At 43.9% G+C, this 288,358-nt stretch overlaps 3 protein-coding genes and 4 pseudogenes across 3 annotated transcripts; 4 read left to right on the top strand and 3 right to left on the bottom strand.

Moving 5' to 3' along the window:
* Positions 1-3,562: 3,562 nt before the first annotated feature.
* On the bottom strand, positions 3,563-9,513 carry LOC136645477 (E3 SUMO-protein ligase KIAA1586-like). The gene is given in 6 exon segments (XM_066621737.1): positions 3,563-3,641; positions 3,643-3,805; positions 3,838-4,050; positions 4,053-4,130; positions 7,853-8,368; positions 8,877-9,513. Coding segments are annotated over 6 exon segments (1,686 nt in total).
* Positions 9,514-62,026: 52,513 nt separating this feature from the next.
* Positions 62,027-62,146, bottom strand: LOC136637115 (5S ribosomal RNA; annotated as a pseudogene).
* A 27,762-nt stretch (positions 62,147-89,908) lies between these two features.
* LOC136645469 (general transcription factor II-I repeat domain-containing protein 2A-like) lies at positions 89,909-91,135 on the bottom strand. The gene has a single exon (XM_066621725.1). The coding sequence runs from the start codon at positions 91,133-91,135 to the stop codon at positions 89,909-89,911; it is 1,227 nt and encodes a 408-aa protein (XP_066477822.1).
* Positions 91,136-91,878: 743 nt separating this feature from the next.
* Positions 91,879-91,998, top strand: LOC136638146 (5S ribosomal RNA; annotated as a pseudogene).
* Positions 91,999-103,172: 11,174 nt separating this feature from the next.
* Positions 103,173-280,771, top strand: COL5A2 (collagen type V alpha 2 chain). Its single transcript, XM_066612123.1, has 54 exons — positions 103,173-103,451; positions 187,182-187,409; positions 191,036-191,049; positions 193,186-193,218; positions 193,888-193,920; positions 196,878-196,931; positions 207,768-207,875; positions 211,089-211,166; positions 212,023-212,067; positions 212,440-212,493; positions 212,750-212,803; positions 214,553-214,606; positions 218,301-218,354; positions 218,453-218,506; positions 220,379-220,423; positions 221,734-221,787; positions 224,154-224,198; positions 229,186-229,239; positions 234,821-234,919; positions 236,428-236,472; positions 236,770-236,868; positions 238,589-238,642; positions 241,400-241,507; positions 243,196-243,249; positions 243,816-243,914; positions 244,362-244,415; positions 245,143-245,241; positions 245,360-245,413; positions 245,506-245,559; positions 247,393-247,446; positions 251,013-251,066; positions 252,599-252,643; positions 253,904-254,002; positions 255,434-255,541; positions 255,636-255,689; positions 256,949-257,002; positions 257,100-257,153; positions 257,371-257,424; positions 258,325-258,432; positions 258,534-258,587; positions 258,804-258,857; positions 259,672-259,833; positions 260,748-260,855; positions 261,639-261,746; positions 262,197-262,250; positions 265,301-265,408; positions 266,280-266,333; positions 267,279-267,386; positions 269,205-269,258; positions 270,991-271,098; positions 271,224-271,515; positions 273,825-274,012; positions 274,613-274,852; positions 276,965-280,771. The coding sequence occupies exons 1-54, from the start codon at positions 103,349-103,351 to the stop codon at positions 277,109-277,111; spliced, it is 4,506 nt and encodes a 1,501-aa protein (XP_066468220.1). The 5' UTR covers positions 103,173-103,348; the 3' UTR covers positions 277,112-280,771.
* LOC136637192 (5S ribosomal RNA) lies at positions 113,442-113,558 on the top strand (annotated as a pseudogene).
* Positions 156,350-156,466, top strand: LOC136637697 (5S ribosomal RNA; annotated as a pseudogene).
* Positions 280,772-288,358: the final 7,587 nt, after the last annotated feature.

The raw sequence follows: 288,358 nt of genomic DNA, 5'->3' as shown, positions 1-288,358 counted from the left end.
CTGAACCCACAGCTCCGTGTTCTTCCTATCCCAGGAGAGGTGAGGGTTAGTTCCCACGCGCATGCGGAACTGTTCATCATAGGCCAACCAACCTGAACCTGAGTACCCTCTAAAAGCCCTGTGGATCAAGTCCTGATACTTCACTAGCGCCGGATCCTTGGACAGATCTCTCTGTAGTACAACCCCCCACGTAAATGGTATAGCTCATCAACCAATTGGTCTAATTACGATCGATCTTGGGCTTACGCAACGTCTGCTGTTCTCGAACGCACTCCCCTGGCCTGCTCTCAGGCTCCTTGTGGAGATGGCTGAAGAGATCTACGTACTCGCCTCTCCATATTTTTTCCTTAACCGCAGGGGCCAGATGATCCCCAAGCGGAAGGGCCTCCTACCTGTACGGCATGGGGGGAGCCCCCTGCACCCCTGCCTTGGAAACCGGTGATGATAGGGGCCATGCGCCCGCCGCTGGCCCGAGCCCGACCTGCGCAGGCAATCCCGCAGGCCAGGCCGGGGCTGCACTGGCCTACTGAGAAGCGGAGTAATCCTCCACTTGCACGTCTGGAAGCCCCCCTTGTGCTGCCATGCTTGCAGCAAGCAACTGACTGGCCCCCGGGGCACACCCTTGAGCCACCGACGGGGTAGCCGAGGAACCCTGAGGGGGACCCGCATGCAATGCCACCGCCTGCTGGGCAAGTGCCACCCGCATCATACCACCTTGCTGATCCACGGAAAGTTGAGCAGCCCAGCCCTGCAGGGAGGGAGCCTGCACATCATCTGCCTGCATGCCCCCATGCTCCCTACCGTGAGCTGGCAGCCTCGGAGAAACTGACTCGTGGGGGGGCTGACTCTCCCCAACTCCTTCGACAGGCGAGGGTTGGAGCGATCGTGGTTGTCCCCCTACACCAGCCCTCATGGTCCCTGCCTGCCCTTGCGGGGCTTGTGGTATGCCATTACTTCCCCAGACTTCCACGACCCCCGCCAAGGTACCCGATCCATACTCACTCGTGACGGCCCCGGCAACTAGGGGGGGCTCTGGAGCGTTGCCGTACTCCAACGGAACTGCCGCGCTGCTGGAAGAGGTGTCTGGAGGTTCCTGTGCAGCGGTCACAGCTGGGCCTGTGGGTGGCTGCTGTTGAAGGCCTGCAGCTTTCCAAAGCTGTAAGCCTATCCAGAATCCCTTGTAGGATATCAGAGAGGTGCATGCATGCTTCTCGGGGGGGGGCATTGTCCCCCACTCAGGGAGCGCCCGTCGAAGGCAGCGTCTCCCTTTGTAAGGCTCTGAACTGTGCAGATATACTGCCCTGTCCTGCCGTGGGGATAACTAGACCAGTCGTGGGAGCCTCCCCACTCCCAACTGGCACTGCGGAAGCTGGCGCCTTGCGGCCTGCTCTGCGTTGAGACATATGCATGGTGACAAAAGGAAACTGAAGCAAAGAAGGTGCTGACCTGGAAGGAAATTGAACAAGCAAGAATTTAGTGTCAGATTATTCCCCAAAACCTGCAATGCAGCACCTGTAGCACTGCGCCCCCGCAGCGCACCCTGCCAGACACAAATCACTCTCCACAAGGTGGCACCTGTAGCCCCTGAAGCAAGCTCCGCTATGCACCTGGGATGGAGGCGGAAAGAAGGGGTTGACCAGCTCTGTGGGGATGAAATGGGTGGCCAAGCCTCGCCAGTTCCGAGGAGTGAAATGCCACCCTCCAGAGCTCCGGTGGCTGAAACCTGAACCCCTCCCAAAAATGCAGCGCATCGCCCCAGCCACCTGTGCGGCTGGGCTGCCCCCCCCGGCTCAGAGCGTTGCATCCTGAACCACCAAAGCACACCCTGAATGCTGCACAAACAGCTCTGAGGAAAACCCCTTAAAATGTGGCGCACCACCCAGCCATCTGGGGGTGTGGTTTGGAGCCTGCCTAGCTCTACAGTGAGACCCCCTTCCAACTATGCCCTCCAGACGGCCACGCAGCACCCAGTGCACCCTGGGGGGGAAGGTGAACCCCCCCTCCAACAGATCTCCCCCATAGGCCCTGAACCCTTAAGACCAGAGGGTGATGCTGATGGGGGCTCCACCAGCCCCCAAGGGGGCTGAAAACCCCCCAGGAAGGCTCCCCATCGCCCAGGAAAGGGGGCTCCAGGGTATCCAGCCGGCCCCCCACGCCCCGCCAAGTGTGTGGAAGGGACCCCGCCCCCTCCAGGCACCAATCACACCGCGACCGGCGCCCCAGCGGAGCCCGGCACCGGCCCTCTGGTGCACCCTACCAGGCATGCGTTGGGAGGGGAAATTCAAGATGCTGCCCGCAAGAGCCGGAGGAGATTCCTCAAAATGTGGCGCCGGCCGTGCAAGCACAAAGCCTGCGCCTGAGCCCTGCAGGCTAGAAGGCAACCTCCACAACATGGCGCCCGCAACCGGCCGGGGAAACTGCCCTCCCATCATGGTGCTGGCTGCGCATGCGCGAATCCGGCGCCCAGGTCTCTGCGCATGCGTGGTGACCGAGACCTCACCAAGATGGCGCTGACAATATGGTGACATCTCCACGCATGCGCAGCAGCAGCAGCAAAAGGAGGGTCATCCTCAAGATGGCGGGCGGCCTGCAGAGGCTGCCATCCGGCCCATGAAGGCGGCTGCATCCACCAGTGCCAAGGCCGCAGGCCCCCACGACCAGCCGCCTGGCGAGGCAGCAAGGCCCCGCCACCGGCAGGCGCCCAGGGCCAAGAGGCCCATCATCCAGAGCCCAGAGGCCAGCCCTCAGCCACGGCGGTGACCCCATCACACGGGCAGCTGCCCTGGGCCCAAAAGCCCGCTGAAGCAGTCGCCAGCCCCTGCGGGGGCCGACAACTGTGGTGATCGGCCCCCGCAGCAGGCCGGCTGCCTCAGCAGCTCCCCAGCCTGCGCACTGGAGCATGCCTCCTCACGCACAATGCGGACCCCCAACGTTGTATAAGGTAGGCTGAAAGGGAAAGGCAGGTCTACCGGAACCAAGAAGGGAGGTTTCTTTACCAGGCAATCAATGGGCAGGCTAGGTCTGCAAGCACTGTGGGAAAATGGTGAGGATGGGGAAATGCAGGAGGTTGGTGAAGCAGGCAAACCGCCTAAGGAACGGGGAGGGAAAAAGCCCCGAAAATGCCTCACGCCCCCACCTTACTGCGAGTATGGGGAACCCAGTGACCTGTTGTTATTCCCACAGTGTCCACGTGCAAAGGAGGAACAGGGCTGGGTCTTGCGCCTTTTAAAAGGCCCGCCATAGCTGCCAGCTCCAGCCCCCTTCCCCTTCCCCTCCCCATTGGGAGGAGACTCTTGTGTCCCAGGCCATGCCAAACAAACTCCGATCACCCTTCAATTGGGAGATCAATTCAATTCAATTCAATTGGGCGATCAAGAGGGCTGGGTCTTGCGCCTTTTAAAAGGCCTGCCATAGCTGCCAGCTCCAGCCCCCTTCCCCTTCCCCTCCCCATTGGGAGGAGACTCTTGTGTCCCAGGCCAGGCCAAACAAACTCCGATCACCCTTCAATTGGGAAAATATAGGCAATTGCTCTTCAGCTGCTTTCCATGGAACTAGTACTTCTTCAATGTTCCAAATTTTGATGATTTTCTACAAATTCTATATTTTTGTAGGTTTCTGAAGTAATTAATTCATTAACTTTTTTCATATGGACCCTTTCCTTTTTCAAGCATTTGAAATGCTTTAATAGATGGTATCACAGGTTTTTCAGCTTTTATTACGTCTGTATTTCTTGCCTGAAGCGCCTTTGAAAGCAGAGAAATTTTGTTTAAAATATCAATCATCAATGCCAAATCAGTTAAAATATATATATATATATATAATAAAAATATATATATATAAGTACATGGGTAGCCATACCCATGTACTTTGAAGAAAAATAGTGATGTAGCGCAGGATAAGCACGCCACACAGCTAGGGTTGACCTTAAACTACAGGCAGCCCATCTTGGTCCCAAAACTCTACCAATCTTTATAATTTCAATTCCAAGTTGTTCGGATAGTTTGGTAAGTTGAATTTGGTTCTTATTGGATTGGTGAAGAATAGTATATCAATGAATATTTTGAAATGATTTACTTGCTTCATTTCCTTTATTGAGTCATCTAAAACAAGTTGGAGGCAATGGTTTAAGCCAGGGGTGTCCAAAGTTTTTAGCAGGAGGGCCACATCATCTCTCTGACACTGTGTCGGGGGCCGGGGGGAAAAAAGAATTAATTTACACTTTTAATTTGAATAAATTTAAATATGTTTACATTAATGAATATATTAAAGATGAACTTACATGAATGAAGGAAGGTCTTGCAATAGCTCACGGCCTATAAAAGGCCTTGCACAAAGCAAGGCTGGCCTTTCCTTTGCTGCTGCTACTGCATCACAGACGTGAAACAGCAAGAAGTGGAGGGAGCCCTCATCCCACAGCTCATGTGAGAGGTCAAACAGTCACCCTCACGCTGTGAGCAGTTGTGTCGGGCCAGTGCGGGCACCAACTAATCTCAGGAGGACCAGAGACTCATTGGGGACTGGGGACACCCTGAGGGCCGCATTGAGAAGCCTCGACAGCCGCAAGTGGCCCCAGGGCCGGGGTTTGGGAACCCCTGGTTTAAACAGTGCCTAATAATAATAATAATAATAATAATAATAATAATAATAATAATAATAATAAACTTTATTTTTATCCTGCCCTTCTCCCCAAAGGGACCCAGGGCGGCTTACAACATATTAAAAAAAGAACAGATTAAAACATAATTTAACAGATAAAAACATATTAAAAACACATTAAGAGAAACCATAAAAATAGTAATCAGATAAAAGTCAGAATAAAAAAAGCATAAAACAGCAGTTTAAGGAGGAATCACGCCTGTAAAAAACTAAAAGATGTATAAAAGATGTTAAAAAGGCTATAGAGTCAGAAGGCTTGTGTAAACAACAAGGTCTTCAGGCCTCGCTGAAATGTCTCGAGGGAGGGAGCCATTCTCAAGAGGAAGGGAGTTCCATAACATTGGTGCCACTACTGAGAAGGCCCTATTTCTTGCCGCCGCCCCACGTACCTCTTCAGGCGGCGGCACATGTAAAAAGGCCTTCTCTGATGACCTGAGAGGACGAGCCAGATTGTACGGAAGTAGGCGTTCTCTAAGATAGCCTGGCCCAGAGCAGTATAGGGCTTTAAAGGTCAAGACCAGCGCCTTGAATTGGGCCCGGAAACGAATGGGCAGCCAATGTAGCCCCCGGAGAAGCGGACTGACAGTCAAACCGCCTAGCTGCAGTGACCACATGGGCTGCCGCATTCTGCACTAATTGCAGTTTCCGAACCGTCTTCAGGGGCAGCCCCACATAAAGCGCGTTACAATAATCTAACCTCATTGTCACCGTAGCATGGATCACCGTGGCCAGGTCTGCACGATCCAAGTACGGCCGCAGTTAGCGCACCAGCCGAAGCTGAGCGAAGGCCCCCCTAGCCACAGCCGCCACCTGGGAGTCCAGGAGCAGCTGCGAGTCCAGGTGGACCCCCAAGCTGCGGACCTGCTCCTTCAGAGGGAGTGCAACCCCATTCAGAGCAAGCCGATAATCCAGCACCTGCATTGAGGATTTCCAAACCAGGAGAGCCTCTGTCTTATCCGGATTTAATTTCAGCTTGTTAGCCCCCATCCAGATCCTCACTGCTTCCAGACAGCGCTCCAGGCCCTCAACCGCCACCCTGGAGTCTGGAGGAAAGGAGAGATAGAGCTGGGTGTCATCAGCATATTGATGACACCCCACTCCAAACCCCCGGATGACCTCTCCCAGTGGTTTCATGTAGATATTAAATAACATGGGGGACAGAATTGAACCCTGTGGCACCCCGCCCTCCAAGGGCCAGGGTGTCGAACTCGCATCCCCCAGCACCACCATCTGGGACCGACCCTCCAAGTAGGAGCGGAACCACCGCAAAACGGTGCCTCCAACTTGGTCAATCGGCCCAGAAGGATACCATGGTCGATGGCATCGAAAGCCGCCGAGAGGTCCAGCAGGACCAACAGGGACGCACTCCCCCTGTCCAGTCCCCGGCGTAGGTCATCCAGCAAGGCGACCAAGGCAGTTTCCGTCCCAAAGCCTGGCCTGAAACCAGATTGAAAAGGGTCCAGATAATCTGCTTCATCCAAGACCCTCTGGAGTTGGGCCGCCACCACCCGCTTGATTACCTTGCCCAGAAACGGGATGTTGGAGACTGGCCGGTAGTTATTCAGCACAGTAGAATCCAGGGAGGGCTTCTTCAGGAGGGGGCGAACTACCGCCTGCTTCAAAGCGAGTGGCAATGTTCCCTCCACCAAGGAAGAGTTGACCACCCTCCCCGTCCACTCAGCCAGTCCACCCCGGGCCGCTCTTATCAGCCAAGCCGGGCAAGGATCAAACAGGCAGGCAGACAGCCTCATACTCCAAAGGAGTCTGTCCACATCCTCAGGCTGTACAAGCTGAAAAGAATCCCACAACACTGGACAAGCAGTTGCCAAGGGGACATCAACAGACATTGTCAACGTGGCATCCAAGTCGTGATGAATACGATCGATTTTATCTGCGAAATGTTGCGCAAATACGTCACAGCGGCTGCCCGTGTATTCCTCCTGATCTACTGGAGGGGCCTGATGGAGGAGGCCCCGCACCACACGGAACAGCTCTGCCGGACGGCTATCAGCCAGATGCAATGGTAGCAGAGAAGAATGACCTCTTCGCTGCTACCACCGCCACGGAGTAGGCTCTGTAATGAGCTCTACTCTGTGTCCGATCGGATTCATCACGAGTTTTCTGCCACCGTCGCTCTAGACGTCTGCCCTGCCGCTTCATCATTCGCAGCTCCTCAGTAAACCAAGGAGCCGCTCCGAGTCTGCAACGTGGCAGAGGTCGCTCCAGAGCAATCTCATCCACTGCTCTGGCCATTTCCCCGTTACAGAGGTCAACCAGGGCCTCAGATGAGGCACCAGTCTTGGCAGTGGGAAAATCCTCCAGAGCCCTCAGGAAACCTTCAGGATCCAGTAGCCTCCGGGGGCGGACCATAGACAATGGTCCCCCGCCTCTGCGGAGGTAGGAAGTTGCAACCAGCCTAAACCTTACCAGGAAGTGATCTGTCCATGACGGCGGAGTGATCTTGATCTCCTCTACATCCAGATCACCACCCCCATGCCCAGCTGCGAACACCAGGTCCAACACGTGTCCTGCAGTATGTGTCGGCTCCACGTCCAGCCAGGTCTCCGTAATGCATGCCAGGTCGGCTTTCTCATCCAGGATCAAATCCCGGATGATACAGGTCTTATTATTCACCGAACTGGCATTCAGAAGCAGCAGCTTCAGATCCAGGGACTCACCGCCAAGACCATCAGGCATCTGAGAACTGGGGGAGGGACCAGAAGGGGAGATGATCTGCCTACGATAAACTCTCCTTCTCCTGTAACGGCCTGTCCGACCCCCACCGCCATATCTCCCCTGACCCGTCACTCTCTTGATAGTGGCACCCTTCCCTTCCCCTGAGCTCCCTCCCAAGAAAACAGACATGTGGCGAGGCCCACCTTCTGAGACTGGCCTGCAGGCGGATCCTCTGCCGTAAGACAATTGTTGCTCCTCTCTCCCCTGCCTCAACAGAAGGGGAGGATATCTGACTGCTGTTGATTGGTCCGCTGTTCAAGAGGGCACCAGATCTTCTGGGCGCAAGCCCCAGGCTAAGAGCCACGGGCCAAGAGCCCTTCGGCTCGCGCCAAAGTCTCGTGCCTCTGGCAAGCCCAGCAAGATGTGAAATACCTGGGGAGAGAGGAGAGCAATTAGGCAGGCCGGCTTGCAGACTCCACCCCTCAGCTGGTCAGTCCGCCCAGCTGGGCCCTTCCACAAAAACTGCCTCTAATTATGTTTGGAAACTCTTTTGCTATCCTAGTGTTCATTCCAGATTTTCTCCCAAGCGTAACACTTGCACTATCAGAGCAAAATCCTATTAAATTTTTTTGTAGGTAGTTCTTAGTAAGCCCAACATTATTTAAATTTTCCATAACTGAAGAACATACTGTCTCTGCATCTTGTTTTTCCAATTCAACTAGCTCAACAAAAATCATTGGTGATATAAATGAATCCTCAACTTTTAAGAAAAGTATAATTGGTTTGCAAGATATTGTTGAAGGTTCATCAATAATCAAACATATTTTCTGATTATTTTCAGTAATTTTAGTAAATATTTCTTTTTTAATTTCCTTTGCAATAAAATCAACTATTTTCACAGCAGTTTTACGTGAATGTAATCCTATTCCCATATCTAATCCATTTTTAATTTGCAGTTCAATCTCATCTTCTATTTCTGAATGAATGAATCTCTTATTACGGTCACTGACCAGTACGTAAAATATAAAACTGTGCACTTGAAAATGTCAGCACACAAAAGATAAAATATTATAATTAAAACATTGAGCTAAATCAGGGGTCAGGGAACTTTTTTACCTCTTACCCCCCAAAAAATTTATAAACGCAGACGTTACCCCCTTGATTTGAAAGTAAGGAAATCATACATCCAATAACATTTTGAATTCAAATACTGTATTTAAAATTACTTTGAAAGCTTCAACTTACTTGAAAACTTCAGGTTTTGGAGAAATGATGTTGCTTCATCTTGGATACGAGATCATCAATATTGGGACATTTTGATGTCAGAGCAATATGGATACAGTCTTCCGGGTCCAATCGATTTCTTGTCTTTGTTTTTATGTTCGTAAGAGTGGAAAATCCTTGTTCGCAAAGGTAGGTTGTTGCAAAAGGCAGCAACTTTTTGAATGCTTCCTCATGTGCAATTTTGAAGGCCTTTGCAGGTGTTGACATCCAAAAATGTGAAAGATCTGCTTTGTTTTCAAATGCAATCTGTGCTTCATTACTGCATCGAAGCTCAAGAAGTGACTCTGCCAACCCTTGAGGCTCTTCTGGTACAGCACAAATTTCACATTTAAAGGGGTCTACAATCCAACTGACAGCATGTGAATCAAGATCTGGAAAGTAATCAGAGAACCGCTCTTTGAGTTTAGTAAGATGCCTTATAACTGTATCCTTGATGTCTTCAAAAGTAATATTTTCACAATCTTCCAAGAACAAAGCTAACGTTGAAAAGGTAGCTATCTTTTTCTGTTCAACTTTTTGCCTCCAATATGAAAGCTTTGATCCAAATGCAGAAATCTTTTCTCTGGCTGAAATTATATTTATGTTTTTTCCTTGCAATTCTTTGTTCAATACATTAACATGCTCAAACATATCTGCTAAATATGCAAGATGTGCAACCCACAAGGGGTTTGTAAACTTCTCTGCAAGAACATGCTTTTGCTCAACCATAAAACTTTCAAGTTCAGTTTTGAGAGCCCACACTCGGTTCAGAACATTTCCACGTGAGAGCCACCTCACTTCAGTATGATAAAGTAGGTCTGTATATTCAGCATCACCAGCTTTACATAATTCACGAAATAATCGCGTGTTTAGTGCATGTCCTTTGACAACATTGACAATCTTCATAACATCATGCATGACGGCCTCTAATGTAGGTTCCAAATGTTTCACAAGCAGAGCCTGGCGATGGATAATACAGTGGTTTACTTCAACTTTTGGGTTTCTCTCTCACAAAAGCCACAAAACCATTAACATGACCCAACATAGCTGGAGCTCCATCAACAGACACAGCAAGGCAGTCTTCCCACTTTAAATTGACGTCATTAAAGTATTCATTAACTTTATTGAAGATATCAATTCCACGAGATCGCAAGTCAAGAGGAGAACAAAACAACAATTCCTCTTCAATTAAATGTAAACCTTTGTAGCGGACATATACCATCAGCTGAGAATTACTACTAACATCCGTAGTCTCATCTACGGCTGGCAGAGTGGTGTTGGCAATGATGTGCTTGCTAGAGACAGCCAAGGCAGAGTTGGGGGGCTTTCAAGTTGCTCATACCTTGACAGGACAGAACGGTGGAGACTTGGCAGACAGAAGATGGACCCACAATAGCAGTGCAGCGGCAGTACAGGAGATGGACTCTCAGTAGCAGTGCAGCGGCAGTACAGGAGATGGACCCTGATGGGGGGTGCAAGACACAGAAATTTGGCATTTGTTAAAGCTGTGTTAAGCACCAGGTCATACACTTCACCCTCAGGTCCAGCACCCCACTTTGGACTGCACATGATGACAATGACCACCAGGCCCCCCGACCCCTCTCCTCCAAACAGCACACCCCCTAGCAAACTTTTCAACTTGCCCCCCCCGGAGGACAGTATCTTCGCAAGTCTTTTGCATACAACAGAATCCCCCATACAGAGGTGTAGCTGCCCCAGTATAGGTAGCCAGTAGCCAAGTGATGCCTCAGTATAGGTAGTCAGTAGCCAGATGACCCCCCAGTATAGGTAGTCAGTAGCCAGATGACCCCCCAGTATAGGTAGTTAGTAGCCCGGTGATCCCCCCAGTATAGGTAGTCAGTAGCCAGATGACCCCCCAGTATAGGTAGTTAGTAGCCCGGTGATCCCCCCAGTATAGGTAGCCCAACAATGCCCCCAATAAAAATAAATAAACAATACTCACCTTACCTCGATCCCATGTCGGTCGGCGCGGCTTTTCTTCTTCCTCCCGCTCTGTCCGCTCGGCGGGAGACACTGACGGCCCGGCGCTGTGTGATGACATCATCACTACAGCGCCGGGCAGCTCCAGTCTCCCGCACAGAGCAGAGAGAGCGGGCGGCTGCGATACACGCAGGCTGTGGATACAGCCTGAGTGTATCGCCTGCTCCCTTCCGCTCACCGCATCTGAAGGTGAGCGGAAGGGAGCAGGGCAGCGGGCGGTGTGCACACAGCGCACCAGCCCGCTGCCGGCCCCCTGGAGCAGGTGGAGAGCGGGTGCGCTGACTCCCTCCGCTACCTCCCCGCCCGGCGCCCGCACACAGTTAGGTAAGGCAACCTTACCTATCGCTTCTTCGTCTGACACTCCTCGCAGGCAGACTGAAGATGGCGGCTCTGGATCAGGTGGTACCCGCTCTCTCTACAGCGCTTGCACCATACACGTAAACGCTGGAGCAGTCCACTGAGAGAGCGGGGGGGGGGAGCAGAGCAGAGAAGGAGGATGCGGTGACACTGACACACACTGACACTGGCCGTCCGTGCTATAATGGACTGTAATAACTGCTGCTATGCCGATAGTTCCGCCATTGGCCAGCGCAACCTCCTCATTACCCCCAGATTTTCACTTTTACCCATTTGGGGTAATTTACCCCTGTTCCCCGACCACTGAGCTAAATAATCTCTGTATTCAAAAAGACCTAAACCCAGCTCCCATTCTCAGTGGCAAACTTCCCATCGTAGGCAGCAACTCTACTGAATTTAGTCCACTTTCAATATCAATGTCCTGATGCGCATCGCTGAAGCAAAGAATCTTGCAACATTAAAAGTAATACCTGGCCTTGTGTCAGAAAGCAACAAGTTCATATATTGTTGTTGTGTGGATCAGCAGTGGTGTAATAAGGGTAGCACGAATGTCCCTATAAAAGGAACAGTGGAAGAGCACATGTTCGGTAGTTTCTATCTCTTCTGATCCACAGGGACATAGACGTTGGGTACAAGGTATCTTTATATCATCCCTCTGACACTGCTGAAGGGAGTCCTCGGAGACGGGCCAGTGTAAAGGCTCTTCTATGCTTATAATTCTCCAGCTGGGCAAGGTAGTGTGGGACGTAAACAATATATTTAAGATCTTCCCTGGCGTAGAATTCGGAAACATTGGAAACATCATTCTGCCTTTCCATATCAAGGATATGTTGTTTGATGGCTGCCTTTGCCCGTGCATATCCCGTATCTAATGAGATTGTTACAGAAAATCCTAGGGCAGCTATTTTCTGTTCTATTAGGTATATCCAGCTGGACTTATAGGTATCATACAGGACTAGAGGTGCAAGACCTGCTGGTAAATACCGAAGTTTGAGCCAGTACGAAAGAATGGCTATCCAGATCTTAGCCTCTATTTTAATCTGACCTGTCTCCAGACGTAGCTTGACATTGGATGGGACCTCCAGTGCCACCCTCAGAAACTTTGATTGTACGCTCTCCAATGTCTTAATATTTGGGGGCGGCCCAAGTTGGGAACTGTACAATAACTGAGCCAGTGTCTTTGCTCGAAATAGCCTGAGGGCAGCAGGGAGATAATGCCCTCCGTTCGTTTTCATATACTGTATAATGGCCGAAGAGCTCTTTTGGGGATTGAAAGCCACATACTCTCCATGCGCTCTTCTAGAGCCACTTGTGTATTACTACTCCCAGGTATTTAAAGTAGGACACCTGCTCTATCCTATGATGATTGATAGTCCACGACCGCAACTTAGGCCTCCTAGCAAAGATCATAATCTTAGTTTTTTGTAATTGATCATTAACTGGTTCTCCTCACAGTAATTTAACAGCTTTCACAATGCTCTCCAAAGTCCAGTAGGGGTCCTTGACAGAATGGCTGCATCGTCAGCATATAGCAGGACAGCTATATGTCTCCCTGCAATTCTAGGGGGATGTAAATCCATGCTGTTCAAATGGCCCACCAAAGAGTTGATGTAAAAATTAAAAGTGGGGCCAGGATGCAGCCTTGTTTAACCCCCCTTTGAGTTGGAACAGCATTTGTAAGGTGGCCCTGAGAATTACATCTCACCTTGAGGGTAGTAGTGTTCCTTTGTAGAGCTTGGATAAGAAGAAGCAAACGCCTGTCGATGTTAGAGGCCTCCAGCTTTTCCCATAGTTTAACTCTCGAGATTGAATCAAAAGCTGCCTTCAAATCTATAAAGGCTGCATAGAGGGAGGTCACTTTGTTAGAACTATATTTCTCAATCAGATGTTGTAGCACCAAACATTGATCAATAGTAGTGCAGCCCTCTCTGAACCCCGCCTGTTCTTCTGCGAATATTTCTTGTTCCAGGCGGGTTACAGTAACTGAAGGCCAGGGTGGAATCCCTGCAAAGTTCAGATCATTGTAAACTACATTAGAGTCTTTATAAAGGTCATAAAAATGTTGCTCTCAAGTTCCAGGATGAATATGGCAGTCTAGAGATGTAGGCCCACAGTTGGGAGAGATCTTTACCAATTTCCAGAACAAAGCCGAGTTTTTAAGTTTAGCTGCTTGAATCAGGCCCGTCCAGCTTTCTTTCAATGCCTCCTTTTTCTTTTGCTTTAACAGCTTTTTATATAGTTTTTTTTGGACGAGAAGATTGCCTTTGGTGCCTTTGGGCCTGGGTCAGATTTGTAGAGTTTATAGTTATTATGTAGTACTTTTCTTGCTGTGATACAATCTCTATCAAACCATCCTTTAGATGTTGGATATTGCTGCTGTGGGATAGAATATATTTTAACATTAAGGTGCTGTTTCAGCTCATTAGTCAATTCCTGGAAGGTAGCCACTAAGTTAGATGCTTCCACAAAATGCATTAAGGATTTTTTAAAATTTTGCATACTATCTGAGGCAAATAGGGCGCAGAATTCAGAGTCCTTTTCTGATTACCATTTGATGCGACCATATGTTCCTCCCTCCGGAAGTAACACGAAGTTATAATATTTAGTACTCCGTATTTGAAGGCAGGGCACTTTCAAAAGCAGTGAGACAGGTAAATGATCACTGCAAAGGTTAGAGAAAACCTCCGGAAATCAAATTTGTAGACACCATATAGTAATCTATCTGGCTCATTCGAAATCCAGAGAAATATGTAAGTTCGGCTGGATGATCTTTCCCAAATGCACCATTTAGAATGTGCAAATTAAGCCTTGTAGTCATTTGCTTCAGCAAGAGCCCCGCATAGTTAGATTTTGGGTCTTTAGATTTTTGTTTTAAAAGAAGGTCATCTAATCCTCGGGTGGAAGAGTAAAGGTAAGCCTTTTGTTGGGCGTATAGAGTGTAGTCATCTGGGCCCAATCTAGCATTAAAATCTCCCAGGACCATATATGCGTTGGGATGGGACTGAAGTAATTTAGTTAGATAGGCTTCAAGCTCAGTCCATAATGTTCTAGTCTGTGATCGCTTTCTTTGGGGAGGAAGATACACATTTATAATTAACAGGGCTCCCCGAGTAAACTGAAGCATGATGGCCATAGCATAATGCTTAAAAGGTGGAAGTGCCCTTGTGGTTACACAGAGAGATGTAGCAACTAGTACTCCCAGACCTCCTTTGCATCTTCCCCGTCCAGCCCCAGGTGTTGCTCCCAGCGAATAGGAATTAAAACCGTTAAGGAACAAATCTCCTGGAATCCAAGTTTCTTGAAGCATCACTATATCCTTAGTAAGAAGATATTCTCTAGAAGAAGGGTCTTGTAATAAGCTGGTCCAACTGTTGACATTCCAAGTTATAAAACTAATTTTGTTTATGCACTGGTCTGCCACCTGTCAAGAGGAGAAGGTCTTCTTTCTCATCTTTCTCTTCATTAGGGCTTATGGTATGTTGCCTCTTCCGCAATCTCTTCCTTTAACTAAGGTAGAATATCATGTCTGTGGCTCCAATTATTTGAAGGCAAACAGGAGCTGAGTCTGGAAGATGTTACTCCGTCGCCATCTTGGCTCCCCCCCCCTTCTATGTCTGAAAATGGTTTACATCTTTTTGACAGGCTGTAAAGTGTATTAAATGCTGTACAAGTAGTACTTAAATATTTTTTATTTATTGTATCTACTACTTTTGTTATAGAATCCTCACATTTCTTGAAGTTGTCTTTACAAATGTTATGAGCCTTTGATGAAAAATGTTCATTCATTTTTTTCCTTAGAGAAGCTTGTTGTACCACTTTATTTTTCCCTGATGCCCTGAAAACCTTTCCACTCTTTTGACACATGAACACTTTTCTCTTTTATGAAGTCATATTTTGCACAATACTCACAACCCAACTTTTTGTTAGAAATTCCCAGTCCGTCATATTTTTCTTTAAAATTGTTATATTGTTGCACTGTCCAGCAATTCAGGAAGACTATTATCAATATTGGAGTTATCATTTTCTATTTCAACAATTGACGTGCTGCTTTCTTGAGGTTGGATTGGTAGTGACTGTGTTGTACCATCCAAGGCCAATTCTGATACAACAGAATCCGATTTTGGTTTCTTATTGAAAAAAATCTGTTGAACTCTGTTGCCTTTTCATCTTTTCAATGGCTACTACAAAAAATTTTTTATTTTATTTTAAAATATAATAATATTTATTTATGGCCATGTAATAAAGAATGCAAAGTTATATTTATAACATATCAATACAAAACACAGGAAATTATAGAATAAAGAGTAGGCAATAATTACTGTTAAAATAAAAGTTAAAATAAAGTAAAAAATATGCTTATAAGTAATGCTTCCTCCTTTCTTGTAACAATCTGTGCAGTTATACGCACAACAGCTTAGTTCCTTTACAAACGATTCTCCAACGTTTCCGGGCAAATCTTCGTCTCACCCAAAACTTCATGATAATTACTTATAGTAAAAAAAAGGACACGCTTTATAGTTCCTGCTGTGCAATAGAACCCAAATTTCTCAATACTATTGCAGTTAAAAATGCAAAAGCACCGAAACTCCCTATAATGTATCCCTCATCATATGTCCAGTCTCCCCAGTATCCCCCATCAGGTGTCCAGTAGCCCCTCCATTATTCCCATCAATTATCCAGACACCCATGGCCCCCTGTACCCCCTTTGCAGCCCTGCCTGTTTTCACTAACTTTGAAGTCCCGCTGCCTTTCATGTCTGCCCCCCTGCTTATTGTCCAGCCATTAATTAATTTTTTTCTTACCTTTTTACAACTTCAATATTCTTCCTTCCTCCACGGGCCTGCGGCGCTTCCTCACTACCCGCGACGAGTGGCACTCACGTGATGTGGCTGCAACCAATCACATAACAGGTGGTTATATAGGGCTCCCACAGGAGCCTTGTAGGACCATCTGTTTGAATGATTGACATTGCCGCATTACAGAATGGACTGGCCACCGGGGGTAGGGTAAGTTTATACAAAAAAAGTTTGTCCTGTGAGCGGCGCAGCTGGCGCTCATTAGTTCGCAGAACCAATACCTACATTAGGTAACGGTTCTGCAGAAACAGTGCAAACCGGCTGAATCCCACCACTGCCTTGAGGCGACCTCTGGCGACGGCTGAAGGGTTGCAGAATTCTCCTTCTCCCTGCCTCATCCCCACCCACCCCAGACCCTTGTGTTAGTCGAACTTGGCCAAGGCAAGGCTCCCTGCCTGAGGCTGGATTCGGCCTCCATGGGCCGGCGCACATCCCTGCACCAGCCCAGCCAAATCTAGAGGAGGTTCAAATGTGCTTTATGGCATGTTTGCCGCACTCCTGGGCCGGTGCCAGGGACTTGAGCCAGCCCAAGGGTGAGTTAGGATTGCACCCTTAATCGAAATTAACACCCATATATACCTTATATATCCAGCAGCCCCTCGTTATAAGCATTCTATTTCAGATTATGATTTCAGACTAATGTTCTCTATTCCTTTCAATCTAATCTTCAGATCCACAGCTCGTTAACTTATTATTCTCTCTCATTCAGAAAGTCAATTGATTTCCAGTTCTTCATAATATTTTTTGTTGATTTTTCTTTAATAGTGGTTGTAAGTTTGTCCATTTCTGCAAAGTCCATAACTTTTGTCCACCATTCTTCCTTCAACAGCATGTCTACAGTTTTCCAATTTTGTGAATACAGTATTCTAGCTGCTCTTATGTGTAAAAATAAAATTTTGAATCTGTTTTCCACCTATGCATCTATCATACCCAGCAAAAATACTTCAGGTTTCATTTGCACATTTGTTCTTAAAATCGGTTGCATCTGCGCAGGAATCCGTGTCCAATACTTTTTCACTTTAGTAATTCATCTCAAAGGATAAAAATGGTGGGCCCACTGCATTCTTACGTGGCACTGCCAGGCAAAGGTATTTAACTTTTAAAATGTGGCATAGCATTTTGGTTCTCTGTTAGCCTTCTTTAGGGCAATTTAAGCATATGCTGGCTCCTGTTTTAACGGACAGTATACATGAATTCAATTGTACATTGACCTTGCAAATAAATCAGAGGCAGACTGTTCCATGGCGCCCTCCTATGCACTCTCTTATCCAATCCCACTATGCTCAAAGACAGCCAGGGAGGAGGCTACAGGAACTGCGCTAGTTCATCTTAAAGTTTTGAGGCAACAAAAACCACCTACCGAAGACACTCCCCATAAGTCAATCCCACAGATAAGTCGAGGGAAGGTTATGAGCCAACAATCATGGAATTTTCTATGTTCCTAAGTCGGGGGTTAAAGTTAGGGGGGTGTCTGACTTTAGTTTTGTCTGATTTTACCCAAGGCCAGATCCTGAAAAATAACCTACCACTAATTGTTACCTAAGAAGTGTAGTCTCTAATTTATTAAAAACATAGTAAAAGATACATTTGTATTCTTTATTAAATTCTCGTCTTCACCACCTTTTTGTAAACACTATCATATCATAGTCAGTGCACTGTAAACTACATACCAGTAAAACAGTGGTTCCCAATTCATGTACTCCCAGGGACACTCAACAAGACCTTTAGGAGTACTTCAAAAAGAATGGAATAATGGCAGCAAAAGGCAGGTCATGCTCCAGAATGCCTTGCAAGCAGGAATGCCTTGCAAGGACCAGCAAGGCAGGAAGGGAGGTAGCTAATTGGCTGTGAAAGTCCCACCAGTAGTTAGTTTTTGGTCATCAATTCATCTATGAACCAGTGATTGAAAACCAGCACAGTAAAAAAAGCTGAAACATAATATGGAAAGTGATCAATCACCCAGAATTTCTCAGTACACTTCTGGTGCAAAACAGTGCAAAGGCAGAGTCTTCTTCAAACAGATGAAAAGAGAAAATGTGATGAATACATGAAGTTTGGGCTTTCATATGGAGGAGATGAGGGCTTGTATTATTAATTACAAACATTTTGCTAATATGAAGGGTACAATTTATGGAAATAGGCTGCCAAGGGATATGCAAGTGAAAAAGGTTAGGAACCACTGCAGGAGAACCTTTAAGGTGTCAAGTGTGTTAAGCCAGAAGCTCTGCATACAACATACAATCCATAACACATAACTGAGAGTATGCAATTTAATTCACAGCAGAGAGATGAGATATTTGCAAGCTTTTTTACTCAGAAGTAGACACTGCTTTCCATGGGTGTTATTCTTAAGTAATTGTGCACTGAACTGTAGCCTGGGAAGGAGGATCCCATCCTGGTGTTTCAAAAAACAGACCTGCTTTGCAAGCATTCAATCAATCAATCAATCAATCAATCAATCAATCAGTCAGTCAGTCAGTCAGTCAGCCAGTCATACCTTTATTGGCATATATAAAATAACAGCAGTTACTAAGGGGATAAACAACCACTGAAAGGATAAACACAATGGGTAGGGGAGATAGAAAAAGATTTAAGAAGTGGAAGATATTTTAATAATTTGGGATAAATAACTGGTAACTGCTATGGTAACGTCTGTCTGGTTGTCACTTAGCAAAACAAAACGGATCAATAAATGTACTGGTAGGATGTCGTAAAAAGGGATCCAAAAACAGCTCTCGAAGTAAACAATGCGCTGGACAATGGATCAGGATATGCTCCAGTGTGCCCGGTTCGAGGTGACAGAAGGAGCATAATCTACAATTCCGAGGAATGTAGGAGAATCTGCCAAGATGGTACGAAGAAGGGAAAATATTAAAACATGCAAGCATAAAAGCCCTTCTAAGGGAAGGGTTTGTGAGAGTATCAAAATATTTAGAGGGCTGACCTGGTAGAGGGCAGAGACCAAAAGAAAGAAGGGAACATACTGGGTTAAGATCGGTGGAAAGAAAAGTGAATTCAGCTTCCCAGAGCCTGGTTTGAATTAGTTTATGGGCACTGTTTACATCAAGGCCCACTAAAGATTCCAAAGAAAGATCTAGGGAGTTCAATTTGGACTCAATTTTTGGGAACCAGCTAAACAAAAAGGGGTCTCTTAACAGGTCGTTAAGAAGGGAGTCGGATGGGAGGGACAGATGGAGTCGGAGCCAGAATTTAAACATTATAGCCCAAGCTGTGGTTGAAGGGAGATGGGCTCCCAACTCGAGAGTCAGCGTTGCTAACTGGGTGGAGTTTGGGACTCCAAGAATCCTCCTAAAAAATGCGGCTGCAACTCGGTCCAGGGTGCTGTTGGCTACCTTAACCCATATAGGGACACCATATAGTAATTGGGTCACGATCTTAGCCCTGAAGATCTGGAGGGCGGCAGGCACAAACTGGTTACCGGTGCTATAATGAAACCGAGTGATCGCCTTAAGATGATGATGGAAGGTGGCAATAGCTACCTTGCAAATGTTGTACGTTTAGTATCTGGAGATGCTTCTGGATGCCTGGAGGTGCTCCTGTAAGTTGATGTATTTTCGTTAAATAAAGCTCTTTTATGACAGCCTCGGACTAGACTTGCTTCTTTCTCAGATGCCAAAAGACCCTCTAGCCCTGGCCCAGCAGCCACAGGCAAAACATGCTTAGGAGTGCACTTTACAGGTCCCATTTCTCTGTTGCTAATCACAATTCTCTCTCTTTTCTAGAAGACAATGGGTAAGACAGTGAGATTCAGAGGGAGCCACATGAGGTGTCATCAGAAGCAACCATGCTTCATTCAGAGCAAGTAAAATACCCTCAGTGTGGAAAGACCTTCAGCAAGCAGTCACAACTTTGAAGACATCAGAAAACCCACACAAGGGAAAAACCATATCAGTGCTCGAAGTGTGCAAAGAGCTTCAGTCAGCTTTCACCTGCTGGTGCATCAAGGAACCCACACTGGGGAGAAACCGTTTCAGTGCAGGGAGTGTGGAAAGAGCTTCATTCGGAGCTCACACCTGATGGTCCATCAAAGAACCCACACGGGAGAAAACTTACCAATGCTTGGAGTGTACAAAGAGCTTCAGTCGGAGGTCTTCCCTGCTGGTGCATCAAGGAGGCCACAAAGGGGAGAAACCATTTCAGTGCTTGGAATGTGGGAAGAGCTTCACTGTGAGTGAACAACTGATGAACATCAAAGAACCCACACAGTGGAGAAACCATATCTGTTCAGGGAGTGTGGAAAGAGCTTCAGTCATAGCTCACACCTGCTTGAGCCCACAAAGAACCCACACAGGGGAGAAACCCTATCAATGCAGAGAGTGTGGAAAGAGCTTCTGTCAGAGCTCTAAACTGCTGGTGCATCAGAGAACCCACACAGCTGAGAAACCATTTCTGTGCTTGGAGTGTGGGAAGAGCTTCAGTCGGAGGTCTTCTCTGCTGGCGCATCAACATTTACAACAAATTGACCTCTTTGAAATTTATTTAGGTAGAGGGAATTAATTATAAATTTTAGTCCTCGCATCTCTTTTGAAAATTTGGTTTAGTTTCAAAGGCTTTTATGTGCTCTAAGATAATCTCAATACCTCTGCCAAAGCCTTGTAACTTTAAGTTCAGTTCATTCATAGGAACCGAGAGAAGTGTAAAAAACATTAGTATGCTGACCCCTGTACAATCACTGAGCTAACTGTTCCAAGTGTGTATTCTCAACATATAACATAATTTCTTCATAGCAGTCCATAAGCCTTTGATAACTTTTCTTCAACTCAGCCACCTAACATTGTTGTGCATCTGCAGTCCACTGTAAGTTGATTCGACTTGCTGCAATAGTGCAGAAAATTCTTGCTTGTGAAGGGGTTGAGTAGCTACTCAATTCACTATTTTTGTTTTAACTGTCATTACATCATGTAGTTCTGGGAATCCTGCCTTGGCACAACACCTCCTGGTGGATAATGCAGTGAAACGGCACAACTGGATGTCCAAGAGCTTCCACAAACAGTTTCACAAATCCAGCCTCTTTTTCCTCACCATACTGGGTACCCATCTGTCATCACAGACACAACTTTAGACACATCAATGGTTAAGTCATGGAGCATTTTTAGAACAATGTTGCATATTCTATTCCCTGATGTACTTATTGACACCGTTTCCTTTGAAGCTCTAGAACTTCCCACTACTTTGGAGAACATCTTCTGGAACAATTCTGGAGAGAATAGGTGGGAGCCCTGTGACTCTGACCGCAGTTTCTCCTCTGACAGTTCGCCCTCCTCTAAAGAAGAAACTGTATAAGCCTCCTCACCCTTGGAGTCTGTCTATGGCATAGGCTGGCCCAACGGGGGTCTGCTGGAGTGACTGTCCTCAGACCGGGCTCTCTTGGAGGCTGGCTTCTCTGCAGGACCTCCTAAGGTGTTGGTGGGGGTATTGGGAGGGGGCAATCTGATGTTAAGTGCCCCAACCACCCTTGAAATGGTGGTGGTTGCCAAGCACTCAATTCCGATCTCAGTATCCTCCCAATTTGGGGGTGGGTGGGCTCTGGATGAGGACCAGTGGATTCTGCTCAATGCTGGGACTATCCATGTTGCCCAATGACTGGGGGAGGGGATGGAACTCATCAGCTATTGCAATTCTGAAGATGACAGATCACATCCTGGTACAGATGGTGAGAACCCTCTACCTTTGGACACATGCATATTCATATTTAAAAATTAAACCATTGATCTGGTAGACCTCTCCTGAGTTCAAAAAGGAACACATCAGGTAGATTATCTATGAAAAAAAGTTTAATTGAAATACTTTAATGAAAAACTGATATCTATACATTTCATACTGTTAAACAGGAAAAAGTTCAAGGCCAAGCTTCATAAATGCAACCAGAATGCACAGCTATTAAAATAAATTAACATTGAGAACGTTGTAACTCTTCCTTCATATGTACAATGACTGTACAATGTCAGTAATTAAAAACCCTTCCAAACAGCATTACTTTACAGTTCTGATATGTAAACAAGACCAGACCAAAGGCATACTGACTTTTAAAGTCATTGTAATTTCCTTCAGTTAGACTTTGTACAACAATTTGTAATCTTCCAACCAAAAATGAAAACAAAACAAAAATGAAAACAGGAATGGTCAGACTTTTAACTTCTCTCTCTCTCTCTCTCTCTCTCTCAACAAAACAAAAACCGAAACTGCAAAGGAAAAAGAGACAAATAGGAATGCAAAATAGAAAAAAAGTTGTGGAACAACCATGAGAATTTTCAGGACAGAAATGTGGGAATGAAAGAGAAGTACGGTGTTGAATAATTCCAACCAGACCAATTAGCTAAAATAGCCATAGATGAGAAGTCTTCTAAATGCCAGAAAATAAATAAAACTTAGCAAAATGTGAAAAATCAAAATTTACACCAACTCATTATACAGATATGGAAAAACACATACACAAAGTCCTTGCTGGTTGCACTGATTGTGCATTTAATATGCCCTACTTTTAAGGCTTGCAGGTTGGGAGGAGTTGAGAAAAGACCTTTTTGTGCCCAGTGGAATAGATGATGAAAGGAAATATGACTGAGTGTTCCTCATAAACCTGTTTTTTTAAAAAAACAAAATATTTATTTTAATAAATGAAACACACAAAAAATTCACAACAATCCAACATCGTACATTTTTCCCCATTAGTCCACTAGTGCTCCCACCACTTTCTCCTGGTATGATTACACATTCTCTTCCAATTTCATCCTTTCCAATTTCATGTTCATTTTCTTCTTAATTTAAATTCTCCCTTGGATTTCCCTTAATTTGGATTCTTTTCCAAAAAATTATTGGTTCTTGATCAGGCATACAACCTTTGCCGTTTTCTAAAGTATGCTCTAAAAATAACTTCCATATATCTATAAATACATTTTCTTTCACTACTCCAACAGTTCTCAAACTCTAAGGGAGATCAAGCCCCACAGTAAGTCCTTGTGGGGGCGGGGGAGGCAGCGATGCAATTCCCAGGATCGTGTCGCTAAGGGGGTTTCAGGGGCTTGGCTGGACTTACCAGTCTCCTGCAGCTTCCTGGGGGTGCACGGAGTCCTGTGCAACCCTCCATAGGGCTCCCCAAGTCTTGGAAAGTGAAAGTGCAGTGATTGTGCTCTGCCTTCACAAAACTGGAAGTCGAGCACGATCACTGCATTTTCACTTTTCAAGACCTGGGGAGCCCTGCGAGGGTCGTGCAGGGCTCCCCACACGCCCAGGAGGCTCTGGTAAGTCCTGTCAAGCCACTGCAGCCCCCTTAGCGACGCGATCCTGGGGACCGTGTTGCTGACTCCACCCTGCCTCCTCACTGCCCCTGCCCCTTAAGGGGGCAGAGGCCAGGACCCTCAGGCTGGGGTGTTGTGACGCCCCAGTTTGACAGTCTGAACTACTCCTTTCTTAACTTTCAACTCACATGTTATTTGGTCATTTATTGCAACATTCCACATTTTTTTGTACCAATTCTCAATATTAAAATTTCTTTCTCCTTTCCAATTCCTACCAAACAAGTCTTGCAGCAGTTACCATCACAATGATTAATACCTTTTTTCCCATTTCCATTTCTTCATTACAAAACATTCAACAAAGCCATCATCGGGCTTATCTGTGTATTCTTACCAAAAATTTCATTAACTTCTCTAGATATCATTGCCAATTTTTTTTGCATTATTTCACATGACCATCACATGTGGTCATAAAATAAATGCCAATCTCTTTTTTACATCTCCAACACACATTCATTATATCCTTATTGCTCTGCTTCAGTTTTACAGGTGTTAAATAGAGGGTAGAGCCTCCATTTGCCTGAAGATAACATCCACAAGGTCGCCAGTTCGAGGCCACCGGCACCATGCAACCTTGAAGCAGCTAACAAGCTGAAGCCAAGCTATTCCATCTGCTCTGAGCGTGGGAGGATGGAGGCCAGAATGTGAAACCAGATCAGAATGAAACACCTGAATGTTGTGGTTCTTGAAAGAAAGAACCTTCTTTCAATTGTAAAAATCCCTATGGGGATTTAAATAAGCCTGCCTATGTAAACCGCCTTGAATAAAGTCTTGAATAAAGGCCAAGAAAGGCGGTATATAAATACCTGTATTATTATTATTATTATTATTATTATTATTATTAAATACCATCTCCTTATAGATTTATAACCATTTTCTTTAATTCTAATGAACTCCTCATTGTTCTTTTATTCCATAAACATTTCCAAATTTCATTACTTAACTCTTCATTTAACTGTCATTGCCAAACCTTTGTAAGATCATTAAAATGTTTACCTGTTACTAACAGTATATTGTATATCTTACTTATTATCCCTTTCCTATTTTTAACTTCATTTTCTTTCTCCTTTTCTTCTATGATCTCTTCAGACTTTGCTAACTTTCTCAACTTCCCATGCTTTCCTCCTCAATCCTTAGTCCATTTAATTAGTTGATTAATGTTTAACCAAGAAATGTCTCTCTCCCCTTCATGTTGATTTGTTCTTTATTACTCATCTTCATTCAATCTCTAAGTCTTATTACTCTCTGTTCCATCAATTTCTTTTTTAAACTCTTAAGATTTTCTGGAAACCCTCCTACATCTGTCACTGCACTAAATGGTGAGATAGCTGAACTCAATAGGGCCCTATAACTCATCCAAAAATACATCAAACTTTGTAAGAAAAGACTTTTTCTTTTTGTGCCCAGTGGAAGAGATGATGAAAGGAAATATGAGTGAGTGTTCCTTGTAAACCTGTGATAACCTGCTGATAACCTGTGCAGCCCATTGGAAATATATTGCAGACATTTGCCTATAAGCCGATTTCACAGATAAGGCAACACCCTGCTTCATTTGCTACCAGACAACTTTTTATACTGATCTGTTGTTTTAAGAGGCATTCCTGGGTTTGGAGTTCAGGGGCTTGCTCAGAAGACTCTCCGATGGAGCTCCGACAAATGAAAACAAAGCTGCCTGTTTGCAAGCTGACTGCAATCATTCAAATGCTCCTCAGACACTTCACAGAGCCTCCGCAGGCACTTTCAAAGATACTCCGGGCTTCTCCTCCAAGCTGCCAAAACACCCCTGAACAGCCCTGACATCCAAGTGACCCGCAGATAAGAAGATGTGTCAATCTATGCTTGATCTATCAGTAGAGATTTATTACCTTATAGGCGAGTATCTGCAGTAGCGTACAGCAACAGAGGTTGGGAGGGAGGGAAGGCTGGAGAAGAGCCAGGAAGGAGTGAAATGTCTGTGTTGAAGTATTGCATCTCCAGTGGATGGGACTACTTCATTCACTCTCTGAACATGTTTTCCAGTGCATCATAATTATAATTGTTATCATTATAATTAATAATAGTTGGCTGCTGCACTACGGACCTATGGGAGAGTGTTGTGCCAGTGGGCCTGGGGTGCATTAGAACAACGAATGGTCTGGGTATTCTGGATTTGGAATGCAAGAACATCGCATAGGCCTGGGATCGGCAACCTGTGTTTTTAGAGCCGCATGCCTCTCTTTCAGCCATCTGCTCTGGCTCCTGCAGGCTGGGATTTAAAGGGGCAGGACGGGCTGCTGCTGCTTTCCCCTTGGGGGGAGTGGGAGATTGTGCTGCGGGGGAGGGAAAGGGGGGCTTGGCCGCTCCTGCCTGGGAAGATGGTGTGCTGGGGCTTCGCCTGCTCCCGTAATGCGCTGTGCGCCCTCTACGTCCTGTATATGGTGAGTGTGGCTGATAGCAGCCAGGCTCCCCTTCTGGCTTCCTGCCACCTTGAGTGTGGCTGGCAAGGGGTGGGGGCGCCAGGCGGGTGGGCTTCCAGTGGGGGGGTCGGTGGGGGGCGCAGAGGCAGGAGGGGGAGCCCAGGCAGGGCAGCCTGGGTGGGGGGAGGCAGGGGCAGCTCCCAGGAGATGGCAGAAGGCGCCTACAGTCCCCTTGTGGGCATCTCCTGTGCACACAGCTGTGGGGTGGGGCTTGGCACAGTGAGGCAATGGGGATGACCTCACTTTTGTCTTGTAGGGCAATAGGTGAGGCAGAGCAGTGGGAGGGGGGAGTGTTGACTTTGCAAGGGTGGGTGGGTGGGGAAGAGGGAGGCTGTGGAAGGGCCGCCTGTGTAACTCCATCTTTACCTTGCTTTTCTGGGGTGCCTTGGGGAGCAGGAGGACAGAGATGGGGCTGTGGGAGCCTTAGAAAGGGGTGCTCTTTCAGGAGCAAGAAAGATGGGGGTTGACCTGGGGAAAATGAAGAGTGCTAAATTCAAGGGTGCCGTCTTAGCATGCACCGTCCCAGTGTGAGCCCAGGGTGACCAGAGGTCCTCTTTTTTCCAGGACATATCCTATTTTTTAGCCCCATGTCCTGGAAAAGAACTTAAAATGTCCTGCTTTTCCCTGTGAGCAGGCAACGCATCCCCTCTTGTAATTAATAAATTATATGTAATACAGTTTTAAATTCAATAATATGTAATTTTAAATTAGGCACATGAGATCAATAATACAATATATGATAAATATATAAGCTATATATTGATCAATATATAATCAATATAGAAGAGTGTTTTTAGCTTTTATTTTGTGGTCCTACATTTTTCTTAAATACCCTACATTTTGGAGTGACTTGTCCTCTTTTATTGTTATGACATCTGGTCACCCTGTGTGTTCCTCAGAGTGCCGTCTCAGGGCCCAGTCCTATCCAGTTTTCCAGTGTCTGTGCAGCCATTCTAATGGGGCATGCACTGCATCTTGTAGTGGGGAGTCAGTCACAGAGGCCTCCTCAAGGTATGGGAACATTTGTTTCCTTATGTCTGGGCTGCATCAGTGCTGGAAAGTTAGATAGGATTATTGGGCCCTCAGTCAAGATATATCTATCTTGACAATAAGTATATTGTCTGGTTAGCATAGGAAGGGGAGCTTGCAACAGATCATAAAGGTAAAAAAAACTATATATGCAGTGTTATCTTCATTTTAGATGTCAAAAGGGTTTTGTGGCTCCCGAGGTTTTCTTTTCTCCGGAAAACGGGTCCAAATGGCTCTTTGAATGTTTAAGGTTGCCGACCCCTGGCATAGGCAATTGCTTTGCATGTATCTCAGTTACTTCATCTGCTTGTGGGTCCCCCTTTCTAGTTGCTGTAAAGCACTTGGTTGTTGCTTTGCAAGAAAATATGGAATTATGGTCATTCTTCCAACAACAAATACTTGCTTCAGTAGTATCAAAGGTATGACCTGCTGCTCTGCTTTTGTGCCTTTCTGCACAAACAATAACTTTTCGTTTTGATGTTGCATCATAACGAGATGTGATTAAACTCAATGTATGTAGCGAAGACAATATGAATGCCAATTACCAAGTTCACTCGTGCTCAGGCAATAACTACATAAAGACTTCTGTGTGGCCACCATCAAATGTAAAATGCTATTGAATGTAAGACGCACCCCATTTCAGAGATGTTAAAATGAGTGCGTCTTTAAAGAGATTAAATATGGTAAGCCAACTCCTCCCATTCTGAACCCTGAAAATATGGAATAGTTGATAGAAAACAGTGGAGAAGTGAAAGCTGTGCTGATGATTATTGACGCCATTCCAAAATGCTGCACGTAAATAATATTTTGTGTGTGCAAACAAGAATGTAAAACATCAATGCAATTATATAAATAACAGATTTGGGTACACCAAGGTGCAAATGCGGTTGAGGAGTCGTGCATAGACAGAAAATGAACTAAATTTGCAGAATGAAACTGACAAGTGTACATTGAATATGTTCTGAGTTGTATTATTTTTTTACAAAGGAATATTGTACTGTGGTATAGCCTAGTGGTGTCTGTGACCTTTTTGTTTTATCTATATTGTGTTTATACTAGTCATACTTACATAAGACCTTTATTGGCATAGATAATGGAAATACAAAACAACAACCAAACATTAAACATTCAGAACACACAATAAAATAAAGCACTCATAATCATCCAATACCCCCTCTCCCCATTCACCATAATATAGCGGAAGACCCAGAATTCCGTCCTGCCAGAATCCCAGAAACAAAGTTGGCAACCTTGTCAAGAGAGTCAGTTTCCTCTATGGAAAGAAGAGTTTGTAATTTAAATGAATCCTCCCAGCCCTGCATTTTGTTCAGCAGTGGAGCCAGATAGATCTTACGAAGGGTATCATGGAGTGGGCAGTAAAAAAATATATGGTGTAATGTCTCCACACAATTCCTGTCACAGGTACATCCTCTTTCTGAGTAGGGAATGCCACTAAACCTGCCCGCTAGCAGAGCTGATGGAAAGGCATTGCATCTCGCAAGGGAGAATGCTCTGCGAGCCTGTGGGCACTGCAGATGATAAAGGAAAGAAGCTGGCTTCCCAAAGCTGACTGGGATGTGCAGATGGAGAGGGGAGCAAATGGTGTTAGCTGCACAGAGTAGCTCTTGACGCTCAATATCGAGCAATCTTTCCTTGATAGTCCTGTAGGCTTCGCTTAAACCAATCATACCCAGGCTTGCTGTGTCTAGTCCTATCGATTTAAGCTTGGTGAGTAAATCCGCAACCTCCACAGGCAGTACTGGATCAGCCAGAAGCTGGTACATTAGCCCATATGGGGCAGCACTGAAGAGGATTGCAAGCCAAAATTTTACTGATCTCAACCAAGCCAATGTTTTAAGTCTAATAAAACCCACTTCAAGACACATAGCAGAGTATGGGACACATCTGGGAAAACCCAAGATCCTCCGCAGGAAGGATGCCTGTATGCTCTCAGTTGAATGATTCAAGGCCTTATGCCAGATTGGACAGCCATAAAGAACTTGCAAAAGTACCTTAGCCTTGAATACCTCTAAAGCAGCCGGGACATATCTGTTACCTTGGCTAAAAAAAAACCGGGAAATTGCAAGGGATGAGATTCTTGATGCATTTAGGACTGCATTACGGTGAGAAACCCACGAATGCTTATAGTGGAAATTAATGCCTAAATATCTGAATGTCTTTACCTGTTCCATTTTGTTGCCCATAAATGACCATTTAAATGGTTTCCAATTGTTGGCAAACACCATGATTTTAGATTTAGCGTAGTTAATCTGTAGCTTGTTGGATGTAAAATACTCTATAGATTGATTAAGTAGACGTTTTAAGCCAATTCTTGTTCGAGAAATAAGAGCCGCATCATTCGCATACAGTAATAGCGGCACTGGATGGGACCCAAGTATCGGGCAGTGACTATCCACTGTCTTCAAGGCTGGGGCTAAATCATTCAGGAACAGGTTAAATAGCATGGGAGCCAAAATGCATCCCTGCTTAACCCCTTTGTTTATAGCAATGGGGTGTGTGAGGCTACCACTCCTGGTATATCTAACTTTACATGATGTGTTAGAATATAAGATCTTAATTAACATCAATAGTCTTTTATCAATCCCCATGCTGGCTAATTTAGACCAAAGAAGATCTCTATCAATGGAATCAAACGCAGCTCTTAGATCAAGGAAAGCCACATAGAGTCTTGCCTTGGCTTTCTTAATCTGTTTATAGACTAGGTGAGATAAAATTAAACAGTTATCCATTGTTGATTTGCCCCGACAAAATCCTGATTGCTCAGGACCTAGGATATCCTTAGAGTTGGTCCAGGTAAAAAGCTTATTATTTAGGTATTTCGCATAAATTTTGCCTATTACAGAGAGCAAGCTGATAGGCCGGTAATTCGCAGGGAGATTAGGGTCACCCTTTTTAAAAACTGGGATGATTGTTGCCGAGACCCAATCTTTGGGAACTAAGCCAGTCCTATCGATCGTTGTGAAGAGGGGTGCAAGCAAGTGAGCCCACCACTCAGGGTCACATTTTAAAAGTTCAGGAGGTATTAGATCCGGTCCGGCAGCTTTCCCTGATTTCAATTGATCTATTATCTGTATGATCTCCATTGGCATCACAGGGGGCCAAGTAGGTAGATCAGATGAATTGAAGTCGAATTGGGTATCTGGGGATTTGCACTTATCAAAAAATAGTTCTGAAAAATGTTTAATCCATACAGAAGAAGAGATTACAACTGGGTCATCCGTTTTGGAGCTAAGAGAGCCTGATACCACGGCCCAAAATTGTTTATTTTTTTGCTGTATCGCTTGCAACAACTTAATCCATTGAGCATGGGTATACTTCTGCTTTTTATCTACCAGTAAGGCATTAAATTGCTTTTTGTAGAAAAAATATTTAACCGCCTCACATGGAGCGTTAGACTTTCTGAAGGCCAAATAAGTTGTTCTGATCAATGCCTTGAGGTCTCTACATTCTTTATCAAACCAGTCCTTTTTATCGGATACACCATGTACAGTGCTCCGCTTAGGGTTGGAACCCAGGGTCCTAAGGATGTGGTCAATTAGGCATTCAAATGACTGAATTTGGGCAAAGGGATCAGGCTCCTTCAAGATGGATGATAATGAATCTATACTTGTTGATTCCCTAATTAACTGATGGAAATTTACGGAAAGGGTGTTGTTCACTATGATTTTGCCGCTACTTTCTGTGTTTACTTCAACCCCTGGGTGTGCTGGTGTTCTCCCTGAGTGTAGATCAAGCACCAGGGTTAAAGGAAGGTGATCACTAATAGTAAGATCCCCAATGTCAAACTCTTTCACATGTGGTTTCAAAGACATGGACACGAGAGCATAGTCTATGACGCTTGACCCACGGGGGGATATGTATGTAAATTCACCAGCATTGGGTTACTCCTTTAGCCCATTAAGCCAGAGCAGATTAGAAATAACAGAAAATCTTGCAAGGGCCAAGCCATTAGCATTGTAGTGAGAATCCTTTGACCATCTATCTAACTTACAAAATGAGGGGAAAGAATCTTCTTCATCCACCATCCATGCTCTAGAATAGATTTGATTAGAGTTTCCAACCCTGGAATTCAGGTCGCCCAGCAAAACAACCTCAGCTAGAGGATGATTCCTCTTGAGGTCATCTATACCAGTCAAGAGGTCACTCCAGAGCTGGGATCTTTGAGAACTGTTAAGTATAGGGGGGATATAAACGTTAATACATAATAAGTCAATAGCTTCACAGGATATCATTAAAGCTTGCATCTTACAACACCCTGAAGTTGTGACTAGGGGGCAAGATTTAAGATGCTATGCCACCAGTATGGTTAAACCTGCTGATGGGCGCCCACTAGAATTAGGTTTAATAGCAGGGAGCAAAAAAGCTTTATATCCATTAAGGTGCAATTGGCCCTGGACCCATGTCTCTTGCAACATAATTACATCAAAAGTTCTAAAATAACTTAAAAAATCGGTGTCATTTTTCTTGCTCCTCCATCCTGCAATATTCCAAGAAAGGATTCTCAAAAAGGGAGAGACCAAGTCAGGAGAAGGGTTGATCAGTCAAGCTTCATTCGTGGGCAGGTTCTCAATTTCCAGGGGGGCATGAGACACACAGTTAGATGAGGCTAAGTTTGCCTCCATGAGTAACACAGAATCTCTTGAATTAGTAACATGTTCCCTGGGTGAAGTCATTTCTGAATCAGATTGATAACCCAAAACTTGCTCTGGAAGAACCAAAGGATGCGTTCTGCCAGTCAGAGCTTCCTCATTAGGGCTAATAAGTTCTGCTCTAACTTTGTCCAGGCATTTTATTATGTTTGCTTGTTCCATCCTTGGAAGACTCTTGAAGGCATTTATAGCTCCTTCCACAATCTCATCTTCTTCTGGAGAAGGGGAGGGAGGCAAATTTCCTCCACCTGGAGGCTCCTGATGGATCTCAGCCTGAATGGGCAGCTTCCGAAGGGGGTCTGCTTCTAGAGATGATGCTTGAGGGTCTGGTGGAGGTGAACTCTCCAAAGATGTAGAAGAACATTGGGTCAGAATGATGTTTGTTTTGTATTTCCATTATCTATGCCAATAAAGGTCTTATGTATGTATGTATGTATGTACTAGTCGTGTTAATAGCAGTGTATTCAGCAACCTTTACTTCAGCCCTTCACAGAAGACAAAATGCATTAGGAAGACAAGGAAGATGATACCTTAGGAAGACAAGGAAGAGAGATTACCTGCAGACAGGTAATATCTTATCAACTAAGAGTTTTGTAAAAAAGTAAATTTGCTCATGCTGTTGTTAGTTGGCAACTTTTAGTCTCGAAAGACTATGTTATCGTGCTCTGAAAGGTGGTTCTGGAACAGCGTCTAGTGTGGCTGAAAAGGCCAATTCGGGAGCGACAATCCCTTCCACACTGGGAGCAAGTGCAGTCTGTCCCTGGTCTGTCTCCCTGGCTATGGGCCTTATTTCTTTGCCTCAGACTGTTGGCCAAGTGTCTCTTCAAACTGGGAAAGGCCATGCTGCACAGCCTGCCTCCAAGCGGGCCGTTCAGAGGCCAGGTTTTCCCACTTGTTGAGGTCCACTCCTAAGGCCTTCAGATCCCTCTTGCAGATGTCCTTGTATCGCAGCTGTGGTCTACCTGTAGGGCGCTTTCCTTGCACGAGTTCTCCATAGAGGAGATCCTTTGGGATCCAGCCATCATCCATTCTCACAACATGACCGAGCCAACACAGGTGTCTCTGTTTCAGCAGTGCATACATGCTAGGGATTCCAGCACGTTCCAGGACTGTGTTGTTAGGAACTTTGTCCTGCCAGGTGATGCTGAAAATGCGTCGGAGGCAGCGCATGTGGAAAGCATTCAGTTTCCTCTCCTGTTGGGAGCGAAGAGTCCATGACTCGCTGCAGTACAGAAGTGTACTCAGGACGCAAGCTCTGTAGACCTGGATCTTGGTATGTTCCGTCAGCTTCTTGTTGGACCAGACTCTCTTTGTGAGTCTGGAAAACGTGGTAGCTGTTTTACCGATGCGTTTGTTTAGCTCGGTATCAAGAAAAAGAGTGTCGGAGATCGTTGAGCCAAGGTACACAAAGTCATGGACAACCTCTAGTTCATGCACAGAGATTGTAATGCAGGGAGGTGACTCCACATCCTGAACCATGACCTGTGTTTTCTTCAGGCTGATCGTCAGTCCAAAATCTTGGCAGGCCTTGCTAAAACGATCCATGAGCTGCTAGAGATCTTTGGCAAAGTGGGTAGTGACAGCTGCATCGTCGGCAAAGAGGAAGTCACGCAGACATTTCAGCTGGACTTTGGACTTTGCTCTCAGTCTGGAGAGGTTGAAGAGCTTTCCATCTGATCTGGTCCGGAGATAGATGCCTTCTGTTGCGGTTCCAAAGGCATGCTTCAGCAGAACAGCGAAGAAAATGCCAAAGAAGGTTGGTGCAAGAACACAGCCCTGCTTCACGCCGCTTCGGATGTCAAAGAGGTCTGATGTGGAGCCATCAAAGACAACAGTGCCCTTCATGTCCTTGTGGAAGGATCTGATGATGCTGAGGAGCCTGGGTGGACACCCAATCTTGGGGAGAATCTTGAAGAGGCCATCCCTGCTGACCAGGTCGAAGGCCTTCGTGAGATCTATGAAGGCTATAAAGAGTGGCTGTCGTTGTTCTCTGCATTTCTCCTGCAGTTGTTTAAGGGAGAATACCATATCAGTGGTGCACCTGTTGGCTCGGAATCCATACTGTGATTCTAGATAAACGCTCTCTGCAAGTACCTGGAGCCTCTTTAGTGCAACTCGGGCAAACAACTTTCCTACAACGCTAAGGAGAGAGATGCCACGGTAGTTATTGCAGTCACCCGTCGCCTTTGTTCTTGTACAGCCAGTGTGATGATGTTTGCATCCCTCATGTCCTGAGGTACTCCACCTTCTCTCCAGCAGAGACAGAGGATTTCATGCAGCTCAGTGACGATGATCTCTTTGCAGCACTTTAGGACTTCAGCAGGGATGCCCATGCTGTAAAACTTTTAAATATTTATTTATCAAACAATTTTAAAATAGAAATCTTAGCACATAAATAATACTTTGCCTTATTGCTGGCATGAGTTGTGCGACCAGATCAAGAAAGAAACATCTGAATGTTGTGGTTTCTTGAAAGATAGAAACCTTCTTTCAAATTGTAAAAATCCCTACGGGGATTTAAATTGCCTGCCTATGTAAACCGCCTTGAATAAAGTCTAAGGAGAAATCTGAGGACCAAGAAAGGCGGTATAGAAATACCTGTATTATTATTATTATTATTATTATTATTATTATTATTATTATTAGTTGCAATCAAAGCAGGGAGCAGTGTTTCTCAAACTGTGGGTCAGGATCCACTAGATGGGTTGTGAGCCAATTTCAGATGTCCCCCCATTCATTTCAATGTTTAATATATTAAAAATAGAACATTGATGCTCCCATTGTATGTGACTACATTTGGGAAAATGTTACAGACCTGTACTTTTAACAAGCTACTATGTATATGCTTTTAACAATGATAGTCAATGGGACTTACTCCTGGATAAGTGTGGGAAGGATTGCAGCCTAGGATTGTTAAAATTTTTTCTCCTTGATGATGTAACTTCTGGTCATGATATCACTTCTGGAGGGTCCTGACAGATTCTCATTTTAAAAAGTGGGTCCCATTGCTAAAAGTGTGAGAACACTGGCATGGAGTAATTGCCACCATCTGGCAATCTAGATTTCTGAATTCAGTGCTCTTTATCCATAAGGAACACCTGGTTGGTTACATAGATGTGCTGCATAGATGTGGTGTACTCCAGGGACCTTCCAAAGTTGAACTCAATGCTTATAAAATGATCCTAGGAGTAGTTTTCTTTGGCTAAGCTGTTCTAAGTTTTCTAGGTCAAAATGTTGCTAATCATCCCGAACAGTGCAGGCCATGCACAAATGTGAAAATATTACTTGTATTTCATAATAGTTTGCCAAATACAGAGAATGTTTTTGCACAGCTGTGGTGGAAAATAACATCAGTGCTTTTTTTTTTTTTGCCTGTTGTCCCATTGTTTAACCTTTGTGCAGATATATATGTAGACCAAGAATTTGTCTTAAAAGGGCATAATTTAAAAAAACAACTTGAAAAAGTTTCCTGGCATGGAGGTTTAGCTGGAACATTTTGCTGTTAGATGAGTACTTCTGTCCAGCTGTGTCTGCCTGTTTATAGCTCATAGTCTCAGTCTGAAATGTAAGGAAGAAAGCTCATCACTCGTATTTTCCCATCACAGTTTAATTTATTAGATCCAGGATTTAAGTCAGCAAAACATTCAGTGAAAAATAAACTGGAAAGGATGTCTTGGGTCTGGTTTTTACATGAGTAATGCCATGGAATGTAACATGAATTTAATCTGTGAACTGTATAATGAGCCTTTTCTGAGCCAATAGCTTTTTGAAGCCCATCTCTTGGATCGAGGGATCTGCTGTTGATTAATTCTGGCTTTTGTCATGTTGTGACCCCTCAGAGGGCAGCATTTTTTACAATATTTTAATCCCACTGGGAGACACATCAAAACATCTGAACCAGTGTTTGGAATGCAGGGAGAACATAAAGTATTAGAACAAAACAAGGTCTCAAGTTATTTTTTGTGAAATGCTTTGAATTAGGTTTTTAATACTCATAATCGAATATTACATTAGTTGATTAAGAAATTAGTGGAGTCCTGCCTGTCAGATAACAGGGTCTTAGGACTGAATTGGAGTATCCCAATCCCAACAGCCCCTGCTGCTCAGCCTCCAGGCAGTCAGCTGTATCATGGGAATGGAGGATGGGTTCCTGAAACACGGTCTGACCTGAGTAGGAGGGGAAAGGGTGGCAGGATCGAAACCTCTCTGAGGTCTGAAAACCAAGGGCAATGGGGCCAGTGAGGTACTATAAGACGAACCAGTGCTTCTTCTAGTCTTATCTTTAGTGACAACTTTAGTAACGATAGCTGAACTGGAGGAAAAGAATAAAGGATGCCTCTGGACCAAGGGTGATGAAGGGCGTCCATTATCTGTGTCCTGGCATTTGCCCCTGGAGAAGAATCTTGGCAGCTAGTGATTCTCCTGGCTCATGAATAGGTCTAGGATCAGAGGTCTGAATCTCCCGTTCAACACTTTGTTATGGAGAGCTCATTTTACCTGGTCTGTCTCTTGCCAAATGAGGGTCCAATCCAGAACAGTGTGTGTCCATTGTCATAAATCAAGAAGATTATTTGGATGGTGCTTGCAAGCATACCAAAGGGATAAGGCAAAGGCAGCCCACACCAAATGTATTATGAGAGGTGTAGAGGGGTTGCAAATCAGCTCATAGGTGATAGGTTTTTTAGTATATAGGCCAAACAGGAGACACTCATGTCATAATAGAAAACAAGTAATCATCAGTAAGCTGTAATGCTGGCAGCATTGCTGCAAATTAATATGTATTTGCAAACACCAGGTGTCACTGTTGAACTGTATTATCAAGTTCAGATAGTAAGGTATTTGTGTTTGATTTCCTATTAAATATTCTGTTCCATCCTTTCTCTACCCCTATCCAGTAACCACCCACCTATATTCCTTTATATATATCTCTACCTTTTCCAAATGGGTATTATTACTAGTATATAATTTTATATTTTGTTCTGCTACAGCACTTGCCATTTACATCCATAATCACCTGTATAGGTACAGTACAGCACAGTTCTGTATAAGACTGTACAATACATACAGTCTGTACTGTATGCTATGAAGTTGTCTCCCAAACCATTAATGTACAATAATATCATCCATCATTCCACAGTTTCCATCAGGCAGTTTTCCCCCCCTCTTTTTTCTTCTTTTAGTGTGTTTTTCCTGTACTTTATTATGATTATGATTATTATTATTGTAAATAAATGAATTTTTAAAAATACAACTTAATTAACATGATCTGGATTAGGAAAAGCCTCAACCACTCTGGGGAATGACTGATTTCTGAACCAAGATGGATTCAGGAGAGACTGTATGTAGTAAATATATATGCACTAAATATACAGGCACTAAAGTTTAAGATGTCTTAGCAGTATTTGGCAATAATGACGCAGGCACACCTGCATCTGAACAAGAGCACACTCTTGGCCTTGATGATATGCTGAGGGTCTTCGCCCAGAGCCTGTAAACACAGGATGTTAAGGAGAATCTTATCTAGGAATGTGTTTGTGGTTAAGCTAGAACTAGCAAGTATGAAGCAAGGTAGCATCCTTGTGGAAATTTCCCTATTACATAACCGTATATCATGTGTTTTGAGGCTTAATAAAAAGCTGGGTCAGGAGCTGGGAGACTTCACTTCACTTCTCCCTTGATTTTCATTTCTGCTCCTGCTTCCAGCACTTTCAACCTCTCTGAAACCTGTGTCTGTTGTCTAATTCTTGCGATGGCTTCTCTGCCACACCAACGCAGCATCTCAGGCTGCTCCTCAAGTAGCACCAAAATGCTACAACTGTACATATTTAGAAAAGGTTTCATTGACAACACCAGTGGTGGACCTTCCCAGTCCCACACCCGGGGCAAAGGTCCGTGATGGCGCCCCCCGTGGGATGTCGTTGCCCCCTGTGTGCAAATTCCCACTTACCTGAAGCTCACGGAGCCTCGCACAACTCCAGGGCATGTTGGGGAAGCTTCTCTGAGGTTCCCCAATGCTTTAAACTATGATTCATTAAAGGTTACAAGTTCATTACGGCTTACAAGTCATAGTAGGTATGTGCAAGCAATTGATTTTAGAGGCAGGCTGCCTCTGATTGCCAGATGCAAGGGAGGGCACCGGGACTCAGGTTGTGTCTGTCTTGTGTGCTCCCTGGGGCATTAGTGGGCCACTGTGAGATACAGGAAGCTGGACTAGATGGGCCTTTGACCTGATCCAGCAGGGCTCTTCTTACGTTCTTATGCTTCCGGAAAACCGGAAGCACAGTTTCCGACCCTGTCAGGAGCCTCAGAGAGGCTTCCACAGAGTCTTGAAGGCGCACGAGGCTCTGAGTTCAGGGCATTTGCCCCATCGACTTAATGGGAGGTTTGCCTCTGGGCAACACCAGTTTCTCTAATCTTACTATTTGACATGTCAGGCACTTGAAGTGTCCTTGGAAGACCCCAAAGACAGCACATTATGAGACTATAAATATCCCAATTCCTGCATCTTGCTGAAATAATCCTGTGTGGAGACAAATGGAAAAAAGAAATCCCACAGTCAGCTGCTAAAAAAAACAAACAGTTCACCTATTGGAACATATCTATAATTGAAATATATGCTGGACTAATATTTATACTAGAGGAAACCCTTAGAAACATAATGTGGAAACAATTTCTGAACCACAGGTTGAAATTAAATATTTAAAAATAATCCAGTTGCTGGATGTTTTGTCAGTCACTTAATATTTTCAATAGCAAAAGAAGTAGCACTTTGACCTACATGTAAGAAACTCTCATGCGCAGGACAACTTAAAAGTTGTGAATTTTGGCCATACTCTAATCCATATGACAGTCAAAATAAAGTAGGTATCTAGGCTATGATCTTCTGACTAGTTGTGTAAGGAAAGGATCACTGAACCCTCTGCTTGAAAGGAGCCCTCTAATTCTAGGTGTCATTTTAGAAGTGTCATGGCTGATTTAAAATGGAAACTCTTGAGAGGCTAGGCACTGTTGCTATGTTAGTAATGTACTCTAATACAGCAAACATCCCCTGAGAGCAATTTTCTGTGAGGGTAGAATGTTATGGTTAAGATCACCTCTCTTCTGTTTGAAGCCAAACAGAAACAGGAGTGCCATCAGAATCAGAAGCTAGCTGGAGAACATCAGTGATTGCAGGCATTTTATTTTGAGGTAATATTAAGAAAGATAGCCAAATACCAGTTCCTGAGGCATTGTTGTGCTCATCCCTCTTCCCATCTCAGGAGGCAATTCAATGCCTGAGGAGTTAGTGTGAACCAAATCTATTTCCCTACTCTAAAATTATGTGGTTCAACCCTTTCTGTCATATCTCCTTTCTGGTCTAGCTGGCCTTCTTCTAACTGGGAGGCAGTCCAGTCATTCCTGCAGTTCAAGAATGAACTGCCATTTGTATTGAGGGACACCCCATGGACATTTCTCAAAGAGCTGGAATGGGGGAGAAGCCTGACGATGCCTATGGGCACAATCCTAAGCAGGTCTACTCAGAAGTAAGTCCTTTTATTATAACAACAACAACAACAACAACAACAGGTATTTATATACCGCCTTTCTTGGTCTTTATTCAAGACTTTATTCAAGGCGGTTTACATAGGCAGGCTTTTATTTAAATCCCTTATTAAATAGGGATTTTTACGATTTGAAAGAAGGTTCTTTCTTTCAAGAACCACTACATTCAGGTGTTTCATTCCGATCTGGCTTCACATCCTGGCCTCCGTCCTCCCACTCTCAGAGCAGATGGAATAGCTCGGCTTCAGCTTGTCAGCTGCTTCAAGGTCGCACAGTGCCGGTGGCCTCGAACTGGCGACCTTGTGGATGTTATCTTCGGGCAAATGAAGGCTCTATCCTCTAGACCAGACCTCCTTTTGTGTTCAGTGGCACTTACTCCTAGGAAAGTGAGGTTAGGATTGCAACCTGAGAGTAAAAGCCTAAGAAGATGAGCCCAAGTGCTGGGTCTTCCCCTCACAAATGTCCTGATCATGATCTTGAAGGTCGTGTTGAAGCTTTCTACTAAGCCAATATTTTGTGGGTGGTAGGGTGATGACGCTAGGGGTTTTACCATCCTTGTCCATACTTCCCTCAGGCACCTGCTTAAAAAGTTTGTGCCTTGATTGATCAGTGTGCAGTGTGATAAAATGTATAACAAAAACGTTTCAGTTAGTGGAATTGCCCTGGGACAGAACAGAGAAACCCCCCCCCCCAGCCCATTCTGATTTGTTTTTCATGTAGCTCCAGTCAAAGAAATCATACGATCCGCTTAACCGAAATAATCAGATGTGGTTCCTTTAGTATGATGGTAAAATGTATTTGCTTTTTTGAAGGCTTCAGAAAGGCCCGTTGTCTGATGCCATAAAACATAAATCTAAAATTTAGCATAAAATTTGGGGTGCTTGCTGTTTCTCAGGTTTGCTGGTGAGAAGAATTGTGGTTTTCAGCTGCAGAGTAATAGATAACTGGAATTCTTCTCCATAATAGCTTGGCATCTGGTGTATCAATTTTATATACTTCAGTGGTTATGCATTTTAAATGGCTTTTAAAACTACAAAAAGTATGGCAGGAAGATGGCAGCTGACAGAAACTACAGCTAAACTGATTTCTGTAGGGGAAATCCAAAACACTAATGATAGGGAGCTCTTGCTTTGACTTGAGTTTTGTTTAATACAGAGGCAGCAGCCAACAGGAGCTGATTACTGGTCTCTCCCCCCCCACCATATAGCAACTCTGACTGAGCCAGTAGCGTAAGTCAAAGGGCTCTTAGCTCCTAACCCTGGAAGATACCAGTAAATAAACTGACAATAACACAGATGCCAGATCACAGCAAGTTTTCTATCCAATCTCCCTTGCTTGCAACCTTTCACAGAAAAGCCTGTGGCCGAGTAGATGTAGATTTGCAGCAGCTTGGGACACCTTTATGTCCCAGGGAAGAGACCTCCTTCCATGTTGAGGGGAAGGCAGTAAAAAATGTTGGGCTTTCCCCCACAGTTTTGAAAATGTATACGGCAGATCACTCTTCATCAAAAAATCTTTTTGAAACTGACTGAACTGATGTGTTGTTACATCACTCTGAAGATAAATCAAACTCTCTTGAATTTCTACTTCAACTAGGGTGGGTTGTACTTCAAATGGTTTCAATCTGTGGCCCCCTTCAAATGTGCCTGGGCTCCCCAGGGGCCCATATGGCCCCCACTGAGAATGGCTGCTGTAGGGCATGTCCCTGCTAACTCTACTCACTGTCTCCCCTCCCCCCAAAAAAAAGCAAAAGGAGAGGGGAAATGAACTTGGGGCAATCCTTTTGCTACATGAGATTCTTTTCTTTAGCAGCCAAGTTCCAGAGTTCTGCAATCTAAGGATGAACCATGGCACATCTCTTCTTGTCCTCCATTTTTGTTGCATTATGCCTTTAACTAGCAAACTGATTATTAAAAGGGCACCTCTGGGTTTTGAGCCACCACATCCCATTTGAGAGACTGCCTTGTTTTGCGAACTTTCTTCACTGCACTGTGACAGGCTGCAGAACTCTCTTTTTTCTCTGCACCTCACACTATGCCTGGAGCTGGGATCCTGACTAGCGATGCCAGTTTTCCAAAAAAGACTCTTCCTTCCGCATTTTGCTTTTTTCTCAGGCAGATGGGCAGCAGAGGGTAATTCAGACAATTTTTTGGACCACTGTTGTTCTCTACTCTAGTCATTGATTTTTCTCCCCAGTTTTCAATAACTGGTAATCTTGTCGCATCACAAAACCCTGCCTCAGAAACCTCAGGTTTGAGGATGCATCTGGCCCAACAACCCCTAATTTTGACAAACCTCATGTTGGGTTTTGGTGCCCTGGGAACCATCACTCTGATGGTACTAGAATTCTTTGCCTTCTTAAGTATTAATACCACTGCCCTTTCACTCCTTCCTTGCTAATTGGCCCTTCCTATCTATTGGTTTCCAGCCATGTGAAGTTGCTAGTGTGAGGGGGTCTTCAAACCCCAGCCCGCAGGTCAGATGTGGCCCACAATGAGCCTCCAGTCCCTAGCAAGCTTCCCACCCACCAGAGACTTTAATCTCAGCCTCGTTGGTACGGGTGCAAGGCTGACAGAGCTCTTGTGCTACCTGCTGAGTCCTCCTGAGCCTGTATGGAAGTCCTGAGTTCAGAATCTGACACCCTGAGCCACATCTGACCTGCGTGCTGGGGTTGGAAGACCCCTGATCTAACAGAATCACATACACCACAGATTGAAAGGATTACGGTATTTACAATAGGGAAGGGGAAAAAGCATGTAAAGTATCAATAGCAGAAGTTGACTAGTACATTGGTGCTACTTGGAAGATTAGGAGAGGAGGGATTCCAGAATTTGCACAGGAAATTGGCACTTGTGACCCAGCCTATAGGTAGAAAGTTTGATTTTCTGGGAATCCAGGGGCTGTGTGGTGGGTAAGAAAGAGAGAGGAAGAGAGGGAACATCTGGACAAACATGGAAAGTTTGGCCTTGTTGAAGTGGCACAGCTGTGGCTTGGCTTGCTCAAATGAAGAGTAGAGAGCAAGAACTGGTAGCATCGGTTCTAGAACGAGCAGCTTGCAATCCAAACTTGGGGGGGGGGAGTTTACTCCCCGCTATCCAGAATGCTTGATCAATTCCTTGAGCTTCTGAGAAAGCAGCTCAGAGGAAGAAGTGATTTTTCTTTTTGACCAGGAATCCTTGCTGGGTTAATCATGAGGACTGAATCTAAAAGCACTTGTAGGCAAATCTCTGGCCCCATCCGAACTAGTTACAAATAGAACTAAATAAAGTGGAATAGAAAGAGATAAAAAGACACACTGTTTATTTGATGTGCAGAACAAAACATGGGAAGAGAGAGATCAAGTATGCATACTCTTAATCTTTAAGTCAAGGGCTCCAAGCAAAGTCTATCAGGCTGCAAGATGGTTGAATACACCAGGCTAGAAGTCAGGTTACCAGAAGTTCTTGGCAAAGTAGCAAGAATATATCCAAGAGCAATGTCTGGACTTCTGCTCAAGCATATTGGTGTGGGTTCATTCAGTGAACAAAGCAGACTATTTAAATCTAGGCAAAGAAGCCTTCTTTCCCCAGCATTCCCTCTCAGGCAGCTGACCAAGGTTTTCTGTACCATGCCAGGAGAAAGGCAAAATGGGGCGGTCTGGCAATGATGGTCAGAAAAGGAGAGCAATGAGGGATCTTTGACCTTTGTTCATTGTAGAGCAGGGAGAAGATTGCTTCATGACATCCCAGTCTTCACTGAAGGCGGCCCTCTGGCAAATCTTGCACCACTTCCAAACACATTTGCTTGGGAGTAATCCCCATTTTCTTGTTCTTGAGTAAACGCGATCAGGATTGGCTGCCAAGATAACATGTTCCGGCCTGAATGAGAAACAATATAAATTTTAAATCAATGGAATGGAGTACAGCTGGTACTGAAAGTGTTGCAGAATATTAGCAAACATACTTCCATGCTGGTCAGACTGGTAAAATACATAAAATACCATAAAATGGTAAATAATACCATTGCGTGAAAGTTTAATGTTTGTATAGTGAAGGGAAATGAAGTTCTAATATGTCTTATGAATATATATCATTTAGGTCCTACTCCTAGACCCAAATCCTAACCAGCTTTCCAGCTCTGACATAGCTGTGCCAATGGGGTGTGTGCCGCATCTTGCACTTGGGTGGAAGTCATGGAGGCCTCCTCAAGGTAAGGGAATGTTTGTTACCTCAAAACTGCATTACCCTTACCTTAGTGCTGGAAAATTAATAATAATAATAATAATAATAATAAAACTTTATTTTTATCCCGCCCTTCTCCCAAAAAGGGACCCAGGGAAAATTGGTTAGGATTGTGCCCATAATCAACTTTCCTGCACTGACACAGCTGTGCCAGTAGGACATGTGCTGCATCCTATATTCAGGTAAGACTCATGGAGACTCATGGAGAAGGTAAGGGAATGTTTTTTTTCCCCTTATCTCAGAGCTTCATTGCCTTTTCCCCTTACCTCAGTGCTGGAAAGTTGGTTAGGACTGCATCCTTAAGCAGGTGTCACTGTTTTGTTTGCCCCTTAGATTTTCTTTGGCACCTGTGACCAAAGGTCATTGACCTTGATTTCAGTGAACTTTAGATTAAACCTGAATATCGAGAACTTTTAGAAGTTGTAGGAACTGATCTGTTCCAAGCATGTCCACAAATTCAGCTCTTTTCATTGATCGCTAATGGGGGTCCAAAGGCTGAAATAATAGTCTGGTTTCTCAGCAACAGCATTACGTTGTAACTGTAAAATTCACCGTTTGGTGATGTTTGCAAGTCTCATGTGAGTGATGAGTAAGACTTTTCAGTTTTTTGGGTTTTTTTTTGCAAACCTGTTAATTTGATGCTGTCCAACTAATGATAAACATGATAGCAGGATGAGAGAACTGAAACTTGAGAATTGTGTGTGGAAAACTGATGATGATTTCCCACGTGTTCGCAGAAGGCAGTAAAATTGCCACAAGAGGTATTCTGGATAAAGAGAAATCTTTATCACGAAGGAAAATCTATAAAAAGGAAGGAAACCATATGGGGTAGATCTCTGTAGGCATATAATGAACCCATAAAAGCAAGGAAACCATAAAATGGATCTTTCTGGCACAATTACTGTTTAAGTATGAATGCTTGCTGGATTCTCTGCAGACTTTGAAGATTTCACATTGTGATAAGGAGGCCAATGGCAAAACCACCAGGAGGCAGCGGAGTATCACTTCATTGGGCTGGAGAATGTACTAATATTCCGTTTTGAGCCATTTTTGTGTTTTCAGGGAATGCTTAGATTTTTTTTATCTGCACACATTATTGTCTGCTGCTTTTGCAGAGTTTTTGCTGCTCTTTTGCTAGTCTCTGGAATGGATTCACTAGGCCTGCTATGCCCTCCTTAGCAATTGTGTTGCACTAACACAATGTTTGCTTTTTGCCATGCAGTACACTCCCTATGACGATTCTGGGCAAAATTTGCTACCCAAGCAGTGCAGCCCAGCTCTTTGATTTATGCTTTTTGGTGCCCCTATGTTAAAAAGCACCCTAAATATTATTGGGCAAGGGAAACCCTGATTTGCAGAGTTGCTTGACCATTAAGAATCACTGGGTGGGCTTTCTGTGGGCCTGCTGTACTGCACAGGTCATTGCAAAGATAATCTTAATAAGAATGACATGCAAGCATTTTGTACACTGAAAAAATACTATGGAAAATACTACTTTTGATAATACAGGCCAGCACACATTTTGCTTCCTTAAACATTACATCAATTCCTGGGTATATTTGGGGTGCCGATTCCAAAAATGGCATCCGTTTTGTCCTATCACGTCTAGTTTTGGAGATATAGTATTGCCTCTTTAGTGAATGGTTCAAGCAGCTTCCTCATGAGGAAGCCTACACCATGGCTTCTTCATGAGGAAACTGCTTGAACCATTCACTAATGAGGCTATACTATATCTCCAAAACTAGACATGATAGGGCAAAACGGATGCCATTTTTGGAATCAGCTCCCCAAATTCATATCAAACCACCATAAAGTTTGGGAAAAACTTTTCTGACCCTCAATTTTGTAGGCCTGTGTAATTTGCAGAGAAATGGAGATCATGAAGTTGTAGTAGAACAAAGAGCAAAGGCCTCAACAATTCTTGTAACACTCCAACCAGTTCCTCCTATTATGGAGCTCTTGCCAGGATCAATCTGTTGTGGGAACACCAACAGTGACATCACAGCCTCTTTGGTGTGTGCTGAGGTTTGTGCAACATCAGAAAAGAGTTGCACAAAAAGAAAAAAAAAGTACAAGTCCGTCTGCATTTGGAAACCACGCACTTAATAAAATACTGTAGAACCAGCTGCTTTCACAATGGTGTAAGCTTGAATGCATTTTCCAAATTCTTATACTGAGGCGAGAGCCTGTGCAGAGATGGTTGATGAAATCTACTTTATGATGCTTCCCTTGATTTCTTCAACTGTTCCTTTAATCAAAAGAGAAAAAGAATGCCCTGTTTCTGTTGTGCAAGGAATCTAGCATTGCCAAATGGCAACTTGTTGAATCTACATTTTCAGTCTCATTTGGGAAACCTGTTCTTCATCATTCACAAATGGTAGGGCTTTGGTCAAATGGTGAAAAAGATGCTGAAGAGAGGCCCTGCTAGCGTGTGAGCTATAAAAATAGCACAACCTGCTGGAACCATTCTGAGAGCCCTTGCATACATATATAGTACATTTGAAGATTTTTCTAAAGGCAAACCTGATTATTAGTCCAGTTAGGAAAATACAGCTTCACTGTCTGGAATTTCATTGTGTGTATAGGAGTGGTTTTCAAATTTTGAATCAGGCTTTGGTTTGAGATGTACTTTTTAATTTGGCAGTAACTCCTTTATGCTGCACTTTATATTGTCTCTAAATATGAACAGTTAACAGTTTGGTATCTGACACAGCTGTGATTTCTTTGGAGCCTCAAGAAACTAGATGACTATCAATATAGAACATGTGATAGTGTTTAGCCAATTGTCAAGTTCATGTACTTGACTATTTGTAGTGATGTGTTGATTTTGGCCGCACAGTCCAAAGGAAACTCTCTGAGACAAGGTTCTTTCAAACACAATATGAACTTATTGTAAGAAAACAGAGAACAAATGACTAAGAGCCCAATCCTATCCTGGTGGCTCCACTGGGTGCAATGGCGCCAGAGTAGCTACTGCTGCATCCAGCAGCACTGCCGAGGCCAGCAGAGGTCTCCTGGGGGGAAGGGAGCTTTTGTCTCCTTCCCCCAGCAAAATCTCCAGGCCTTGCAATGGGGCTTCTCAAGTCTGTCACAGCTGTTTTGCCCACACAGAATTGAGAGCCTCAGTGTCGGGCTTTTCAACCTGACATGGAGGATAGGATACAGTAGAGCAGAGCTCCGGCAGTCCCACCCTATCCCATCCACTCCCCGCTTCACCTGCCCCAAATATAGCATGGCAGATGCTGCAGGGGCGCTGGCCGGCCCTCCATGTGGTGCTGAGGCTCAGTGCCGGCAGCCCCTCCTCTCCAAGAGCTGTGGACATGCCTTACGGGATGTCTGTGATACCCAGGCACTGGAGCTTAGCGCCAGCACTGAGAGCCCATGGGAGGACTAGAAATCAGAGACAACAGCCAGTCCTTACCAAATAGGGAAAGGGTTTCAGAAACTCCCAGGGAGGCTCTTTAAAAAGCAACCTGCTAGGCACATCTCAGAGGGTGAGCCTTGCCAGGAGAGCATGTTTTTTTCTATCAGGAGGAAGCTTGGCAGTGGTGCCACTTATGGTTAGGGCTAAGAGAGTGATGTGCTGGGGAAGGTATGGTGGTGCATGAGAACATAAGAAGAGCCCTGCTGGATCAGGCCCAGAGCCCATCTAGTGCAGCTTCTTGTATCTCACAGCCGCCCACCAGATGCTTTAGGGAGCACACAAGTCCACAAGATACTTGCATCTCGCTGCCACTCCCCTGCATCTGGCATTCTATTTACCCTCACATCCCCCAACGAAGATACCAGACTGCACTTGAGTTTAACTTGGGCCACTTTATCAAACACAAGTGATGAATTTTTAATGCATGAAACATACTGAACACACTTTCCCTCCTTCACCAGTTTGGGGTGGGGGTTGGACAGGCCATTTCAGAAGGAGGGTACATCATAGACAGATTGTACCTCTTTATGGTCCCTCTCCCAACTCTTCAGTGACTGGTGGTCAGTGATTCCCTGAATCTAAAGCCTCTGTGACGTGTTTGCAAAGCATTTTGCTGATAAAATCGATCATATTTATCATGACTTGGATGCCACAGTGACAATGTCTGATGATGTTCTCTTGGCATCTGCTTGTCTGGTTTCATGGGATTTTTTTCAGCTTGTACAGCCTGACGATGTGTACGAACTTCTTTGGAGTGTGAGGCCATCTGCTTGTCTGCTTGACCCTTGCCCAGCTTGGCTTATTAGATCTACCCAGGGGGGACTGGCCGAGTGGATGGGATGGGTGGTCAACTCTTCTTTGACGGAGGGTGTGCCACCACTTGCTTTGAGGTGGGTGGTGGTTCCACCTCTGTTGAAGAAGCCGTCCCTTGACTCCACTGTGTTGGATAACTACCACCAGTCTCAAACCTCCTTTTTCTAGGCAAGGTGATTGAGCAGGTGGTGGTGTCTCAACTCCATAGGGACGTAACAGATTATCTGGATCCATTTTAATCTGATTTTAGGCTGGTTTTTGCGATGGAAACCACCTTGGTTGCCTTAATGAATGACCTACACTGGAGACTGGACAGAATGAGTGTGTCCCTTTTACTCCTGCTGGATGTCTCAGTGGCTTTTGAAACCATTGCCCATGGTGTCCTTGGCCAAATGACTGAGTTGGGAGTTGGCAACTTTTTGCAGTGGTTCTGCTTCTACTTGGTGGAGAGATCCCAGATGGTGATGCTGAAGGATGCCTGCTCAGCACCTCCCAGCACCACCTGATCCTAGGGTGACCATTGAGGTCCTGGAGTGCTGTCTGGAGGCAGTTGGATGAAGGTTAACAAGCTGAAATTAAATGTGGATAAGACAGAGGCTCTCCTGGTTTGGAAATCTTTGATGCAGGTGTTGGATCAGCCTGCACTGTATGGGGTTGCTCTCCCCCTGAAGGAGCAGGTCTGCTGATTGGTGGTCTGCCTGGACTTGCACCTGCCCCTGGATTTCCATGTGGCGGCTGTTGCTGGGGGAGGGGGGCCTTTGTTCAACTTTGGCTGGTATGCTAGTTGCAACCATACTTGGATCATGCAGATCTGGCCACAGTGATCCAAACCACAGTGTCATCAAGACTAGACTATTGTAATGTGCTCTACGTGCAGCTGCCCTTGAAGATGGTTCAAAAACTGCAGTTAGTGGAGAATGCGGCAGGTTGTGAAGTCACTGGACGTAGTCCATTCAATTCTGTTGGGCCTCTTCTCCAGCAGCTGCACTGGCTGCCCATTCATTTCTGGGCCCAATTCAAGGTGCTGGTCTTGAACTTTAAAGCCCTACACGGTTTGGGGCCAAGTTATTTGAGGGACCAACTTCTTCTATACAATCCTGCTCGTCCTCTCAGGTAATCAGAGAAGGCCCTTTTACAAGTGCCACCACCTAGGAAGGTGCAAGGTACAGTGGCAAGAAATAGGGTCTTCTCAGTAGTGGCACCAACTCTTTGGAATTCCTTCCCTCTTGAGCTACAAACTGCTTCCTCCTTGCAAGGCCTTCTGGCATGGCCTGAAGAATTTTTTATTCAGGCAAGCCTTCTGAGTCCTGGTCTTTTTATTTAATATCTGGCTTTTACAGTCTTGTCCTTTTTAGGTGTTGCTGTTGCTCTTCGGATGTAAATTATGTTTTATAGTTCTAATGTTTTCAAGTTTTATGGATTTTTAGGGCAGAGTACGATTGTTTTAACTGTGTTTTTACTTTTTTATACCTGCCCTTTTGTAAGCCGCCTTGAGTCCCCTTGGGGAGACAGGCAGGGTAAAAATGCCATAAATAAACAAACAAATAAATATGCCTGTGACTTTATTGATATGTCCTGGGTGTATCGCTGTTCTTCTCATCTGTCTTGAATATCCATTCATTTGTAGTGTTAATGTTAAATGTTGTCATTCACTTTGCAAATATTTTCAGAGGCTCCGAAATTAGCCTTGCTCTCATTACCAAGGTGCTGCTGGCTGCAGCTCCCAGCCCTGCTGGTGAGTTGGGGATAGGGAGATTTCTTTGTACCAACTAGTGATTTTCTTCTGACAAGTGGGCAAAGGCGCTTGCAAAGTTTTTAATGTTTCTAAAACGTTTAGCAACCAAACAAAAATCAGGTTGCAACCCACTAGTGGGTCCTGACCCACAGTTTGGGAAACACTGATTAGCGACACCAGAGGAAAAACAAGTTCAGTTTGAAATATGTGCTACCTTTTTGCCCAGCAGTTTTCAGTATGTACTGCCTCACCCTTGTGCGCCTGCATGATCTACGGTTGTTTTTGGATGGAGTTAAGGTACTCTTCTGTTTGTGGGCAGATAGAGATATGACGCAAAGATAGTGGCACCCAGCTTTAGGCCACTGGAAATTGGGTCGCAAAGATGGCAGTGCCCAGCCTTCTGCAACACACCAGAAATCAGGCCTTGACCCACCAGTGGATAGCAATCCGCAGATTGGGAACTGCTGTGCTAGTGTGTTTGAGAGCAGAGGCAACAAGGTGATACTGAGGCACACACATTTTTGGGTGCTGCAGCAAAAAATGCTGTCTTTTGCATAGGTGAGCAGCTGGACTCAATCACAAGGTGAATTGCTGTTGATCTGGGATTTTTGTGTTACTTCTCCTGTTGTCTGGTTTGGCTTATTTGTTTGAAATCCTTGAAGCTCACAGAAAACAGATAATTGTTTGGGAGGAGGGAGAGAAAAACCCTGTATGGAGCAATTGCTGCCTAACAGATGCTTCAAGCCCTTAGTGACCCCTTCCCCTCCCTAGGGAAATGAAAAGTAATTTGAGATTTATGTCAGTACTGATCAGTTTGCACACCAAATGGGCGATTCTCAACATCACTTTTGATTACAGATGAAACTGGTGATTATCTCCTCTAGAGGCTGCCTGTGTTGTTGAGTATGAAAATATAACATCAAAATGTGTTGCCCCAGGGAAGGATTAATACGATAAAGGTGATTAAACAATAATGTGTTTGAAGTTCCTCTGGAATTTACCACACCTACTTTTATACGTCTTTAATGAATAAGGGGATTGGCCAAGTATCTTGGCCTGAAACATACAGACAAGGGTAGTGCTGACTTTTCTAAAGACCGAACAGATACGTTAAAGCCTTTGTTAGTATTTCTTCTAAATTCCAAGTATAGTTTTCTGAAATCTTGAAGCCTGCAGTTCATCGCACCTTTCATCAAGTTTAAATATGACTAGGGGCACAAGCCTATGCAGGTCTACTCAGAAGTAAGTCCAATTAAGTTCTCAATGGGACTAACTCCCAGGAAAATGTGGTTAGGATTGCAGCCTAGGCAGCATAAAGAAATATTTGAAATGTTAGATCCAGAAGAAAAATGTATTTGAATTAGGATTTTTTTTTTTTAATTTTGTTGGTTCCTTTAAGGTCCCAGTAACCAAACAGACAAAGTTTGTTTGGCAAGTGTGCTGTTTGAGCAGTAAACTCCATAAGACAACTGCAATTCAAACAAACTTTCTCCAACAAGAAGCAAATGGGACCTTAAAGGAAGTACCTTAAAGGAGGACAATCACTTGGGGGGCAGGAGAGCTATTCAGAACAAAAGGAGAGGAACATTGGGTTGCTTCTTCTGCATGACAATGCAGGCACACACATAGCAACCTGCAGAACAGGGTTGGGGGCTGGCTGAGGAACTGTGCTCTTCAGGGAGGGGATAAAGAAGCTTGTCCCACAACATGACAATTACCTCAATTCAGGTGGAGATTACAAGGAGAAATAGTACGGTCAGGGTATTTAACTTCTGAGCAGTATTAAATTGTTCCCTTAAGTTTTATTTTTTTAACAGCCAAGCAGTACTTACTTTAAGAATAGCCCTTGTAACTACATCAACCCCCCTTCCCCACTTTTCTTTTTTTCCTGCTGCCACTATGCAACATATTCCTTCTGCTGGATGAAGTGTCTACATTACTATTGATGAGAATCCAGCTCTGTGTGTGTGTGTGTGTGTGTGTGTGAGAGAGAGAGAGAGAGCCCTACAGCTGCAATTATTGGCTATATCATAACACCATTTGTAAACCTTTATGCCATTCTTTTTTGGGATGGGTTGTAGTTTTCAGTCCCAGCAATTGCCATAATTTATATTCCTACAAAGTAAATCTCAGAGATTGTAATGCAATGTGTAATGCATGTAATGCATGTAATGCATGTGTAATGCAAAGGGAGGACTCACCTCCCTGCATTACAATCTCTGAGCATGAACTGGAGGTTGTCCATGACTTTGTGTACCTTGGCTCAACGATCTCCGACACTCATTCTCTCGATACCAAGCTAAACAAGCGCATCGGTAAAGCAGCTACCACGTTTTCCAGACTCACAAAGAGAGTCTGGTCCAACAAGAAGCTGACGGAACATACCAAGATCCAGGTCTACAGAGCTTGCGTCCTGAGTACACTTCTGTACTGCAGCGAGTCATGGACTCTTCGCTCACAACAGGAGAGGAAACTGAAAGCTTTCCACATGCGCTGCCTCCGACGCATCCTCGGCATCACCTGGCAGGACAAAGTTCCAAACAAAACAGTCCTGGAACGTGCTGGAATCCCTAGCATGTATTCACTGCTGAAACAGAGACGCCTGCGTTGGCTTGGTCATGTCGCGAGAATGGATGATGGCCGGATCCCAAAGGATCTCCTCTATGGAGAACTCGTGCAAGGAAAGCGCCCTACAGGTAGACCACAGCTGCGATACAAGGACATCTGCAAGAGGGATCTGAAGGCCTTAGGGATGGACCTCAACAAGTGGGAAACCCTGGCCTCTGAGCGGCCCACTTGGAGGCAGGCTGTGCAGCATGGCCTTTCCCAGTTTGAAGAGACACTTTGCCAACAGTCTGAGGCTAAGAGGCAAAGAAGGAAGGCCCATAGCCAGGGAGACAGACCAGGGACAGACTGCACTTGCTCCCGGTGTGGAAGGGATTGTCACTCCCGGATTGGCCTTTTCAGCCACACTAGACGCTGTGCCAGAACCACCTTTCAGAGCGCGATACCATAGTCTTTCGAGACTGAAGGTTGCCAATACAATACCAAGTAAATCTAGTATTTCATAGTGGTTATCTTTCCACAGCTGTTTCCATGTAGTGACCAATGAAAAAGAAGCAGATAGCGTTTGGGTGGAAAAAAAAATTTTAGTTTCTGGAAAAAGCATTATAAAGACCTTTCTAAAAATGGTTGGTTGCGAGTCAATTTCATGTGGGTTCCCATTCATTTCAATGTGTCCTTTATTTTAAATATATTAGACGATGCTACCATGGTATGTGAATGTTTTTGGGGAAATGTTACAGACCTGTACTTTCAACAGGCTACTATGTATATGCCTTTAACAATGAGGCTTATTCCCAGGTAAGTGTGGATGGGATTGGAGCTTTCTGTGCAGCAAGTCTGGGCTGCACAGCTTCAGTTCCAGGGAAGAACATGACAACGAAAGTAGCTCCTTAGTGGGTGAGGGTCTCTACCAAAAGCAAGACGCTTTCCAGAGCTAGACAAGTTTTAGCAAAATTAAGGGCACAATCCTAACCAACATTCCAGCACTGACTTCGCTGTGCCAATGTGGCTGGCATGCATTGCATCCAGCAGTGGGGAGGCAGTCAAGGGGGCCTCCTCAAGGTAAGGACATGTTTGTTACCTTAACTTGGAGCTGTATTGCGGTTAGGTCAGTGCTGGAAAGTTGGTAAGGATTGTGCCCTAAGACATGAAAAAGTGCCTTGTGACTGTGTCAGGGAGCTATTCTGTTGTGTGGGTAGGCCCACAGAGGAAGCCACAGGACCACAGCCCTCCAGAGCAGGGGTGTCAAATATAAGGCATGGGGGCCAGATGCAGCCTGTGAGAGCCCTCAGGCTGTCAACTGCTGAGGTGTTACTGCTGAAAGGGCAGCCCACATGAAAATTGTGCTCTCCTGTATCTTGAAATACGATCAGGATTTGATATTTCCTCTTCTGTCATTGAAGCTAATGAATTCTAAGTGAGAAAAGGAGCTTATTTTTTGTTATAACCTTTTTAATGACATTACTTCCTGCCTAATGACATCATTTCTGGCCCTCAGTACACATCATGAATGCTGTTTGGCCCTCTGTATGAAATGAGTTTGACACCCCTGCTCTAGAGGTGACCCCCAGGTTAGTGGGAAACCCCCCTTTTTTGTCTGCACCGGCATGATCCCAGAAGAACTACTTATGGTGGTCTCAACTCTCCCGTAGAGTTTGAGAACCTCTGAGCTACCAGGCTGGAGCCTGAAAAAAGGCCAAGTCTTACATCAGTGACTTGACAGGACCCCTGCAGCATTGGTGCTCTGCTCCAGTTTGGCCAATTGGTGCCCTGACCTTCCTGAAGAAGCCTAGAGACCTGAACCCCTTCTCTTTGTTAAAACCCATATTTGCCCTCCTCACAGGTGTACAAATTTGGTCCCTGTTACGTATGTACAACGGGCAGAAATGGCTTAAGTTGCCGTTTTATCTGTCCCAATGAAGCTGAGTCGTTGGTCATATTTTTGGATCCCTCTGTGTCTTCTTTCTGGTTTCCACTTCCATGTCTTGTCCCAACCCCTTTAACATCCCCCTTCCCCCTTGGAAGAAGGTGGCCTCAAGGGATACTGATGTGACACCATGACACTTTCTGAACAAAATCACGCAGAAGACTGATTTAAGTCAATATCATGCTAGCTGCTCTGAGCAGCCCATTACTTTGGATGGAAAAACAGAGTATGCATTTTTAAAATAAACATTTTAAAGATTAGATATATTAGAAATGTTAGCTTTGATCGCAGATAAACAGTAAGTAAACAACTGGGGTTTTTTTGGGGGGGGAGTGTTTTGTGTTATAGTGTTTTATTTTGGGGATAAATGATTTCATATACCTGTACACTGTTTTCTACAATGGAAAATTTAATGGAAAATATATCTGGAAATACTAAAACAAATAAGGTTTGCTTTCTCCCGAGTTCAGGAAAAAGCTCCCAAATAACATAAAACAGTGGTTCCCAATATCGGACCCAACTAATTTCACTAACTGTTAAGTCTGCTTTTGTCCCTTTACTTTGGGGGGAGGGTGGTGTAATGGAAATACCCAAGATCCCTCGAGGAGGTAGGTTGTGGTGTCAACAGTGGCCCCTTGGCAGGTATGCATGGGGTTAACACCAGGACTTTAGATTGCAGTGAGTGTACTGCACAGCTGCAGCCACTTGGGGATAGTAAGGCCTTCAGGGTTCAAAGCAGCACCTGCAGGAAGGAAAGGGGTTGTGGGTAGTAGAAGGAGAAGAGCTTGGAGAAAGGAAGAAAAATGGAACGGAATGGCAAAGCTAGGACCGGAAATGAGAGAACTGACTTCTGGAGCATTTGTTGAGCTCTATTTTAATTGGAGTGAGACCATTATGGGGCCATTATTCCCTTTTGCTTGACCTTTGATAACAGCCAATGCATATCCACTTATGAGTAGATGAGTTCCTGCAGATGAGTAAATGCACATGTGTGGTTCTGTTTTGCTTTCCATAGGGCTCAATTAATTTTCCTTGTCAGCTGTCAGCTTGTCGGTTTCATGACCCATCAAAAATTGGGTTGTGGCTCACTGACAAAAACTATCTAAAAGGGAAGGCGAGAGAATAATCTTTGCTGAATCAGCAGAATTAGTAGTCAAACGGCTATGAAATGGTAGCAGAGCTGTACCAAAAATCCTTGATATTCCAGAAAAAGGGTGCATCCTGAACGTGAGTCAGTCATATTTTTTTTTTGCTTTGCTTCATTTTAGCTAGAGCTAATAACCACTCTCAATTTCACAATTATACAGTAACAGCTGAATATGGATATGCATGAAGTAAATAGTAGGGTCAGTAATTATAGCTGTTGTAGGTCTGTATTGCCTTTTGTTATAGATTTTTACTTAAGGTTTATGGTTACAGCCCCAGTGCAGTCCATCATTTAGTTATAAAGAACATCTTCATGCCAAGTGAGATCTTCACATTATTTCTTTAACCCCTGCAACACTTTGGGTCGCTTGGAACAATATTTTCCTGCCTGAACCAGTCCTATGTGATAAAAGATGTACGTGTTCACACTGCATATGTGTCCTCTCTCTTCCCTTTCCACGTTAGTATTGCAGCACAAGATTACATCTTTATTCAGAAATAAGTCCCACTTTGTTAAATGGGGCCTATTCCCAGGCAAGTGCACATAGGATTGCAGACATATTGACATGTGCTGCTAAGCCTACTTGTCAAACCTCAAGCAATTAATAGCAGTTAATGGTAAGACAAGAAAGGGCGCAGGAAATGCACACAGTGTGAACTGACACTTATTGAATTGTGGGGTGGGGTGAACAATCAAAGTATTGTTCAGACTGGCTCTCTGTAAAATGCATTCAAGTTCTCCCAAGTTTCAAGAACATCTCAGGATGCAGTAGTAAAATCCCTCTGTACACAGCTGGGGGCAAAGAAGTCATTCATGATCTGTGAACCAAATCTTATGCTTTTCCCTGCCATATTGTGCAGCCACACCAGTATGGGCTATGCTGGGGAGAGGGGACATTGAAAAGCTTTTGAAAAAATATTTTCCCTTATCTCCCCATAAACCTCCTGCTCACCAATGGGTCTCCTCAGACCCACACCAGCTCTATAACTGGCGGAAGTCTGGGAAGACGAAGGGGGAGTGTCACCTGCTCCCAGAGGGGATAGCATCCAGCACAAACCATCCATGCTGGGTGCCACCCCTCCTGCCTCCAACACACCTCCCATCCTCCCAAATTCTACCCCATCCCACCTTCCCCCCTGCCTTGTTCTGCTAGCTCACAGTCATTGGCAGATGCATCTTTCCCTGCTGCCACACATGGGGCTGATCCAGCCTGTCCACTGGTGTTCCAGAAGCATGCAAGGGTACCATTGCGATAGCCGTAAATCCCAGCAGGGTTGGGCTATAAGTCACACAGGAAAGGAGAGGGAGCAGATAACAAATTTGGACAGAGGGTGGAAGAAGCATTTGTTAAACTGGCAAACTGTGAGGCAACACCTTGATGGTGATAAGGCCATCTGTGGCCCAAAGTCACTCATGGGCCACACAGAGCATAACATTAGCTGATTGCAATTCCAGAACAATGGGGAGGTGGCACTACTCAGCCGATTGGTACTCTCTCCCCTCCCAGACGTGGTTGCTGGATGGGCAGCCACAGCTGGGGCTCATTGAGTGCTACCAGTCCACAAAAGGGAAGAAGAGAGAGGCAAGGAGAGAACTGCATGAGGACATTTTAAAGGGCAAATGCAATGGATTCTTCTCACCCATTGGTGGCAAAGACACTCATAACCAGAATAACTTCATCAACACAGCAATTGTCTGAGTCATTGGTAAGGGCCCTTAAGGGCCCCCTTTTGTAATAAGTATCTACCCGTCCATTAAGATATTTGGAAGAGTGTGGTGGTGATGTCACTGTTTGAAGATGATGGCTTAATCCTTACTCTTTGTGCTCCAGAGTGTCATGATTAAATGCAATTAAAAGCAGCAGTCCTAAAAAAAACAACACAGAACTGGGCTCCAAGGGACTTACCCATGTCAAGGTCTTTGCAATCATATAGATGTATTTATTTTATTTTTATTTTTCACATTTTTATACTGCCCTTCCTCCAAAGAGCTCAGGGCAGTGTACACAGCTGCTACCCTCCTTTTGTCCTTACAACAACCCTGTGAGGTAGGTGAGGCTGAGAGCATGTGACTGGCGCAAGGCCACCTAGGAAGCTTTGTGGCTGAGGGGGGATTTGAACCTGGATCTTCCAGGTCTAAGTGCACCTCCCAAACCACTACACCATCCTGGCTCACTGCACCACCCAGGCTCTATGACTATGGGTGCAATGCAAAGCACCCGCTCAGCTGACGCAAGTCACTTGCGTCGGCTGATGAGCGTTGCGAAAGTGCTGTGAAGCACTTTCACACCACTCTCAGGGTACTGGCCTCCCCGCGCTGACACAGGCCCTGGGGCAGGGTGATTTTGTGCTGGCGCTTGCCTGGTGCGAGGAAGAGGTGGGAGGGAGGGCCGGGAAGAGCAGGCAGTTCTGTGGGCAGGGATGGGAGGCAGGGCCAGGATCTGGCACTTATGCTGGATCCTAGTCCTGTTCCTAGGCAGCCTGGGCCAGTCCCAGGCTGCTTGGATTGATGCCATCGATTTAGGTAGTGCGGATTCAAGTAGCCTTGTTGGGGCTGCTGAAGTGTTACCCAGGATAAGGGGAATTTTTACCCCTTGCTCCAGGCTGGTCTGCAGTCAGCCCCAAACTTGCACTGTATACAGTGCAGGCCCTGCCTGTTCTAGTGCAAGTGAAGGTTGCGCTGTAATCTTATTGTTGAATAGATCAATTGCTGTATTATGTACTATTGCTTCAGTTAAGGGATCAACTGTTTTAGTCATTATTACATTATTGTTTCTTTATGCAATTGCCTAGTATTGTTTTCTGCATTGTTCTGTCGTCTGCTGACTATATTAACATTTATAAATTTAAAATACGTATCCAACATTTTTGAACAACTGTCAGGGTATTCCATCAGCTGGACTAACAGCACAATTCTCTGCATACCTACACAGACGTCTCATTTCCCCCCCAAAAAGATCTACTCCTAGGAAAGTATGGATAGGATTGTGGCCTAGATCAGAAGTGGGGCCACTGGGAATTAATATCTAACCCATCGTATTCTCAAACCGAAATTCAGAATATATTTGACAAATTATTTATCTGAATATCCTAGTAAGATCATGCCATGCAAGTGCAATAGTTAAAAAAAATCTTGACTGCATTTTACATCAAATAAAATTAGATACGGAATGATAAGCCAATTCACATTTGAGGAAAAATTCACATCTGAGGAAAAGTAAACTAAAATGGACATTCTTCTACAGCTTATGTATGTTCTTGGGGCCTCCCCTGCATACTGACAGACTTTTTTTTTTTTAATTCCAAGGTATCTAGAAGTCTTATTTTGGTCTTTCGAACACCTCAGATTTGCTTTACCAGACTGCAAGTGCCAATCTTCCCAGCATAACGCCATACCACAGAGTCTCGTTTTATTCCCAAGTTTGCAAACTACGAATTGACCACCCAGATCTGCTGCTTGGGGTTCCCTGGCAGCCTCCATGCCCTTTATCAGCTGGGCAATCTTTGGTTCCAGAAATCCACAGCCACTGACAGGATCTCTCCCCACCATTTCTGTGATGAGGCAAGCATGGAGAGCCTTTGGCAGGCAAATTAAATTTGATCCACATATTCATGACAGACTGACATTCTGGTGCAATATGGGACTTAAAATTGCTAGCTGTTCGTTTATGTGGAATCATGGGCGTCCAGTGTTTTCTCTACCTCAAACCAAATTCTCAAAAAGGATCATAATTTCCTTCTTTTTTCTCTGCTCTAGACTTACTAAGTGGAAGATTACATTATTTTGAGTATGATATCAGGATTTGAGGCAGGAAAGGGGAAGATTTTCTTCATGAAGGATAAGGTCAAGACCTTGGCACTGTGATCCACACCTGCTACAAAAAGGGCAGATCTGCAGTTTTTTGGGTTTGTATTGTATTGGCAACCTTCAGTCTCGAAAGACTATGGTATCGCGCTCTGAAAGGTGGTTCTGGCACAGTGTCTAGTGTGGCTGAAAAGGCCAATCCGGGAGTGACAATCCCTTCCACACCGGGAGCAAGTGCAGTCTGTCCCTGGTCTGTCTCCCTGGCTATGGGCCTTCCTTCTTTGCCTCTTAGCCTCAGACTGTTGGCAAAGTGTCTCTTCAAACTGGGAAAGGCCATGCTGCACAGCCTGCCTCCAAGCGGGCCGCTCAGAGGCCAGGGTTTCCCACTTGTTGAGGTCCATCCCTAAGGCCTTCAGATCCCTCTTGCAGATGTCCTTGTATCGCAGCTGTGGTCTACCTGTAGGGCGCTTTCCTTGCACGAGTTCTCCATAGAGGAGATCCTTTGGGATCCGGCCATCATCCATTCTCACGACATGACCAAGCCAACGCAGGCGTCTCTGTTTCAGCAGTGAATACATGCTAGGGATTCCAGCACGTTCCAGGACTGTGTTGTTTGGAACTTTGTCCTGCCAGGTGATGCCGAGGATGCGTCGGAGGCAGCGCATGTGGAAAGCGCTCAGTTTCCTCTCCTGTTGTGAGCCAAGAGTCCATGACTCGCTGCAGTACAGAAGTGTACTCAGGACGCAAGCTCTGTAGACCTGGATCTTGGTATGTTCCGTCAGCTTCTTGTTGGACCAGACTCTCTTTGTGAGTCTGGAAAACGTGGTAGCTGCTTTACCGATGCGCTTGTTTAGCTCGGTATCGAGAGAATGAGTGTCGGAGATCGTTGAGCCAAGGTACACAAAGTCATGGACAACCTCCAGTTCATGCTCAGAGATTGTAATGCAGGGAGGTGAGTCCACATCCTGAACCATGACCTGTGTTTTCTTCAGGCTGATTGTCAGTCCAAAATCTTGGCAGGCCTTGCTAAAACGATCCATGAGCTGCTGGAGATCTTTGGCAGAGTGGGTAGTGACAGCTGCATCGTCGGCAAAGAGGAAGTCACGCAGAGATTTCAGCTGGACTTTGGATTTTGCTCTCAGTCTGGAGAGGTTGAAGAGCTTTCTGTCTGATCTGGTCCGGAGATAGATGCCTTCTGTTGCAGTTCCAAAGGCCTGCTTCAGCAGGACAGCGAAGAAAATCCCAAACAAGGTTGGTGCAAGAACACAGCCCTGCTTCACTCCGCTTCGGATGTCAAAAGGGTCTGATGTGGAGCCATCGAAGACAACAGTGCTCTTCATGTCCTTGTGGAAAGATCTGATGATGCTGAGGAGCCTGGATGGACATCCAATCTTGGGGAGAATCTTGAAGAGGCCGTCTCTGCTGACCAGGTCGAAAGCCTTTGTGAGATCTATGAAGGCTATAAAGGCTATAATGGCCAATGCCTGCTAGAGTTTTGCTGTCATCACAGTCTCTGTGTCAGCAACACGTTCTTCAACACAAAGCCCCAACATAGAGTCTCTTGGAGACATCCAAGATCAAAGCACTGGCACCAGCTCGACCTGATCCTCACCAGACGCTCCAGCCTTCCCAGCATCAAGATCACACGCAGTTATCATGGTGCTGCCTGCAACACTGACCACTCCCTGGTGTGCAGCAGAGTGAAACTGCAAACAAAGCGACTGTATCACACGAAAAAGGAAGGAAGACCTCGCATTGATACCAGCAAGACCTGGGATCAGAGAAAAGTGGAGGAATTTGCACAAGCGCTTGAGGAATCTCTTCCAGGCCCGGCCGACGCAAATGCATCCAACAGATGGGAACATTTCAAGAATACCGTTTACAACACCGCCTTGTCCATATTCGGCAAGAAGACCAACAAGGCGGCAGACTGGTTTGAAGCCCACTCTGAGGAGTTGACACCAGTCATTGAGGAAAAGAGGAGAGCTCAAGCAGCATACAAGGCCTGTCCCAGTGAGCGCAACCTGCAGGTCCTCCGAACTGCTCGCAGCAAAGTCCAACAGACTGCCAGGAGATGTGCTAACGACTACTGGCTCCAGCTCTGTTCCGAGATACAGATAGCAGCTGACACGGGCAACATCAAGGGGATGTATGATGGTATCAAGCAGGCCCTAGGTCCAACACAGAGGAAAATTGCCCCTCTGAAGTCTGCCACAGGTGAGGTCATCCAGGATCGGGCGCAGCAGATGGAACGCTGGGTGCAGCACTACTCTGAGCTATATTCCAGAGAAAATGTAGTCACCGAAGAAGCACTGAACAACATTGAGTGCCTGCCTGTGCTGGAAGAGCTTGACAGTGAACCAACCCTAGAAGAACTTCACGTGGCCCTGGACTCCCTTGCCTTTGGCAAGGCACCTGGAAAAGACAGCATCCCTGCTGAAGTCCTAAAATGCTGCAAAGAGATCATCGTCACTGAGCTGCATGAAATCCTCTGTCTCTGCTGGAGAGAAGGTGGAGTACCTCAAGACATGAGGGATGCAAACATCATCACGCTGTACAAGAACAAAGGTGACAGGGGTGACTGCAACAACTACCGCGGCATCTCTCTCCTTAGCGTTGTAGGAAAGCTGTTTGCCCGAGTTGTACTAAAGAGGCTCCAGGTACTTGCAGAGAGCGTCTATCCAGAATTGCAGTGTGGATTCCGAGCCAACAGGTCCACCACTGATATGGTATTCTCCCTTAGACAACTGCAGGAGAAATGCAGGGAACGACGACAGCCACTCTTTTTGGGTTTAGGAGAATATTATTGCCATTGTGTCCGTCCCTCTCCCTCTTTGGCTGCTCTCTTGAGCCTGACTAATGGTATTTGTGGAAGGCAGCCTAGTAAGGTTCTCTTGATGAAAGACAAAAATTAGTCCATCCTTGAGCTCAAGGCAGTCATTGGTGTGGGCCTTATCAAATCAGTCTTGACACAATTTGCCTTTACTGACAGACGAGATACATGTTTGTTGTATAAAGATCACTTTCATTTGAAATTTTAATAAAATTTGTCTGCACTTATTGGGACCACTCAAATCCTTTACATTCCAGCTAATCCTGCTAAGAGTCATATTGTAAAATAAGGATGGGAAAAAACTGCTGCAGGGAGCCAACTAGCCCACTACAGTAACTCCAACTCATCTGCAGCCATGGCAGGGGTGATGGCACCAGTGTTGTGGCTGGGGAGAAACTTCAGCTAGGACAAATAATGGAATGATGAACACCAGAACAGAAACAAACCAGGAAGCACAGGCAATTGGTTCATGCCACAGTCTGTCTTGAAGTGCTTCTCTGGAAGTGGCAACCTGAACGTCTGTCCAGCTATGGGGGCAATTCCTATCCCAGCTCTACCAAACAACTCAAAACATCATGACATTCCAACAAAGCCTAATTTAAAATCAAAGTCAAACTGACAATCCTCAAGAATAATACATACATGATTTATTGACATTAGATTTTTTAAAAAACTGCAGCTGTATAAATATATATGCATGGTTGGTTGGCAACCCTCAGTCTCGAAAGACTATGGTCTAAGCCTACAGCACCCAGTATTCCCAGGTGGTCTCCCATCCAAGTACTAACCAGGCCTGACCCTGCTTAGCTTCTGAGATCAGACGAGATCGGGCATGTGCAGGGTAACAGTTGCTGTTATATATATGCTTGCACACACATAATTGTGTGTATGCAAGTGTATATGTAAATCTTCTGTGTTGGTGGGCTTACCCTTTCTTTTAATCCTTTCTGTGTAAGAGTTTCTTTGCTTGCTTAGGTGTACATAGTGATTTAATTACATGTTAATTAAATTATTAAAGTTTTAGTATTGAATTAAATAATGCATATTTTGGAAAAGATTTATATTTCAACATTCAAGCTGTATGTTGTAGCCACCCAAGGTGGCTAACAATCTTGAATAAATACAGGTTGAGTATCTGTTATCTAAAATGTTTGGGACCTGAAGTTGTTATGGATTTTGCATTTCTTTGGAGCTTGGAATATTTGCATACATGAGATATGCAGATATCTGCAAATGATATATCTTGGGGATACATGAGATATCTTGGGGATGGGAACAAAGTCTAAATATGAAATTCATTTAGGTTTCGTGTACACCTTATACACATAGCCTGAAGGTAATTTTATACAATATTTTGAATAATTTTGTCCAAAGATTGTGTACATTGAACCATCAGAAAGCAAAGATGTCACTATCTTAGCCACCCAGATTTTGGAGCATTTTGGGTTTGGATGCTCAACCCTGTAGTACAATAGAAATATCACTGTAGATATAACTGAATGGAGACATCCTACTGAACTCAAAGCTCAATGTGCGCATTTGAGTTCTCCTGTATCTAAACCCATACTGGATTGGGGAACCTTCCCCTTCACTTCTTTATAGTTTATCAGATTATTCCCAATCTGGTAACAGTTCTTTCAAAATTTAGAACAGTTTTTGTTTGAAAAAAAAACAACCTTCACAAAATAGTGCAGGGGCGGGGTAGTTTTTGTCACTAATGACATTACAGATAGTAATCATTAGGAACCTGTCATCACAATACTATAAATGTTTACTCAGAAGTCCCATTATGTTAAATGAAGCTTACTCCAATGAAAGTTGCATAGGATTGCAGCCTGTGTCACAGATGCAGTTGGCAGTAACCATGGATATGGTAGCTGGGGCAAAATAGTACATGAGCATCTAGATTTCAGAAATGCAGTTCCCCTGCAACTTAGAGGAATTATACTATACCCTAGGAAGGCGTGTGTACCCTATATAATATAAGGTTATGATAGTTATTTTTTTTTTGTGCTAAAACTGGTCACTTGAATGGCCCTTAGAAAACGAATCGAATTATGGACATCTGGAGTTTAGACACTATAAATAATTGACAGAGGTAAAACTAAGTTACTTTTTTATTTAATTTGAAGTAATGCAGTCTGCTATTTGTTTGCTCTGTGGTATTCTGCATTGCCCACAGCTACATACCTGCATTTTTGGCAAACCGTTCATCAGAAGGCAGCACAGTCAGTCATTTCCTTCCCTGAACTGAAAACCACAAGTGTCCTACTAGAGCATGAAAGCAGATGGGTTTGACTTGGGCTCAAGCCATGTCTTCTATGGCATGCTTTCAAGCCCGCAAATGCTTTTTCAAGTGCCCTGTCGCAGGCTCCCAGAGGGACTCCCTTCAGCCTGGAATGGAAACGAAATCATCTGACCGTTTCCACTGCCGTGTTACATGTCGCACAGCTGTTTCCTTTCATTATGCAGAGTATATACCCCTGAAAAAGAGGCATCTTTGCTAAAAGTTGGGAAGAAAAAAACCGATCCTTTAGAACAGCCAAATTCTGTACTTCAATCAACAATCAATCAACACTATTCAGTTTACCTCAATGAAGAAGTCATCTTGGCAATCTTGGTTGAGACTTTGGATAGAAATTCAATTGCCGGTGACCGTGTGTCTGAGATCAGACAGTGCCATAGAGACCACCAGCCCATAAATTGACCAGAAATCAGACATCAAAAGAAAACCTCACAATGGAAACATTAAGAAGTAAATATATTCCAAAAGCCTGAGTGCATGGGGAGGTGGACAGCGTCATTTATTGCACAATGGCCCAAATCCTAACCAACTTTCCAGCACTGGCATAGTGGTGCCAATGGGATGTTTGCTGCATCCTGCAGGTGGGTGGCACTCATGGACACCTCCTTAATGTAAGGGAATATTTGCTCCCTTACCTCGGAGTTGCATTGCTCTTATCTCAGTGCTGGAAAGTGGGTTAGGATTGCATCCAATGTTTCAGAACTGCTTAGCTGTCAGTGTATATCTAATCAGTATTGTCTTTTGATATACTATATGTGAAGAGAATTAAATTTATTTTACAGGAGTGAGAAAGTAATGGAATAACTCAGAGTTTTACTAAGGTTTCATGGGTGATTGTTTGGCAATTTCATGTGCACTGCCTTGAGTCAGTAATGGAAGAAAGGCAGAATATAAGTGAATGTCTTTTTTGTGCACACCCAGCACACTGGTTCCATTTCTTTCCAAGATTCATAGTCATTTGCAGCATGCAGGAACAGCAAAACCTTGAGTCATCACCATTAAGTAAATATGGAAGCATTTGAGTTTTGCCTTTCCCAGACTCTCATCTTGATGATGTATTGCTTATTAGCCAGGACCAAAACTGAAATGGAAATCCCCAGCCCTGAGGGAGTTTAAAATGTAAATCTGAGACTCTTCCAGTTATTTCAGAATAGCCAGTGTCGTTCCAAGGATACTGTGGGTGCAGTCAAAATATTTGAATTAGTCCTTGCTTCATTAGTTACAAGCCAGTTATCAACAAAATGAAAATGGTGCATGAAATCATGGAGAGAGGGGAAATGGAGAATATGGGTTTTGATGACTGACAGCCTATGGGTTTTAACATTTAACACCATTACAAGGCTGCACCAAATAGTCTCCTGTTTTGATTTTATTTTGAAAGTAGTGTTTGGGGGATGAAAGAGGAAGCATTCCTCCCTCCCAGCACCCTTCTGTTATCAGAATGTGCATTTTTCCTGTTGACTGCCATCCGCTGCTGCTTTGGTGATGCTTTTCCTTCTAATTGCATGTTGGCATCCTTCAGTCTCGGAAGACTATGGTATTGCTCTCTGAATAGGGGTTCTGGAACAGAGTGGCCTCTCCAGTGCGCGAAGCCTGGGTAAAGTAGATATGGAGGATAGACTGTTATCCATGCAGCAAATCCCGCCTCTCCACGTCGCTGAAATGGTCCAGTGGAAAGGCAGAAGCCAATACGGTTGGTTCCAGCGGCGTCGCAGGAGTTGCCAGAGCGTGACTGTGTTCAGCCATGAACTGCCTCAGGGACTGCGGCTCCGGATTTTGCCTCGAGGTTGACTCCTGAAGCCTTTTCCATAACTGGATGTAGCCACAAGGCAGTGGAGGTTTGGGATCAGAGTTTTCCTTCTCTCAGATGAGCTGCCAGTCCCATCTGCCCGGTGGCTGTTTAGTTGCCTCTTAGGACAAGTATAGCCAAACTGAGGGCCTATTCTTATCCCCCAGCCCCCAGGTAATTCCTTCTAATTACTGCATTGGTTTCTGTATGGATATGGGTAATTGCAATTAGGACTTCCCTATTGGGATGACTAGCCACTAGCCATGCTACGTAGACTGATTTGTCTGCATGCTGATGTAGCGGGAGGCAAATAAAGCCAAGTTAGGCAGCATTGCCCTCACTCTGAATAGCAAACGCATTCAGCCCCTCGAAGCAATCACTGAGACTATGGATATGGGGAAGGGTGGCTTTTGGTGCTGACAAAACGTCCCCTTTTCAGCTCAACGACTCCATTGTAATGCCCATGTAAAACCAGCATCATACTGGAAAGCTTGCATAGCTGTTCTGGCATTGCTGTCAGCGCACTGTGCCCTGTCTTAAGCACTTATGCGCTGGCACAGCAAGTGTCCGCATTGGATTGTCAGTGCAAGAGGATTTGTACAAAATACATCTGGTCCACAATGAATGAAAACAATGGCAATGTCAGGAAGTGGAAAGTGAGACCCTTCTAAGCAGAGGGGGAAATTGCCTGTTTTGCTTTCTGCCTGGTGAAAGACAGCTTTTCCCAGCTGCTCTGTGTTTCTGAACTTGCAAAGTACATCAACAGAAGCTGAATAATGCAGGAAAAGATGAATATATCATTACTGTGGGGTCAGTAAATCCTCCGCTGGAAGAGAAAGCAAATGGTGATCACGTAAAAGCAGCATAAGCTATCAAATGGCGGCTCTGGATTATACATGAGCCATAAAGCAGAGAGGGGTGGAATGGAGAGAGGGAGAGAGAATATTTTTGTAAAGCACTGTGTTTTTACTTTATCATAAAAGAGGCTATTCTTGGATCTACTGTACATGTAGTAGGTTTTGGAATGCAGTTCAATCCCAGCTGGTATAAAAATTATATTTCAGAGCCCAGATGCTACTATAAGTGCTACACTGTAGCTTTCTAGACTTTCTCAATAGTCATAATAAGAGTTATAAACCTGCTAATAATAAAAAAAGAGTTAGAAACCTGCTTTAGAAAGTAATGATTGCATATGCTTTTAGTACTTATTTTTGTACAAAGCGTCCAAGTTGCTCTTATGCATTGAATTTGTCCTTTATATCAGCACTGGTTAAAGAGGGTCCTCCTTTCTTTCTTTGAATTAAAGTCAACACATGTACATACACAAATATTTATTGAAGCAGCTCTGTTCCAGGTGATTCGTTCTGCCCATAGTAGTGAGAGTTTCTGGACTTGCAAGAAAATGATCTCTGTGATGAGAGGCAGATACTTAATCAACCTCATAAGTTAATGTTTGCTTTGAGTCTAAAGTGGAATGAATGTGTGTGTGTGAGAGAAAGAAAAAGAGTGTGCTGTTTTGCTCTATAAGACAAATGCACCATTCTCCCAGTCCAACCCTATCACAGAGTCACTAAATTTACCAGTAAGCTGGCTGGAAACGTAAGTCAGAGGAGTGGATGTGGAAAGACAGCCCAGTCTTATCCCCTGCCTTATTGATTGATTTAAAAGATTTTTTTTTAATCTGCCTTTCCACTGCCTTTCCACTGCCGGAGCAGATGCCCAAGACGACTTACAATGTACAACTAAGGGCACAATCCTAACCTGGTCTACTCAGAAGTAAGTCCTATTTTGTTCAATGGGGCTTACTCTCAGGAAAGTGTGGTTAGGATTGCAGCCTAAGATATGCAATATATTAAAAACAATAAATAAAATCACCAAAAAAAGTAAAACCATTTGGAGGAGGGCAAACTGTTTACAACCCAGCATGCAGCTGCACCAACAGTGTGCGTACTATATGCTATGGTGGGAGGGCAACCAGAGGTAAGCATTTTTTTACTTCTGGGTAGGTTTCCTGGCAGCCTATGAGTCTCTTTGGACCTATGCCAGCTATGTAGCTGACAGGGAATAAAGAGGAAAGGGGCAGGGTGAATTGAGAGAGGGGACAGGATGCCCAAGTTGCTACCACTGCCACCCCTCCCCGTGCGTGCCGTCCCTCCCTCTCTCCATCAACTTACCTGAGGTCCATGGTAGAAGGGGTGCAGAGCTGTTACCATTTTGTGGCAGAGCTCCAAATGGCCCAACGGGCTGTGGTGAGTCAATATTGCATAGAGTTCAAAATCAGTGGAGTTAGCTCATCTGTTTTATAGCACTCTCAATTACGTAGATTGTTAAAGCCTCAAATAGGGGGGAAATTGTGAGAAGTAGAAATCGGTAATGCAGTTACTTAAGTTAATTGTATCTTAATAAGAATTAGAGATTTGTTAGTTCAGATTAAAAGAAAAAAATCTCACTAGTTTTACTAGACATAGTTCATATTCTATAATTATTTCTCTGTACTAAATTCTTCGGCCATTCCACAGAATAACTATCGATCAAGAATATATTCAGATTACAGTATATGTCGGTAAGACTGAAATCAGATGCAAAGTACACTTTAAAAACTTGAAGATTTTATTTCAGAAACTGAAACATAAGACACATGCTCAGACTGCAGGCATCAGGGCATATATATTCTTGGCTTTTACCAACATTTTCCACATATGTAGCCATCGATTTACATTTGGACCATCGGCTGCATTCATCGAGGGATTTACAAACTTGAAATCTAGACTCACAGGTGCTTTGAGAAATTCTTCTGCCATCTGTCAAAATTGGCTGTCTTTATTCCCGTCACTGCCAGTTATGTTCCCCTTGTGTTGTCCTGATTTGTAGTATGCTGATGATCTCATAATACAAACTTGGAACAATCTTGTACATAGGACTCTGGTTTCCAAGCAGAAACCATCCATCATCTGGGAATCATTGGAGTTAATGGAGCTTCTTTTCTTGGTTTTTTTTCAACTCCAGTTGCCATTTTTTGTGTGTATACTAGACCTTCTCAGGCAGTTAGTTTGCAGTAAGCATCTTTTATTTCAAAGCCAGTTGTACAGAGTGGAACCAATCCCAAACCTGAACCCAGAGATCAGGTCAGAGAGGTTCTTTCTCCCCCCCCCCAGTCCACTGAAACTGGATCTAAAACCCCTTGGATGCCTTGAATCTAAACTTCTAAACACAAAGTGGAAACCAATTCAAAATCAACTCCAGCAATGATGAGTCAACTTGGACCTGCATCAACTCAATCATTGTAAGTTGATCCATGAAGGCAGATCAGGCCTGGGAAAGGTGGGGGTGGGTGGGGTGTCAGGATTTGGCATGCACTGCTGCCAAGCTCACCCACCTCCCAGGCCCAATCTGCCCTTGAACAGAAGCAGAAAGCTTCTTGCATTTCCTTGGCACACCAGTTCTTCCTTGCTGCCATGCAACCATTTGTCCTAACTAGAGTACATATCGTACTCTCCCTGTCTACCAGATGCATGAAGAACATCTAAATTTGTTCCAAACCAGTTCAAAGTGTCTCAACTGGTTATCAAACCATTTTTTAAAATTAGTGTCTGAATGAGAACTGAACCAGAGAGTTTAAAAATGCTGAACTTGTCTATTAGCAAACCAGAGAGCAGGGACTGTGAAACTGATCTCCAAGCTCAGGCAGGTTCAGGTGGGGGAAGGAGGTCCTTAAAGTTATCCAAGCCCAAACCATAAAGGGCTTTAAAGTTCAATACCAAAGACTTGAATTTGGTCCAGAAATGAACTGGTTACCAGTGTAACTGATGTAAGATTCTTGTTATGCATGCATACCAGTGAGTGCCCACCAGCATCTGGGCAGCAGCACTTTGAACCAGTTGAAGTTTTCAGTCTTTGGCTTTATATAATGCATATTTCATGGAGTCTCTGTGTCAGCAACACGTTCTTCAACACAAAGCCCCAACATAGAGTCTCTTGGAGACACCCAAGATCAAAGCACTGGCACCAGCTCAACCTGATTCTCACCAGACGCTCCAGCCTTCCCAGCATCAAGATCACCCGCAGTTATCAGGGTACTGCCTGCGACACTGACCACTCCCTGGTGTGCAGCAGAGTGAAACTGCGAACAAAGTGACTGTATCACACGAAAAAGGAAGGAAGACCTCGCATTGATACCAGCAAGATCAGAGAAAAGTGGAGGAATTTGTACGAGCACTTGAGGAAACTCTTCCAGGCCCGGCCGACGCAAACGCATCCAACAGATGGGAACATTTCAAGAATGCTGTTTACAACACTGCCTTGTCCATATTCGGCAAGAAGACCAGCAAGACGGCAGACTGGTTTGAAGCCCACTCTGAGGAGTTGCATTCATTCATTGAGGAAAAGAGAAGAGCTCAAGCAGCATACAAGGCCTGTCCCAGTGAGCGCAACCTGCAGGTCCTCTGAGCTGCTCGCAGCAAAGTCCATCAGATTGCCAGGAGATGTGCTAACGACTACTGGCTCCAGCTCTGTTCGCAGATACAGATAACAGCTGACACAGGCAACATCAAGGGGATGTATGATGGTATCAAGCAGGCCCTAGGTCCAACGCAGAAGAAAATTGCCCCCCTGAAGTCTGCCGCAGGCGAGGTCATCCAGGATCGGGCGCAGCAGATAGAATGCTGGGTGCAGCATTACTCTGAGCTATATTCCAGAGAAAATGTAGTCACCGAAGAAGCGCTGAACAACATTGAGTGCCTGCCTGTGCTGGAGGAGCTTGACAGTGAACCAACCCTAGAAGAACTTCACGTGGCCCTGGACTCCCTTGCCTTTGGCAAGGCACCTGGAAAAGACAGCATCCCTGCTGAAGTCCTAAAGTGCTGCAAAGAGATCATCGTCACTGAGCTGCATGAAATCCTCTGTCTCTGCTGGAGAGAAGGTGGAGTACCTCAGGACATGAGGGATGCAAACATCATCATGCTGTACAAGAACAAAGGCGAAACGGGTGACTGCAACAACTACCGTGGCATCTCTCTCCTTAGCGTTGTAGGAAAGCTGTTTGCCCGAGTTGCACTAAAGAGGCTCCAGGTACTTGCAGAGAGCATCTATCCAGAATCGCAGTGCGGATTCCGAGCCAACAGGTCCATCACTGATATGGTATTCTCCCTTAGACAGCTGCAGGAGAAATGCAGGGAATGACGACAGCCACTCTTTATAGCCTTCATAGATCTCAGCCTTCGACCTGGTCAGCAGGAACGGCCTCTTCAGGATTCTCCCCTAGATCGGATGTCTATCCAGGCACCTCAGCATCATCAGGTCTTTCCAAGAGGACATGAAGGGCACTGTTGTCTTCGATGGCTCCACATCAGATCCCTTTGACATCCAAAGCAGAGTGAAGCAGGGCTGTGTTCACGCGCTGACCTTGTTTGGGATTTTCTTTGCTGTCCTGCTGAAGCATACCTTTGGAACTGCAACAGAAGGCATCTATCTCCGGACCAGATCAGATGGAAAGCTCTTCAACCTCTCCAGACTGAGAGCAAAGTCCAAAGTCCAGCTGAAATGTCTGCATGACTTCCTCTTTGCCGACGATGCAGCTGTCACTACCCACTCTGCCAAAGATCTCCAGCAGCTCATGATTCGTTTTAGCAAGGCCTGCCAAGACTTTGGACTGATGATCAGCCTGAAGAAAACACAGGTCATGGTTCAGGATGTGGACTCACCTCCCTGCATTACAATCTCTGCACATGAACTGGAGGTTGTCCATGACTTTGTGTACCTTGGCTCAACGATCTCTGACACTCTTTTTCTCGATACTGAGCTAAACAAACACATCGGTAAAGCAGCTACCACGTTTTCCAGACTCACAAAGAGAGTCTGGTCCAATAAGAAGCTGACAGAACATACCAAGATCCAGGTCTACAGAGCTTGCGTCCTGAGTACACTTCTTTACTGCAGCGAGTCATGGACTCTTCGCTCCCAACAGGAGAGGAAACTGAACGCTTTCCACATGCGCTGCCTCCGATGCATCCTCAGCATCTCCTGGCAGGACAAAGTTCCAGACAACACAGTCCTGGAACGAGCTGGAATCCCTAGCATGTATGCACTGTTGAAACAGAGACGCCTGCGTTGGCTTGGTCATGTCATGAGAATGGGCAATGGCTGGATCCCAAAGGATCTCCTCTATGGAGAACTGGTGCAGGGAAAGCGCCATACGGTTAGACCACAGCTGCGCTACAAGGATATCTGCAAGAGGGATCTGAAGGCCTTAGGAGTGGACCTCAACAGGTGGGAAACCTTGGCCTCTGAGCGGCCCGCTTGGAGGCAGGCTGTGCAGCTTGGCCTTTCCCAGTTTGAAGAGACACTTGGCCAACAGTCTGAGGCAAAGAAGGAAGGCCCGTAGCCAGGGAGACAGACCAGGGACAGACTGCACTTGCTCCCAGTGTGGAAGGGATTGTCACTCCCTAATCGGCCTTTTCAGCCACACTAGATGCTGTTCCAGAACCACTATTCAGAGCGCGATACCAGAGTCTTTCAAGACTGATGGTTGCCAACTGCCTGGAGTTTAACAAGTAGCACAATCCTGAACCACCGATCACAGTTTTAGTCAATCACAGTACCATTTTAAGCAAATACATAAAAGCATATACTCCCCCTCATTCCTCTTTTCACAATTGGGGCGCCTGTGTTCTTGCTGCCGGTATTTAGGAAGATTTTAAACATCTCCATGCATTTCAGGTTTGTGAGTAAGAGAGTTTTAAGTTTCTGTGATTTTTTTTCAGGCAAAATGACCACTGTTACTTTTTTCTGCAAATGACTTGGGGCCAAATCCTAAATAGTGTGTGCTGGTTCATCACCGGTGCACATAGTTGCAAACGTGCCATAAGGCATGTTTGCAGGACTTAGAGCCGGTTAAGTGCTGGAGCCAGCCCAGCACCAGGCGGCGGTGGGCTAGCACTGGTGGAAAGCCAGTGCTCTGCCGCTCAGCAGTCCCTTGAACCATGGGGCGGAGGAGAGGTAAATGGGAGCGTGGGGAGGGGTAGAGCGGGACCAGTGGAACTCAGCTCCTCTAGATTCTGTGTGCTTGGCCCAATACAGAGGCTCCTGATTCTGTGGCAGCTCCAAAGCTGCCGTAGAATCAAGTAGCCCCATTGTGGGGCTGCTTTCCTTACTTGGTGGAAGGGGATGAATGTCCCCTTCCCCCCAGGAGCTGCCAGCAGCTGCCCGGTTGCCCTTAGGATGTGGCGGCATCCATTTTCAGTGCCTCAGCAACCCCATGCTTCAGGCAGCTCAGCAATGGGCTGTGCATTTACTATCTCTTTCATAACTCCATGACCAGGGTGAGTGCCCTGACATTCATGCAAAATCTGGCTTTGACATTGCCTTTTTAAAAAAAAATAAAAATACTTGTCAACCAATAACTTTTTTCCTCTGGAACAGACACATTTGTTCACTCAGTTATTATGGAGAATCCAGATGACACTCTGGCCTAATTCCAGGATCCCAGTGTTCTCTGTTGACCAAGATTGGGTTTGTTGTTGTATTTCTGACTTTGAGTGGAATTGTAACACAAGCTTGTCCTGGATGAACAGGTATATAATAAATAATAATAAACTTTATTTATACCCCACCCTTCTCCCCAAAGGGACCCAGGGCGGCTTACAACAGGTTAAAAACAGATTAAAACATAATATTTAAAAAACAGATAAAAACATTAACATATTAACAGTTAATCAGTATTAAAAACAGTAATCAGATAAAAAAAAAATCAGGTAAAAGGAGCATAAAGCAGCAGATCATAGGAATCAGGCCTGTAGAAAAGATGTTAAAAAGGCCGTGAATTCAGAAGGCTTGTTTAAACAGAAGGGTCTTCAGGCCCCGCCGAAAAGTCTCAAGAGAGGGAGCAGTTCTTAAGTCAAGGGGAAGGGTGTTCCATAACGTTGGTACCACTACTGAGAAGGCCCTATTTCTTGCCGCTGCCCCACATACCTCCCAGGCAAAGATGCATCCGGTGGGGGAAATCCTCTATGACGTTCTTGTGACATGGTTGGTGAATTGTCACCAATTCCACATTGCTTGCATTTCCTGGTTGTGCTGGTTTTACATATCCAGCAACATGGTTCCTCCCCATTACAGGTGTGTGTCACTTAGCAACATTCTGTCTAACGACCAACCACATATATGATGGTGTTAGCCTGATAACAAAGCTCTCCTATGATTAAAAGGCTGTAGTGCAAAACCAGCCTTACACATCTTGAAAAGGGATCCCATTTCAGAGGATTTCCTTGCTTGACTGCTTGACTGCTCTCTTCTTCCTGTACACGCGCCTCTCTGAACTGCTTCTGGTCTGCCTGTTGTTCTGAGCATGTCTGTTTACAAACTTGTCCTCCAATGACTGTTAAATGAGATGACCAGGACATTAGCCTGCATGAGCGTGCAGCTGTTTAAAAATTTGCTCAGTGATGGAGATTAATGATGGAGTGATGGAGATCACGTAGAGCGTGATGCCAGGGGCTCCTTCCGACGGTGGGAGAGATCATTGCATCTCATTGGGCAGCTACCGCCCGCCTTAAGCTGGGCAGTCCCCAGCCAGTAAGGTGTTGCCTTGCCACGGTCCGTTAACCTCACGGGGTGCATGGGGTTTAGGGTGAAAACCAACAAGCGGATCGACAACTCTGCACCATGCAATAGAAAACAGAAAACTCCTGCCCTAAAGCATGGAACATGAGGACTATGACACCTGGAACATGAGGACAATGACACCTGGCTTCTCTGATGACCTGCAAGAAATAGACGACGCATGCAAAACAGCTGTCATCGACATGGAACTGAGCAGACTGCAGATGGACATCGTCGCCCTTCAAGAGACTAGGCTGCCAGATTCCGGATCTGTCAAGGAGAGAAATTTCTCATTTTTCTGGCAGGGAAAACCACCAAACGAAACCAGGGAACATGGTGTTGGCTTTGCGGTCAGAAATACCCTGCTGAAATCCATCATCCCACCTACTGTGGAAAGTGAAAGAATTTTGTCCCTGCAGCTCTAGTCATCAGCAGGACCTGTCACTCTCATCAGTGCTTATGCACCAACTCTGTCGTCTCCAGCAGAAGCCAAAGACAAATTCTATGATGACCTGGCCACTGCTATCAAGAAGATCCCCGTAAAAGAGCCATTGTTCATCCTCGGCGATTTCAATGCTAGAGTTGGTGCTGATCACAGTTCGTGGCCCACTTGCTTAGGTCAGTTTGGCATTGGGAAGATGAATGAGAATGGCCAACGCCTGCTAGAGTTTTGCTGTCTTCACGGTCTCTGTGTCAGCAACACGTTCTTCAACACGAAGCCCCAACATAGAGTCTCCTGGAGACACCCAAGATCAAAGCACTGGCACCAGCTCGACCTGATTCTCACCAGACGCTCCAGCCTTCCCAGCATCAAGATCACGCGCAGCTATCAGGGTGCTGCTTGCGACACCGACCATTCCCTGGTGTGCAGCAGAGTGAAACTGCAAACAAAGCGACTGTACCACACGAAAAAGGAAGGAAGACCTCGCATTGATACCAGCAAGACCCAGGATCAGAGAAAAGTGGAGGAATTTGCACGAGCGCTTGAGGAATCTCTTCCAGGCCCGGTCGATGCAAATGCATCCAACAGATGGGAACATTTCAAGAATGCCGTTTACAACAACACCTTGTCCTTATTTGGCAAGAAGACCAACAAGACGGCAGACTGGTTTGAAGCCCACTCTGAGGAGTTGACACCAGTCATTGAGGAAAAGAGGAGAGCTCAAGCAGCATACAAGGCCTGTCCCAGTGAGCGCAACCTGCAGGTCCTCTGAGCTGCTCGCAGCAAAGTCCAGCAGAGTGCCAGGAGATGTGCTAACGACTACTGGCTCCAGCTCTGTTCCGAGATACAGATAGCAGCTGACACGGGCAACATCAAGGGGATATATGATGGTATCAAGCAGGCCCTAGGTCCAACACAGAAGAAAATTGCCCCTCTGAAGTCTGCCACAGGCGAGGTCATCCAGGATCGGATGCAGCAGATGGAACGCTAGTGCAGCACTACTCTGAGCTATATTCCAGAGAAAATGTAGTCACCGAAGAAGCGCTGAACAACATTGAGTGCCTGCCTGTGCTGGAGGAGCTTGACAGTGAACCAACCCTAGAAGAACTTCACGTGGCCCTGGACTCCCTTGCCTTTGGCAAGGCACCTGGAAAAGACAGCATCCCTGCTGAAGTCCTAAAGTGCTGCAAAGAGATCATCGTCACTGAGCTGCATGAAATCCTCTGTCTCTGCTGGAGAGAAGGTGGAGTACCTCAGGACATGAGGGATGCAAACATCATCACGCTGTACAAGAACAATGGCGACGGGTGACTGCAATAACTACTGTGGCATCTCTCTCCTTAGCGTTGTAGGAAAGTTGTTTGCCCGAGTTGCACTAAAGAGGCTCCAGGTACTTGCAGAGAGCGTCTATCCAGAATCGCAGTGCGGATTCCGAGCCAACAGGTCCACCACTGATACGGTATTCTCCCTTAGACAACTGCAGGAGAAATGCAGGGAACAGCGACAGCCACTCTTTATAGCCTTCATAGATCTCATGAAGGCCTTCGACCTGGTCAGCAGGGATGGCCTCTTCAAGATTCTCCCCAAGATTGGATGTCTATCCAGGCACCTCAGCATCATCAGGTCTTTCCAAGAGGACATGAAGGGCACTGTTGTCTTCGATGGCTCCACATCAGATCCCTTTGACATCCAAAGCAGAGTGAAGCAGGGCTGTGTTCACGCGCTGACCTTGTTTGGGATTTTCTTTGCTGTCCTGCTGAAGCATGCCTTTGGAACCGCAACAGAAGGCATCTATCTCCGGACCAGATCAGACGGAAAGCTCTTCAACCTCTCCAGACTGAGAGCAAAGTCCAAAGTCCAGCTGAAATGTCTGCATGACTTCCTCTTTGCCAACGATGCAGCTGTCACTACCCACTCTGCCAAAGATCTCCAGCAGCTCATGGATCGTTTTAGCAAGGCCTGCCAAGATTTTGGACTGACGATCAGCCTGAAGAAAACACAGGTCATGGTTCAGGATGTGGACTCACCTCCCTGCATTGCAATCTCTGCGCACGAACTGGAGGTTGTCCATGACTTTGTGTACCTTGGCTCAACGATCTCTGACACTCTTTCTCTCGATACAGAACTAAACAAACGCATCGGTAAAGCAGCTACCACGTTTTCCAGACTCACAAAGAGAGTCTGGTCCAACAAGAAGCTGACGGAACATACCAAGATCCAGGTCTACAGAGCTTGCGTCCTGAGTACACTTCTGTACTGCAGCGAGTCATGGACTCTTCGCTCCCAACAGGAGAGGAAACTGAACGCTTTCCACATGCACTGCCTCCGATGCATTCTCGGCATCACCTGGCAGGACAAAGTTCCAAACAACACAGTCCTGGAACGTGCTGGAATCCCTAGCATGTATGCACTGCTGAAACAGACGCCTGCGTTGGCTCGGTCATGTGGTGAGAATGGATGTTGGCCGGATCCCAAAGGATCTCCTCTATGGAGAACTCGTGCAAGGAAAGCGCCCTACAGGTAGACCACAGCTGCGATACAAGGACATCTGCAAGATGGATCTGAAGGCCTTAGGAGTGGACCTCAACAAGTGGGAAACCTTGGCCTCTGAGCGGCCCGCTTGGAGGCAGGCTGTGCAGCATGGCTTTTCCCAGTTTGAAGAGACACTTGGCCAACAGTCTGAGGCTAAGAGGCAAAGAAGGAAGGCCCATAGCCAGGGAGACAGACCAGGGTCAGACTGCACTTGCTCCCAGTGTGGAAGGGATTGTCACTCCCGAATTGGCCTTTTCAGCCACACTAGACGATGTTCCAAAACCACCTTTCAGAGCGCGATACCATAGTCTCTTGAGACTGAAGGTTGCCAACAAGATGGAGATTAAGGGTTCCCTTTGCTTGCATGTGTGTGTGTGTGTGTGTGTGTGTGTGTGTGTGTCTTTAAAAAACTTTTCCTCTGTGATCTTTCCCAATTAAGCCTGTGGATAGGGCATCTCCAGCCTGTGGACGGCTGTTTAAAAACTTGCTCAGTGAGGAAATCAAGGTTAAATGACTTCTTAAATGACAAGTGCTACAATTCTATCCACATTTACCTAGGAGTAAGCTCCATTGAATATAATGGGACTTCTAAGTAAACATGCCTAGGCTTGGGCTATAAGAAGTTAAATGATGGGGGGCCCAATCCTAGCCTGCTTTCCATCACCAACATAAGAACAATGCAGCTCCAAGGTAAGGGAACAAACATTCCTTGACCTGGAGGAGGCCTCTTTGAGTGCCCCCTAACTGCAGGATGCAGCACATGCCCCACTAGCACAGCGATGTCAGTGCTGGAAAGTGGGTTCGGATTTGGGCCTAAATTTAAACCAATGCAAATAAGTTCATAAAGACAAAAAAGCACTGGGCAAAAGAAGTTTTTTTTAAAAAAAAATAAATCAACATTTTTTCAGACCGTTTAATAAAAAATGTTCGTCTACAGGAACTGCAGCTCTTTCCATTCATTCTCTTACAATTTCCTACCGTATTTACCTGCTAGTCAGTTTCACTGGCTACTGCATTACACTCTTGTCATTTTCACTCAGTTCATCCTGTTGCCTGCAGACTATATAGACCCTACAGGTGCTATACCACAGTCAGCCACTAGATGAAGCTGAATGTTTGTATAACGACTGAATCACATAACAACAGGGAACTGATAACGAACTTGTTAAGTGGCACATGGCTGTACTTTCCAGCAGTTGGAGTTTTGCCTCTTTCATATTTCCTTCTCATTTTGTTTTTGCATTAAAACAAAAATACAGTCATTGTTTTACAATGTCCATTTGCCAAGGATGACCTTTGAAGGATTGGAAACTGGATCGTTGAGGTGATGAAAGATCCCCCTATCTGTCCCCCTTGAATCGGAGGTCATATTCCCTCCCTGGAAAGTGGGGTTTCCCAGGATATGATGCAGCAGCTGCCTTGCTCACTCACTCCTTTCCTCTCCATAGATCCAGCCCAACTGCCCACGCTAAACAGCACAGAACTCACTGCCCGTCCGCTTTTCTCAGTGTCAGAGTTGCAACTGCTTCAATAAAAAGTTTCCTTTCTGCAGATGGAAGTGATGAAGCATGTTCTTACACCAGCAGTGGCAGCAAACGATCTGATGATGATGATGAAACCAAACAGGCACTTAATTTGAGATGAGAAAAGGAGGGGGGAAGCCCGTGCTGGCTTGCTCAACTCATTTTTCTTTAAAAATGTTGTGAACACAATTATACTTTAGCACAACTGCATAACAAGTTTTGTTTTAATGTCAAAGCTCAATTGCGCTAATAAAATCCAGGAAGGCAAGTAATTAGCCCCAACTAATTAAGGTGCTGCAAGCTGGGAAATCTGGTTAGCTAGCTGGGAGATTTTTAAAAAACACCTAATGGTGTTTGCTGATTGGAGGCTTTAATCATATAAGAAATGCTTTTTAGGGAGTAACTGCCCAATCCTAACCTCTTCCCCACTACAGGATGCAGGCACACCAAAACAGGCAGCACTGCATGCTATGGTGATGGGGTGATCAGGAGGCTTGGGAGAGGCAAGGGAAAATATTTTCCTTTACCCTTCTACAAGCATTTCAATTAACTATGGGTCTCCTTGGCTCTGTGCCAGCTATATAGCTGGAGTAAATTGGAGGAGAGAAAGAAGGTTTAGGGAGGTTCCAGAGACTAGGATATGGGTGTTGTGCTGTGAACCATTAATGTGGTACCTCAACAGAATTGGGTCTTCAGAGAATTATTTTATGGTTATTGTACCAGACTTAGATCTGCAGCTTTAATTGCTCTGGAACGGTGAGGCAGTTTACCGGTAGTACTTGTCACAATCCATTGCCATCCCTGTTCTCCTACTTTCTATGCAATGAACAGGAGTCCTGCTTATTTTACCCACCGTAGACACTTATTTTACCATCTTAAAGTGACAGGCGTAATTTCCAGGTTTAAAGTTGGCAACGCTTCATTGCTTTGTTAGAGGTGCTACTGATTAGAGAGTAGGGAAAACTGGTCACATCGCTTTGGCCAAACGACAGTATCATTGTCATTCCTCTGTGATGTGAGTCACTTGTATACCTGGCATCTTCGCCATGCCATTGTGAATAAAGAATAATTCCCTTCATGGGGTTCCCATTTTCATTTTTTTCATAACCTCTCAGTCTTTCCATGCTTTCTGGCTGGAAAAAAAAATCGGCATGTGTTATTTTTGGAGCTGCTGTCATTCTGCAGGCTGTGAAACGCTTTACTTTTGGTCTTTTCTCAAACTAAGCAAATAAAATGTGGCTAGCGGAGTGAATGATATGCGTGAACTGTCAGAAGGTGGCCAGACCTTGTTCATATGGTTTTTGTCAGTGCTTACTGCTCGTTAAGATTGTTTTCTCAGACCTTTCTTCTGATGAAGGATACCTAGCCTGTGAGTCAGAACTTCACCATATTTGGCCTTTTTTCATTTATTTTCAGTCACCAGTGGCTCTTTCATTTAGACTGCACAAATGTAAAAAATTTTAATCAAGGGAATGCAGACTGAAGAGTGAGTCATCCCAGTAGTCTGGGGTTTGGTTTTGCTGATGTAATTTTGGTGGCTCCAGCCAAAGATCCCCATACAGCTATAATCAATCAAAGATAACTCTGGTTCCAAGTTAAAACAATCTTTTGCAATAGCCTGGGAAGGAGGAACGGTGCTGTAAGCAAGTTGCTGAACTTCGCCTTGTTAGCCCTTTCACCTTCTCCAGCCAAATTCTTCTTTCTTGACTTATGTTAGCACACATTTATTCACAAGCTTGCTTGCAACAGCTTGATGTCCTGGAGTAGAAACAAAGACTGTGGAGAAGTGGTGGAAGTTCTGAACAGATTTATAGACTGGATGCTCCCAACTGAATTTACAGTGCAGATTCCAGTTTCTGGCAATGCCTTTGTTTGAGCCATAGTTCACTGGGGTTTTGCCAGACTTGGGTTATAACTGCAGAGAATAGCCTTGGAACAAGAGCAGTTGTGATTCACAGTAAAGTATCTAGAACCAGTCCTATACACCTGGGACTTAAGTAGGAAGACTTCCAGGGCATGGTTCGTTTTAATGTCTGGAGTCCACATCTCAAGTCAGTTTGTGCTAACTGTGGTTTGCTGTTATGTCTGAATTCAGAAACCACAGTTAGAAACAGTGGTCTGTTTCAAGAAGACTGCTGTACCATAGAAACCAAAGTACCACAGACAGCAACCTTATGAACTTATGAAGCATGGTCTCAAACAGATTGGAAACAAAAGCTGTCACAAACAAAAGCACTAAATGTCAATCTTTTTTTGTTGTTTACAGGTCCAACCTTGCTATACGCTGATTTTTTTTATACACGGATTTAACTCAACACAAATGGCCACTGCAAATGAGAAGGAATGTGCTGTTCCCTGAAGAAGGGGAAAAATGCATCCCTTTAAAACCACAGTTTTATAAACTGATTTTTACTGTTTTAGAGAGATAATCATGCAAGCGATTACAGGTATAACCTAATTATCCACATTTTTGATCTCAGCTCGAAGAGAAGTACCCTTTAAATTGAAGAAAAATAGTCATTTAACAATAGTCTGGTTGATGTTAGAGAGGGCAGCCGGCTGACAATCCATCAATCATTCTCTCTCCAGGCACAAAGAAACCCCTCCCTTCCCCTAAGCACTGGAACCAAGGCTAAATGGCAGTAATTATCACCCATTCTTTCCCCCTTGCTGGGGCTCCTGGTGAAGGAAGGGATTGCTGCCTCCTAGTGAAGCCTAAGCATCTGGAGACAGACTGATTGCCTCTGTGTGCATTTCAAAATGTCAGCAAGGCTGATACTGGAGCAAAGGGACTTTGTTTTTTAAATTGATTTGCTTTAGTGCGTTTTTTGCCATCCGTGTGAGTTCTGAGTATGGAACCCTAGCAAATAATGAGACTCACAGCCCAATCCTATCCACACTTTCCTGGGTGTAAGCCCCATTGTCTCTAATGGGACTTACTTCTGAGTAGACATGCATAGGATTGGGATGTCAACCTGTATATGGAAGCTCAAATCACAGTGTGGGTTTTTTAAGGTTCTTCCTAGCTGGTACTATCAGAGTACCAGAGCCAGGGGCTCACTGCTGGAGAACTACCACATTAGTCGATAGGGCAGGAAGGGCAGAGAAAGTGCACTTGCCTCTATCCTCACTTTTCCACCAGCCAATGGGCAGCAGCAGGGCTGTACTTGGAAGAAACTTCCCCATCCCATTGGCCAGTGGAGAAGAGAAGGAGGAGAAAGCAACTGCGCAAGAAATTCGGCCAGTATTTCCCTTTTTGCTTTCTCTCTATTGGACAGTGAGCACGTTTTTCAGCTTACCTATCCAAACCTTAAATTGGTGGGTGAGGAATAAAACAACTTGGGGGAGAGGGAAAGGGGGGCCCTGGAATACATGCAGCAGAGTCCTTTTCAATGGTGCCTTAAAGCCCTGAACAATCTGGTGTTAAGCCTGGGGTTCTTAACCATGGTTAGCACAAACAATTGTTTTGCATTATGTCTGAACCCAGCTAATTTGTAGATAGGTTGTTTCTTTGCTGTATCACTCACTACCAGGAATGAAAGTATACACTGGAAATATTCTGCACAATGATAAAAGACTTGACATGACAGATGTTGCAAGAGAGAATATTGAGGAATGAGGTTGCTAAAAATAAAAAAAACCATCTATGCTGGCATCCTTCAGTCTCGGCAGACTATGGTTTCGCGCTCTGAATGGTGGTTCTGGAACAGAGTGTCCTCTCCAGTGCACGAAGCCTGGGTAAGGTAGATATGGAGGATAGACTGTTACCCATGCAGCAAATCCCCCCTCTCCACGTCACTGAAATGGTCCAATGGAACGGTAGAAGCCAATAAGGTTGGTTCCAGCGTCGTCGCAGGAGTTGCCAGAATGTGACTGTGTTCAGCCATGAACTGTTTCAGGGACTGCGGCTCCGAATTTTGCCTCGAGGTTGACTCCTGAAGCCTTTTCCATAACTGGATGTAGCCACAAGGCAGTGGAGGTTTGGGATCAGAGTTTTCCTTCTCTCCAATGAGCTGCCTCCCCAGGCTAATGAGTCCCATCTACCTGTTGGCTGTTTAGTTGCCTCTTACGACAAGTACAGCCAAACTGAGGGCCTATTCTAATCCCCAGCCTCCAGGGGGGGAAAAAACACACCATCTAGTCAGCAAAATAAAGGCTGTCTCATGTATCTGCCTATATTTTACTTTCCAGCTTTTTCCCTATCTACCTTGCAATTTTGGGTATTCTTTTTCGTTCCAGCTCAACAACTGCACATACTGTACACAGCTCAGAATGCAGCTGTGTTCCTGTTCATTGCAATGGAGCCTTTGCCAAAGACAATATTCTCCTATGTAATTGACTACCCCATGAAAGGCATCCTACAGTTTCTACAATGGGCGTGCTCATCCTTTGGTATGTTCTCTTAAAATGTCCACTTGTGCTGGGTTGTTCCTTGGTTTTCTGCCATTGTTGGGAGAATTTGCACTGCACCAGAGAATTGTTAACCTGTGACAGTTAAAAAGAAAGAAATCCGTCTCTTAGCTAGCGATCTGAGTAAAAGGCTAAGTCAGCTATTTTCCCCCAACACCTGGATTTTGTTATTTCACTGCCCGTGGGATTTGCGTGACTGACTGTGGGCCTCTTTGCCAATTTCGTTCCTATTCCTCCTCCTACTCCTCATCTGGTCAAGAATATGAAAGCATATGAAATACTTGCTTTCTATGACCTTGTCAAAAAAGATTTTTTGTTGCTATCTCTTTTGGAAAAAAGAACAACTGGTACCCACCAACTTTCTGTGATCTTACATTTATCATGAAGTGTCAACTAACTCCATACTAACCAAATTAAATTGTAGAATGCTCCATAGCTAGTACTATGTGACACCACAAGTGAAAGGGTACTTTTATAGGTGGAAAAAAAGTTCCCTGTTATAGAGTGGGTCCATGCAAATAAAGGAAGGCATAGTGATAACAGCTCAATACTTTATTCTATCTTCAGAACAGAGCATTGCTGAATACAAGGCAAACTCCTGGCCTTTAACTCCGCCCAGACTTCCTGTGATTGGTGCAATTGAAACCTTACTAGAGGACCAATTGGATGGTAGGATTTTGATCCATCACCCGATTGGCCAGAACTTACATTAACTAGAGGGCCAATTGGATGGTAGGATTTTGATCCATCACCCGATTGGCCAGCCATAAGTCTGGGCCAATCAGTTAAGCAGGATTTTGATCCTGCATAACTTACATTCATAACATTCCCCATCATAACCTCCCTGAGTGTAGAAATTAGCATGCAAGAGAGAGGTTCTGACTTTGACATCTCTCTCAGTTCACTTTCTGTACATTGGGAAAAGAGCTGACACCACAGCATCCAACTTAATGTTATTTCCTTTTTTCACTTTGAAAAAAAAAAAAGATTCCTAGTTTTATTGTTATCAGGCATATGATCTGCTAAAGAGGTACAGATTAACAGGGAGCATTGATGGCTTTGCCCTTTGTGGGTTTATAACTGGAGAGAATCTGAGAGGTGAGAGGTGGAGCCTTCACAAGTGAGCAAGGATGTGGTGGCTCATTAAAAGGGCAGAGGTGGGAGTGGGTCACTGGAGGAAAGAGCAGGAACCTGAGGAGCTGGAAATCATGAGCCAGCAAGTGGTGACCTGTTGTCTGAGAAGGCCAGCTCATCTACTAGACCACAGTGACATGCCTCTGTTTGAGAAAAGAGAATCCTAAGTGTGAGAGAGGAGAACTGGAAAGGAGCTTTTCCTATGTACTGACTGAGTGTCATGGTATAAGAAGTAAACCTTGTTTCCTGCATCCAGGAAACAATATTTTGCCCAAATATGAATCCTTAAAACATGGACTTCCTCCTTGGGATGAGGGCGACTCAGGGCCAAATCCTATCCAATTTTCCAGTGCTGGTGAAGCCGTGCCAACAGGGCATGCGCTGCATCCTGCAGTATGGGAGCCGTCATGGAGGTATTGTCTAGATAAGGGAATGTTTGTTCCCTTTCCTTGGGACTGCATTGGAGCTGCACTAGCATTGGAAAGTTGGATAGGATTGGGCCCACAGTAGAGTATACAGATGGCGCATCTTGGGGGGGGGGATGGTGCCCTTCGCCCTTGGTTGGATGTTCAGCAATGAGCCCAGGCACAATAGCCAATAGTTGAAGCTTCACCAACATCACAATGACCCCCCCCCCCCGGCACTGCTTCCCCTGGTGAGCTCTCTCCACCACCACAACAGTGACAAGGGAACAACTCTTGATTTTCTGTAGTGCAGACCTCCCTCAGCAGATCTTGGTGAATTAGGAAACCAACTTGATAGGAATGGTGATACAGCAGGCACAGAAAATACTGAAGAGGCAGTGGCTGTAGTTTGGTTGTGGAGCATCTGCTCTAAGGAACAGCAGAGAAAAAAATCCTGTCTGAAACCATGTAGTGCCATTGCCAGCCAGTGTTTAACAGTACTGGACTAGGTGGAGCTCCCGTCGGATGTAAGCAACTTGTTCATGCTTCTTTTAAGGGAAGGGTGGAAGGTAGCTCAGCAATAGAATATAAGCTTGGCATGAAGAAGGTTCCAGGTTCAATTCCTGGCATCTCCAGGCAAGGCAGAAAAAAATTCCTGTCTGAAACCCTGCAGACCTACTACCATTCATTCATTCTGTTTTGCAAGTATCTTAACAAATAGTGGACCCATTATCAAAAGAGTTAATGCAGTTTTGTTTCTAGCGTTCACAGGTTTGCAAAAGATACAAGAAAGGCAAACAAGCCTCTTGAAATGCAGAAACATAGTACTCCTACAGTTGCTGCCAGTGAATTTCTGCATTCTGCACTAAGAAAAAAAGAGAAAAGCACAGTATAGCCATCTGAAACCAGTGCAAGTAGATATGTTTACAATCCTCATTGCATACAAGGCTGCTTAGCGAATACAGTAAGTCCACTGGTGTATTGGGGGGGGGGGGTGTCAGCAGGTGTAAGTGCCTCTGGGTGGCATGGGTGGGGGGGGCAGCATTGTCATCACTTATCCCCGCAGTGATCCCACACTGCTACTCTATCCTCTGACAGTGGCATAGCTAATGATCGTGTAGCCCGGTGCAAAGTTCAGAATGATGCCCCGGAAGTGATGTCACAACTGGAAGTGACATCACACCTGGGCTTTTATAAAAGTGAAATTTGGGGAAAAACCTGCCTCCTCCCCCCCGAAGCTTGCCACCCACTTGCTCTGCCACCACCCCCAACCAGTGGCATAGCTAATGCATCTACCTACTACGTGGAGTCAAAGAAGATTTTGTGCCCCCCCACGACAAATTAAAATTTAATTAAGTAAATTAAAAGTGTGCCCCTTATTGGTTAGAGACACTGTGCTGGGCTGAAGAGTTATTCTGTTAGAGACACTGTGCTGGACAGTTATTCTTCCCCTGCTAAATATAAGAGGAGCACCGCTTGAGAAAGTGCCTCTTTACCCAGTTAGCAGGATAACTGTATTATGATACAAGGAAATGAGAGCAGACTCATATTAACACCTTATTGGTTCCATACTGTATCATATAACATCTCATTGGCTCTCAGGACAATCAGTCTCATAGGTCAGTTTTGAGTTAAGAAAATCCTCTTTCTGTTCCATAAGGCAGTTGTGTTTTCATTTTCTGGTTAATTGGCCGCAATTTTGATAGAATACAGATGTTCCAATCGGGTTTGATTCATTGCATTTTGCATTAAATTACTTTTCCAATGATATATAAATGATGGTATTATTCATACATATGAATTTTTTTCACAAATTTGGCCACTAGTGTCAAGCTCAGCTTGTTGTCCCCCTAAAGCTTGATGCCCGGTGCAACTGCTACCCCCTGCACCTCTTAGCTACGCCACTGCCCTCTGAACAGCTGTCCGCTTCTTCTGCTGTTTTTAAAAGGGCAGAATAGTGCGGGGGCACGGGATGGCAGTGGTACCCCCCTCGGCCATGCTGCCTGGTTCCATGCTGCTCTGAGGGCTGCCCGCTGCTTCCACTTTTATAAAAGTAGAGGAGGTGGGTGGCCCCTGGAGCAGTATGCAAACAGGTTGATAATACCGGAAGTAATTGCAGTGACATCATCATGTCATCGCAGTTACTTCCATTTGGAGTAGGGACAGCATTTCTAGGCATATCACGGGGCCAGGACGGCCACTGGGTAACTCTCCAGGTTACAGACATCCACACGTATGAACAAAGCTCCATAAGATATTACGATTTTAACACTTTGGACATATAAGCCCCAAATTACACATACAAACAAGTTGTCGCTCTTGGGAACTACCTGTGTCAGTGTAATGCAATATGTACTACATACATATTATGCATATATGTACTACATGCTACTTTGTGTTTCAAGTATTCCTGTATTTTAAATACTTCCTGTATTTTAAGTTTACGATGACAAAATACACAGGGCCAAACCTCAACCTGTGAAATGCATAAAAGAGACATTTGGTGCTAAATTTAAAGCATATCTCTGGAGTTATTTTGGCGGGAGGGATAGATAAGTCTTGCCAATTTTTCTTTTTATTTTACTAAAAACCCTTTCAATGTTTCCTCCCATCAAAGACACCTTTTGGAAAATCGTTTTGTACCCTGTTCTTCAGAAGAGGGAACAGACTAGTCTCAATAAGAGTAAGCAGAGAGTATTTTGTATCTTTACCTTTGTACTGCTGTTAAACATTTGGTTCTGTGGGACAGGAATTTTCTACTTCATTTGGAAAAAAATGCTTACACATTTTATGGCTGCATGTGCTAAAGCCTTGGAAATTGTGCTCACAATGATGCATAACCTAGCCAAGCCAAAGTTTAGATCCTTTTGAATCCCACTGACTTCAGTGGAAGTCATGTGCTGCACTCCATTAAAATGAAGGAGATTTACAGCACAATCTTATGTGTATTTACTTAGAAGTAAGTTCCATTGTGTTCAAAAGGGCTTAGTCCCAGGAATTGCAGCACTAAGTACTTTGGCTAACTAACCAGCATTCATAACAATTTCATATCAATAGATGCAATTTCTTAGTACCCATTACCTGGCATTTCTTCTTGGACTGGATTGGAGGATAGCATTAAGGCAACTTCCTACAATGAACAGTTATTAACTGTGGTATTGTTTGTACAGTAAGTAGGTGCTTATTGTACATACAGAGTGTGTACCAGTGCAAATCATAGCTCTTTTAACATAAGACTGGAATATGTGACTCTTTTTTAGCTCTTAAAAGTCTTTGCTTTATGTTATCCGACTATTTCAATAGAGTGTTCTAACAAGACTTCCTGATCAGTCCCAGATGCCCATAAAATTACTTTTCCAGAAATACAGGAAGAGAAGGATTCAGACATCGCACCACAGAAATTGCTTATGGTTTGTTTCTGTTTAAACTGATTCATACCTGATTTAGGATAGACTAGGTTTTAAAAGGTCAACTTTTTCTTCACTACATTTAGAATATCTGCACTCCTTCATTTGCACTCAGCTAATTGAGATCTGTGTAGGCTTAGCTTTTGACAAAAACCCTTAGACGCTTTATAGCTGACGAACCTGTGGACGGATTCCATTTAAAAAGGTAGTATAGGAGGCATTGTACATGTTCCATGAGTTGATTTGTGACAGAGGACATGCATAGCTGTGCCAGACTAAACAACTGCTGCTCTGACAGTGTGTCAAACAGTGGTTGTCTAAACACTCCAGGAGCACATACTTTAGTTTATCACATATGCAAAGGAGATAAACTTGGGCAAAAATTACAAGATTATACAATGAAAAACATCTATTCACAGCATCAAGCTAAAACTAAAACATATCCAGAGACCACATCCACTTCGTGACAACCTTCAGATACTAGTTGTTTCCAGCTGCTTTTATATGGAAAAATATAGAGTTAGGTGTCAACAGCATATTGCTACAGCCACACTCGAAAGCTGCGAACAATCTCATTTAGCAACTTCATGCAGATACGAAACAACATTGATGATAATGCTGAGTGCTGCGCATGATGGTCCCTGTGCAACTGAGTAGCTGCCTCACAAGTCCACCTGCTAAGTCCATATGGCAAGTGTTCAAGCGCTAAATGTCTCTCTTCCGTAGCCATGTGCCCTTGTCTGCCCTGACAAAAGCTGCTGAAAGCTCTTGGATAATAAACAGAAGGGGAATGTCTGATCTCCAGAAAAAGATTTTCTGCTTGAGCATTTAATTAATTAACTGCTTGAGCAATTAATTGGTATCAATTCCATTGGCTAATTTCAGGCCCAAGTCAAACCAAAATGCAAAACAAATACATTTTTATATCTAGGGTTGTTTGCCACCACATGTTCTGCAACCTTTCCCAAAACAGGACTCAATGAAACAGAAAACAGAAAACAGGAAGAATTAGGCAATGGCTGGCAAGATCATCCCTTTTCAATATTGCTCTATGGTCATGATGGCGTTTGCTGGACATTTTATTTTCACAGAAGCATGGAAAACCTCTGCACGTGCATGTCGCTAGAACAGGGATGTCAAACTACTTTCACATAGAGGATTGAAGTTAGCATGCATGCAGTGGCATAGCTAAGGAGGTGCAGGGGGTAGCAGTTGCACCAGGCATCAAGCTTTAGGGGGGCAACAAGCTGAGCTTGACACTAGTGACCCAAATTGTGAAAATCTTGGTATGTATGAATAATACCATCATGTTATATATCATTGGAAAGGTAATTTAATGCAGAATGCAATGAAACAAACTGCGCTGGGATATCTGTATTTTATCAAAAGTTATGGAAAATTAATCAGAAAATGAAAACACAACTGCCTTGTGGAACAAAAAGTGGGTTTGCTTAACTACAAACAGACCTATGAGACTGTTCTGAGTGCCAATGAGATGTTATTAAAATACAGCATGGAACCAATAACATTTTATTTATTTACTTAATTAAATTTGATTTTGTCATTCAGGGGGGACTACAAAATCTTCTTTGACCCAAGGTAGCAGATATATGCCTTAGCTATGTCACTGAATGGGGGGAAGCAGCAGAAGAAGTTGGTTTTGAGCTGTTGGGTGGTGGAGGTGGGTTCCTCCCAATTTTTACTTTTTAAAAAGCGTGTGCATGATGCCACTTCCGTTTGTGACATCACTTCAGGGGCAACATTTTAACGGAGGCCTGATAACTTGCTTCTAGGGGCCATCTTGCTTTAAACCAGGGGTGCTCAAACATTTTGGCAGGAGGGCCACATCATCTCTTTGACACTGTGTTGGGGGCCGAACAAAAAAACCAATTTGCATTTCAAATTTGAATAAATTTACATAAATGAATATATTACAGATGGAATTTATATGAACAAACACCCGAGAACTATAATACAGGCAAAACACATGAGAACTATGAACTTTGAGCACTATGAACTAAGAACTTTGAACAATATGAACTTTGAGCAATATAAACTATGAACTTTGAGCACTCTGAACTTACAATGAGAGTGGTGGAGCTGTTGATCTCAATAGTTCATTGTAATCTGGTACTAGTTTGGAGGAGCCAATAATCAGTAATGACTTCAAATGCTCATCAGTTAATGTGGACCTGTATTTTGATTTTACATACTTCATTCTTGAAAATATCTGCTTGCAGAGGTATGTTGTCCCAAAAATAGAGAGAGATCCACGAGCAAATTCTTTCAAATTTGGGAATTTCTCAGGCTGCAGAGATTTATAGAACTGTGCCAGGTCTCCTTCCTTGTGCTTTGCTCTTAGCAGATCATTTGACTGCAATTCAATTATTTCCATTTGGAACCGACCTGGCAGTCTGTTCACATCACAGTCAAAGGGATTCTGAAACATTTTTATTTCCTCTGTGTGAGCATCCAGGTCAGAGAAGCGTTCTGTGAATTGTTTGTGCAGCTCCCTGACTTTTTCTGCAGCAAATGATGATGGAAATGCTGCTCCACTTTCAGCACGCAATTTTGCACCGGTGGGTAAGTGTTCCAAGTTCTGGTGTTGTACATTCCTTCCAAGGAGCAGCAATTTGGACCTGAATGTCTTCACAAGTGAGAAGACATCACTGATTAGATTATTTTCTCTTTGCATACTGATATTGAGTTGGTTCACGTGGGATATCAAATCTACAAAAAAAGCCAGTTTCATGAGCCAGTCAGTGTTATACAGGACTGGTACATGGTGATTCTTCTGTAGCAGAAATAATTTTATTTCCTCTCTGAGCTGGAAAAAGCACGAGAGGACCTTGCCGCAACTGAGCCATTTGACTGCTGTATAGGAAGGCAAGTCTATGATCTCTGAATCAGTCTCCTTCAGGAACCCACGAACTTGGCGATGAATCAGCCCATGAGATCTTATGTAATTTATTGTCTCTACCACAGGTTTCAGAACACAAGTCATGTCCACATATTTTACACACAGTGCTTGCTGATGGATGATACAATGCAGAAACATAGGCTTTGATAGTCCACTACTCTCCATTCTTCTTGTTATTTGTCCAACCAACCCTTTCTTCACCCCAGACATGTTCTTTCCCCCATCAATTGTCACACATTTCAGCTTACTCCAGTCCAGTTTGCATTCTAATAAAGACTTTTCTAATTCTTTGAAGATGTCTTCCCCAGTTGTTGTGCCATGCATGCTGTGCACCAGTGCCAATTCTTGAGTCACATTAAATTTGCTGTCGACACCACGGAAGAACATCAGGAGCTGTGTGTGAGTCTACGCACATCGGTAGACTCGTCGAGAGCCAGAGACTATACCTGAAACTGGCTTGCCTTGTCTACAATTTGAAGGACAATGTTGTTTCCAATATCTTCTAATCTTCAAGTTATAGTACTTTGTGACAGACTCACCATGTTGAAAACACTTTCATAACCTGGGGTTATCTCTTCCACCATATCCACTGCACAGCTTTTGATTAGTTCTGCATCTGTGAATGGCTTCCCCCTCCTAGACAATCTGCATGTCACCTTGTAACTGGCCTTGGTCACAGCTTCATTCTCTGTTCTGTGCGTGACCACAGCACGCTGTGACTCCAAATTTCGTTTAGTTGTTCCAGTTTCTCAGAACGCTGTGCTCCTGTGTACTGCGAGTATGTCCTCTCATGCTTGGTCTCATAGTGGCGAGGCAGATTGTATTCCTTGAGAACAGCAACGTTCTCATTGCAGATAAGGCACAGGGCTTTCTCATTGCAGTGTGTGAAAAAGTACTTGGTGCCCCTTTCTGGGCTGAAAATATGGCCCTCATTGTCCACTTTTCTCCTCTTTCTATCCATACCTGAGGGAAGTAATGAGACAGCAGTATTAGTAATGTCACTGATGTGTGTGTGCTTTCTCTCTCTCTCACTCTCACTCTCTCTCACTCACACACACCACAAGAACCTACCTCTTTGCCAGGAAAAAGCATACAGACAAAGCCAGAAAAACATGGAGACATAAGACATCCTCTGCAGCAACTGTTACCCTGCACATGCCCGATCTCGTCTGATCTTGGAAGCTAAGCAGGGTCAGGCCTGGTTAGTACTTGGATGGGAGACTGCCTGGGAATACCGGGTGCTGTAGGCTTATACCATAGTCTTTCGAGACTGAAGGTTGCCAACCAAGACATCCTCTGAGGCAGGATGCCCCCACAGATATAACTTGTTCAGAAACAGGCAGGATGTGCCCCGAAGCACACACCTTTTGGCAAGGAAGAAAAAAGAAAAAAGTCAAGGAACACATGGAAACATCAGTGACAAAATAGTGGAGCTAAGTACACGTTTTGCTGCACAAAACCCCACCCAAAAAGAAAGAGAATTTTAAAAAAATTATAAAAGCAGATATATCTGAGGGAGGAAATGGGAAACACCAGAGGGGGGTGTTGCCCACCGCACACGGCCACAGCAACAGAGCAAGCATTTTAAAAACCAGAGGCAGAGGCAGACAATGCAGGGCAGGTGTGCATCTTTTTATCCAGGAAAAGGGGGGTGGGCAGAGGAAGGGAACCACAAAAAAAATTCCACAACAGAGCAGGCACATATTTGCAGCAGTAAAAAAAAAAAGGAATAGAGTATTTTTAAATAGAGACTCACTCGTTGCTTCGCACCAAAGTTATTTAGGGAGGGAGCCTTGTAGGTGAGGCTGGTGGCTGCTGCTGTTGTTTCTATGGCGGTGCTCACCAGCTCTCCCTGGCACGTGCTGCTGCTGCTGTGCGGCGGCGGCACTCACCCGCGCTTTGCTGGTGAAGCGCCTGCCTGCTCGCCCACCCGCCCAACCTCCCTCGTGGAGGTGGCGACGCAGGTGCTCTGTCTCTCCCTGCTGCTTCAGGCTCCACGTGTTGCCCAGGAGCCTGGCAGGGAAAGACTAGCCTAGTGCATGCACACAAGGGCTTTCCAGCAATAAGGTAACGCGAGACCTGCAAGTCTCGCGTTACTTTAACACTATAAAAGGCCCTGCGCAGATGCTGGGCTGGTCTTTCCCTTGCTGCTGGCACACCGGGAGCTCGCGCGCTGGGTCAGCGCGGGCCATGCTGATTCTTCCGTGGGCTGTGTGCCCATTGGAGGCACACGACCCAACTGGGTGCTGGATGGGGACACACTGCGGACCGCAAGTGGCCTGCGGACGGGGGTTGGGCACGCCTGCTCTAAACCATTTATTACATATGCAACACAATCCTATGAATGATCACTTGGAAACAAGCCCCTCTGTTTTTAGTGGAACTTATTTCTAGGTAAGGATTGCACTATTGAGGCTGCAATCCTATGCACACTACCTGGGAGTAAGTCCTATTGAACGCAGTAGAATAGTGTTGCTCAAACTGTGGGTCAGGACCCACTAGGCTGGTCGCAAGCCAATTTCAGGTGGGTTCCCATTCATTTCAATGTGTATTTTATTCTTAATATATTAGACTTGATGCTACCAAGATATGTGCCAAAATTGCAAGACAGTTACTGATCTGTACTTTTAATAGACTGCTGTGTATATGCTTTGAACAATGATAGTCAATGGGGCTTACTCCTGGGCAAGTGTGAATAGGATGGCAGCCTTTGGAATGTTTGGGGAATTTTTTAAAACAGGTCAGCAATTGCTTGGGAGGATTAAGAAGGTTCTTTATTTTAAATAATTTTTTAAAACTTTATTATAAACTTTTAATTTACTTAATTAATTGATTGATTTTATTTTGACATATGGGGGGTGTTAAAATGTTTCCTGTTTGATTATGTCACTTCTGGTCACTGCATGACTTCCAGATCAATGTTATCACTTCCGGTTGGTCCCAACAGATTGTCATTCTAAAAAGTGGGTCCCAGTGCTAAAATGTTTGAGAACCACTGCTTTAGCGAATACATCCAAGTAGCCCTGTATAGAATATAGAAAATATACTGTCCTTGAATAATCTGGTCACATATACTGACTATTTGTTTTGGGAAGATCATTTTTTTAATGACTTAAACTGAAGCCTAGTAAATACAACACAATACACAACCTAAAGAATACAACACAACCTAAAGAACACAACACAATACACAACCTAAAGAATACAACACAATAATGCATAATACAACACAAACCTACAAAAAGAATTTTTTTTAGTTGCCAAGGATGTTTGAACGAATTTGGGATATGTTTGGGTGTTGAATCCCAAAATGGCATCGTTTTGCTCAATTAGCTCTCGTTTTGGGCGTACGGCATAGCCACCTATGCTGATTCAAGCGGCTTCCTTGTGGGGAAGCCAAGGTGTCAGCCATGTCATGGTGTCGTGGCATTTTGAGATTCAGCACCTCGAATACACCCAAGAACAGGTCTAACTGTTACAACAACAAAATGTGCGTAGGCCTATGTTCTCTTTGTGAGAATTCAAAGCAATAATTGAAGGTTAAATTTGACAAGCAATGTAGTACCGCAGTAAATGTTCAAACAGGATTTTATAGTGCCTTTTATGAAGAATGTAAAAATCAGTTTCAGGCATTCAGTCCATCACCATGTAAAAAGCTTTAAAATATTGGAAACAAGACAAGAGGGGAAGACAATGGAAAAGTAAAGAGAAGACATGAAAGCCCTTTCTTTTTAATAAGTCTGCTTTTCATTCTATATTTGAAATAATCGGGCAACTGTTTTCATAGTTTTATACTACTGTTGTTCTGGCTTATAATTCCATTGCTGACTTCACCAAAAGCAGTACAGAATATTGAATTATATACAGGGTGAGAGTCTGATCCAACAAGAAGCTGACGGAACATACCAAGATCCAGGTCTACAAAGCTTGCGTCCTGACTATGCTTCTGTACTGCAGCGAGTCAGGACTCTTCGCTCACAACAGGAGAGGAAACTGAGCGCTTTCCACATGCGCTGCCTCCGACGCATCCTCGGCACCACCTGGCAGGACAAAGTTCCAAACAAAACAGTCCTGGAACGTGCTGGAATCCCTAGCATGTATGCATGCTGAAACAAAGATATGCATGCTGAACAGTATGCATGCTGAAACAGAGACGCCTGCGTTGGCTTGGTCATGTCGTGAGAATGGATGATGACCGGATCCCAAAGGATCTTCTCTATGGAGAACTCGTGCAAGGAAAGCGCCCTACAGGTAGACCACAGCTGCGATACAAGGACATCTGCAAGAGGGATCTGAAGGCCTTAGGAATGGACCTCAACAAGTGCGAAACCCTGGCCTCTGAGCGGCCCGCTTGGAGGCAGGCTGTGCAGCATGGCCTTTCCCAGTTTGAAGAGACACTTGGCCAACAGTCTGAGGCTAAGAGGCAAAGAAGGAAGGCCCATAGCCAGGGAGACAGACCAGGGACAGACTGCACTTGCTCCCAGTGTGGAAGGGATTGTCACTCCCGAATTGGCCTTTTCAGCCACACTAGACGCTGTTCCAGAACCACCTTTCAAAGTGCGATACCATAGTCTTTCGAGACTGAAGGTTGCCAACAGGGTGACCCAAAAGTAGGTGGACAGTAAATGATAACATTTAGTCCATCTACTGTCCACCTACATTTGGGTCACTCTGTATATATGCTGGTACTTAGTATGTAAATCCAAACCTTAGTCTGGCTTTCACATCTTTCCTACTTTTCCAGATACACTCTTTCCTATTGTAAATTTCGCTTAACATCTTTTTTGCTGTACAAATTTTGATCAATCTGCCACTTTTGTTGTGTGCTCCCTCATTGTCAAGAAACCATCCATCCTATAACTGTCAAAATGAAGGAAAATGACATGAAATTACTCCAAATGGAAAACTTTTGTGTTTCCTTGCAACTATCATAATGGCCCCCTTTCCCTTGAAAGATGGAACTAGCTGAATTAAATGATGATGGCCAGCATTATGGTCTGTTTTATCCATACAGAGCACAGTCAGAAACAACCTCCGTAAAAATGTACTAATTTACTCAGTTTTTCCCACATTCCCTATTTGAAAGCCATATTAATTTATGATTGCACAGTTTTAGTTTCTATTGATTTATTTTCCAATAAGGTAAGCCGTTTTGGGTGAGCCAAGATGGCACACTAATTTGGGAGTTGAACAGACCGGGAAGATCCAGGTTCGAATCCCCACCTAGCCGTGAAGCCTCCTGGGTGACTTTGGGCCAGTCACTCTCCCTCAGCCTCACCTACTCACAGGGTTGTTGTGAAGGAGGGAAGGAGCTATGTGTACCACCCTGAGTTCATTTGAGGAAGGGCAGTATAAAAATAGGAAATTTTTAAAAAAAATTGGAGGAAACAAATAAAATAGCAGGCTTGAAATCAATCTAAAAATCAACAAACAAATCAACATGTCTCATTTGATAGTTGAGATATAGGAATGAAAGTGAGCATGGATCTTCAGGACCATAAATTGCATCTTAAACCGAATCCCTTGCATAATCCCTTGTACTATTTTCACAAGCTCAAGAGCAACTGAAGAGCACAGTGCTTAACTAGCGTGAAACACTTCTGAGAACTTCCGATAGAATCAACAAAATTTTAAATTCAGACATTCCTACAAAGAAGTTCAGGACTTCCAAGTGTGCCTTAAATTTTGTTTTGGAGAAAATGTGTTTCTATCTCAGGAATGAATAGCTGGAACCAGAATTCTCCACAGAACGCACCAATGGATGTGAGTAAAGGGAATGGAGGCCAGTAAGGGAGGAACCAGGATCTGGCCATCTGCCACAGTTGTCAATATGCTGACAAGAAGCAATTGGAAACACGCATTCTGTTCCCAAATAATGGGAACCCTATAAGTGAAACCAGACTTGTGGGGTGGGATCATATATTACTGTCATCTAGAAATGTAATTACCTTCAAGAAATGTGAGTGATTGAATCTTTTTTCTAACTTACTACTCCACATTCAACTTTATGGTACTGGCACAGAGTGGAATGTGTGAAGTATTATGTTTGACAATTATAATTCAGAACTTTCCTGGGATGTGAGAATATAGAAATGGGGTTCACAGAAAAGAGCTCACAAGCCTTAAAAAAAACCTGTTTTTCAGTGAGTCCCTAAATTTGAGAATACGACTTTGAGTGCCCTTTGTGCTTAGGATATTGCTTGTTGTCTTGGACTTGGAGTCTTGGAGTCACTTTTCATTTTATTATCAAGTTAGGAATGTGTTTCTGAAAGCCACTCACAGTTTTGAACCAATGATTGAACCATTGACAAAAGCACCAGTGTTCACATTCACATCAGAAGCAGGACAGGTCTTCATGGCCAAATGGATGCAGGTGCTGAGCTTTCTCTTCCACTGAAGTGAACCGGAATCCCAGATACTCTGGTTTTGATTCAAATGTAACAGGAAACCATGGTTTCTTTCTGAGCCATTAGTTCCACCCTCCCCCTTTTTTGTGTGCACAAAGAGAGAGAAAGTTTTCACTCTGAAGTAAACCATAGTTCTGTGCTGCATTCAAACTTGTAAACTGCCAGAATCAAATCTTGGTCCCAGATCTTGGCTTGTGGTTTGAACATAACTGTGTGTGATGGGTGTGTGTGTGGTGGGTGTGTGTGGTGTGCTCTCGCACCGCCACGAGAGCAAGCCCCAGTTCAGAGGAACTTGACTGGGGGTGAAAGCTGGGGGACTGCAGGCTGGGGAGTCAGCCAATGACCCGGCAAGGGGGTGAGCCTTGCTGACCAAAAACAGTCCTTCGCCCTGGACAGCACTCCTCTTGGGTGGGGCTGCTGGCCCTGGAGTGACAGAAAGGCAGTGCAGAAGTAAACATTTTCCCTCTTCTCCTTTCAAGTGCAAAAGAGGAGTGATTGAGGCTCTTTCACTTAGCAGAAAACCACTCTTTCCCATTAACCAGGCCTCTGGGTGGATGCTACAGACAGAGGCTAGTGATCTGGGGACTCATGCATCTGTCTAATATAGTTAAGAATAAGACTTATTTGCACACTTATTTTGGAATAATATGCAGCTGTTTCTGTAGTGTGGCATACTGATGTTTGCTTTGCTAGAATATATATTTGTATAAATCTTTTCACCATTTTTTTTAAAGAGCGGAGTGACTTGTAACAGAGCAGCAAGTACAGTCCTGGGTTAACTAGACTGCATTATGTAATGTGCATCTCAAATCTATTCAGTCCATCATTACAATTTTAAACAGCATCTTTGCTATTGCTATTTTAAATAGGGAATATTTCTGCAATTCAATGCTAAATATGAAATACTGATCTCAAGATACAAGGCAGCATCATTTCCTGAGTATTCTACAGGCTGTCTCTATATCCACTAGGGTTCCCAGCACCCATGTGAAAACAAAATATTGCATTAAAGGAAATCCATTTATAAAACAATGTCCCTTTGCTCAGTGATTTAAAAACAACCTTGCTGACCTTTGTAATGCACAACAGAAGCATCAGGCAGACCTTCAGGCAGAATCAATCATTCTTTCTCCAGACACTCAGAGGCAGCGACCACCAGCGATCCCTCCCTTCACCAGAAGAGGTGATAATCACTTGCATTCTTTCGTGTGCTCAGGGGGAAAAGAGAGGTCACTTGCCTGGGAGCAAAGCTTTACTAAGCACCTGGAGAGAAAATGATGGATGGTCTGTCAGCTGCCCTCTCCCACACTAACAAGGCTATTTGTTAAATGACTTTTTCCTTTAAATTAAAGGACCTTCTCATCGCGTTGAGATAAAACCGTGGGTGAAAAATCTGTGAATAATTATCAGTAAATAATAATACCGGTTATATCTGAATTAAATGTATGGTAATCACCTTTTCTTTTATTCAGTGTTAGTAAGGAGAAATTGGTAAATCTTGGCTGTAGTGTATCGGTTTTGTCATTCTTCCATGTAGTTGAATTCAAGCTATTAGTATTTTCTGTTATGAATAGGATAGGAGAAATGCATTCATTCATTTCATATTTAGTATGATCACTGACCCAATCATTGAACAATACAGAATGCAGCCCCTCACTTTTTCAATCTGAAACGGAAATAATTCATTATTGCCTCTTTTAGTTTAATTTCTATATTTTTATTTATTTACAAACTTATATCCCACTATATCTCCCAAGTGGGCATTTACTTCCCTATTCTAGATTTTTAAAATTTCAGTTGCAAGCAGGATTTGATGCAGCAGTGGGTTTGTTTGTTTGTTTTTGCTTGTTTCTTTACTGGATTTTTACCCTGCTTTTGATCTGATTCGGGCACTCAAGGCAGTTTCCACGTATATGCATGTAATTATATGAAAATGTTAGGAAACAATGAGTGGCTCATATACATATTTAGCCAGCTTATGATACTCTTCGCATGGAATAAAAGCGGGTGTGTTCCCCCCTCCACTACACTCCTAATATAATGGGTGAAGTGGGCATTTCACATGAGAACTAAACTCACACGAGACATGAGAACCAAACCATGAAAGCCAAACTCTTTTTCTGGAGGTGAAAGACACAAATTTGGCCACAGTGCTTGTGGATTTTTGTGTGCAGTGCTTTTCATGTTAATGCATGGTGGAAGAGAGGGTACACATTCCCTTCCTCTCCATACTAAAAGGATTGTCTGTTGGATAGCTGTCTCAACTGGCTGTTGTTCCACTGTGTTGATAGTAGATATGAAGGGCCTCTCCTTGCGTTATGCTGGCGGTGTGGTAGCATTTCCAGCACAGCTCCTTTATGCACTGCTTGGTTAACAGAGGAAGCCTGGACCAACATGGAAAGTGCCTACCTTAGAGTTTGTTCCCATACCAGCACTGCCCCAGTTTCAGAGACAAAAAGTACTGGTGTAGGAGAAGCTACAGAATGGGACATGGGGAGGAGCTGTATGAGATTCAACTCGTTAATTTCTGCTCATAATTACCTTAGGCCTGTGGCATAAAATAGCTGTAGGAAGTACACTTTTTCACTTTACTGTAATGAACAGCCCCATTCTATTTGGATGGTGCACTGACTCTGGTGTGACATCTGTCATATCCTAAATGCATTCAGGCAATGCCACACCAGTGTAGCCCTCCCAGGTATTGTGGCATAGCCCTTCCCAGTAATGCCAACAGCACCTATAGAAACTCTGACACAGCATATCATCCGTGGGCCAGCATCCTGATAGGCTCCTTGAATATTGCACCTGTGACACTTGAATGCCACACTGTGCCAGTGTGGCATTCAAGTGTCATAGAATATTCGAGGAGCCTATCACCACATTCACCCAGCTCCAACACAGGCTGCAAGAGAAACACTATCCAGGTGATCTAAGTGGGGGTAGGGGGGTGGGGTGGGGAGGTAGGTCCAGACCAACGAGCAGCCAAACTTGGGGAGATGCTCAAGGACATCACACCCACACACGGCATAAGGATGGCACAGCACCCTCAGCTTCCTCAGGAGCTAGGAATACTTTTGTGGGGGAGGGGCGGGTAGGTGCAAATTCACAAAGGGAGGCTCAGCAGCATTCAGGCAGAGCAGTGCCCTAGTAGCTCACTATACAAAGACACAGATGGTAAGGCTGATCACATGGGTTTGAATCCAGGCAAAGGACTTGCCCTCAGTAAGGTACTCACTTTTTGTATGACTGGCCAGTAATACCCATGACAGGGACATAAGGAAGAGGGGGAAGCACCTCTTCTAGAACCCACATCAGCCACTCCACAAAGCTACTTGCTTTTACGTGAGCAACTATGAAATGGTAAGTTTAATGTGTGTGGAAGGTAATTCTTGGACCAATTCCAGAGCACATAGAATGCCTATCGGGGGGGCGGAGGCGGGCAGGCTAGGCTCCCTAGCCCTAGTTCAAATCTTATTTTTAGTTATATTTGAACTTTGCTTCTTGATCTCAAGTACAGAATTTGATTGTCAGACTGCATGCGGTGGTGAGGCTCCCTGCAAAACTTAGTGCTTTGCACCTCCTCTAGCTACACCACTGCCTCCTAGATGTGCCAGAGGAGATCAGCAGCTCCTTTTGATACTAATCCTGTTCTATATGCTGCCCAAACACAGAAAACTGTGCTTCGTTTAAAGTGTGGTTTGTTTCCAGAAACCAACTATAGTTTCAAGTCCTAATGTCGGAAGCTAACCACATTTCATACTAATCACAGCTACCCAAATTCAGATAATATGCAGAACTGTGGTTAATTTGAAATCAAGTCTGTACACTTTCTGTCTTCTGCAGTGCATGAAGGAAAAGGTCAGGTGAAGGATGAGTCAATGAGCCCGCAGTCCCCCTCAGGGATCATTCATAATCATCATTCTAAACCAGGGGTGTCAAAACTTTTTGGCAGGACGGCCACATCATCTCTCTGACTCTGTGTTGGGGACCGGGGAAAAAAAGAATTAATTTACATTTCAAATTTGAATAAATTTACATAAATGAATATATTAGAGATGGAACTTATATTAGTGAATGAAGCTCTTGCAATAACTCAAGACCTCTAAAAGGCCTTGCACAAAACAAGGCCGGCCTTTGCTTTGCTGCTGCTGCATCACAGACATGAAACAGCAAGCAGTGGAGGGAGCCTTCATCCCACTGGTCACGCGAGAGGTCAAACAGTCTCCCTCACGCTGAGAGCAGTTGCCAGCACAGGCCAGCACAGGCTCCAGCAAGTCTCTGGAGGGCCAGAGGCTCATTGGAGTCTGGGGGCTCCCTGCGTGCCAGATGGGGACTCCCTGAGAGCTGCTAATGGCTCCTGGGCTGGGGTTTGGCACCCCTGTTCTAAACTGTAGATTAGTTGAATGTCTGAACCCACCTAGAGAGAGTACAAGAATGTGTAGAGAAGTTTGTGGTAACCTCTGTGCAACTGGTTTCCTGCTAGTAATGTTAGTAGAGTGGGTTGATGGACTGCAGCTTGGACAGAAACACAACATTGGCATCAAAGGTCTTGTCATGTTGACAGTTATTCAAACAATATTAAATATCATATTTTTGTTTCAGAATGAACTAGTTTAACATATTATCAAGGATGAAAAGTGATAGCAGCTTCCTCGGGGGCTTAGTGAGGGCAGCAGACCAGGCAGGGTGGCGCTGTTGCAACTCTTTGTTTGTACTGTGTGGGCAACCTAAAACAGCTGGGTCTGTTAAGCCACCAAAACTACTAGTCAGGGAAGAGAAAACTAGAAGTTTTTGACACTGCACAGCAACAGGTCAGTGGATTTATTTATTCATGTATTTATTGCCTGGCAGCCTCTGAGCAGGACAGTTTATCTGAACAGTGAACACCTCGATTTTCAGCAATGGTGTAGTTCAAGCCCCAGTAATGGTGTGACTGAGAATGCTGCCTGATGCGGGCTCAGATCCGCCACCTCTACATAATTAAAAAAGAAAAGCAGCACGTGGTTCTTTTCAGTTGCAGAAATGTGGGGCTTCTGGTTTGATTTAAAGGGACTGGGCAAATGAAGGAGCTCCTTTGTCTGAGCGGTCCCTTTAAATCAAACAGAATTCCTACGCTTCTGAAGGAACCATGTGAGGAGAAAGGAAAGGACGTGTGTGATCCACTTTCTGCTCTCTTTTAGCAGGCAGAAAGTGGTTCAGGGTGGGTTGCATCCATGGCAGGCTGGAGGGAGGTGGTGGTAGTGACAACGGACTCGGGTGAAGGCTACCCGGAATCTGCCACCAATCTGTTTCTGATGCAACCTTCAACACCTTGTCTAATGGATGGGCCACCCCTGTCAAGGCCCTGCATTATTCTTGATTCATTCCTGTGCCAATTCTCAGACGAGACAGAATGAAAATAGGAGGGCATCTTAAAACTATCTTGTTCCTGCACTGGAATCGCCAACCACCACGAAGAGGAAATATCTTTAATAGTGTCACCTAGGAACTAGAGGAGCATTAGGGAATACATCAGCCGGAGGGGCAGGGGAACAGTTAAACACCTTGGGATTCATTCACAATGAAGACGGAAGCCTCCTCCCAGAAATCTGGAGAGGGTAGGTTCCCTTTCCCTGGCCACTTGCTATAAAAGAGGATTTTAGTATTGCCCCTTCCACAGCTTCCAAGACTGTGAGTGGTAGAATCATCTCCTCTTAGCCAAGTATGTTCTGCTCCCAATAAATTCTTTACATAGAAGATCTTTTCCTGAACAACAGAAGCAGCAGCAACAGCAGCAGCAAAGAAAAAAAAATCCTCTTCAAAACTGTGTAAAAAAGACAAGAAACGTTTGAGGGGAGTCTGAAGCTAGTTCTGATTCGGTTGTTTACCATCAATCACGTCATTCCTTGCCAGGGACTGGATGATCATGAGCCTGAAGAAGCTGAAAAGGGGCAGGAAAAGAGGCTTTCTTCCTATTTAAAGCTGCATCACTTGGGGGAAAAAAAAAAAAGACGAGCATTTGCAGACTGTGCAAGCACCAGTGCTGTTTCAAAAGAAAGCCTGGGGAACTAGCAGACTTTTTTTTTTTGTCCTGTGCGAGTGCTGAAAGGAAGAGAGCTGGCTTCATGGTGCTCACATAACTTTTGAACACTTTTTTTCCCCCTTGCACTTTTGCCTGCCCTAGGAGGAGGATATACATGTCTAATATTGAGACATGATGGCAACCTGGATGCAACAAAGAACATTGGTCATTCTTGTGGCTTTCCTAGGACAGTTCGGAACGATACCAGCTCAAGAAGAGGACGAGTTCGAGGGGGGTGAGTTGTCCTTTGTAGCCCGGGGTGTTTGCTTGCAAGCTGTGAATACAAGTGGTCAGGAAGTTCTGGGTGCGCAGGCTGTGTGTGTGTGCTGGGAAACGGGAATTGAACAGGGTTTTTTGGAAAAGGAGCAGGATTGGAGCTGGATTAAAAAGCTGCCGTCATTGCCTTCTCTGCATTGTTCTGTGGATACAGATGTCTGGAAGAACAATTAAATGAAATCTGTGAGCTTTCAGGAATCAGTCCTGTTGCCTGGCTTTATCTCTGTGTGTGAGACAGTGGAATGTTGGTAAAAAAAAAAAAAAGTTGAGATATTAGAGTCTTTGGATCTGGAGGGAAGTCTGAACAGATTGAGCTGGGAGAAAGAAGTAAACACAGGGCTTGGAAGGGTGGAGTCCTTATGCACTGCCTGAACTACATCTGTTTTATTCAATTCTTTGTTTGGGATGTTACACAGGACTTTCTTTGCTTTTGAGTGTTTCTCTCCTCCCTCCCCCCTTAGAGAGACCCTTTCCCTATTTCTCAGAGTCTTGATGGAATCCAGGTTTCTGTGGCATGCTGTTTTCTCATCCTTTAGTTATCTTGACATTGGCATTTTGTTCCCTGATGGTTAAGGACAGGAAGTCAGGAAGCTTGGTACTTGTCTTCGTGGCATGGCAGTGGATTCCATTCCCTAGCATCTTACTTATATCAGTTCAAAACAGTTTCCCTAATTGCTGTAACAACCAGGCAGATCTAGATGTCTCGATTTGTTCTGGCTGGCTGAAAAGTCTAACGTAGCCCTCCAACTGTCCCTGTTGCTCGTCTGTGCTCAGTTAAACACTGAGTTGATTTGTCCCAAATGGGAACCAAGAAACAGGCTCAGTGGATTGGTCTCACTTGCTCATGGCTGGGTTGGACTTCTGAAATGTCTTGAGTACGTATACGTCTCGAGTACCTATTTTCTAAAACCTGCAGTAAAATGCTGGCTGCGTGGTCAGCATCCGAACAAGGTCAAAGTTTCTGAAACAGAAGACAAGAATCTGTACATTATGCAAGAAGACCCATAGAGGGTGCACTTTATGTAACCTTCGGAGTAGGTTCAAAACAAATGTGCCATTTGCACCAAGCAAATGTTTCAGAAAGAAAGGTTTTGAAATGGGAAGACACAAAACCGTGGTGGAAATTAGATGTTGGGTTCTTGAAGGAAGTAAATGGAATCCCTGGGATAAGACATTATCTGCAAAGTAAATAAAAAAGGCATGTTTCAGATGAGATGTCTGGAGGGTTAGATTAGTACATGCCATTTGTCTGTTTCTATTATGGAAACCCTGGGGTGAGCCAGGGATGTTGCAACATCTTTTCTAATGCATTTTACATGCAGAGAGATCACTGACTACACAGAGGAGGCTGATTTGACAGGCCAGAATGCAAGCAGTTTTATGGCAAGATTGTGGGCCCAATCCTATCAAATTTTCCTGTGCTGGTGCAGTTGTGCCAGTGGGGTGTTCACTGTATCCTGTGGTGGAGGGGCAGTTGCTGGGGCCTTCTTAAGATATGGGAACATGTGTTCCCTTATCACAGGGATGCATTGTAGATACACTGGAGCTGGAAAGTTGGATTGGATTGGGCCCTGTGTCTCCTTTGCCTAATGGTAATGCTTAGTTCTTGTTGCATCAAAATTGGCCATTTATGCAGGTGTGATTTCCTTTGAGTTGCAGACTTGGATAAGCACAGATTTAATCTCTCTTTTAGCGGCAGTGCCAGCTTGTTTTGTGGTAGACATGATTGAATGGTGTGATCTGTGATTCCAAAAGTTTTTGTTTCACAGTTAATCATAAAACTGTGATTTAGGGCACAAGCCTAACCAGGTCTACTCAGAAGTAAGTCCTATTTTGTTCAATGGGACTTACTCTCAGGAAAGTGTGGTTAGGATTGCAGCCTTAGGGCGCAATCCTGCCCTTGACTTGGGCCAGTGCAAGTCCCTAGTGCTCCCTTGTGCTGACCCAGGAGGGTTGCAAATGTGTCATAAGGCATGTTTGTGCCTCCTCAAGAGTCTACTAGGCCAGTGCGCAGAGGTGCACCAGCCTGCAGGGGCTGCAACAAGCCTCTGCACTGACAGATGCATCAAGCCTTGCATCAGCCTGCCTGGGCCGATGCAAGGTTCTGAGGTAGGCAGGGAGAGGCGGGGAGGAAGCGGGAGGGAGGCGTTCCTGGGCAGGGGGAGGGCAGGCGGTGGGCGGCCCCAGGGGCGGGCAGGGAGCGGGAGGCGGGGCTTGAAGTCGCTCCGCCTGCCTTGGACTTGCGCCACCTCAAGAGGTCGCACAAGTCCAAGGAGATCAATAGAAGCAAGGGTGCCTTGCCCAGAGGTAAGGGGAAAAGTTTCCCCTTGCCTCTGGCTGAGCCGTTTTTGGCCCCTATCCTGCGCTGGATACAGTGCAGGCCTCCTGCCTTGCCTGTTCCAGCACAGGGTAGGATTGCGCCCTTAATGTAGTATTACATCCAGGAGATTGGGGGGAAGGTGGGGAGGGGGTGACACTGGGTGGGGGAAGGGTGGGCCAGAGTGCAGACCCAGCCCAGGAAGGGGGCAGGAATAGTAGCAGAAGCTACCACCAACTTCGATGTTTCCTTCCAAGCCAAGCTGCCTGACACAGGTCTCCTCAGTTCTGCACCAGCTCAAGGGCAGGTGCAGATCCTAATAGACCCATTGGGCCAGTTGCGCTCGACACAGGGTAATGGAACTGAGGTTCCTTTACCCTGAGGAGACCTTCAGGATCTTCCCTAACCCCACAGGATACAGTGGCAGCCATTTCGGCACCGCTGTACCACTGGGTGCTGGGAAGGGATAGAATTGGGCCCTTCATGTTCCCCATCATCTGTATTATGGATATGAGTAGCCGGTAATGATCAATACCAGGTTTTTGTAGGAAACAGGATGAAGTCTAGCACTGGGTCACTGAACCACATGGCCTCTGCTGTGACTGGGTATTGGGGTCTGTCTGGTTGGCCTGCCGGTGGGTGTGGGAGCCAGTACTCCACATGGCTTTCCTCTGACACTATCCTGTCACTGATGTGGCATTTCCTCAACAATTATGCAGATTTTCCCCTTTCCTACTCTGGAACTTTTGGGTATGCTCAGAATTGACCAATGGTCATTTATATGAACTGAAGCCAGAACTGAGTCAATTGGCCCTTAGGGGCAACCTTTTATAGACTGTGAGAGTCAATTCTGACCCAACATCAACTTTTCTGAACATCTGCAGAAGATTCCGTTTAATTTAAACCCTGAACTATGTAAGTGTGGCCTGCGGAAATGATTCCACATCATGTCCGTGCAAAACCTGACATAAAGTTAGGTATTGCTTTTATTTGTTAATTTTATGTATCACCTTTCTGCTCATCAATGGCCCACAAGGCTGCTTACGACTGACTGACTGTGTGATGGAGATGCGCAAGATCCCTTGAGGACACGCACACACGCATGCATGATATTAAAGTTTGAAAAGCTTAACAAATCTGAAAATGAAGATGAAGGAGATGTCTCAATAAGCCTGTTTGTGCAGACAATTCCACAGAACACAGTAGTGGTACCTAGATGCAAAGGTTCCCCTCTTCCTAACCATCAGCCTGGCTTCAGAATGTTGATTCACTCAGCTGAGGGTCCCTTCAGGTGATCATTGGGCAGGGTTGAAATGCCTGCCGTTTTACTGCCTCATTAGCAGGCACCAAATATGGAGGCATTTCAGCAGCCTGAAATGGGGGTGGGCTGGGGTGTAGAGGATCCAAAATGGCAAAACATGAAACTTACTGTTGGTAGTGGCAGCAACAGTAATTGTTCTGCTGGCAGCCATTTTTTCCCCAGAATCCACCATACCATAGAGTGATGCTGAGTGATGACATAGCATTCTAGGGAGATGGAGATTGGGGGGAAAAATGGTAGCTAGTTCCACAGGAGGAGCACTACTGCTGCTGCTGAAAAAAACAGTACTGCAGCTTAACCCATTTCTGCCCAGCACACAGGTCTACACATTTGATCCCTGTTGCATATATGCAGTGTTGGGCAGAAATGGTTTAAGATAAGGTGGGGAGTGTTTTGGAGCCCAATCCTAAAGACATCTCCAATCAGGAAAAGTCATGGTGTCAAGACAGTGATGCTGGATACCATGGAGGGGATTGGTACCTTTGGGGGCAGCTGCCCATTTAGTGTAACTTATAACTTTCAGCACCAAGACTTGGAGGGGGCAGGGGTGAAAGGGGCAACAAAGGGCCCAGTCCTAACCAATTTTCCAGTGTTGCAATGCAATCCCGAGGTAAGGGAACAATGCAGTTCAATGGTAATATAATGTCCCCTTACCTTGAGGAGGCCACAGTGTATGCACATTTGGCACAGCTACATCAAGACTGAAAAGCTGGATAGGACTGGGCCCTTTGTTGCCCCTTTAACTCCTGCTTCCCCAAGTCTTGGAGCAGAAAGTTACAAGTTGCAGGAAATGGGCAGCTGCTCCCAAAGGCACCAATCACCTCCATGGTATCTAGCATCACTGTCATGACACCATGACATTGAAGTTCCTTGCTTTCCCTTTATTGGTGGCTACTTATACTAAAGTTTTTGGCAAATGTGGAATGTTGAGATGTCAGGACATTCAGAAGTTCTGTTATGTGAAGTGTGGAGCACTCAAGACAGGGCAGCAGTTGCATGTTTAGTGTAACATCTCCCTTCACCCACAGAGGACTATGTGTTCTTTTAAATACCCTTGGCCAGGCTGATTGGGCTTTAAAGAGAAGCTACCGATACTATCATTTATACCTGGAAACTAATTGGGAATCTCATACAAAATGGGTGAAAGATAACTCCAATCAGGATTAGTGTGGGATGTGATATGTCGCAGGGGAAGAAGACAACTGTACCCTTTGAAACTGGGCACAAGCCCCTTCTGGGAACATGTCTCCACTTGCAGAAGGTGATTACATCTGCTTGCTGAAGATTCCCTCCCCTGCTGCAGCACTCCTGGAGGTCCTCTCAATTTCAGGAGTACTTTTTCAGGGTACTTGGGGTGGTGTTTTGGAGGAGGAGGGGATAGGGGCGATCCCTCAGGCTGGCACCATTGCTCAAGCACAAGTCTGGATCCAACCCATTCTTTTTCAATTATGAAATCCTGATCTGGATAGAATTGCGTTGGGATCTTGATAGTTGTGTTAGCATTTTTGCCCCTTCAAGTAGAGTATATTGCTTAGGGTCACTAGAGCAGGGCTGAAGGTCCCCTTTATTTTGATGAAGAAATTCTATTTGGCAAAAAATGGAGGAGGATTTCTGAGACTTTTGTGGGGGGACCACATGAAAGTGATTACAAGATTTTTGGAGGTTGGGAGGCTTCCCAGCAGTGGTATGGTGCCTTCTTTTTTCCATTAATGGTAAACAGCCCTTGTCCAGTATTGCTCCTCTTCCTGGCAGCTGCTAGCCACCATTTGCTTTCCAGGAATGCACTGGGGAACAATGTTTCTTCAAAGCCTTCAGGGAAACAAAATGGCAGCCGGAATCTGCTATAGAGAGGAATAGTGTTTGAAGTGTTACGCCTACCACCATCCACAGAGAGATTGGCTGCTTACTTCTACAGGAAGAAAAGAAGCTGCTCTTTCACTGCTGGGAAGCTGCTCGTTCTCAAATTTTTTTTTTTATAGTTTTGTGGTATCCCCCCATAGAAGTATGCAACAATGTCTGCTCCTCTTAAAAGTTTGCCAAAGGTGCTGGGGTAAAAATGTTCAGGCCAGCCCTAGCTCATACCATGGTTGTCAACACTAGAAATGACTACTATGGTATAATGGATATTATAGCTTTTATGCTGTGTTATAACCCGGGCAATTTTATCTGGCATGTAAAAAGGAAAATGGGCAGTTACTTGTAAGTCAGTCAGCCATCCAGTATTGACCTATGGCAGTATGAGCCTCATTCATCCATCCTCATCATTCTGAGTCCAGCAGAGAGATGAATGCAGCTGAATCAGTCCCTGCTCCAAAGGGTTAACTACTTTGTTAAGTATAGCTTGGGGACCCCAGAAAACTGGAAGCCTTCTTATGGCATAATGATCACGGACTCCCTACTACAGGGAGAATACAGAAACGACACTGAAAAATTTGGCAAGCTGTTGTAGTAAGTAGATCATGACTTCCACTAATGATTTCCAGATTCAACAAAGAGAAGCAATGGTTGGAAAAATATGCAACTCCTGCCTACTCTTCTGATGACTCTTCTGAAAAATCTCTTTCCCGTGGAAAATCATGATATTATTAGGAATATATTTTTAACGTGTATAAGAAACTATTGTTGAACTGCCATGTGGTATAAAATATTAGGCCAGATTAAGGACTCTTGTGATGAACTATATCGCAGGGCCTCACATCACTTGAATTCATATGCTGTCACCTAGTCAAAACTCAAATTCAAATGAAATCCTGGCAATATACACGAACACAGGCACCAATTGCCTGCTCCCTCACCATTTGGTAACACCAGAGGAGAGCAAGGAAGTCACCCCTCTGCATTGTGAAAATGGTCCATTGATACCCACTCTCTGCTTCCTGGTCTTCAACCAGTTCTCAATCCATGAAAGGACCTGCCCTCTAATTCCCTGTGGAGTTTTTTTCAGTAACCTTTGGTGAGGGACCATGTCGAATGCCTTCTGAAAGTCCAGATATATAATGTCCAAGGGTTCTCCCGCATCTGCATGCCTGTTGACCTTTTCAAAGAATTCTAAAAGATTAGTGAGGCAAGACTTACCCTTACAGAAGCCATGCTGATTCTCCCTCAGCAAGGCCTGTTTGTCTATGTGTTCTGAGATTCTATCTTTGATGAGGCATTCCACCATCTTACCTGGAACAGACGTTAGGCTGACTGGCCTATAATTTCCCGTGTCCCCCCTCCTTCCCTTTTTAAAGATCGGTGTGACATTTGCTATCCTCCAATCTTCTGGCACCATGGCCATTTCAAGGGACAAGTTGCATATTTTAGTCAAGAGCTCAGCAACTTCATTCTTCAATTCCTTCATAACTCTTGGGTGGATGCCATCTGGGCCTGGTGACATTGATTTTTAATTTGTCAATTAGGTCTGAAACATCTTCTCTTTTAACCTCTCTCTGACATTTCCTTGGTCAGGAGGGCCGTTCAGGCAGCGGTATCTGCCTGAGGTCTTCTGTCGTGAAGACAAATGCAGAGAACTCATTTAATTTCTCTGCCATCTCTAAGTCTCCTTTTATCTCCTCTTTCACCATCCAGAGGACCAACTGCTTCTCTGGCGGCTTTCCTGCTTCTAACATATTTGAAGTAGCTTTTATTATTCCCCTGAATGTTGCTGGCCATGTGTTCTCTGAAGGGGCAGGTCTGCAGCTTGGGGGTCCACCTGGACTCGCAGCTGCTCCTGGATTCCCAGGTGGCGGCTGTGGCTGGGGAGGCCTTCGCTCAGGTTCGGCTGGTGCGCCAGCTGCGGCCGTACTTGGATCGTGCAGACCTGGCCACGGTGATCCATGCTACGGTGACATCGAGGTTAGATTTATTGTAACGCGCTTTATGTGGGGCTGCCCCTGAAGACGGTTCGGAAACTGCAATTAGTGCAGAATGCGGCGGCCCGTGTGGTCACTGGAGCTAGGCGGTTTGACTCTGTCAGTCCGCTTCTCCGGGGGCTACATTGGCTGCCCATTCGTTTCCGGGCCCAATTCAAGGTGCTGGTTTTGACCTTTAAAGCCCTATACTGCTCTGGGTCAGGGTATCTTAGAGATCGCCTACTCCTGTACAATCCAGTTCGTCCTCTCAGGTCATCAGAAAAGGCCTTTTTACAAGTGCCGCTGCCTAAGGAGGTACGTGGGGCGGCGGCAAGAAACAGGGCCTTCTCAGTAGCGGCACCAACATTATGGAACTCCCTTCCCCTTGACTTGAGAATGGCTCCCTCTCTTGAGACTTTTTGGCGAGGCCTGAAGACCCTGCTGTTTAAACAAGCCTTCTGACTTCATGGCCTTTTTAACATCTTTTATACATCTTTTAGTTGTTTTTTACAGGCCTGATTCCTCTATGAACTGCTGTTTTATGCTCTTTTTTATTCTGACTTTTATCTGACTACTGTTTTTATGGTTTCTGTTAATGTGTTTTTAATATGTTTTTATCTGTTAAATTATGTTTTTATCTGTTTGTTAAATTATGTTTTAATCTGTTTTTAATATGTTGTAAGCTGCCCTGGGTCCTTTTAGGGAGAAGGGCGGGATAGAAATAAAGTTTATTATTATTATTATTATTATTATTCCTCATAGTCTCTCTTGACTTCCCATATCACCTTCTTACATTTCTTTTGCCACTGTTTATATTCCTTTTTATTCTCATTAGGGCAAGACTTCCATTTACGGAAGGAAGCTTCCTTGCCCTTTGTAATCTCTCTAACTTGGCTCATTAGCCATGTGGGCACTCTCCTGGACTTAGTCGAGCCCTTTTTCCTTTGCAGTATACACTTCTGCTGGGCCTGTATTACTGTTGTTTTAAACAGCCTCCATGCACTCTGGAGAGACTGGACTTTTTTTACCTTCCCTTTCAATCTCCTTCTAACCAGCCTCCTCATTTGAGGGAAGTCCGCTCGTCAGAAGTCAAGAGTTTTTGTGAGAGATTTGCCTGGTATTCTTCCCCCGACATGCATGTCGAAACAGATCGCAGCATGATCACTGTTGCCCAATGGCTCAGTAACATTTACATCTCTAACCAAGTCCTGAGTACCGCACAATATTAAATCCAGAGTCACCTGTCCTCTGGTGGGCTCCATGACTAGCTGCTCTAAGGCACAGTCATTTAGCATGTCAAGAAACCTGGTCTCTTTTTCATGACCAGAACACAGCTGTGTCCCTTGGGTGTATGCTGCATCCTGCAGTTGGGTGGCAGTCATGGAGGCCTCCTCAAGGTAAGGGACTGCTTGTTCCCTTAACTCATTGCTGTGTTGCCCTTACCTTGGTGCTGGAAAGTTGGTGAGGATTGTGCCTACTGTTGCTTTAAGAATTACCATGATGCCAGAAGTTGAGAAGGTGAATTGAGGAGAGTGAATTTCTTTATCCCTCTCTGTTTCGCTATCTGCCAACTGACTGCAGCACCTACCATAGCCTACCTGTATACTTCTGACCATGTGGAAGCTCTTTTGAGCTTGGTGTGAACCAGGATAACACCTGCATAAGCTTACATATTAGAGATATCTGGTGAGTTTTGGAGTCTAAAGTATCTGTGGTGATTGTGGCCAGCATGATCGTTCCATGGAAATTATGCAGGTTCCACTTTTCTGAAAGATTCTGGGTCCTCCAGAGGTTAATTGATGAAAATTTAATTAAAAGATTTTAGTCCTGCACCTTTTCTGCAAACCAAACCAAACATCAGAGACAATTGGTACATAATTGTGGTATGAAGCAAACAACAAAAGCCATATGGGATGAGGCCAAAGGCCGGTGTAGTCCAGCAGTCTGTTTCTACAGTGTCCCACCAGCTGTCCACAAGCAGGAGAGAAAGGCACATTTCTCTCCCAGCATTGCTAACCTGCTGTTGGTTTTCAGAGGCAGAACCTGGCAGTAGCACATGGCCATCATGACTAGTAGCCACTGATAGATCTGTCCAACATGAATTTGTCAAATCCTCTTTTAAAGCCATCCAATCTCATGGCCATCACCACATCTTGTGGTAATGAATTCCAAAGACTCATTTTATCCATGTGAAGAAGTACTACCTTTTCTCTGTCCTAAATCTTCCACAAATTGGTTTTGTGGGATTGGATGATCCCTTGTGAGGAGAGAAATTTCTTTTCCCACTGTGCATAATTTTATAAATCCCAGCCATTCCCTGGTCATTCCTTGGTCCCAATCATTCCCATGCCACGTTTTTCCAAGCAAGAAAGCCCAATCTACTGTGGCACCACTTTATAAGCCCTCTGATCATTTTGGTTTTACTCTTTTGTGCTGCCTTGAGGTATGGTGACAAGGACTGTACACAGTATTCCAAAGGATAGCAACTGTTACCCTGCACATGCCTGATCTCGTCTGATCTCGGAAGCTAAGCAGGGTCAGGCCTGGTTAGTACTTGGATGGGAGACTGCCTGGGAATACCGGGTGCTGTAGGCTTATACCATAGTCTTTCGAGACTGAAGGTTGCCAACCATGCACCATAGATCTCTGAAACAGAACACTGGCAGTCTTATTCTCCATCTTGTTCTTAATGACGCTTTGTGTGGAATTTGCCTTCTTCACTGTTGCTGCACAGTGAGTCATCATTTTCATTGAGCTATCCACCAGGACCCCCAAATCTCTTTCCCAGTTCATCACTAAGAACTCAACCCCATCTGTACGTTTGTGAATTGGGATATCTGACCTCAATATGAACATAAGAACAGCCTGACTGGATCAGGCCACAGGCCCATCTAGTCCAGCTTCCTGTATCTCACAGCGGCCCACCAAATGCCCCAGGGAGCACACCAGATAACAAGAGACCTCATCCTGTTGCCCTCCCTTGCATCTGGCATTCTGACATAGCCCATTTCTAAAATCAGGAGGTTGCACATACACATCATGGCTTGTAATATGATAACTTTACACTTCTTGACATTAAACAGTTTTTGCCATTTGATTGCTCATTCACTCAGTTTGGAGAGATCCTATATGTGCTCTTCACAATTGCTTTAGCTTTCACACTCTGAATAGCTTGGCCATTTCCCTCTTTAACACTAAATGCAGATCATTTATGAACAGGTTAAAATGCGCCAGTCCCAATACAAATCCTTGAAGGTTCCCACCTCCTTCCACTGCAAATTACCCATTTATTTTTACTTCCATTCTTTAACTAGTTACCATAAAAGCCTGAGCCTGGCCTGCTCATGGAACACATGGCTCACATAAGGTCTCTACGCTCAGTAAGCTCCCACAATTCCTCCTCACAGACTGACCATCTGTTGCCCTGTGGTTATGGGAGCCTTGCTACAGACTTTTGAAAGAATATGAGGCATCACAGGGCTCATCAACCAAAAGCATATATAAAATTTCATTCCACGCTAGCAAAATTGTGAAATTTGGTCCTGCAATAAAAATGATGGCCACAACTTATGGACCAAACTGTGAAAAAGCCACATGCACATTCCTTCATCTTGATTCCATGAATTTTTCAGAGGAAAAAAATGGTTCTGAGATTCAGTTGAAATAAACGTGATTTCAATGCACTAAATATCTCTAGTACGACTAGGAGAAAAGTAGAGGTTACTAGTAGGTCAAAGCTGTTCAGTATCCTGAAAAGATAAGCCCACATTATAGAAAAATGCAAGCGTACTGCATTCAGGGTACAGTAAGCTATAGTCAGATGGAGGGACATGCCAGATGTGCCTGTAGGACACACTAGAGAGAATGTCCAGTTAAAGTCATATGGCTCAAGCAAGCAGACAGTGTCCTCACGTTACCGAGGAAGGCAAAAGACTTCATTTGTCAACCAGTCTGACTGCATGGCAAATTGTCACCTTATTTGTTTAATATGATGGCCAGTTTCATCACAGTTTCTCAAATCCAGCTGTTGCAAACTTCAAATGTGATAATTGAGGCATTCCCCTATTTACTACAAGTATAATGCCTTGCCCATAGCCCATAACCAGGGAAGGCCCATAGCCAGGGAGACAGACTAGTGACACACTACACTTACTCCCAGTGTGGAAGGGATTGCCACTCCCGAATCTGCCTTTTCAGCCACACTAGACGCTGTGCCAGAACCACCATTCAGAGCGTGATACCATAGTCTTTCAAGACTGAAGGTTGCCAACAACAATGCCTTTCCACTCTTGCCACCCTCCTGCCACTCTGTTGGACACATCTGCTACTTCCACCATGCAGCTACTGCTAAAGAATAGATTAAGAACCATGAATTAGACCCAAGACCTACATGCAGTATGCATATGCAGGAATGTCTTCATAAGTTAATAGCATCTTCTGATCTTATACGATCAGATCAATTTTGTTACTGGTCAAGTAATAAAGTTTCTTTCTTGTATATTTCCTTGTCTGTACCATTCCCATAACACATTTGAATGGGAATGAAAAGCAACAATTGCATGAATGGCCTTTTTGTTTTTATAAACGGATCCTATTGAATGAGTTTTAACACATGTACTGTTTAATGCTTTATGCTACAGATAGTACTGTACTGTACATTATACTAGGTATACAGAGGCAGTCAAGTTTGAAATTCTTTTTACTGCTATAGAACTTCCCAGTTCTCAAGATGATTTGCAGCCCATAGGAAAATAACACAAGGGGGCGGGTGTGTGTGTGTGTTACCACCAGACCCTTGCATGGAACATACATAGCCATTTGATTCTCTTATGAGGTACAACTGCACCACACAGGACTGGGGTGAAAAAGAGAGTGAGTGAGTGGTTGATGTTGTGTGAATGGTGCCTGCTGCACGGATTTTACTGTTGACATGGTAGGACCAGTCCTTACCATCAGATATGCTTCCATTTCCCCCCAAAAGTTAAATAATAGCTCTGAGTGTGTTGGAGATAACAACAGACAACTGGAGTCATAGCATACAGGGAGTAGGTCTTTAATCCCTGAGTTTTACAGTCCCAACCAAAATACTACATGTGCTGTTTGAACCTCCCTTTAAAGCTGTGTGTGTGTGGCGGGGGGGGGGGGGAGATTTTGGTTGGGGCTGTGGTACTGAGGAATGGGATTAAATACTCCATCTCCATGCACTGCAGTCCCAACTCTGATGGACCATTCTCTCCCTCCCCCCCCAACTGCCATTTTAATTAAGAAAAAAATCCCCAGAAACTATAATGATGCATTTAATGCCATGTCTGGCTTGATCATCAGTCTCCCTTTAACATTACCTCTGCATAGTATCTGCTTATACTCTATTTTCTTTGCTTGATGCACAATAGGTCACAGATAATTATTCCTTTTTTTCTTTTTTTATTGTCTTTTCTCTTGATTAACGAAAATGTAAATTTTTTTAGAAGTTATACTTCTTTGGTGTTATTTTCCAACAGTGATTTGTTGGTAGGATATTTGCTGCTGATTAATGTACCATTTTATTAGGATGAAATTACAGTGCTACAAAATGTACTGTTTCATTTGTACATTCTTTTCCATACCAAAAATGGAAAAATAAAACCTCAGCCAAAAAGCTGCTATTTTGCTCTATACTTACCTAGGAAAACCCAGCTCAGAGGTAGCATCTGGTTTTAAGTAGGATCCACCCAAATTTCCAGCTGAAATATTTGAGCCACAGGAGGTTAAATGATACAGCTATGATCAGGATTTGCACCCCAGCACTGCTTGTTTAAATGATTAGACCACACAAGATGTATTGCTTTATGAGATAAAGCAACAAAATAGCTTCCTCTGTGAAAGTGCTGGTTAGAGGGGTAGGGAGAAGGGGTGGGGCAGGGGTCAGCAACCTTAAACACTCAAAGAGCCATTTGGACCCATTTTCCGGAGGGAAAAAAACCTCAGGAGCCACAAAACCCTTTTGACATCTAAAATGAAGATAACACTGCATATATAGTTTTTTTTTCACCTTTATGCTCTTATAGGTTCCATTTTTATAATGGCCCCCTCTTGTAGCTTTTAGTTAGTTTTGTCATACATTCTTGTCCTGTGTTTTCAGATTTCCTGTGTTTTCAGATGCCTGGTCCTCTATGGTGCTTTGCCTGATTCCAAGGCCATTCTCTGCCTGGAGAATTAGGCCCACTTTAAGCAAATTAGCTCTCCTTCTTTCCCCCAACAAATGACTCTGGTTCTGCCCTGCAGTCCTGCTGGACCCCACCTCCAGGGTAGCTTGCCTGTTCAACCTGCAGAGGTCCTCTCTCCTGCCAGCAGCCTCCCACCACTACAGTAGACCCTGGGTCCTCAGCAGGTCTTGGGCACAGCAGCCACACACCAAATGCCAGTGTCTCCAGCAGTCCATTAGTCACAAAGACAGTCAGAGCATCCAGGGCAGAGTCCAAAGTCAATAAGCCAAGTCATAGACCAAGATCAGATTCCAAAGTAAGTCAGTCAAATCAGTCAGAGTATCCAAGTCAAAGTCAAAGTCAAAGTCAATAAGCCCAGCCAGCCAGCCAGCCCCTCCCCTCCCCTCCAACCTGCACTCCTTCTACAACCCACACCCCCTTCCTCAGGTGCTCCTTATATCCCTGAGGGCCCTATTGCCTTCTAGTGGCTGCAGCTGTGCAGCACACTCTGCTGGATGCCCAGGCCTTACCCTTAAAGGGGCCACTGCTGACACCACATCTAGCTCCTCACCAGATCTTCCAGGATTCCAAAACATATGGTGGTTATGACATCTGCTTATCTTACATGGATACTAAAGAACTCCCCCCACCTTCCAGAGGCACCCTGCTGGAAGGAAAAAAGGACACAGACTCCAGAGGTGGGGAAGAGAAGACGTGCGGGCGGGGCAGCCACAGGCCAGCTTCTGCCCTGCCTGCCCGCCTGCCCTCACTCAGACTGCAACCTTCTCCACACTATCCTGGGAGTAAGCCCCATTGACTACAATGGGGCTTCTGAGCAGACAAGTTGGTTGGAGTTCTCAGGCTGCAGTCCTCTCCACACTTTCCTGGGCGGAAGCCTCACTGACTACTTGTGAGTAGACCTGCATAGGAGGGGGCTGAGGCTGCAGCCCTTCACACCTTCCTGGGAGGAAGCCCCACTGACTACAGCAGGGCTTACTTGTGAGTAGACCTGCACAGGAGGAGGCTGAGGATACAGCCCTCCACACCTTCCTGGGAGTAGGCCAGGGACTACATCGGGGCTTACTCTGGAACAGACCTGCGCGGGCTCCCACTCACCCGTCCTTGCGGTTGGCCTTGAGCAGTCTTCAAGGCTGCCATTCCAGGCACCCTTTCCTGGGAGTAAGCTTCATCCTCTGTAATGGGGCTTACAACTGAGTAGACACGCGTAGGAGCAGGTGCCAAGGCTGCCATCCCAGGCACCCTTTCCTGGGAGTAAGCTTCATCCTCTGTAATGGGGCTTACAACTGAGTAGACATGCATAGGAGCAGGCTCCACGGCTGCAATCCCAGGCACCCTTTCCTGGGAGCAAGCTTCATCCACTGTAATGGGGCTTACTACTGAGTAGACACACAGGATGTCTCCTCTGCTGTGGAGGAAAAGCCTCTCCTTGCACTGAGTGGGGACCTGCTCAGGGAAAGTCCAGCTGCAAGGGCTTGCAATGGCTGAGGAGGAAGGTGGCTCAGGATTGGCTGGTGGTCAGCCAGTGAAGGGCCCTGAGCCATTCCAACAGAAAAAGCCAGGAGCCTGCTGGATGCTGATTGGCTGAGCCTGCTGGAGAGTTGGGGAAGGGAAAAACAGGGACCTTAAGCCTGCAGAGCGGGCAAAATTGAAAAGGGAAACAAATGTGGGGCAGGTGGGGGTGAAGGGAGAGTAGGGCAGTGAGCTCAGGGGGCGGAGGGAAGCAGCCTGCCCTCCCAACATAGGTGCCTCCTGTTACCCCCTTTGCTACTTTCACCTTGAGGAGCCGCAGCAGACAGCTGAAAGAGCCACGTGCGGCTCTAGAGCCGCAGGTTGCCGACCCCTGGGGTGGGGCTTCTGAATGCAAATAAAACTGATAACGATGTGGCAACTCTCATGCAACTTGTATAAGAACACAGATCAGTGAGGAAAAGTGCATGGTTTTTATCCCCTTTTTTGTGTATTCTCACACCAGACTGGAATGTTTACTTTGACACTCCAAGTGCTGGTTATGGCCCTTGGAAAAGAGAAATAGCTGAGAATGTATGGAATAAAAATTTGTGAGTCATGAGGTATGTCATGGCTGATCTGGGACAACGTGGACAGACACAACCATGTTAATATTTAATTCAGTACCTTAAAAAAATTACAGAAGACAAAGCAAGAAAGCAGCAGAGTTGTCTTAAGTGATTTGTGGGCTCTTAAGGAGCTAGTAGCAAGAGGTCCTCAGCCTGGTATCTCTGTTCTTGCTTTTTCCCTCAGGGCTTACAGTAGCCCCTGGGAAGTTGGATGAGGAACTACTGCAATAATTCTCAAAGGCCCTTCACAGTGATAGTCTCTTCAAGGTGGATGGTTTGAAGTCTCCAGCCTGGGTTTTTCTTCTTCTCTTAGGACATGTGGGTCTTTAATAGATAATGGAAAATGAGGGAAGGGGCTGCCCCAACTTAAGTTTCTGCAGGACAGTGGTGGCCTCCTTTTCTTTCAGAGGTGTCCCCGAGGTACCACAAGGGCAATGCTTACCTGAAGGAGCTCTGTGTCCTGGAAGTTCAGGAGTGATATAATGGCACAATCAAGTCCCTCCCCCAACTTTCTGGGCTATTGTATTACTTTAAATGCAATAATTCCACCACTGGACTGCTTCTCTTCAGCAATCATCAGCCCCAGTCGCTTCTTGCCCTCTGGTAGTGTTACAGGGGGCAGCTTGCTTGCATTGCCCCTTCTTGTGATACCACTAGTTCAAAGGCATCTTTCTCGGATATCTTCAGGATGAAACAACAAACAAACAAGAGGAATGGATTTAAAGAGCATTTTTGTGGTTACTTTGCATACAAAATAAAAAGTTGGAACCATGTTCCACTTTATGAAAAATGTAAAATTTCAGATTGTACTTGGGCAATACTGTGCAAGGGTGACTGCATTGGCTCAAGGGTGACTTTAACAGTATTGATTAACTGATTCTAGTGCCACCTTCTTTCTCAGAGCAGTTTTTCAAGGGTAAAATCCTGGTTTAAAGGGTGTTGCAACCTTATTTTTTTGAATAGCCAAATATCTGATCAAATAAATATGCAAGATGCTTGGGGAAAAATGCAAAGCAGGCAGCCTATCTGAAGCTTGTGGGGGGAGGGCAAAATAAGAGGAGGCAATCTGAATTTAATCTGTAGGCTGTATGTTTGATGGTTGTGGGTCAAAGGCTGAGAAAAGGACAACTCACCCTGCAGCAGAAAATTCCACATCTACTTCTGTTACTAGGCATATCTGTACCCACCCAGGTAGTGCAATTCAACCCCCTTCCCCATAAAAATGGTTGCAGCTACTGGGGAGCAACTAAGCCAGCACACGGATATGCAATGGCCTAGGGAGCTGGACTTGCTCCCAGACAGGGTGAGTTTGTGTCAGCCTGGGCAGACCAGCACAGGGGTGCTGGAGGATTGTCTGGGCCACAAAATGGCCACTGACTTTGCCTTGGATTCTGCCTGGTGCCTATATACCTCTGGTTGGAAGCATCTTTTTCTTTCCCTTGGACTCTATTTAGGTGGTGGAAGGGAGGAATGCCTTTCAGAAGGCGTTCGACATGGTCCCTCACCAAAGGCTACTAAAAAAACTCCACAGTCAGGGAATTAGAGGACAGGTCCTCTCATGGATTGAGACCTGGTTGAAGGCCAGGAAACAGAGTGGGTGTCAATGGGCAATTTTCACAATGGAGAGAAGTGAAAAGTGGTGTGCCCCAAGGATCTGTCCTGGGACCGGTGCTTTTCAGCCTCTTCATAAATGACCTGGAGACAGGGGTGAGCAGCGAGGTGGCAAAGTTTGCAGATGACACCAAACTTTTCCGAGTGGTGAAGACCAGAAGTGATTGTGAGGAGATCCAGAAGGATCTCTCCAGACTGGCAGAATGGGCAGCAACATGGCAGATGCGCTTCAATGTCAGTAAGTGTAAGGTCATGCACATTGGGGCAAAAAATCAAAACTTCACATATAGGCTGATGGGTTCTGAGCTGTCTGTGACAGATCAGGAGAGAGATCTTGGCGTGCTGGTGGACAGGTCGATGAAAGTGTCGACCCAATGTGCGGCGGCAATAAAGAAGGCCAATTCTATGCTTGGGATCATTAGAAAAGGTATTGAGAACAAAATGGCTAATATTATAATGCCGTTGTACAAATCGATGGTAAGGCCACACCTGGAGTATTGTGTCCAGTTCTGGTCGCCGCATCTCAAAAAAGACATAGTGGAAATGGAAAAGGTGCAAAAGAGAGCAACTAAGATGATTACTGGGCTGGGGCACCTTCCTTATGAGGAAAGGCTACGACGTTTGGGCCTCTTTAGCCTAGAAAAGAGGCGCCTGAGGGGGGACATGATTGAGACATACAAAATAATGCAGGGGATGGACAGAGTGGATAGAGAGATGCTCTTTACACTCTCACATAACACTAGAACCAGGGGACATCCACTAAATTTGAGTGTTGGGAGAGTTAGGACAGACAAAAGAAAATACTTCTTTACTCAGCATGTGGTTGGTCTGTGGAACTCCTTGCTACAGGATGTGGTGATGGCTTCTGGCCTGGATGCCTTTAAAAGGGGATTGGACAAGTTTCTGGAGGAAAAATCCATTACGGGTTACAAGCCATGATGTGTATGTGCAAGCTCCTGATTTTAGAAATGGGCTATGTCAGAATGCCAGATGCAAGGGAGGGCACCAGAATGAGGTCTCTTGTTATCTGGTGTGCTCCCTGGGGCATTTGGTGGGCTGCTGTGAGATGCAGGAAGCTGGACTAGATGGGCCTATGGCCTGATCCAGTGGAGCTGTTCTTATGTTCTTATGTGGGGAAGGGGGCTTTTTTGGGTGGAGGAGGGTAGCTTGGGAGGGGAGTGTGACCAGCTACAGTGGCGTAGGCCAGATCCTAACTCCTGGCAATCCTGCCCTGGCCTTATATGGGCTGCTCAAATTTGCACCCGCAAAATAATGGACACAGATCCAAGTAGCCCCACAGAGTTGCACTCCAACCTACACCCACCTTGCCCTGGATTCAGTGCAGGTTATTTGGCCTGTGCAAGTTAGGATTGCACCCTTGCAGTGGTTCTCACACATTTAGCACCGGGACCCACTTTTTAGAACGAGAATCTGTCATGACCCACTGGAAATATGTCATGACCAAAAATGACATCATAAAGCAGGAAAATTTTTTAGCAATCCTAGGCTGCAATCCTACCCACACTTACCAGGAGTAAGTCCCATTGACTATCATTGTTAAAAGAATGTACATAGTAGCTTGTTAAAAGTACAGGTCTGTAACATTTTTCCAAATGCAGTCTCATAACATGGTAGCATCAAGTCTAACATATTAAAAATAAAATATTAAAATGAATGGGGACCCACCTAGTGGTTCCCGATCCACAGTTTGAGAAACACTGGTCTGTTGCATTGGGCTCTCTGCTGACTAACCATTCAACCCTATGTGTGTCTATCCAGAAATAAGTGTTATTGAATTTAATGGGACTTACTCCCAGGTAAGTGCATGTAGAATTGGAGCCTGGTAGGAGGAATGAAGACATAACAAGTTTAGATCTACAGCAGGCTTTTAGTAGACTCAATTGTTTGTAATTTGAGTTCTGGAAAGGAGCTGCTTTCTGGAGATGTTTATATCCCTACAAAACAGAGTAAACTGCTCCACTCTAGTGGATTTCGAAACACCTATATGTATAGCAGTACAATTGTATCCATTACCAGCTTTTTAAAAATCCCTCTAATTTTATATTTTTTTGGTAATATCTGTGAGTCTGTCTGAACATCCTGAGCTGCTCTTTACTAATAATCAGCCCCAATTCACCTCTTAATTTGTTGCACCTGTCTAGTTGCACTAGAATATGGATGGGACTGTACATTGAACTTATCCTTTTGTAAGCAAGCATTAGAGAACATAGAGATGACTGTATATGATGTAACAATACTGCTAGTGGGAGTGTTCAGGGCAAGTTTTAAGGTCACCCCTGTGAAGATGTCATCTTTGCAAACAAATTGAAGAGTGAAATTTAATTGCTTTTTAACTGAAGAGTGGCATGACCTTACAGCAGTGTTTCTCAAACTGTGGGTCAGGACCCACTAGGTAGGTCGCAAGCCAATTTCAGGTGGGTCCCAATTCATTTAAATATTTTATTTTGAATATATTATACTTGATGCTACCATGGGATGTGACTGCATTTGGAGAAATGTTACAGATCTGTACTTTTAACAAGCTACTATGTATATTCTTTTAACAATGATAGTAAATGGGACTTGCTCCTAAGTAAGTGTGGGTAGGATTGCAGCCTAGGATGGTTAAAAATTTTCCTGCTTTATGATGTCACTTCTGGTCATGGCATCACTTCCAGTGGGTCCTGACAGATTCTCATTCTAAAAAGTGGATCCCAGTGCTAATTATGTGAGAACCACCACCTTACAGTATTCATCTGAGTATCACTTTTTCGGAGATTTCACCTCTTATTTGTGAATACTACCTAAAAGTAAAGTACCCAAGGTTAGGATGGGGTGGTTGCCTGCATGGGGAAATCTGTGCTGCACAGAGACGGTTGAGACATAATGTCAAACCATGGTTGGATGTTATGTGCCCAAACATCAGGTTCATACTCTCTCTCTCTCTCTCTCTCTCTCTCTCTCTCTCGCATGGGCATTCCCTTCCTACTTGGAGGCAAAACATAGTTTGCCCATTTCATCCAAAAACACATAATGTTTTGTGTTCCCAAGAGCAAAAATGGGGACAGTATTTTAAGGACAGGTGTCAAGTAACGGGGTCAGGCCCTGATAAACAGGCACAGAAAGTGTGTAGATAAATGACTGTGCCTGTTATCAGCAGGGGGTGTTTAGAATATGACAGAAATACCAAGTTGCTTACCCTAAAGACTTCATTCCTGGGAATACTCTGTTCTCGTGCTCTCAGATGTGCATACTTGGAATTTTGCAAGCAGACACAATCGATCTGCCTTTAAGTAGATCAATTAAATTATATCACATTCCAGGAGATTCCATCTTTGACTGCTGGCATACTTTTGTCTTTGAGTGGAAGTAAATACTTCCATTGTTGTTAAACATCCAAGTCTTCCAAGAAATCCATTAAAATAAGGAGAATTTTAAAAATCAGACTTTGAACTCAGTCTGATGCATGCCTAATTAGTAGTAGGGGCTTACTCAATGGGGCTTACTCTCAGGAAAGTATGTATAGGATTGCTGTTTATCACTCTCAAATGCATTTTCTCCATTTTACCTTTTATGCTAATAAAATTAGAACAAGAAAATTAGTTAGATCAAAAAACCTGCTCTTTTATGACATAGATTCCTGTCTCTTTCAGATAGATATATAAAGAATTGCTATTACCTTTGGTTAATAATACCAGATGTCACAATCCACATGTTATATGTTTAGTGAACAGTATCTTCAAACACATTAAGTTCTACTGAAACAAAAGAACAGGCGTTTAGCTACATGCTCTAGGCCAGCGATTTTCAACTTTTTCCAACTCATGGCACTCTGACCAGCTGCTAAAATTGTCAAGGCACACCATGCTGCTGGGGGGGGGGGGGAATCACACCTCCCAATTGCCATATTAATGACATGCCCACAAACTCCCATGGCACACTTGTGGACTATTGTGGCACACCAACATGCCACAGCGCACTGGTGGAAAATAATTGCTCTAGGTCAGGGGTGTCAAACATAAGACCCGCGGGCTGAAAGCGGCCCCTAGAAGCAATTTATCTGGCCCCCAATATAATTGGGCTGTCCCAGCATGCTCATTGGGTGCTCTCATCTCTTGAAAATATGATCAAGATTTCCACATTTCCTCTTCTGTCATATGCAGCTAATGGGTTTCTATGAGAGAACAAAGTGCTTATTTCTGACCATCATTCTGCTTTATGATGTCACTTCTGGCTCTCAGCAGGTACCATGAATGCTAACCTTGGTCCTCTCTATGAAATATGTTTGACACCCCTGCTCTAGGCTATAAGTGATATGTAAGATTTATCAAGTGGCGTGCATCTTGTCTTTAATGTTTACAGTTATTTTAAAGCAGTGGTTCTCAAACTGGTGGGTCATGTCCCACCAGCCAGGGAAGCCCTATCTCTGCCTCCTTATGGGGCAGGGTGGGGGGGTGGCAGTGTCATGACTGCCGCGATTCACCACCACCAGGGTTTTTTTTTAACCTACCACAGCGCACTCTGGCTTCTGGGGGTGCTGGGAGCCCCTAGGTCTCCTCTGTAAGCCTTCCTCTGCCTTGAAAAAGGTAAAAATAGCAGTCATGACCCACTTCTGGTTTCACAGTTGCAAACTGGAAGTGGTTTGCAGTAGCTATTTTTACCTTTCTGAGGCAAGAGGAGCCTTGCAGAGGGGTCCATGGGACTCCCCACACCCCCTAGAAGCCAGCGCGGGCTGTGGTAAAAAAAAACCTCTCTATTCTCAGTGGCGTTGCGATAGTGACAACTGCATCACCACCATCCTTCTGCCCCCACCAGATTTAGAGAGGTTCTCAAACTTGCGGAGAGTCTGAGAACCTCTGTTTTAAAGAAAAGACTGCACACTTTTCTGAGAGGTAGCCCTATTGAACACAGTATTATTATTATTATTATTATTATTATTATTATTATTATTATTATTATTAATAATAATAATAATAATAATAATAATAATAATAATAACAGTATTTATATACCGCTTTTCAAACTAAAAGTTCACAAAGCGGTTTACAGAGAAAAATCAAATAACTAAATGGCTCCCTGTCCCAAAAGGGCTCACAATCTAAAAAGATGCAAAAAGAACACCAGCAGACAGCCACTAGAACAGACGCTGCTGGGGTGAGGTGGGCCATTTACTCTCCCCCTGCTAAAAAAAAGGAGCACCCACTTGAAAATGTGCCTCTTACCCAATTAGCAGGGGTTGACTTGATTAGCAGTATGACTTACTTCTGAATAAATATGTATAGAACTGCACTGTAAGTTAAATTGCAGCACTATGATTTGTCAGAGTGTAAACTTTAAACCATTCATTTATCTCCTAACATGTTTTTAAAATGTCTTTAAATTTTGTAAAAAAAAAAAAAAAAAAAAAAGTAGGACCTTAGCAGAAGGGATTAGTTTTCTCCCAAAATTAAAAAGAGGAAAAAAACCTGAATTTATCATCCTTTTCAATATATCTATGAAATTAACAAAAGAAAAATGTGTGGAAATTCAGTGCTTTTCTCACAGTGAGTTTTTTTTTTTCCAAATGAAGGGGAATGAAGACACTTTAGGGCCCTGCCCAGCAAGCATCTACAACTGCACTCAGTGACTGATTGCACATCTTCTGTGCTAACCATAGGTCATAGGCCATAAGTACAGGTAATCAAAACATGAGCTTAAAAAAAAAATAAGAAAGGCAAATTATAGTTTAGAGCTGCTTGGCAGTTTTCATTCTCTGTGCTCTCATCCTCATAAATTCATCCCTATCTTCATGGTGAAGTAGTCTCTAGAACAAGGGTGCCCAAACACCGGCCCTGGGGCCATTTGCGGCCCTTGGGGACTCCCAATCCAGCCCATGGAGAGCTCCTGGTCTCCAGTTAGCCTCTGGCAACTTATTGGAGATTGTGCTGGCCTGATGCAACTGCTCTCAGCGTGAGAGCAACTGTACGACCTCTTGCGTGAGCTGTGGGCTGAGAACACTGCTTGCTGTTTCATATCTGTGATGCAGTAGCGGCAGCAAAGGAAAGGCTGGCCCTGCTTTTTGCAAGGCCTTTTATAGGCCTTCAGCTATTGCAAGACCTTCATTCATTCATATAAGTTCCATCTGTAATATATTCATTTATGTAAATTTAAGTAATTTTATTCAAATTTTAAATGTAAATTAATTCTTTTTTCCCCTGACACAGTGTCAGAGAGATGATGTGACCCTCCTGACAAAAAGTTTGGACACCCCTGCTCTAGAGGCAGAGTGATGGTAGTAACTAAGGTTTATCAGTGTAGGCATCATACCAAGTCATAGTTTTGTACTTACCATGGCTTCAGAACCACTTCAAAACATAGCTTCTAATGCTGGTTTGCTAACCAATTGCAAACCATGGTTTATAAATTCAAACTTAATGCTAAACCACAGTTAAGCTTTTTAAAACATGTTTGGCATGATTTTTTTTTTTTGGTGTTGTTATATACTGATACGTATGCCAGTGCACAGTGATATCACTGCCTGGTACTACAATACTTGGCCAGGTATTGCATCATTCCATTCTAGCCTTAGTAGCAAACAACCAGCAAACCACCACTGGGAGGATGACTTTGCTGGGATGAACATGGACAATTGCAACCCCCTCCTGCTAAAATATAAGAGAGCCACTACTTTAAGAGGTGCTAGTCTAAAGTGAACCAAAGTGTGTGGTGTCATACAGCTTCCCAAGAAGTATTGATGCTCTTCACCTTATTGACCAGTACTAAAGTTACCACAGTGGTTTAGTGGCTGGTAGCTGTGTAACTGCCTTGTGCGTAAGCAGCTTGGATTTGATTTGAACCTTGTAGTCCCCATGTGAAGGCCTCAGAAATGCCATTCCCTATGATGCCACTCTCCATGGATGATATGTATAATTCATGTGTGTTGCCCAGGTGTTTGCTTATAGTAAGGAGTGTTTAAATATTATGTTGTGTACCCCTATGGCAAAGAGCATATTAGTAGTCTCCAAAGGTGGCTGTAATGCTTAAAACATTTTTCTATGTATCCTTAGCTGATGAACTTGAAGGCCTTGTCCATGAACCTAAAAATACCACACAATTAAATGGAACAAACTAGTAGAGGGCAATACTTTAATATTTTAAAAATGAATAATGAGGATGAGTAGCAAGGAATCAATGAAAGTCAAGGCAAACTGAGATTAGGTTTGAGATTAGGATCAGAAATGGTTTTTAGAAGGAAACGATCAGGAACTTAATGGATAGTGAAGAAGAGATTATGCATTCTTGGTAAATGGATTAATGGCCTGGGGTAATTCATAGTGAATGATTAATGTTGCAAAACTGGAGAATGGAAGGGCATCTTGTCACATTTTTTTTTCATTAAAGAAAAGGATGTTATGGTATCCTAAGAAATTTGCATGAGACCAATGTTAAGATTAATGCAACATCTCACCAGTAAAAGTGATGGAGGAAGATTTCCAGATGTTTGAATGCTTATCTTGGCAATAGTAAAGGAATATTGAAACACGTATTGGCTGAAGAAGAACAAAGGAAGTGAAGCACTGATGTAAGAGACATAGAGTTTAGAGAGAAGGGAGAGTATACACAACTTGCAATGCAAAACTAAGGAACATATAGAATATAGGAGCCAATGAAGTAATAGGGATGTCCAGAAGACACTGTTACAGCTATAATTCATACTTGGTAACCAAGAATCACATACTGTGTTTTTCAGACAGCTACATGACTGCCAGTCTATTTTTATTCATCCTTTCCATTTAGGAATATAGCCACAGTTTTCCCAAAGGTGCACCCTGCCCAATTGGTCCAATGCCTCCATATAATTCATTCATCTAAGGGACTGTGGCTGCCAAGTGAGCCTCTCTTTAGGAATGTCCCAGGCATGCATAATATTTAACCATGGTTTGCTTTTCTTACCTTTAACATTGCATCCGAATACATATCCCATTGTTAAGAACTGGCTGTGAACCAAGATATGAAAGCATGGTTTTAAGTGGGTTTGCAAACTCTGATTTATGTTAACCATGGTTTAGTGGAACACCTAGCAGACTCTGGTTAAAGCAGTTTGCCTGCCTTTCCAGCCTCTCTGCTTACAAGCTGACAAATAGGTCTTACTGGTGTCTCTATATAGAGATAAGTGTCGCATGTTACCTGGCCAGTGGCTCATGTTGGATTTGGATGTAGGAAACCCTGGAGGGGGAATTTGGTGTGGAGAAATGGTAAGTGAGGGAGTTGTCATTAAGCTTTCTTGCCTGCTGCTTCTTTGCTCCAAAATATTCTTGGCTTTACCCTAACAGGGCCTCCAAAGCATGTTTGCCTTAGCAAAAGGTTAAGCATGCTGCCCTACACCCACTGCTTTAAATTCCTCCTCCTGAAGCAGTTTTTAGTTGTGTCAGGACTCAGTTACACATATGGTGTTCTGTAATATGTAGTTTAGTCCTAACATATGAGTGTCAGGGCCAAGCTAGATGTGATGCTAATCATCTCATTTAGCCCTAGCGACACCGTGGTGGCAGAGTATAGTAATGCTTGAATGATCCTTAGAAGAAGCAAGAGGCATGAATTTGCTATGACCCTGCCATCTTGCAGTAGATGAATTTCTTAGTGAATGTAGAGGAATCTCTTAGTGAATCTTAATTGATTGGCTTATTGCCTGACTTTTCAGCGCTTCTCTTCAGAAGAACCAGTATGATATTCATCTCATGATGAATGAAGGGTGCCTCAAGCATCACTTTTCCATGTAGGAAATGTAGAACATTTGGCTCATGGGCAGAATGGGCCAAGTGAGTGTTCTGGTAGTCTTACTGTCCTGTCACCAGCTTGTCTCCCTTGTGCATTTTCCTGGTAAACAAAATGAGGTGTGGTGTGGCTAGGTGTTCCACATTGGCTGCTGCTTGCTGGGTGTTGGGAAACACTCTTTGTCCAATTTTTTTTTTAAATAAATGTCACTGGGAAGACACGTGGTGGAAGATGTAGGTTCAGGGTGACCAGATATCCTTTTCCCCCCCTAGAATATGTCCTCTTTTTTAGCCTCATGTCCTGGAAAAGAACTTATGTCCTCCTTTTCCCTGTGAGCAGGCAGCACGGAGCCTTCTTGGAATTAATAAATTCCATGTACTAAATTATATCTAATATTATTAAATTTAGAACTGTAAGTAATATAGTGTTTAACCACATGTAATCAATATAAGAGTGTGTTTAGCTTTTATTTTGTCATGTTCTAAATTTTTTTGGAAGTCCTACATCTTGGGGTGTCTTGTCCTCTTTTGTGGTTGTGACATCTGGTCACCCTGTTAGGTTGGCAGCAGACATACATCTCCTGTACTATCTAGTTAGGCTCCAGCAAAGCAAATCTCCATTGTGTTGCCTGCAGTGGTAAATTTTGAGGTGCAGAAGTTTGTCACAGTACTGTCTCCTTTAGTAACAACCTCCTAAGACTATACAACAAGAAAATCAACTTTAAATGTCTTCTTCATAGTGTTTTCTTCTCTTTTCCATTTCTAATATGACACCTAATTATACTTCATGAGAGGATCTAGTTCAGTGGTTCTCAAACTTTTTAGCACTGGGATTCACTTTTTAGAATGACAGTCTGCCAAGACCCATTGGAAGTGATGTCATGGCTGGAAGTGACATCATCAAGCAGGAAAATTTTAACATTAACTAATTAAATTAGGTTTACAGTAAGTAGTTTAACACATTTATTTAAAGTAAAGAAGAACCCTCCGAACCCTCCCAAGCAGTTGTTGATCTGTTTAAAAAAAATTCCCCAGACATCCCAAAGGCTGCAATCCTATCCCCACTTACATGGGAGTAAGCCCCATTGACTATCATTGTTAAAAGCCTACTGTTAAAATTACAGATCTGTGACATTTTCCCAAATACATTCGCATACCATGGTAGCATCAAGTCTAATGTATTAATAATAAAATATACATTGAATTGAATGGAGGCTCACCTGAAATTGGTTTATGACCCACCTAGCAATGTTATGCTTTAAGTAACCAGTTTAGTTGGAAATGTAAGTCCTATCCCTCCCTTCATTTCTCTTCTTGAAGTGTAACTCCTACAGTACCACCTCATGTTGTTCCCATCCTTAAAAGTTTAGTGATGAAGTCTTGAACTCACATATTTTGCTACACAAGAGCTGTACCATGAGACTCATTGAAAAGAAGATAGCATACAATGGTGGTCACAGTGTCTATTTTAAAACATTTTTGTAGGATCTTTAGGTTTAGATGTTCTCTGAAAAATGAGGCAAAGTAGGAAAAAAGTCATTCACATTTTGTCTTAGAGTATACAGAGATGGTGATCTGTGCAATACCCCACTTTTGCATTTTTTGTTGTTTGCTGGTCTCTGCAAGCTCATAGTACAATCCTATGCATGTCTAATCAGGAGTAAATTCCACTGAGTTCAGTGGGACTGACTGTCAAGTAAGTGTGTGTAGGATTTTAACCTCAGAGATCATATGTTGTAGGTCTGAATTGCCTCTTATTGCACAGAGTTGACTCAGTGATCTTGTCAGTCCTTCCAACACTGATTTAATTAATGCACACTTCCAATCTTTTAAAAAAAGAAGAAATTCCTAATGGAGGGTTCCCCCCCCAATCTTGGAATCCAGTTATGTGTTAATATTTATTGTATTGCATCATTTGACTACATTTGTGGCAACATACACTAAGTGAAGTTTGATCAAAATGACATACAGAAGCCATAAGATCATAGCGTGTATTTCTGTAGCACTGCCTGATTACTTAGTTCCATAATGTATATGCCTTTGCAGAGGAAGTTTGCCAGTAATGACTAGTGTTGAGTTTTTCATGTTTACCTCATGTGCCTCACAATTACATAAATTATAGTAACCATAACAACTGAGTGCACATAAAAGTATACATTACTGAAGACTTCTAAAAGCTTGTGAGACAGTTAAGCTCAATTACAGAGCTGTGGATTCTGTTCCTTATTTTCAAGCTTGAGCAGTGGCGACACCCACCACTGAACATGTCCTAATTTACAGCTGTGGGAAGTTTAAGCTGGGTAATAATGATGCATTCATGTTGCCGCTGAATATCTGTGAATGTTTGCATCATGAGTATGGGGAACACCACAGCTTTGCGCCACACTGGGTACTATTGCATCTGGTCTTGAGGGAGCTCCAGTGTCAGCTTCCTGAAATTCCCAGTGATAGCTCTGTGATCACTGAGATCTCTCAGTGATCTGTAAAAGCAGGGTTAGCCGTGGTTCCTTATGGTTGCTGTGAGTGACAGATGGCATTGTAATACTGTGATGAGAAGTCTATCCGGGAAGCTTGCAATATCAACCTCCCCTGGTCAATTTCTTGCATACAGAAGGAGGACAAACACAGCCCTGTTTGCAAAAAAGCAATCACCCCAATTCTGTGAGGCATCACCACTGCTGCTGCCCCTTCCCTCTAGCCCAGGGCATCCTAAAATACTTAACTTAGGGCAGGGGATCATCCTGACAGCAGCTTGGGTAGCTCCAGTCCTTGGCAGAGTATAATTTCCCCACAGGAACAGCTGGGCTCTGAACTTACCCTGAACTCAGTTACCAGTACATTTTCCTTCCCCTGAGTATTTCAGGGTGCCTTGGGACTAAGGGGAAGGGGGGGGCAGGGGTGGTTTGGCACACCCAACCAATGCTTCCAAAACTGTTGCTTCCCCTTTTTCCACCTCAAGGCAAACTTGGGTATCTTGGGACAGAGGGTGATGGGCTGCCCAGGCAGTGAGGTTTGGACACTTTTGAGAGCTTTGCTATCCATCAATACAAATTACTTTCCAAGCCTCCAGGATTGGCAGACATTTCTTGGAACGTGTGCAAGTCATTGAGCCAGGATATGCTTATGGATCTCTAGTTCTAACTCTTTTAGAGACGCATCGAAGCCACAGTACCACAAGAGTCTCTGTGATATAGAGGTTAAGCAGATTACGTGCTCAGATATGAGGTCTACCAAGGCTCCCACCACTCTTGCAGCATTCTGGTGGTTGTACATGCACTCTGGGAGTTCTCCATATATGGGCCAGGTGTAGATCAAATGAATAAGAACCAGGGCTCAAGATCCCTTGTCATCATCCTGATGTCCTAAAACATATCCTACGCGGTTCCTGTATTTCCCGGTATTGAGAAGGGGCCAAGTTTTGTGCACTTTGCCTTGCTTCAGAACTTTGTTTCCCCAGTTGATAATGAAATATTTACATGCACATATTTTCTTTGAATTTAAACAACAAAAATAAAAAAACCTAATACAGTGAAGCTTTGATTTAGCAGACTGGAAACAACAATCTAAAAAGATGCAAAAGAACACCATCAGACAGCCGCCAGAAAAGACACTGCTGGAGTGAGGAGGATCAGTTACTCTCCCTCTGCTAAATAAAAGAGGAGCACCCACTTAAAAAGTGCTCTTACCCAGTTAGCAGGGGTATTTTGCTGTGATTTCTTATTTTACTTCTATGGCTGCACCTGCCATAGAAATGAATGGGAAAATATGCTGAAGATGTGCTTCATCAGAGCACACATCAGACTTCTGAGTCAGAAGTCTACAGTAATGAATTAGACAGAGGTCTTCATTTGTATTCTCTACTAAAGAAAATCTTTGAAATAATGTATTTAACATTAGTATGAATGTTGCTAAATAATACTAATTGAGATTTTGCATATGATTGGAACAATGTAAATTAGATTTTCTTAATGAATCGAAACACTTTGATCACTCTAAAGTCAGATTTAAAATATTTACACATTTATTTCAAAAGGTTTGTATTTAGGACATGAGGAACTCTCTTATCTGATTAGACAAATCATCTGTCTAGACTAGCAATTTTCAACCACTGTGCCATGACACACTGGTGTGCCGCAGACGGTCTGCAGGTGTGCTGTGGGAGTTTGGGGAGGGTCATTTATTAGTCAGGCAAGTGGGGGATGTGAGCCCCCACAACAGCAGCGTGGTGTGCCTTGTCATTGATCAAAAAAATGATGGTGTGTCCTGACCATTTTAGCACCTTGTCAGTGTGCCATGAGATGAAAAAGGCTGAAAATTGCTGGTCTAGATCAGGGTTGTCCAGACATTTTGGCAGGTGGGCCACATCATCTCTCTAACACTGTGTCAGGGGTGTGTGTGTGTGAGGAAAAAAGAATTAATTTACATTTAAAATTTGTATAAATTTACATAAATGAACTTACTGGAGATGGAACTTATATGAATGAATAAAGGTCTTGCAGTAGCTCAAGGCCGACCTTTCCTGCCACTGTTGCATCACAGATATGAAACAGCAAGCAGTGGAGGGAACCCTCGTCCCACAGCTTGTGCAAGTGGTCAAACAGTCGCCCTCACAACGAGAGCAGCTGTGTCGGGCCAGAACAGGCTCCAGCAAGTCTCTGGAGGACCAGAGGCTCATTGGAGACTGGGGGCTCCCCATGGGCTGGATTGGGAGCCCCCAAGGTCTTCAAGTGGCCCCAGGGCTGGGGTTTGGGCACCCCTGGTCTAGACCACGGATGTAGAACTCATTTCATGCAGCAGGCCAGCAGGGAGGGTAGGGAGAGTCATTGTCATCTACAACCAGTAAGACAGTGGTTTTCAAACTGGGGCATCACGATTCCCCAGTCTGAGAGCCTGGGCAATTCTCCCTTAAGGAGCGGGGAGAGGGGGAAGGCAGAGACACAATGCCCAGCATCGTGCCTATGATCTGGGTGCAGGGGCGCGCTGCTACTCACTGCTGCCTGCAGCAGCTTCCCAGGGATCGGGGGAGCCCAGCATCCCCCTCTGCTGGGCTCCCCACGCAGTGCAGAGCCCTCCAGAAGGCAATCGTGACCTCTTGGGAGGGCTTCTGGAGGGTTCTGCGCTGCGTGGGGAGCCTTGCTGAGGCTGGTGCAGGCTCCCCTGACCCCCCCCCCGGGAGGCTTCTGCAGGCAGCAGTGAGTGGCAGCGCGCCCCTACGCCCAGATCAGAGGTGCGATGCTGGGCATCGTATCTCTGCCTTTCCCCCACCCCCACTGCCTGCAGCAAAGACTTTAGTGGCTCTCAGACTCTCCCTAAGAGTTTGAAAACTACTGCAGTAAGGCACCAACTTGAAGGCACATGGGTGCTCAGCATGTGGGGTCCACTGCAGGGCTTAGCTCCATGGCCTCGAGCCATCTTGAACCAGCTCTGCTAAACTAGTTGTTGTCATGTGCTTTAGACTGTGTTGCGCTATTGATAATAGATGTAATAAAGTAACATATCTAATAAAAGCAAGAAGTAAACAGTGGAAACAGAACGTCCCCAGTGCTTAACACCCCACGTTTCCACAGTTCAGCTGGTCCTGTTACAGTCTGTTTTATTTTTTTAAGAAGTTTTAGGAACAAAATAAGGTCATGATGATACGTTCCAGGAGATACACTGAATTGCCTGCCCTCAAAATTTGTCTCTGCCAAACTTCTCTTCTATAGACTTCAATTTCCTTTCTGAGTGGAGAAGCATCTGGTTCGTCTCAGCCCTGACTGTGGTATCCTTCCTCCACGTCAGCATGGCAGGCTTCCAGCTTCAACTAGTCTATGTCAGCTGTATGTTCAGTGTCAGCTCTGTGCTTCTTGCAAGCTTTTTGTTTAAACATGTTAGCAGTGCTGAGTGCAAACAAAGTCTTTACTGGTCCTACTAGATTTGAGGAAAGGGCATTAGATAGTAGTGATACAGTGATAGGGATGCTCCATCTGTATCATTTGCTAGGGGCCTGCAATAAAACAGAATCTTTTTTGGGAATGTGTTTAAAGGCAGGACATTTAAATCCAGCTCTGAATACCCTGTATTCTTCCCCTAAAATTATGGAAACAGCTGTGACGATGAGATAGACACATTGGGTTCTGTGGGTGACAAAACATTTTATGCTGAAAAGATAGGGAAAACACTGATACTTACAGCAGGGTAAATGTGGCTTATTCAGATGGCAGAATTATTCATTCACACGAGAGAGAGTGGGAAACACCAGATCAGAGGTTCTTGGCATAGACCACATTCCCCACCCCCACAGGAGCTATGATTTTTAAGGGGTCACATGGAAAAACCTGAACAGCCTGGGGTGCCAAAGGCCTGACACCCCTCCATTGTTTCAGCCACGGTATGGCTTACAATCTTGCATGCCGAGCGGTTCTTTTATGCTCTTTGTGGTACTTTTCTGGTACCTTTGTGGAACTGTTACATTGGAAACAACAGCTTCATCTGGTGAATATCTGTCTGGAGGCACGCCTTTTGCTACCCTTTCTGATCTCCTGGGGATCACAGGGCTCTGCCTCTCAGGCTCCTCCAGTGTTGGCATTGGAGAGGTTAATTCCTCCCTCTCTGTCTCCAGCTCTGCTTTGGGCTCCTTATCTGGATTCCCTGGAGACGGCTCAGCAGACTTTGCAGGTGCTGGCTGATTGCCCTCCTTGCTCACAGGCATGAATTGGTCTTTCAGGAGCTTCTACCAGTAAGACTGTTGGCTAAAATCTGTGCTCCTGCTGATCAAAACAGACCTGGTCTCTGGGCACCAGAAATGCCACGCCTTTGATCCGGTTTGGTAACCCAAGAAAAATGCCATTTTTGCCTTGATGCTCCCTTTTCTGCGCAAAACTGCAGACACATTGACATAAGATTCAATTCCAAAGGGGTGCAAATGGTTTAAATTAGGGGCTTTTCCATGGAGCCACTCATAAGGAATCGCTTTGATTCCTGAATGCCACAGGCGATTTAGAACATAATTGGCACACAAGACACTTTCTCCCCAGAATCCAGGAGACAGTGTGCTTCCCTTTATATCTTTAAGAATTTTTTTGAAACTTAGGGCTCAATCCTAACCAACTTTCCAACACCAAAGTAAGGGCAATGCAGCTCCAAGGTAAGGGAACAAACATTCTCTTACCTTGAGGAGACCTCCATGTCTGCCACCCACCAGCAGATGCAGAACATGCCCCATGGGCACAGCTGTGTCAGTTCTGGAAAGTTGGTTAGGATTTAGGCCCTAGAAATAAAGTCCCAGTTATTAGAATCAACAGTGCAGATGGTCAAATACCTTTCTTCCAACTAACAGAAGCTATGAGATAAATGAGGGCCAGTATGGGGCCATGAGCAAAAAAAGGTTAAGACACCCTGCACTAGATCAGTCCTATCTCTGGCAGAGTGATAAACTGGATAAGTATCATAAGATCTTGGAAGTGTTTAACTAGAAGCATGGGAGACTTCCTAAGGATGCTTGTTCCCTAGGGCATCACCTTGTTCACTTTTTCCAGCTATGCAGGCTGCAGACTCTGGTAACTGTGTGGAGGGGATAGAACAAGCCCAGATGACAGGGCCGTGAACACTGCGGGCATCTGGAATGCTGGAAATAGTGCATGTGACTCCCCAAATGACTGATATCTGGTTGTTTAGTCTGGCACACATGTAGCAGGAGGTGACAAGAGTGTGTGAAACACAAAGTACTCCCTAAAAGAAATCATTTTGCTCAATAGCTTGTGTGCATGTGTAAGTGGTAGTGTATTCCTACCAGCGTGTTGCTATGGAGTATACTTAAGGAGCGAGTATATACCTCTGTATATGTGTGAATATACATATATATGTATGTGGTACATGTGTGAGAACAATGGAGTGCACAGTTTTTCATTGGTGCAATGCTGGTACACCATTTTTTTCATGGTGACGACCTCCTTGTAATTTGTGGTTTGGCACCTGATTTCATGGTGACCAGCTTATAGCCCCAAGGGCATTCTTTAGGGCAGGGCAAATACCAGTTGTTTTGCTTGGGGCATATCCATCCCTGAGAATGGAAGAGAAATGGGCAGATTTTCATGAAAATCTGTGGTTGAAACTGAAAACAGAGCCCAGAATTGGCAAAAATGCTGCCTGAAAAACTAGCAGCCCTAGTTTTCCTGCCCCAGTGCTTCCACTGTTGCCTCTCAGGAGACTCTTGAGCCCTCTTTAGACTTTACTAATACCACTAATGTTTAAGAGGCAGATTCTAAACCATATAAGGGCCTGATCTTACTGCTGGTGTGCGCCAGCTTACCGCTGTTGCGCTCTACGGCACGTTTGCAGCTCTTATTGTGGGCCCAGCACCAGAGCTAGCCCAGCCTGAGCCTGCACTGCCTGGCATTACCCAGACCGCCTGACAGCAGAGAGGTGAGTGGGGGTGTGGGAGGAGACAGAGAGGAGGCGTTCCGGGGTGGGGGGAGGTTGGGGAAGGCAGGAATGGTGGAGCTAGGCTCCACCACTCCTGAGCCCTATGTTGGGCCTCGCGGTCCAACACGGGACTCTCCGATTCTGTGCTGGCTCAAGAGCCACCGCAGAATCAAGTAGCCCCATTACAGGGGGCTACTTCCCTTATTCGGAGGAAGGGGACAAAAGTCCCCTTCTTCCCAGGAGATAGCAGTGCAGCCATTCTGGCTCTGCAGCAGCCCCGCACTCCGGGCAGCTCAGGATTGGGCTGCCCATCTTCAAAAGCCCAAGGCAGAATCCAGCCTCATTGTGCCCAACCTCTCCCACACATGTGGGAACCCACCTTTTCATTGGCATCCTCCTGTGAATGGAAAGAAAGTGTTCCGGCTACCAAGTGTACAGTGTATAGGAAAACAATATAAAACACAGAATGTATACATGAACGAAATACAAGAAAAAGAGTATGTGCTATTAGAAGAAATGTGAGGTCCCTTGGAAAAATATTACTGTGACATATACATTTTATTGTGATTGTTTTCTATTTGAACTGTGCCGAGTGATTTGAAGCACGTAAAATTCTCCTCTTCCAGTCAATTTCCTAGACATGTTGCAAAAGCAGAACTAGCAGTGCAGGGAGTGCCATCTGTTTTGAATGTACAACACTGGCATTTCTAGTAGCCTCTGTTTATGTATAGAAAATGCACTGAGAACTGCATCATTTATGCAACTGGATGTGGTTCACACGATCCTGTAATTATTTATTCTTATCGTGATTGTTATCATCATAAACTGATATCCTGACTGCAATTCAACATCTTAGCACGGTGAAGAGAACAGCACATTAAATCAGGCCGATAAGGGGCACAGCCCCCCCCCCCCGGGAGCATGAACCTTTATCAAAGGTGAGTTTTAAACATGAGGTTTTTAGTATGTGCAGTATGAGAAGGCTTTAACAAAGCATATGAAAGCCTCTCTGTCACAGCTCAACAAATGTGGCAATGGCCCAGGGACAAAGGGCCCACACTACTCATGGAATGCTCAGGGAATGAAAACATTTTCCATGAGGAGCCTAGTGAACGAAATACAGTCAAGATGGAAGATTTAGAGAAGAGACAGGCATTGGGAAAGCACTTGCAGATTGCTAGCGCATATCATGTGATGTCATTGCCGTTTGCTGATCACTATGGAAATACATGTGCAACCAATTAAAGTTGGGTTGCCAGCAAGGGAAGAAGGAACGTTCAGAAATGGAAAGCTTGAACAAAACACACTCGAAAGGCAGAATCCAGCATGGGTGATAGCAAGGCAATTTTAGGTGATGTAATTTTGGGGGATTGTTGCTCACTTGCTCAGATCCTGAGTGACTAATCTGATCTCTTTTATCAAGGGACCAATTTGTCCAGCGACTGTTATGGAATTAGAGGCATGATTGGCTGAGGCAGCTAAGGCCAGAGAATGGCTGTTATTAAGACCATATTTTAATGTTTTTGTACATTTATTAGACTTTCAGAGAACAGTACATTAAATGCAGCCAAAATGGAGGAAAAATGTTCCTTCTAGGGCCACATATCATGCATATATTCATGTAGCTTTGGCAACTGAGCACTGTGTAGTTAGCAAGATGGAGATGAACATAATAAATATGAATTGGGCAGATTCTTTCTCTGAGAATCTGATATTAGAATTGGACATTAGAGAAACGTGTGTGGGTGTATTGTTTACATTTTAAACACTTGCTCAAATGCTTGTTTTCAAATAGTTGGGGCTATCAACACGATTAAGCCATTTCAGCCCAACGTTGCATATATGCATCAGGGACCAAATGTGTACGCCTGTGGGCCGGGCAAAAATGGGTTAAGAAGATCACTATAAAACATTTCAACAACAACAAAAAAAGTTCACAAAGTGGTTTGAATAGCTAAATGGTTCTCTGTTCACAAAGGGCCCACAAACTAAAAATATGCAGAACAAACACCAGCAAAACGACAACAGAAAAGATGCAATGCTGGGTTGAGTAGGGACAGTTGCTCTCCCTGCTAGATTTATAAGAGGCGCACCCCGTGGTCTAGTTAGCAGGGATGGATGTGCATTCCTAGTACATTTAAACTATTACCATTAAAATGAGTGTTTGAAATATAATAAATGCTGTTCACCACCCCATAGCGTGAGCAGTGCTTATGGTATTTATAGTGAGCAGGATCCAGCCCACACTTTAGAAACCTATTGATTTCAGTGGATGAGAGACAAGTGAAGTGCTAATTCCCCCACTGACATCAGCAGGCATTTAATGTGCTTAATGTTGACTGGATCAGACCTACTATATCTGTGATGCCAAATTGGAGCTATATAGGATATAAACTAGGGTTTTAAGAGCAATGGCAGAAGTTCAGGCTGACAGGTCAGATTGTTGCAGAGACTTTATTCCTCCAATAGCACCTTAAGCATCGGCCTGGGTTGGATGAAAACCTGCTGTGGCATTTTTCTATCTGATTCATTTATCAAGGCTTGAGCTGCCTGGGCTGCAGTTGATGAAGTAAATAAATGAATGCATTCCTATTGTCTTCCCATTGTGGGTCTTATGCTTAGCTTATCAAGGAAGAAAGATAGCTATGATCTTCAGCTGTCTCCTTTTATTTGTATTTTAATTACTTTTATGGTTGCAGAAATTTTAATGACATTTTGTGGGTTACATTTTCCAAATAATGACTTTGGAGTATATTTCTGACAGCCTTAAAAAAAAAAGCTCTGACAGAGATAGTGGTGGATCTCCCCTCTAAGTGCCTTAGGGCAAAGCTCCATGAAGCTGCCCCCCTCCCGTGTGAAGCCACCCCCTCCCCCGCCACTCACCTGGACCAACACGGAAACTTGTGCGACTCCAGGACCAACGGGAGAAGCCATCCAAGGCTTCCATGCAGTCTTAAACTGTGCTTCCGGAAAACCCGAAGCACAGTTTCTGACTGTGTCAGGAGCCTCATTAAGGCTTCCTGCGAAGTCCTGGAGTTGTGTGAGTTCCATGCCCGGGGCAGTTGGCCCGTTCAGCGAATGGGAGGTCTGCTGCTGGGCTGAGAGTTTATTGCTTTAATTACACTGAAACGTGTCCCATCTAAAATGGGATTCCGGTTACAATTTTGGGTTCCAGTATTCCAGGACAGTGTTCTGAAATTGTGCGAAGTACAAAATACTTCTTGCCTTTAAAGATCTACTAGACCAGTGGTTCTTACACATTTAGCACCAGGACCCACTTTTTATCTGTCAGAATCTGTCAGGACCCACCGGAAGTGATGTCATGACCAGAAGTGACATCATCAAGCAGGAAAATTTTTAACAATCCTAGGCTGCAATCCTTCTCACACTTACCCAGGAGTAAGTCCCATTTACTATCATTGTTAATATATATAGTAGCTTGTTAAAAGTACAAGTATGTAACATTTCCCCAAATGCAGTTACATACCATGGTAGCATCAAGTCTAACATATTAAAAATAAAATATAGAAAAGAATGGGGACCCACCTGAAATTGGCTCGCGACACACCTAGTGGGTCCCGACCCACAGTTTGAGAAACACTGCACTAGACGTTATTGCCAGCAATGCTAGATGTTTTCTTGATATTATGCACAACTAGTAATAACTGCCAATGCACCCTTCAGTTAAGAAGATAAAACCCATGAGCCTGTGTCATTAAAATGTGTGTAATAATCTGAGGTTTAGAGGTAGCACTAGAAGTGAAGTAGTGCAATCATGACTATCTGAAATTATGAATGGAATTCTCATGGAGATCTGTTGCTCTTGGCTGAGAAAACTAGTTCAGGATGACATTGCTCCTGGTGGATTTGTGCATCCCTAGAAATTGTGCTGATTTGAGTATTTCTGTCACAAATTTAAAATATATATCAATGTTCAAAAGAAACTCAGGGAAAACTGCTAGTAAAGATTTGATTCATGCTGGTAAAGGAATCTGTGGATTCATCTTAGGATTTTATGTATCCTGCATTTAAAGTCAGAAGCACATCAGAAAACAAGGTCATGCAATATATCAAGAACATAAATGGTCTTAATGATTAGATGATATGTAAACTGCAATTAGTGAAGTACGCCTCCTGACTCTTACCTGGGAAAGTTGTCTAATACTATGAGGCGTTTCTGCACTGTTGTTTTAGGACTCAATTCAAGATGCTGCTATTGGCAAATAAAACCAAGCCTGGGCCACATATTAATTACTTACCATCACCCAGACACCTCTTGAATCTCCTGTCTGACAAATTTGTTTGGACAAAAATAAAGCAACCCCATTGGGTATTGCAAAAATGCATGCTTACTGACCTCCAAAATGTGCACATCAGGAATTCCCCTGAAATATTGTGGTTATCAGGGATGGGAACTCAAGTCAGGTGACTTGAGTCCGAGTCACAAAAATGTGTTTTTTTTGGGTTTTTTTAGTAACTCATGCAGACTTGAGTCACCTTCATCCATGACTCGGGCATTAACTCTAGTCTGAGGCCACTGAGGTCCCCATGCATGCAGACTTGAGTCTGTGTCTGGGTGTGCTTGCTTACTTTTTCATGGCATGAAAGACCTTGTGGGGCCATCATTCAGACCGGGTGAACAGCAGGAAGTTCCAACCAGGAGGCAGGGAAGGGTTAATGTTTGCTTTTGCACTGAGCGGGAGGGGGGGAGGCAGGAGTGGGCTCATTTCCATCCCTGAAGGAACCAATGATCTTTGGATGAAGGAGGGGTGGACTGATAAATAATAATAATAATAAAATAATAAAAATAAAACTTTATTTATATCCCGCCCTTCTCCCTAAAGGGACCCCTTCTCCCTAAAGGGACTGATTTGTTTCTTTGGATGAGGGAGGGCAGAAGGAGGAGCCCATGGTGGTTCTTGCCTTAGAATTGACTAGAGAAGCCCAGGAGGGGAAGGAGGCAGGGAAGTTGGGCGGAGGTGGTTTGTAGCAATCGCGCTTTCCACCTGCATGGCTCCTTTGGGCTCCGTTGTTACTTGGGAGAAGGAAGTCTCATTGAACAACTGGCGCAAATGGGACTATATCTGAATAGAGCTGAAAAGGATTGGGTTATACTGGTAAGCCTTCCAGTTACTGCGCGTGACCCTCCTCCCTCTTGCAGCTTCTGTCCCATTTCTCATGCAGTCTGTCCTGCTCCCTCCTACCTTGTTTACAGATGGGCAGGGACATCAGGGGAGTGGTTAATGAGAACTCCAACACACACACACACACCCCTGGCAGCAGCTCTGTTTTTTTCTGCAGAGCTGCACCTGACATGTGTATCAAAGGGTTGTGACTCAAGACTTTTCGAATCATGAAAATGCTCCAAAAGTTTGCCCATTAGGACTTGTTTTCAAGTTGAGTCATGGGGAGGTGGAAACGCGTGACTCGACTCAAGTCATTTGCCCATGGGATTTGCCTATTTCTGGTGGTCATTCAGGCTCCTGCACTGAAAAAAAATGCCATTATTTCTGTGAATCTACCACATGTTCACTCAGGGACACTATAATTGTTTTCATAACGATATCCCAACAACAACCATAATTTCCTTAAAACAATTCATGCTTATCATACTGGAATAGCAAAAGGCTTTCCAAGAGATGCAAATTTTGTGATTCCGTGACTGGTGAACTGCAACTCATTTTATGATTCATTTTGTCAATATGATGAATCCCAAAGTGTAGCATGTCTGCTATTTGAAAATTCAGCAGGTTCCAAGGACAATTGGAAAACTAGGGAGAAAATCCACTGCATATCCAACCACAGCATATCATTTTGTATAAAATATTTACAATGTAATAATTAGACAAAGTTGATTGAGGCAAACCTTTAAGTAAATATCACTGATACTGTGTGAAGGGAATTAACATTAAGAACATAAGAACAGCCCCACTGGATCAGGCCATAGGCCCATCTAGTCCAATTTCCTGTATCTCACAGCAGCCCACCAAATGCCCCAGGGAGCACACCAGATAACAAGAGACCTGCATCCTGATGCCCTCCCTTACATCTGGCATTCTGATACATAGCCTATTTCTAAAATCAGGAGCTTGCACATACACATCATGGCTTGTAATCCGTAATAGATTTTTCCTCCAGAAACTTGTCCAATCTCCTTTTAAAGGCATCCAGGCCAGATGCTGTCACCACATCCTGCGGCAAGGAGTTCCACAGACCAACCACACGCTGAGTAAAGAAATATTTTCTTTTGTCTGTCCTAACCCTCCCAACACTCAATTTTAGTGGATGTCCCCTGGTTCTGGTGTTATGTGAGAGTGTAAAGAGCATCTCTCTATCCACTTTATCCTTCCCGTGCATAATTTTGTATGTCTCAATCATGTCCCCCCTCAGGCGCCTCTTTTCTAGGCTGAAGAGGCCCAAACGCCGTAACCTTTCCTCATAAGGAAGGTGCCCCAGCCCAGTAATCATCTTAGCCACTCTCTTTTGCACCTTTTCCATTTCCACTATATCCTTTTTGAGATGTGGCGGCCAGAAGTGGACATAATACTCCAGGTGTGGCCTTACCATTGATTTGTACAACGGCATTATAATATTAGCCGTTTTGTTCTCAATACCTTTTCTAATGATCCCAAGCATAGAATTGGCCTTCTTCACTGCTGTCGCACATTGGGTCGACACTTTCATTGACCTGTCCACCACCACCCCAAGATTTCTCTCCTGATCTGTCATAGACAGCTCAGAACCCATCAGCCTATATGTGAAGTTTTGATTTTTTGCCCCAATGTGCATGACTTTACACTTACTGACATTGAAAGGCATCTGCCATTTTGCTGCCCATTCTGCCAGTTTGGACAGATCCTTCTGGAGCTCTTCACAATCACTTCTGGTCTTCACCACTTGGAACAGTTTGGTGTCGTCTGCAAACTTTGCCACCTCACTGCTCAGCCCTGTCTCCAGGTCATTTATGAGGAGGTTGAAAAGCACCAGTCCCAGGACAGATCCTTGGGGCACACCGCTTTTCACCTCTCTCCATTGTGAAAATTGCCCATTGACACCCACTCTCTGTTTCCTGGCCTTCAACCAGGTTTCAATCCAGGAGAGGACCTGCCCTCTAATTCCCTAACTGTGGAGTTTTTCAGTAGACTTTGGTGAGGGACCGTGTCGAACACATTCTGAAAGTCCAGATGTATAATGTCCACGGGTTCTCCCGCATCCACATGCCTGCTGACCTTTTCAAAGAATTCTAAAAGGTTTGTGAGGCAAGACTTACCCTTACAGAAGCCATTGCTGATTCTCCCTCAGCAGGGCCTGTTTGTCTATGTGTTTTGAGATTCTATCTTTGATGAGGCATTCCACCATCTTACCTGGTATAGATGTTAGGCTGACCGGCCTATAGTTTCCTAGGTCCCCCCTCCTTCCCTTTTTAGATATCGGTTGGACATTTGCTATCCTCCAATCCTCTGGCACCTTGGCCGTTTTGAGGGACAAATTGCATATTTTAGTCAAGAGATCAGCAACTTCACTCTTCAATTCCTTAATAACTCTTGGCTGGATACCATCTGGGCCCGGTGACTTATTGATCTTTAATTTATCAATGAGGTCTGAAACATCTTCCCTTTTAACCTCTATCTGACATAATTCCTTGGTCTGGAGGGGCCGTTCGGGCAGCAGTATCTGTCCGAGGTCTTCTGCCATGAAGACAGATGCAAAGAACTCATTTAATTTTTCTGCCATCTCTAAGTCTCCTTTTATCTCCCCTTTCCCTCCCTCACCATCCAGAGGGCCAACCGCTTCTCTGGCGGGTTTCCTGCTCCTAACATATTTGAAGAAGCTTTTATTATTCCCCTGAATGTTGCTGGCCATGCGTTCCTCATAGTCTCTCTTGGCCTCCTGTATCACCTTCTTACATTTCTTTTGCCACAGTTTATGTTCCTTTTTATTCTCCTCATTAGGGCAAGACTTCTATTTATGGAAGGAAGCTTCCTTGCCCTTTATGGCCTTGCCCTTTTACGGCCTCACATTGCTTGCACTTCTTTGATATTAACTATGTGAAAAGTTGATTAGCTGGAGTAACATTTCAGCTTTTAAAACAAAATAATGTGCCAGCTAGCAACCTCTTGGGCATTCCTGTTTTAAGCCTTCCAGATGAAGCAGTTCTTGTCTGTATGGACATACACATAGGCAACACAAGCAGAATATGCTTTATTACAGGCTTGCAAGTGCATTTTGTTGAGTGAATGCATTGTTTATATGCCAGAGTGCACACAGGGCAGTATGCAGTTGATTCCTGAGTCACCTGTATAATCTCTAAACTACCGTAAATGCCCTTTATAAGCAGGACTTCTACCACCACCTGTTGGCAGCAGTAGTTGACCATAAAAAAACCTATAAAAGGCAGATTTCCTAATGAGTTAATCATTGGAATATATGTCTGTGGAAGAACCACCCACATGGGTAACTGTACATGGGAAGGGTTATCTTTGTTCCCCATCCTGTTTCCCTCCCTCACTGGCTAACAAGCATTGTGCTGGCAGAGGCTGCTTTACAGCAGTTGCAAAACAGCCTCTGTTGGTGTGTGCTGCAGACCTGCTGGCAGGAAGGCCAGAAGGGCCTTCTGCACACCAGCATATCCACGGAGAGAAGCAGGAAGGGTGTTGAACGGATGGGGTGGATGGGTGGGAGGTGACAGGGCAGGGAGAAGGGTGGATCAGACATGTCAAATCCCAACCTCCTTCCCAGTCCTGATTCACCTTTCTGGGTCAACTTGGACTTGCACCCACAATTGAACTGGCACAGATCTGAGGTGGCCCATAGCGGCTGCTAGGGCTTACCCTGTGGCAAGGGAAGAAATATCCCCTTACCCCAAGGATGCCTTCAGCAGGCGGAAATCCCCCATAGGATATGGCGGTAGCCATACCAGTGCCACTGCATCACTGCGTGGGGATTTAGGAAGGATTGGGCAGTTGGTCTTTAATGGTGAGCATAAAAGTAGTGGGGGTTGGTTACTTGTCCAGTATGTATTCAAAGAATAATGATCTCTCTAGAATATGAGAGTGAGGTAATTGAATTGGTCATAGTTTGTATTTTCACCTATGACCCAGCTTTGTTTTTCACAGTAATGAGATATATTAAGTTTAAGATATACTTAATTTGTTTATATCATGTAGCAGGAACAGGAAGTGCTTGTATGTCCTATTCTTTGAAATATTGGATGTGGAATGTCCATATTAATACAAAATCGAGGTGTTCATGGAACAGTGACAGAGGGGAGACCAAGCAAGATGGAAGAGAGAAAGTTGGAATCGTGGGAGAGAAGCAGACAGGCTCACTGAACAGGACAGATTGGGGAGAGGGGGAGCCATACCGTCAAGAGTACAATGTCTTTGTTGCTCAGGCAAAGTGCAAGACTGAGGTCTGACCTGGAAGCATTTATAGGCAGTACTGGTCAAGAGGTGCCAAGAGGACTGATGGCACCTGTGAAAACATTGCTATCTTCCATTGCAAGCTTCACAGGGCTAAATTGGTGCACAGACTAGGAAGTGCCTTGTTTGAGTGCCAGCTGATCACAACAAACACCAATTAAAACATGCAGTTTTGCAGTTAAGCATGGCCTTGTTTGTGTTATGCATTTTCAATGTTTTTTGCATTTGGGCTACAATCCTATGCATACTTATGGTGGATTAAAAGGCGCAGAGCTCATCTCCTAACACCCGGTGCCCACTTCCCTACTTTTTCTTCTTCGCTGACCTGGTGTTAAACCGGGATGGTAGTTAATCTGCTGCTACCCAAGACTAGGGAAAATCCAGACTGAAGGAACCCCTCTGTTACTGTGCCACTGGCACTATTACTCGGTAGTGCCAAAGGCTTCATGAGAAAAGTTATTTTTGAGGAAGGATTTGAAGGAAGTAAGAGACAGTGCATCCCTTTGGTGATTAAGGATGGAATTTTAGATGTAAAGGGCAGTAATTTAAGAGGCAGGCCAAAGGTTGAATACAAGGCCTAAGAGTTCAGTCCAGCAGCAGGTGCCTTGGTGAGTGGATAGGCCTGTTCTCCTCTGGACCTGACAGAAGAGACTAAGGCAATTTTTTTTTAAATTTAGACACCCCCCCCCCCCCCAATTATGAAAGGATTGAATTGATTATTTTGGTTAGTTGTACAAAAGATAGTTATTATTTGAAGCCTGGTGTGTGGCACTTCTTTCATGAGCAAATCAGTTACCTTCCTCCATATGAGCCTATTCATCCCCAAAGTTCTTTGCAGGAGGCTCTCTTGCAGGCTTCGTTGCTGTGTGAGGTTTGGCTGGTAGGGATGTTTGAAAGAATCTTTCTGTGGCGCTCCCCTCCCCGGTGGAACTTCCTCCCGCATAAGCAGCAGCTGTCCCCCTCTCTAGCAGCCTTTTCAATGATGCTGAAGACTCTTTGGTTTCAGCAGGGCTTTTCTCATCCCCTTTTATTTGTCTTTGACACCCTATATATCTTTTTTTGTTGTTTCCATTGCTTTTGAATTGATGGTTTTGCTGTCATTTTAATTTAAGTTCTTATTGGGATTGTTATTTGTCTTTAACTTTGTTGTGGGCCGATTTAGGAGAAAGGCAAGAAATAGATCTTTTAAATAAATTGTAGTAACAGAACTATACATTAGCTGCATAAACAAGGGTCTGAAAAACTACATTTGCCTTGATATCATGGATGCAAGGAGACAGCTGCAGATGTGGGTTTGTAGGAGGGAGGGGTGCTCAGCCTCACCTGCATTTGCTGAATGTCTCCTACAAATGCTCTCCTAGAATCCTTCCCTGCAAGTTTGTTTAGAGTTTTGGAGGCTGGTCAGAGAAAAAAAATATTTTAAACAGGGTAAGGGTAGGAGCAGGAGAGAATTGGTAAGAAGGGCAAAAGTGCAGCATCCTCCCACACAACCAGTTCTTTCCTATAAGTGCCTTCTGCATTTGCCTTAGGATGATGGAGATACATGTTTGCTACCCTGTGTTGCCTTTGTAGATTCCACCCTAAGCCACATTGAACACCATGTGACCTATTTCTAAGGGAAGTGCCAGAGGACCAGTCTGAGTTTAAACAATTCCAAAATGTTGGAGATGTGCTATATAGGGTCCCGCCTCTGTATCCACAGATTTGGGACCCATAGTTTTAACTAACCACAGGTTCTGAACCAGCAGTGGAGGATGGACCTGAGTTCCTGGATGAGACTGGAGATGTTCTTTGATCGCACCCAGGAGCCTTTATGAGGCCTGCAGAGGCTTATGCCTCCGGTCACGTCTGGAGATCCTGTGGACCCCATGGATTTAAGAGGTCTGCAGGATTCAGTATCTGCAGGGTGTCTGGAACAGATCCCCTGCAGATACTGAGGTCCGACTGTACAGTATGCCACAGAATGGCAGTTGCCTTCTTTCTCTCATCATCACCCATTTAAGGACTGTCAGTCAAAGGATCGGTATGTCCTTCTTGAACTTTGCTCTTTAGCTGTCTTGAAAAACCAGTGAGTCTAGTTTCTGCTACATCAAATGTAATACAAACATGTATTTGTAAAATTGTCCAATATATTTATATGCACACAGTGTCATTTCTAAAGAGTAAGACTGGAAAATCAAAAAGTCTTCCAGTTGGAGCTAAAGTCATCTGTTGGATGTGGTGACACTCTAAGTGACTCAGACTGAGGGAAATTGCATCTCTCTCACGACTTCTGGTTTCACGGAGGTAACTGGAAGTCATATGGGAGACGCGATTTCCTTCAGTCCGAGCCTTACAGAGGCAGCGTACGTATGTGTGCTGCTTCTGGGAAGCTCAGATAACCCTCCAGAGGGGAGGGGTGGAGAGCAGAGCTCCCCTAGCTTTTGGAAGGTTGGGGTGTGCATCCCCGACAACCACCTGACCACACGTGGTCATGGGTTATGCGATCCTGGTGTAAGCCGCAATGTTGCAAAGTAGCACACATCTGTACTTCATCAATTATTGCTAATAATTATTAGTATTAAATATAAAATATATTAATCATAATAATCATAATAGGGGCCTTGGGTGCTCTCCTGAAACACCTGGAAAAGCATTTGAACATCACTGGGATGAGCACAAGGACCATCAGTCAATTACAAAAGACTGTCTTACTAGGAACAGCACATATACTACTATGATATTTGTAATGAAACACCACAAAAACCAAAAGAACTGCCTATTCTAGGGCCCTGGGAAGTACTCGATAGGTGTATATATACAATATCCAGTCAAAAACAACATGATTGTGTAAAAATTGGATGATGATGATGATGATGATGATAATATAATATTGGACATATTTTGCCTAACATGCAAACAAGATAATTTATGATTTTCTCAAATCCTTGGGTTTTTCAGGAAGACTGAAAGCACATTATAAAGTCAGTAATCATGAAAGAGAAATTTCAGTGTGCCTTAACTGTTTGGAATACAAGGCACATGAAGGTAAAAAAAATAAAAAAGGCCTCAAAGACATAGTCTAAAGATATTACAAACTGGGAGAGTTTGACTGATGGAAAGAATTAACCTGAATTTGTACAGAGTGTTTAGTGCTCTTTCATCAGTTAAACACACTTTACTAGGATTTCTGAAGCCTTTTTGTACACAGCTGTTGGCCTGAGAACTGGTGTGTTAGTTTTACAGTTGGTATATGGAATATATTCTAAAATGATTTGACCTTGCATAAGATAACAAGGGAGCATATGAATCCTTCACTGTGAATTTCTTACATCTATTGCCATATTAGGAGATTGGAACCAAATGTTTGTCTGTGCTTCAGCTGTATGAAATGGAGGCCTTCCAGCATTAATTTCGTGTCTCAGGACAAACCACTCATAAGAATGAAGTTAAGTTTTTACAGTTATATTAATGATTGGATAGACTTCTAAGGTATATTAGCAGTGATTTATTAGTAAAAGAAACCTTCTGAGACAATATGGCAATGAGAACTGTGAGTGGCTAATTTACAGGATTTGGTCCAGTTTTATCGTGCATAGCTTTGTGTAGGGTGAGCTGCCTTGCCGTTGCTCAGCTTAGTTGGCTGAGTGGAACTACAGGGATGGATTGCTTCAATAATAACTGGTAATGATGTCATCACCAGTCCCTATCAGTTGTCAGCTCCTCAGCTGAGTGATCAGCAAGGGCTGGGCAGGTGGCACTTAAAGAAAGCCTGGTGCCAACATTGAGAAGAGATTGGATGGGACAGAGATGGGAGAAAGTGGAACAAAAAAGAAAAAGAGAGGGGCATGTTCAGCAAACAAAGAGGAAAGGAGAAAGAAGGAAGCCAGGGTAGACACTCAGGAGAAAAAGACAGAAGTCAGAGTGGAAGAGGAGCCTCCCTACTGGGTCAGTTGCAATCACAGCCTCGACAATCTACGAGCACAGCTATCTCAAGCCAAGGGGATGCCACCCATCAGCAGGGGTCTGGGAAAGAGGACTCCAAAGATGCTTCCCTAACAGGACCCTATCATGAGGTTGGGAGAATGTGGTGACCACAGAGGTGATACCGTGACTGAGCTGTCAAGTGAACTGGGCATTTCACTACCCTCAGTTGCCACAACAAGGGTTGGGTTGAATTGCCTCTTTCTGAGGATTGATCAGGACCAGTGAACCAGAACGTCTCAGCAGCTGAATCTTGTTCAACCCAATCAACTGAAGGATAGCTGCAGCCTCCACCCTGATGTCTTCTCCCTGCCCTGGACATTGAACTATCCCCTCAAGAGGAGGAGGGGGAGACTCCCAGCAGCCACGTGTGGCTTGTCTCAAGCATAAGGAGAATGTACTTTTCTTCTTAGAAACCCACTGTACATTGTGTGAAGATAGCACATTTTGAAGTATCACAACTGTTCCTAATATACTGTAAGAGGTACATGCCAGAAACATGCTGGCAAATGGCAAAGCACTTTGGAAATGTGCTTAATTTTTGAACGGCCTGCTTCATTGTTCCTTGATCTATTTTGTTTTCTGGTATATATTCATATTCAGTTTGCTATATTCATTTTCCTGAATTATGCTGAAAATAATACCTTAATTAACTGGGCTGAGAGTAATTGTGCACAAAACTATTGCAGAGTAAGTTCTGTTTCCTTGAGCAGTGAATTTATGGAAAATCCATCTCGCTGTTCTAATTCTGCTCAGTTCGACTTTCCTTGTGATTCTTTCAATGTCATTCTGATATTGTCAGCATTTTTCCCATTTGCCTTTCCTTGCAGATGTCATATATCAAGAAGTTTGTAGACTAGAGGTCCAATCCTATAGGCCTGTAGTGCCAGCACTGGAGCCCAGGGCCAGTGCTAGGTGTCATAAACATGCCGTAAAGGTACGTTTAGAGCACTGGGAGAGGAGAGAGCGTTGGGGTTGGGTCTCAGTGCTGGGAAGCCAACTCCTCAACGCAGCTGGTGGTGAGTCTCACCGCTGGCTGGTGGAGTGCCTTTTTGGGATTGGTGGAGAGAAGGTGGAACTGGAGGAACAGAGTCTCTTACCCGAGACGAAGTTCCATCAAACTGAATGGAGCTTACTTCTGCGCAGACATGCATATGATTGTGCTGTTAACACAGATACAAACATTGCAGTTTTCTCAATGTGCTGAGTACAGCATCTCATCTTTGGAGGACTGGGTGGGGTTTGGCACTAAGTGGTTAAATATTTCAAAAATGAAAACATTGCAAGACTCAGGAATACTGTGTGTTGTGGAAGCACATAGCACTGGAAGACTTCTGAATCCAGCTAATTTGATTTAAGCCAACAGTGTAGCTGGAAGGAGTGCTGCCTTGGGACACATTTCACTTACTCCTGCACTCCCTCTGAATGCAACCTCCCAGCCTCAGAAGACCTTCTGGTTTGGGGGGAAAAACTGGAAGTGACATTTTTACGCCTTCAGAAGGCCTTCTCAGAACAGCCTCTGGATACAACTGGGTGCAAAGTTGAGCAAAGGGGACAGGAGGACCCTGGCAGCTGCAGCAGGAATGGCATTGCCATCCCCGAAAGAGTGACCTTCCCCCTCAGCTGCACAACTGATGTAAGTTCAATGTATGGAATGAGCTGAGGTAAGAATTCTAGAGCTGGAATGGCTTTTGTGTGAGCACAATAGTGGTGTATTGATTTACATCAGTTCCAACTTCTGGACAAACCTCCAAAACAGAACTGGGATGTAAGTTGGGGACTACCTGTGTTTTGTAATGGGGAACTTTGCACTCCACCAACCTACCTCTGCCTACAAGGTAAAACAATCTGTTAAAGTTCTTTTTCTGTCTTCCTTTGCCTGTGATAAAATATGTTTCGAGGAAGTTTCTTATCCCATGTAAGCGTAAAACATGCAAAGGTGAGCAACTGTTAACATAAGAACATAAGAACAGCCCCACTGGATCAGGCCATAGGCCCATCTAGTCCAGCTTCTTGTATCTCACAGCGGCCCACCAAATGCCCCAGGGAGCACACCAGATAACAAGAGACCTCATCCTGGTGCCCTCCCTTGCATCTGGCATTCTGACATAACCCATTTCTAAAATCAGGAGGTTGCGCATACACATCATGGCTTGTACCCCATAATGGATTTTTCCTCCAGAAACTTGTCCAATCCCCTTTTAAAGGCGTCTAGGCTAGACGCCATCACCACATCCTGTGGCAAGGAGTTCCACAGACCGACCACACGCTGAGTAAAGAAATATTTTCTTTTGTCTGTCTTAACCCGCCCAACCGTTCATCTAGCTGGTATTGAAAAGTGAGCACCTATGCAGTGCCAGTTACACTGGTTACCATTGTACTTCTTAGCCCAGTGTCAGGCTTTAACCTTTAAGGTCATATACACCCTAGGATTCTCATATCTCAAGGACTGTCACTTTCCATGTGAGGCTACTTGTCAACTGAAGTCAAGGCAATTGGCCTTGCTGTTTGTGTTGTTTGTGTGACAGGGTCAGGCAGTGGTAGCTAGGAGTCAAATGTTTTTTAACCATAGCCCCCAAATTGTGGAACCTCCTCCTAGCAAAGGGAAGGAAAGTTTTCTCTGACAATAATTGTCTATCATCTCTATTTCAACAAGCCTTTGTGCGAAGTGGTATTTCTCTGAGGTGTTTTATTCAATGGATGATAATGCTGTGGCTTTTAAACACTATTTTATGCTGTATCTTTTGTTTGCTGAATCCAGCCTCCACGCCGACTCTGCTGGGGAGTCTTGTGTTGGCCAAGCTTGTGTTGGTAGGCTGGGAGGAGGTGGGAGGGAGGCGTTCTGGGGCAGGAGGAGGGTGGTCCTGTGGGAGGGTGGGGACTGGGAGACGGGGCTGAGACTCTGCTCTTATGCTGGGTCCCAAACCCCATTCCCGAGCAGCGTGGAGTGACTTTAAGCCACTCTGCTCTCCTCAGACTTATGCCACCTCAGGAGGTGGCGCAAGTTTGAAGAGACCCATTGGGGCTGCAGTGGCTTACCTGGGGGTAAGGGGAAGAGTTTCCCCTTACCTCTGGCTGAACCACTTAGGGCTCTATCTTGCGCTGGCCTGCTTGTTCTAGCGCAAGATAGGATTGTGCTGTAATAAATTGTGTCCTTCCAAGTCTGGGAGAATTTGAGAGAACAATAAGTATATTAGAGATTTTAGCACCAGAAGCAAAAAATAAATTTTATTTTATTATTTATTTTTCACTTTTTAATACTACTCTTCCACCGCAGAGCTCAGGGTGGTGTGCAGGGTTCCTTTTCTCCTCACAAGAACCCTCTGAGGTAGGTTGGGCTGAGAGATATTTACTGACCCAAGGTCACTCAGGAAGCTTCATAGCTGAGTAGGGATTTGTCTGAGTCCAGCTTTCAAACCACTATACCATCCTGGCTGTCCCAATCCACCCCAGTGGCAGTGAGTAAATACAAAAACCGATGGCAGGGTAGATGCCTAAATGTGAAAAAATGAAATTCAAAGCACATTTCAAGGTTCCTCCCAAGACAATTTAAGAATTTTCAAGGAAGCCAAGCAAGTCTCTCTAACTCTGGTGAAATTCCTCAAGGAATTCCTGCACATTCCTAGATGCATCATGTATTAACACTGCAATCAAAAACACATGTAGTAGGAAGCAAGCCCTATTAATCAAAGTGGGGTTTGCTTTAGTGGGGCTTTTTTTTTTTTTTTTTTTTTAATAAAAAAAGCATTTTTACCCTATGCTTCCAAACTGTTAAGGAAAGCTCAAAGCAGCTTACACCATCAATTTAATAAAGCTATCAAATAAAACAAAACTTCAATAAAAGAAAAACAAGATAAAGCCGCAACTCTAGACTTAAAATCAACTGGAGTCAACTGAAAAAATAACCCATCAAACCTCAGTGGACCAAAGCAGTTTTAACTGCACTTCAAAACACCAGTGAAGACACACAAAGGATTGCACTCCACCAGACCTTTTCTTTTAAGACACACTACTTGAGTTCCCTTCTCTCTTGCCAAGTTTTAAAAGTTTTATACTTTGAACTAGCTGTGTTTCTGTTTATGAATTTTCAATTTGCCCTTTCAATTCCCTCTCAAGTCATGCATAAAGTGCGTAATACCTCCTTAGAAATTTTATAGCAACAGGAATAAATGAAGTCAGTTGCCTAACCTTGCTGAATGGCAAAATATCAGTCTACAGTGGGAACAAAAATGCACTGCAACCACTTGTAATGAAGCCATGCCTGACTGTCCCTCCTGCATTGTAAAGCACTCTCTGGAAGGGGGGTAGTGGTTTATATTTTATATTTCAGAAGGAATGGAAGAGAAAAGACAGCATTAAGACAGTCCATGGTCAATTGATTTTCCCCCTCAGACTTCCACTTATCTCACTGCCTTTACCCTCACCAGTGTTCTGGAGATAAACACTTGTCTGGAATCTAGTGGAGGGTCAAAGTAAAAATAGCTGGGGAATGGAAAGTTTCAGGGGGAAAGGAACTGACAAAGTAGTTCTTCCCCTCTTGCCTCCTAAAACTGCTGCCTCCTGAGGACACATTGCAATGGAGGCCCTACAGTACTGAAGCGGTTTTATAGGGAAAAATAAATTGAATACAGCTTCCAATAATCAACTTTTGGCAAGAAACCTGTACTTCAATGGTAAAAATATAAATGGAGGTTCCTGTTCCCAATGCCTTGTATCCATAAACTGCCTTCCCCCTACCTTTGGCCTGTCCACATTATGGAAACAGCTCTGTGGTGACTTCAGTCTATAGTGAGAGTGATCAGACAACAGGGCATGCCCTGGGGTTGGGAAAAATGTGTTCAACAGGGCTTAGTCTGAGGTAAATGTGCATGGGATTTCAGTCTAATGTACCTTTTCATTTCTCTGAGATATCTTTTAATCCCATTTTCCAAACTGCATACATTTGATTTAAACTATTACAACAATTACCCTGCACATGCCCGATCTTGTCTGATCTCAGATGCTAAGCAGGGTCAGGCCTGGTTAGTACTTGGATGGGAGACCACCTGGGAATACCGGGTGCTGTAGGCTTATACCATAGTCTTTTGAGACTGAAGGTTGCCAACCACTCAGAGTTTGGGATGAAATGAGCTAGAACTTTAAAAGAATTGTGATGAGTTTCAAAGGAGGAATGTGTGGCAGAAGTAAACACTATCATGAAGATATCTAAAGTTGACCTTTTTAAAAAAAAATAGTCTTAATAGGGTGTGGTTATGGGTGTGTGTGCGTTTGTCATGATGAGGCCCTGCACTTCAAAATTTACCAGCTCACCACTGCTCACGGGACAGGTACCTTCTGATTTCCCTGGTAGGGAAGGACATAGGAATATCAGCTGAGGACTGTCAGAGCACACAGAGTAAACCACAGCCCTTCAGATGAATTTTGTGGTGCCCAGGTTTTACTCTGGCCTGGCAGGGTTAGCTTTCCTTTATAGTCCAATGACAACCCATTCACCACATGGTCTCAAGAGAATTAGTGGATTCAGCAGGCACTGCTGGAGTTGAACTGGGAGTCTTTTCAGAGCGCCTTGAACTGCTATCTTGTTCTGGAAAACCTTAAGTTGTCTTAGGCCCAAGTAGTTCTTCACCTTGTTCCACTCCTTTCTGCTGTGATTTATTACCCTTTCCTATAAACTTCCCCTTCCTGGAACCAAACCCTTGCCAGGTGCACCCCCCCCCATATGTTCAGTGTACAAGTAAATAACAAGACAACAGTCTTCTTTCCAGACACGATTAGCAGAAACTGGCTCTGTGCATTTAAAGTAGAAGCCAGCTGTGCACATAAGCTAGAAACTGGTGATATCACTAACTCTTTCCCTGTGCTTCCCAAAGGAATCTCTCTCTCTCTCTCTCTCTCTCTCTCTCTCTCTCTCTCTCTGTGTGTGTGTGTGTGTACAATCCAATCTGGGCTTTGCACTGACAGAATTCATGTAAAACTCCCCCCCCCCTCTTTTCTCCCCTTTATTATTGAATAACAAAAAGTAAAGATTTTTACATACTTCTCCATCGCTGCCTGGTCCCCGCCAGCCCACAGCATGCAGCAGAGGCTGTGCCAGTATAGCCACACACTCTGGGCAATCCCTGGGTAGGATGGGCTGTTAATTTGATAAATGGAGGTATGACAAGAAAAGACAAAATTAAAGTTTTGTTTTTAAAAGTAAAAAAGGCAGGTAACCCACATGACACATGAGAGGAGAAGAAAGCCAGACGACTGATCAGTGTTTAATTTGCTGACCAACCTTCAAATGTATTGTGAAGCAGCAGGAATTGAATGGTGAAAGAAAAATGCTTTATTTGCATGTACATCTTAATCTGCATGTTATTTCTGAATTTTCTCAGACTACTCTGTCCCATCTGTACCTGCTTTGTTTCCTGACTTTGCAAACCTTTCCCTGGTTTCTTGGCCCTACCTGTCCCATACTTTACAGGTGAAAAACAGTGACTGAGAAGTGTAACTTGCCCAAAGCCAACCTAAGCATCATTATGATGACTGAGATGGGATTTGAACCTGGGCCTTCAGGTCCAGGTTTCACTCCCTTTACAGCATCTCATTGACTCTTATTTTCTTACAACAGTGGTTCCCAAACTGTGCACCATTGTACTTTAGGGTGCCACGGCACACTTGCAAGGGCACCTTGGTATGTCTCTGGTCACCCCTCCTATCAGCTCTCCTAGGCACTGCTATCTTGGATCTCATGAGATTTGGGTGTCTCATCTTGGATCTCACAAGATTTCACAAGATCCAACATGGCAGTGCCTGGCTGAGCTGGAAAAAAGAGGCTGCAGGGGCATTGCACAGGGTTTGGGCTGCAGGGTTTGGGAACCACTGACTTCCAGTATCAAAACCTGGAGAGACTTGAAAATGACCAAAAAAAATCTGGATATTTAAGAGCCCTTGATTTTCTTTTGTTATGTTTCGAGGTATAATTACTAGCAATAATCACTATTTAGAAGAGACTGAAGTTTTAAATGTAAGCAGAGAGATGTAATGAACTACTCTTGGATATCAATGTTAAAAGATTCTCAAGTGATCTTGCAAAATAAACTTTATGACAGAACCAGTGTTGGTCAGGGAGATTCAGATGCTTGGCACTTGTGAATCTTATTGTCTCTATCTGAACTATCTCTTCCTCAGAAGGCTGTGGAAAAAATAAAGTGGGATAACACTACATATTCTCTCCTGAACTCCTTGGAGGAAGGGTGGTGTACATAATACAAATGTGATTTTTTAAAATGCAGTATGGAAAAAATTACAGCCTGTTCCAAATAGTAGCATTTTTTGGTACAGAAAATACTCTCAACACATTTCTTTTAATGCAATTATTGTAAGTCTGCTAATACAGATGCATTTAGGAGGGGGAACATTAATTATAATGTTCTTTTAGCCAAATGTATTTCCTAGAAGCTACTCATTACTTTTGATTGCTGTGCTATTGATATAAATAGAGAATACCCTTTTTCTTGATTTCCCCTGAAACTTAATGCACTTAGAGCCCAATCCTATGCCTGTCTACTCAGAAATAAGTTCCATTAGAATAAATGGAGCTTACTTGCAGGAAAGTGGGGATAGGATTGTAGCCTGAATCTCAGTTGCTCTTAATTTCAGTGGAAATACAGGCATGGTACCTAATTGGTTTTTTTGGCAAGTGCCATAAATGAATTCCAGAGTGAGATAACCCATACTCAAGTGTCACTATATTATACATGCTACCCTTAACCCAAGAGCATAAGAAGAGCTCTGCTGGATCCAGCTCAGAAGCCCACTTTCAGTGCAATCCTATGCATGCTTACTCAGAAGTAAGTCTCCTTGTATTCAGTGCAGCTTACTCCCAGGAAAGTGTTGTGTTATGGCAGCCTTAGTCCACTGTTCCCCACAATGGCCAGTCAGATGTCACCTGGAAATCCATGAGCAGGGCTTTGAAGGCAATCACTGTCTCTCTCCTACAGTTGTTCCTCAGCAATGGGCATTGAATAGCACATTGCCTCTATACATGGAAGATAACAGCCCTTGATAGAGCCATCCTTTGTGTTCAATTATCTTGTAAAACCATCTAACCCACTGATTTCCAACCTGAGGGTCACAAGCCAATTTTTAGAGGATTACAGAGAGTTAGGTGTTGCTATCTTGAAAAAGCTGACCGCTAGAACTACCTAGCGCCATCTTGAACACCTGTTTGTTAATTGAGAACATGGGGTGGGAGAGCGGGAAACTGGTGATTTCTGGACTGTGCAGTGATTGTTTTTGTGGTGTGTGATGTGGTTTGTTTATTTTAGTAAGATTTAAATGGCACTGGGGACTGGGAGACCAACACATCTTTCCCACAGCAACCAGGAAGGTTCATACCAGTTGCAAGAACATCTTATTACTGGTACATGCTTGTATAAATGTGGACCTCCCCTGTTTAAATGTTCTTTCTGTCATAGAATGACTAGGCAACCTCAGGCAACCTGCTTCGTCTGAGCCCCCACTTCCCAGCTGTAGTATATCAACTGGAATAAATAACAAAAACACAGACTTCTTTCTCAAATAAGAATTTTTATTAATATTTTCAGAACTCTACCAAAGACATCACTTCCTGTTTCCTGTTCAATGACATCACCTCCTGCCTAATGACATCACTTCTGGTTGTAGATCTTGGGTGAGGGGGGTCCCAACAAGTTGCCTTACTTAAAACGGAGGACCTGGTGCTAAAAAAAAAAGGTTGGGAACCACTGATCTAAATAAATGGCCATTTTCACATCTCACAGCAGTAAATTCCATGCAGAAATGATTCATTATGAAGGAATGCTTTCATTTGTCTGTGCTAAATCTACTGCCAATTGATTTGACTAGTGACCTTGTATGATGAGAGAGCGAAGAAAAGGTCTCTCTATTCACCTTCATCATACCATAGCCAACTTGATAAACCTCTGTCATGCCCCTTCTGCCCTAGTCATTCTTTTCCTAACTTAAAATGTCCCAGACACTTCAGCTTTTATAAAGGAAGTGTTCCAGCCCCTTTATGATTCTGGTTGTCTTTTTCTGCGCTTTTTCCAAAGTGGTTGTGTTCTATATGGAGTGAGCACAGTAGTGCACAGGAGAGAATGTCCGTGGTGGGATAACATCTACATAGTGTTTTATTTTCACCCCATTTCCTAATTCCTCATGGCGTGGAATGCATTTTTCATTGTTATGCTGAATTCATGTTTTCATTAAGTTAACCACATATGTCCCCAAGATCCCTTTCACTCCTGAGTCTACTTCAGAACCCTACTGATTCCACTAGAAACCTTCCCCACCCTGTCTACCTAAGCCTTAACAGTGTTCACTTTTGTGTTACAGCCTGTGTAACAGATGTAATGCCTATTATTTCAATGCCATTGAGATTATGTGATAGGGATGAAACATCCCTCAATGCATGATGCGTTCACGACAAATGCTGCTGGATTGTACGTGTGGTTGGAAATACTTAAAATGGCGAACATCCTGCATCCTGTAATTTTTGGGTGGAAAATTCTTAGAATAACTAGGGCAGCAGCATTTCATATGTTCAGGGCTTCTATGATCTCTGAGAAAGCAAAACCAAACCATAATTCCTCCCTTAGTTGTCAAAGCCTTTACAAGAAAGAACTCTAGCAACAGTGGGTGGATGTGGCAGGAAGCTGCCACTTATATCCTAGAGAACAGCTCTTTTATTCTTCAGAAATAGAACTGCAACGTGGCACAAAGACCTACTTATATCTTGGGGCTGGCATGCCTTGCTAGATGGGTAGACAAGTGACACAGAAATGGTCATTGTGAAGGCACTTCTTAGAGATGTAGCGGCAGGGCATTCTTTAAATGGGAACCTGAGGAATGCAATGTGTTGTGGTTTCTGAAGCATTTTGAAGCATGCAAAACCCAACCACACACATCTACAGAGAAGACTAACGTACTTTGAATATGGTATGTGTCAGGCCTTTGGCATCCCAGGCCCTGAATTGTTGTAAGCCAGGATGTGGCAGGAGGGGCCTTGATGTCCAGGCTGGTGTGAGATGAAAGTAAAGGAACAGCTGCACTGTATATGTATGATTAGCAGTCAGCTGCACCTGTTACAGGTGGGAGTCACGTGACTTGGGGAGAGATGTGCGCAGAGTTATGTAGGTCATGGTGGAGTGGTGCAATGAACCACTGGACAGCCAATCAGAAAGGGTCACAAGACAGTCTTGTGACAATGAGGTCACCCTATTCTGATTGGCTGGCCCCAGTATATATGGGGGCAAGAGCAGACACCAAATGTGGGTTGCTGTGGTGGAGTTTCTGCGTGTCGTGTTGCTGGTTTGTTCTGTGACTTGGACTGTGCTTATCGTGGCTGTGCCTCTCTGTATCCCTGACTTCTGGACCGTTTGACTGACTACTCTTCTGCCTGCTCCTTTTACCAATACCTGCTTCTGCAACAAACAAGCCGGTGTCTGCTTCTTTGGCTCTGTTTGGGATCGCCTGCTTCTTGTGCTGTCTCCCTACGCTCCCATGCCACTCTGCTATCGGGAAAACAAGGGCTATCCTCCCCTGCTGCCCTGGTTTTTCCACTTAAAAACCATTCTTAAAACAAAACAAAACTATAGTATAAATTGGTACACTACATTCTCCCAGATCTAGTGAATACCTCCTGTGGAGGTGTATCTGTTCTACCCATGGCTCATAAGCCTGCTCCACTGGGAAGACCATAATGTGTGCAGCAGTGAGGTGCTAAATGCATCCTCCAATGCCATATTTCGTGGGGGAATCCAGGGGTCTCACAGGGATCCTTAGTTTCATGCACCAGGAACTGTTAATACACTGTGACCATTGAGTGCACTCAGCTTTGTTTCGGTGCTCTGGGTTAAGACCTTTGTGCAGAAGAAACCTTTAAAGATCTTTAAACAATAATAGGCAGAATCTGGATATAAAACATGGGAGCCTCGAGAAATGGTGAGGGAATATCTCACTCATTTTGCATTTTATAGAGGTGGATCTAAATTCATCCCTAGCATCATCAGCTGCTCCCCCAACTCACCATCCAGAGATGCGGATCCATGAAGGAAGTGGTGGTTATGATGTGGGATTTGCATACGGTCCACTTGGTTGGGTGGAAGGACATGCCCAGCTCACCACCCTTCATCTCCTTCCTAGAGTGGCGCTTCCATTAAACTTGTTGTTGACCAAAGAGACTGTGCTGAACTCCAAAACATTCAAAAGACATTTGGAAAAAAATGACTGAAATTCATGAAGAAGTGTGATGTCATTTCTCAGGTTTGAACAAAGATGATGAGCAGTTTGTGCTTGCTGCTAGAGCAATTGTCTGGTAATTGACTGGGCTACAATCCCAAACACACTTTCCTGTGAGTAAGCTCCATTGAACACAATGAGACTTACTTCTGAGGAGACATACATAGGATTGTTCTGTAAGTATTGCTGTAGCAAGTATGAAGCAGATACATGAGTTCTGATAGGGACCCAAGTTACCAGAATGTGTGTATGTGTGTGTGTGTGTGTGTGTGGGGGGGGGTGCTTTCTCTTAACTTTAGTTTCCTGTTCCTACTGTACCTCACAAAATATATATCTACCATCACCTCAATCTGCCTAATTCATCTAATGAAACAGGCTATTGTCTAGAAGAGCTCTTGTCACAATAAGCAAATTATTTAACAAGGTGCCAAAGCAATGAGATTTTCTTAGGCAAACCTGTCATTGTTTACCTAAGTAAGAGGGTACTATGGAAAGATAATGAATTGTAAATACATCTCCATCCTTGGCAAATCCCTCCCCAATTCTACAGTTGAGTGTTAATACTGTTTCTTTTTAAAATGTTCTTTTTGCAAAAATTTACTTTTGCCATTACGATCTCTCACAGGATTCTAAGGCAAGCCATGTGTGCATGGCTAAGTCGTGTGTCATAATCTGGATATTAACCCCACAGGCTCTTCTTTTATAAATGGAAACTTGTCCCAAGACCTCTGTGCTCTTCCCCCCCCCCTTTTAATTGCCCTGGTTGAGTTAAAGATATGCTGTGTGTGTATGTTAATTGCTCTGCTCTGCATAGTATCAAAATAAACTATTCCATGAGCAATGCAACAGTGTACTTTCTCCATGGGACATTGTAGAAAGGCCTTGGAATGTCTGATGGGAACAGTTATGGGGGAAATTAAGAACAAAAACTCTACAACAGGCCTAAATTCCTGAATTGTAGCCTATAGAGCGCCAGCATTCTACCTAACAACTATAATGAAATGACTGTTTTATTCTGCTTTGGGTCTTTCATCTTTTAGTGGGCATTATACAGCCATTTAAAAAAATGAGTCAGTAAAACAAAATAAAGCATGTTCTCAGTTTTAAGCATTCACTTCCACAGGGAGCAGGCAGAATGGAGCGCAGGAATCAAGATATGTGAAGGAAAAAACAAAAATTAAACTGGGTGCCCTGCAGCACTGACTTTAAAAGTTTGATGTGACAAGATCCATAGCAGTTTTCATTTGTTTATCTATCCATCCATCCATCCACCCACCCCAGTTGGGCCAAGTGAGAAAAGGGCACATCAGCCATTTAAAGCATGCATTTGTAGAACTGGTGGATAGGTTTTCTTTTTAGTAACTGTATAACAGAAATCAGAAAATAATGTACACATTTTCATGTCTTATTAAAAAACTATGTTTACTCAGAACTAAGTTCCACTGAGTTCAGTGGCCTTTCTTTCCCAGGAAGTTAGGTTTGCAGCTAACTTTAGTTGAGAGAGCAGCTAATCAAGTGCAAAAGCTGGTGGCACTAGATCTACTCTCACTCCCCATACCTATTAATATAGATCTTCTCAGTTCCCTTGGTTCCCAAACTGTGAGTTGTGGTTCCTCGGGGAGCTGCGGAAACCGAGGAGAGCTGTGGAATCCTCACAAAAAACCCACTGCCCTGTACAGTGTATAGGATTGTAGCCATAATAAGGAGCTACAGTCAATGGCCCAATAGGTCAAGGGAGCTGCTAGCTTAAAAAGTTTGGGAACCACTGCACCCAAATGAGATGCATCTGTCTTTTGATGCTCAATAGGTACCTTCTTTCACATGCACATCTCCCTTATTGAATTGGGATGCTTAGGGTCAAGCTAGATGTTATATGGCATGCGTAATGTGGCCTGATGATTTCTTTGAAATAGCAGCTGGGGGGGGGAAGGCTCCTGAAGTGGGGCAAAACTGCAGAAAGAGATAGGAGTGCTATAAGATTTTGCTCCTGCCTTGATACCAGTTGCAGTTGTGCCCCTCTCCACTTTGAAGAACAGGTTCCATTGGCTTTCAATTCATGCTTTTTCAAATTAAAAATAGCACTCAGCAGGTGTGATTGGGATCAAAACTGCAATGGGAACAAAATCCCAAACCTCCCCCATGTTGGTTCCACCCCATTTTGCCACCTCTTGACTTTTAGTTAAAACAACAACAAACCACTAGGCATTTATATATTTCACATAAACTTAGTTAAGTTTGGGTATGAGCCTATGTCTGTCTACTCAGAAGTAAGTCCTATTGTGTTCAGTGAGACTTACTCCCAGGAAAGTGGAGATAGGATTGCAGCCTTAGTAAGCTTAGCTTATGCTATATTCATAAGATAATGAATTCTTAAGCTGAAATGAAAGCATATTTCAAACACTTGTCAGCAAACACTTGAAAAGCCCATCAAATATTAGGCTCCACAATGATCAAGATCTCTGATCTTGTCAGAGCTTCCGACAAGTTGGAATCTTCCTTCTCTTTCTGGAGTTATGGAAGCAACTGGTTTGGAATATTTTCATTGTATTCAAAAAGGCCAGTTCGTGTAATTGATTGAAATGTAGCTGTCATGTTTACCTTTCATGGAAAGAAAGCGAAAACAAAGAAATGCAAAACTTGGGGGCCTTTTCGAGATGCTTGTTTTATTGAACAATAAATGTACAGCTGTTACTCCAGTTCGTGCAGGGAAGCCAGATGTCTTTCCCCAAGGTGCCATTTTTTGAGCAGAGATATTGCAATGTTCCCAGTGTTCAAATAGCAATATTTTGTTGTTGGGAAAATACAATGTTTCTCCCGAGTTAGCATCTCAAAATGCTATGTAGAATGTGGTTGTGTGATCATCCACCTTTTCTTTTGTTCAAAGCTGTATCTTGGACCCAATAGCGTAACCAGAGGAGGTTACTGTGGTAAGGCGCTACAACTCCCAGTGTAAGCAGCTCCGCTCAGTCACTGCTGGAGCCATTTGGGGCAGCCACAGCAACACACACGTGCTCAGTGAACCAATCGGTGAACACCTGCATGTTGCTGTCACTACCCCAAATAGCTCCAACAGTGACTGGGAGGAGTCACTTACCCAGAAAGTTGTGGCACCTGGTGTACTTTCTGATGCCCCCCTCTGGCTACGCTACCGCTTGGACCTGATCAGGAGTTCCTGTGGCTATTAAGACAATAATGCAATGACACATGCCACAGTGCATCTGGTTTGACCATCAGACATCATAGGCAAAAGCACTACAGATGGAACTTCCATAGAGATTTTAATAAATAATGGGTGTAATTGCAACACACAGGTCTTTCTACTGCATGTTCATTTGCAAGTTGGAAGGTTACAGCCTTTAGGTGCTCCAGCATCCTGCATGCTCCAGCTCCACTCTTCATTCTCCCTATGAAAGTCTCCTTGATGTTGGTGTTTGGAGATAAGTCATTGAGCATAGGAGTTGCATGGAAACTTTACTATTTGTTCTACTCCACATGCCCTGGCTCTCCTCCTATAGAAGAAAGAATATATTGCGTGGTAGGCCGACAGTACCAATAACTGGAATGAGGTGGAGTGTTTCATGTTCATAACAGCTGTTCTCTGCATAACCACCCCCAGTGCATCATGGAATTACCAAGGTTGGGGGATCTGTGGCCAATAGGGCCCCTCCCATCTGAATGGTGCATATTTACATTATGTCACCTGCCAGGGACATACTGCTACAACCTGTTAAGTAAGGGACGAAGGCTGTATAGCCAGAATGCAAATTTCCCTGAATTAAAGGGGTGATTGGGAATCATGGGTATTTGAGTGGTCTGTGCAACTGACAGTCCAATCCTATCCCAGCTGTTGGCACCACGGTACAGTGGTGCAGAAATGGCTACTGCTGTATCCTGTTGGGGGGAGGGGGCAGAGAGGCAGCCAGAAGTCTCCTCTGGATGAGGAAACATCAGTTCCCTTACTATGTGTCAAAACCAGGACACTTTGAATCTACTTGGATCTGTACCAGAGAAATCACTGGTACAGATTCAAGTAGCCCGTGCGGGGCTTTCAGGTATGGGAAGGAGGATAGGATTTGGCAGCAGCTAAGACTGCTGCCCTCACCTCCCTCCTGGGAAATACTTGCAACAGTGTATCTCTAAGTACTCTGAGAAAAAAGTGGCTTGTATCTGCTTTTCAGTTTCTATGGACTGTGCTTACATACAGGAACGCACAAACGCCCACAAGTACCTACTACGTTCCTTAAGATCATGTGTACATATTTGGTGTTTTCCAAGCATATCATGCCTGAAGTGAGAACTTTGTTGGTTAGATATAGGAATTGTTACTGCCAATTTTAAGAGCACTGAAAAGAGGTTGCTTATTGCAGAAATGCTGACATGGCTTTACCTATAACATAGCAGCTCAAGACATCTGTTTTCTATAAGTTAGTTGTTATTGTTACTTAGCAGTTTAAATCACAATGTTATTTTTCCCATTCTTTCACATCTGACATTTAGAGTTCATTCAAATGCCAGAAAAAGAAAGTGGTATAGGGTTATTGTTATGGTATTTGCTCAGAATGCAGGTGAGGGATCATACATTTAAAAGCTCTCCAATACCAAAATTCCCTGCCTGCAAGAGCTAGGGTGCAAGCCATCTCTCTGCCATGCTAGCTTTCTACTTGTGGGAATTTCTGATATCAGGAAGCATGCAAATGCCTGACACCTCCTTATTCATTCTGAAGCGGTTACGGTTGCCAACTCTTGTGTAAGCTACTCCTGGATATTTTGTTCCCCCCCCCCCCCCAGTTTGATGCAATGTCATTAAGCCAAGGGGATCCTGTTAAAATCTCCATGATTGTTTTCAGTAGTCATCAGTTGTCAGAGTGATGCTGATTCCTGGAGACTCCAGGCCAATCCTAGAGGTTTGGCAGTGCCAGAAACAGTTCGGCCTCAGCAGTTTTTTCCCCTCTGAATGTTTGAACGAGTGGTATGGGACCCCCCTTTCTTAGGACTTTGTAGTTTCCAGTCATGAAAGCAAATTATCCATTAGATCAGTACAACTACTTGTTCTTCAAAGGCAGAATACATAATTTCTTGTTGTGGCAAGTAACAGAACAAGCTTTACTCCTTCAGGGGGGGAATTATCCCTCACTCAGTGGTATAATCCAGTGGACCGCTTTACCTTGCTGGGAGTTAATGGTTGCCATTCATTTTGAAAAGAAAAAATAAAGGTTTACTGGGCACTCTACAGTCTTGTTGAAAGATCTGCCTCCACAGACCCTGCGTAGCTCAACTTCCTCTATAATCAGTCTCATGGAGCGGGGCATACATCCTGTGTATCTCTCTGTGCATAATGCACAAAGGTATGGTAAATCCCTGAATGCAACTTGCAATGTACTTCACCCCCTTGTCATACAACCATCATAATGCTAGACATTTCACTTGTAATGTTTGCTATTTAGTACACTAATTTCAAATGTGGTATTCAAATACAGGTTTAACCTGATTGTCCACAGATTTTTCACCTGCAGTTTTATCTCAACGTGATGATAAATTAAAGGTAAAAGTTTCTTTTTTAAAACAGCTTCACTTACCATTCTAGTAGGGAAGAGCTGGCAGCAGTCAGGCAGTCAATCTCTCTCTCCTGGTGCTTCACTCTGAGGCAAGTGACCCCTCTCTTCCCCATGGAGCACTTGAAAATGCAAAGAAGAAGTGATTATCACCTTCGCTTTGCATCTTTCCCGGAGCTCCCTTTCTAAGTGCTTGGAGAGAAAGAGATTGATTGTCTGCCTGCTACCACTGCCCTGCATTACAATGGTAACCTAGGCTATTTTTAAACTATTAAGCAAAGGGACCCTGGTTTTTTTTAAAAGGATTTCATTTCGACATCCATGTGACTTCTGAGAATGGGACCTTTGCGGATGGATGCTGAGATTCAACCTCTAGCTGTTTAAATTGTGGGCGAGTGCTTCCATTGGTAGTGATAAATGATATTTTTTATTTTGGTGCTGCTAGCATTCCACTGACTGACACTGGCTATCTCTTAAGATAGGATTAGAGATTATGTATATGTTCAGTCTTCTTTTGAGGATGCTTCTGTGTGGTGAGTCTGCCATACTCACCAGGGCTCCAGGGCAGCTTGCCAAATGATCCACAAGGATTACACAGAAAGTATCTGTACTAATGCAAGATCTTGGCAGTGGTTGGCACTCGTCTGGTAATTCTCTACATAGAATTCAATGTGGGAAGTGGTGCTGCACGCTAGATGCTGTATTGGTGCAGTTTTCACTGGCGTGCTGAGAAGTGTGGACTTATTTAGAGGATCAAATAGGCTCATCATTCAGGGCAACTGATAGAGTTGAAATCACATGTTACATTCCATACATCATCGGTCCTGATGTGCTTAAATTTGATTTACTAAACAGAAACCAGGAAGCACAATTCACATTGGAATTATAATGGGGCTAGGGGAGTGTGGTAAGTGTGGGCTGCACCGGGTGTCAGGCACAGGTGGGGGGGGGGGTTTGACATCACTACTAACTTAAATTTTTTAAATCTTGGTATTTTATCATCATGTTATATATCATTTGATGTATAATTTCATAAGACATGCAATGAAACAAACCACACTGAAATATCTCTATTCTGTTAAGGGCGCAATCCTAACCAGCTTTCCAGTACTGAGGTAAGGGCAGTGTAGTTCTGAGGTAAGGGAACAAACATTCTCTTACCTTGAGGAGAGGCCTCCATGACTTCCTCCCAACTGCAAGATGCAGCATATGCCCCATTGGCACAGCTATGTCAGTGCTGGAAAGTTGGTTAGGATTTGGGACTAAAAGTTATAGCCAAAAATCCAATGGTGTGGGGCAATGGTGCATCACCACATCCACCGCCCTGGTCGTTGCCCCACCCACTGCATGGGAGGAGGTCCATCATGGGGGTGACACAAACCCTAGTGATGCCACTGCAGTGGGGCAAAGGATTAAAGTCCTCTCAACCATGTCACAGCCCTAACCTGGGTCTGCCCCCAAGTGCTATTCAATAAACAAAAGTTAAGCGTATCAAAGCAAATAATATGTTTAATTTAATGTGCAGTTTGGCCTGGATGAATGCAATTTATTTCTAGCAAGATATGGACACAATTGCGATTGGAATGGGGGGGCACTGGAAAGAATGCTAAAGCCTCTCTACCCGTACTACAGATTTATCCTGCTTCAGATGCCTCCCAGAGCTTTTCAAAAACAAGCAAAAAACACATAAATAAATAAAACATGGACCAGCACATTCACTTTTAAAGTAATTTGTGATTAGGCCCTACAGCAAGCCCTCACTTAAAGTAATTTTATTATGTTGTTTTGCTTTAAAATTGTTGAGGAAAAAAAAAATTGATTCCTGGCAGGGGCTGCTGTCTGGGTGGAGTTTGCACATTCTCCCCACATTTGCATGGGTTTTCTCCAGACTGGAAAGCTCACATTTATTTCAATGTTTAATATTATAAACTAGTGGTTCTCAAACCTTTAGCACCGGGACCCACTTTTTAGAATGAGAATCTGTCAGGACCCACTAGAAGTGATGTCATGTCAGGAAGTTACATCATCCAGCAGGAAAATGTTTAACAATCCTGGGCTGCAATCCTACCCACACATACCTAGAAATAAGCCCCATTGACTATCACTGTTAAAAGCATATACAGAGCAGCCTGTTAAAAGTACAGAGCGATAACATTTCCCCAAATGCAGTCACATACCATGGTAGCATCAAGTCTAATATATTAAAAATAAAATATTGAGATGCAATTGGTTCATGACCTACCTAGTGAGTCACAGCCCACAGTTTGAGAAACACTAGAGCAGGGGTGCTCAATAGGTGGATTGCGATCTACCGGTAGATCGCGAGGCAAAATGAGTAGATCGCGGAGTGCCAACCCCCCCTTCAGGTGCCTCTGGGAGGAAACGCTGGGAGTAAGGCCCATTGTACTCAATGGGGCTTACTCCCAGATAAGTGTGGCTAGGATTGCAGCCTCACAGCCTAATCCTAGGCATGTCTACTCAGGAGTAAGTCCTGTTATACTCAGTGGGGCTCAAGGTACACCAACATGCATTGTACACATAAATGTTATAAGTTATGATGGCGCGAACATTGTAAAAAAAGCTCTGGTAGATCTCCGGGCCTTGCTGGGTTTCAAAGTAGCTCTCGAGCCAAAAAAGTGTGAGCACCCCTGCACTAGAGGAACTGTAGCAAAATGAGAAGGACCAATGGTGGAGGGGAGCCAATGCAAATTACTGGGGCCTAGTGACCCAGAAAGGGAACCAGGTCCCAAATATGTTGCATATATTTTTGTCTTGGGTAAATATTTTTAGCCAGTCCACTTATGTTGGAGAGCTTGAAAAATGTTTTCACCAGGTCCCAAACCCATTTTGGCAGCCAGGAATTTCTAACAGAATTCTCAGCACCTTCAACAACTTAACATTTCCAGAATTCTTTAAGGCAAATCATAACAAACTGGTGTAAAACAATAGCAATTTACAGTGTAGTCTTACAGTAACTTACAGCACAAGGTTGTTATGAAGTTACAGCAAATGGATAAAGTCATCTGAGAATTTGACACATAGTATGTAATAATGCACAATAGAAGTCAGGCTTGAGGCTTGCAAATTAGCCCTTTGAAAGGCTCTGTTTTAATTCATTGTTTGTTAAAGTAGTGGAACTTAGTTTTGACCTGCGGGATTGTGTGTGGGAGACTGAAACCTTTGAAGAATTCTTCTGGAGCTGATGCATACATATTAAAGTAGGAAATATAAAAAAGGACGGGGGGGGGGGGGTGTGTGTGGAACTGACAGTGCTTCATTTACTGTAGAATGCCTGGCAGTTGTTGACTAATGATATCTGCAGGGCCATAGCCAGGGTGAATGCAACCTCCCATCTAATATGCAAAACAAAAGACTTTTTCATTTGTGACATGCCAACTCTCATTTGAACAATAAAATAAAATTTTGATTTTGTTATTTTTGATCAGTGGTGTCAGGCACCCATTCCCAAGGTTGTATTCTTCTAAAACTCCAGGTGGTTGACTCACCCCTCTGGCCATGCAAAGTCACTCTCTGAGTTAGGGTAGATATTTCAAGATCATTATCACCCACATGTTAAAGTGGCCCTGAAAACAGAATGGAACCCTGCAAATGCGCAACCTCCTGATTTTAGAAATGGGTTAAGTCAGAATGCCAGATGTAGGGGAGGGCACGAGGATGAGGTCTCTTGTTATCTGGTGTGCTCCCTGGGGCATTTGGTGGGCCGCTGTGAGATACAGGAAGCTGGACTAGATGGGCCTATGGCCTGATCCAGTGGGGCTGTTCTTATGTTCTTAAATATGGGGATATGCCTGTACTCCTCTTTAAATTTTGTGACTGTGAACATGGCAGGATGCTCAAGGGGATAAAGGGTAACTTAAGGGTTTCCCCCCCCCTTTATTTATGGAAGGTCTTCATTATAATTAAGCAAAAGCTTCTGAATTTATAAATTACTGTGCTTGTTCAGCTCATAAGTTTCTGACACTAACAATCCAAAGCCACTTAAAAGTATTTGATCATTTGGATTTGATATAAGAGGGTTATTCCAGCCATATTGATTGTGAGGAAATCAAATATTGTTCATTCATTTCTTTGAATGCATACCAAGTGCACATGCATATCAAGAAAACACTGGGTAAAAATAATCTTGATGCAGTCATGCACACCATTACACCAGAACAGATCTTTTTTGGGGGGGGGGGCAGAGTTTTATTAATGCACATGTGCACATTGGTAATGTAGAGGGACCAGGGATAAAGGCACACGTTTGTGGAAGCTATGACAAACTGTACATGCACTGTGTTCTATACAAAATTCAGAAATATAAAAGGGACAATGAGAATGTGTAATGCAATGGTTCTGTTTTGAAAACACCAAGTAACTTGGAACTTCTAGGTGTGGAATGAGTCTTTTCTGGGACATTGGCATGGGGTGGATGACTGTGCTGTGGATGGGTGGGCCTAGTGCCAGTCTTTGCCCCAGTACCTCCAGCAACTTGGTGCTGACAGTACTTAAGCCTAATGGACAGAGAGAGAGAGAGAGAGAGAGAGAGAGAGAGAGAGAGATATTGAACACTACTGGCAGACAGAACACTGCCTTTTGTAGAAAGGAGATAAATGATAGATGAACTGCAAAGTCAACTGTAGTGAGGCTTTTTTAGCTGTAGCTGATCTGTTTTAAAATGCATATCCTTTTCTGAATTCTATTTAAAAATGACCTGTTTCATATAGGTTCTCTGCTTGAAGTAGTGGAGAAGCTCAATATAGTACTTCATCTCATAGCATGGAGCCACATGTAAATAACACTGGCCCCTATAGCCTAAAGTAAAATCTTTCTTTAATTTCCTGTGTCCTAGAAACAGTAATCCTAAAAGAAAAAATAATAGCAACTGGTATGCATGTGTTGAAAACCATTTGTCAACCTTGTGTTTGTAAATGACTTTGGGGCAAGGTGACAGAATTCATTTATTGCTGACTGTGTGTGTGTGTGTGTGTGTGTGTGTGTGTGTGTGTTTAAACAGATGGCTTTCTTGTTTGTTCACATCCTTGTTTTTGTTCAGGCACAACTTTTGGGGAGTGTTGCCTTTGCTATTCAATGAAACATTTATCTGTATCTACATCTAGGATGAAAAGGGCAAGACCCCAAATCCTACTGAGAGTCAATGAAGGTTGAGCATTTTAAGTCCCTAGGTTGGTTTGCAAATGGCAGCTTAAATGTAAAATGCTCCAAAGTGAATGAAATAAACTAGGAGAATATCAGAAGTGATCTCTAAAAAATATACCTTTACGGAAATGTAGGATATAAGGTGCTTAATGCTGATCTTGGCTTCACACAGATAAGAGTAATACATATATATTTATGCATTTTAATTATTGTCACATTTTTATACTGCCATTCCTCCAAAGAGCCCAGAATGGTGTATATGGGTCCTTCCCTCCTTTCGTTCTCACAACAACCCTGTGAGGTAAGTAAGGCTGAGAGATGATAGCTGGCCCAAGGTCACTCAGGAAGCATCATGGCTAAGTGGGGATTTGAACTTGGCTCTTCCAGGTCTAAGTCCAACATCACAACCACTGCACCACCCTGGTGCATTAACTATATATCTGCCTGACAAACAAGGGCAGGCCTGTAGCAGCCTGTAGCAGACCAAGGCAAGAGAGGAATGTGAATTCTGGGCTTGTATGTATGAGGAAGCACACAGTTACTTTGCTGTGCCAGAATACTTAATACAGAGTTCCTACATACACCTTACAGGAGAAGGCTGCCCTTTTAAAAGATCAGTATAATCTCACAGAACATAATAAACATCTTGCTACTTGCCCATTGCTCCATGGATTGCAGTTGATGAAGCAGGCCCCTGAATGTTCATGTTATTAAGCTATGTAAGCATTTTTGTCTTTCCACCCAAAAAAAATCCCTTATGCTTTAAAAAATTTGATCTGCTAGCCCTGTGTTTATGAGTGGTTAGAATGTCATGCCTGGTAACATTTCATACATTCTACTGCAGTCTGGATGCAATTTTTTAAAAATCTGTCATATCACACCCTGGGCTGTCAGAAACCTGCTCTTTTGTCAGTGTGAAATCAAAACTTGCTGCCTGGTAGTTGGGCAAACACAAATAGGAAATAGAGGGCTACAGATGTCCTTGTTGGCATTGGTGCCAGTTTTCCTGCTGGCCTTTCTTTTTAAATTTCCCACAAGACCCAGCATTGCATTAGATAAATAGTTTTGCTGTACAGTCAGCAAGTTATTCAAGTGGCTTTCCAGCTTCAGCAAAAGCTGTGCTGCAATTTATTCTTCAGTGAAGCATGTTTCAGCTTGAATCAAAACCATCTTCTTGGTGAAGTCGGCAGAACTTTCTAATTAGGAGTCCTTATTTTTAGAAAATGGGGGAGAGGCAGGGCAACGATCTGGGTCAAAACTTGAGCCTGTTACACGGACATGCATTCTGGGAAAGAACAGAGTTTACTGTGCAGGCATTGTGTGCTTATTTGGAATTCAAACCTGACCTAATCTGAAAGCCCAGGATGGAAAAAACATAAAAAACCATATAATTATTAGTGCAGTTCGAAGCATTTTTACTCAGAAGTAAGTCCTACTGAGTTCAGTGTGGGTCTGGCTCCCAAGTAAGTGTGCATAAGACTGAACCCAATAATTAAAACTTTTCTAAAAAAAAATAAAAAAAAAATCAACCTCTGAAAGTTCTCCCTGACCACAAAATACTTCATTAATTCACATCTTATGTTGCTTTGGAAAGGCCCCCAGAGCTTATAATTCATGTATTAGATTCTAGCTTATCAACAGTGTACATAATACTTTGCAGACTAACAGAAGCAAAAGACACATCTCTGCCTCAAGGGATGTCCAATATCAACTGAGACAGTGGCAGTTGATGGAAGGAAGACAATGGATGGGAGGAAGGAAGGAAGAGGCAATCATAAACTGAGATAAGAATCAGCAAATGCAGTTATAATGTATTTATTCAGTTGGAGACAAAGACTAAGACGTTAGATCAAAGTTTTCATTAAAAAAAAAACCTGATTCTGAAACATAGGCAGCCTCTATTTTCTGCCAAAAAGCCCTCCCACAGTGATGTGACATCATGACATAGCATCATTCCCAGGACATTCTTGGGGGGAATTACTGTGGGTGATGGGAGCCAACCAAGGAAAAGGGCTTCACCACTGTTGCTGCTGTCATTGCTCCAAAACTGCTCTGAAGAAAACGTTTTAAGGAAGAAAAGACATCTGAGGCCAACCAACAGTAAAGCTGCTTGCAAAACTTCCAAAGAATTTGTCCTCCCAAGTTTGCTGACCCCCAATTTCAGCCCCCCCACGCCCCTTGAATTCAAGATTTCTTTAGTGAGAATGTTCAGCTCAGCCGTGTTCTGAGGAAAATTGGATTGAAGGTGGCAAGTTGGCATCCTGTAGCTGGTCTGTAGGAAAATTGTGCGTACACCATCTTGTCTGAAGTGTGGAACCAGTGTTTATTTAACCGTGAACACATTTGTTGAGAAACTCTGTTGGAAAAATGGCACATGTGAAGTGGCCTCTAACCCAGGCTTGTAGGATCTCTGGAGGACCAAAGCGAAGCTGCAGCTGCCGAGAACAAGGCCCACTCTTTGCTTGTGTTTGGCAGGTGGTTTGAGGTCCAAGAGGCCATGTAGTGATCATGATGGGGAAAGGGATGTGAGGAGATGGTGCACAGATGTTCTCACATTTTCCATCTTTTCAGCATGCTGAAATGATATAAGATGAAACCATTAGTTTGCAATACAAACCATTCTTTTGCTGTGTGGCTCTTTTCAGTTGTGCACAATTGTGCTTAAGGCGACCCACTGCTCAATCCCAAAACACATGATGCTGAATGCTATTTCCTACAGCCCCTCCTTTTAAGAAATGGCTACGCTTACTTGTTAGTTCTACAGGGACAGATGTGAATATAGAATGGAATTTGGATTATAGAGTGGAATCTATCCATCTTGTAATTGGAATTCCACCAAAGGCAATACTCTCATCCTCCAGCAAGATTAGGCATTCAGGTTACCAGCAGCACATGGAACAATAAAAGGGGCCTCCTAAATGCTCAATTTCACCTGGGGCTTGGGATCTCTGTGAGATCCAAATATGTGTTTCCAATAATGGTGCTGGGCCCTGAAAACAACCAGGTTTCTAGGTGATGTGCTTTCCTTCCAGAGCAGTCAAAGGCTATGGACAGGAGACAAGATTTTGGAGACCTGCAAAGGGTATTTTAGGACTGTCCTTGCCCACAGTGTACTGATTCATTTTTTGGGGTGTCCTGCAATCCTGCAATTGTTTTGGGTCAAAACAATTTTGCAGCTTTTCCTGGTGGAGGAAGAGATTACTTACTGCAGAAGATAACCTGGGCTGCCATTTAGATACATTTATTACAGCACAATTGTATGCATGTCTATTTGGAAGTTAGTTCAACTGAGTTCAATAGAACTTACTCCCCAGGTAAGTGTGGTAGGATTGCAGCCTTAAAACCCAATCCTATGCATGTTTACTCAGATGTAAGTCTCACTGGGGCTTACTTTCAGGTAAGTGTGGATAGGATTGCAGCCTTTGGTTGTGAATAACTGAAAGGTCTTCTAAACTGTGTGTTATCCTACCTTTTAACTGAAGGTAATAAATTTTTTTGATTTCTCATCTCCACTGTTGCATCATCCAGGTCCCAAATAACATTGCAAGAAAGACCAGGTGAATCCTGAATCTTCATTCAGAGTTTTTAACCACATATTTCTGGTAGTGATTGCCATAGACACAAACACTCTTACCCCAAATTGCATTGATTTGGTTGTTGGGTTGGCTACAACGAGACTCTCTGTAGACCATCTGTCATGGACTTGGATTTACCGGAACCTATAACCTGGCTATACTAGAAGCTATAATGTAATTGGCAAGGCATGGACTTATGAAAGATGCCTCAAATCCCAGCACAAAACAACCTCAGGGCTTCTGTCGCTACAGTAAAAGGAAAGCCTGACAAGGCAAAACTGAACTAGAAATCAATGCTGCTATGAGCATCCACAAGGGTACTTTGAGGGCCAAACTATGTGTTACAACAACATGTGAATAATATGGCTTAATGGGTTTGTTTCTTTTACAAATAGTGCCATCCCCACAAAATGTGGCAAAATAGGAGCATGGAGTAAGGAGGACTGAGTACTTTGCCTGTACCAGCGATCCAGTTATGGCTCCCTATGTGCTATTTTATCTGGGGGGGGGGGGGAAACTCCCATATTCTATCAATGGAAATTTTTGTCTAGTAAGAATAGGGGGGGGGGAGCCTGCAATTGTTCTTAAGATGGAAATGTCTCCTGCGAAACTCTGTATAATTACACTGTCTACTTTTACAGTAAGAATGTAACCCTGTATTACTCACTGAATCTTTTACCACCATCCAAGCCAGTGGTTTGCCAACGTACTACTGCTGCTGTGACACCCTCAGAACCCAGAAGTGAAAGATGATGATGTGGAATATGTCACACAGTGACATCACTGCCATTCATTTCTGGGTTCTGAGGGCTAACACGAGCCTTCAGACAGTGGTAAGAGAGTCAGGGCAGGCAGGACGGCTTTTTGCAGTGTGCGATTTTCACATGCTGCAGCTCCACCTGACACACTGAGCCTCATGTCGCTGTCTGGAGGCTCATGCCTCTGTCTTGCTGCCAGGCAGTGGGTAGCCCATGACACCCCAGCTTCATGACACACAGATTGGGAACCTCTGATCTAAGCCATTCAAACAAGACAGGGAAGGGGAGGGAAACTTGAATCCCTAGTATGAAATACCACAACAGCTCTGCCAAGTCTGCCTGGAGTGAAGACTTTCTCTGAAGCAATGCTTGTGGTTGACCCAGAAATGTATAAGATGGCGGCTGAGACCTCTTGCTGAGCTAAGCTGACATTTCCTAAAGTCAGAGCTCCCTGATGGTGTGACTGAATCATCACTTCCTGTTGCAGAATGGGGGTGGGTGAAGTTGGTCAGACTGAGACTAGCCATTCCCCACCTTGGTGCTATTCTTGCTCCCTGGAGAAGATGAGCCAGCCACATTTTGTAGTAAGATTTCATCTCAAGGCAGTATAGGAGGGTATTAGCTCAACAGAGCACTCTCTGGCTGGCCTGGCAAGGAATGCCTCTGTAATTAAGGCAGTTTATTGCTATGTTCTCACTTGAAGCTATGGACATCTTTATGAACAGGATGCTCATCGCCACGTTTTACCCTTTACACATCAAACCACAGCATCCAGACAATTCCTGAGTGGTTTATATGAGAGGCTTCAATTGCCTAAGCCAGCAGTTTACACAGTGACTCATCTTCCAGATCTGCCTCAGCACCCAAGGGCATTGCAGAACAATCTGGGGCATTTTACAGGCCTTCTCATGCAGGGGTTTTCTGAAATCAGTGGGCCAAATACCACTTAGTTTTGGTCTCATCATGCCCTGTTTTTCCAAACTTTATTTATCTGTTTCCAGTTACCTTCACAAGTACAGTACTGTACATTCTCCCCTGCAATCTTTGGATTGGGCACATCTGGACTGCAGCAGAGTGTAGGGTTATTCAGGACCTTGTTAGAGTGCCTCTTCTACTTTCTATAGGCATAATTGTCCATGTCCATACAGGACTTGTCTGCGGTGTGATTGCTCTTGCATAGCAGCTTTCACTTTGATTTAGTTCTGCGCTTCTGGTTTGTTAACCATGGAGATTAATTCATGGGTGCTTATTGCATGTAACTCAGATGAAGGTAAAGCCAAAATATGTTAAAGGTGTAGAAGAATTTATACAGATGGAATATACTAGATTCCTTTAAATGACATGTATTCCTTTCAATTTTATTCGTATTTCCTTCATGATGTTTCCAGTTACCTTTGCGAGTACTGGAAACAGTCCAGTCCAGTCCAGTTACCTTTGCAAGTAAAGTCTCAAATGCAACCTTATTTTAATTTTATTCAGCATTTTCTTCTGTATTTCTTTTCAGTATTTCTCATACTTTGGTTCAGACCCACTAGGTGGGTCACAAGCCAATTTCAGGTTGGTCCCCATTCAATATTTCATTTTTACATAGTAGACTTGATGCTGTCATGGTATGTGACTGCTCTATACTTTTAACAGGCTATTGTGCATATGCTTTTAACAATGATGGTAAATGGAAGTTACTCCTAGGATAGTATGGGTAGGGCTGCAGCCTAGGATTGCTAAAAATTTCCTTGCTTGATTATGTCACTTCCGGTCATGACATCACTTCTGGTGGGTCCTGACAGATTCTCATTCTAAGAAGTGGGTCCCGGTGCTAAATGTTTGCGAACCACTGCTTTAACTCAGTTTATTCCTAACAACCTTGTGGGATAGCCTAGGCTGAGAGTGACTTGGCCAGGATCACAGATGCAGTGCATGGCCTTTCTACATACAGTTCTATGTGAATGATCAGGTTATTACTGGTTCGTTTTATCTGACTGCAGTGAAAATTGAATGCAATTCTAATCTGGTTACCTATTAATTTATTCAACTGAAGCAAGATAAAAATGAATTCATTTCACCATTTCATGCCAGTAATTCAAACTGACCCCTGTGATGCCAGACCAGAGATTTTCAATCTTTTCCATCTCATGGCACACTGAGATAGCACTAAAATTGACAAGGCACACCATCAGTTTTTTGACAATTAACAAGGCACACCATGCTGCGAGTGGGGGGACGGCCTCACATCCCACAATGGCCCTACTAATAAATGACCGTCTCCCAAATTCCTGCAGCACAGCTGCGGACACTTGTGGCATGGTGTGCTATGGCACAGTGTTTAAAAATGACTGTGCTGTTCATGAAACACCCTAAATTCTGGGTTTTTTGTTAGTGAAGGTAGCTCAGGAAAAATAACCCTGTTCTTATAACATATCCAAGCTGAGTGAATACACCTAGAGGAAAAATATATATTGAAGCAACTGTTTGCAGGGTGTATACATGTGTATACACAGTGCATAGGGCTCCCTCCCTGCTTTTCCTGGGTTCTAGATTGCGTGGAGAGCCCAGTGTACATACAATTATTCATGGATATGCTATACAGATGTTCAACCAAGTATGCATAGACTAGGAGGACAGGATCTGCCCCTCTGATCCTGCCACCCCCTCTCCTATGCTCCCCTGGAGCGTTTGTTCTCACATTCTGGATGGCGTGGGAACAGGGCTGATAAGACTGGTGCTGTCATCCATCCCTAGTCCTATGGCTGTTGGAACACACAGCAAGGGCAATGAATTTTGGAATTCATACTGAGGTCAAACTGAGAGAGATAAATACTTTGTATTAGGAACATTATTACTAGGGAATATCTTCACAAAGAGTTGTGCTATTGTTCTCTCTTCCCCGTTTCTCATGTGTAAACCAGTCTTGGTGAGCTATGACTCAGTCATCCTGGTACAGAGCCAGTGGGTAGGTCCAGCGTAAGCTAACACCAATTTTAATGTCAGCTGCATTAGCCAGATGTTGCAATCTCTGTTTTAAAGGCACATCCACACTCCTCCTTCCTTGCATCTCAGCAGTGTTGATCTTAACATTACTCAGAAAAGTTCCTTTGGCAGGAAACCGGAATCCACAACCAACCCAAATAAGTCCAAACAAATGAGACTTGCCTGCTTTTGTGCACTATGCAAGGCCTTCCATCGCATCTCCTTGTTAGCTGGCTTTGGCTGCCACCTCGTGGTTGTCTACAAAATTCTTTACATTGTGTTAAAACTGTAAGAAACTGCAGACATTTTCCAAAGTCTGAACTCATCTCTGTGAAATCAGTGACAGTCATTGCTCTCACAGCAGTTTTTTTTTTTTTAATGGTCAATTGTAACAGTCTCATATAAGGAAAACAGTAAGGTTACTCATATTTGCACTCCGGAAATTTATTTTATATCTGCATATATAAATGTTGTTGTTTAATGACATGGTCAGCTGTTGTGATAGACGTGTGGGGAAAAAAATCAAACAAAGAATAAGCATTTTAGTGCTCTTATTCCTTTTGTATTCTAACAGGTCACTTAAATAAGGAAAACCAGCTATAGCCATTGTCAATCCTTTCTCTTGCCTTCCTATAATTTTTCATTGTATTTGTCTGTCTGTCTGTCTGTCACATTTTACTACCTCCCTTCCTCCAAGTTGCTTAGGGTGGTGTCCATTGTTTCTTCCCTACTTTTGTTCTCACAACAACCCTGAGAGGTTGGTTAGGATGGCAGGTTGCCAATAAACTAGACTAGTTGCTCCCAAACTGCTGGGTCACAGTCCACCATAGGAACTGGAAGCAGGGCATTCCCCCTTAAGGGATGAGACCCTGAGCTGATGGCAGTGACAGTGTTGCAGAGATCACAGTGCTGCCTCTGCCAAGGGGCTTATTTTTTACCTTGGAAGCAGAGCTGGCCTCCTGCAGGGTCCTGGAGGCTTGTAGCCCCTTCCAATGTCTTCCGAGGCTTCTATAAACAATCCCTATCTCCAGTCAGCAGTTTTCATGCAGAAATTGAAGTACCTGCTGATTGGAGATAAGGAGTGTTCAGAGAAGCCTTGGAGGACGTTGGAGGGGGCTGGAAGTCTCCAGGACCCTGCAGGAGGCCAGCTCTGCCTCTAAGGTAAAAAATAAGCCCCTTGGCAGCAACAGTGCTGCAATTGCTACAGTGCCGTTACTGCCCCCACCTCCCTCCCCACCCACCCACACAAATACTTACCTGGTTCCTAACTCACCTGTAAGAGTTTGGGGACCACTGAACTAGACAGTGCAGAAATAGCACTGTACTTTTGCAATTTAACTCTGAAAAAACATTATGTATTTTAGCAGATAATCTAGGTATGCACAATTCTATGTATGTCTACTCTGAAGTTTGATTGAGTTTAGTGGAACTCTGTCCCAGGTATAGGATGACACCCATAGTATATGAGAGATTTGCAGAGTGAGCATCAAATCACACATTACATTAAGCATGGGTTTTAGCACTGACGCGCTTATTTTTCTTAAGAGGTAGCAGCTGGATTGACACAAACTCACCTGCAGATCACGGCCACAGCATGGGGTGGGGGTTTCCTCTGTTTGCCTGCTCCATGGACCCATTCCAGTCCCTCCCTGCAGCTGCTGTCTGTTCTGGGAAACTCCCAGCAGTGGAGCAGTGGTGATAGATGGGGTGGAGTGGCCAGTTCCAGCTTAGTTAAGGACAAGCAGATCAGCGTTAAGCTGGTCCTTAAAGGAAACACATAGCTCACATTAGTTACACGTTTGCCAGTATTTTGTGTGAATGTGCAGAAGCAATAAGGCTGCTAAACATGTGTGATGTGAACCAAGCCAACTAATGTGTGTGACGAAGTCACCTAAATCTAGCACCTCAGGCCTATTTCATGGAATTTCTTGCTAAGGCTGGCCATGCTCCTTCAACTCTTTTCCAAGATGGCTGCCAAATTGAGGCCACTGTGAACATAGGCCCCAAATAGAACCTTGTCTGGCTTCCATACTTTAATATTTTGAAAGTCCTGTCTTGTACCACCAGGATCGCCACTCTTAGACTGAAGTCCTATGCATACATTGCAGGGAGTAAACCCCACTGAAAACAAAGACTTACTTCTGAATAGACATACATACGATTGCGGCACCCATTCTTAAGAATTCTGACACAAAGGGCAGAGTGCTTCTGCACATGTGTAGAGTGCTTTTCCACTGTAGAGTGGACGAAGTTATTTGCTTATGAAAAATCCCCCTTAGTGAATACATGTCATGTAATCACATGTATTCACTAAGAGAAAATCTGGCAAAACTTGTAGGATTTTGGTCAGGCAGCAATCCCAAGCGTGCTTTCCGACAGTTCTAAAATTATTGACCATACCTGAATGCCAGTGGCACGGTTCACTGCAGTCATTCGGTTTGCAGACTCTTAGCATAGCAGAGGCGGAGAAAACTAGCAGCGAAGAGGGGAAAGCTCATGTTCTTTTGTGGTTCATCTGAAAACAGGACAGAAGGCCATTTTAGGTCAGAAACGTGTGCTTCTTTTCTGAACAATTTGGTCTTTTCCAGAGGTGACGCATTAAGCAAGACACAACCCATATGCCAAACATCTGAAGGGAAAGGCTACTAGTGTATGTCAAGCAGTGCATTCTCTCCTGCACAGGAGGGAGAAGCGAGTGGAAAGCCGTCGAGGATGTCTTTCACACTCTTCCAAGTGGACCATAAGCCTCACGGTGGTTGATGTCTCTGTATCATGCTGGTAACATTTCCTCTTGAGAGTGTGCATCCGGTGGAGATTGTTGTTTTGTCAGCTCAGGTCAGGCCTCCCCCCCCCCCCCCCCAAGAATGCTAGAAGTTCAGTATTTGCTCTGCACATTGAGGGAAGTGAGTGCTGGTAAGTAATAGTTAATGACACATCTGTTGTATTATTTCATGGTGGAATTTGATGTTGGTGGAATAACTTCCCTTGAGTTTGGGTAGTCAGTTCCTCCAATATGCTCATACCACGCTTTGGTTACTCTGTTGACATCTGGTTTGCATTCTAACAAATCAGCTTCTTGATCTTTAAACACTCCTGCCTTCCTATACATATAAGGCTAAATCTGGAGAATGACAGATGTGAGTAAGGTTTGTCCAGAGACGTTATCTCCATAGGAAGAGGAGGGCGTGGGCCTCAGACTTGTGGTGCACTCCCCTTCCCCCTCCCGCTTGTGAGGAGATCTGAATGCCTGAAACAGAAGAACCTGTAGCTATTTGAATCCAAGAATGCTTTAAAGGGAGTTTAGCTCCCCAGGATTAAGGAAGATTCCTCTTTCAGATGAGAGCAGGATCTCTTGCTTTGAGCAGTCACTTCTTATGATGAGGAGATCAGGAAATGGGTGGAGAAGAGGGAAGCAGAAGTCTAACTAAAACTTCTGTACTCTCTAGGAAGAAAATAGTTTCTGCACAGGCATGATGTTATGTTGAAATGAATGCTGGTACAGCTTGCCTTGAGCTATGTCCATAAAGTTTTCCACTGTTCTCTATTGCATCTGATTTGAAAAGAACCAGATTGTCATGTGCACCTGTATGTTTTTGTTTTGGTGCTATCATGTGAGTACAGGGAGGGGGGGAAGAGCCTTTTTTGTAAATGTCTCCCAAAGAAAATAGCTTAGCAACTGGTGCAAGCAATTCAGGAAGGCAGAATGTAGAGCTGGGAAATGAGGCAGGTTTCAAGCTACTCTCTATGGTGTTGCAGGATGATCTTGTGAAATCATGGGCTTTCAAATGCTCCAACTATAAACGCGCATTCATTCATTGTGGTTAGTCACAGTTATTAATTATATCTCTGACAGTTGCTTTAATCCACAAACATAGATGTGGCAGGGAATTTGGCAGGTGGGAATTTGCACCCCAAAATCAAAGGGCGTTCATATCTTCATGTCCTGCAATATCAAATCATTGTGTGCATGAATGATATCACCAGCAGAGGTCTACACGTTTGTCAGATAGAGCTTTCACATCGTCTCATTTGTCAAGCACAGTTCTCAGTGAAGGTAGTACAAATAGTTCATATGTTCGGCTGTAAGTCATTGAATAACAACAAATGATATACATGTACATTTGACGGTCATGGTACATGTAAAGCACGCATGTTGGTGATTTGGAATGAAGCAGTGGCACTGGAAAGGGAAAAGTTAACCCTTTTCTCAATTATGTTTCCTTGACTTAAATATATTTTGTTTTCTAATTGTATAGGTCTTTTTGCTACCTGAAACAAAACGACATAATAAAACAGCAGCAATGATATGTACTAAATCATACACCCGAACCTCTGTTATTAGTTGTGAGTTACCTGCATGTTTTTCCCCTCTCTGACTTCAGGGTGGTGATTTTGATTGAGGGCCCAATCCTATCCAACTTTCCAGCACTAGTGCCACCTCAATGCAGCCCTGAGGTAAGGGAACAAATGTTCCTATACCTTGAGGAGGCCTCTGTGACTACCTCCCCATCACAGGAAGCCGTGTATACCTCATTGGCACAGCAGCACTGGCACTGGAAAATTGGATAGGACTGGGCCCTGAGGCAGTAGCATAGGGGGAAAATGTTAACATCCCTCCTCTAGAATCATGGCTCAATTCCAAATTACCCCTGCAGTTGCTTTCAACCAAGGGAAAGATGTTGGGAAATCTGATCACAGATCTATTATGTCAGGTACAGTTTGACACTGAATCAATCCAAAACTGCTAAGCTGTAGTAAGTCCTGGACCAGCATTTCTCAACATTTATCCCTTGCTGTACCACTTTGTGTCGTCCGCCTATTGGAAGTTCCACCAGAAGTAAATGTTGATGATGTAATCACCAGTTACTTCCAGATTGGGTGGCCAGTTGCAACACAACAAACACTGGTAAGAGGCTCAGGGCGGATGGAGGGCTTTTTAGAGGACGAAAAGCACATGCTGGACCTCCTACTGCTGCTTGTCACATTGCATTGCTGGTCTTGTTGGCGGGGAGCAGGGGTCTGTGGATCCTGCAAGGTACCACTTGTGGTAAGTACACTGGTGGTATGAGTACCATGGTTGAGAAGCATTGTCTTCGACCTTGCTGACCAACTTATATGGAGAAATGATAGGAAGGGGTATACCCCTTGAGCATTTTTCCTACTCTGTCCTCTTCCGTATTATTGTCACTCTTTTTTCCGTTGTTCTACCCTATGCATCCCAAAGTTACATTGGTTCGGTTTTTGAACTTCCAGGAGTCATGTACCATGGATACAATATGCTGATCTCTGAAACATACCCCTGGTAGCAGAGGTTAGGTAGATAGAAGCAGGATCTTCTTGGTTGGTGTGACTCATGTGAAAGGCCCTTCACAGAAGAGCTTGCCTGGAGCCAAATCTGCCTTTTTTTCTTTTTCTTTTTGGCACAAAGCAACGACTGTTTCATTTTCCCAAGCCTTTCAGCATGTCACTTAGCTGCTTTTAATTGCTGAGACTTCTGCCTTCCCATGGGTCTCATTGTTTTGCATTTGATTGTTTCCTGCTTAATTTTCACATTGTATTTTATTGCACCATTGTTTGTCACTTTAGGAAGTATAAACTGAAGAGTGCCATAGGCATTTTAAAAAAATAGATACCAGAACTCTGGCTGCCTAACAAGTGATATTTCATTCCATCTTATGGCCACTTTCCCTTGCCCATTCCATCCCAGGTATATGCAGGCTGAATACCTGCAATAAACTATGCTGCTGGCTTTTAGATATGACTGGTGCCTTCAGGGCTGTAGAAAAACATCCTTGGAGTTTTAGCACAGGAGGACACAGCTTGCACATGTTTTAGTTTTGATGTGCTGCTGTACAGGTAATGTGTATATTGTTCTACATTGGCATTGTTAGTGTCTTTTGAAGAACAGAGCCTGCGTCATGCCTGCATCCATACTGAGCAACAGCTTGCTAGCTGAGGTTCATGGACTTTTTTATCCTGTAAATGAGAACAATCATGTGTCCTTTTGACTCAGATCAAACCCATTGGGATCTCTAGGCGGCGGGGGGGGGGGGTTTCATGGTTCATATTGCATTTGAAAGGCTTCTATCAACTCTGGAAGCTATCATGCTATCTGTTTAGAGTAGATCTGCATCCTTTGTTTATATGACCAGCACTTCACACTCACAGATTTGTAATGACATGCTTGCATTTTGTACCTCTTCATTGCCAGAGGCAGAGGATGCAGTGTGGTGTTTGCAGATTCTCTGTGGCCCCCTGTAGACAAGAGCATCATGGTTGCATAAGTGTGCTCTGTGGCTCCCAGTTGCTGTCCTGCCTCCAAAGTTAATTTGCAGTGCCAAGTTGATTCCTTGGCGTGGTTGTGTCCTGTTCAGACAATGACTCCAGAGAAATAGCATTGTGATGAGAATTACGTAACTCATACGGAATTTTCATTCCTTTGCAGGCATTTCTTTATGCGCAGTAATCTGAAACCACTTATAGTGAACTTTGTTCTTTTTTCTTCTAGACCCAGAGACTGAAGAAGTTGCCTGCACTCATGGTAGCAAGGTGTATCTGAATAGGGATATATGGAAACCTCAAGTATGTGAGATATGCGTCTGTGACAACGGAGCCATTCTTTGTGATAAGATCTTTTGTATAGAGCCTTTGGAGTGTGAAAATCCCCAGAAACCAGAGGGAGAGTGCTGTCCTGTGTGTCCAAACACTGCCCGGAATGGTTTTGAAGGTGCCATTGGTAAGTGTGCCTTAAACTGCTGAAAGAGCAGAATTTTCATTCTTTTTCAATCCCACAAGTCTTAATTGAGTTTAATATTTTCCTGAATATGCTGTAGGAGACCAATGTTCTGTCACATCACTGGGAGTTGTAGTGCAATATGTATTTGAAAGTACACTTGTTTTCTTTCAAAGCATGAAAAACCTGTGCATAGTTGTCTGAATACATCAGTATGTTTCCAAAATGCCCAACATCCCAGAGCGCTGTCTGGAAGCAGTGAGGATCTGGATGGGGGCTAATAAGCTGAAATTAAATCCGGATAAGACAGAGGCTCTCCTGGTTCGGAAATCCCCGATGCAGGTACTGGACTATCGGCTTGCTCTGAATGGGGTTGCACTCCCTCTGAAGGAGCAGGTCCGCAGCTTGGGGGTCCACCTGGATTCGCAGCTGCTCTTGGATTCCCAGGTGGCGGCTGTGGCTAGGGGGGCCTTCGCTCAGCTTCGGCTGGTGCGCTAACTGCGGCCGTACTTGGATCGGGCAGACCTGGCCACGGTGATCCATGCCACGGTGACATTGAGGTTAGATTATTGTAACGCGCTTTATGTGGGGCTGCCCCTGAAGACGGTTCGGAAACTGCAATTAGTGCAGAATGCGGCGGCCCGTGTGGTCACTGGAGCTAGGCGGTTTGACTCTGTCAGCCCGCTTCTCCGGGGGCTGCATTGGCTGCCCATTCGTTTCCGGGCCCAATTCAAGGTGCTGGTTTTGACCTTTAAAGCCCTATACTGCTCTGGGCCAGGGTATCTCAGAGATCGCCTACTTCCGTACAATCCGGCTCGTCCTCTTAGGTCATCAGAGAAGGCCTTTTTACAAGTGCCGCCACCTAGGGAGGTATGGGGGGCGGCAGCAAGAAATAGGGCCTTCTCAGTAGTGGCACCAACGTTATGGAACTCCCTTCCCCTTGACTTGAGAATGGCTCCCTCTCTTGAGACTTTTCGGCGACGCCTGAAGACATTTTTGTTTAAAGAAGCCATCTGAGTGCATGGCCTTTTTAAACATCTTTTCTGTATCTTTTTAGTATTTTTACAGGCCTGATCCTCTGATTTGCTACGTTTTGCTCTTTTTATCTGACTTTTTATCTGACTATGGTTTTTATGGGTATATGTTAATGTGTTTTTAATATGTTTTTATTTGTGGTTAAATTATGTTTTTAATCTGTTTTTAATATGTTGTGAGCCGCCCTGGGTCCCTTTGGGGAGAAGGGCGGCATATAAATAAAGTTTAATAATAATAATAATAATAATAATAATAATAATCAGCGGTTTTGAACAGAAGAGTATTTTTCAACTTTGGAATTGCAGTTTTTGTGTTATACTTTATTTCTTCTGCATGCCCAGATAAATATAAACTGGATTTACCACTAATTGTAAAAAAAGGAACCTACCATTGGAGGAATGGGAAGAATAAATACAGGAAGAAAGCCAGACCATGCTTAAGCATGTTTAACTTGTACTGGGTAGCACCCATTATGTATTGGTTGAATAATTTTATTGCAGAATATTGGGACCACCCAGGAGGCATTTTTTTTTATTGTCAGTCATTTAGATTAATATAGATGACAGAGTACTAAAGAAGAGTGTAGAGTCAGTTGCTGTGTAATTAAACAAAAAAGGCAAGACATGGCATGCATTAATAAACAGATGGCACATATCTGGAGTGCTTTAGTCACACTAAAAAAAGTAGATGCTGCTGAAACTGTAGAGCAGCGATACCAAACTATGTCATATAGTGAACTGAATAGCATTCATGGTGCCTACTGAGGGGTAGAAGTGACATCATTAACCCAGAAATGATGTCATCAAGCAGATGATGCCCAGAAATAAGTACTTTGTTCTCACATAGAAACTCATTAGCTGCAAATGACAGAAAATAAGTCTTAATCATAGATTCCAATTCTTGATCTCGATGCAAATCTTGACAATATTTTCAAGATATGAGAGAGCCTAATTGTCACATGGGCCACCCTTTCAGCAGTGCTGCTTCTGATGAGGCATCACTTCACAGCTCAGTGGCTGAGAGATGCTCTGAGAAGTGACACCTCAGCAGAAGTGGCGCAACTGAAAGGGCAACCCACATGATAATTGGGCTCTCCCAGCATTTTGGCAGCATCTCCCTCTCTTGGTCTTCCCTTCCGCCTTAGCATTCCTTGCCTTCTCAGGGCCCTTCCATCTCCCCTGCCCAAAGCTTTGGCAGAAGCTGCACTGATGATAGGGTGGCTGGGAGAGCCCAGTTATAATGGGGGCTGCATAAAGACCTTCCAAGGGCCATATCCAGCCCACAGGCTTTATGTTTGACACCCGTGCTGTAGAGTATCTGAATGCTCTTGTTTGAATACGCTACTCTATATACTGTCAAAGGTTTATATTTCTAAGGGCATTTGACTTCACAGCTGGGCATTACCTCAAAAAATGGCATACTGAATATTAGAAGTTTTTGGCTGTTGTGTTGTGTAGCTGTTGTGAAGTCAGATAAAATGATGACAGGAGGCACTACTTAGAAAGTATTTGTCAAATGATCCATGCTAGATATCACCCTTTTATTTGCCTGGGTGTCAGAACCAATTAGGTTTAGAATGCTGATGTTAAAGCAAGAACGTTTCAAACTTCAATAACAATGTAGATGGGCAGCCCAATCCTAAGCTCCCCAGTGCTTCTTGGTGCAGTGGTGCCAAAATGACTCCTACTGTATCCTATGGGACCAGGGAGGCCATCAGAGGTCTCCTTGGGGGAAGAGGAATCCCCTTCCTCTGAGGATAGCCGCAGGCCCCGCAATGGGGCAACTCAATCTGTGCCCCCTATTTTGCTGGTGCAAACTTAGGTTTTGCAGCCCGATACAGGAGATAGAGTCTCTTCCACCACTCCCATCCCCCCCCCCGGTCTAGTCCCTCCCCTCCATCATGCACACACAGAAGCACTCTCCACCGATATGGCTAATGGCTATTTTATACACTGGTGCTAGAAGGTATTTGCATCCTGGATGACTGTGTCCTGGTCAAATCCCTGGACATTTGCATCTTGTGTGTGTGTGTGTGTGTGTGTGTGTGTTTTGCATCCTGGTCATCTAATAGAAATATACATATTTTGGGACGCAAATGTAGGGGACACAAAAAGAAGGGAGGCAAACATCCGATATTGGGATGAGGTATCAGCTATTTGATTGGGACACAGCTGTCCAGGACTCAGTGGTCCTGTCACTTTATACGTTATAATTCAATTCTGCATGTAACTCCTAGCATGCAACAATTCTATGTGTTTGGAAATTGGGCTGGCCTGTGCCTCCCAGCCACCTGAATCCTTCCAATTTTGCCACCCCTGAAGTGTGCCCATGCCCTTCCTACCTGCCAGTGGGTAAGACTGGATACAGGGGCAGGGGTCAAGCAATCAAGCGAGTTTGCACTTGACTCATCAATAATTGGGAGGAGAGAGGCAACCCCACCACTTCCTTTCACTTACCTGGAGCTATCCACATGGCAGTTTCACATCATGTCCATGGGCTTTGATGAAAATCACTGTGTATAGCCAATTGCTGAGAAGTGCCAAAGTGCTGAGAAGCCAATTGTGCTAATTATTTTGTTTTGTTCCTCTTTATAGGTAGAGGAAGGAAGGTAAGTTTTATTATTTTTATCTTTTTCTTGTTGTATCAATAACGTAAACATGGAGGTGCTTTACAGAGCGTTGTGATATTGCCCAGATAGCCTCCCATGATACACATGTGACACTGCGTTTGGTGCAAATTTGGGCCATGTTTATTGATTATGGTGTGAAGTAGCATGGCAGAGGGAGGTCTCCCTCCTTCAAGAGAGTGCACCTGGGACCTCTTTCCCCCGCTTGCTGTCCAGTCAATGCCCTGGGACTTCCCCATGTGATGCATTCTTGTTCAGAGGTGGAACTGAGCAAAGAGCATCCGTCCCAAATCCATGTCCCGTGACCGATAATATTTCAAGAAAGTTCAAGGCACCATAAATCCCACTTCTCTCACATTATCTTACACATTGATTTCAAGGCAAACGAAACACCATAATACATAAGAGTTAGCTCTTGCACAGCAGCTTCTGGTTTCAGGTGGATAACAGAGTTTTAGGGAACTCTTGCAGAACAGCTAAAAGAGAACCCTACTGTACGGTCCATACAGATTGTCAGCTGCTAGGAATATGCTGTGCTATTGCAGGAGTTGTCCAAGATCTACATGGTGTTCTCCAGATTGGCATGTCTGTTTTAGGGGGGAATCTTTCTCCCACGTAGTATGCTGCTTTTGTTGTAGGATAAATGTGTTTCCCAGCACTCTGAGCATAGCTTCCTGCTGTCAGGTGAATATATCTCCTCATAAACATGTCCCAAGCAGCACCCACTGCATTTCTGTCTTTGGCATAGAATCATGCCAGTGCCTGCACTGTTTTGAAACTCTTCATTTTTCCTGGTGTATAGTTTTGCATCCTGCATAGCAGTGTCAGCTTCGGCTTTTTGAGGCTAAGACATCCCCATAGTGCCTGGGAAGACTTCCGGTAGAATCTGGGAGGTGGCATGAGGAGGCTGTGCGCCAAAGGCATCAGAAGACTCCTAGAAGCCTTAGAACTGCACTTCCAGTTTTTGCCTCCTCAGGCCTCAGAACTCGACCTGGACATGGGTGATGCCCCCCACCATCAGATTCAGATATCTGTGGGTTTCCTATCTTTGGGGGGTCCAGGAAAGAACTTCCTGATGTCCAACTGTATTTGTAGTGTGCGCTGCTTAACAGCCTTCTGCTTAACAATGGACCTCATATATGACTGTGGTCAAAACATAACAAAGAGGCTCTTAATGAGGCAGTCAGGTCTCCCATAACCTGTAACAGAGTGTCTCTTTACACAACAAAGAGGCTCTTGATGCAAATAAGAGGCAGCCGCTTAATGACCTAATCACATAACAACAGCAATCGGAGCATGTATCCCCATCATTAAGTGGCATACACCTGTATTTTTTAAATAAATAATAATAAAATAATATGGGAGCAGCAATTATGCCAATAGTACATGTTAAAGAGTGTGTCTTTTTCCCCCTGATGGTATGTACTTCCTATAAAGCAGTTACACTATTGGTTTCTTTTTAAAGAGCCAAAACATGCACACCAAAAAAAGAGCTTCTTCCAGTGGGTGGGTTCAGAAGTAAATATTCACAGTGGGTTGTTCATAAGTGCCCTGCGCCACTAAAGGGCCTCACTTTCTTGGTCCCCTTACCTCCATGGCTCCACTGCCATGCTCTGATATGGAAATCATGTTTGCTTAAACTACAGCTCAATTACTTGTCAAAATACAAAGTTGTACTTTAATTGTGGTTTACAAACTGTGATGAAATTCACACTTGAAACTGAGATTCAGCTCTAGTTTCAAATACAAGTTTAACTGTGGTTTGTAGACCACAGTTAATTTAAAGCACAGTTCTGGGTTCAGATGAACCACCATGACATTGTCAGGCTTCAGTGGAAAAGGAAAATGGAGGCAGGAGGCCTACCATATCCATGATCAGGACATAGGAAATTGTGCTAGTGGTTCAAACAGATCCAGCACTGATGTAGTCTTGCTGGTAATACGAAAGGATATTTGTAAGTTTTTCAAGCATCTGGGAAGGCCTTTTGTTTCTTACATCTTGTCCAATGTTATCTTGTGTATTATGTGGAATGTGAAGTGCTAAAAATGATTTAAGAAAAAAAGAATATTCATTTATATTTTGTTGTTTGAGATAGCTTTTTGTTTTCTTCTCCTCAGGGTCAAAAAGGAGAACCTGGAATTGTGCCAGTAGTAAGTTTTCATATCTCTTTTACATGGAAGTTATGTTCTTGAAAATCAGTGCATATCTGAAAGGGCCCAATCCTATGGGCACACAGCACCACCAGAACTTGGGTTCTGGCAATGCAGCATGTTTTATAGCTATCATGAATGGCAACACTCCATAGAGCATGGTCAGGCCAGGCCATGCTCCAAGAGATCCAGAAAAAGCCCCAGTGCTGTTAAATCAGCTGGGGACTGGGGGTGGGCAGTGTGCAGGGGAGTGGGAGGAATGAGGTAGAGACTGGGGAGGGGCATGTTGAGACTGGGAAGAGGACTATATGTGTGGTTGCAACGCCACTGATATCCCCTATCTCCCTTCCTGGGTCCACTAGCTCTATCAAAATTGCTGGGGCAGGTCTGAGTACATCTATTCTGGCAGTGAAGGCTTATCTCCAGACAAGGAAACAAATGTTCATTTACCCAGAGGAGACATAGATTCAAAAGATTTCCAACAATTGTTGGAAGTTTTTGCTTGTAAAATTCTTTTGCCCAACCCTTTTCTTCTTCCACAAAATTCAGTGAAACTGTAAATGGAAGTGTTCTCTCTCTCTCTCTCTCTCTCTCTCTCTCTCTCTCTCTCTCTGGGTTTGTGTTCTTGTCCTGATGTATTTTTAAAGCTTATTTTGTCTCATTTTGCAGGTTACAGGTATAAGAGGTCGGCCTGGACCATCTGTAAGTCATCACCAATTTCATTACTCTTTAAAAAATGCTTGATTGTCTCTTTGTATTGACCCATAGTTTAATGACTCTTTTAGTATCCATTTTTGAAATGTGTATGTAATGGCCATCTTCTTCACTATAGAAGTTGCTCTGAACCTTTCCTTTTTCTGTTGGTTATTATATCCTTTTATTCCCTGGTGAATACATTTACTTATATGACTGCTACTGGTTTTGGCTGTTGCGCACAAAGTCTTTTATTTAGCATTCCCACGATGTCTTCATTTCCTATCGTTCTTGCCTAAATTTAGACTCTCTGGACAACATTCTGGAAAATGTTACTTTCTGTTTATTTGGTCTCGTGAATTCCCCCATATCCCAACTCTGTAGTCTTCTAAGTGTGTCTTATCCTTGCATACCTGCCTGGAACTCTGTGGATTGGGATGGAGGAATAGTGGCTGGGGGTGGGGGGGGTAAGGGGAATTGCAGTGACAGAGTGGCAGGTGCAGGAAATGTTAATTATGCTTTATCTTCCTTTCCAATGCTTTTCTGGTCCAAATTGCTGCCCCAAAAGTTTTTTCCCCCCAAAAAACAAAAACCCCACCCCAAAATACCAGAATAAGAACACACACAAACAACGCAGGCACCCTGGGTTTTGTTACTTTAATGTCCATGTTTGTTAGCCTCATGGTGAATATGAGTACCTTCAGTATGCTTATACGCATAGACAGAAGACCTATGGAAGAATGAATAAAATGGTAAATACTGTAGACTTCTCCATAGGTGGGCTGTGCCCCAAAGGTAAATTTCCAATATATGTGGATTGCTGGCTTATAATCTGATCATCATCATCAGTATTTATACACCGCTTTTCTACAAAAAGTTCACAGTGGTTCACAGATGAAGTCAAATTACTCCATGGCTCCCATGGCTCCCTATCCCAAATGGGCTCACCATCTAAAAAGATGCAGAAGAACACCTGCAAATAGCCACTAGAAAAGACACTGAGCAGTGACAGTTACTCTCCCCTTGCTAAATATAAGAGGAACACCCTTGAAAAAGTGTCTCTTGCCCAATTAGCAGGGGAAATCGCATGTGCTTGTTCTAGGACCCCTTTTAGGATGCAGGGCCCTGCTTGTCTTGATCTGATGAAGAATCGGGATTTTTTTGAGGAATCCTACATCACAAACTATGAACATTCTAAGTCAGTGTTTCCCAAACTGTGGGTCATGACCCAATTTTTGTTGTGTTGCTGGCCTGCTGCAACCGGAAGCCACTTCTGGGTTGCACCGGCCCATGATTCGCATAATTGGCTGCACTGCGCCATGTCATGCCCCAGAATGCCTTGCAGAACCTACCTGCAAGTCTAGGGTGTGATGCAGTGCGATGTAGCCAATGATGCAAGTCGCAAGCTGGCATGACCCGGAAGTGGCTTCTGGTTTGTGCCCCATATTGCTTTGCAGCTTCTTGGTCAAGGTGTGCCTGGGACCTTCCATGGATGATGATGTGAACTGCAAAGGCAAGAAACTTGGGAACTACTGTCCTCAGTGAAAACACCAATCTATGGGCCAAATCCTAACCAACTTTACAGCGCTGATCCAGCTGCAGTGCAGCCTTGAGGTAAGGGAACAAACACTCCCTTAGCTTGAGGAGGCCTCTGTGACTCCCCCCGCACCTCAGGATGCAGCACACACACCCTTGGCATGGCTGCATCGGCACTGAAAAGTTGGATAGGATTGGGTCCTATGTGTGTGTATTCCTAAGTAAGTTTAATTGTGCTAAATGGGACTTACTCCCAGGAAAATAAGCCTAGATTGACATATAGGATTGTAGCTATAGAGTAGACTTAGCTTTGGACACTAGTTTGGTTTTCATATTATATGAAACCTGTCAGATCAACCTGTTAACCTTCAGATAACCTGTCCTATCTTAATTGATCTGTTAAGGACTGCTGTGCATCTGTCAAATAATTCTAGCACAAAACAGTATGCTGGGGCTGATTCTAGGGCACACATTCAGTTTCTGCAAGGCAGTGGGCCAACTTGTTCGGTGTTACCGCTGTTCTGCATGAAATGAGAATAAGGCCTAGAATGTAGGTAACACTCTTCTGAGGTTCCATTTTGCAGGGGAAGATAATAGTGGTAGCTTTTTTAGGGAAGTTTGTCTTCCATTGTCTCATTCATGAGCCCCAATAAGTTTCCAAGGAACCCAGTAGCAAGTCCTATTATTATATTGTTTTGTGGGAATCCCTTGGGAACTACATAGTCTTTTCTTTTCTTGCATAGATGTCTATGCTTTTCAACAAAAAAGTCTACAAAGCCATTTACATAACAAAATAAATGAAAAGATGATTCCCTGGCCCCAAGGACTCATGTTATGCCCACTATGGGAATGCCAGCTGAACTCTACTCAGTGTCAGGGACTGGACTTGCCTAGATAGCCTAGTGAACCAGAGAGAAGATACCTTCTTTCCATTCTGACCCCACGCTCCACCCACCAACTGTGCATCCCATTTGGAAACAAATGCACCCATGTACCTAAGTATCGGAGACACGGAGACACGGTAATCCAGCAAGAAGTGAAACCCCTCCCACCAGACCTGTGACTGCAAACAGAGACCTGCCCAGGTGAATTGGGTGGATGGAAATCTTTAATAAAAAACAAAAAAACTTGTTCTTTCCCCCACAATTCTGACATATACACCAACCAGTGTATGGGCAAGACAGGTACCACTTCCTTCGTGACACATTCCAGGTTTGCAGCTACAGTGCACTGTCTTCAGTATGTTATCTGGTGTATGGCTTTCCACCATCCAGGTGCTGGCATGCATCAAGTCAGTCAGAAAATGCCAGGAAGTCACATCAACTTTACAAAGTCAAATTTCTAAATTTAATTTCCAAACTCTGGTATCCTGGCATATCAAAAGCAGGGTGAATGTATATCGTGACAATATATTCTAATTGTTGATTTAGGGACCTCCAGGATCACAAGGACCAAGAGGAGATCGAGGACCAAAAGGAAGACCCGTAAGTTATTCATATTATTTCAGTACCTTTATTTAGTTTACTTGTGTATATGTATACACAGACAATCACACTCAGAGCTAATGTCTAAGATGTCATTCATAAGCCTGTAGATTTCAATAGATCCATATCTTGACTTGCTCTCTTTGTAGTATGTAGTTCTGGGTTCATATCTTCAGGCATATTTCTATGGATGCGGATATGGGTGAGGTGGGGGAGTGTAACAATTTTAGGGTGCAATCCTAACCGGCAGTTATGCCAGTATAGGTGGCCCTGGAGGGTTGCATACATGCCGTAAAGCATGTTTGCGGCTCCTTAGGCAATGTTGGCGCATTCAGATGCATTGACTCGCGGACGGAGGCAGAAGCCTCCGCCGCGGTTCCCGACATAAGCAGCAAAGGTAGGTGTGGGGGTGTGTGGGGAGGGGGTGGGAGGGGGTGTTACTGGACAGGGGGAGGGCGGGCCCAGGGGCAGGCGCGCGGGGAGCCAGAGGCAGGGCTGGGACCCGGTGGTTATACCGGATCCCAACCCCCGTCCCCGGGGCAAGCGGAGCGGCTTCAAGAGGTGGTGCAGGTCCGAGGAGACCCATGGGGCGTGCAGCCCTTACACACGGGTAAGGAGAAGAGCTTCCCTTTGCCCGTGGCTGAGCCACTACTTGCTGCAATCCCGCGTTGGATGCAGCGCAAGCCTCTAAGGGTTAGGATTGCGCCCTTAGCCTCCCAAAAGTTTGCTCAGTGACATTAGAGAGCAATGTAGTTTCTTTTCTGAATAGGACAATAATTTATGTTGAACTCTTAAACGTCTATACTTTGAAATGAGTTGAATTGGAAACTGAAAATAAACATACTTAAGGTCTGTAAGTCAAATTCTCAGTTGTCTTGATTGTACCTGACAGTTGTTAACAACAACAACAACAACAACAACTTTATTTTTACCCCGCCTTTCTCCCTGAAGGGACTCAAGGCGGCTTACAACAGGTTAAAACAGATTAAAAACATAATTTAAAAACAGATAAAAGCATATAACACATATAAAAACAGTAGTCAGATTAAAAAGTAATCAGGTAAAAAGAGCATAGAGCAGCAGATCATAAAAGAATCAGGCCTGTAACCAAGTATTTAAAAAATATTAAAAGGTGTTTAAAAGGCCGAGAACTCAGAAGGCTTGTTTAAACAGACGGGTCTTCAGGCCTCGACGAAAAGTCTCAAGAGAGGGAGTCATTCTTAAGTCAAGGGGAAGGGAATTTCATAGCGTTGGTGCCACTACTGAGAAGGCCCTATTTCTTGCCGCCGCCCCCCGTACCTCCCTAGGTGGCGGCACTTGTAAAAAGGCCTTCTCTGATGACCTAAGCGGACGAGCCGGATTGTACGGGAGTAGGCGATCTCTGAGATACTCTGGCCCAGAGCAGTATAGGGCTTTAAAGGTCAAAACCAGCACCTTGAATTGGAAATGAATGGGCAGCCAATGCACCCGCTGGAGAAGCGGACTGACAGAGTCAAACCGCCTACCTCCAGTAACTACACGGGCCGCCGCATTCTGCACTAGTTGCAGTTTCCGAACTGTCTTCAAGGGCAGCCCCACATAAAGTGCATTACAATAATCTAACCTCAATGTCACCGTGGCATGGAACACCGTGGCCAGGTCTGCACGATCCAAGTACGGCCGCAGCTGGCACACCAGCCGAAGCTGAGCAAAGGCCCCCCTAGCCACAGCCGCCACCTGGGAATCCAGGAGCAGCTGCGAGTCCAAGTGGACCCCCAAGCTGCGGACCTGCTCCTTCAGGGGGAGTGCAACCCCATTCAGCGCAAGCCGATAGTCCAGCACCTGCATCGAGGATTTCCGAACCAGGAGAGCCTCTGTCTTATCTGGATTTAATTTCAGCTTGTTAGCCCCCATCCAGATCCTCACTGCCTCCAGGCAGCGCTCCAGGCCCTCAGCCGCCACCCTGGAGTCTGGAGGAGAGATACAGCTGGGTGTCATCGGCATATTGCCCCTCTTTGAGGGCAAACTGTAAATCAGTTTATTTACAATGTTGTAATTACAAAACCAAATTACAAGTCTGCATCCTTCCTTCAGTACCCACAGCTACAATATTAAAAGTGCTTCTACCAGCTGAAACACCACCGCCATCAAACACTTACATTCTCCTCTTACTGCAGCCCGAGTTCGAATCCACCCCTGCCCCACTAGCCTAGCTACTCTAAAATGCAGAAAATAAGCATATAAGCTCCAACCAAATGATTCATTTAATGGGACCTTTGGGCCTGCAAAACCGAAGGGAAGGGAAGAGGAGACAGAGAATGAGCAAGGAAGCAATTAATGAGAGGAGGGTAGCTTTGAAGATACCTGACATTACCTAAGGTCAGGACAGTGCTGTAAGCTATAAGAGAGCATTCTTGGGAGGCTGCTATCATGGGACCTGTGTGGGGAATTATTAAGAAATTCCCTTCTTTTCCTTTCAGAAGAATGCAGGATGTCCAGTGCTGTGTCTTCCCAGGGAAAGTAGCTAAAGCAAAGTAAAACAGCCCCCCTGATAAGGAAACTTTTCAGACTGGCTACGGATTAGTGTTATGCAGAAATAAGGAACATTTCAAGAATAGGCTGGGAGAGAAAGAGAGCTTCCAATCAAAAAGATGGAAGATTTATTGTAAAAGATCAGACATAAAAATAATATAAATCAAAGGTTGCCTTTCACCAGTAGTTCAATAAAAATGCAAGAAATTGTTCAAAGAGCAGTTATTGTGACTGTTCCTGAAAACAGACTGATTTTACTAAACATGCAGTAGAAATACCAATAGACCCCAACAAATGTGTGCACATATCTAGCTTGTGGTGTAGAAATGACTAGAATGTGTATTTTATGCACTGAGAGAGTAAAGAAATGGAGAACATTCCGAGAAGGAATTTCAAGGGAGCTTTCCTCATTTATTCCAGTTAAGAAGGGGGGAGGGGACAGAGCAAGAAGGAAAAATGGAGTCTTAAAAATAAGATTTTGTAATATCGTGACACCTGCTTTGGCCAGTTTTGAATTTGCTCTAGTGGAAGAGGAGGTAAGAAGCTGAACCAGGCTGTTGACATGGGCATTCACAGGGGGGCAGCAGAGTTAGGCTATTTCAGGCAGCCTCCAAGTTTTGGCTGGACCTATCTACAGACTAGAACCTGAAAGGATGTTATCCTTTATGCATTTTCCAGAAAGGAAATTCTGCCATTTGTGGCTTCTGCTACAATAGCTGCATTGTGTACTAATAATCCGAATGAAGCAGTGTGGACCAAAAGATAGTGTATAGGACTGTTGTATCCTGAAACGTATTGATATGAGGAAACTATCCAGTTCTTTGGGAGCAGCTACTGGTAATATTTCAGTGTTGCTCAAATCTATGTTAGGCATTGAATTAATGAGGAAGTAATGGAAGAATGACAGTGTATTATAGTGCCATCTAGTGGCTCTCTGTAGCAACTACTCATTTACAATGTGCATTGCATTCTGGGAGAAGTTGACATTAAAATTAGTTTTAATAAGCTGTGGCTTTGTGAGTGGGAGGTCATGACAATCTCTTGAACTTTAAAATTTATCACCACAACTCTGGTACTATAGTATAGTAAGGTGTTCAGCTTTATGTTGAGTATATGTTGGGGTATTACTCTGAAATATAAATCCTAACACATAAATTGTACTTAGCTACCGTGCACTAGACTTAGCTATTCTGCACTAGAAAAACTTACAGCCCAATCCTGAGCTGCCTGGTGCTGAGGGCTGCAGTGGCACTAAAATGACTGCAGCTGCATCCTATGGATGCCGAGCAGCCAGTGGCCGCTCCTGACATCTCTTCAGGGGAAGGTAAGAAGCCCTGCAATGGGGCTACTCAACTCTGCGCTGACTATTTAGCTGGTGCAGAGTAAAGCAGTTCCATATTGGGCTGGGAGGCCCAACGTGGGGCTATGGATTCAGAGGAGCAAAGCTCCAATGGTCCCACCCACCTCCCACCCTGCTCCCTCCCTGCCACGCCTTTACCCACCCCAGAATGTCTCCTCCCACCCAGATTTACCTCTCCGCCATCCAGTACTTGCCTGGAGCTCTGGGTGACACTTCTCTGTCGGCCAGCTGGCACTGGTTCAGCATGGGCTTGCGCTGAGCCTGCTCCAGTGCGGGACCAGCTGAATCTGTAACAGGCGTGCCTTATGGCATGTTTGCCACAGTGCTTGCTGGTGTTGGGCCCTTAGAGAGATAAAATGTTGCTCTGAGAAGACCTGGCATCCAAAGGTGTGACCACTAAGTAACACCTAAGCCCTATTCAGGTAGCATGTGGAATGGGGAGTGGAATTATGCCTGCTGACCTCGCCCCCAAACTCATTGAGAAGATGAATGCCAAAAAGGTGAAAAAAATGTATGTATGCATTTAATGTGAAATGCTTTTAATATGAACTGGTATATAGAGATATAATTGCATGCTAAATACCATATATACATTTTTCTACTATTTTTGATTTTGCATTGCATTTTTGCAATTTTCTTTTGCTTCTGGTCTGGGTACTGCTTCCTTTTTCCTTTCACCCCACCCCCCAACTTCTGCAAATTCATCAGAAGATTGTAACAGAAGCTCTACGCTACTTCTCATTGTGAACGGAGTGCAAAGGCTTTGTTTCCGACCTTTTGATGGATGTGTAGAAGTCAACAGGGAATGGGACCGACAGGTGTGATCCCAATCTTCACCTTCCATGCATAAATATTTACAGAAATGGTTACACAAGCAGAGCTCTACTAGGCTTTCCATATTCTGTTCCTTGTTTTTCCTGTATCTATGCCACCTTATGCCAGAAAGGCCCCAAGGTGAATCAGGGCACAATCCTAACCCTTTATGTCAGTGCTTTCCAACACTGACATAAGGGCAATGCAGCTCTGCGGTAAGGGAACAAACATTCCCTTCCTTTGAGGAGGCGTCCGTGAGTGACACCCAACTGCAGGATGCAGCACATGTCCCATTGGCACCACTATGCCAGTGCTGGAAAGTACTGACATAAGGGGTTAGGATTGCGCCCTCACTGTATTAATGAAAAAGAATAATAAATTCTAAATTTAAACAGCATTCACAACACAAAATGTACTGAAATCACAATAAATAAAATCAACGCACATTCATTACCTAATCATCATTACGAAGCATCGCTGTCCAGAAGTGTTCTGAGGGCTGGAAAGGCTTCATATTGCCTCCCTGACCCTCAGAAGGCCTTCTGAGGCCTCTGGAGAGTGTTAAAACATTACTTCTGGTTTTCTTTGAAAAATCGGAACTGATGTTTTAAGGCCCTCTGGAGGTGACTAGTGGGGGTGGAGTCATTTTCCTTGGTTGGTTGGTCAGCATTTTGTAGTTTTGGCCCCAGATGGCACAGAGGCCAGGCTTGCCACTGCTTTTGCTCTTTTCTCTGAAGATCTATCCAGTCTCCTCTGTGGAAGCTGCTTCTTCCATCACTGTTCATGGTGATTGAAAAGTTTAAAACTTCTCAATCTTACCCTCTGAAAGAGACAGAGTTCCTCTCCTAGGAAGTTTGTCTGGCCACGTCCAATGAACACTCGAGACAACACACATGGGAGAAAGGGCCACTTTATTAGCATTTTAATGCGGAAAAGGAGGCTGAGACCTGCAGTTGCGGGGGCAGCAAAACCCTGTGTGTTGTGGAGGCGGGACCACTGAGCGGCCCCAGAACCAACTCTGTCCCCCAGGCAGGATGTGCACCCGACTCCAAGCTGTGCCCCGTTCTTGGGCGACGCAGCTCATCCAGGTCTGTCCCATAAGGGGAAGGCAGCCGGACCGTGGGCTGTGCCGCCTCGAGCCGCTGAGCCTCTGAGGAGGACCCCCATGGTCCCGGCCAGGGCCCCAGTCAATGTCCTCGTGCCGCTGATCCCTTGAGGACTGCTATTGGGTTCTGCCCTGCCTATGCTGTCTGAAGGTGCACTCCAAAGTCCCAAGCATGCCTCTACCACACCACCTGCCACATGGAAGGGTCAGCCTAACACTTGACCCCCCCCCCCGCTCCCAAACAGGAGAAGCGCCTTAAGGTCATCCTGCAGGTCTCTCAGAAAGATGTCCGCCCCCTGCTCAGACAAGTGTACCCCATCTCCACTGTAGAGAGCAGGCATCGAGAAGGCAACGGCTGGATGCAAAATGACCCATCCACTGGTCCGTGCCAACAAATGGTCACTCTCTTTGATAACCTTCCTCTCATCCTCTCCACCTTAGCACAGCGGCTGGCACCATGCCACACCCGCTGCTGTAGGAAGTCCGACCAGACAACCGTGATGCCAGGCAGCCAACCCTGAAGGGTGACAAGCTCATTGCCTGCTCTGAGCCTGAGCGACAGCCCAGATATCCCACACGGGTCATTTCCACCAGGTGGATCACCAATACATCAGGCGACAAGCTCTCCTTCAATTACTCCGCCATTGTGGGCAGCAGCTGGCCCCACCACATCCCCCGCTAGGCCAGCCAGCCAACTTGCATGGCGGGGCCAAGCCCGAGCTGTGTTCCAAATTGACTCACGGCCGCCTTCTTGCGGGCCCAAAATACAATGGAATGGCTGCAGAACAGTACACGAACCGGCTTCTTACCGCATCCTGCAGAACAAGAAAGAGAAGTTATTGCCACGACTCCTGCCCTTTGCAGCACCCCCCCCATACGGGGGGTACCGATGAAGGAGCCTGCCCCTAAAAGATCCGAACGTAGCACCTATACCCTGCAGAACGCCAACGTCTTATCCACTGAATGTCGCCCCCGGACAGGCCCAACGCCACGGCTACAGAAGCCGCTCCGATACGCAGAGAATGAAGGCTATACTCCTTTGGCTGCAACCCCAGGGCAATGAGGGCACGTGAAAAGACAATGCTAAACTGGAATAAAATCAGCGGGGAGCCGTCCGCTTGCTGGAACAGGGCTCCTGCTCTCACCCCTGAATTTGCTATGTACTCCTGCAGCACCTTAACCGGGCTTAGCGGCAACATGCCTGTTAAGTATGTTGGAAAACATTACCCCTCTCCTAAAGGAGTAGGGGTAGCTAAGCAGGTTGTCCACAGAACATCACACCTCCAACACCAGAGCAGGGACTGCTCCTCTGTTAAGTGAGCTGGTGGCATCACCCCTCTCTACAAAGGAATAGGGGCTGTGTACCTGTTAGCAGGTGGTTGACAGCACATCACCCCTCTCCCACTGGAGCCGGGCCAGCTCACCCATTAAAGTGGTTGGTAACAAGGCCTGTTAAGCAGGTTGGTAACAACATTACCCCTCTTTCAAAGGAGTAGGGGTAGCACACCCATTAAGCAGGTTGCTAACCGAACCTCGCCCCTCACCCCTGGAGGAGGGGCCACTCATCCGTTAAGTGGGTTGGCAACCTCACCCCTCTCTCAGGAAAAGGGGCAGCATACCTGCTAGTAGGATGTTGACAGAACATCACCCCTCACCCACTGGGGGAGGGGCCACTTCCCCATTAAGTGGGTTGGTAACCTCACCCCTCTCTCAAGTAACCGGGGCAGCCTACCCGCTAGCGGGTTGTTGAGAGAACTTCACCCCTCTCCCACGGGGGCAGGGGTAGCACACCCCATTAAGTGGGTTGGTAATAACATTGTCCTTAAAGCCGTGGGGGCTGAGCACCTGTTAAGCAGGCTGTTAACAGAAAATTCTCTCTCGAGGAGAAGGGCCACTATCCCATCAAGCAGGCTGGTAACTGAACATCTCCCTGTCCCGGGAGGAGGGGCAGCACCCATTAAATGGTTGTTAGTAGAACGACCCCCTCTCAAAGAAGAAGGGGCCACAAATCAGTAAGTGGGTTTGTAACCAATCTTCACCCCTCCCCCAGGCACAGGGACAGCACACCCATTAAGTGGGCTGGTAACAGCCTTCGCTAAAGAGCAGCGGCTACGCAGGTTGTTAACAGAACCTCCTCCCCTCTTCCAAAAGGCCTAGGTGCATTATGCCCACTAAGTGGGTCAGCACCAGAACACCCCCCTTTCTTAAGGAGTAGGGGCAGTAGTCCCACCCACAACGCCGTCTCCTGTGGCGCAACAAAAAGAACTTGAAGGGAGAGGGACGGGAGGGGCCGGCTGCCGCCAGGTGGGGGGGCTCGCCTCGGCAACCCCCACGGCTGTCCCTAACCCCTGCAGCGCCTACCAGCTCCTGCCGGCAGGGGCAGGCTGCTTGCCCATGCCGCAGGTGGGGGGAAGCCTGCTGCTGTGACCTGCCGGAGCCAGCTATGCTCCCAACTGGGGGGGGGGGGGTTGCCTAGCCGGCCACGAGGCAGTCAGCCAGAGTTGCAAGCCGCCCCACCAGCCTCAGTGGGGACAGGGTGTGGGGGCCAAGTCCTTTCCCAAAAGCCTCCCCTTCCTGGGGGAATGCTCCCTTACCCCCACCCTGGCACCGCACGGCCTGTCTCACCAAACCACGAGGAGGATCCCTCTCCTTTGAGCCTCTGGTGCGTGTGGCGTGCTCTCCGCTTGGTGCCCACGGGCAAAGAAGGAAAGGGGGGGGGCTGTTGCTGTGTCCTTAAAATACCTCTGCTCCCCCCAGCCACAGCCCTCCACCAATCCCCTTGCAGGGGAAGGGGCTCGCAAGTTCCGGCCAGGCCATACGAACTCTGATCTCCCTGCTTGTACTTGGGCGATCGGGAGAATGGCTGCCTTACACACAGTAGAATAACTTACGAAGCACAAATATGTTAGGATAGGTGTTTTGAACAATTTACTCTAAACTGCTCTTTCGTATTCTCATGGTTGACATGCTTTCCATGCCTTCCTGATACAATTAAACGCCTATTTATTCTTCTCCTAGTCTCTCACACTGTCACTGACTCATTGATTCAGAATTAAAGAGGCAGTGCTGTGCCATAAATGTTCTGAAGTGCATTAGGCTACCCAGTTACTTCAGATTTTGCTCCAGACTGATCCTTGAAATATTCCCAATGGTTTTTTTTAAAAAACTTCCTCCAGTTGTCTTCTAAACAGCTTATTTGAATTATTAATACGTGACTCACATGTAGGAAGAGGCTGTTATGCAAAGTTATGCCAATATAAATCTGGATGGTGTCCCATGAAGCTTGAGAAGTTCTTCAGTATTAGTTTGGGGGGAAAAAATATCCGGCAAATTTGCCTGTGTTGAATCCTCAAAGTCACGATGCCCCAGCCAAACAGCCCTGGCCTCTGCGCCCTGAAGGGGTGGGGAGGGGGGAGTCAGCGACCCAGTCGCCAGAATTGCATCGCTGTCTAGGGATGCAGGGGCTTGCTCAGACTTACCAGAAGTCTCTTACCAGAAGTCAGCCTCTGCAGGGCCTCCTGAAGTACACAAGATCTCAAAATAACAATCGCGACCTATTTCCAGTTTCATGACCGAAAGCCGGAAGTGGGTCATGATTGTTATTTTGAGTGTCTGTGCACTTCGGGAGGCCCTGCAGAGGCTGGTGTGGTGCTCCCTGCACCCCTGGGAGCCTGCCCCAGCCTCTGATAAGTCTAAGCAAAGCCCTGCGCCCCACAGCAGTGACGCGATTCTGGTGATCATGTCGCTGCCTCTCCCTCCCCCGCAAGAACTTACAGCAGGGTTCAAACTCCCAGAGAGTTTGTTCAAATACACGTCAAACCTGCTGAACAACATCAGTGACAGATCAGTGTTTCTCAAACACTAAGATCAGTGTTTTTCAAACTTGTGGGTCAGGACCCACTAGGTGGGTCACGAGCCAATTTCAGGTGGGCCCCCATTCATTTCAATATTTTATTTTTCATATATTAGACTTGCTGCTCCCGTGGTATGTGACTGCATTTGGGGAAATGTGACAGATCTGTACTTACAATAGGCTACTATGTATATACTTTTAACAGTGATAGACAATGGGACTTACTCCTGGATAAGTGTGGGTAGGATTGCAGCCTAGGATTGATCAAAATTTTCCTGCCTGATGACGTCACTTCTGGTCATGATATCACTCCTGGTGGGTCCTGACAGATTCTCATTCTAAAAAGTGGGTCCTGGTGCTAAAAGTTTGAGAACCACTGCCTAAGATGATGAATCAATTATGACATGCATTCCATCTTTTTACATATCTGTTTCTTCATGGGATTTCTATTTCATCATAAACAGTCTGTGCAACACTGCAACCGTGTTGTGCAACACTGTTTAATGCTTTCCCAGCACAATCCTATGCATGTCTACTCAGAAGTAAGTTGCACTGAGTTCAATTGGACTTACTCCCAGGAAAGCGTGCATAGGATTACAGCCTTAAGGCCCAATCCTATCCAATTTTCTAGTTCCCTATACAGCTGTGCCAATGGGGTAGGCACTGCATCCTGTGGTGGGGAGGCAGTCACAGAGGCCTTCTCAAGGTATGGGAACATTCCCTTACCTTGGGGCTGCACTGCAGCTGCACTGGCATTGGAAAGTTGGACAGGATTGGGCCCTTTAAAAAAATTTAAATCTGATATTTTAAAAGTTATATTTACTACTTGGGAAAATTATAGCAAAATCGTATGGCATTTTAGAAAACCCACAATGGGCACAATCCACCAGAAGTTCTTTTGTTCCATTGAAATGAATAGAATCTGTATATGATTACAAATGGTCTATTTGTTAAAAAGCAGGTTCAAACTTTACTGCTTATGTGTGATAACTGGAAATTTATGTTATTCATACCATAACTGTAAATTTTGATTTTATTGTTATGCAGCTATTGTTGGATAAATAGCCGCAATAACAGTGTCTCCGCCAATGATATATCTGCTATCTGTACTGTGGAATGGATTTATAATTTATGCTGTTGGCATGTGTATATTCTATAAATACCTGTATTGATTTATCCTACCTTTCTTTTAAGGGTCCCCGTGGTCCTCCAGGAGTAGATGGAGAACCTGGTATACCTGGTCAACCTGGTGACCCTGGGCCTCCTGGACAGCCCTCCACAGGACCAGATGGAATAGGCAGAGTAAGTTCTTTTTTAGGGTACTGTAAGAAGAAGAGATCAGAACACCATTGTGCAGGATCCAGAATTTGGAGTACTAAGCTGAAATTTAATGTCATTCAAGCCTTCAATATAAATGCAGAAGTACACGTTCTGTTCCAGAACACTCTCTGGATACCTGAATTTGCTGATACAAGGGGATGGCTCCCCCACCCTTTGCTCCCCTCACCTTCGGAGGGTCCCCTAACCTTCAGAGGGTCTTCTGAGCCAAGCCGAGACCTCTGCCGGGCTCAGAATGACGATTCCAAGGGGAAAAGTCATGTTTTCTTCAGCAAAACCATCCCTCATAATGCCTTTTTAAGGCATAAAAACATCATTTACGATTTTACAAAAAAAACTGGCATTTTTTCCCTGGAATTGGCCGAGTGGACATGCAGGTGGGCAGAGGTGTGTGGCCTCTGCTGAGCTCAGAAGACCCTCAGGAGGCGAAGGGAGCAGAGTTCCCCCCTGTTTGGGGGTGTGCAGTGGGGCCTCGTGCATCCCCAATCTGCAGATAAGAGAAACCGCGGATACAGGATCTGCGAATTTGGCCCTCCTATATTGAATTTACAGGCCCTCCTGCTGTTATACAGACCAGGCCACGTCTCTGCTGCCCGTGGCTACTACTGAATGTAAAGTCTCATGGGATGCTGAGACTGGGCAAAGGTGATCCTGGCACAATTGGTGGCAGGGATTGAGAAATGCAGAATGACTTTATCTCAGAGCTCTGTTGAGATAGGGAGGTGAAGTAGCATGCCAAGGCCTTCACCATTGTTCTATTGTCCCAGCACCATTGTTTCGTTCTACTTCCTCTCAGTGTAGAACTTCATGGGGAAACTGAGATTTTCCAAACATTTTGCCAGTATGCCTCAGGGTCATTGTCAAATGCATTGTATGTATTGATTCTGCTCTTCTGTGTTTTCTTTTTCTTTCATACTTCCTGAAGACCTCAACTTTTATGAGAACATGGTTCATGCAAATCCAAATGATAAAAAGTATGCCCTGCCATTCCATGCACTTCAGAAAATTTTTGAGTCTGAAATGTTGGTTTCCTTTATGACAACAGAATCTAAAGCTGCCATCCTTTATGCTGTAAAAGAATGTTGTGTCTGACTCTCATTGGTGAAATGTCAGGAACCTGATGCCATTGGAAAGGCCAAGTGTTTGGCAAGGCCAGAGCGTGTTTGCATGCAGCAAGCAGTGATTTAGAGTATTTAAATACATTGGTATTTACCTCAGCCACTTGTGACTTGCAGAAGATTTAATCAGTGCTGGTTTAATTATAAATTGTTCCTTTTTAATTACATTTGAAAGTATTATTGATCGTTGTGTTGCATCCTTGAGATAGGTCAGGGTTGTTGTATGCTTAGTAGGTAGGAGGGTAAGGTTTGTCTTTGTTTTTTTTTTTTTTTTTGTTTTTTAAAAATAGAGCCCAGGGAAATGTAATTTGTGCTCATCTCTTGAACTTTGCAACCCCAAAGCGTAATGGGAGGAAAAGACATTCTCTTTTTAATTAAACTTGGCACATCTTTGGAAACAAATGGAATGCAGATCATAGGAGAATGAATTTCGAACACAAATGATTAATGAACCTTGGAATCTGTGGTCTTTAGGGAAAGCTGTAAAATACTGGAGTATGTTCTGTCCAAAGATCCCTAACACTGATGGAAATCCTTTTGTTGGCTTCAGTGCAATATTGATGTCATGTATACAGTGGTACCAGGAGAGGTCTGGATTTGGATCGCATCGGCCTATAAAGGGAAGAAGTGTTGGGCTGTCTCCCCTCCCACCACCATGGCCCTGATACAAATTTAGATCCCTATGGTTACCGTATTTTTTAAAAATTATTTTGGAAGTTCCAAGCATTGAGCTAACATGAGATCTCCCTGTTCAGTCATTGGTGAGATTAGTGGGAAGGTGCTCATGAATCCAGTCTTGCCCTAAGTACAATGCTAGGAACTAAATAATAAGGGAACAGCTCTTCTTGCTACTAAATCAAATCTGTATTAACTCCTTAATTAGACTCCTTAGTCTATGTTTCCTTTTTAGTTGAAGAAGCTTAGTGCAACTGTGTTGAGAAAAGAATGAAACTATAACCCTTCTCAGGTTGTGATCCTATGCATACTTATCAAGGAACAAGTTCCACTGAAATCAGTAGGATTTACTTCTCAATATATATGCACAGGATCAGTGGAGATCCTGGTCCCAGTACTGCCTGCCATACAACTGCCATCACCTGATGGACTGCCACCACCTCCCTCCCTTCTGGAGGCCCATGGAGGCAGCACACACCTTCCCCAACCCTCCGAAGGCTTTGTAAAGGCTTCGGAGGACTGAAAAACATCACTTCCTGTTTCATGGAGGAAATATTAATGCCCTTAGAAGGCATTCTGAGGGCTGGAGGCCTTGCCAGCCCTCAGAAGGTCTTCTAAACACTTAAAAGTGTCGCTTCCTGTTTCATCCATGAAACCAGAAATGATGTTTTTTTGACTTTCAAGGCCTTCAGAGGGTCAAGGAGGTAGTGTGCTGGTTCCCCAGGCTGCAGAATGCCTCTAGCTAAAGGCCCTGAGTTGGCGCAAGTGGAGGGTGCTGCAGAGGTGGATGGTGGTGCGTGCCACCCTGCAGCCTGGTGCCTGTGGCATTTGTCCCCCTTGCCCCCCCTCAGGTATGCCACTGCACAGGGTTGTGCTCTCAGTTGTACGGGAGCTGAACTGTTTCTCATGTGTCTTAAGGTGACACCCATTCCTCCTTGAGAGCAAGGAGAAATCTGCTGTTGGCTTTGAAGGCTCATTAAAGTCATTTTCAGGCTTTAATTGAATATTTTTATCCTTTGATTTGTACAATTTGGATTGATTACATTTGGAAGCGGCTCATTATGTCCAAACTCTCTTGTTAATTCCACGAAAATGTGGATTGGGATGAATTGGAGAGCTTTCATGAGGTCTGTTTTCTGCCATGTAAGCACAAAATCTCCTAAAGAAGAAATATTAAAACCAAATCAATATAAATGCATTTTTATATTGTGATGATGGTGATTGTATATGTTTGCTTAGTTTTTCTCACTATTCTGTTATCTTAAGTGTAATGTACCTTTGCATTTGAAGAACTCATTGTGTATGATTAAAAACATAATTTAGAAAACTTTATGACACAAAAATTACCTTTCCAGGCTAATTTTTAAATTTCTAATGTTTACAGCCATTTACATCTCAGATGGCCGGGCTGGATGAGAAATCTGGACTTGCTAGTCAAATGGGATTCATGCCGGGTGCAGTGGTAAGGATGCCACTTAGTTTGGTTTTGGTAGGACTTATCCGGGGGTGGATTGCATGGGCAATTAACTAATGGTCCAGTCCTATCCAACTTTCCAGTGCTGGTGTAGCTGGAATGCAGCCATGAGGAAAGGGAACAAATGTTCCCTTACTGGAGAAGGCCTCAGTGGCTGTCCCCCTACCACAGAATGCAGCGCATGCCTCGTTGGCACGACTGCACCAGCGCTGGAAAATTGGATAGAATTTGGCCCTAATAAATCAGAAAATATCAATTCTGTTAACACAGTGCTTCCCTATCCTCCCCTTTCACAAATGTACTTGGCTGCAGTTCTAAGGAGATATAAGCAAGAACAAGAGAACAATGTGATTGGTGCAAATTTCATACCAATAGCATATATATTTATCAATATGTATACTTGTGTGTGTGTGTATAAAGTATATATAAGTATATATTATATATATATCAATATATACTTCATTTTATACACACACACACACACACACACACACACACACTAGTATATATATTATTTATCAATAATATATATACTATATATACAATATATATATATACTTACAACACACACACACACACACACACACACACACACACACACACACACACACACACACACACTTGTGCTGTATACTCTTCTTCAAGAAATATATATGCAGAGAATTTGCCCAGATATAGGTTTTCCATTTCAATGTGAGAACAAGGCTAGTGTGAGCAAGGAATTAGGTAATTCTTTTTCATGGGATGAAACATGTATACTAAGTAGGCAATTTTACGTTGCCTACTGATAGACAATGGATTCATTTGACCTGTTCACAAACTGTTTGTTTCTCCTCTTCTCCAGGGTCCTGTGGGTCCAAGAGGGCCTCAAGGTCTTCAGGGACAACCTGTAAGTGGTTTGATTCTAGAATGTGCACCAAGTAAAAATGACAATATGCTGTATTAATATGAAGAAAAATTGGGACCTTGCAATCTCCAATAAATTAGTTTAAAATAATTTTGTGCACGTGCGTGCACTCACTCTCAGGGAGACTGCAAAGTAGACCGTAAAGTCTGCATCTATCTTTAGTTTTTCCCAAATAATATTCCGATAATTTCATAAAAACAGTATTGGCTCTTTGTATAGTATAATGAAGGTCAAAACTGAATCCACTCAATCCCAAATGTTATTTAATTATGTCTTGTTAGACTAAACAATATAGCAATGGAAACAATCAAACACGTTTTCATAAATTTCTAATCTATGTATACTTAATTTCAGGGTGGTATTGGCCCTCCAGGCCCTCCAGGTGAACATGGGGACCCAGGACCAATGGTAAGGTCTATCATGCATAACCCTTCCCTAATGTTAAAAAAAGTAATAAAATTATGCCTTGTAAATCCAGACTATGACACCGTTTTTCAGAGATTATGTGGAATGACGCTTTAATAAGATTTCCTGTCAAAATATGTTCTAACAGTACAACTTTAATATTGATATCTGGTTTTTACTTGTCCTGTTTTTTTTCCTAGAATAATCCATATTTTTCTATATTGTGTAATATGTTAATTCAACTATGTATCTTTACTAGGGACCAGCGGGTGTTCGGGGCCCAGAAGGTCCTCCAGGAAAACCTGGTACAGATGTAAGTTTTAAATTGCTTATCCTGCCTGGTTAGCCAAAAATATGTTTGTGGCATCTAATAAAAATAGAAACTTACAATATAATAAATGTCTAAAAATCTCAACAAAAGCAAAATGAAAGCAAAACTAGTTCAGCGAAGGTGAAGAACTCATAAGTCACAACAATCACCAGTCACAAACCAAACCCGTTCTTCAAAAAAAAATAAATTCATAAGTCTTTGTAAAGGGTTGAAAGAACCAACAACATAAACTTCCTTTAGTGTGTGAAGTTCCAGAGGTAAAGAGCCACTACTGGAAAAGCCTTGCTCCTTGTCACTGCAGTGTTATTGTAAGATATTTATCTGGTGTGAGCAAATTATGCTATTGTGCTTTGGATGTAAATGGTGGCACCAATTGTGTGGGTCACAGATTTGCCAATTTCCACCTTCATTTTGCTGTCTCCTGCACACCTCCTGAATGCCTCCACTCAAACTGAGTCCAGTTTGTTGAAGGACATTATACAGCAGCTATTGTGCTTTGGATCTAAATGGTGGCATCAATTGTGTGGGTCACAGATTTGCCAATTTCCACCTTCATTTTGCTGTCTCCTGCACACCTCCTGAATGCCTCCGCTCAAACTGTGTCCAGTTTGTTGGACACAGCAGCTTTTCTGGGGCATAGAAAGGATGTTGCAGAAGGCAACAGAAATCAGTTACTTTCCTACTCCCTCATCCCTTAACAAATAGAAAAAAAATCTTGCTGTGCAATACGGATAGGACTGTTGAAATGTTTATGATACAGTGAGCTACAGAACTTGATAGATGTTTAGTTCAAGGCACCTTGATGACTCAGAAATCCTGGAAATGCAACACTTTTAATTAGTCCTCCAAATCTGGGGACTCATAGTGTGCCCCAAACTTGTAAAGTGGATCCCTGCTAATTGGGTAAGAGGCACTTTTTCAAGTGGGTGCTCCTTTTTTTAGCAGGGGGAGAGTAACTGGCCCACCTCACCCCAGCACTGTCTGTTCTAGTGGCTGTCTGCTGGTATTCATTTGCATCTTTTTAGATTGTGAGCCCTTTTGGGACAGGGAGCCATTTAGTTATTTGATTTTTCTCTGTAAACCGCTTTGTGAACTTTTAGTTGAAAAGCAGTATATAAATACTGTTAATAATAATAATAATAATAATAATAATAATAATAATAATAAATAAAGTCAGTGGTTCCCAAACTGGATCAGTGAATCATGGCCCCATTTTTGATAGGTCACAAAACTTTCAGGGCAGATTAGGCTACGTGCATCAAGAGTTAAACAAACTGCAACTTGGGGGGGCACTGCTTTCCAATCACCAATACAGCCACACCCATTGGCATTTATAAATCATGCAGCAGCCTCTAGGCTGCTAAAACGTTTGGGAACCACTTGGTTAAGCTACTCTTTTGCTAGCAAGGAAATGGAAATTTGGTACACACACAGTCCAGAATAGCATGGGAAGACATTTGTATGTCTCTTATTCAAAATGTGGGACCCAGTGAATTTGCCAATGCTAATACAGGCTATTCAGATATCTGAAGTTTGTAACATTACATAGTCCAAAACACAGTGGTTACTAGAAAAGTATGAAAAGGGGACATTTGTAAATGTCTTTAGAAATGTTTTTTGAAAGGTTTTCTTTCTTTCTTTCTTTCTTTCTTTCTTTCTTTCTTTCTTTCTTTCTTTCTTTCTTTCTTTCTTTCTTTCTTTCTTTCTTTCTTTCTTTCTTTCTTTCTTTAGGGTGAAGCTGGCAGATCAGGACAGCCAGGAGAAGTTGGATTCCCAGGATCAACAGTATGTTTATCATGATTTATCTTGCATAGCTTGTACAGTGAAATCCTGGTGCTCCTGAAATCAATGTCGAAAAACTCCCAAATGGGTGCTGAACGTCACTTATTCCACTTGTGTGAATTGGTATCAGCAAATATACTTTGTATTATGAGATCTGCATCTTGAAACAGTTAGCAGTTACACTGCACCTGCCAGACTTGTTCTACAAAGGCTGCAATCCTAACCACACTTTCCTGAGAGTAAGCCCCATTGAACAAAATAGGACTTACTTCTGAGTAGACCTGGTTAGGCTTGTGCCCAAACACTTCTTGGGTTGGAAGTATGCCAGGCAGTGAATCTCCTGAAACAGTCGTGGTCATAGATACAGGTAGAGAAAAGGAATGATGTAGTGGTCATCACAGTTGCTTTAGCCTAGACCAACCATAACTGCAGGCAACTGATGGCCCTGAGTGGGAATGGTGCATATCTCCGCATATATTGAATGAGGATCCAGCCATCCATTTCAGATGGAAGCGTGCAACAAGATGTGCATGTGCATCTGCTTTACTAATGTGTACAGAAGACTCATGTTTGAATATCTAATTTACTAGTTTGAGGGAATTCCCAAAACACTGTGCACAAGTTAAGAACCTAGCACAGTGTGAGGGTTTAAGCCTAGTATTATATGTGTGCTGAAGAACCAAATAGGTAGACAAAAGGGGCTTGCAATGTTATTTCTAGGGAACCCCTGATGGTCCTATTCAGATAAATGTCTGTAAAGGTCATTGAACCCTATTAAGAGATTTGTGATGACATTTATAGTTGTAGAGTTGTTTTTTTCTAAAATTACAAAGACAACTGATTATTAAAAAAAAATGCTTTCTTGAACAGTGGTTCACTATGGGGCTGCAGGTGGTATAGGCTACACCAGGTGTCACCCTTAGGAGGGCTGACATCCACTCTGGGCCTAGCTGCCTCATGCTCTCACTGACAACTGTGTTTTCACCGGAAGGTCGGGGGTGACGTGATTACCTCATTGCATCAGCCCCGAACTTCCGGAACGCCAAGTAAGTACTTCACAATTCTTACCCCACTTTTTTCTTCTCAAGCAGAGCTGGGATTCGAATTTGCAATTTGACCCTTAGACCCATTTTAGAAACATGCCCCACCCTCCTCCTTGGATCAAGCTGTCTGAAAGAGAGGGTATGAATAGGTGGAGGGGACTATAGGAAAGGCACCAAGAGAATAGAAGGAAACTCAGAGGCAGCAAGAGGCAGCATGAAAAAGTGCAGAAGGGGCATAGGATTTGTTTTGTATCTGCCTCATTGCTGGACATACCGCAGCATTGCTTGCATAACTGACTTAATTTCAGGGTACCAGACCAATGGCAGCCATCCAACAGATAAGCTCTTCCTTTCTATGTGGCCAGTAGTTTTATTGGGAAAATGGTGGAAACTCCAGTCCTGTGGACTTTCCTAACCTCTTCCCAGTTACTTAAGCATGGTTTCTTCATGACTTCCTAGGATGCCTGAGAGACATCTAAACAGAACATGGTTGTATATAGAAAAGCAGGAAAGTGGACACTGTGAATGGATGCATTTTGTTTTTATTATTTATATTAGAAAAGGGAGTTTAACAATTGTCACAGCACACATCTAGGCCACAGAAGAAGTATATTTTAAGGAGATATTTCTGAGAACAATGTTAATTTAGTGGATGATATTTCCTGTTTGGCCAGTGACATACGAAATAAAATAACAGATGAAGCCCTTTTATTAGTGCAGAGGGCATGTTCAGCTCTTTGACAGTGTCTCTCTTTGGTACAAAATGACTTACTCAGGGCAGAAGATGCATAACTCTTGTCATGTAGTTCCCCTTCGGAGCCTGCACTCCTCAGAATGATTTCCCACTAGGGGTGCAATCCTAACCCCTTATGTCAGTGCTTTCCAGCACTGACTTAAGGGCAATGCAGCTCTGAGGTAAGGGAACAAACGTTCTCTTACTTTGAGGAGGCCTCCGTGAGTGACACCCAACTACAGGATGCAGCACATGTCCCATTGGCACCGCTATATCAGTGCTGGAAAGTACTGACATAAAGGGTTAGGATTGTGCCCTAGATTTGTTTAATTAAAGAGCAGTAACCTATCTTTTTGACAGCAATAATGAAAACACTGTTCTTCTCTCCTGTGGATAAAAGGCTTAATGAGAACTCATTTCTTTAATTTGTAAAAAAGACTATATTCAGGTACTGAAATCAATACAGTGGGATTTACGCTTGAAACGTCTGTACATTTCTGCATCCCAGGCTACATAGTTCCTATCCATACCCACAGTGAAAGCTGAAGATCTCAGAATCCTGAGTTCATTGCTAGATACTCACCAATATGAGTATTATACAATATGAAGCATTATTAGCTGGTGAATGCAAGGTTTAAAGCAGATGTGACTCTGACCCTAATTCTATCCCTGGCTGGCCTGTGGGATGAAGCGGCCCTGACGTGGGGCCATTCCTATTTTGCATCCTATTGGGCAACCAGGGATCATGGCACAATGGAGAGTTAAGTAAAAGAAATGTCTATTTACCTATTGTGGCATGCCATGGTCTCCAGTGGGTCTACCTGGCATCAGCTTCTTTGCCTGGCACAAGTCCTAGTGGTCCCAAAGGAGTGTGGCGAGACTGGGCAGTGGGTATGACATATTGGCGCCACTGTTGCCACTGATAACTGCCTTCTGCACACCCGCAACATGCCTCCCAGTGGCCCCAATCCCATCCCAGATCCTCCCTGTCTCTGTCCACTGCCCATCCCTATGCCAACTTACTGTCACTGGAGAAGCTGCTACCACTTGCATTTGTCATTTGTGGCAGTGGTCCAGCAGCGGCCAACAGCTGCCTCACTTTCATGCTGCTGGAATGCGGTTTGCACTACCAGAACATGGGTAGGATTGGGCAGTGACATACCAACCCTATTCATGTCTCCTCAGAAGTAAATCCCATTGAGTTCAATGGGACCTACTCCCAGGTAATGTATCTAGGACTGCAGGCTAAGGGTCATTTGTGATTATGTTTTTTCTTGATTAAAATAGGAGTTTCAGGGGGGTGAGGACTGGGACTATGAAAGACAGTGGGAATTAAACGCTTCTGCATTTTGCCACAAAATTACTGTAAAATCCCCTCCCCCCCAACCTACTATAAGCCTGGAAAGGAAGCTGCTGTTGGTGCCAGTGGAGGCTTCCCTCCTAGGGCTTATTGTGACTTCAAAACGGCTGGTTTCATTGAGAATGTGATATGAAGAGAAAGGGTTAAGCGCCCTCTCCTCAATCACCATAGTCCCAGTGTCAATCACCTCCATTGCTATTTTAATCAGAATAAAACAGAAAGAAGAACAAACCACAGGCACAAATGACACGCTGAGTCATGAACCACAACTGGTTCATAAATGAGTTCTACAAAAGCCCTGTGTTTCTTCTAACTGGGGCAGGGTTGGCTTGGTGGGATGTGCTCATTTCTGTCTATTTGCTTTCCCTGCTCCTTCTACTCCCTGGAAGAGGGTACAGAGAGGAAGAGGAAATGTAGAGCGGAGGAGAGTGCTGAGGTAGAATATTGGGGGAGCAGAAGCTGGGACATCACTGAATCGGGGGGCAACACTTGGCACATAACCTCAAGCATCAGGAGGTCTTTGGTCGGCCCTGAATTGTGGACTATTTCCTCTTGTTTCAGGGTGCTCGAGGTTTCCCAGGTGCTCCGGGCCTTCCAGGTTTAAAGGGCCATAGGGTAAGTGTGAACATCTGCTTTCTTCCTCAGACATTTCTGCCTCACTTTATGGGTATATTTGAATTATGTAATTTTTATTCTTTTTGTTTATGTCACAGGGCCATAAAGGACTGGAAGGTCCCAAAGGTGAAAATGGAGCTACTGGATCCAAGGTAAAAATTTACAGGGTTATTTTTGTTAGGAATTTGGAACTGCAAAATTCCATGAATACATCCCTGTTTATGTACCAGGACTCTTGAAGCAATGCCTGTGGTACCTGTTTCTGTCCAAGCTAATTTGGCAGGCTTGATTTATTAGGTCAGAAGAAGGCCATGGAGAAGAGTTGGTTAGGCACTTATTTTGCACTGTGTGTACCTTGAAAAATAGATAAGTAGTTCCTCTCACCCATGCTTCTGTTTACCTGTTTCCAGCTTAAATGAAACATCATAGAACCAATCTTTCTGCTTCCAGGCCTGAGAGTAGAAATTGCATAAGGGGACAGGGAAGTGTAGTAAAAGAATTGTTAAGGTCTGGAGCATATGTTAGAGTTGGCAAGTAGAAGCAGCCATAGGACGACTTCTGCAGGGTGGCTGCGCCCCTCAGAACCCATAATAAGATCATAAGAACATCCCCGCTGGATCAGGCCATAGGCCCATCTAGTCCAGCTTCCTGTATCTCACAGTGGCCCACCAAATGCCTCAGGGAGCACACAAGACAACAAGAGACCTGCATCCTGGTGCTCTCCCTTGCACCTGGCATTCTAACGTAGCCCATTTCTAAAATCAGGAGGTTGCACATATCCATGATGACTTGTAACCCGTAATGGATTTTTCCTCCAATCCCCTTTTAAAGGCATCTAGGCCAGATGCCATCACCACATGCTGTGGCAAGGAGTTCCACAGACCAACTACATGCTGGGTAAAGAAATATTTTCTTTTGTCTGTCCTAACTCTCCCAGCACTCAATTTTAGTGGATGTCCCCTGGTTCTGGTGTTATGTGAGAGTGTAAAGAGCATCTCTCTATCCACTTTATCCTTCCCGTGCATAATTTTGTATGTCTCAATCATGTCCCCCCCTCAGTTGCCTCTTTTCTAGGCTGAAGAGGCCCAAAAGCTATAGCCTTTCCTCATAAGGAAGGTGCCCCAGTCCAGTAATCATTTTAGTGCATAATGATCAGGGTAGGCAGTTTGTCATGTGAATGGCCTCACTGTGTGGAGAATTGTTCTGTTTCCTCTTCACATAACGAATGGCTCTATGTTTCACATGTGGCAGGAATACAATGTTGATCATTCTTAAGTTTTGGTATACAGTGTTTCATAAACTTGTACTTTTAAAGAAAAACAGAGTAAAATATTGTGCAACAAAGGATAAAGTAAGAGGCTAGGTCTTCATCAGTACCAAAGGGACAGTACCTTGACACATTCATGGGGTTGTATGTATCACTTTTTAGGCCAACCACAGTTGTTCTGAGCTGGTTTTATGATTGTGACAATGTTTGAGACAGCCTCACATTGAGATTTTTGCTTTAGAGTCCCATTTTGAATGTTTGCTGTCAAGCCCCATTTTATACCTTGCTAGTATTTATTATGCTCATTGTTTTCTTCATCTTTTACTGATTTTGGGAGAAATTTTGCCTGGGACAATGACTTTCCTTTGATGTTGAAATCAAAGGCCAGAGAAATTCAAGTAAATACCTGCTTCAGATAGATTGTTTCGCAATCTTCAGATCATCAAAGATAAATTGAGGATTGATAATTTATAAACCAAGATGTACTCAAAAGTAATTGTGTTAAGGATTGTATAAAAAAAAAAAGAATCCCTATTATGCAGCATTGAAATCAGTGAAACAAATTAGTCATGTTTAACTTAATCTCTTTTATTTTAATGTTGTTTCATTTTCTCTGAATACAACTACCTTTTATATATTTTTGCACATACCGCACAGTGGTATGACTATCCTATGACAAATGACTATTTAATCCATGGTGTTCATAAGCTTTAAGATACATTTATTTGTTTTAAAAATATTTTCATTGCATTTGTAGGGTGAACCTGGCCCATCAGGTCAGATGGGTCCAACAGGCCCTGTGGTGAGTGTCCATTGTATTATATTCAGTTAGTTTTTCTTTCTTCTATTTTTAACCGAATGCCTTCTCTCACCCAAATGCATTTTGTAGATTTGGTCATTTTGGCTACTTTCCAAGCCTTCAAGAACTATACCTTCAAAGATGGTGCAGAACAATCTTGCCATCTTAGGAAAAACTGTTACACTAAATCTGGTCATTGGTCCATCTTTTTTCTGATTGAGCAATAAGCATTTTAGCAGCTGTAAAAAGATCAAAATGATATATCTTTTTTTCCTTTTCAGTCACTGCTTGTGGGTGAACATTTGAATTTTGGATGTAAAGACCAAACTAGCTGTGATGTTGGCGATTCATACCTCTCAGGAGTTCCATATCTGCCTTTTTCTCCTCTAGAAACTAATAGCTTTGGGAGGATTTAGATTGGGGAAAGGCCTAAGAAAAAAGGTTGAACACTAATCTCACAATGCTACATTCCCAAGTAGTGGTGTGTGGATGCAATTTAGATAAATGTGACAGAAGCTGGTTCAGGTGATCCTAATCATAGATCTCCTGCATCATCTCTAGAGATTTCTGCCTGTGTGATAACATTATTTTAAAACAATACTTTCAATGGTTTGTTGCCCATCATCCTGATAGTTATAGATGTGGGTAAGGGCTACAAAGGGCTTGAAAGTTATAGATGCGGGTAAGAGCTACAATTGTCCTTACACTTCTCTTGGCTTTCAGCAGCTCCTGCAGAGCTCAAAGTGGATCTTCACTGCACAGGTGCTGAAGGTCTGAGCAGCCAACCACTCATGCCTGTCCTCCTGCTTGCTTCAAGGAGGCCCTAGCTAGGAATTCTATGGGCACAGAGCTGGATTTCAGGTTCCAGACAAGATTCTGTGCAGAATTTACTTGGGGGTAAAGTCCATTGAAATGTGTTTCAGTGTTTGCTGCCACCCATTTCAAGACAAAAGAGAATATTTTGACAGCTTTAGGCAAAAAAAGAAAACCAACAAAAAAAAGAAAAGAAAAAAAAGAGTCTAGCCACTAGCTCAGAAGGAACCACACAAAATGTTAACGATGCGTACCTGGAGAAGTGCTGAATAATTGACTCAGGCTCAACTTTGGGTTAGAAACATTGGGCTTGGAGCGGCACCACTCCACACATGCACCAGTGCTCTGTCGATAGTCACCTGAATAGTACAAGTCTGTAGAGTCTGCCATACTAAACAAATATTGGGAGGCATATTCTCCCAGGCAGGTGGCGTAAACTGAATTAATATTGTTTAATATTGACCTACATAAAGCTTATTCTTCCGATTTTGTGGTTGTAGGGTCCCCGTGGTATGGCAGGAGAAAGAGGACGACTTGGACCCCAGGGTGCTCCAGTAAGTAGTTATTTTGTAGTGCAAAAAAACAATAGAGTTCTGTGGCACTTTAAAGACAAACATATTTAGTGCAGCATACCGTGGACTACCATTTACTTCAAAATGTGCATGATGCATTTATAATAAATTCAGATGCCTTTATAGTGAAACTAGTGTGATGCTCGTGCTTTACTATGGTATTTAACTACTTTAAATCCATTTTGACTCCAATTAACTTTGGTTTGATTGCAATGGACAATTCAAATTTACTATCCCATGTCAGGCAACACCCTGTAATGGCCATGGTGGTGGACATATGTCATGGCGTTTTGAGTCCGCTTGTGCATGTAGCAAGGTCTCCCAGTGAAGGATGATGAGAGCACCACCATTTGACCCAGCTGAGCAGCATCAGAATCCTGTCTCCCCACTGCACCACTTTGGTGAATGTAGCTGTCTGTCCTCAGCTGTGCCTGGTTGTTCCTAATGTAGTTCAATGTCTCAGTCTCTATTTTGGCATACACGTCAACCAAAAATTGACTGAAGAGGGAGCAGAGGTGCATCATGTGTTTGACTTCCCCTTGCCTGACCAAGATGCTCTCATGATGTAGGAATAGAAGCTTGCTGTGGAAACTTTCTTCTTGAGGGTTGACTTAGTCTTGGGATTGTACTGCAGTGGGCAGTGGAGTACCGATCCTTCCCATGGAAGAACAGGAGCGGGTACTATGGAGCGTCATATGACCAGTGGATCCTTTAGGGCAGCAGTTTTCAAACTCTCAGGGAGTTTGGAAACCACTCTCAGTTCTTGTGGAGGCAGGGGGAGGCAGCGGCACGATCCCCAGGATCGTGGCACTCAGGGGGCTGCAGGGGCTTGGCTGCACTTACCAGAGCCTCCTGAAGCCTCCCGGGGGTACGGGGAGCCCTGCATGACCTTCTACAGGGCTCCCCAAAGCCTCAACAGTGAAAGTGGAGTGATTGCGCTCCCAGTTTAGTGGAGGCAGGGGGCAATCGCTCCACTTTCACTTCTAAAGCCTCGGGGAGCCCCGAAGACACTCACACAGGGCTCCCAGCACCTCTGGTAAGTTCAGCCAAGCCCCTGAGCAGCGCGATCCTGGGGGTCATACTGCTGCCTCCTCCCTGCCTCCTGGCTGCCCCCGTCCCTTAAGGGGGCAGAGGCCAGGGCCCACAGACTGGGGCGTCGCAACGCCCCAGTTCGAAAAGCTCTGCTTTAGGGGTTGATTAGGGCAAAATTCTGAATTATGTTTTCTGCATTTGTATGGGTAATCTTTGTACGCAAAAACCAAGTCTCATCAGGCCTAAGAGATATTGAGGAATCAGTGAAAACGCATTTTACCCCTTTTCACCATTTTAGAGGTGGAATTTCTAAAAATCCCTTCTTTGTGGATGCTTACATCATGGAAGGAATATACTTCCTGAATTTCATGTTTCTAGGTCCAGTGGTTTGGGCTGGGTGTTGATGAGTCAGTCATGACAGGGCAGGAGGTCTGGTCTAGAGGGTAGAGCCTCCGTTTGCCTGAAGATAACAGCTGAAGTTCGCCAGTTCGAGGCCACCGGCACCGTGAACGGCGAGACCTTGAAGCAGTTGACAAGCCGAGCCGAGTTTTTCCATCTGCTTTTTGGCCGACCTTCAAGTGAGATATGAAGGATTGTCAGCTTGCTTGGGAGGAAACTGGAGGCCAGAATGTGATACCAGATCATAAAAAGATCCATTTGAAATGTTGTGGTTCTTGAAAGACAGAACCCTCTTCAATTGTAAAAATCCCTATAGGGATTTAGTATAGCCTGCCTATGTAAACCGCCTTGAAATAAAGTCTGAGGAGAAATCTGACGACCATGAAAGGCAGTATATAAATACCTGTATTAAATGCCTGTATTATATACCTGTATTATTATTATATTTGTTTTTATATATAGATAATAACACATACAGACCAGGTATGACTGGTCTCATTCTTCCTATTCTAAACATACCTTTGTTTTGCTTCCCAGTTTAAACCTGTTGTCTTCTTGAAAGATTACTTCTTGACAGCTTCACTTTGTGCCCAAAACCTTTACAGTCAGACAAGTTTTTAATTGCTTTTTTGTGTCATAGTGTAAACAGAAAGTAGTTATGCTATTTTCCAGGGTTGGGAAAGGCTCTCGTATTTGCAAACAGTGTTGGTAATGTTGGTTAAACCAACATTTGCAGCAGAGGATGTTGGAGGAGACAGCCAGGATTCTTCTCACTCTTGCATGGAGTACTGATATACCTTTGAGAGGAAAATCAAATCAGTAGCACTTTGAAACTGGATGTTGAGGCAGCTTTAAAAAGGTAATAGACATTAAGATCTTCCATTCACTTACACCGTGTTTTGTTTGCTTTTATTTAGGGAGGTCGAGGTTCTCATGGTATGCCAGGGAAGCCGGGGCCAATGGTAAGGACATATCCCTTTATTTCTTTGTCATGTTTCTAGCTATTTTTTCTTCCAGTCAGCTTTCATTTCATTGAAACTGGAAAGGGAAGTGAACTTGAACATTTGAGTTTGTCATGCTGTCACTGAGGGCCCAATCCTATCCAGTTTTCCAGGGCTGGTGTAGCTGCGCCAATGGGGCGTGAACTGCATCCTGAGGTGGAGAGCCAGTCACAGAGGCCTCCTCTAGGTATGGGAACATTTGTTCCCTTACCTTGAGGTTGCATTGCAACTGCACTGGTGCTGGAAAGATGGATAGGACTGGGCCCTCATTCATTAATCATGACATGTCATTAGTCATGACAAAGTACCCGGGAAAAGATACTTCCTTGGTTTGCTTGCAGTTGGCAGGGGTGCTTCAGGTGGCACTGATGCTAGGAGTTTGTGGTATGCCTAGACACAAGCAGAAGTGCTCTTGGCATGATCTGGGGACACATGATGCAGGCATCTTGCTGAAACTAAGCAGGTCTTGTTCTGGTCAGGGCCTATGTAGGTGACCACCAAGGAATCCCCTGAACACCACCTTGAGCCTTACCACAGAAGAAAGGCGGGAGATAAATAAAAAAGACTTGGCTATGACAGAAAACAATATTGGCTTACCCTCTTGCCTGTAACTCTTGCATTTTATTGTTATCTGACTCACTAGATTAGAGGCAAAGCTACATCCTGCAACAGTCATGTGCACTAGAGTGGCACTATCTCATACACTGGCCTTGGACTATTCTCTGTAGAAAGTTGGCCACCACTGAGATAAGCTTAATAATTCAACATAAATTGGAGTTTTGCACCATTGCTGGCAGCTCATAATTCTGCTCAGTACTGCAAACATTTATCATCCATTCTAATTTTGATTTGATTTGAAATAATTTTGTATTTGATATCCCATCTTCTTGACAGAAAGGGAGTTTTGCATAAAATCCTGGAGTTTAACAAAAACCTCCTTTTAAAAACAAGCAATTACCATTGTAAATATTGTTGGGGGGGGGGATGGCTCAGCTGTAGAGCATGTGCTTTGCCTGCAGAAGGTCACAGTTTCAAACCCTGACATCTGAAAAGCCCTGCTGTTTGTAGCCAATGGCCCATCTTGTCAAGAATCCTTTTTCCCACAGTGGCCTGACCCTATAGCTGCCTCTGGGAAGTCGACAAACAGGAGAGCATGCATACATCTTTCCTATGATTGCTTCCTGCAACCAGGGCAGGCCCAGCCATGAAGCAAATGATGTGGTTCACATCAGGGCAGGTGCTGGGAAGAGTGGTGGATTAGGAGTGCCCTTCACCACAAGTCTCCTGCAACTGTCTTTCTCCACCTCAGTGCAGACAAAAGCTGCTTTAATCTGCATCCTTACCTTCCTCTGTCATGTGATTCTTTTCCCAAACCAGGAAGTATAGAACTTCCTTGTTTATTTAAAGGGAACTTACTCTTTCTTCATGCAATTCCTTTAAATATACCAGGAGGCCCTGCACTTTCTTGTTATATTTAAAGGGGTCCTGCACTTCCTGGTATGGGAAGAGAACTGCGTAAAGGAGGAAGATAAGGATATAAGGGGCAGGATTTTTTTCAGAGCATGACGGAGGCAGTGGTGGCAGCAGCATTGCAAACTGGAATTCCTTGTGACATCCTGCCTCTGAACCCAGAGGTAGCACATAGTGACCATGACCACTAGCCTCAGAAACTGCCCTCCATGAGTTTGTCCAATTCTGTTTTAAACAATCCAAGCTGGTGGCTGTCACCACATCATGTGTCAATGAATTCTACAGACTGATTGTGTGCTGTGTGAAGAAGTACCTTGTTCAGAAATCTCTTTCTAATCTCCTTCATTGGATGATCCCTGGTTCTAATATTGTGAGGGAGAAAACCTTCTTTCTGTCCCAGTTATCCACACCATGCATTATTGCATGGTGTCCAATCCTATCCAGCTTTCCAGTGCTGATACAACCGCAATTCAGCCCCAAGGTAAAGGAACAAATGTTCCCTTACCTTGAAGAGGTCTCCATGAGTGCCCCCCTACTGCAGGATGCAGGGCATACTCTGTTGGCACGGCTGCATCAGCACTGGAAAATGGGATAGGATGGACCCTAAGTCTCAATTATGTGTCCCCCATCATCTTTTTCCAAATTAAAACACCCAAAAGACAGTAGCCTTTCATCATAAAAAAAGGTGCTCCAGCCCTCTGATCACTTTGGTTGCTCTCTCTTGCATTCTGTTTTGCTCTTTAGCTGTTTGTACTGGGCCTCAAGTGCTTGAACCCTGCATTAATTAAGTTCATGTCATTTTGCGCAGTTATAAATATTTCGGGACATAAGGAGAGCCTTTTTAGGAAATGCCTTAATAAATTTTTGTCTTCGCCTTCAAAGAAAAGTTTTACTGCCTTTCAGCATCTCAAGGAATTGCCCTTGTTGTAGAAGGATGGTCACTGTATGGGAGTTATCTATTTTCAGAATTCAAGAACAGTTAACATTTTTACAATGTGCCACACACTGAGTTGACAGAACAAGAGCAATATGCAAATGCAGTGCAGACTGACAAGTACATTCTTCAAACATTCCTGGAGCCAGTCTTATCGCATGTATTCACAGCTGTCAGGTACAATAGCATCTATCACAGATGATAGGCACTATTGGTATCTGTCTAGGGCGACACACATATATAACCCTGATTGGTGGGTCTGATTTAGCTAGCAAATTGCACCTGAAACATCTGTTGTCTTGTACAGTTCCTTACCCATGTGGGGTTTGGCTAGACTGGGGCAACTGTTCTACATGTTTTCACAAAATGCACTCATAGAAGTAAAGAAGGATCGGTGCTTTCAGTTTTCGATCTATGTCCTATCCTAATTTTCGAATCCTGCCAACTACGCCAATTTGTCCCATCCAAATATCTCAACTCCCTTCTAATGCCCGCTTTTTGGCTAATTAACACCGTCTTTATCTCTAGAACAACCGCTGTGGTGTGCAAAGGAATGAACACAGAACTCCTTATCTATAGCAACTACCCAAATTTATTGCTATGAACACAGGCACTCCCTACAAGTCCTCTTGTCCAGAGGCTTTCCCTTCCCAAAACTCCACTTAACTCAGTGGGTAAAGGTCTGAAGCCTCCAATTCAAGTCCAATCCGGTCTCCAAAGCACAGTCCAGTCTTCCCAGTCTTCTGTGTCCTCCAGCAGAGTCCTGGCAATCCCCTTCTCCTGTAGGTCTGGGTCAGGTAGCCCTCTTGGTCTGGTTCCCTCCGGGTCAGGTAGCGTTTCCCTCTGGGTCAGCGTCTGGCTTCCGGCTGGGTCAGCATCCTGCTCCTTTGGTCCTTCTGAAGCTGCCTTTTATCCTTTGTGTCCCATTAAATGCAAATGCAGCTCAGCTGTGAGCTACCTCCTTTGCTCATTCAAAGCCCCATCAAGGTCAAATGAAGCTCAGGTGTCCAACCAGGTCTCCGTTGGCCTTGATTGATTACAGCTGTGGAGCCCTGCACTTCCTAGAGCTATCAAACAGCTGTCAAAACATGGGATCACTGTCAACACCACATCATCCACCTGATGATCTTCTGATCTTCCATTACAATCTTCACTACATGTTATTTATTCACTGGCATTTACTCAACTATTTCACTACTATCCTTCCTCACCTTGATAACTTGTAGTATGTATGTGTATCATTGAGATATGCTCCAAGATGATAATTGCATAACTAGGCACCCAATCAGGAATTCAGATTACTTTTCAGATGTCCAGGAGATGTCTGACAATTTGTTTACTCAGGATTATTTCAGAATGGATTTAAGAGAATTCATCCACTATTAATATTAACCATATAGAAAGATTATTTGCTCACTAAACAGCCATGACTTCTTAAAAAAGAAAAACTGTTGTTCATTAAAGAAGCACATTAAATTTTAGTGAATAGAACATAACAGCAAAAAAAATTGCTCACAATTATTAAAAAATGGTTATTCTAGATTAAATGTCAGTGTTTCCATCTGTTTCTAATATTTGTTGAACCAAACTCAGCATGACATCTAGTTGGCAGAATAGTTTGGTACATTCCCTAACAATGTCAGAAGGGAAATGCAACATCATAGTTAAACATGTACTTGCTGAATTTGAACAGAACAATGCAACTGAATACATGAGTGACTGAGCCAGTGCAAGGAGGTTTGCCCTAATGCTGAAATTACCCTTGCAACAAGAGTGAGAATTGGCAGGCTAATATATTCATGGTGTAATGTAACTGGAATTGTCATACATATATCCAATGAGCTGTTGCAATGGTGCTTTAGAAAGCTCAGTACAGGGTCACAGGCCAAATTATGTTCTCCATAACGAATCATTCCTAGAACAGAGTGTTCTTACTTGTCAGAAGAAGCAAAGCCTTTATACAAGACATCATTTCACAGGGTGAAAATTTGTTCTTGCAAGAGAATGCCAAGCTAGGAAGAAAAAAAAAAAAGGAAAAGGAAATAATTGGGAAAATGGTAAATTTTGCGGTCATAGTGAGTGTTTATGACCACTGCATATATCAGTACGCAAAGACTGTCTAGACTAGAGACAATCTTTCCCTGTGGCATACCTGCACGCATGAAAAGCATCACACAGATTAATTTGAAATTTTTCACTGTATTTAATCAAGTCATTGGGTGTTTGGGAGTGTATGGCCAAGGAAAATCTTTGTCTCCTTGACATAATAGAAATTTGCTTTCCTAGTTTAATGCATGAACTTCGACCTCCTTGGGCATTATGTTTTTGACAGAAATACAGAATAGGCATATCTAAAATTGCATTGTTGTCCCATTGTAGCATTTGTTGTTACCTGCTTGGATTCAGAACCACTTTTTAGTCTCATAAAAGCCAGATAACTGAGGACTGGTTCACACACACCTATATGTCACTTGTTTTGCCAACTTTGTGGTGTTAAGGACAGTAAGGAATATTTATTTATTGATGCTGACCGTCTTGTTGTAGGGTCCACTTGGGATATCCGGTTCACCAGGTTTTCCAGGTGCTCCTGGCATGAAAGTAAGTATAAAGTGTTTGTTTGCTTTGATTTTCATTCCATTTGCATCTATTAGGAAATCATCTATTAGTCAGTATTGCATTCTCCCATAAAAATATGCTGATTTTAGAAAAGAGGGTGAAAAATCTCCCTAGAACCTCAGAGCTGAATTTTGTGGTCTGCCGCATGGCTCCGTGCTGCGAACCACAGTCGCAAATGTGCCGTAAGGCAGGTTTGCGGGGCTTACCGCTGGGCTCCCGCTGGTGCTAGTCTAGTGCCAGCCAGTGCTGGGCTAGCACCAGGCGGCAGCCCAGGTTCCACGGCTTGGCAGTCTCCTGGACCACCAGGCTGCGGAATGGGAGGCAGGGGCGTGGGGGAGGTGTTCCGGGGGGGAGGCCGGCAGGGGCAGACTGGAGGTGTGCCAGGCGGCAGGTGGGAGGCGTGTTGAGGGAGGGAGAGAGGTGGCTCTGCGGAACTGTGCTCCGCAGGATCCAGGGTGCTCGTGCAGGATTGTGCGCACTACACGAGCGCCTTTACTTTAGTGCCGACCTTTTGGTCAGTGCTAAAGAGAGTAGCCCCATTGCGGGGCTGCTTACCTTGCTCGGCGAGGAGCCTCCCGCAGTAGCACGGAAGGCGCAGAAGTCAGTGGCAGCCTTCCTCAGAGCCACCGAGCCTGGGCGCTGCGGGCAGCTCAGGATTGGGCTACCCGTCCTAAAAACATTTCGTGAGTAAAAACGTTTACACAGAAGTTAAATTCCAGTGAATGAATGAATCCTAAATTACTCATGCTTAGGATTGTACTGTTGGTCAATAAACCCATAACAAAATCAACAGTTCCTTTTTCATTTACTGCTGATATAGGGTTTGTACTTTGCTGGTGGATGTTTGCTGCAACCTGTAAGTTATTGTAAGAAATATTCAGCAGCAAATAACCCTGAGGAAAAACCACTACTGAAGGGTTTTTTTTTTACTGATCACAGGGTCTCCAGTATTCTTGTTCCTGAGCTGCAGAATGAGCCTAGAATGCTCACACTCCCCCCTCAGCTTTCCTTGCTTCATGCTGGTTACATTCTGAACTGGGGAGATTTCTCATTCGTTTCAATGTGGGATCTTTCAGTGCATTCATTACATTTTACTCAAACTGAGGCAGAGGAGCACGTGGCTAACTCCTAATCTTGCTGTGGGTATAATCTGAAGGACTAAGTAACTGCTGAAAAGACCCAGAGACCATGTGAACCATTTAGGAATGAAGAACATTTTGGCGATTTTTGTTTCACTATCGATATGAATATATGTCATATACATATCATATTTGTAGTATAATGAAGTATAATCACTATTATTATTGAGATCTTTAGAAAGTGCCTTTAGATTCTTGTAAGTGCTAGCTTAACTTTTGTTTTTAAGATTATGTATTTGTTTATTGTTCTTTAGGGAACATTGTGAACAAAACAGTTTTTTTTTTAAAACTGTCCAGTTAAAATCTAATCTAAACTACAATTTCTGGTCTCCTGGAGAGGAATAATTGATTAGAGTGACCTTTTCAAAGGCAGCATCCACTTTGCTCTCTTACTCAGTAATATAAGAGAACTACGTTTTTTCTTAGGCTGATGGGTGAAAGTGACAATACATACTCATTGACTCTACATAGATACATGTACATAGACAATACATACTCTCTGAAATAATAAAGTAATTTACTGTGGAAGTTAATATGGGTAAATATATTTTTGAAAGCTCACATTTGAATATTTTTTTGAAAGGGCACACATGAATTCATACACGGACAAGCAAGTACATTCAGCTGCAATTTTGAAGCAAAGCAGCTAGTTTTGAATGAGCAGGTTTACAAAAATTAAATGAGATAACTAAATAAAAAAGAGTTCATAACTGTGTCCTTTACAAGACTCCTATGTTCAACTTTAAGGCTGTGACCTTATCTAGCCAGATAACTCTGGTTTCAAAATCCTTTAGGAAACAAACAGCTGGGAGTGCAATTCATTTTAATGGGAGTTGGCACTGCGGCTTGGTTTCTGTTGCACAGGATAATGAATAGCAAAAAAACCCCTGCATTTTTTTTACTCATTTATATGGTGTCATAAAACAGTCCTCTTCTCATGCAACATTGGTGTTAGCTCTTCTTCTTCCATGCTTAATATTTTAAAGAAAATGTCTCCGACAGGATAGGTCATTTGGCTTTAATAAATTAGAATAAGAAAAACATATCTCTACCTTTATAACCAGGAAGGTATTCATGTTAACAGTTCTAGATTCAGTGCTTCCCATTTTTTCTTCATTCATGACTTCCTTGCATGTTTGGCTGCAAAACACAGGAAGTAGCAAGTTGCTTTTTTCACACATGGGTGTTGTTCTAGTGAGGCTTTTGCCCTTGTCTATCACGTTCTGGCAATTCCTTCGATGCCGCTGGAACCAACTGTATTGGCCTCTGCCTTTCCATTGGACCATTTCAGCGACATGGAGAGGGGGGATTTGCTGCATGGGTAACAGCCTATCCTCCATACCTACTTTACCCAGGCTTCGCGCACTGGAGAGGACACTCTGTTCCAGAACCACCATTCAGAGCAATGCACCATAGTCTTCCGAGACTGAAGGATGCCAACAAGATTATTGAGAGTCATTGATCTATGAAGAGTAGAGGTGACCCTTTATAAACTAAGGGCACACTCCAGTGGCAACTGGGAAGAGCACCTACCATGCTGTTGTACATCTCCCATTCATTTTGATAGGACTTATGCAGAAGAACTTTCCAGTGGATGGTGGCCTGATTAATTTTAATTGGAAATTGCATGTCAATAGTTCCAACTAGCTTGGCTTCTATTTCATCATTTGTAACCATTGCCTCAAATTCTGATTTCATTCCAATGTTTGAAACAAACCTCCTTCTGTTCCTCATTACAAATCATGGGTGGGTGTCTATGTAATAGAATCTACAGAGGTTCTAGTGAATAGATATATGGGCCATATTGATACCTCTGGGCACCCTTGCTATGGAGGATTTCAAAGAAATGCTGAATGCATTTGTGACACTGTATTTGGAGTGAAATTTAACTTCACTTGGCAACCACTCCTTTGCTCATCCATTCTTAGTCTCTGTTATCCACCCTTCTTTCCTGTCTATTATATCAAGCAGAACTCCAGCTGTGCTGCATAGCAGACAAGGGAAGAACTAGATGATATGTCACGGTGAGGAATAGGCAGGGGAAGCTTCAAGTGCATCGTTTGTCCTTGGGAAATGTCGAGGTCTGGCATAGATCTCTAGGTTGCAGCCTGATATCTCTCTACTAGAGTTTACCAACCTTACTTGTGGGTTTAAGTGATGCTTACTTGGACCTTAACAGCTCCATAATAGAACGATGCATGTTAAGTTTTCTAGCACTCTGCTTTAATACTGGGGTCCCCATTATACATTGCCTCACATTTCAGTCCTCAAGTCTTTGAGGAACTAAATTAAAAAATTCCCTTCACCAAAGTCCTTTACGTCTGCTAAGCCATGACAACACCTGCACACTCTTCCCTTTCTCCTCCCCTTTAAGGAACAGGAAAATAAGTCACATTGACAAAAAAGATACTGCAGTGAGAAGGCTTAATTTTGTTGTTTTGTTTACAGTATTGTAATATGTTAGGGGGAGGGTTTTTATTTGGAATCTAGCCTAAATAAGTTTACTTGGAACAATGAGATGTAGGGGACACTCTTGGCATGTGCAGATTGCCTTTCAGCAAACCAGGGTTTTGAACATTTATTCGTAATATCATTTAGCATAATTTATTTTATGTGAACATATTTTTGAAAAGTTTTTAAAATTCCCACATTGACATAAAATTACAGTATGTGTGAGGGTCATTAAAATCATTACAAATTCAAAATTCAAAATTGCTGTGTCTTGGGTTATTTTAAATAGATACTGGGTGGTGGTGTACTGGTTTTACATTTGTTCAGGACTGTTTGCCATTGTCTACACTATAGTCCTCATCCCAACTTTGTTCAATTGTTTCTCATGGGAGAATGTTACCCCCTTTAAATGCCATGAAGGGCATAGATAGATATACAATTGCTATTGACCCCTATTTACATTATTACTCATGAGGAAAATTCTCCTTTATACATTGTTTTGCTGTAAGTCCAAGTTCACTGGTCAATCCCAAGGTAAAAAGGGCACCTTCTGTACTATCGCAGTGCATCCTTTCTTCTATCACTCTTTCCCCACCAACATTCAGGGGTCCTCCAGTAAATGAGTGAAGATGGAAGAGCAGGTTAACTGAAGTAGTTGTGTGAGATAGTAGAAGCTGTGCTGTTGAAGTTGCCTCTCTTGTGAAGTTGCTAAAGCCCACCATAGAAACATATGGTAACCATGTCCTTGGAGAGAAGCAGTGTAAGAACGAATCAGTCCAGCAGATGTTTCATGTTGTATTTACAGTTGGGAATACTCACTCAAACAAGAACTTGAACTAACCAATGAAGTAATTAGGAAGATTAAATAATAATTCCTTTAATGCATGGGATGTAAAATAGAGCCAGGGCTAAACAAACAATCTAACAGTGCAATCCTAATATATGTTTACTCAGAAGAAAGTTGGATTCCAGTCTAAAAAAGTGAAGAAGTTTGGATATACGAGTTTCTGGATTTTAAAAAAAATGTAGAGCAAGGTCCTTCAGTTATATATATCCAGAAAGGGATGCCAATTTATACTAGGGGGCAGATTAGATATACATAATGTGCTTCTTGCTATTTTAGTTGCAAGGAAATGTGCTTCTGCAACATAGAAGTTGCAAGTAATTTGACATAATTTTGATGTATGTAGACCAGTGTTTCTCAACATTTGTCCCCTGCTGTACCACTTCACATGGTCCACCTACTGGAAATACCACCAGAAGTAACTGGCTTCCAGATTGGGAGGCCAGACTGATACTTCCTTATTTTGTTACCGATTGTTACTGGTGCTTCTTCCAGATTGGGAGGCCAGACACTATGCAACAAACACTGCTAAGAGATTCTTGTCGGGCTGGAGGGCTTTTTCAAGCACTCGAAATGCACATGTTGGAGCCCTGCCAACAAACCCAAGTCTCCTACAGCTGGCTTGTTGTGTTTCATTGCTGGCCTCACTGCCAACTGGCAGGGATCAGGGGGTCGCACGCATACCATCAGACACTACCTCAAGTATCACTGGCTAGGAGCACCATTGGTTGAGAAACACTGATGTAGACCACTATCGGTGTGTATCTATTGCACTGATTCTGTCATCTTTATTTTGAATTGTTTGCCTCACTACATTTTTTTAAAGAAAAGATCCAACATAGTTACAAAACATTTTTCAAAACTGAAAGTTACAAAGCTGTCAGATTCAACCGGCAGTAAAGAAATCTGTTAGTGCACGTTTATAGCATGTGAAAAATCCACTAATCTCAACAAGTGAGTACAAAACTGAGTGATCTGATACTGCAGTGTTCTTTCTAGTTCCTTTACCAGTAATATACAAAAATAGTTGTAGTAATATGGAACTCTTGGTAGCAATAGTGTTTAATGTTAATAGAAAGGTATCACAATTTTCTAATGACTCATTTTTCTTTCTGATGTGAAACTTCAGGGTGAAGCTGGTCCAACAGGTGCTCGTGGTCCTGAAGGCCCTCAGGGGCCAAGAGGAGAAACAGGTCTACAAGGCCCAGCAGGAACACCTGGTCTTCCTGTAAGTTCATCAGACATTCATTAATCAAGGATATGAACAACAAGTACCTTACTTTGTAAGAGTCCTAATAGTTACTGAGGGCCCAGTCCTATCCAACCTTCCAGTGTCACTGTAGTCACAGTGCAGCCCTGAGGAAAGGGAACAAACATTCCATTACCTGGAGGAGGCCTTCATGGCTACACCCCACCACAAGATGCAGCACATGCTTCATTGGCATGGCTGACCAGTGCTGGAAAGTTGGGTAGGATTTGGCCCTGAGATGGTAAACCTGGTAATGAGATGGTAAGCCAAATCCAACATAACTCCCTCCTGCTGATGCAGCCATTGCACATGGTAGCGGAATCAGGAGCAGCTCTGCTTCTGGTGAGTAAGTGGTGGGGGAGTGTGGGGTGTGTGTGTGTCAGAGTTGGGTGAAATTTGGCAGGGACAGGGAGGAACTGGCGGGTGTGGTTTCAGCTGCAGTAGCATGCCTCAGATCTTCTCCCCTCCTTATCAAGGCTGACTGCCCTTTCTTCTGTTTGAACTTACACCAGCTAACTAGCTGGCACAGCTCTCAGGAGACACCTTGGCAATCAAGGGCTTACATAGGGGCAGGAATAAATTATTCCCCTTTCTTCCCATGAACCTCCTGATTTGCCACCATGCTGGATACTGCAGAACATCTTTTTAGAGTGACTGCATCAGTGGGAAGGAAGGATGGGATTGGGCTAATAATTTATCTGGTCTACCACTGAATTAGTTACAGCCTACTCCATAATAAACCATTTGTGGTATTTAGCTTGAGATGATCAAAAGCATTAAGATTTCCATAAAAGTGCTTTTTAGATAGGAAACCACCCTTTTACTTTAGGTTTGACTATATGGCTTGTCAGGATTGCAAATTAAATCCTGTGTGTGTAGTTTTCTGTGACACTTGCAGAACTGTGTAATTCTCTTATGATTTAGGAATTTAGTATGCACTAGTGTAAGTACCCCTGCTAACTGGGTAAGAGGCACTTTTTAAGTGGGTGCTCTTCTTTTATTTAGCGGGGGGAGAGTAACTGGCCCTCCTCACCCCAGCACTGCCTTTTCTAGTGGCTGTCTGCTGGTGTTCTTTTGCATCCTATTAGATTGTGAGCCCTTTTGGGACAGGGAGCCATTAGTTGTTTGTTTGATTTTCTCTGTAAACTGCTTTGTGAACCTTCCGTTGAAAAGCAGTATATAAATACTGTTATTATTATTATTAATAATAATAATAATAATAATAATATGCATGCATGCATGTTCTGCAGAGTAAAAAATCCACCATGCCCCAACCAACTAACCAATATCATGTGTGGCTTATTCTACACAAAGGTAGTTGTTTATACTACACAAATGGTCCATAACTGCACACCAATATCTCAAATGCAACTGCCTTTAATGTTATCTAACGAACGAAGACTGGAGGTATCTATTTAGTATACATGAGACTCAAGTCTCCAGAGACAGAATCACTTGTTAAAATGTCTTCTTTTGTGCTGTTTTAGGGTGGTGTTGGTACAGATGGTTCCCCAGGTACTAAAGGACCAGCAGTAAGTAATTGTAGTATGCATTATAAATATCTCTTTTATAACATTGTGGGCGCAATCCTAACCCCTTATGTCAGTGCTTTCCAGCAGTGGCATAGCGGTGCCAATGGGACGTGTGCTGCATCCTGCAGTTGGGTGTCACTCACGGAAGCCTCCTCAAAGTAAGGGAATGTTTGTTCCCTTGCCTCAGAGCTGCATTGCCCTTAGGTCAGTGCTGGAAAGCACTGACATAAGGGGTTAGGATTGCGCCCTGTGTCTTCTATTCTGTGTATGTGGCTAACTATAGGTATGTCTTTGTAGGGATCACCAGGTACTTCTGGACCACATGGCTCACCAGGTCCACTTGGTTCTCCAGGTCCACAAGGCAGCTCAGGTCCTCCTGGCATTCGAGGACAGATGGTAATGATGTCTTTGTCACATTGGAGATGGCACAGATTAGCAAGAAGTAAATTAAAGGACATTACAGATATGTGGTGCACAATGATGTTCTTGCCAATGACAGACCACATATATGATGGTGGTGTTATAAGATTATAATGGGCAGGAGGACACGAGGTCTGATCTAGAGGGTAGAGCCTCCATTAGCCCAAAGATAACATCAGAAGCTCACCAGTTCGAGGACACCAGCAGCTCCCTGAATGCCTGAGAATGGCAAGACCTTGAAGCAGTGACAAGCCGAGCTGAGTGATTCCACCTGCTCTTGGTGTGTGCAAGAAGCGTCTTGGCTGCTCTCCATGTGAGAGATGGAGCTGCTTGTCAGCCTGCATGGGAGAACTGGAGGCCAGAAGTGAGACCAAACCAGGAAGATCCATTCTGAAATGTTGTTGGTTCTTGAAAGAGAGAACCTCTATGATTGTAAAAATCCCCTTGAGGGATTTAGAAATGCCTGCCCATGTAAACCACCCTGAATAAAGTCAGAGGAGTAATCAGATGACCAGAAAGGCAGTATATAAATACCTAGTTGTTGTTATTATTATTATTATTATGGAGGTGAAAAATTTAGCTAGTGACATCATAGCCATTGTATACTTTTTATTGTTATTGTCCCTCTAGAGCAGCCATTTTCAACTGCGGGTGTGCTGCGACAGTTTGGGGCAGGATCATTTGTTAGTAGAGCGACTGGGGGATGTGAGCCCCTGCTGTCAATGGGTGTACGTTGTCAATTGCTGTCAACAGGTATACCTTTGCAATTGTCAAAAACTGATGGGGTGCCTTGACAATTTTAGCACCTTACCAGTGTGCCCTGAGCTGGAAAAGGTTGAAAATCACTGCTCTGCATGGTGCTGTGCACAAGAATGTTTGCACAACAATGAAATCACCTAACAACAGGTTTCAGAGAACATATCCCCATCATTAAGCGAAGCATACCTGTAATGTTCATATTGTCAGCATGGTGCCTGAAATAACTAAATGCAGATGAAAGCTAGAGGCTATTATGGAAATTAGATTGGTTTTGTTTTTTTCATAGGGTGGATTACATGGTTCTCTTCCTCCCCCTTTTATCTTTAAACAGTTCTTTGAAATAGGTTACACTGAAAGACTCTAACTGGTCCAAAGTCAACCAGTGAGTTTCAATACTAAGGGGAGTTTTGAACTGGGGTCTCCCAAGTCTTAGTCCAACACACTTCCCAAAACTCTGTAAAGAAAATGAATCCTGACTAAACACCATTAAAATTAACTCAAGCCCCTACTCAATGGTGCTTAGTCAAGATTCACTTTCTTTGGATACAACCCACTGACTCCAGGCATTCTTAGAACTATTTCCCTTTATTTGTCTTGTTGGCTCTTCCTGCTTAAGAAATTGCTTACAGAAACCCAAGAGTTTTGCCAAAACATTATTTTTTATCTTGGAGGACGTACAGAATGACAGATATACATTTGCTAGAGTATTAAAGAGTATAAAAGTCTTAATTTGGAACTTAGCCTTAAACTGAAAAAAACATTATCCACATAAATTTACTCTATTAGTGCTTCAGTTAAACTATCATTACTGCTGTGCTGTAACGTATGTATGGAGTAGCTAAGCAGATATAACATATAATTCACAGAAGTAATTGTATGTCCTATCCATTTTGACAAATCTATCTTCATTGTTTTAATTAATGATGTTTGCTTTCAGGGAGACCCTGGTGTTCCAGGCTTCAAAGGGGAAGCAGGTCCCAAAGGTGAACCTGTAAGTCTTGAAATATATTATTAGGCAACATATTGTGCAGTGCAATCTTAAGCATGCTTACTCAGAAGTAAGTCCCACTGATTTCAATGGGACTTACTCCCTAGTAAACATGTGCACTATCACAGCCTGAATCTTTTTTCAAAATAACGTATTTGCTTACATTTTTACATATTTCCCCATTTGACATGATCTGATCTTGTTCTTTTTTTCTTGCTTTTGTGCTATCTTTGTATTAATCTTCTCTTTGAAACAAAATTAAGAAATTCAGTCTTAGAGAAGCAATATTAAACTTAGTCTTCTAGCATTTATGGCTTTAAGAATTCTGCACTACTTGAAGGGAAGATTCCTAGAAAGATGAAATCTATGCATAACTCAAAGGTTGCTATTGTAGCATACAGTTCCAAACTATGAACATTGATAAAGTTGTCATCAGCTTGAAAGGCATCAGTGACTTGTGCTTTTTCCATAATATTGGATAATAATTGGATTTGGCACCTGAAACAAATACTTTGCGACAAAACTCACTTGCAACATAACATTATTATAATTTGCTGGTGTATTGCATTGTACCTCTTGTATTTCACCTGCTGATATAGACTATGGAAGACCTTGAATATCAAAGAACTGATCTTAAATTATTATATTCAAGGTTTATTAATCTTATTACATTAAGACTAAAGTTACAATCCTGTGGCACACTTACTTGGGACTGTTTATGGATAAACGTAGTTCTGGATAAGCATGCATAGGGTTGGGTTACATGTTTCTTAGAGCCCAATCCTATGCATGTCTACTCAGAAGTAAGTCCCATTATAGTCAATGGGGCTTACTTCCAGGTAAGTGTGATTAGGATTGCAGCCTTAGTTGCACTGATGAATATTTAATAAATATATGCTGCACCATATTGGTCGCACGTAATAAATATTTCTTATAATCTAATCCTCCTGTACTGTAATTTATGATAGTAAAAAGACAGATAAAATGCTGTTGCTGAATCAAACAGCACAGTGGTTCCCAAATTTTTTAGCACCTGGACCCACTATTTAAAAATGACACTCTGTGGGGGCATACCCAGGTTTACCAGACTTTTAAAAAGGAGATAAAAAAGAAATAATATTTATTTATTTATTTATTTATTTATTTATTTATTTATTTATTTATAAGTAATAATAACTGGAAAAAGGTCCTCAGACATTTATCTCCTTATATTTACAAATGTTGCAGGAGCTGAGCTCTTTGCAGGGTAATTAGCAGCTACAGTATCTGATTTTTGAATAACCTCCAGATTGGAGGCAATTAGTTATCTGATCTTTCCATCACCTTTGACAACCCACCAAAAATCGGGTCATGACCCACCAGTGGGTCCCGACCCATAGTTTGGGAACCACTGAGTTAGCGGCTTGGGTACAGGTTTTGAAGTGTCCAGGATGAGATGCACTAACCCATATCTGAAGCTCATTCTGATCATCAGTGAAAGATTATCAGGGTTGGCATTTGTCAGATCCCTTCTTAGACGATCATTCGTTTCGGATGTGCTGCATGATTATAAGCCAGAGCCATTGACATAACTTATGGGGAGTTCATCTCTTCTTTCACATCGCAAAACACAGTATTTATCAATTTGTTTTTCACTCTCCTTCCAAGGAACTTTGGGCAGCTTACACAGAGTCATGCCATGCTGGGCTGAGGGTAGCTCTTCCAAGGAGAGGGAGACCTTCCCACAGTGATTTTTATAGATAACTGTGGATTTATACCCAGTTTTCTCTGGCCCAAATCTAATAATTATATTTACCCTGATCGTGTAGGTGTTCTTTGTCATTGCTTTATTAGGAGAGTTTCAGCCCATTTCTAAACTGCAGTGATGCAGCCAGACCACATGGCCTGTGCTGCATCCTATGCAGCTTAGGAGGAACTTGGAGATCTCCTTGGGGTATTTTCTCGCTTACCCTAAGTAAAGTCTCAGCCACCCCATGGGGCTTCTTAGATCTGTACCAGCTATATAGGGCTGCCTGGTCTGGGAACAAGGATTAGGATGTGGTATATGCTGATACTATTCCCCTTCTGGGTCTGAGCCCCCTTTCTGATCTCCCATGCCCAGAAATGCCTACTCTCCACCTGCAAAATATCGTCCTGCCACCCTCTTCCACTCTCCGCACTATGCTGGCCCAGCTGGCCATAGAATAGGCGCAGACATGCTTTGTGGCACGTTTATGACGCACTGAGTCATCTTGGGGAAGGCCGTGCTGGCTCAAGCACAAGTTAGGATAGTGCTTTGAATCTTTAAACAAATGAGTTTGGGGACTATCCAGAAAGGAACTGTATATGTGGAAGGATGTGAGAGTTGGGTCCCATTCTTTTCTAGTGTACTTTTCTGTCATTTGATATATGAATCTCAGAGATTTGAAATCACAGTTTAGCTATTTGTTTAGCTTTTATATACACAAACTTTTTTTTTGCTAGAATGAAAGTTTGTGAATACATTGTTTAGATGAATAATTATAGGATTAATTCTCTGGAATGCTTTTTGGCTTAGGGATCCAGAATTACCAGATTGTTGGAATGTATACAGTTATAAGGAACGGCTGCAGAAATATTGTCCTTTCAGGCCTACTTTTTAATGAAACTTTAACTGATAAACACAGAAAAAGGAATGGCTGGAATGAAACAGATACCAATTCTGTCCACCAGTAGAAATGGTGATCTGAGTTTGTGTGGCTTGATCTGTTACTGAATCGTGAGTGTTTGCATTTTCACTAGGGTCCACATGGCCCTCAGGGTGCAATTGGCCCTGTCGGTGAAGAAGGGAAAAGAGGTCCTCGTGGTGACCCAGGATCAGTTGGCCCTCCTGGACCTGTGGGAGAACGGGTAAGGAGCACAGGAAAAACATCTCAGTAGTTTACCTTAGGCCATCTCTAGGAAAACCTTTTTTTTTTCTGGTGCCTGAGTCAGGACACCTCATAGTGGCATCCCTACCATGGTGGTAAAAATAAAATAACAAAACTCCAAAATATCCTGCCTAGAGTAGGCCGATTCACTCTACCTAATGTTAGGCCACCCCTGAGCTTTCCACAATGCAAACTGAGTCTGTCTGTCTCAACAGATTGGAATTGGAAAGCAGTACAGTCTTCCACAAAATGCAGGCACTGATAAATGTGATTTAGGACTGCATCTGATCAAGTAAAAGCATTTATTGTCAATTTTCTTGAAGTGATAAAATGGAAGAGTTGAAAATAAAGTTCTCAGCTTTTTAAAATGGCCCCATGTGGATAGTGATAAGCCTGAGAATATTGCCATTTTGCTTGAATCATATTTTACAGAAATAACCAAAGAGTTCTTGTCTTGTTCCTTTTTTTATGGGGAGGAAGATGAATTAGGAACATTTTGGTGTTTTTTATTGCTTAGTTCAACATGCTAAGTGATGTAGCGGATTTGTACATTTGTCTATGACATGCACATTTGCTATGTTGCTTAAGCATTTGTCATCTTCAATGCAAATGAGATGTTCTGTTGACATCAAAACACAAATGAAATATTATGGCCATGGTGACAAGTTGGCTCATACCCCATTTTCTTACCACTGTGCTTTGATCCATACAGTTGTGGACCTGGCCCCTGTGCTGCCCCTGGGCACAGGATAGTGACATGCTGCCCCCCCAGGGGACACTTACTCAGCTCTGTTCGGAACCTCGTGTGACATTCCTTGGTGCTCCAAAAGCCATTGGAGGCCTCCAGAGCGCCGTTAAACAGTACTTCTGGTTTTCTGATGAAAATCAGAAGTACTGTTTAAGGGCACTCTGAAGGCCTCAGAAGGCTTTTGAGTTGGCTGTGGATGCAGCATGGGGCTTTGCCTGCCCCCAGAATGACTTCGGAGGGCAGGCGGAGATGGCAGTGCTGCCTCAACAGGGCACACAGGGTGGCGTCTGGGGCTTTTGCCCCCCTGTCCCTTCCTCCAGACTGCAACTGAATCCTTGAACACAAGCAATACGTATAGTGTCTTTTTTCCTTACAATCCATTTCTTCCAAAGGACTATTGTCTCGCGTTATTGTGGGGTACCTGGGCCAAAGTACATGTAGCCCTAATAGCTGAACTGGAAGAAGAATCACATGCTGAATGACTATTCATGTGGGCAAATCCTTATTCAGATGTGTATGCAGAAGTCATGTTCTTTGACAGTATCTTTGGTTCAGAACGTTAGAGAAGGACCACCAAAGTCGTGTTAGAATTACGAGAATATGTAAGAGCATTCTCAATTTGACAGCAACTGTTACCCTGCACATGCCCAATCTCGTCTGATCTCAGAAGCTAAGCAGGGTCAGGCCTGGTTAGTGCTTGGATGGGAGACCGCCTGGGAATACTGGGTGCTGTAGGCTTATACCATAGTCTTTCGAGACTGAAGGTTGCCAACCACCATTTCTCAATTTTGTGCAATCCTCAGAATGGTGAGTCCAACTGTTATAAATGTTGATAACTTCTCTGCTTCAAAACTGGGTTGCAAATAATATGTATCTTTTTTTTTAAAAAAAGTAAAATACCTATTCTTTTGATTGTATAGGGTCCTCCTGGGAATCGTGGTTTTCCAGGGTCTGATGGCTTGCCAGGACCAAAGGTGAGTTGAAATGAAGGCATATATAATAATCAACACCTCTGGAAAGGGGAAATTGAAAGTGTTTAATAACTGAAATTAGAGTCAACAAAAATGCTTCTCTGACATGATGGAATTTTACAGAAAGCTGAGTCATTTGTTCCTTCTCAGCTGGTCCCCACTTTAAATGAACTCCTGGGGGTTCTTTTTCTTAGAGCTGGGGGAAAAAGCATAACTGGAGATTTAGCAATGTCTGTATCAATGTTTTATAGACTGTTTATGTGAAAAGCCTGTCCATTTTATTTCGCTTCAGGATCCATTGTTCTGCCGGCAGGATTTTTCATTCATGATTCAATGTGACACAAACTATGGGTCATTTTGCAAAACCACATATGGGGTGATTTACAGCACAATCCCATGCATGTTTGCTTGGAAGTCAGTTCCACTGAGCTCAGTGGGACTGACTCCCAGGTAAGTGTGTAGAGGATTGCAGCCTTACACATAATTTACAGTAATAAAATCTACGGATGTAAATATGAACTGTTCCTTGTTTATACACTACTGGCTAATATTGTTTTGATTATTTGTAGGGAGCTCAGGGAGAACGTGGGCCTGCTGGGGCATCGGGACCCAAAGGAAGTCAGGGTGATCCTGGACGCACTGGTGAACCTGGCCTCCCAGGTGCCAGGGTAAGGAAATATGGAAACGGGATACAATTGGGGCCCTTTGAAACACAGAAATAAGTGGTAAAATCAGGATGTCAAAAGTCTGAATTGAAATGAGAGGGGAAACTATGAGGTTCATCTGTAGTACACATATTTTTAATAAGCAGTAATTGCTCAAGTGTACAGCAAAATTAGTGCTTGCAGGAGAACTGGGGATGTCACTTTGACCAAGAGAAAAAAAAAGAGAATCCTAAATGTGTTCATAAAGTCCTTATACTGTGGGGAGACTTGAAGGACAGTGTGAATGCTAATCTTCTGTAGGTCAAAATAAATGAGAAAAATCAATAGGCAATAGCCATAGGTTAAATGATGCAGGAATAGTATGGAAACATCTACATGAATATTTTCAATATGGACTGCATAGAGCAGTCAAGTTCAAAAATATTAAGTTTCAATATCTTATTTTTATAGGGTCTTACAGGTAATCCAGGTGTTTCAGGTCCAGAAGGAAAATCAGGTCCTTTGGTACGTACATTTAGAATCAAGGTGTATACTTTCATATGATTGTCTCCATATCAGTTGCTAACTTAAGTTATGCTTTTCAAAGATCCTTTAATTTTTGGGGGAGGGTTCTGCTATATTTTAGCAAAGCTGTTCTTGTCTGTGTAGTGTGGATTTTTCTCTAAGTGAGTTACAAAGCTCTGTCAGAACTTTTAAAATCTATGGGCAAATTTAAGTGCATGGTTCTATGTACTTCTGTCTCTTTTTCAGAGGAACGCATGTGTATTAATTTCTCCTCTAAAGCTAAACTTGGTGCAGTAATTATAATTGCCCTGGTGTCAAGGTTGCCAAGAAAGGGGGTCTTGGGCTCCTGCCAATCACCTGGGTCCCCACCCATATATATGTATACAATATATACAAGTTTATATATGCTTTATATGTAAAGTATACATAACTTGTGTACACCAAGTGTCAAAAGCCCTGCTACTAGCGGCTTAGTAACGTGAGATGTCTGAGATCAACGTGAAACAGACTCTGTGCCACAGCTTCTTTCCACTCCAGAACATTGCCATGCCACTAATATTTGAAAGAACAAATTAAGATTTTGGGGGACTGTATTGATTTTAGGAATGGTTCTGAAACCAAATTACGCATGACTTGCTATAAGAAACAGGCAAATTGGATCAAAATATTTTTAACTGCCAACATTCATTCATGCTTGATGTTCATTCATGCTTGATGTTTTTTATAGGGTGCTCCAGGAGAAGACGGTCGACCAGGTCCAGCAGGTTCAATTGGAATTAGAGGCCAGCCAGGGAGCATGGGACTCCCTGGGCCAAAAGGTGGTAGTGTAAGTATATAATGTGGAACAATGAACATTTATTAATCAAGATAGTTATAAACTAAAATATAACTTTATAATTATAATGCAGGATAAAGAGTATACTTTATACCTTTTCACAAATTAGGGGGATCCTGGAAAACCTGGAGAGGCAGGCAATGCTGGCGTCCCTGGACAGCGAGTGAGTATTTTAGTACTTTTTGTTGGCTAAAGAACACAATAATTCCTCTTTTGTGTGTCTTCACCAAATTGTCTTTAATTATGTCATTTTAGGGAGCTCCTGGTAAAGATGGTGAAGTTGGTCCAGCTGGTCCTGTTGGTCCATCCGTAAGTTACTAGACAAAAGTGTCTGCGCAGTCTGTTCTCGTACCAGTTGCTCTCTGATGTAGGTGCCTCCAAAAATAGAAATGCCACTAAAGTAATTCATGACGTGAGTTGTTTGTGCTTATCTTATAGGCATATTCCAGTTTTCCTGATGCTTCCATTTAAAAAGGAGGGTGGAAAGATCTTGATGTATACGAATATTTATTCATTTAAAAAATGTCTACTGTCAGCGTTCTTTTCGGAGTCTCAGACTGTTTTATAAATTAAAACAATAAACAGTACAAAATGTGCATATGTGTGACACAGAGTAGACTGGAGAGCTGTAGGAGAGCTGCTAAGTAGCAATGGAGGGCCAGATTGCACATTATGGTTAAACAACTAGTTTGGCCCTTCATGTTTAATTTTTTTAAGTGTCAGGAGGAGCTTCAAAGGGAGATCAGGATTGGGACTGCAGTTGAAGGGTTAACCTCTCATGAGGTTAACCCCTCATGAGGTGCAATCTTAATCCTGATATTCTCCCTACTCCACTGTGGCTATTTACATGTAAAAAAGAAACACGTAAGAGCAAAATATGAGTTGAATGATCATGTAGTTTGGCGACAAGAGAGCAAATATGCCTGAGCTCTATGTTTTTTTGACGTTAATCCATAGAGAAACTGCTTTCGGAAATATTATATTATACTAGAGACTGAAAATTGAACTTATAGTTTCTCCCAGATTTGCCCCCTCTTTAAACAGTGTTGAAGAAGATGTGTTGTGCTGGTACAGTAATACCTCTGATAATATCATTTTCTTTATGCTACAGCACTCTTTATCCTGACTGACAGCTATTGTGGCCAGCAGGAACAGCACCTTCTGGCCAACATTCCAGTTTCTTTCAATGATGACTCCCATAGTGTTGTTTCAGACAACTCTCTGGTATTTAGGAACATACCCCTGGCACTAACGGTGATATTAGTGTACAGAAGAAAAACATAACCTCTCTGTATTGTCTAGAGCAGGGGTGTCAAACATAAGGCCCATGGGCTGAATGTGACCCCTGGAAGCTCTTTTTCCAGCCCCCGTGATAATTGGGCTGTTCCAGCACTGCCCTTTCAGTAGCACTGTTTTTGCAGAGGTTCTGGGAGGGAGAGATGGAAGCAGGCCTCAGAAGGTGCTATGGGGTAAGGGGCAGACAAAGAGGAGTGAGAAAGGGAGATCTGCTGAGGTGCTGGAAGAATCCAATTATCATGCAGGCCGCCCTTTCAGCAGCACCACTTCTGCTGAAGTATCACTTTACAGAGCATCTCTCCGCTGCTGAACTGTGAATTGGTTTCCCCATATCTTGAAAATTTTCACATTTTTTCTTTTGTCATTTGCAGCTAATCAGTTTCTATGTGAGAACAAAGTGCTTTTTCTGGCTGTCATCTGCTTAATGACTTTACTTCTTGCTTAATGATGGCACTTCCAGCCCTCAGTAGGCACCATGAATGCTATCCTGCCCACTATATAAAATGAAGTTGACATCCCTGGTCTAGAGTGTCACTCTATAGGTGTCCAGATGTCTTATGTTATTCTTCTCATTGACTCCTGATATGTAGGAGAAAAAAAATTATGTCAGAAATTTTGTGCATAAGAATGAATGATAAATGACAACAACAAAAGGTCAAATAAACTTTTGATGAGAATGCTGTTGGCTTGTATCGTGGGCCAAATTGCTTACATGCTACAATAAAATAAACTATAGGAAACAATAATGGATAATTCTTTCCTATTAGCACATTCAGGAGACAAAGATGAAGCTGTAAACTGTTCATGGTACAATTATAATACAATGCTTATGTTTTTATTTTACAGGGACCAGCAGGAGAAAGAGGAGAACAAGGTCCCCCAGGTCCTACAGGCTTTCAGGCAAATATATTTCAATTTCATTTTTAATTTAACCCACTCCATCCCAAGAGTTCTTTGTTGCATATGGTATTTAAAGAAAAATAACAGAACAATTAATTAACCATCTAACGTCAGTCACACAAAGTGAAAGAATGGGGTAACTTGTAGAAGATCCTGGGATGCTCCAGGAGAAGGAAACTAAGAAATAGCTTTTGAGGATGCTTCTCTGGTCTTTCATATTCCATTCATTTGTTAAGCGTATGGACTTATCTAGAAGGATAAGACCATCTTCTTGCCTGTATCCCCAGGCAGACAATATCTATAATCATGTACCAGAAACTAAGCCAATGAGAGCTAAAGCAGACCAAGCACAGATGTAAGATACTCTTGTTGAGCAACTTTCTCAAAGTCTTAAAGACAACCTTCATGACAGTTTTTTATAATGTATTTTACAGTACATTACAGTGCATTTTACAGGTTTCAGGTTACAAAGCCATGAATTATGATTGTCAAGGCTGAATGGATTTGGCAGAACGTGTTGGTGCTATCTCTGCAGTATAGAACAGTATCCCCTCTTTAAATACAGTACATTTACAGCACAATCCTATGCATGTCTAGTCCAAAGTGAGTCCTACTGAGTTCAGTGGGACTTACTCCCAGATATGTGCGTATAGGATTGCAGGTCAAATCCTCTGCTTAATTTTTTCTTCCAATGGGATCAAAGACAATTTATTTGTCTACTAATTACTGTATCATACCTAAGGATAAAAATGTATGTCTAGATTTTTGTCTTGTATTTTGTCCTTGAATTGCACAGTAAGAACCAAATCCTATGTTGCCTGAGCTGGCCAATCACTTATGTACTTATGGTACTTATACTAGTGGCCCTTTAACATAAGCAATGTAAAGCTGGATGAGAAATCATAGATTTTTTATCAGTTTGCATGATGCTCCAAAACTGGAAATCCTTTGTCAAAGAACCTCATGCCTGATCTACCATGAGTTGTTTTCTCTGATACTGCATTGCTTGCTCAAGTATGCAACTCATATGAGCAGTGAAACATGCATATCAGTTGATCAGCCACAGCTGTTATTTATTTACTTAAGCATGTATTTTAAACAGTTGTGTTGCTTTACTATTAAAAGTATAAAAAATAGTTCACAGAAATGAAATCAATAACAGTTTATTTTAAATACAGCAAACATAGCAATAAAACATGCATGTAAAATAAATAGAAACTTGCTTTTAAGAACTTGAAAGCAGAAGAAAATCTATAAAACTAGTATAAGACAGCAAGAAAATCAACTCATAAAAGCCACTAAAACCCTCAGAATAACTCGGGCTTCATTTATCATCAGTACACTAAAAATCTTGTGCTTCTCTCATGTCCGTGTGAAGTACATTCTATATACAAGGTACCACTTCTGAAGTCTCATCTCTGCTGGCTTACAGCCCAATCCTATCTTTCCCCAGTGAGTCTCCTTGGATCTGCACCTGCTATTGAGCGGGTACAGAACTGAGGAGACAAGTGTCAGGTATCCTGGCCCTGGAGGAAGTTAGGATATGGCAGCGGTTTTCAAACTCTCTTGGAGAGTTTGCACCACTGTAAGTCCTTGTGGGGGCGGGGGGAAGGCAGTGATGCGATCCCCAGGATCGCATCGCTCAGGAGGGCTGCAGGGACTGGGATGCACTCACCAGTCCCTGCAGTGGCCTATTGGGGGTGTGGGGAGCCCTGTGCGAGCATCTACAGGGCTCCCCAGCATGCAGAAAGTGAAAGTGGAGCAACTGGGATCTGCAAAACCGGAAGTGGAGTGTGATCACTCCACTTTCATTTTTAACAAGCTGGGGAGCCCTGAAGGCGCTCGTGCAAGGCTCCCCACACCCCCAACAGGCTGTTGCAGGGACTGGGGAGTGCATCCCAATCCCTGCAGGGATCCTAGGGATCGCATAGCTGCCTCCTCCCTGCCTCCCCCCTGCCCCTGCCCCTTAAAGGGAAACAGGCCAGGGCCTTCCGGCTGGGACATCGCAACAGTGTCCCATCAAGTTCCCTTTTCAGACTTAGAAACCTTATGCTTACTTTAGGCTAATTATCTTCCCTTATCCATAATAGTCCGTCTTAGTTATATGCAAAGCCCTGGTGAACTCCACCACCTTTGTGAAGGCAATTGGCGAGCAGCTCACCAGTTCAAGTTTCAAGAGACCTCCTTCCTCTTCTCTGTTCCAGTCAGCAGGTCCTCTGGCTGCAGCAGTGATTCCATGGTTCTTCACTGTTTTATAGCTCAGCAGCTACACAACATTCTCCAGAAATCACCATCAATCTCTGATGCCTGCACTGCACAGCCTCACACGCGCATGCACACACCTCTCTCTTTTTCCTCCCCCCCCTCTACTTCCACACCCATCTGGCAATGATTCTGTCACCTTTCTCTTCAAGGTCCTCATTATCTCTACTAGGTTACAGCTATGAACCACACCCATTGAAAGCCAAAAGTTCTGGTTTTATCAGTGTACTTCCCAGACTTGTCAAAACAAGGGGCCACTGCTGACACTATACCCAGTCTCCTTGGGGGGGAATCTTCTGCATTTCCACTACATGTGGTGGCAGAGCCTGCTGCTGTCTCCACCCTTCTCCTGGGCTCACTCCTTCCCTCCTTCCACCCAGTTCTGCCCCCTTCCCACCCTTCCCTTCCCTTCCCCCCAAAATCCCTGTCACCAGCAGCTGGCCATACTCACTGCCGGGAGCTCTTGGCACTGAAGAGCGCTGAAGCCCAGCATTGAAGCCCAGTACCGGCACTGCAGCCCATAGGATTAGGCCCTTAGGCATCTATAAGGAAGGCTTAGACTGCAGTCCTATACACTCTTGCCTGGGAGTAGGATCCACTGAACTCAGTGGGACTTCTGAGTAGACGTGAGTAGACAAGAGCATGAGCTGTTAAAATTCCAAGTTCCCCTGCTACATAAAAAGTTGGATTATAAAACAACACAAACCATTTCTAGTTTCTAATATTTATCCAGCTAATCAAATTTAAATAAATCTCCATATTAACCACAATCTCACTAAATGTTTGTTTTTGAGATATTGGAGGAGTGTGTAGTAATTTACCATAGAGTAATGAAAAGTTATGCTCAGTATTAGAAGCAGACACCCTGTGGGTTTACCTGGGAGTAAAGCCCATTGAAGCTAATGAGACTTGCTTCTGAGTAAACATGCATAGTCTTGTGCTATAAATATTTGAACATGATTTAACTGACTACAGTTTGCATCCCTGTAATAAGCTTGCTAACTTTTGTGTCCTTTTGGAGAGGAGAAATACAACCAAAAGTGGAACATTCCAATGAGTTTCAAAAAGTAATAAGTTTGTAGCCAGGGCTGAATTTCTACCTTATCACTGATCCTGCATGCATACCTCTTTTTTTGAGTTTGGATAATCTGTGAACTCACCCTCTGTAATTGTTCAAGTATGTGAGCAATGGTTCTTCTGAAATGACGTATATTATTGTCAATGTAAAATGCCAGATGGGCAACATTTCATAAATATTCTCTTATGCATGCATTCATTGTTTTGCTTAATTTTCTTCCCCCCAGGGCTTACCTGGTCCTCCAGGCCCTCCAGGCGAGGGGGGAAAACCAGGTGATCAGGTAATTGCTTTATAACTTGTCACTGATAAGAGCAACAGCACCAATCCGAGACCTTTGCTGGACTGGTGTAAAGTATCTTGTTTTCACCTTGGACAATTTCCCTTCAGAAATATTAATGTGCGCTAATAAGGATGTGCAGAAAGGAGTTTGTTTTTTAAAATTAATTTCCTTGGTTTTTCTACCACCCTTCCTTCAGGGAGCTCAGGGTGATGTACATGATTCCTTCCCTCCCCTTGTCCTCACCACAACCCTGCAAAGTAGGATAGGCTGAGAGACTTGCACAAAGTCACCCAGGAAGCTTCATGACTGAGCAGGGGTTTGAACCTTGAACTTCTCAGTTTAAGTGCAACACCAGAACCACCACACTGTTCTCATAGTGAAATAAAGTCTATCTTCTTTGTGAACTGCCCTTGACTGAAACAATGGGGGCAGTAGTGAGAGGAATTCTAAGAGCATTCTAAGTGTCCCACTCCCCCACAATACAGAATCACTTCCTGGGCAAATTATGATCAGCTGCCTTCTTGCAATGGCATCACTATGGTTTGCCTCGCACGGTGCGGGAGGCCAGCAGGTCACCCCCATGATGGACCTCCTCCCATGCAGTAGGCGGGACAAGTAGGCAGGTGGTGGGTCTGGTGCTGTACCATTGCCCTACCTCCACTGTTTTTTTGGCCATACCTTTTGATAGAATAGAAATATTTCAAAGTGGTTTGTTTCATTGTGTTCTGCTGTAAATTATGCAGCAAATGGTATATAACACAATGGTATTATTCCTACAAACCATGATTTTGGTCGCTAGTGGTGTCACCCCCCCCCCCAAGGTATCACCTTACTAACACCTTATTGGTTCCATGCTGTGTCATAATAACATTTTATTGGCTCTGCGAACAATCAGTCTCATTGGTGCATTTTGAATTAAGGAAATGTACTTTTTAGTTACATAAAACAGTTGCATTTTTTTCTGGTTTTTTGGCTATAACTTTTGATAGAATTGAGATATTTTATTCTTTTTTTCATTGTATTCTGCTGTAAATTTCACATTGAATGGTACTATGTAACATGATGGTATTATTCCTATAAACCACAATTTTAGCGCATGACCTCCCCATGTGCATCTTCCTGTGCGGGCTGCACCACCCTAGCGATGCCACTGCGTCCTTGGATACTTTTTGATGGGGCTTGAAGATTTTTAAAAAAATATCAAATGGCTTTTGGTGGTAGGTGGGTTGGTTGATAGGCAGGGGATACTGGGAGAGAACTCCTAAAGTTTGTATTATCTGTGGTTTCTATACTTTTATGGCTACTGTTTTTATGCTTATGTCACCTGTTTTAGGCATTCTGTTTTATGGTTATTGCTGTGTTGTGGTGTCTGTGATTTTATTATTTGTCTGTGTGTGTGTTTTGAAGTGTCTTGGGTGCCAGGTTTTGTTACCTGGGGAAAGACGGTATGTAAATATGCAAATAAATAAATAAATATCTGAATTTTCAGAATGTAGAATGTGGAGTGAGTCACAATTTCCATTTTTCTACAGGGTGTCCCTGGTGATCCTGGAGCTACTGGTCCCTTAGGTCCAAGGGTAAGTTTTGTTTTTCGCTAGGGGGGATTTTGAAGCAAACTTCCAGGATATTTTCAAAATCTGAAACACAAATGATCACAAATTCAGGTACTTCCCTGAAGAAACTCAAAAATACAAATGACAAGCTTCAACACTACAAAGTTGAATGTCATTATGAAGTTTACAGTTCCTTTTTTCCAGTGCATCGTGATATGTCAAACCCAAGTTTTTTTGTTTTAAAATCAGATTTTTCAGGATTCAAAATTATTCATTTGGAATCTTTTGGGCATTTTAATTGTTTTTTTCTTTCCATCACTATTCCATTCAGTCCAGGCGCTTGGAACGTTTCATTTATTCAATTACTCTATCTTTGTATGTATGTGTGTTTGCACTACTTGTCCTATTTCTATGCTAGTCTTCCTTTATGGAGCCCAGCATGTTCTGTACAGGGTTTCCATCATTCAAAATCTCCTTTTCTGTATAGCTAGAAATATTTTGGATGGTCTCAGTCTGTTCTCTGTGCACCAATATTAGTGTTGCAGTTGGAACTACCAGTATTGCTTTAACTGCTCTTGGCATTTCTGAGTCACTTTTTGGACTGGATTAGATAATACTTCCCAGTCTAGCTCACCACTTAGGATAGCAAAAGCACACCTGTCCCTGCTACCATTATTCAGGCCACAAGAAATTGTGCACATAATTATGTTTCTACCCAAATTACATTCTGTGCATGATAAAAATCATTTGGTTGATTCCTGTTTTTGAATTTGAAGCTAAATTGCACTATTTCAATCTGCCTGTGTTAGATTTTATGTGAGCAGTATTTAACATGCTATAGTGCTGCATGAATGTGTGGGACAGCTATGCTGGGTAGGTAGAGAATAAGCATTATTTTGCTCCCCTCCATACAATGGGTCTGATCAAGAGGTAAGCATCATCCAGTTTGGGCCCCTTGATTTTGTGTGAATGCCCTGTGTTATTTGAAACAGAAGTGCTCTTGCATAGATACAGAACTGCACTATGTTATCCTTACTGTTTCCTTAAAAGCATTAGATAATTCATAACTGTTCCTTGTGCTTCCTGCCGAAAAGGAGTGAGAGAAAAGAACACTACATATGTGGTCCAGTGTATTGTACAAAAATATCACCAGTATGAGCAAACAATGCTTTGCATTGGTTTATTATGTTCAATATCAACGTGCTGCTTGTTCCACTATTATAGTCATGAACGTCTCTACCATCACATCCACTGTACACGAGATCATTTTCAATCTATTTCCAGGGTGAACGTGGCAATCCGGGTGAGAGAGGAAACCCAGGAGCATCTGGTCTTCAGGGGGAGAAGGGAATGGCTGGAGGGCAAGGCCCTGATGGTCCAAAGGTAGGTGTGAATGTCGGTGTGTATGTGAACCGCTATGGAAAAATCCTAGTTCCAATTACACATTGCATGCATTATGTGAAAATCTGGCAAGATGGTGACCTTGTCAAATCTTAATAAGTGACTGGGGGCAGCCCAATCCTGAGCTGGCCAGTGCAGGTAGCTGCCATGGCGCCAAAACGGCTGCCATGGCATCCTGATCATGCTGGGCAGTCAGCGGCAGCTCCTTGGGAGAAGGGGACTTCGTTCCCGTTCTCCAAGTAAGGGACTCAGCACTACAATGGGGCTACTCAACTCTGCACTGGCTGTTTAACTGGTGCAGAATCTAGAAGCCCTGTGTTGGGCCGCAAGGTCCAACACAGAGCCTTGGATCTGGCGGAGCTGAGCTCCGCCGGTCCCACCCCACTCCCTCCGCCTACCATGCCTCCTCCCCACCCTCCCCCCTGGAACGCCTTCCCTCGACTCCCCCACACCCCTACTCACCTCTCCGCCATGTGGTACTCTGGCTAGCTGGGCTAGCTCCGGCTAGCTCCAGCCTTGGGCCTATGGTACTGCTCACAAAACGCGCTTTACAGCACATTTGCAACAGTATGGGCCGGCAGTTGGCCGGAGCAAAAAGATCAGGATTGGACCCTAAATCCAGAATTATCAGGAAAAGTGGGAAAGAGAAACACTCAGCATCCCTTAAAAGTAATTCAAGGCACATTCCTTTGATATCATTGCACTATGCCTTAAGTTTGGTGCATAAGAACATAAGAACAGCCCCACTGGATCAGGCCTTAGGCCCATCTAGTCCAGCTTCCTGTATCTCACAGCGGCCCACCAAATGCCCCAGGGAGCACACCAGATAACAAGAGACCTCATCCTGGTGCCCTCCCTTGCATCTGGCCTTCTGACATAGCCCATTTCTAAAGTGCAGAAGTAAGCATTCCTTGATATTGCATAGCTGCTATCAGCATGACTTCCAGTATTGCAAATTAATATGGATGGATAGAATGTATAGAGGGAAGTTCTTTTCCTCTCACATAACATCAGAACCAGGAATCTATTCATAGGTTACAACCCATGATGACTCTATGCAACCCTTGGGTTTTAGAGGTAGCCTATCTCTAAACACCAGGTGCAAGAGAGTGGCAACACGATATGGTTATCTTGTGGTCCCTGTGCTCCCAGAGGCTCTAGTGAGCCACTGTGATATAGGAAGATACAGGAAGCTGGAATAGATGGGCCCTTGGCCTGATCCTGCAAGGCTCTTCTTTTGTTGTTATCTATTATAGACAGAAATGATAAAAATTTGGGAAACCTTAAGGAAAAACAATAATAAAATTAAAATTATTCTTTGTCAGATTTTTCCCTCCGGTGTCAGAAGCTGTCTTAACATCCTTTTCATAACTTCAGAATCAATCATTTTGTTTTCATTTCCATTAATTTCAGGGTAATCCAGGTCCTTCTGGGACTCCTGGGGATCAAGGACCTCCAGGTCTTCAGGGTATGCCTGGAGAGAGAGGCATTGCTGGCACTCCTGGTCCCAAAGGTGACAGGGTAAGTCCTTTTCTTTATTGTCCAAGAAGAATTGGTCCCATCTCTGTTTATCAGCCTTTGTAAATAATTTGAATGTTTGTTATGCCTTTTCCAGGGCAGTGTAGGAGAAAAGGGATCGGAAGGTACAGCTGGAAATGATGGTGCACGAGTGAGTGAATTTATTGTTTCTCTTACTAAAACATTTCACTTGTGAATCCTATTTGTGGTTGTTCTTTATATAATCAGGAATGCACAGTGATGGGAATTAGCTACACATAGTCACATAAGGCCACATGGTTAGTATTGAGTATTACGAGTGCCATCTTAGGGGACTGAATGGAAAGAGCAAGTCTTCCTTTCATTTCTAATCTCTTCACGTCTCTGTCATTTTCATTTTAGAATTAAAGTATCTCTGTCATTTGAAGGTACCCATCAGCAGCTGTGTTGATAATACCTTTAGCATATAAAAGCTATATTTGTTCCACCAGCTAGCATATAATGATTTGATGCCTGAGAACATCAAAATTGGTGATTCCAAATGTACTATTATTGCTACTACTAGACTAACAGTAATTCTCAAGTGTTTTACGCGGTGCATTCCATTGCAATGGTCTAATGCAGTGGTTCCCAAACTTTTCAGTCTCTGGAGTCTTGGGGAGCCCCAGAGTGCTAGTGCATGAACAGAGAGGTGCAGAACTGAGCCCAAAGCCAAATATCAGCAAAGAGCCAGAACAGGAAGGGAATGAGGAAGAAGAGTCACAAACAGGGGAGTTGGGAGGAACAGATGAGCAAACTGGGCAGGGGGCAGATGGTGGCTTGTGGTGCCCCTGAAGGTGTCTCAGGGAGCCCCAGGGCTCCTAGGAGTACACTTTAAGAAACACTGGTCTAAAGCATGCTCTCAGTTTTTCCATGCAATTCAGCCTCACTTACTGATACACTGGAAACTCTTAAAATGTCCTTCCTTGCCCAAGTACAGTGGCACATGAGCTGCACAATCCAATGCACGCTTGCTAGAAAGTAAGCCCAATTTTGTTCAATGGAACTTACTGCCTGTTAAGTGTGCATAGGGTTGTGCTGAAAGTCATAAATGTTAACCAGAAGAATATAATGTTTGCACAGAAATAAAAGTATTTCTAGCATTTTCAGAAATTAAGCTCTTTTTCTTCTATGATCAGGCTGAGTGTGGCTTGTAGCATCATATTTGCTCAAGAATGAGAAAGATAGTTAACGTATGTTTACAAAAAAACAAAAAAACAAGACATTGTCTAGCCCAGAGTTAAGTACATGGGCTGAAGTGTTTCTTCCCCCTTGTTGGATTATGTGATTGGTGAAGATAGAATGCTAGAACCAAATATCAGAAGTAATAGCTTCAGCTGATTGTCTTTAAACTTGGGACACTGAAGGTTCATTTATCTTCATTTTTAACAGGGTCTTCCTGGACCATTAGGCCCGATTGGCCCTGCAGGTCCTGCTGGTGAAAAGGTAAACAAAGTTTTGCAACTAAGCCAACACTTTTTGTATTACATTATTTATCAGTTGTGAAGTGTGTACGATAACCTATTGTAAACTTGTTCTGAAGGGAGAACCTGGCCCTCGAGGATTAGTTGGACCTCCCGGCTCACGTGGAACTCCTGTAAGTAAATTATGCCTTTACTAGCATTTTTGAAAAAAATGGTAGCATTTTATCTTATGTATGATAGTGTGATCCATTTATGATTCATTGGGCCCACCTTGCTTGCACTCCTACTCTTTTTTCCGCAATGTAGAAATGTGAGTGATATGTAACATGAATTTCAGAAGCAAATTCTGAATACCTTTTTAAACTTTTTTCCTCTAAATTTCTTGCTCAGGGTTCCCGTGGTGAAAATGGACCCACTGGTTCAGTTGGTTTTGGTGGTCCTCCGGTATGTGAAACTTGTTATTTCTAGTAATTTTCTGTTAATGATTACCTATTATGGCATTGACTTAATTGTCTTTCATACTGAAGGATGCTGAACACTCTTAAGAATTCTGAAAACATGAGTACTGCACTAGCATTTTTCTGGAGGAAAAATCCATTACAGGGTACAAGCCATGATGTGTATGCCCAACCTCCTGATTTTAGAAATGGGCTATGTCAGAATGCCAGATGCAAGGGAGGGCACCAGGATGAGGTCTCTTGTTATCTGGTGTGCTCCCTGGGGCATTTGGTGGGCCGCTGTGAGATACAGGAAGCTGGACTAGATGGGCCTATGGCCTGATCCAGTGGGGCTGTTCTTATGTTCTTAGCATCTTTTAATTAACTGGCATATCAGCTGTAGAAGGAGGTCATAAACACATCTTGCTGATAATTGGATTTTTGAGATTTATGTGGCCTCATTTTTGCACCAAGAATTTACTCCGACTTCAAAAGGGGTATATAACACCATCCCTTGACACATAGCATACATTCAGGAGATTATAAGCAGGTGAACAAAGTGGAACCAACGAGTGATAAGAACTGAAAGACATATCAAAATAATTGTGACTTAATTTAGCTAACTGATTGATTTTGTTTTGTGTGGTTTTGCTTCCAGACCTTGTGTTATCCATTGAAATTGGTTAAAATGCTTGGGGAAACTTTACAATGCTGTATGCAGTAGGGCTTGTTAATGGTTGTTAGGTTGCAATCCTATACACACTTTCCAAGGAGTAAACCCCACGGAACACAATAGGATTTACTTTCAAGTAGACATGCCTAGGATTGTTTCTAACATGCCCTGTTGGAATGACAAACTGTGAATAGTTTCTTACTGGATGTGATTTATGTGTTTTCATGTTTCCAGGGCCCCGATGGTCAACCCGGTGTGAAAGGTGAACCTGGAGAACCTGGGCAGAAAGGAGATGCTGGATCCCCAGGACCCCAGGGACTTTCAGGGTCTCCTGGCCCACCAGTAAGTAGAAGAGGAACTGAAAGATAGCACTGGTTTGTACCCATTATGCTAATTGGATATCCCCCACCCCCCACTCACATCTTGTTCTCATTTCCATTTAGGGTCCTTCTGGGGTTCCTGGTCTGAAAGGTGGTCGAGGTACTAAAGGCCCCCCAGTAAGTAGATTAGGTTTCTATGACTCGTCACCTAAAGCTATAAGACTTTTATCCATCTCAGACTATCGGCTGACCTTGATTTTGATGGATATGTATAGGTCTTGCTTAATATAAAAGTTCATTGCACGCATTATGATTATGTGTTAAAAGCATGCCCCTTATATAGAAATAGTGCAAAATTGTTGCCAAGCCCTATGTACTTCTATATATTTCTAGGGTGCCACAGGATTTCCTGGGTCTGCTGGAAGAGTTGGACCCCCAGGACCTACTGTAAGTTCAAACCTTATTCTTCTGATACATTAAAGAAAAAGTTCATTAATAAATGCACATTCTAAAGGAAAGGTATTATAGATGAAGTTATTGTATTAGCAGAAGTTTGATCCAATTCTGTTTTCACTTAGCTAAGATACCTGTGGGGTATTGTATTGGACAGAGTGGGGAGACCCAAGTTCAAATGCCAGCTCATCATGATACTTGCTGGCTGACCTTGGCCTGTGTACTCACCACAGACCAACCTACTTAACAGACTTGTGAGAAGGGAGTGGGAGAGAGGCATGTGACATCTGTCTGTTATGAAGAGTAGTAGAAGTTGAAGGTAACAATGGATTTCAATTGAGAGACACCAAATTAATAGTTCTGTGTTGGAAAACTGTATTTTCCAATTGTATTATTATTGAATCATCATAAAGTAAAAAATAATGGCCACATATTTAGATTATATACAGGTCTTTAAAAGCTGCCATACATTTGCTAAGACAGATCGGCTCGCTATAGGCTGTTAGTCATATTTCAGTACTAAGATGTTGCTAAACTATGGTTTGTCCACGGTATTTCATAGTTTAATTGTTCCAAGCATGGCTTTCATTACTCACCTTATCATAACCTGTTAGTGTCCCAGGGCATGGTTGGAAGACGTGTGACACAGCAAGTTTGCCAAAGCCAAGGACTGGGTCTGGTTGGTGCTTAAATGGGCCACCGGCTGGAAATCCCATATATGGTGTCTTGAAAAAAGACAGGATACAAATGTAATAAATAAATAGACAAGCTTGCTTCAATTGCGTTACTAATCAACCTGTATTTCTAGGGGGCTACTGGTCCAGCCGGGCCTATCGGTGAATCAGGCAAAGAAGGTCCCCCAGGTCTTCGTGGAGATCCTGGTGCTCATGGTCGTGTAGGAGATCGAGGTCCTGCAGGACCATCTGGCAGTCCTGGAGACAAAGGAGATCCAGGAGAAGATGGACAATCTGTGAGTTTGAGGCGGGGTTGGGGATGCATTTATTTTTGCAATAGAAGTAACAAAGACTTTTCTTTCCAAATGTATTTGGGGTTTTTTCTGTTTGTTATTTGTTTTAAATTCAGCTGTTTGGCTTCCTTGAACAAAATGAATGCAAAGATATATAACCTTGTGATACATATGATAGGATGTACTTGTAAGTCACAGCAGTGACTGAAACATTTCATAAGCCTGCCAAAATCATGTAATAGCCTGCAGCAAGAAGTCATTTGTCACTTTGTTTCCGCATCATCTTCTCTAGTCTGTAATGTGACTGCTACTCCTCTCTACTGAGCTCACTAGAAATCCTTTTCCTCAATGACCACTACTCTTAACTTTCCTTCACTTTTCCCATTTCATTTTTCCTCCCCCTAGTTGACCAAGACCCTAACCAGAATCCTACTTTACCTTACACAGACTTACTTTCAATTCCTGGGCATGTCCACTTTGGACCTCACAAATAGAGCCAATGAATCCATCATTTTCATCTGACTGGCTCATGTGACCCCCACGTGTTTGGGAAGGGGAAAAGGAAAACATGGTTACAGCCAAAGAAGAAATACTCACTGATTTTCTGAATTGTGCTGTACCTTCAGATTGTTTCTCTTCACTCACATATTTCAAAGGAACTACAACCATTTATGTCTATTCATTTCTTATTCATAGTGGAATCAAATTTTTTTTCAGTGGCATTGTGGCACTTTATTTTTGTGTATAGGTCTGTCATTTCTCCAGTAAACACTCTTTAGACAAATTTGAAGTTCTGGCACTTTGTAGCTTTACAGAAAACTTAAGCCTTTTGATTCAAATCTACATTTTAGAGAATCTATATTATTTTTACAGTTGCTATCTGATTCTTTTTTTCTTTTTCAACTTATACACCTTAGGGTCCCGATGGTCCCCCAGGTCCAGCTGGAACTACTGGCCAGAGAGGCATTGTGGGTATGCCAGGTCAACGAGGAGAGAGGGGCATGCCAGGGCTACCTGGTCCTGCTGTGAGTATCAGCAGAAGTTGTACTTCAAATATGAAACCATTCTCTTTTCTGTAGCTGTGAAATTTTGAATGCAGGAATATTTGGTGAAGTAGGCCTCTGCACTGTTCCATGGCATGCTAGAACGTATCTTCTATCTTTATATTTTGAACACAGTAGATCAGGGGTGCCCAAACCCCGGCCCTGGGGCCACTTGCGGCCCTCAAGGCCTCTCAGTGCAGCCCCCAGGGAGCCTCCAGTCTCCAATGAGCCTCTGGCCCTCCGGAGATTTGTTGGCATCCACACTGGCCTGATGCATCTGCTCTCAGCGTGAGAGCGACTGTTTGACCTCTTGCGTGAGCTGTGGGATGAGGGCTCCCTCCACTGCTTGTTGTTTCACGTCTGTGATGCAGTAGCAGCAGCAAAGGAAAGGCCAGCCGTGCTTCGTGCAAGGGCGTTTATAGGCCTTGAGCTATTGCAAGACCGTCATTCATTCATATAAGTTCATCTTTAATATATTCATTTATGTAAATTTATGTAAATTTATTCAAATTTTAAATGTCAATTAATTCTTTTTCTCCCCCAGCCCCCAATAATGTCACTCCCCAATAATGTCACTCCCCCACAGTGTCAGAGAGATGATGTGACCCTCCTGCCAAAAACTTTGGACACCGCTGCAATAGCTGATAGCTTTTCTTAGTAATACATTGTTGCTCTTTTAGATTGATCCTCCTTGAGAAGCAACGTTTGTTTCTATTGCAGTGTGTTACTTTAAAGATGTTGACATGACATTTCTTCTCACTCCAGGGTACACCAGGAAAACAAGGCCCAACAGGACCATCTGGAGACAAAGGCCCTTCTGGGCCCATAGGGCCTCCTGGTGCTTCTGGCCCAGTGGGTGAAGCAGGTCCAGAGGTAAGTGTCTCTGGCCCCAATGTAAGCAGTGGTTCCCACACTTTTAGAGACCTAGAGGCTGCTGCCTGATTTATAAATGTCATGGGATTTGGCTATAATGGTGATGGGCAGCAGTGCTCCCCCCCCAAGTAGCAACTTGTTTAACTCTTGATGCACATAGCCTAATCTGCCCTATCAGTTTTATGAACCACAAAAAATTTGGTCATGACCGATTGGTGGTTTGGGAACTGCTATATTAGTGTATTATACTAGAAATATTCTGTAAAGAGTAAGAATTTGCTGTGATTATTACCCTGAACACATAGATGTTTATAGCTATCTGTTTAGCAAAAGCCTTTTAACCTGTTATCTTTTAAAAGATAACAGATATCTTTTAACCTGTTTTGTGATAACCTTTTAACCTGCTATTATTAATATATGATTTCATTTTCCCTCAACTCCAACCCATAGGGTCCTGCTGGAAATGATGGTACTCCTGGACGAGATGGAGCTGTTGGTGAACAGGTAAGCACATACTGCAATGAATAATACTGTGAATCAGAGGCGTAGCTAGGTCATTTGACACCCGGGGCCCATAAATTTTTGTCACTCCATATGACTTAATTAATTAATTAATTATATTGTTTAATTATATTGTTTAATTAATTAATTCACTTTTTATACCACCCTTCCTCTAAGCAGCTCAGGGTGGTGTACATGGTTCCTCCCCTTATTTTGTCCTCACAGCAACCCTGTGAAGTAGGTGAGACAGAGATAGTGGAATGAATAATAATAATGGCCAGAAAAATAAATGCAGTGAATATTTCCCCACAAGCAATGGATGAAATTCTGCATCAAATGGTATATAACAGGAGTCTCCAAATTTAAATATAAAATTTAAATAAATAAATTAGAGATGGAACTTAGATGAGTGAATAAATGAATGAATGGGCTCATACATTCAACCTCTCTGGCCCTCAGAACACCCTCCAGACAATCAGAGCACAGTTCTGGTCATGTTCAGTTGAATGGGCCAGAGGCTTTTAGGGGACAAGACGTTGGCCGCAGGCTGGAAAGAGGCTTGCTGTGGGCTGCATCTGGCCCCCGGACCAGGGTTTTGAGACTCCTGGTATATAACATGATGGTATTATTCCTAAAAGCCACGATTTCCAGAATTTTGGTCACTAGGTCCCCGTCCCCCCCAATGTCTCATTGGCCTGTTTTGAGTTAAGGCAGTGGTTCTCAAACTTTTAACACTGGGACCCACTTTTTAGAATGACAATCTGTCCAGGAACCACCGGAAGTGATGTCATGGCTGGAAGTGACATCATCAAGCAAAATAAAATAATTGTAAATAATTAAATTTAAGAAAAACAGATAAATAAGGGGAAGCCAGCCCTGTTTCACCAAGTGAATTTTCTCTGTAGCATGCCTGGCAATAACACCCCCCCCCCCAAACACACACATACACAGATAAAGCAGTGAGATTTTCAGCCTTCCCCAGTGCCCACCTTACCAGTTCAAGCCTCTGTTTTATTCTTTTGGGGAGGATTGCTGCCTGCAATAATACCTCCCCAAACACACACACACACAAATAAATCAGTGAGATTTTCAGCCCTCCCCAGTGCCCACCTTAGCAGCTCAAGCCTCTGTTTTATTCATAAGATCATAAGAACAGCCTCACTGGATCAGGCCATAGGCCCATCTAGTCCAGCTTCCTGTATCTCACAGCGGCCCACCAAATGCCCCAGGGAGCACACCAGATAACAAGAGACTTCCCTTGCATCTGGCATTCTGATACATAGCCCATTTCTAAAATCAGGAGGTTGCACATACACATCATGGCTTGTAACCCGTAATGGATTTTTCCTCCAGAAACTTGTCCAATCCCCTTTTAAAGGCATCCAGGCCAGATGCCGTCACCACATCCTGTGGCAAGGAATTCCACAGACCAACCACACGCTGAGTAAAGATATTTTCTTTTGTCTGTCCTAACTCTCCCAACACTCAATTTTAGTGGATGTCCCCTGTTTCTGGTGTTATGTGAGAGTGTAAAGAGCATCTCTCTATCCACTTTATCCTTCCCATGCATAATTTTGTATCTTTGGAGGGTGCTGCCTTCTGGAGCAGTTGTTGAGCTCCACTTTCATCAGATTGGGACCATGCAGCTAGCCTTGCATTCCTCTTTGCCTGACTTGACCAGGAGCCAAGGCACATTCGCTTACTTGCGAGTAAACATGACCGTGTGGCTTACTTTCGCTTTCCATAGAGCTCAATACATTCGTCTGCTCGGAGAGAGGGACTTCCTTCTTGGGTGTTTTTGGGGGGCTGTTTTCATTGGATAGGAACCATTCTGGTGTCATTGGATTCCTCTCAGCCTGCCCTTTCCGATGAACTATGGCAAGTTTGCCTACTTGCGAGTAAATGCACGATATGGCCCAGTTTCATTTTCCATAGGGTTCAATGCATTTTTTTGTTTCCAGTTTTTTGGCCATAACTTTTGATGGAATTGAGATATTTCAACGCAGTTTATTACATTGCATTTTGCTGGAAATTCCACATCCAACGGTATATGGCATGATGGGATTACACCTAACCTTCATGATATTAGCAATGTCGGGACATTTGTGGTGTTACAACCCCCCAAGGGTGGTATCTGGGGCGGACCGCCCCCCACTAGCTATGCCACTGCTGTGAATTATATTGTTTCTTTCTACTCCGTAGATTTATCTGGTGCCTTATAAATTTACTTTGGGGTAAGAGAGGAATCAGTGTTCTTAATCAGAGCTAGTCTGCATGTGAAGTTGAGATCAAAGCTGAAGAACTTCAGATTAAGAATGTGTTTAGTCAAGAACACAAACTTGAAACTGGGTGATTATATGCTTGGAGTTCATTACTGGTTTACATGGGCATAGTTTTGGGGAGGAGGGATGAAGGGAATATGCTTCACTGTGTATCCTCCCCTAACTTTTGAAACCAATAGTCACCCTATAATCAATCATCCAGTCTCACTTGTTGGGTGGGGGGGCAAACTGGCTGGCTGACAGTAGCTTTTCATTGCTCTAAGTGTTTCATTTTTTAAGGGCTGCTAGGAATTATGTCTAATTTAAAGATGCAGCAACCCACCACCAACATAATACATATCTGCAGGTTTGTATGTTTCATTATTCAAATAACTGTGATGCCCTTTTCGTGGTTAATGTAACAGTCTACATAAGGCTCTTGGTGTTGTTCAAGTAGCTGTGGCCTTTCAGTTCAAGGAACAGAATTTCTACAAGGAGTGGGGCGAGTCACCCCTTTGCCAAACTTTTTGTCTCGTGTCAAATTGGCATTGAAATTTCTGGAAAGTGAAATTTGAAATGAATCTCAATTTGAAATGAAATGAAATGAATCTTCCTCCATAGAAGGGAAGTCCGATAAATTTCTGTTTGGAACCTCCCCCATTTCCTGGGGAGGTTTTTCACATTTCTGGTTCAGAGTAATGGCGCTATTAAAGCGAATGATGTCTTAATAATTTCAGGTGTATTGTTGTAATATTAAATTAGAACTGAAAAAAAGAATCAATTTTGTTACAGGGTGATCGGGGTGAACCTGGACCTGCAGGCTTTCCTGGTTCACAGGGTGCTCCAGGCACACCAGGGCCAGTTGGAACTCCAGGAGATGCAGGACAAAGGGGTGAACCTGTAAGTAGGGACATTTCCTACAGAGGGACCCTTTCTTCATTATATGGCTTTAATTTTCTGACTGTCAATTTAGAGCCCATTCCTGGGCTCGACACACCGGCACACACTGTTGCAAATGTCAGACTGCCAAGCTGCGCAGAAGAAAGTGGGGGCGGGGGGAGGCAGGGAGGAGGCATTCTAGGGAGGGGGAGGAGGCATTACGGGGAGGCGGGGAGAGGGCAGGTGGGAGGCATGCCAGGGGAGGGAGCAGGGAGGGAGGGAGGCGGGTCTGTTGGAGCTCTGCTTCACCAGATCCAGAGCATTTCTGTGGGGCTCAGTGCCCAACAAGAATGCTCTTACTTCACCATTGACCTTTTGGTTGGTGGTGAATCAAGTAGCCCCATTGAGGGGCTGCTTCCTTTACCTGGGAGAAGGAGACGAAAGACCTCTTCTCCTGAGGTGCCGCCCGTGGCTGCTGTTGGCCTGCAGGATGCAGCGGCAGCCGTCTTTGGTGCTGCTGCAAGTGTGTGGCACAGGAGCTCAGGATCGGGCTGCCTATTGGTTAGTGGAACAACCAAGAACTGAACACTTGCTAAGCAATCAAGTCCTTAGTTTTGCTTTTCTTCTGAAACAAGCCTCATATCACAACTACGAGACTGAGGCAGCGGCCTCCTGCTATGAAGAGAGATAGCAAGTGACTGTGGTGCTTCTCTTGATTCTAGTACGATTGCATGAGCTGTTCCTCAGTTTGGGCCTGTGGCTGAAAATTGTCAGCATCTACTATAGTTTTGGAGAGTTTGGTTGTGACTATATGGTATGAATATACTAATTGAATAATTAATCGTATATTAATAATGAATAGTCAATGAAATAAGTTTTTGTTTCCTTGTAGGGTTCACGGGGTCCAATGGGTCCTCCTGGTCGTGCTGGAAAACGTGGTTTGCCTGTATGTTCTGAGTTATTTTAAATTGCCTGTGTGTTCTGAGTTATTTTTACAAATGCATTAACTGTTGCAGAAAAAGAATACTGAACAATTAGTATTAGTATTTATATACTGCTTTTCAACAGAAAGTTCACAAAGCAGTTTACAGAGACAATCAAATAACTAATGGCTCCCTGTCCCAAAAGGGCTCACAATCTAAAAAGATGAAACACCAGTAGACAGCCACTAGAAAAGACACTGCTGGGGTGAGGTGGGCCAGTTACTCTCCCCCTGCTAAATAAAAGAGGAGCACCCACTTTAAAAGTACCTCTTACCTAGTTAGCAGGGGTTACATTTCTTTATCACAATACTTTCATTAATTTCTACTTATAACCAATTATTGCAACATTTAAAATAAAAAGATACATTAAGATGATTGAACAAAAATTGAAGTATTGCTACGAATAGTAATTAAGTTTTACTATATTTTAAATTGGTACTAATTTTTTCAGCATCAGATCCATTCCTGAATTGATAATCATTCTTATTGTAGCTTACTAATCAGTTCAGTAATTAAACAGCACAAGGATTAAACACCTATTGGTGGACAGTTGTATTTTTAAGCTGAAAATGACCCAAGCTTATGAAAGCTAAATTGATAGCAAAAAATAATGTCATGTAAATAAGTCATTTGTTTTGGACTCTTCCATCATTTCATTATTTCAGCTAGCAGGCAGATGTTCTTAAATATACATTCCTGCAAGGCCTAAGCAAATGGAAGCAATCAGAAGCCAGAAATGCTCTTTGTATCTTCATAAAGGGAGCAGAGGTGAAGAGTGCTCAGGACCCAATCCTGTCGATGCAGCTGCAATGCAGTCCCCACATAAGCGAACAAATTTTTCCATACCCAGACTATAATGCACTTAAGTTAACTGTGTTGTATCCTTTATTTTTTTCTTCTTCTTATAGGGTCCCCAAGGTCCCCGTGGTGATAAAGGTGACAATGGAGATAGAGGTGACAGGGGACAGAAAGGTCATCGAGGTTTTACTGGTCTTCAAGGTCTTCCTGGACCTCCTGTAAGTTGTTACCTGTATTTTCATCTTCATTCTTATTCAAACCTTCTGCTCTTATAAGAGTGGTGTTCCTTGATTAGGAGCCTCTGTGAACACCACTGTATACATGGAGCTTCTCCCATATACTTCTCCATTAATTTCAGTTGATGATTTCTTCTACTGAAATGAATAAGGAACTTCTTGTGTGTGGTGTGCTCCATTTGCATTCCAGAATCGCTACAACTTAAAGAGGTTAAGTGTGCCTCACAAGACTGCAATGGCAATTGTGCAGATGAGTCCACAATTTATTTTTTTAATAGATCTCTGCACCACTTTTCTAAATACAATGTATCCAAACTAGTTTACAAAAATTAAAACCTCCATAGCTAAAACAATGAATAATCTTTGGTAAAAATCATATACAAAAAAGTTACTAATTCACAACATTTTTACTAGCCTACCTCATGCAGTCTAATTTATGCCACATCATGAATCTGAAAGAGAAAAGTACCAGCTCTCTTCTAGTTTCCCAACGTTTTTGGTTGGGCCTCTGGAGGACTTTCTTATTTGGGTAGGCTCTTATATACTGTGGTCAGAAGGGAGATGACATTCTCCAACAAAAGTACTGTTTTGTTGGGAGGCAAGTAGATGAGTGAATATTTACAAGTCTGCTGAATTGTATGTACAGTGTAATACAGTCATGATTTTAAAATAATTCATCTTTTTCAGTTCTTTAAAAGTTATTGTATGGTCTATTGCAGTGGTTCTGAAACTGTTTAGCACTGGGACCTACTTTTCAAATGACAATCTGTTGGGACCCACCAGAAGTGATGTCATTAACCTGGAAGTGATGCCATGGCTGGAAGGGACATCATCAATTTAGGCTTCAAAACTAAACCATGACCAGCTAAAGGTCCCATTACGTGGTGCACTTGTGCTGTTATTTTGCATAGCTCGGAATTCAAACAATCCAGCTTGGAAATCAGAGCATAACCCAGACTTAGATCCTTCTCCAGCAGGGGGAGGAACCAGGACGGGAGGTGGTGGGACCTGTAGAGTTCTGCTCCGGCAGATCCTATCCTCCATGTCAGGCTGCATAGCCCAACACAGAGGCCATCAAGTCTGTGCCAGCAAAACAGCCAGTGCAGACTTGAAAAGCCCAATTGTGGGGCTTGGGGCTTCCCCCTGAAGACATCTGGCAGCCCTGGCAGTGCTGCTGGATGCAGCAGTAGCCATTTTGGCCCTGCTGCACCTGGCAGCACCATCAGGGACAGGATTGGGCTCTGAGCTGCCAATCAGACCTTCCCCAGATTGAGCCTCACCTCTGCTGTGAAGACACAAGGTGGCCTTAGGTGAACTATTTCCCTCTCAGATTCAGTTCCCCTGCTGCAGAATGGAGTTAAACGTCTTAGGATAAAGGATAGCATTACTGTGCTATGTTGTAAGGAGTGCATCAATATAATGCATCTGGAGCAATATTCAGACTTGAAAGCACTGGGAATGTTTTAATTATTTGTATCATTTTCATGGGGCAGTGACTCTCCATTTGTGCCCTCTCATTCACAGATTTGTGCTGCCAGTTCTTTAAAAGACTGCTTCTCTGTTCTCTTAACATTGATGGACTTTGCTACTAATTCACATGGTAGAAATGAACACCATGCTGAGATAAGCAGAGTTAACCTTAGATGGAACTTCACAGACATAGTTTTCACAGACATGGCATTCTCTAAGATTAGGGTCTTCTTTAAAGATAACAGAACATGAATATAGATTAATGTTACTTTGCATTAATATTTATATAACATAGAAATAAAAAGATCACCTTGTGTATTTTGTCTGTAGGGTCCTATTGGAGAGCAAGGCAGTTCTGGGATTCCAGGTCCATTTGGCCCTAGAGTGAGTATACCAGATATGAACAAACAATATGGAAACAATTTAGGCTTTCCATTAACATTTGCTGTTGTGCAGATGGTGTTTGTTGATTTCAAAGTCAACAAACTGTGTATGAGGATTACCATGTACTTTCATTAAGGAAGGTTACGCTTGGGGCTGTTCATCCTCCTCCCCAGTTCCCTTGTTTGTGGAGTTCCAAAAGTGATTGAGGATTTGGCAAAGATGTTAGCTTACAAAGATATCTCAGTTGTCAGTTCCTAAATTACAAGATTCTATACCTCACAGTTCTTAAGCAGCTTAAAAATGTACAAGTACAGTCTCATGAGTTGGGGTAGAGCAAAGTGGATGCATGTACTCCACATGTTTAATTGTACAGGTCCAGCCTTGTTATACACGGATTTTTTATACACAGATTTGACTCAGCACGAATGGCCACTGCAAATGAGAAGGAATGTGCTGATCCCTGCAGAAGGGGAAATATGCATCTCTTTAAAATCACAGTTTAAAAAACTGCTTTTTGTACTGTCGTAGAGAAACAGTCATGCAAGTGATCATTCCATTCTTTAGGCAGGGGGTTCTTTGCATTTCTAATTGCTGACTGCCTCTCTACAACAGTAAGAAAAGCTGTTTTTAAACCACAATTGTAAAGGGACATGTTTTTAAATTTTTTTAAACTGCTTTTATTTAACACATTTTATGGTATCAGCAGGGAGTCCCAGAATCAAACCCCTGCAGATGTTGAGGATGTTGTTATTCCATTAGGAGCAATGGAGGGGAAAGAAACCTGGAAGTGGGTCTTTAAATCTATTTTTCCATTGTTTTTTTATCCACAGATTTTTTTTTTATCCACTAGGGGTTCTGGAACGGAACCCTAGCGGACAGCAAGGGACAACCTGTGCTTCTCTTTTGACTTTAATTGTTCTGACTACAAATGTTTTTCTGATATTTATTCATATCACTCCTGCTGCCTCCCTGTTCTTGGCAAGCACAATTCCAAATTCGGGACATAAACAAAGCCTAAACTAGCTGGCTCAGAATATAAATTGAAGACGTGTGTGCATGCTATGTACATTTAACTGTGTGTGTGACACATAAATGTCACAGATTTATTTTGATCACAGGATTTGCTGGGTTTTTTTCCCTTCAGAATGAGTTTGTGCATTTTTTTTTAGTTCCAAGTATGAACAGAACTCATCATACTTCATAAGAACTGAAATGTGTTTTGCCTTTAAAGAGACAGATTCTTACAAAGAGGGGGCTGGTGTTACTGTTGCACTGTGCTCTCTTACGGTTTTAATTCTAAGTGTTCGTGGCTCACAGGTCAATCCTTTCTGCTTCAGTGGGATTTGATCAAAAGTAAATATGCTTAGGCAATGACCCAGTGCCTCTCTGGTTAAAACATTGATCCCAACAGCAAGGGAGAATCATTTGTGGAAGCAGTTTTCTACCAGCTCAGCCAATGAGGGTGCAAGTGAACCTCTGGTTGCACATTTGCCTCTGCATGACAATGCTCATCTAGCCCCCACTGAATTAGTCAGATGCCTCTTTTGGTGTGAATGTGCTTGCACCTCAATCACCAGGGCCAAAGAGCTATTGTGCATAGCAGCTGTACATAGAGTGTGGGACCATTACATGGAAAGCTGAGGCAAAGCCTGAAGTATCACGGTTCAGCTGGGGGGGGGGAGGGAAGCTGTACTGTTAACATTAATGATAAGAAAATTCTCTCACAATGCAGGGTCCTCCAGGTCCAGTTGGACCGTTAGGTAAAGAAGGAAATGCTGGCCCCCTTGGTCCGGTTGGACCTCCTGGTGTAAGAGGAACTATGGGAGAAACAGGACCTGAGGTAAAAAATAGGAGGGTTTTTTTTGGGGGGGGGGGGCTGTAAGAATTTAGTGTTATGTATAACACCTATTACATGGGCGCACATTGAATCATGAACACATTCTCTCTCTCACTACTTATGTCTAGGGCCCACCAGGTGACCCTGGTCCCCCAGGCCCACCAGGTCCCCCAGGCCACCTCACTGCTGCAATTGGTGACATTATGGGACATTATGATGATGGTCTAGCAGATCCATTGCCAGAGTTCACTGATGATGAGGCTGCCCCAGATGACAACAATAAAACAGATCCAGGAGTCCATGCAACGCTGAAGTCACTGAGCAGCCAGATTGAAACCATGCGCAGCCCTGATGGTTCCAAGAAGCACCCAGCACGTACTTGTGATGACCTGAAGTTATGCCATCCATCCAAAAAGAGTGGTGGGTAGAAAAATAGTGCTAAATGTCTATTTTTCTTTTGGGCTTTCTTAACACCAACCCTACATATAGTGTATGTAACACTTAAAAGTTTCTACCATATGTGCTTCCCCTACAGTTTCATGCAGCATCTATATGCCAGTACACAGTGCTTTTTTTGTTTAAAAAAAAAAAAGGTGCAGGAACTCACAACTTGTTAATCTTTTATTTATTTATTTATTTATTTATTTATTTATTTATTTATTTATTTTTAAACCATTTTTTATTGGAGAAATAAAATATTTTTTTATGTGCTTCCCCCCTAAAGATGAACTTACTTCTGAGTAGACATGCATAGGATTGGGTTGTCAATCTCCACATCCCCTTCCCCCTAGCTACTTTTTCTACACATGGGGAAAAATACTGTACATGTGCACTTGCAGTGTGTAGTATGTAGTGTGGCACTACTTCGAGGAGAGGAAGCAGTGAATGGATTCCGAAAAATGGCTTACATGAGTTCCATGTAGTAAAATTACTCTAAGCAACTGTGGGAGTAAGAACAAAAAAGGAATTCTTACACGAGAGGGGTCCTTAGGTGCACAGCTATGTTTGCAAACAAGCGAATAAATATGTTTTAATTCAGGTATCAGAATACTCTGTCTTTGGGAAGGCGCTTGGCATGCAATTGTATGTTCTCTGTTGCCCTGAGCAGCTGCTGTGCATTGCTGGAGAGGAGCTGCAAACGCTGGCTGGCGGAGGGCATGCTTGTGGGGGAAGGATGAGGAGGATCTCTGGCAAGGCTGGACAGCACGTTGTACACACGTAGAATCCCTTTTCACCTGCCCTTAGCATGTGAAAATGGGTGCAGATATATATCTCTGCCAGGATTAAGAGCCCAATCCTAGGCATGTCTACTCTGAAGTAAATCTCGTTCTAGTCAATGGAGCTTACTCCCAGGAAAGTGCCTAGGATTGCAGCCTAAGAGCCCAATCCTATGCATGTCTACTCAGAAGTCCACTTTAGTGAATGGGGCTTATTGTGGATAGGATGGCAGCCTTAGAGTCCAATCCTGTGCCTGTCTACTCAGAAGTAAGTTCCATTATAGTGAATGGGGCTTACTGTGGATAGGATGGCAGCCTCAGGGCCCAATCCTGCGCCTGTTTACTCAGAAGTCAGTCCCATTAGAGTCAATGGGGCTTCCTCCCAGGAAAGTGTGGAGAGAACTGCAGCCTCAGAGCCAAAGCCTATGGCTGTCTACTCAGAAGTCAGTCCCATTAGAGGCAGTGGGGCTTCCTCCCAGGAAAGTGTGGATAGGACTGCAGCCTCAGAGCCCCTCCTGTGCCTGTCTCCTCAGAAGTCAGTCCCAGTAGAGGCAGTGGGGCTTCTTCCCAGGAAAGTATGGAGAGGACTGCAGCCTCAGAGCCCTTCCTCTGCCTGTCTACTCAGGCTGCAAGGCTATGACACTTTCCCAGGAGTAAGCCCCATTCTGAGTAGACATGCATAGGCTTGGGCTCTCAGGCTGCAAGTCTATGCACCCTTTCCCAGGAGCAAGCCCCACTGAGCACAATGAGACTTACTTCTGAGTAGACACACCTAGGCTTGTGCTGCAGATTGGCACGGGGGCTGCACCAGCCAGCTTCCTTCCCCTCCTCCTCCGCCAAGCCAGTACCTGGGCGTTCCGTAGGTGCCACAGCCTGTCTCCCTGGCTGGCTGGCTGGCTGTCCAGCTGTCCGTCCTCCTCCTCGGCATTGGCACGTGTCCCCTGTGCCCTCCACCAGCTTGGAAGCTGCACGGGGAAGCAGAGCATGGGGGGAGGGGAGGCGGGCTGGGCTTAGGCGAGAGCTTGGGGATGGGGCAGGAGGGGGTCGTTGTGCAGTCAGGCAGGGGCCAGGCGCCTGCCCACCCTGCACCCCCCAGCACCCACCCAGCGAATGCCTCTTTCTTGCTCCGTCCCCTCCTGGAATGCCTCCGAAGGGGAGGGGCCCCTGCAAAAAGGTGCCAGAACTCTGTTCCCCCGCGTTCCATTAGAAAAAAAGCCCTGCCAGTGCAACTGTTACTGAAGAAGACACATGTAGTGACTGATAAGAGAATTGAAACTAAACGTCTTCTGAACTTTTAACCTGCACTGATTGAGCCTTAAACAGAAGTACAAACTAGCAGAGGTGTTCACTGTTCTCTCTCATACAGACAAAAATGCTTCTTTTAAGATATTACCTAATCTGTTGCAGCACTAACAGTTATGATCTACCTACTGAACTTTACTGACACCAAAGTGGAACAATTAAAAACTGATCTGCCTTTCTTTTCTAACCTGTCCTATGTTGTTTTTGCAGGACAATATTGGATTGATCCCAACCAGGGCTGTGTAGAAGATGCCATTAAAGTATTCTGCAACATGGAAACGGGAGAAACCTGTATATCTGCACACCCAGCTAGTATTCCACGCAAAACGTGGTGGACTAGTAGGTCATCTGATCTAAAGCCTATATGGTATGGGCTTGATATGAATAGGGGTTCACAGGTAAGTACATTTTCTTAGGAGGCAAATATTTATCTCATTATTTTCTTTGGGAGGGCTTTAAATATTTCAGTTTGTTTTAATATTTGTTCAACTATTTGTTGAATAATTCTGTTTGTGAGTTGAAAGAAAAGAATACACATGTAATTATTAATATATATGATTTTGGTATACAGGGCCCCCCCCACATTTTCTGTGGGGGTTCTGTTCCAGGAACCTTCACAGATAAGGAAACCTGCAGATAATGAAATCCGTGGGTTTGGGGCCTTGTAATCTTCTGGAGGTAAAGGGAGCTATGCTCCCCTTGCTTCCAGAGGGTCCATTTGGGTCTGACTCGTGAATACTGAAGTCTGCTAGTCCTGAATCCACAGATACAGCAGGCCCACGGTAGTATACTATATTAATATAGTACTTATTTACTTACGTATTATGTATTAACTCTAGGAGTCTTTTATTTCTCATGTTGAAGTTATCCAAATGTGTAACAAGCAATTGCCCTTACTCTTTATTTGGACTTTATGTTCCTGGATAGCATTCATATTTTACAATCACGATTTACAATGCTGGGTTGAATAAATGTATACTTTGTTGTGCCTTTTGTAGTTTTTCTATGGTGATGGCGAGTCAGCCAGTACTGCTGTCACTCAAATGACTTTCCTACGCCTCCTGTCCAAAGAAGCCTCTCAGAACATCACCTACCATTGCAAGAACAGCATAGGATACATGGATGACCAAGCCAAGAACCTGAAGAAAGCCGTTGTCCTGAAAGGAGCGAACGACCTTGAGATCAAAGCTGAAGGAAACAGCCGGTTTAGATACACTGTTCTTCATGATAGCTGCACTGTAAGTAGAATGCCTTTTCAACGTTGAATTCATCACAGGGCTTATTATCTTAATGTTTGTTCTCAGGTTTCTCTCAGTAAGAAAAAAAATATTTTAAAGCATTGATTTCTTCATGGGAAGGATTTACAGCACTGCAGGAGGTGACAGGGAACTGCTGTGTCACAGCCAATAGCACACTCCAGTTCTGGGAGTGCAGACCTATGCATGTCTACTCAGAAGTAAGTTCCATTGGGTTTAATGGAACTTGCCCCCAGATAAGTGTGTGTAAGTCTGCAGCCCCAGCTGCTCATCACAGAATAGCATCTAAAGATGAGAGGCCTTGAGCATTTACTGGTTACTTACTTTAGCTGAATGCCAACTGCAAAGGTAAGGTTGGTTGGTTGGCAACCTTCAGTCTGGAAAGACTATGGTATAAGCCTACAGCACCCGGTATTCCCAGGCGGTCTCCCATCCAAGTACTAACCAGGCCTGACCCTGCTTAGCTTCTGAGATCAGATGGTAAGGAGAGAGGCAGATATTGCTACACAGGCCCATAGCAGCCTGAACCACACAGCACCAATTGACAATATTATTAACCCACACAGGCTGCTAAAAGTGTCTGTGGATGTGTGTGTGATAGAGGCTGCACCACACTCCTGTAGGCCATCACCTACCTGAATTATTGTCTTTTGAATTGTATTAAACCAACGCTAAAATATAATTGTAAAGGATTTTACATATTGAAAGTGCCAAGAATATATGTCATAATCTAGCTAGAAGCCATATGCACTCTTTGTGGGAAACTGTGTAGTGAAGGGAGAGGAATCTGGATGAGCCTGGATCTGCCTACCAGATACAGGGAGGTGCATTATAATCAAACCCACGTCTGAATGTGTGTAAAGGCTATAGACTCCTAACAAGACAACTCCTCCATCTCAAGGGTTGCATTGGTCTAAGGGAGCCATTGTGTTCCACGTAATCAACAGAGTCTACAGTAGCACTTTTCAACCTTTTTCATCTCATGGCACACTGACAAGGTGCTAAAATTATCAAGGCACACCATACTGTTGGTGTTGAGGGTTCACATCTCACAATAGCCCTACTAATAAATAACCCTCCCCCAAACTCCTGCAGCGCACCTGCAGACCATTCTCAGCACATCAATGTGCTGCGGAACATTAAATCAAAATCACTGGTCTAGAGGTTCACTAGTTTGGGATAAACCCTGTTTAAAATGGATTGTTCAGGTGCCCAATATGCATTCTGAAAAGTAACTTATTTTCAGACAAGCCATCCCAAATCATATATGAGATCCATCCCACAGTTTTGCATGTACAAATGGCTGCAATGCACTCAATTTCTTGCCTCATCCACAATCTGGAGCAGCATCAAATGGTTCCGATACTTAAATACTGATGATCAGCTGTTTGGGAGAAGAGGGGCTGATTTAGAGCCCAATCCTAAGGGACTGTAACACTGGTGCTGGAGCTCAGTGCAGGTGTTAAGTGTCACAGATGTGCCATAAGGCATGTGCATAGAACCTGGGTAGGAGGGGTTGCTGGCATTGGGCCGGTGCCAAGTGGAGACACCATGGGAATGCCTGAGAGTAAGTCGCACTGCTGGGTAGCAATGCTGGTTTTCAGGGTGGAGGGAGGCATGTTGGAGGAGGGTTGGGGCAGGGGAGTAACCAGACTAGGAGGGGGTGGGACCAGCGAGCCCTGCTCTGCCAGATCTTATCTTCTGTGCATGGCTGCAGAACCTGACATGCAGATTCTCCAGTCTGCGCCGGCAAAACAACTGGTGCAGACTCAAGTAGTTCCATTGTGGAGCCCCCTTTACTCAGGAGAAGGGGATGAATGTCCCCTTCCCCCAGGAGCCCTCTAGTGGCCACTGCAGGATACAACGGCCACCATTTTGATGCCGCTGCACCCGGTGGCCCTACTGGGAATAGGATTGGGCAACCCATCCCTCTTTTCTCCATTCTTCACCAAAGAGCAGATGGATAGTATTGAATACCTAACCAGGACTACACTTGTTCAGGTGGAACTGGACATATCGGTTCCCTTCTTGGTTTGTGAGAAATTTGACCAACTTTCTCAACCCCTTATTTTTCTCTCCCTTTTGACTTTCCAGAAACGCAACGGGAATGTGGGCAGCACAGTCTTTGAATACAGAACGCAGAATGTGGCACGCTTACCTATTGTTGATATCGCTCCTGTGGACATTGGAAGTGCAGACCAAGAGTTTGGAATCGAGATTGGGCCAGTTTGTTTTGTGTAAAACAAAAAGAAATAAAGAAAAGAAAAAGGGAAATTGAACAAAGGAAAATCTTACCAGTTCACAAGTATCAGGAGCAACAGAAACAGCAACAGAATCCAAGAACTTAGACTGAGTGAAGTTAATCCTGAGACTCTTGAAGTAATGGCTGATGTTGGGATCAGCATTGTATATAACAGTTCTTTCTAATTCCCTGGCCTTCTTTAGAATATTTATTTTACTTACTCACAAACCTGCAGTCTAATTGTCCCAAATCAACATTTGAATGAAGTAAAATGATTTTAAAAGGACAAATGACCACGCTTTGATGCAAAAATATGTTTTCTTATTATTAATAATAATGATGATAATAATAGTAATCATTATTTTATTTTGGGTTTTCGCTCATCTAATAAGAGAAATTCACAGGATGCAAGTATGCTAAATGGATGGATAAATATAAGACTTGTAATTGTCCAATTGTGAGACTGGGTATCCCAAGTCCAATTCGCCAATGCAGCGTCATAGAATATGAAATTAGTTGGTATTAGAAGCCTACAGCCCAAGAACTGGTTGGTTAATTCAGATTAATTTGTGAGATTCAACTCCCTCTACTTTTTGGCCATTGCCGTACACCCCTTAAGTTTGCCAAGTTACAGTGACACAGTTAGGGGATAAGCCATACCTGACAAAATTCTCCTTTCTACGCAACTCTGAAAGGTACAGGAGTCCCCAAGTCTTCAAACTTTCCATGCCATTCAATTAACAGTCCTTATCCTCCCTGTCCATGAAAAACATGAGGTTTTCCACATACCCTGCTTTCTTCTTGGATCTTCTTCATCCAGCTTCATACATCAGCACCCCTCACTTGCTCACACCCCTGCTTTTCAGTGCATTTCAATTTGCTTTAGCCATCCTGCACCTGGAGTTCTTGCCCCTTAGCATCTCTTTCTTTCTAATTTCTCAGTCCACTACTGACTCTGTGCAAGACTGCACTTGCTCCCGGTGTGGAAGGGATTGTCACTCCCGGATTGGCCTTTTCAGCCACACTAGACGCTGTGCCAGAACCACCTTTCAGAGCGCGATACCATAGTCTTTCGAGACTGAAGGTTGCCAGTACTATACTGACTCTGTTCTTTTTCTTCAGCTACTCTGCCTTTGGGCTGCTTGCACCTTAGACATCCTACCTCCTGGGCTGGGACCATTCACGTTTCTCCCTACTGTGTCTCATAACATGTCCGGCTCCTTGGGCTCATGTATATTTTTTCCCCATCTGGCAAACTGCTTTTTCACTTTCTTCATACAGTGTTCACAGATATTATGTGAGTGGCAATTTCACTCCATAGAACAGTGACTTTCAACCTTTTTCATCTCATGGCACACTGGTAAGGTACTAAAATTGTCAAGGCACACCATCAGTCTTTAAACAATTGACAAGGCACACTGTATTGCTAGCAGGGGGCTCACATCCCCCAGTGGCCCTACTAATGAATGACCCTCACCCAAACTCCTGTGGCACACCTGCAGACCATTCGCTGCACACCAATGAGCTATGGAACAGTGGTTGAAAATGGCTGCCGTAGAATGTTCATGGACATTACATCGCAGTAGCTGAGCAACACACTGCGGCAGCCTTCATCAACACAACTACTACTTCTTTTGACACGTCACAATATTCAATGCAAGGATGTAGTCTGAGCTTTCCAGGCAAAAATTAGCATTCCAGTTTTGCTCCCACATTTGCCTCTTTTAGTAAGTATTAGTGCACAGTTGTAAGTTGTTTTTTTTTTTTAGATAAGCATAACTTGATTGGCATTACTCTTCCCATAGTGTTTGTGTGCCTTCTTAAGAACAGATTCTCACCTTATTTTTCTCTCTCGCTTGTGCCTTTTCCGAAAGGGAACAGAACAGAAAATCTGTATTTTCTGAGTGGTTATGTGCAAATCTGATGCACGCAATGGGGAAATTTCCTTGAAAGCTGGTCAACCATGGTTGTGCCTTTGACTCTTTCTAACTGTAATGGCTCACCTCTTTTGTCTTTTTCTCCTCACTTTGCTGCATGAGGAAAAGCAATATCAGAATCACTCCGTAGTGTAATTCATTTGGATGAATTTTTCAGTGAACTTATCTGGTCATTGTAGCCACTTTGGTGAATTTGAATAAGAGAAATAATCTACCAAAATCTACTTCTTTTGCTTGATCTCTGGGGCAGGATCCAAATAAGGGGCATGCATGCATGGGGACAAGCATAACACATAGCGGAAGCTTTTCTGATGTCACTGCCCACTGCCAAAACTGTTTGTTAGTGCCCAGTGGCTTGTCTGTTCAGCTATGGCATCAGCTGCAGCAAAATTGGGCAAGTGCCCACTACGTAGACCATGTATCCCTCCCATTTGTCCTGTAACCACTCTCTTCTCCTTTCTGTGTTATCTCTTTTGTGTTTATTTCTAGACTGTGAGCTTCTTGGGGTAAGGACTTGTACGGTCATCTGATGTAAGGTGCCATGTGCGTAGATGGTGCTATATAATAAAGAAATAATGCACTGGTCCTTCTTTGAAAGCTGGCCGCATTTAGTGAATCAACATGCAACCTGCTCATAGCAGACTTATTGGCTCATATGGGCTAATCCATGAAGTGGGTTTACACATGCAAAACCCTACTGCAGTACAGAGGGTTGCAGTAGATGGTGTTCAAGTTCTTTATGGCTGTAATTCTGCAATTTTAATTTGATTATCTCCCACAGGCCATTACATGTTACCCCTATGTAGTTCAATGCATAACTCTTATTAGTATTAATAAGCCAGTGATCTAAGAAAGTGCTATAATGATGTAAAACTCAAATTTAATACTAACAAGATTTTGCTTTTGGGGAGGGATTGCCCCAATTACCTCTGAATTGTTAAAGGCAATGGATAAGATTTTGTTATATTGTGGCCAGAGTCAAATGTTCTGATTGACTTCAATAGCATCAGAATTTCCCTACCACCTTAAGAGTTTTGTCCAGTTATTCATGTTGTCATTTATTCCCATGTATTTAATCCATCCCATGATTAGAGATAAATTGTTGAGTTAAACGTTTCATTCAACAACTGGTCATGCATCCCCAGGAATTCTGACTTAGCTGCCTTGATTGATCAAGGCAAACAAATGGTCCATCATTTCTTAGCATGAGCTACCTCATCTCTGGAAGCTGGGATGCATTTAAGAATCTAGTGTTCGTTCTAGATACGCAAAGGTGCTATGCTTCTGTTATAATTCCAAGAATGGAGATAGGCAGGGCAATATAATATTTAAAAAAATGGAAAATGTACAAAAAAAAAGAAAAAGCAATGGTGCTAAAATGGTTTCTGTAAAATCCTGAAAAAATAAGGATGGTTGCCATCTTTGGTAGAATTTAGATATTAGATGTCTGATGTTTGGAAAAAAATGTTATACACTGCATTTTTTTCCTTAGCATTATACAATATACAGAATGCTGTGTACATCAGCATATCTTTTTTCCATAGAGCATGTGGCTACAAGCCTACTTTCTTGGGTCTGTTTGTTTGTTGAAGAACTGTGCTCTCCTGTTTCTTGTTCGTTACTTTTAAAAATAAACACAAAAAAGAAAGAAAAAAGCCATATGCATAGCTTTATTCATGTATTCTTTGCAAAGCATTTAATTAAATACAAGTTTCTTGTTGAGTAGTGGCTTCCTTTGTGTAGAATCCTTCTAACAGCATCAATCCATTTGTGAAGGAAGACAACAGGACTGTGTTGTACTTGTGCATGTGTGCATGTGTAATTGATGGTGTGTGTACTGTGCTATCTGTGATTCAACACTTGTAGCACCAAAAGTATTTTATAGATTCCAGCACTGGTATAGCTGTGCCAATGGGTGTCACTCATGGATGCCTCCTCAAAGTAAGGGAATATTTGTTCCCTTACCTCAGAGCTGCATTGCCCTTATGTCAGAGCTGGAAAGCACTGTGCTTATGTCAGTGCTGGAAAGCACTGACATAAGGGGTTAGGATTGCGCCTTAAGTTATATAGAAAGAGAATTTGAGTTGCATGTTTTTTGGCAATGCTTTAAAACTTAAAGGGCAAATGAACCATAGGTCTGCTACCGAGCCAAATCTGGAAATTCAGGATTCAATACCTTGGAAATTCAGATTGTGGTTGTGTTGAATAAAGCATTCTTCCAAAATCAGTGCATCAGTTTAAATTACATGGGCTGTCTCAGTGAAGATATAGAGTTCTCTTCTGTTGTAGTAAAAGATAATTGAATAGTCTTCCAAAATAAATAGTTTGAGCAATGCAATCTTAAAATTGTGTGTGTATGTAATATGCATTTGTTATATCTTACAATCTGTGGTGTTTGAAGGCTCATTTAATTAAAAATGATAAGTAGATATAGACATACTCTTGGATTCACAGTTGCCCTTCCACTATTGGAAAGCCATTCACAGAATTGCTGTTTCCACCAGAGTGGAAGTGCATTGCATCACTAGTGGTTTCACTAGAGTTTGCATCACCTGGAGGCCAGCGCATCACCCCTCATGTGGTGGGCGAGGCAACGCCTCAGGCAGTGGGTGTAGTGATGCACCATTGCCCCTACCCCGCTAGCGTTTTGGCTATAGCTTATGATAGAATAGAGATATTTCTATAAAGTTTGTTTCAGAGCATTCTACATGAAATTACACATCAAATAGTATATAACATGATGGTATTATTCAAAAATAATGCAGGAGGCAGGAGGTCTGGTCTAGAGGGTAGAGCTTCCGTTTGCCTGAAGATAACATCCGCAGGTCGCCAGTTCGAGGCCACCGGCACCGTGAATGGTGAGACCTTGAAGCAGCTGACAAGCCAAGCCGAGCTCAGTTATTCCATCTGCTCTTTGGTGTGAGTGAAGAAGCATCTTGGCTGCCCTCCATGTGAGAGATGAAGGAGCTGCTTGTCAGCTTGCATGGGAGGAAACTGGAGGTCAGAATGTGATACCAGATCAGAAAGATCCATCTGAAATGTTGTGGTTCTTGAAAGATAGAACCTTCTTCAATTGTAAAAATCCCTACAGGGATTTAGAACAGCCTACCTTTGTAAACCGCCTTGAATATAGTCTGAGGAGAAATCTGACGACCAAAGAAAGGCGATATATAAATACCTGTAAAAAAAAAGCAAACCAAGATTTTAAAAATTTTGACCAGTATTGGTGTCACCCCTCATGCATGTCACTTGGTGTGGCCTGCACCCGCCGCACCTCCTAGTGACATCACTGTGCACAAGTGTTTTGATGTGAAAACCTGAGATATTTGTCCATTTGCATAGCCAGTTGCAGTTTGTTTCTTAGTTTCAAACCCATACATCATGTTGAAGCAAGCACTAATAGTTGGAGCATAAACAGTTCTCCACTGGAAACTTAGCTGTAACCACTTGTAGACATGTCCACTTGAACTTGCCCTAGGGGCTCAGCAAACACTAATTGCAGGGATGGGAACTTGAGTCTGAGTTGCAGAAATCAGCATTTTTTGCTGACTCATAGAGACTTGAGCTGATGACTCGGGAATTAACTCACGTCTGAGGCCACTTGACTCAGCACTGATTCCCCACTCGTGTACTGGAGTTTGTCTGGATGTGCTTGCTTACTTTTTTGTGGTGTGAACGACCTTGTGGAGCCATTATTCAGACAGTGCGAGCAGCAGGGAAGTTCCTGCCAGGAGGCAGGGAAGGATTAATGTTTTGCTTTTGCAGGCGGGGAAGGCGGGAGTAAGCTCTCTTTCCTGACTCTGATAGGAGCCAATGATCACTGAATGAAGGATGGAAGGTCTGATATTTTCTTTGGATGAAATGGGGTAGAAGGAGGAACCCAAGGGGGTTATTGCCTTAGAACTGACTGGAGAAGCCCGGGGAGGGGGCAGGGAAGCCAGGGGCGGGAAGCAGTTTGTAGCGATCATGCTTTCCTCATGGCTCCATTGTTACTTGGGAGAAAGAAGCCTCCTTGAATGACCAGTGCAAATGGGACTACTGCTACTTCTTCCTCTAGCTGCTTCTGCTGTCTAGCAGTCCATCCCACCATGTCCCACCTTGTTTACAGGTGGGATGGGGACAGCAGGGGAGTATTTAAAGATACATACACACTGGCAGCAGCTCTGTTTTTTTCAATGGCTGGCTTTTACATGGAATGCCTTAAGACTCAAGTCTTTTCAAGTCACTAAAACATTATGGGCAACTAGCAAAGCGGTTGCAAAACCCATGCAAATTTTGTTATCTGTGAGTTTGGTAGATCAAATGGCATCCTAGACCATCCTCCTGGGGAGAACTTCACCACAGCTACTCCTCTTCCTACTGTTATCTTTCAATGGTGGACATTTTCTTCCCCTCACCAGTAGCAAGTAGGAGAGAAAGGTGTGAAAATGATGCATTTTGGAGCTGTATTATGAGAGCCTTAAGATTACATTGGCTCTTAATGGGGGGGGGGAAACCAATATTTGGGGCTCTTTGAAGGGTCACACAATCCCCCTCAGCACATATCTGCTGAAAGGTGTTTCAGTTGTGTGTTTGTGTCGAAGGGCACAATCCTAACTGCGCCGTGGCCAGTGCAAGTCCCTTGTGCCAGCCCAGGAGGGTTGCAAATGTGCTGTAAAGCACGTTTGCGCCTCCTCAGGAGTTGGCTGGGCTGGCACAGGTACATGTACCAGCCCACAGAGGCTGCATTCAGCCTCCGCGGTGCACCAACTTGGGGAGAGACGGAGGGGTCTGGGAAGGAGACGGGGACGAGACAGGAGGGAGGTGTTCTGGGGCGGGGGAGGGTGGGTGGAGGGTGGTCCTGGGGTAGGTGGGTGGGGAGCAGGAGGTGGGGCTGGGACCCAGCTGTTGTGCCAGATCCCAACCCTGTTCCCCAAGCAGTCCAGAGCGGCTTCAAGCATGGAATCTTCCATGCTGAGGCCTTGTGTGGTGAGCAGAGCATTGCTGCTGGACCCTTCTACTGATCCCTGGGTCCAATTGGCTTGAAAGCAGCCTTCCCTGAAGTGACGATGGTGGTGACACTGCTGCTGGGTTCCTTGCTGTTCATCCTTCTGGGTATGAGGGGGGGAATGGTGGTGATGGAGTCCTGTAAAACCGTTTTACATTGGGCCCTGCGGCTCCGAAGGCCAGCCCTGGAGGAAGCCAATGTTATCATCCCTCTCCTGCTGCAGATGGTTCCTGCTCCACAAGACCCTCCCTTTGGGTGAGGCAGACATTGTGCAACATGCAGCTCGGTGCCACCACCATCAGGATTAGCCGCTCATCATAGCCCAGTCTTTTCAGTAGAGACCTCCTCCATCTATCCAACTGTCCAAAGGCTCTACCACTGTCTTGCACCAGCTCAGAATGTAATTGGAGTGCTTGCTCTCTGGGATGGGGGAAGAGTCATAGGACTTCATCAGTCAAGGGTGCAATGGGTTGGCGGTGTCCCTGATAATGAGGGGGTAGGATGGTGACCCCACTGATGTCCTCTGGCATATTGGCTGCCCAAGAGCCTGCCATTTCTGCCCCTGTCCCAAAGGAAGGAACAGATTCTTGTCCAGAGGTAAGTGTTTGGGGCAATGGAAGGCAATGATAAGAGTGGTGGCTACAGGTGTACTTAAGTGGTCACACTGACCAACTCAGACATCTTCAAGTCCTTTTGTGGTCAGCAGTGAGATGCTCATGCACCCCTAGTTAAAACAGCTTTTTTTAACTATGAATGATAGACTTGTAAAACTATGCGCATCTGTTGCATAAGTTAGAATGGGTAGCATATGAAAAATATGAGTCATGTTCTGTTGATCATTTGTATAGTTTGTGCTTGTTTTTTTTTTTTTTTTTTTTTACTTTTGTAACTGAAATGTGTCTATGTCCATTTCCTGGCTGTTACACTTTTTTCTTGGTTTTTCCAGTGATTGCCATCATACCAGGCAGTGGATGTCTTTGGCACAGCTACCTCCTGATGGCCATCATTTGATTCTCCCACATTACTCCAGAACAGGACCAATCCAGCCAAGAACAGCAAGTTGGGGGCAGTGATAAACCGAGGCGGAATGGCCTTGCTCAACACCTGCCTGCTACCCACTGAGCTGTTTCAAGCAACAATCGGATCATCTTACTGTTCATTGGAAGTTTTGGGGAAAGGGATTGGGGCAGTGGCAGCCCAGTTCTTCCACCAGCAGCAATGCCACAGCTGCCTCCTCTTTGGGAGCTCAGTCAGATGGGTAAGGTGAAGCAAAGTGTTGTACCTGAGGCCCACTCCTGCCTCCTTGCCTTCAGGGGTGGAGGCAGGCTCCAATTGCAGTGTTCCACTGTGCTACACCTTACCTCATATTGGCTCCCTGCTAAGCTTGCTCACCTGCCTGCTCTCCTAAGCAACCAGGGTGGCAAAGAGGAGGAAGGGGTGGCAATAGCGTTAGTACGTAGGTCACCTGTGTGAGCTTTTGGGTGGGAGCAGGATGAATGCTAGGAGGTATGATCTGTCCCATACTAGGAGGTATATATGGCCCAATTCAGGTGGCAGAGCATCTCAGACCAGAACAACATCAAGGGTGTGAGAGAAATTAACATGGCAGCTGGTACAAAAGTATGGTGGCCCCCACTGTTAGCTACAAATTTTTCTCTGTGATGCTCTGGACTGATGCTGCATTTCAGGGAATTGTAGGGAAATAAAATGGTGGCTGCTAAGCGGCTATGGAGAGTACCTCCATTGCTTGCCAGAAATGGTAAGCATTCCTCACTGCCAAATGGCCTACGACAACCTTGAGCAAAATGAAATTCACTCCTCCCTCTTCATTACACGTCATGTTAATTTTGGAACAAATGGGAAACACTGAACCATTTGGTTCATTTTCCATTTATTATAACAACAGGCAGTGACAGTGTTGTGATCATAGTGTACTTAGGCATGCTGTAGAAATCACCACATAAGGAGTTCCACATTTATTTAGTAATGTGCTAAGATCACCTATAAGGGGGGAGAATGACAGAGAAACCAAGAAAGAGGTAAGTTGGTTTGGGTGCACTAGGTATTCTCTAAGCCCATCAAATTTACTTTATCTGAAAGTAACCCTGATATCTGCTTGTATGCCATCTATGAATGTATGCCATTCAACTCAAATGGCATGCCTTCATACCATCTAGGAATGTAAGTTCATTCAACTCAATGGTTAGGCCCTAAGATTGTCCCCAGGCTACCAGGTCATGGTGCCCAGCTTTTGGGCTTGCTTTCAGGCTATGAAGAATTTGACAAGCCAAGAACAGAAGGTATTGGGCTCTTGCATCCCACCCGAACCCTGAAAGAGCCACTAGGAGCCCAGCCAGTTTGTCAACTCAGTGATTATGTCATTGCCCACTGCCTGGAAGCAAGGAGATGAAATGGCTGATAGCAATCTCCATGGGGCAGGGCAAATCAAAAACGCGGGAGCCCTCTGGGATAGGGGAGATGCAAGAAGGACAGGAGAAGCAGAGGGAAAGGAAGAAGAGCCAGCACAGGGGGGCAGCGGGAGAGGGAGAGAGAGAGTGTGAGAGCTAGCGAGAGGGGGGGGGGAAGATGGCAGAAGTGGTCTGAAAGAAAGAGGTAAGAAGGCAAGGAGAAAGAGTGGGCTAGAGAAGGACTGGAAGAGGGGATAGAAGTACAAGAGGACAGAGAGAAAAGAGAAGGGAAAGAAGTCCTTTATTACCAGTGCTGAAAGCTTTCCTTAAGGCAGGGAAAAGTTTACCCCCCAGCAAGAAGAGGAGCCTATAGAATTCAAGAGCCATCCTGAGCTGGGAGAGGTGGAGGGCTTTTGGTGACAATAAGCCAGCCAGGCCAAGAGACACTTTGGATGGACTTACCCTCATACTCCATCCCTTCCTGACTCTGGGCTCCAAAGAGGATCCATCTGACTAACAATAGACCTGAGCTGTGTAACTGCAGGGTCTAGCAAACATTCAGCGAATTGGGGCAAAGACCTTATTACTGTTCTCTTGTTATTTGCCTCCCATAAATGACAAGAAACCCCTTGTGAGCAGTTCCTTGGTCTCCGATGATTGATTACTGCCCACCGGGTAAACTCAAAATGCCTTACCCCTATGAGGCCCTTCCCCCCCCGACTGATCCAGAGGTAGCAGGGTGTGCCACAGAGTGTTTGGCCTGTCATACCTTTGGTCTTATAATGAGTATTAACCCATTTCAATCTGGCTTTTGGCCAGGGCTAGAGATGGAAATGGCTTTGATTGCTGAAGTAGATGATTTGAACTGGAAGCTGGGCATGGGACATGCATCCTGGGTGATTCTGTTGGGCTTCTGAATGGCTTTCGATACCATCAAACATGGTATCCTCCTGGAATGCCCGACTGGAAATAGTCTTGGGGCAGTCACATTGCACTGATTTTAGTCTTTCTTGGGCTATTCCAAATGGTGGTACTGGGGACTCTTGCTCAACAAGAGTAGTGATTTGGGAGTTGGACTTATACCTGAAAGATGCAGGTTCAAATCCTTGTTCAGCCATAAAGTTTCCTGGGTGACCTTGGGCTAGTCACTATCTCTTAGCCTCACCTATCTCACAGGATTGTTGTGAGGGGAGGAACTACATACATTACCCTTAGCCCCTTGGAGGGAGGGCGGTGTAAAAATGTGAAAAATAAATAAATAAAAATAAACATCGTGACTATTTCCTTGTGGTACCTTGTAGGGTTCAATTTTGTTCCATATTTTGTTAAAAATCTACATCACTGGTGGAGATTATCAGGGGGTTGGGCAGGGGGGTCACCAATATGTGGATAACACTCAGTTCTATTTCTCCATTCCATCTGGGGCTATGGAGATTCTCCATACCCCTCCCAATATGAGCTATTTAAAATTGGTAGAAGCATATGCAGGGTAACTGCTTGAATAACAGTACAACCTTTTTATGTTCACTTGCCCCTCATAGCTAGATATTGAGCACACATTGTCTAAGCAAAGGACCAGTTTACAGATCAGTCATGACTTATCTTCTTTGCAGCTGAGCATCAAGTTGAGATCAAACATTTGAGACAATAAATATACCCCCTGCTTCCTGCTGGAGGGCGGTTTTGCCTCCGAGTCAGGTTTTATGGGAGAGCAGTGCATCACTGAAGGGAAGGAAGGAGTGCAGGCCTGAGTCTGTCATACACAACTAGGCCCACAGACATTCCCACTCTTGTCCAGGAGTCGTGCAGGTTGGTCACCCATGTTATTGATTTATGTTGTTTTCTTCCATAGTTCTGAAAGAACTATAATACAAATTATACTTGCCTGGGAGAAATCATACTGATTCATAACTG

Source organism: Tiliqua scincoides, chromosome 1 (assembly GCF_035046505.1).
Source record: "Tiliqua scincoides isolate rTilSci1 chromosome 1, rTilSci1.hap2, whole genome shotgun sequence".
Lineage (NCBI taxonomy): Eukaryota > Metazoa > Chordata > Lepidosauria > Squamata > Scincidae > Tiliqua > Tiliqua scincoides.
This window is presented reverse-complemented; position numbering and strand designations above follow the sequence as displayed.

Excerpts from the sequence above, each read along its gene's own strand:
- LOC136645469 (XM_066621725.1), bottom strand. The coding sequence starts at position 91,135 with ATGTTCTTCCGTGGTGTCGACAGCAAATTTAATGTGACTCAAGAATTG.
- COL5A2 (XM_066612123.1), top strand. The coding sequence starts at position 103,349 with ATGATGGCAACCTGGATGCAACAAAGAACATTGGTCATTCTTGTGGCT. Across the intron at positions 193,921-196,877 it reads GAGGTCGGCCTGGACCATCT|GGACCTCCAGGATCACAAGG; the intron begins GTAAGTCATCAC and ends TTGTTGATTTAG. Across the intron at positions 274,013-274,612 it reads ATATGAATAGGGGTTCACAG|TTTTTCTATGGTGATGGCGA; the intron begins GTAAGTACATTT and ends TGCCTTTTGTAG.